This window comes from Diprion similis, chromosome 10 (genome assembly GCF_021155765.1).
Source record: "Diprion similis isolate iyDipSimi1 chromosome 10, iyDipSimi1.1, whole genome shotgun sequence".
NCBI classification, from domain to species: Eukaryota; Metazoa; Arthropoda; class Insecta; order Hymenoptera; family Diprionidae; genus Diprion; species Diprion similis.
Genome location: NC_060114.1, coordinates 9,153,220 through 9,421,702, shown reverse-complemented (window position 1 = coordinate 9,421,702; position 268,483 = coordinate 9,153,220). Strand labels below are relative to the sequence as shown.

The 268,483-nt window shown below is 43.2% G+C and overlaps 39 protein-coding genes, 1 long non-coding RNA gene and 1 other non-coding gene across 79 annotated transcripts in view; 19 read left to right on the top strand and 22 right to left on the bottom strand.

The window, feature by feature from the left end:
• LOC124411950 (probable multidrug resistance-associated protein lethal(2)03659) overlaps nucleotides 1-1,111 on the top strand; it is a 25,382-nt gene extending 24,271 nt beyond the window's left edge. For both annotated transcript variants that reach the window (XM_046891514.1, XM_046891515.1), the window contains exon 17: nucleotides 1,085-1,111. The gene's annotated coding sequence lies outside the window, so the exon portion shown is untranslated. The remainder of the gene's footprint in view (nucleotides 1-1,084) is intronic.
• The window catches only part of LOC124411951 (single Ig IL-1-related receptor-like), a 16,328-nt gene extending 9,480 nt beyond the window's left edge, over nucleotides 1-6,848 (bottom strand). Inside the window, exon 1 of the mRNA XM_046891516.1 lies at nucleotides 5,928-6,848. Coding sequence (XP_046747472.1) covers nucleotides 5,928-6,169 — 242 coding nt within the window. The 5' untranslated portion in view covers nucleotides 6,170-6,848. The remainder of the gene's footprint in view (nucleotides 1-5,927) is intronic.
• A 1,468-nt stretch (nucleotides 6,849-8,316) lies between these two features.
• LOC124411473 lies at nucleotides 8,317-10,502 on the bottom strand. Of its 2 annotated transcripts, none has more exons than XM_046890585.1 (6): nucleotides 10,468-10,502; nucleotides 9,678-9,748; nucleotides 9,410-9,563; nucleotides 9,138-9,329; nucleotides 8,738-8,846; nucleotides 8,317-8,639 (listed from the first exon to the last, which is right to left on the bottom strand). In XM_046890585.1, the coding sequence occupies exons 2-6, from the start codon at nucleotides 9,742-9,744 to the stop codon at nucleotides 8,442-8,444; spliced, it is 720 nt and encodes a 239-aa protein (XP_046746541.1). In that variant the 5' UTR covers nucleotides 9,745-9,748; nucleotides 10,468-10,502; the 3' UTR covers nucleotides 8,317-8,441. The 2 variants fall into 2 exon arrangements, with proteins under 2 accessions (XP_046746541.1, XP_046746540.1); XM_046890584.1 differs by lacking the exon at nucleotides 10,468-10,502 and adding an exon at nucleotides 10,026-10,177.
• Nucleotides 10,503-12,311: 1,809 nt separating this feature from the next.
• Nucleotides 12,312-26,021, top strand: LOC124411015 (acetylcholinesterase-like). Of its 2 annotated transcripts, none has more exons than XM_046889824.1 (8): nucleotides 12,312-12,627; nucleotides 20,170-20,507; nucleotides 20,583-20,813; nucleotides 20,899-21,190; nucleotides 21,264-21,911; nucleotides 21,994-22,155; nucleotides 22,607-22,782; nucleotides 25,584-26,021. In XM_046889824.1, the coding sequence occupies exons 2-8, from the start codon at nucleotides 20,186-20,188 to the stop codon at nucleotides 25,781-25,783; spliced, it is 2,031 nt and encodes a 676-aa protein (XP_046745780.1). In that variant the 5' UTR covers nucleotides 12,312-12,627; nucleotides 20,170-20,185; the 3' UTR covers nucleotides 25,784-26,021. The 2 variants fall into 2 exon arrangements, with proteins under 2 accessions (XP_046745780.1, XP_046745781.1); XM_046889825.1 differs by lacking the exon at nucleotides 12,312-12,627 and adding an exon at nucleotides 16,701-16,881.
• A 5,283-nt stretch (nucleotides 26,022-31,304) lies between these two features.
• On the bottom strand, nucleotides 31,305-35,176 carry LOC124411817 (RCC1 and BTB domain-containing protein 1-like). Its single transcript, XM_046891273.1, has 10 exons — nucleotides 34,667-35,176; nucleotides 34,044-34,246; nucleotides 33,795-33,953; nucleotides 33,396-33,657; nucleotides 33,204-33,331; nucleotides 32,849-33,118; nucleotides 32,651-32,775; nucleotides 32,461-32,558; nucleotides 32,243-32,373; nucleotides 31,305-32,162 (listed from the first exon to the last, which is right to left on the bottom strand). The coding sequence occupies exons 1-10, from the start codon at nucleotides 34,752-34,754 to the stop codon at nucleotides 32,022-32,024; spliced, it is 1,605 nt and encodes a 534-aa protein (XP_046747229.1). The 5' UTR covers nucleotides 34,755-35,176; the 3' UTR covers nucleotides 31,305-32,021.
• Nucleotides 35,177-35,444: 268 nt separating this feature from the next.
• Nucleotides 35,445-51,542, top strand: LOC124411819 (nicotinamidase-like). 2 transcript variants are annotated; one of them, XM_046891277.1, is made up of 7 exons: nucleotides 35,445-35,455; nucleotides 46,819-46,927; nucleotides 47,157-47,213; nucleotides 49,107-49,330; nucleotides 49,852-50,116; nucleotides 50,201-50,347; nucleotides 50,566-51,542. In XM_046891277.1, the coding sequence occupies exons 4-7, from the start codon at nucleotides 49,113-49,115 to the stop codon at nucleotides 50,959-50,961; spliced, it is 1,026 nt and encodes a 341-aa protein (XP_046747233.1). In that variant the 5' UTR covers nucleotides 35,445-35,455; nucleotides 46,819-46,927; nucleotides 47,157-47,213; nucleotides 49,107-49,112; the 3' UTR covers nucleotides 50,962-51,542. The 2 variants fall into 2 exon arrangements, with proteins under 2 accessions (XP_046747233.1, XP_046747234.1); XM_046891278.1 differs by lacking the exons at nucleotides 35,445-35,455; nucleotides 46,819-46,927; nucleotides 47,157-47,213 and adding an exon at nucleotides 48,703-48,997.
• LOC124411818 (glycine-rich protein DOT1-like) lies at nucleotides 35,536-41,052 on the top strand. Of its 2 annotated transcripts, XM_046891274.1 has the most exons (10): nucleotides 35,536-35,669; nucleotides 35,931-36,041; nucleotides 36,164-36,310; nucleotides 37,318-37,542; nucleotides 37,625-37,822; nucleotides 37,936-38,128; nucleotides 38,327-38,441; nucleotides 38,987-39,136; nucleotides 39,854-39,898; nucleotides 40,547-41,052. In XM_046891274.1, exons 2-10 carry the CDS (start codon nucleotides 35,944-35,946, stop codon nucleotides 40,591-40,593), a joined length of 1,218 nt encoding a protein of 405 aa, XP_046747230.1. In that variant the 5' UTR covers nucleotides 35,536-35,669; nucleotides 35,931-35,943; the 3' UTR covers nucleotides 40,594-41,052. The 2 variants fall into 2 exon arrangements, with proteins under 2 accessions (XP_046747230.1, XP_046747232.1); XM_046891276.1 differs by lacking the exon at nucleotides 38,987-39,136.
• Nucleotides 51,193-53,417, bottom strand: LOC124411820 (C-type lectin domain family 12 member B). Its single transcript, XM_046891279.1, has 5 exons — nucleotides 53,281-53,417; nucleotides 52,879-52,980; nucleotides 52,562-52,771; nucleotides 52,217-52,321; nucleotides 51,193-52,087 (listed from the first exon to the last, which is right to left on the bottom strand). Exons 2-5 carry the CDS (start codon nucleotides 52,946-52,948, stop codon nucleotides 51,627-51,629), a joined length of 846 nt encoding a protein of 281 aa, XP_046747235.1. The 5' UTR covers nucleotides 52,949-52,980; nucleotides 53,281-53,417; the 3' UTR covers nucleotides 51,193-51,626.
• Nucleotides 53,418-53,750: 333 nt separating this feature from the next.
• LOC124411816 (protocadherin Fat 4) lies at nucleotides 53,751-62,202 on the bottom strand. Its single transcript, XM_046891272.1, has 18 exons — nucleotides 62,033-62,202; nucleotides 60,907-61,035; nucleotides 58,419-58,723; nucleotides 58,242-58,334; nucleotides 57,980-58,087; nucleotides 57,335-57,436; nucleotides 57,132-57,257; nucleotides 56,798-56,992; nucleotides 56,576-56,663; nucleotides 56,233-56,342; nucleotides 56,002-56,148; nucleotides 55,807-55,921; nucleotides 55,658-55,727; nucleotides 55,097-55,207; nucleotides 54,827-55,000; nucleotides 54,512-54,729; nucleotides 54,067-54,443; nucleotides 53,751-53,987 (listed from the first exon to the last, which is right to left on the bottom strand). Exons 2-18 carry the CDS (start codon nucleotides 60,986-60,988, stop codon nucleotides 53,895-53,897), a joined length of 2,514 nt encoding a protein of 837 aa, XP_046747228.1. The 5' UTR covers nucleotides 60,989-61,035; nucleotides 62,033-62,202; the 3' UTR covers nucleotides 53,751-53,894.
• On the top strand, nucleotides 56,554-57,744 carry LOC124411821. 2 transcript variants are annotated; one of them, XR_006929714.1, is made up of 4 exons: nucleotides 56,554-56,703; nucleotides 56,785-57,009; nucleotides 57,177-57,465; nucleotides 57,555-57,744. It is a non-coding gene; the product is annotated as an uncharacterized LOC124411821 (long non-coding RNA). The 2 variants fall into 2 exon arrangements; XR_006929713.1 differs by having other exon boundaries at nucleotides 57,155-57,465.
• A 2,045-nt stretch (nucleotides 62,203-64,247) lies between the features above and the next one.
• LOC124410940 (inactive ubiquitin carboxyl-terminal hydrolase MINDY-4B) lies at nucleotides 64,248-69,738 on the bottom strand. 3 transcript variants are annotated; one of them, XM_046889687.1, is made up of 11 exons: nucleotides 69,067-69,738; nucleotides 68,540-68,680; nucleotides 66,467-66,552; nucleotides 66,034-66,263; nucleotides 65,704-65,944; nucleotides 65,479-65,544; nucleotides 65,340-65,410; nucleotides 65,010-65,160; nucleotides 64,722-64,924; nucleotides 64,498-64,650; nucleotides 64,248-64,394 (listed from the first exon to the last, which is right to left on the bottom strand). In XM_046889687.1, exons 2-11 carry the CDS (start codon nucleotides 68,676-68,678, stop codon nucleotides 64,349-64,351), a joined length of 1,386 nt encoding a protein of 461 aa, XP_046745643.1. In that variant the 5' UTR covers nucleotides 68,679-68,680; nucleotides 69,067-69,738; the 3' UTR covers nucleotides 64,248-64,348. The 3 variants fall into 3 exon arrangements, with proteins under 3 accessions (XP_046745643.1, XP_046745644.1, XP_046745645.1); XM_046889688.1 differs by having other exon boundaries at nucleotides 69,197-69,738; XM_046889689.1 differs by lacking the exons at nucleotides 68,540-68,680; nucleotides 69,067-69,738 and adding an exon at nucleotides 66,627-67,041.
• A 595-nt stretch (nucleotides 69,739-70,333) lies between these two features.
• On the bottom strand, nucleotides 70,334-74,466 carry LOC124411018 (methylcrotonoyl-CoA carboxylase subunit alpha, mitochondrial). Of its 2 annotated transcripts, XM_046889835.1 has the most exons (10): nucleotides 74,347-74,466; nucleotides 74,214-74,270; nucleotides 74,054-74,129; nucleotides 72,636-73,020; nucleotides 72,223-72,557; nucleotides 71,839-72,135; nucleotides 71,567-71,776; nucleotides 71,018-71,497; nucleotides 70,724-70,915; nucleotides 70,334-70,638 (listed from the first exon to the last, which is right to left on the bottom strand). In XM_046889835.1, exons 2-10 carry the CDS (start codon nucleotides 74,255-74,257, stop codon nucleotides 70,525-70,527), a joined length of 2,133 nt encoding a protein of 710 aa, XP_046745791.1. In that variant the 5' UTR covers nucleotides 74,258-74,270; nucleotides 74,347-74,466; the 3' UTR covers nucleotides 70,334-70,524. The 2 variants fall into 2 exon arrangements, with proteins under 2 accessions (XP_046745791.1, XP_046745790.1); XM_046889834.1 differs by having other exon boundaries at nucleotides 74,214-74,347.
• On the bottom strand, nucleotides 74,425-75,761 carry LOC124411020. Its single transcript, XM_046889837.1, has 4 exons — nucleotides 75,591-75,761; nucleotides 75,327-75,464; nucleotides 74,621-75,158; nucleotides 74,425-74,528 (listed from the first exon to the last, which is right to left on the bottom strand). Exons 1-3 carry the CDS (start codon nucleotides 75,591-75,593, stop codon nucleotides 74,682-74,684), a joined length of 618 nt encoding a protein of 205 aa, XP_046745793.1. The 5' UTR covers nucleotides 75,594-75,761; the 3' UTR covers nucleotides 74,425-74,528; nucleotides 74,621-74,681.
• Nucleotides 75,762-76,211: 450 nt separating this feature from the next.
• On the top strand, nucleotides 76,212-78,625 carry LOC124411019 (transmembrane protein 43 homolog). Its single transcript, XM_046889836.1, has 6 exons — nucleotides 76,212-76,397; nucleotides 76,509-76,691; nucleotides 76,836-77,068; nucleotides 77,220-77,520; nucleotides 77,599-77,804; nucleotides 77,889-78,625. Exons 1-6 carry the CDS (start codon nucleotides 76,359-76,361, stop codon nucleotides 78,169-78,171), a joined length of 1,245 nt encoding a protein of 414 aa, XP_046745792.1. The 5' UTR covers nucleotides 76,212-76,358; the 3' UTR covers nucleotides 78,172-78,625.
• Nucleotides 78,626-78,953: 328 nt separating this feature from the next.
• Nucleotides 78,954-92,782, top strand: LOC124411735 (arfGAP with SH3 domain, ANK repeat and PH domain-containing protein). 7 transcript variants are annotated; one of them, XM_046891085.1, is made up of 18 exons: nucleotides 79,540-79,656; nucleotides 81,738-81,948; nucleotides 83,371-83,443; nucleotides 85,090-85,235; nucleotides 85,383-85,679; nucleotides 85,770-85,855; nucleotides 85,936-86,092; nucleotides 86,173-86,437; nucleotides 86,509-86,736; nucleotides 86,825-87,047; nucleotides 87,124-87,304; nucleotides 87,410-87,685; nucleotides 87,821-87,940; nucleotides 88,036-88,246; nucleotides 88,425-88,745; nucleotides 89,045-89,211; nucleotides 89,699-89,797; nucleotides 90,326-92,782. In XM_046891085.1, exons 4-18 carry the CDS (start codon nucleotides 85,224-85,226, stop codon nucleotides 90,593-90,595), a joined length of 2,913 nt encoding a protein of 970 aa, XP_046747041.1. In that variant the 5' UTR covers nucleotides 79,540-79,656; nucleotides 81,738-81,948; nucleotides 83,371-83,443; nucleotides 85,090-85,223; the 3' UTR covers nucleotides 90,596-92,782. The 7 variants fall into 7 exon arrangements, with proteins under 7 accessions (XP_046747040.1, XP_046747036.1, XP_046747035.1 ...); XM_046891080.1 differs by lacking the exon at nucleotides 81,738-81,948 and having other exon boundaries at nucleotides 78,955-79,656; nucleotides 90,350-92,782; XM_046891079.1 differs by lacking the exon at nucleotides 81,738-81,948 and having other exon boundaries at nucleotides 78,956-79,656.
• A 166-nt stretch (nucleotides 92,783-92,948) lies between these two features.
• On the bottom strand, nucleotides 92,949-95,991 carry LOC124411738 (cryptochrome-1-like). Of its 4 annotated transcripts, none has more exons than XM_046891088.1 (10): nucleotides 95,774-95,991; nucleotides 95,433-95,684; nucleotides 95,174-95,358; nucleotides 94,643-94,872; nucleotides 94,392-94,559; nucleotides 94,184-94,324; nucleotides 93,936-94,087; nucleotides 93,664-93,866; nucleotides 93,575-93,604; nucleotides 92,949-93,437 (listed from the first exon to the last, which is right to left on the bottom strand). In XM_046891088.1, exons 1-10 carry the CDS (start codon nucleotides 95,983-95,985, stop codon nucleotides 93,244-93,246), a joined length of 1,767 nt encoding a protein of 588 aa, XP_046747044.1. In that variant the 5' UTR covers nucleotides 95,986-95,991; the 3' UTR covers nucleotides 92,949-93,243. The 4 variants fall into 4 exon arrangements, with proteins under 4 accessions (XP_046747044.1, XP_046747043.1, XP_046747045.1 ...); XM_046891087.1 differs by having other exon boundaries at nucleotides 92,949-93,441; nucleotides 93,576-93,604; XM_046891090.1 differs by having other exon boundaries at nucleotides 93,243-93,492.
• Nucleotides 95,992-100,170: 4,179 nt separating this feature from the next.
• On the top strand, nucleotides 100,171-103,423 carry LOC124411736. Its single transcript, XM_046891086.1, has 4 exons — nucleotides 100,171-100,547; nucleotides 100,818-101,609; nucleotides 101,708-101,839; nucleotides 101,923-103,423. The coding sequence occupies exons 1-4, from the start codon at nucleotides 100,205-100,207 to the stop codon at nucleotides 103,122-103,124; spliced, it is 2,469 nt and encodes an 822-aa protein (XP_046747042.1). The 5' UTR covers nucleotides 100,171-100,204; the 3' UTR covers nucleotides 103,125-103,423.
• A 1,206-nt stretch (nucleotides 103,424-104,629) lies between these two features.
• LOC124411739 lies at nucleotides 104,630-105,479 on the bottom strand. Its single transcript, XM_046891092.1, has 3 exons — nucleotides 105,356-105,479; nucleotides 105,119-105,263; nucleotides 104,630-104,939 (listed from the first exon to the last, which is right to left on the bottom strand). Exons 1-3 carry the CDS (start codon nucleotides 105,409-105,411, stop codon nucleotides 104,739-104,741), a joined length of 402 nt encoding a protein of 133 aa, XP_046747048.1. The 5' UTR covers nucleotides 105,412-105,479; the 3' UTR covers nucleotides 104,630-104,738.
• A 27,991-nt stretch (nucleotides 105,480-133,470) lies between these two features.
• Nucleotides 133,471-137,180, top strand: LOC124410963 (TATA box-binding protein-like 1). Of its 2 annotated transcripts, none has more exons than XM_046889717.1 (6): nucleotides 133,471-133,762; nucleotides 134,200-134,348; nucleotides 134,391-134,719; nucleotides 134,811-135,061; nucleotides 135,163-135,257; nucleotides 135,417-137,180. In XM_046889717.1, exons 3-6 carry the CDS (start codon nucleotides 134,405-134,407, stop codon nucleotides 135,656-135,658), a joined length of 903 nt encoding a protein of 300 aa, XP_046745673.1. In that variant the 5' UTR covers nucleotides 133,471-133,762; nucleotides 134,200-134,348; nucleotides 134,391-134,404; the 3' UTR covers nucleotides 135,659-137,180. The 2 variants fall into 2 exon arrangements, with proteins under 2 accessions (XP_046745673.1, XP_046745672.1); XM_046889716.1 differs by having other exon boundaries at nucleotides 133,473-133,762; nucleotides 134,200-134,303; nucleotides 134,393-134,719.
• Nucleotides 137,181-138,830: 1,650 nt separating this feature from the next.
• LOC124410962 (zinc transporter ZIP10) lies at nucleotides 138,831-142,031 on the bottom strand. Its single transcript, XM_046889715.1, has 8 exons — nucleotides 141,664-142,031; nucleotides 141,243-141,546; nucleotides 140,672-140,911; nucleotides 140,172-140,332; nucleotides 139,989-140,108; nucleotides 139,620-139,911; nucleotides 139,355-139,542; nucleotides 138,831-139,280 (listed from the first exon to the last, which is right to left on the bottom strand). Exons 1-8 carry the CDS (start codon nucleotides 141,835-141,837, stop codon nucleotides 139,140-139,142), a joined length of 1,620 nt encoding a protein of 539 aa, XP_046745671.1. The 5' UTR covers nucleotides 141,838-142,031; the 3' UTR covers nucleotides 138,831-139,139.
• Nucleotides 142,032-145,366: 3,335 nt separating this feature from the next.
• LOC124410794 (importin-5) lies at nucleotides 145,367-152,196 on the bottom strand. The gene is made up of 14 exons (XM_046889411.1): nucleotides 152,034-152,196; nucleotides 150,947-151,096; nucleotides 150,222-150,448; nucleotides 150,054-150,150; nucleotides 149,207-149,772; nucleotides 148,765-148,873; nucleotides 148,379-148,678; nucleotides 147,905-148,087; nucleotides 147,695-147,821; nucleotides 147,226-147,591; nucleotides 146,891-147,144; nucleotides 146,228-146,748; nucleotides 145,936-146,155; nucleotides 145,367-145,838 (listed from the first exon to the last, which is right to left on the bottom strand). Exons 1-14 carry the CDS (start codon nucleotides 152,112-152,114, stop codon nucleotides 145,743-145,745), a joined length of 3,297 nt encoding a protein of 1,098 aa, XP_046745367.1. The 5' UTR covers nucleotides 152,115-152,196; the 3' UTR covers nucleotides 145,367-145,742.
• LOC124412029 lies at nucleotides 149,896-150,025 on the bottom strand. The gene has a single exon (XR_006929753.1). It is a non-coding gene; the product is annotated as a small Cajal body-specific RNA 8 (non-coding RNA).
• Nucleotides 152,197-152,545: 349 nt separating the features above from the next.
• Nucleotides 152,546-156,683, bottom strand: LOC124411037 (pre-mRNA-splicing factor syf1 homolog). The gene is made up of 15 exons (XM_046889878.1): nucleotides 156,428-156,683; nucleotides 156,200-156,348; nucleotides 155,822-156,143; nucleotides 155,439-155,738; nucleotides 155,215-155,362; nucleotides 154,991-155,142; nucleotides 154,697-154,917; nucleotides 154,451-154,613; nucleotides 154,253-154,366; nucleotides 154,000-154,162; nucleotides 153,793-153,902; nucleotides 153,516-153,719; nucleotides 153,191-153,425; nucleotides 152,956-153,111; nucleotides 152,546-152,864 (listed from the first exon to the last, which is right to left on the bottom strand). The coding sequence occupies exons 1-15, from the start codon at nucleotides 156,467-156,469 to the stop codon at nucleotides 152,785-152,787; spliced, it is 2,559 nt and encodes an 852-aa protein (XP_046745834.1). The 5' UTR covers nucleotides 156,470-156,683; the 3' UTR covers nucleotides 152,546-152,784.
• A 31-nt stretch (nucleotides 156,684-156,714) lies between these two features.
• Nucleotides 156,715-159,236, top strand: LOC124411057 (adenylate kinase isoenzyme 1). Of its 2 annotated transcripts, none has more exons than XM_046889917.1 (5): nucleotides 156,715-156,843; nucleotides 158,086-158,316; nucleotides 158,507-158,626; nucleotides 158,713-158,898; nucleotides 159,004-159,236. In XM_046889917.1, the coding sequence occupies exons 2-5, from the start codon at nucleotides 158,128-158,130 to the stop codon at nucleotides 159,076-159,078; spliced, it is 570 nt and encodes a 189-aa protein (XP_046745873.1). In that variant the 5' UTR covers nucleotides 156,715-156,843; nucleotides 158,086-158,127; the 3' UTR covers nucleotides 159,079-159,236. The 2 variants fall into 2 exon arrangements, with proteins under 2 accessions (XP_046745873.1, XP_046745872.1); XM_046889916.1 differs by lacking the exon at nucleotides 156,715-156,843 and adding an exon at nucleotides 157,502-157,665.
• A 233-nt stretch (nucleotides 159,237-159,469) lies between these two features.
• Nucleotides 159,470-161,368, top strand: LOC124411048. The gene is made up of 4 exons (XM_046889901.1): nucleotides 159,470-159,884; nucleotides 159,958-160,062; nucleotides 160,665-160,904; nucleotides 161,007-161,368. Exons 1-4 carry the CDS (start codon nucleotides 159,623-159,625, stop codon nucleotides 161,264-161,266), a joined length of 867 nt encoding a protein of 288 aa, XP_046745857.1. The 5' UTR covers nucleotides 159,470-159,622; the 3' UTR covers nucleotides 161,267-161,368.
• Nucleotides 161,369-163,317: 1,949 nt separating this feature from the next.
• LOC124411035 (protein spire) lies at nucleotides 163,318-178,783 on the bottom strand. Of its 4 annotated transcripts, none has more exons than XM_046889869.1 (14): nucleotides 177,636-178,783; nucleotides 175,072-175,103; nucleotides 173,686-173,803; nucleotides 171,989-172,179; nucleotides 171,408-171,611; nucleotides 171,080-171,109; nucleotides 170,222-170,524; nucleotides 169,432-169,603; nucleotides 166,178-166,317; nucleotides 165,859-166,048; nucleotides 165,153-165,415; nucleotides 164,763-165,035; nucleotides 164,345-164,682; nucleotides 163,318-164,197 (listed from the first exon to the last, which is right to left on the bottom strand). In XM_046889869.1, exons 1-14 carry the CDS (start codon nucleotides 178,747-178,749, stop codon nucleotides 163,957-163,959), a joined length of 3,609 nt encoding a protein of 1,202 aa, XP_046745825.1. In that variant the 5' UTR covers nucleotides 178,750-178,783; the 3' UTR covers nucleotides 163,318-163,956. The 4 variants fall into 4 exon arrangements, with proteins under 4 accessions (XP_046745825.1, XP_046745827.1, XP_046745829.1 ...); XM_046889871.1 differs by having other exon boundaries at nucleotides 165,165-165,415; XM_046889873.1 differs by having other exon boundaries at nucleotides 165,916-166,048.
• Nucleotides 178,784-179,663: 880 nt separating this feature from the next.
• Nucleotides 179,664-189,242, bottom strand: LOC124411031 (tyrosine-protein phosphatase non-receptor type 23). The gene is made up of 15 exons (XM_046889864.1): nucleotides 188,945-189,242; nucleotides 188,522-188,724; nucleotides 188,115-188,437; nucleotides 187,909-188,021; nucleotides 187,370-187,773; nucleotides 186,951-187,292; nucleotides 186,610-186,833; nucleotides 186,281-186,501; nucleotides 183,955-186,199; nucleotides 182,789-183,321; nucleotides 182,411-182,683; nucleotides 181,097-181,281; nucleotides 180,711-181,009; nucleotides 180,477-180,632; nucleotides 179,664-180,412 (listed from the first exon to the last, which is right to left on the bottom strand). The coding sequence occupies exons 1-15, from the start codon at nucleotides 189,029-189,031 to the stop codon at nucleotides 180,282-180,284; spliced, it is 5,739 nt and encodes a 1,912-aa protein (XP_046745820.1). The 5' UTR covers nucleotides 189,032-189,242; the 3' UTR covers nucleotides 179,664-180,281.
• Nucleotides 189,243-189,499: 257 nt separating this feature from the next.
• LOC124411061 (protein transport protein Sec61 subunit beta) lies at nucleotides 189,500-190,882 on the top strand. Its single transcript, XM_046889921.1, has 3 exons — nucleotides 189,500-189,845; nucleotides 190,216-190,412; nucleotides 190,666-190,882. The coding sequence occupies exons 1-3, from the start codon at nucleotides 189,843-189,845 to the stop codon at nucleotides 190,751-190,753; spliced, it is 288 nt and encodes a 95-aa protein (XP_046745877.1). The 5' UTR covers nucleotides 189,500-189,842; the 3' UTR covers nucleotides 190,754-190,882.
• A 1,517-nt stretch (nucleotides 190,883-192,399) lies between these two features.
• LOC124411036 (transcription factor SPT20 homolog) lies at nucleotides 192,400-215,846 on the bottom strand. Of its 4 annotated transcripts, XM_046889877.1 has the most exons (12): nucleotides 215,836-215,846; nucleotides 197,449-197,946; nucleotides 195,971-196,363; nucleotides 195,515-195,869; nucleotides 195,068-195,279; nucleotides 194,858-194,947; nucleotides 194,372-194,755; nucleotides 194,047-194,278; nucleotides 193,465-193,939; nucleotides 193,086-193,380; nucleotides 192,881-192,988; nucleotides 192,400-192,736 (listed from the first exon to the last, which is right to left on the bottom strand). In XM_046889877.1, exons 2-12 carry the CDS (start codon nucleotides 197,473-197,475, stop codon nucleotides 192,623-192,625), a joined length of 2,685 nt encoding a protein of 894 aa, XP_046745833.1. In that variant the 5' UTR covers nucleotides 197,476-197,946; nucleotides 215,836-215,846; the 3' UTR covers nucleotides 192,400-192,622. The 4 variants fall into 4 exon arrangements, with proteins under 4 accessions (XP_046745833.1, XP_046745832.1, XP_046745830.1 ...); XM_046889876.1 differs by lacking the exon at nucleotides 215,836-215,846 and having other exon boundaries at nucleotides 197,449-198,250; XM_046889874.1 differs by lacking the exons at nucleotides 197,449-197,946; nucleotides 215,836-215,846 and adding an exon at nucleotides 196,513-196,773.
• On the bottom strand, nucleotides 199,709-207,677 carry LOC124411040 (glycerol-3-phosphate dehydrogenase, mitochondrial). Of its 4 annotated transcripts, none has more exons than XM_046889883.1 (12): nucleotides 207,524-207,677; nucleotides 204,332-204,479; nucleotides 203,489-203,642; nucleotides 203,182-203,404; nucleotides 202,937-203,100; nucleotides 202,744-202,856; nucleotides 202,461-202,654; nucleotides 201,964-202,352; nucleotides 201,603-201,853; nucleotides 201,186-201,533; nucleotides 200,898-200,996; nucleotides 199,709-200,154 (listed from the first exon to the last, which is right to left on the bottom strand). In XM_046889883.1, the coding sequence occupies exons 2-12, from the start codon at nucleotides 204,422-204,424 to the stop codon at nucleotides 200,020-200,022; spliced, it is 2,163 nt and encodes a 720-aa protein (XP_046745839.1). In that variant the 5' UTR covers nucleotides 204,425-204,479; nucleotides 207,524-207,677; the 3' UTR covers nucleotides 199,709-200,019. The 4 variants fall into 4 exon arrangements, with proteins under 4 accessions (XP_046745839.1, XP_046745836.1, XP_046745837.1 ...); XM_046889880.1 differs by lacking the exon at nucleotides 200,898-200,996 and adding an exon at nucleotides 200,748-200,849 and having other exon boundaries at nucleotides 207,524-207,674; XM_046889881.1 differs by lacking the exon at nucleotides 200,898-200,996 and adding an exon at nucleotides 200,748-200,849 and having other exon boundaries at nucleotides 204,332-204,484; nucleotides 207,526-207,674.
• Nucleotides 208,030-214,811, bottom strand: LOC124411038 (cullin-3-A). Its single transcript, XM_046889879.1, has 13 exons — nucleotides 214,110-214,811; nucleotides 212,733-213,116; nucleotides 212,456-212,659; nucleotides 212,186-212,365; nucleotides 211,699-212,073; nucleotides 211,459-211,629; nucleotides 210,575-210,682; nucleotides 210,286-210,463; nucleotides 209,979-210,205; nucleotides 209,731-209,900; nucleotides 209,523-209,661; nucleotides 209,313-209,437; nucleotides 208,030-209,219 (listed from the first exon to the last, which is right to left on the bottom strand). The coding sequence occupies exons 1-13, from the start codon at nucleotides 214,164-214,166 to the stop codon at nucleotides 209,195-209,197; spliced, it is 2,343 nt and encodes a 780-aa protein (XP_046745835.1). The 5' UTR covers nucleotides 214,167-214,811; the 3' UTR covers nucleotides 208,030-209,194.
• A 56-nt stretch (nucleotides 215,847-215,902) lies between the features above and the next one.
• LOC124411044 (isocitrate dehydrogenase [NADP] cytoplasmic) lies at nucleotides 215,903-218,492 on the bottom strand. The gene is made up of 2 exons (XM_046889896.1): nucleotides 218,045-218,492; nucleotides 215,903-217,447 (listed from the first exon to the last, which is right to left on the bottom strand). The coding sequence occupies exons 1-2, from the start codon at nucleotides 218,243-218,245 to the stop codon at nucleotides 216,233-216,235; spliced, it is 1,416 nt and encodes a 471-aa protein (XP_046745852.1). The 5' UTR covers nucleotides 218,246-218,492; the 3' UTR covers nucleotides 215,903-216,232.
• Nucleotides 218,493-219,256: 764 nt separating this feature from the next.
• Nucleotides 219,257-219,902, top strand: LOC124411060 (ragulator complex protein LAMTOR4 homolog). The gene is made up of 2 exons (XM_046889920.1): nucleotides 219,257-219,488; nucleotides 219,565-219,902. Exons 1-2 carry the CDS (start codon nucleotides 219,417-219,419, stop codon nucleotides 219,802-219,804), a joined length of 312 nt encoding a protein of 103 aa, XP_046745876.1. The 5' UTR covers nucleotides 219,257-219,416; the 3' UTR covers nucleotides 219,805-219,902.
• A 122-nt stretch (nucleotides 219,903-220,024) lies between these two features.
• LOC124411056 (GTP-binding protein ypt4) lies at nucleotides 220,025-221,251 on the top strand. The gene is made up of 3 exons (XM_046889914.1): nucleotides 220,025-220,368; nucleotides 220,517-220,761; nucleotides 220,849-221,251. The coding sequence occupies exons 1-3, from the start codon at nucleotides 220,189-220,191 to the stop codon at nucleotides 221,045-221,047; spliced, it is 624 nt and encodes a 207-aa protein (XP_046745870.1). The 5' UTR covers nucleotides 220,025-220,188; the 3' UTR covers nucleotides 221,048-221,251.
• A 119-nt stretch (nucleotides 221,252-221,370) lies between these two features.
• Nucleotides 221,371-223,931, bottom strand: LOC124411045 (cysteine desulfurase, mitochondrial). The gene is made up of 10 exons (XM_046889897.1): nucleotides 223,796-223,931; nucleotides 223,632-223,711; nucleotides 223,333-223,449; nucleotides 223,131-223,268; nucleotides 222,654-222,859; nucleotides 222,425-222,546; nucleotides 222,205-222,362; nucleotides 221,701-221,972; nucleotides 221,528-221,617; nucleotides 221,371-221,446 (listed from the first exon to the last, which is right to left on the bottom strand). The coding sequence occupies exons 1-10, from the start codon at nucleotides 223,899-223,901 to the stop codon at nucleotides 221,383-221,385; spliced, it is 1,353 nt and encodes a 450-aa protein (XP_046745853.1). The 5' UTR covers nucleotides 223,902-223,931; the 3' UTR covers nucleotides 221,371-221,382.
• Nucleotides 223,932-224,255: 324 nt separating this feature from the next.
• Nucleotides 224,256-228,206, top strand: LOC124411041. Of its 3 annotated transcripts, none has more exons than XM_046889886.1 (7): nucleotides 224,256-224,363; nucleotides 225,432-225,558; nucleotides 225,635-225,804; nucleotides 225,883-226,131; nucleotides 226,197-226,357; nucleotides 226,447-226,536; nucleotides 226,631-228,206. In XM_046889886.1, exons 2-7 carry the CDS (start codon nucleotides 225,443-225,445, stop codon nucleotides 227,690-227,692), a joined length of 1,848 nt encoding a protein of 615 aa, XP_046745842.1. In that variant the 5' UTR covers nucleotides 224,256-224,363; nucleotides 225,432-225,442; the 3' UTR covers nucleotides 227,693-228,206. The 3 variants fall into 3 exon arrangements, with proteins under 3 accessions (XP_046745842.1, XP_046745843.1, XP_046745841.1); XM_046889887.1 differs by lacking the exon at nucleotides 224,256-224,363 and adding an exon at nucleotides 225,148-225,327 and having other exon boundaries at nucleotides 225,439-225,558; XM_046889885.1 differs by lacking the exon at nucleotides 224,256-224,363 and adding an exon at nucleotides 225,148-225,327.
• Nucleotides 228,207-228,989: 783 nt separating this feature from the next.
• On the top strand, nucleotides 228,990-242,909 carry LOC124411034 (chitin synthase chs-2). Of its 3 annotated transcripts, none has more exons than XM_046889867.1 (20): nucleotides 228,990-229,345; nucleotides 234,369-234,498; nucleotides 234,630-234,877; nucleotides 235,034-235,327; nucleotides 235,409-235,618; nucleotides 235,700-236,044; nucleotides 236,105-236,496; nucleotides 236,584-236,851; nucleotides 236,969-237,231; nucleotides 237,332-237,542; nucleotides 237,625-237,872; nucleotides 237,949-238,141; nucleotides 238,230-238,384; nucleotides 238,463-238,768; nucleotides 238,854-239,101; nucleotides 239,187-239,499; nucleotides 240,048-240,224; nucleotides 241,317-241,487; nucleotides 241,554-241,782; nucleotides 241,865-242,909. In XM_046889867.1, exons 2-20 carry the CDS (start codon nucleotides 234,392-234,394, stop codon nucleotides 242,176-242,178), a joined length of 4,692 nt encoding a protein of 1,563 aa, XP_046745823.1. In that variant the 5' UTR covers nucleotides 228,990-229,345; nucleotides 234,369-234,391; the 3' UTR covers nucleotides 242,179-242,909. The 3 variants fall into 3 exon arrangements, with proteins under 3 accessions (XP_046745823.1, XP_046745822.1, XP_046745824.1); XM_046889866.1 differs by lacking the exon at nucleotides 240,048-240,224 and adding an exon at nucleotides 239,687-239,863 and having other exon boundaries at nucleotides 228,991-229,345; nucleotides 241,865-242,908; XM_046889868.1 differs by lacking the exons at nucleotides 228,990-229,345; nucleotides 234,369-234,498; nucleotides 234,630-234,877; ... (1 more) ...; nucleotides 235,409-235,618; nucleotides 240,048-240,224 and adding an exon at nucleotides 239,687-239,863 and having other exon boundaries at nucleotides 235,648-236,044; nucleotides 241,865-242,906.
• A 1,221-nt stretch (nucleotides 242,910-244,130) lies between these two features.
• On the top strand, nucleotides 244,131-250,843 carry LOC124411042 (rho guanine nucleotide exchange factor 7). Of its 6 annotated transcripts, XR_006929635.1 has the most exons (14): nucleotides 244,131-244,491; nucleotides 244,778-244,871; nucleotides 244,945-245,071; nucleotides 245,165-245,342; nucleotides 245,410-245,625; nucleotides 245,707-245,905; nucleotides 246,030-246,257; nucleotides 246,338-246,416; nucleotides 246,496-246,617; nucleotides 248,406-248,580; nucleotides 248,673-248,762; nucleotides 249,376-249,466; nucleotides 249,861-250,090; nucleotides 250,176-250,843. XR_006929635.1 is itself a non-coding variant. In XM_046889890.1 (13 exons), the coding sequence occupies exons 2-13, from the start codon at nucleotides 244,803-244,805 to the stop codon at nucleotides 250,021-250,023; spliced, it is 1,734 nt and encodes a 577-aa protein (XP_046745846.1). In that variant the 5' UTR covers nucleotides 244,131-244,491; nucleotides 244,778-244,802; the 3' UTR covers nucleotides 250,024-250,843. The 6 variants fall into 6 exon arrangements, 5 of the variants coding, with proteins under 5 accessions (XP_046745846.1, XP_046745844.1, XP_046745845.1 ...); XM_046889890.1 differs by having other exon boundaries at nucleotides 248,406-248,577; nucleotides 249,861-250,843; XM_046889888.1 differs by having other exon boundaries at nucleotides 249,861-250,843.
• LOC124411059 (mediator of RNA polymerase II transcription subunit 11) lies at nucleotides 247,359-251,919 on the bottom strand. Its single transcript, XM_046889919.1, has 4 exons — nucleotides 251,723-251,919; nucleotides 251,426-251,566; nucleotides 251,071-251,335; nucleotides 247,359-247,372 (listed from the first exon to the last, which is right to left on the bottom strand). The coding sequence occupies exons 1-3, from the start codon at nucleotides 251,796-251,798 to the stop codon at nucleotides 251,127-251,129; spliced, it is 426 nt and encodes a 141-aa protein (XP_046745875.1). The 5' UTR covers nucleotides 251,799-251,919; the 3' UTR covers nucleotides 247,359-247,372; nucleotides 251,071-251,126.
• Nucleotides 251,920-252,680: 761 nt separating this feature from the next.
• Nucleotides 252,681-253,146, top strand: LOC124411064 (uncharacterized protein CFAP97D2-like). The gene is made up of 2 exons (XM_046889923.1): nucleotides 252,681-252,777; nucleotides 252,958-253,146. Exons 1-2 carry the CDS (start codon nucleotides 252,703-252,705, stop codon nucleotides 253,144-253,146), a joined length of 264 nt encoding a protein of 87 aa, XP_046745879.1. The 5' UTR covers nucleotides 252,681-252,702.
• Nucleotides 253,147-253,230: 84 nt separating this feature from the next.
• On the top strand, nucleotides 253,231-254,360 carry LOC124411047 (leucine-rich repeat-containing protein 23-like). Its single transcript, XM_046889900.1, has one exon. The coding sequence runs from the start codon at nucleotides 253,231-253,233 to the stop codon at nucleotides 254,293-254,295; it is 1,065 nt and encodes a 354-aa protein (XP_046745856.1). The 3' UTR covers nucleotides 254,296-254,360.
• Nucleotides 254,361-268,483: the final 14,123 nt, after the last annotated feature.

The following is a 268,483-nucleotide window of genomic DNA, read 5'->3' as shown; positions in this document are numbered from 1 at the left end:
TTTAAATACACGACGTCTGCGATGCTTTTACACCCTATTATCCGTCCCTCCGCCGGCGTCGGACAAAAATATATCATCAACTATCCACACGCGTAGAATCAATGTGAGATATACTCGGTTACGCATGAATACGCCGTGTCCTGTGTCGTATATACATGTGTTTGTCGCACAAGTTTATAAGGTAGAAGACTGGACGAGAAAAGGCACACCTTGCTTGCTCTCTTCAAACCGGCATAGTTTTTCTCTTTCTCAGGCATGTTCACATGCGTATATCTACACATAGGCTGCACGTACACTGGACCCAGAAGCCTGCATACACGGATATGTCGTCGTCTATTCTACTCGGGGAATCGGTTGCTGATTGGTTCCGAGAACGGGACAAGAGAAGTAATTTTTTCCACCGCGCATCACGACACATGCAGGAATGATGGATGGGTGAACAATCGCATAACCAGCAGCAGACGAGAAACATGTTCGCCACCATAATACTGTATTCTTAACGATTCGTATATGCAGGTATAAAACGAGCATCCATCGTGTGTGCAGCAGTTATTCGGGGGCGATTTTACCAAAGTTCGCCCGCATTAATGCATAATCGGCAAGCAAGTAGGCGTCCGTTATGATACACATACAAAAGTTGCACATATATTTTTACATATACATTTCGTATCCCTCTGCGTATCCGCCGCGGCCGCCGGTTCGTTCCATTAGTCACGCGGCATTTCCCGAGAATCTTATTTTCTACGAACTACAGCCGCACAGAGAACAACTTATAACTTTTTCCTTTTCCCGAGGAAAAAGTAACGTGACCTCTATGCTGTTTTACTCAACATTCTTTTTATTTTTGTCATCGTCGTCTCAAGATTAATCCGATTCGTGTATAGAATCCGTGTGTCTGTGTTTGTGTTACTTAATTTATTTCATTTTTATTTCGATTCTAATTACGAATCGGGTTCGCATAGGGTCTAGTTTAATAAGGTGCACGAGTTACATCTATAGGCTTGTTGAACTATACGGCCTTTAACCCTTTGAGTCATAGTCGTAAGTCGTTCATACCACCTATTTTATATTCATTTGTTGTATATTTAAAAAACTTTTCGACATATTTATTTGCGTTTTTTTCTTGTTATTTCTAATAGCATCTGATAGGTTTTCAACAATTGGAATCAATTGTGGAGATATAATGTAAATCGTTATTGTTAAGAGAAAAATTGATTGAAAAACATCATTTCCGAGAAATTTGCCCCTCTACATATATACATATTATTCATGTTCAACATAAATGATAAGTTTTTATGATCGTTAGTTACGAATCTGAAATCGGATTTACAAAATTTAAGATGACGAATCCAATCAGCGATCCAGAAACCCCCTGCATACTTTTTTGACCGTATTCGTTGAAATTTGGAATTTTCATCCGCCATATTGGATCCACGACCTTGAATTTTGGAAATCTGATTCCAGACTCGTAATAAGCGAGCTCAAAAACCGTACAATAATACTATCTTCTTATAAAAGTTGACTGTACAATAACGTGTGTCTCAAAGGATTAACGGATCCTTGTACGTTACGATTATTCATCAAATCCGTAGTTGCGTGGATTGGTGTGTTATACTTGAATTTACTTCAGATAGAGGCAGCTGTACCTGTGTTTAACGGCCGGCCAAGGAAAAGGCACGAGGAGAACAAAGGCGACTCGTATTAACCCGTGCCGCGCTTACCGTGAAACACTCTCCAGGATGTGAGGATAAAGAGTACGGAGAGTGGGAGTCACGAGGAGTGAGCGAACCCTGAGAGCCTACACCGTAAACTCTCCCTCGCCGTTTCGTGCTCGCCATACATGTACAGACAGAGTTATACGGTTATGCCTCGCCGACATTCGCACATCATTTCAGTGTGCAGTGGATGCAAGTTCTGCGAAAACGATTACCACACACCGTCACAACTGCGTTACGCACACCAGACGACGCGACGCACGTCTGTCATGTCCCCAATTTTCGGACATAATATACCTACCAATGACGATGGGTTGAAAAAGTGTGTCTTACAGGTATGTATAAGAGCAGACGGTACACCGTAAGAGTAAAAATGTTTATATAAATAAACACGTAACAATGAGTATCGTATGTTGTAGTCTACCGGTGTAACAATGTTTTTTACAATATATTGTAGAGATTCTTTTCGGAGGGAGGTGAATTCAAGAAAGATAAAACTGCCATTCTCCTTTCGAGAAGCGAAGAGTATATAAAAATATTAAGTGTATAACAGGTTACGGGGTGCATATAATACATGCCCACAGCACAGGCAAGATAAGCACGGAATATATAGAGGACCAATGCGACGCTGGAGGCACGGACCAATTTGTATAGGTCGGCCTCACTCTGTTACTTATCAACTTTTCTGATGGTATCCAAATAGAAGTGGAGAATTAACCCGATCAGGGTATCGTTTTTTCGGTCCCTGTTCAGGTGATCGTCGGTCGCTGAAAACCCGAGGCATGTGAACAGGCAATTTGCAATGGAAAAAATTTGATAAAATTCCTGAACGCTCTTGAATACTTCTACTTCAAGGGCACACCATAACCACGCGTAGGGTCCCAGCCTACTAAAGTTTTTATATAGTAGGAATAGGCATCTCTCCCTTACTTGGACTCTGAGAAATGACACAAACAAAAACCAAAAAAACAAAAATGACTTGGATCTCGAGCTACCCACGATACCCGGATCAGTTTAATATCTACCGTCCCAAGTGAAACGGTTGCAGAAGTGTTTTTTGAGGAAGGTGTACTTATATAGAGCTCTCGCCTTTTTTACGAGCCTTGCTCGCTTGCGCACTGCATGTTATAGCGAAAGGTCTACAAGTCGAGACGAGTCGAATCGAATCGCGGTGTGGAAAGGAACAGGGTACCGGTATTGACCACGTAAAACACAGGAAACGACGTCCCGTTCTCATATCCGGTAAAACAATTTTACAACGACCACCTGTTCCATACTGTATTCCGCCTGCGGCAGCTGTCGATGCAACCGTGATGTCGAACACAGCGGACTTCCTCCTCCTCCTTCTCTCGATCGACTGTGTATTCTCGGTTTTCTAATCGTTGGACACGGTAGTAGAATGTGACAATGACATGTGACCTACTGGATTGTGTTCAGTTAATTGTGTATATATTTACACCTGGTACGTTGTTGACATTAACTATTCAAAACACGCTTTTGTGTTTCAAGTAGCGACGTTAGCTGCTTCCAACGAATTTCCGTCAGGCTGAAGTTTGTAACGTTATTGTAACGATGCATCTTCAGGATTATCTGAACTTTGGCAAACGTTTAATAAAGCATCGATAAACTCAGATTTTTTAAGTTCAACTACTTCGGTTACGGTAAAGGTGTGAAAGAGTAATTCTGCGTTTCACCGTTTCGATACGTTGACGTTACCAACTTCAGCTTCGTAAATTTCCGATAATTAACCTCGATCCTTTCAACCGTTAACGTATGCCGTCGTGCACGTTTCGTTCCCAGACTCGCTGGTTGACCATCAAACGACGTTGCTTCTGATACAAGCTATAAGGGCGGCACGTCGGCAGCGGAGACTTGGCAAAAACTTGCCGAGCAGCGCCCTGACGTGCCGGTGCCACTCGACTCCCCCCCATTATCCTATATATGTACGCGTGTATCAAGATTCTCGGTCTGGGCTCGACATTTCAAGATGTATATATACGTACATACGCGGCATCTAGGTGTAAGGAGGGGGGGGGGGGGGGGGGGGCATTGCAGTAGTTGAACCGCACAGAAGGTGATACGCTTCCTGGTATAATTATTGCAGGTATGGATGCAGTTGTCGCAGAAAAGCAGTATCGCTGCAGAGATAATGAGTAACGAAAGCGTCAAGCATGCGAGTGACGGAGAAATTTTTCTTAAAACCGTTGCAGTCGTACGGGCCAGAAATTTCGGAGCTATATACGAAGAAACCGGAGGGAACCAGCAACGGTCGACTGGTATTAAGCGGACGCGATAATTGCAGGCGATGTTGCGCATTCGGAGCGAATTGCTCTTTCTTCTCGTTATATCCGTGCATGTACGCGCAGAGCCCCCGAAGGTTGCCCGTTGCATCGTCGTCCACGAAAGTATAGGGCTTGCAGGGACGGCGAGGGGCAGCGCGCAATAAAACAAGCCGAAGGGCCAAAGGATAATAAGTAGTTGGCGAGAAACGGGAACCGACCCTGCCGACGACGATGAGCGGGCAGCGATGGATCATCGCGGAGTCGAGGACTCTCGAGAATGAGAGGACCTACCAAAGCCAGCGGCAGGAGAGTCGAGAATATCAGGGTCATTATATTACCACTACACGTATCGCGCGTGCTTCGGCATATTGAGATATATACCTATATAGATATATATATATATATTGTATACTATATACACCATTTTTATACTACACTTAAAGGTGTTGTATTAAATGGAGAGAGAAAAATGTGCGGCCAAGATGGTCGGTGAGCCAATTCGGTCGTGTTATTAAGTTTACCGAGAATCCGTTGTCGATATCGTGATGGTTTTATAAAATTTCAGGAACAAGTTGTATTATACCTGAGCGTGCTAGTCGAGGCACCACAGGCAAATAACGGGGAAACCGTAACCGCTGCTGCTGCTGCTGTCTTGGGTACGGCGTTTCTTCATCATTCATATTGTCATGCGATGGTAAAGTATGTGCGCACAAACAACTCCTAGTGTATAATATAATGCATCTAATTATACAGATTAACGCGCGAATGCTCGACTAGAGATGCAACCTCGAATGCAACAGTGTATGGTACGATTCGACGCGACATAGGAACGTAGAGTAAGTATCTGATTGACGGGAATATAGCCGATATGCATTGTAATTCATGTTTCGTACTCGGTAAGGAAATCCCTTCCGTCGCCTCAAGGTGTCATTGCATTCTGTCCAAAGATTTTGTACACATCAGAGATCCCAAGGGATTTTTGAAAAATCGTCTCCGACGAAGCGGAAGCAGATAACGTCAGTGCATACAAGTATACTGCTTTTTTTTTTTTTTTTCTTTACCTCCGCCCAGAAGTTGAAGATTATGTTTGCGCCTGGGTAAGTATCGGTATACCTAAGATACGCGTCCGCCTAATGATATTTTCTACGAATTCGCGTGCGTGTATATCTACCCACATACCCACCTACCTACCTACCCACCCGGACTTTCAACTTCGACGACGACGATGAAAATAAAACACTTCTCTCTTACGCTTAAACACTAAATATTGGTGACGATGGATGGACGCATGTGCACATTGCAGAGAGAAACCGATAACTTTTGCAAAATCGCGATGGGATGGAACCCTTAGCCTGTTAATTAATGTTATTTATATATCTAAGTATGCATGTATGTAGAGTAATATTCATTAATGCCTTCCCCTTCCGGCTACACTCTGTTTTCGGTCCGAAACAAAACGCGAGCTCGATTCTATACGAATTATGTGACAATGACTCCTAATCTATCACGAAGGCTGTAACGCCATACCAGTCATTGTCACATGATTCGTATAGAAACGAGCTCGCGTTTTGTTTCGAACCGAAAACAAGTTAGCCGTAAGGTTAAGCCTTTTTGCATGTTACAGTATATATATTCATTCGTAGATTCTCACGTGAGGAATTGAGCGCGTAGATATCCTTGATGTTGCGTCAGATCGCAAAGCACGACGTGCGAATACCTGTTATACGTACATATACATGTATGCACTAACGGCGAATCGTGACTCACAACGTTATAACGAGAAAGCGAAAGCGGCAAGATTCTGCGACAGCTGCGGTTGGCTGCAGGGAGCGGCGATCGCGGGAAAGAGCGTTTCGCTGAAAAGGTGACGGAGAGGCGAAAAGAAAAGGGAAGAAAAGAACAGAAGGGAAAGAAACCCTCTTCCACTCACCATTCTATGCTCCTGTACCCTCTCAGGCAGCAGTGTATAGCTTTGAAGGCTCCGAGGTTCGCGTATTCGACGTGCACGACTTCCTTCGTGAATCCAAGTCCCACCGGGAGTCCCTCAAAGTTGTTCACCGAACAATAGTCCATCAGCACGGTGTCCGTGCTTTCTTCGGCCAAGGCCCATGTCCAGGCTGAGACGGTGATGCAGACCGCGATTAGCACGTGGGACGACGACGTTTTCCGCATCTTTAACGAGGCTCGATCGATGCAGGCACTTTGTCTCTCTCTCTCTCTCGCGTTCTTTCTTTCAATCACACACCTCTCACCATCCAACGCGCAAACACCGAGTATCGAGTTTTATTATATTCTCTGAGGAGTTTACATTTTCAGAATTTCACCCACGTAGATGGCTGGTTGGTATTAGACAGACCGTACGGGATATCCTTTTACTTTTCTTATCCTCTTTGGACACGCGGTGTTGATGCGGGGTTATAATTTGTGTACACACAGAGCCGGGCGGTTGGTTCAACTACTTACCGCTTCGCGTCTAATTGGTAAGACAGTCGGCAAGATTTAATCTCGGTCCTTCCCACGCCCCGTGCACGCGCAGAGGGAGAACGACCGGCTGCTTTATTTATTCTTTTTCGCCGGTGTGCACTCGGGGAAGAAGAAGGGACGTGACCACCTTGATGTATGCCTAACGACGACGGATGCGCTGGATACACATCGGTTTCTATGCACGTTTTGCCGCTTCTCGTCCGCTATTTGTCGTTAAACACACCGCGCCGAGTGAAAAACACAGACAACCGACGGAGCTGTAACCTGCATCGCTTGGCTGAGCACACGACCGATCCCCCCTCTCACTTCTGCGTAACGATGCGATGTTGGAAATGCGTTATTTTCGGACGATTACGATCGTTCTGCGAAAGGCTCGCCGAAGTTTCACTCGATACCGCGGAATCGTCGGTAACGAAATCTGCACGCTTGTCACGTGTTCTTTGCCGTTAATTAATTACATTCACGCAATGAAGGAACAACGACGCGGATCGCGATGGCCCTATGACGTCACGCAACCTCTCAAAATCGAAACTTGTTAGCCGGCTCGTCTCTGCGACTCGAACGATAACGACCTTCACACTTCGAGAGTCGGCGGTGTACTGGCTGACTGGCTGACTGGCTGTACTGCCGGTTTCACGCGCCGGGGGTATTCGCACTGGCGGCTGCTCGGCTCGTCCTCGTTCCAACGAAACGTCAGACCAAAGCGACGATCCCCACGCCTTACCCCACTCTGCTCGGGTTCGCCATTCGTCCCGAAGAGGTCCGGCTCCCGCGGGCTGCATTTCATTGTTGGCACGATACAATAGAGCGAGATCGCTGCCGAGTGGGGAATTATGAGAAACAGACGGCTGTCTGTTCGTGTATAGAATTTATGAACCTCACTGGCTGTGGCGATGGGAAAACCGTTGCAAGTTGCAAGTGAGAATCAGTAAGTTATATTTCCATTTTTGGTTTTCATATAGGAAAATGAAAAATGGAAGTTACCTCCGCCGCGGAACACGCGAAACCGGTCTCTCAAGGGAAAATTATAGACAGTGAGAGGCGCTGCAACTCGAACTGCATACTTTAGTGATCTCCACGTAAAATACGTAATGGCACGGTAGTCACTGTAATTTCATTAGCCGGGAAGCTTAAGCTGAAATTGTTACTTACATCCGAAGTGCAAAGCGGCCGCACACATATCTGCGGTATTTTTTCATTCTACCACAAACGCAACTCACTTTACGACGAGCCCTCCGCAAGGGACTGACTAGTCCCGCCATCGCACGGTGTGAAAAAGAACTAAGATGAAAGATATAGAAATTGCCTGTCATAAGGGGCTGTAAGTGACATGTTGCCATTCATAAGGCGATGTGCTCGCGATCAGTGTTGATGCTGTAATTGAATAACAGATGCGGCTAAACACATTTCAATACGACTCACCGTCGACTGGATCCAAGCAATTTTGCACACAGGATAAAATCGGAACCTTGTATTAGCCACGAGTTTTTTTTTTTCAACACTTTCCGAATAAATACAAAATCGGTTTGATATGGGCCATCTAGCGACTGAAAATCAGACGAACACCGGGAAGTTCAATTGTTTATGACTCAAATCGTTCAATTTGGAGCATTTGGAGTCACAAGATAAACAGAATTAGATTTTTAAATGTCAAATTTCCGTTTGTTATAAGCGTCTGATGCGAGCAACCAAACATACTCGTAGCGCAAACGTCTCACCGCAAGCAACCATGCATCACAGTTATAGAAGTACCGAATTCATGGTCTTTACCGCGAAACCGATGCACCTCGTACTCTCTGGTTTCAACTGGATTTTATTTAAACTAAGGGGATGTATATTTTTTCATCAATTTATTTATTCATACACATTTCCTGCAGTCAAAAGGTGGATTGGTGCTTGACTGATGCAACGACCTGCATCGAAATTTCGACCAAGTACCCGCAGATCATGGGAAATTAATTTAGCTCCCGATGAGTGCCAGCAGTTCAGCCAACGTCATGCTACCGAGGTAGTCGTCGACATACTCGGTGACAGCGGTGTTGACAGTATCAGAGATCACATCCTGGAAGTCCACGAGGATCTGTGGAACTGTGTCGCTGATCACGGCCGCAATAAGAGCCGATGCGTCGTCGTTGTTCAGGAGTCCAGAAAGTTGGATCTGTGAAAAAAATCGTCATAAACGAAAGAAAACACGAACTCTGTTAAAAACGGGTATGGCTTTCCTTATACGGGCATAAAAACCCATTATTCACTTACATCGAGGTCGTCTAAACTGACCGCGCTGCTCATAGATTTAAGGTACAGGTACGAATTCTTAACGGATATCGCAACCGTTCCGGAAACGGCCAGGTTGGTTATCTCACCACTGTAACATACAATCGAGGCGTCAAGCTGTTTTACGCAAGTTGGATATCCTGCGTCGGTGATAAAATTTTCTAGGTGATTTTTGGGCAGGAAAACCCCAGCCAAGGGTACAAAAGCATTGCAGGATCGTACCAGAATTCTTTTTTACCAACAGCCATCAACGCGGCATGCAATTATGCTTTAGAGAAAACATGGAGAACGGTATTCTCTCTGTTTTCTCCTTTGCGGATCTTAATCTCCTCATAAGTTCCGTAGGGTGTTAAGCAATGTACCGTACGAGTGCAAAACTTACGATGCTTTTCCATCACCGTAGATCGGTAGAATGCTGGCAACGGTGCCGTCGATCGAATATCCTGTGCTGAAGGTAATATTGGGCCAGGTGAAAGCGAAGGTGAATTTGAGTCCGATTAGAGTGAACTTCAATGTGTCGATCGAGAAGTCCGACAGACCGTCGATATTCAAGTCGGTCAGTTCACCTTCAAGTCTGCGTAAAACGAAATCAATTTTCATTACATCGGCCAAGAATGTAAACGGTAATCAGGATGCGGCTAAGGTCTTACTTACTTTGCCAAAGTCTGGTTAATCGAAATTGCAACAGAATCATCCGTAAAGGGGTCGAAGGCGGGGATTCCCAAGTCTTCGTTAACTTCGGACGCTAACGCCTGAATGCTCTCGACCAACGTCTCCAGATTATCGCTAATCGAACGCTTCGTTCTCCCTGTTGATAAGTCAACGCAAAAATCATATTACCGTTTACTTAATTACTTTGATTTATCGCATTTTATTTGGATTGCAAATTATAACGTAATGAACTGAACCGATCTGGACTTACCATTATGGGGCACTCCCTGAGCAAAGGCGGCAAACGCCAAGAAGACAACTATGCCGTAAAATTTCATGTCTCTGCGTAGAAATTGATTTGATAAAATTAAGTAATGAAAATAATCGTCTGGGCTGTAAGGGAGGAGGGAGCCGGTTTCTGAACGAACAATTCTTATCACTGATCATCTCACAGTTATGCGCATGTATCGTAATTCCATATCTAATTGAGACTTGATTGCTCGGACTAATCAGGCTCAATGCGCGTTTAGATCGGTTGAATTGATTTCTTCATATCGATCATCTATAACATGTCGCTATAATTGTTTCTCAAGTAGTTTTCGCGTTCGGTCCTACTCACGTACCGAATGGGATATGGAGAACGCGTATCAGATTTCTTTGATGTCAAGGTACATATAATATAGCATATGGGCATAAACCTGATGGACGACGGTAGCCCGTCCCAGTTTACAAACTGAAATATCGACCCGAATCTTCCTCCCTGAATTATAACCGAGCAAAATTCTTGCAACGCTTTGGAGGGTCGTTTACGATCGTAAAATAATCCCACAATCTAAGTTATACCGCGATGAACGTGTCAAAGCTTCGGGAATCATTCACAGGGTATTTAAAAACTGATAGACGAGAGTAGAGATTTTCATAGAACCGGAATTCGATTTTTTCCCACTGCAATGAAACAAACAACTAAGGTCCAACCAAGGCGCGTACGGGAACTTTGACAGCAAACCCGACCGTCTATAAACGATATTTGCTAACGAATTGAGTCCTACTATTATACTCACGCGGGATTCGTAGCGTTGTAACCACAGGCATGCACTGCTGGTTCGCTGAACGATATTCCCCCATATATATATACACACGTCCTGCGACACGATCATAATCACGCACCTGAGGGTGAGATATCCATCTGTCGCTTATCTCGGCCCGACAGCCATCTGAACGATCACAATATGCGACAATTAATCGCAACTCCTCTCTTTCTCCCCGGAAGTTCACCAACCTGAGACTGCAGAGATTGCTCCCCTCGTCCGCCCGCAAGTCGCGAGGAGTTTTCTTTTATGTACGTGACAATTTTTTCAATGCCACTCAGCATAACGAGACGCAAAATCCATTCTCCCTTCACCCCGCTAGCAGGAGAGCCACAAGCTTGAATCGGTTCCTGCCTGGGTCGCACTTGAGTATCGACCCTGGCTTGCGATCGAATTTGGTGCCAACTCTCCTCGTGTAAACGAGGTACATTATACACACAGGCCTGTGCCAACCCTGTGTAAATAAACCGTCTCGTTCCCTGCCCCGATAATTAATGCTCGCTAGGCGGCTATAATTTATCCAACTCTTTTGCCGTCTAATATAACCGATCTTATATAAGGTTCATGCCATATATGTGCATTATAGGGAGAGGTACCGCATGTTCGCGAGTTCCTTTTCTTTTTCACGCTCGCGGTTCTCCTGAAGAACACATCGCTGAAGCAGCAAACGCGTTTCGCGAAATGCGAATTCAGATCGCGGAACGAGTGATGAGGGTTGCGGCTCGCAAATGGGATGGATCGTTAATTGGCGATTGCCAATTAGCGCCGTACGAATGTACGGATGATTGAGATAAACGCCGGTATCGCAAATATATACACAACAACGTACTCTAGATATAGGTATATCGTGTAATTACGATCGCGAGTATACAGGCATCAAAGCGCGGCGCGAATCAAAACGATCGGTATCTCGGTCAAATGTGACAAGAAAAATTCAATCGTTATAACAATATCGCGACAACGGGTATGCTTTCGTTATCTGCATCGTGCATTGTTTCAATTATTTCAAATCCATGTGCAGAACATGCGTATAACTGGATAAACTTTTACCGATCTCATCCGATAATTCACGTTCTACGTCAAGTCGAGATATAACGTACATTCGTATAATTTTAATAACGCCCCGTTATAAGCGTGTACACGCGTTGCTGGTATGTCTGACGGATAATCCTTTCTCTCTCTCTCTCTCTCTCTCTCTCGCTCACCCTACAGTTCCGTAACTCCGCCGAGTACGCCGCACACACGACATGTGTCTCGCTTCCGATACCGGAAGTCTCGCGGCACCGTGGGTAGCGCCTCGACCTTGGCTTCGAGGGTGGCCCCCTAAGATCCACCCTGTCCACCCTGCCTCACCTTCGCTCGTTTCGGGGGTGAGGCTGGCCTCCGTAGCACGCGTGCCAGCAGCACCGCGCGACAGCCGTATAAAACGCGTCACGCCTCCTCGGACTTTCCCCTGCAGGGGATGGCGATGCCGCGGAAGTCCTTCCGAGCCTTCAAACCCATCCCGAGGTTCGACGTGGACCTTGCCGCGCCGGCGGCAGAGGCGCTGTCGTTTGGGGGCTGGTTGGTACGAAGAGGGTGCGATTCGTACGCAATCGCTTCGGCGTTGATGGGCGCAAGAGCGGGTAGGAGGGAGACGGAGGAGCCACGGCGAGATGGTGCTGGAGAGAGAAAGAAAGAGAGAAGAGAGAGAAACGGAGAAGGGGAGAGAAAAAGAGAGAGAGAGAGAAAAGAGAAAGAGAGAGAGTGAGAGAGCGAGCGGGCGGCGATGCCGAGGGGAGGTTCGGGGGTGGAAGCCCGGAGGTTCGCTCTCTCCGCAGTCAGTGTGGCCCGAACACCCGGTCTACCCCCTTCGCGCCAGTCTCGCCCGTCCGCCGTTTTCGCTCCCGCATCTTTCGTCGACGTCCCTGCAGATAAAACCCCGCGGCCCCGGTCGAGTACCAGGACCCCGCGATCCCTGCCACCCGGGGGCAACCCTTGGAAAGACACCCGTGGTTTCCCCCGGCGGGGCGAAAAAATCATCCCCGGGCGAGTCGCAGGGCGGCCCGACCACCCCAGGTCGCGTCGTCGTTCTCCCCGTACCGTCGCGCCCGACGTTCCGGTGAACCGTCGCCCAGGATCAGCTGTTGCCAGGTGACGACTCCTTCCTATTTTCCTTATGTTTCATTCAGTTGCTGTTCCGTTTCGTATTCAAGCATCTGTTTTGTTTTACATGGTGCACGATTAGGTGCGCAACCACACCTTCGCCTCAGTTCAACCCCGCGTACTCGGCTTTTGCCTGCACGACTCGATGGGACGTTTATCACGTACCCACCTCCATCCGGCATCCACTTGCCTTAATTGTCATCGAGTCGCCGAGTACTGCATCCTATAACACTCGGACTGCACTCGAACTTTATCTTTCATCCTTCGCTATTCACGGCTTCTATAGACTACCTGGCCTTCTCCCCCTGAGCTGCTGCATCGAAAATAGGATAGAATAGATGCATGCACCTATACCTGCCTGTACGGAAAGCCTGCATCCACCTTTCTCCCCTGCATTGTACATACATACACGGTATATTCCCTCCCCGACGATTAAATAATTTCTAACAAACATTTTACCGAGGTACTGCATACATGCATGCAGACTAGCTGCTGTCCCGTTAAAATTTATTCTCTAATATCAATATTGGGTGAGATTTGCGAAAAAGAATGCAAGTCCACCTTTGAATGGCTTGCATATGCAAGTGTATAATCTGCTCGTCAATCAGGAACGTCCGAAATAAATTAGACAGTTAAATTATGCAGCATTACAACCGAGCCGGTAATAAAAATGAAATTAGCCGGAACACGAAATAGATTGCGTGAAGAACTCCGGCTAGATCTCGGTGCGTGGTTCAGGGAGATATAGGCTCGCGTACACTTGTGTGTATAAAGCCTGGCTCGGCGAGCCCCCACCGCCTCCCTCGTCTGCTCTTTCACTCTCGGAACGTCGTTTAAGCGTGCAGGAGGATCGCCGAGGGATAAGGTATGCGTGGTTGGCTGCATAATTTACCGCGCGGTGAAAGATAAGGTTGAAAAGATTAAAAATTGCTCGTTAATTATTTACGCGAGCCTGGGGTCGGGGAGAGGAAGAGGAGGGAAGCCTCGATAAGGGCACGCGGACGGCGGCGGGGCGACGCGGGTTGCCTGGCCCGGCCCGGCACGGCGCGGGCGCACCGAACGTCCTGCCTGCCGGCTGACCCGAACTCGACCCGACCACGTCGTCCTCGGGCGAATTGTACAATCCACCGACCCGCGTAAGTTTCTCGGACCGATCGGCAGGCTTTTTTTCATCGCGTAAACACCACGCCATCTCGACTCGAATTTACGATTATCGTATAAACCGAGTCTGTAGTCGTTGTTGTGTCGTTATGTTCGATGCCTGTAATTCTCGTTCTGATAGTTAGATCTAATCATAAATCGTTGTAGACAAGAATCTTGATCGTTTTAGTTGTGGTTTTTTCCGATCCTGCTGTTGTTCGGAACGATTACGTTAAAGTGATTGCGAGTCGAATCGCAAACTGATATCGCCCGCACTTTAGATAAACCTGTAGCTATAATAACATTCATACCAATGCGGCGAAAAGAAGAAGGAATGAGAAATAGACTTGATTTACAGTTTTGATTTTATTCAAGTGCAGAATTACCCGCCACATTGCAAAGACAATAACGCTTTCGGAACTTCGCTGCACGCTGCGGTTGAGAGTATAGTTTCACTATAAATACGTGGCCGTGTGTACGAGGCAGACTGGTCGAACAAATAAAATTAATATTTCCGGAAATCTACGTGCTATACGTATGTACATACATACGTAGGTATGTGTGTCGAGCGGCGTAGGGCAGCGATAATTGAGTATAATAATAGAGCCAGCGCGGTATACAGTATGTAACAATGTAATGGTGTTGCTACAGGCAGTATATTTTAGGCGTTATACAACACACAATAGCGGCCAGCTGAATGCTCCGTACACAGACGATGTGCAGACGAGCGTACCTGTGCTTATAGGTACATATATTCATGCGCATGTATTATCACAGCGTGTAATATGTATATATTGAGCCGGTGGCTGTTCCCCGGAGAAACCACCACCGTCGGATGGCCCGCGCGCAGTATAGAAGCATCATTCAATCAGCCCTCTCTCGCTCTTTGCCCTCAGCACCCACCCTACCTGTCTCGTTCCCGTGAAAATTCGTCTCATTAATGCAGACTTATTGTATACGTGAGAATGCCGGGAGATGGGAGGAAATATAGCAGAGCATCGTGCGGGAAGAGGGAAAATGGAGGGTAAGAGGTTCACCAGTGAGGCGAAAACTTTCCACGTTAGAAGATCCAATTTGTTATAATATTTTCCCACAGCTAGTTAGAGTGCTAGCTGAGGGTGTTCTCGAAATCCTCGACCCTGTCTGATCTTAAATTTTGCCAGCGTCAAGGAATTCGGTCCAGTGTAGAGTAGGCGGCGTGTAGGGTGTGTGGATTGGGGGAGCACGAGACGATGGTATCCATCGCGGTAACGTAACGTGTTTAAGTGGCCCTGGAAGGAAATTAAGTCGGCGTCCACTCTGGTACAGGTAGGTAGGTATATAGGTATATGCGGAGTTAACCGCCGTCAGACAAACTACTCGCCGGTTCTAAACTGCGGGGAGCGGGTTTTTGCGTGCATGTGCCGCCCGGCGCACAACTCAGATGTGTGCCACGAATAGAATTACGTCTACACGTCTGTACGGGGCGGATGATTATCTAACCAGGTTAATCTATCGTATCCTCTACACCCCCGGCGCCGCGTCATCGGGGGATGCAAACGGGCCTATCCCTGACTGCCTACCACCGCTACACATCGATGCCTCACCGGTTGCCCGCATACAGGCACCCGCCGGAGATCGCGTGCCGCGTCGAGGCTCTGGGTCGACTCGGAGATACCGCATGGTAGGCGGGGAAAAAAATCACGCGCCCGTCGTCTCTGTTCTATCCCGTCACGCCGACTGCCGGCTTGATAGATCGCATCCTGATTTCCTTCTGTGCCGCGTGAAACGATGCCACTCGCAGGTACACCCGGTCGCGCTAACCTAGATGTGCCTGCCTGTACTCCCTTGCGATTCGCGACACATATTTCATACGTTGGTGAGATATGGGACTGGTTCAGGAGTGCCTGGCTACTCACGGCACTCACAAACGACTTGCTTCCACTTTCGTGCCTCTCTTGCGAGTAGTTAATTAGAATGTTGGCCTGTACTGCAAAAGAATTACGTACCGGGTATTTTTGACAGACTTCATTGAGTATGCACAACGCATGGAGAGTATTCCGGTACAAATTCAATTCAAAATACCCACTAAATTAGCATAGTGCTATTTGGATGACCAATATACAGGACAAATAGATTGTGATAGACAATGTGATAGGTTGTAGTAAATGTGTAATATCACCATAAAATTCGTGACAGTGAGGTACACATTTATCAGTGTCCTGCTATGTCCTGCTATAACACTTGTCACTAATTTCCACCGGGTGTCTCGTCAGAGGTATGGCGAGAAAAAGACGGAAAATCTGTAAATCTGCTTGCACACCTCAACTAGGAGGTGGGGATACGTAAATCCGGGATCGCGTCGCGCCGCGAACGGACGGGGTCAATATTTGGGTCACTTGAGTTAACCGGGTCAAGGGCTACTGCCCCTCTGGCAGGCTCCTTATTGTTTTTAAACGGCACTACAGGAATGTAGGAATAGGTGTGTCGCTCCTTGCACAAGTGGATCAGAACAATAATCTTTGCTTGTGCCTTGCCACCGTTGCCCAAGTATACAAGAATGCAACGTACTTTATCACCGTCGTTATTTGCCGAGGAATGCTTTTCGCCTTATCGCCGCTAGCCCAATACACACATGTGCATTGCGTGTGTAAATCCCGTAGGTGTGTAAATTACTCGAGCAATTAGCCGGCGGCCCGGGAGACTCGTCAAGTGATGATAATACGGTGCGGACGTAGGAATACACCCCGTATCACTGCCATGGTGTGTATGTAGATGTGCAGCAAGGGCCCTGGCTCTGACACCCGCCGCGGTTCGAGAAAAAGTTCGAGCCGCAAAGTATCCGCAGTATCGCGCGGCACAGCCATACGTGTGTACGTGTGAAGGTTGATAGAAACGTGAATCCGCTAGATCCCCCCCCCCCCCCCCCCCCCCCGCATGCTGTCAAATCCATGCGGCGATCCAGCGTACAATATTCACCTGTGAATGTAACACTTGTTTCATCATGTGTATGCAGAAAGTTATAATTCGAATTTGATCACGGCTGACTGACTAGTGGTTTGGCAAACGTTATAGTTGCACACACGTACGAAAATTCTGCATGTTCAACGCCCGACAACTTGGGTGGGTACCCTAGCAGATTTGGTTCGACCGTGATATCAGAGTGTTTTTTCAGTGAAGATTAAAACCAGTGATATTAGAGTGATATTCTAATAATTCGCTCAAATTTCACTAAATTCTTCGGTGTAGTTGTGACATTTTGTCACTGCGGTTTCACCAAAATTATACTCGAAAAATCCACTCTGGTATCACCAAAATATCACTAATTTCATCCACTGGCGATCTTCAAATCACTTACTAATTTGACTAACAAGGGGGTTTGATGGGTCTCAAGTATATTGACGAGGGACCTTTTCCGAGTACCAGACTAACCGCATTTTTTTCAAGAAGCCTTAGCTTCGGAGAAAATTTTCGGGCGACGCCTTTTTACACTGGATATATACCTCTGACATTTGTAACTTGGCACGCTGTCGACCCAGGTTGAAATCTCGGCGTTTTTTTTTTTTTTATTGTTTTGGCATTTTATTTCAAATTATCAATAAAAAGTGGTTAAAAATAAACACATAATTTTTATTCTAGTGATTTTTCGGTCGGACTTTCGTATGCTTTTAATGCGATTACAGCGAAAGTAAAGTGTAAAAAATTCTTAACTACACCGTAAAATCTAAGTATAATGGAAATCAAATGTCAGTCTAACTTCGATCGGTACCAATTCAGTTGGATGGAATCCGCCGGGGTATCTGCATCGTATAATCCCGCACATCAGCTTTTGCACACACGAATGACGCGGGAGAGATACGAATAAAGCAAGGATTACTGTATTTTTGTTTATCTCTGTCCAACCGAATCGAAATTGTGCTGACGAATCCTGCTGGCTGCTGCCACGTCTGCGGTAGATTTCACCACGTGGTCCCCCCGTTCCGTATACGTTCCGCCTAATCAGCCGTTGATGCGAAACTTCCGCGTAAAGTTAATACCTGTACGTTGTGTGCCAGAGGGTTGGGATTTTGCATTGTTAAACATTTCGCTGACTGCTCGGAATATCTGCGGCACCGGTGTTAAGTTATACGGATCATCCGGGCGGCCTACCGACGTACATAAATTAAGCACATGCGTACGTAATCGCAACGGTGGCCGTTCGGCGCGCAAAGTCACGTACGTATACCTACACGTGCCCTCGTGATACATGTTACATATTTACATCCGTGTATGTACGTACGTACGTACGGGGTCGTATTTTACCGAGCGAGCACGTAGAGGAGCTCGTTCGACGCGTGACTGACAATGCGGATTCGGAAGACTCGGGCCGACCGCCAACATCTCCGTTCCTCGAATTGTACGGCGCAATTCGAGGGAAACGTGCAAGCGGAGCGGGTGCGACACACGCTGCCCCTGCATCATGTATTATGTATTCGCAAGTGCCGAGGGTGTAGGCGGGCGAGTGGCGGGTACAATCATAAAACAGATGACTGGCGAGCGTATCTATGCTCTGGAATAGGCGGCAGGGGGTGCGGGTATATCTCCAGGGTTATGGATGGCCCCTGGGCACGCTAACCCAGTGACATCTCTAGGTCATCTCCCACCCGCCTCCGGCCCGTTCCTGCATACCAGTTATAAATGCCTATACTATTAATGTACGATATATGTACCTATAGTATAGGTATGTATATCGGCCAGTGCTTTCTTCGTCCGGTGTTTGCCGGTCGTTTGGTGCCTTTTGTAGAGGAGCGTTGCGTGTTGCCGGCGTAGGTGCAAGCTCTGAGGATAAAACCAAATTCCTCAGATGGAGGCTGCACGTGTGCGTGGTATTTGATGACCAATCTATACCACAGACATGTACACCTGGGCGTGTGAGAGGGGAAGAAGCACACTACTGGCCAATACGTATCGAAAATCGAATCGAGTTCAGTAATATCCACCGTTACCTCTCCTCCCTGGCTCCCTCCCAATCCTCCCGGCTATACATCTTCCCTACGCGGCAGCCCGACACCGTCGCCAACCGCTATCGAGGTATATGTATGTCCACAGGGGGTAGGTCCTTTGCGATCGATATACAGGGTGTTCCGACCGGAAAGTATATTTTACCGGTTTTGAGAGAAATTTTCCGGAATTTGGATATGGCTATATGCACTCGCACGTGCTGTGCAACGTGTTTCAGTGGGCGTCACACGTGGTGCAGAATTGTTTCACAAACATTTTCGGGATGCTTCTTATTGTATGCTCAGAATCATGAGCACGCGTTGATCGCTCTCCGTGAGAGTCTTTCCTTCCAGAGATTTTTTTCTTCTTTTTCTTATGAATATACGAAGTTGAAGAATAAGTCAAAAGCTCGTGCGCACGATTGGAACACCCCTTCGTAGGAGAAGAGTGTATGTCGGGGTCGTGTAAGCCATAGGATATAGCTGGATCAATCTTAAATATTCCTGGCTAAACTAACTTTTCCTTTCACGACTCCTCTTTCTACAAACCTGTTCAATGTTATGTTTTAAGCAAGCTATACACACTTGTGTTTCCGTCACGCTCCGCGGTTAACTTTGCTTAATCCGTGAACGAGGCAGGCGTTATACTAGACATCATCACGCAAGGCTGACCAGCATCGCGTGTACACGGCTATCCCTATACCCTGTACCAACACACCTACTATGGTGTGCCAGATTTTTTTCGTTTCGGTAACTGACGCTACACTGCACACGGGAATGCGAATTATGTCATGATTTCGCGCATGGATAATTTGGAAATCCAGCTGTCGCTCGGCCAACTCTCTCTCTCTATACCGGTTCACAAATTATATTATACGACCGCGACGCCGCGGCGTCGTGCAGCCGCGTAAGCGTAGGCGTAAGCGTGGGCTTCGATGTGTAGTACGAGGAGTATTACTACGTCGAGGGGTTGGAGCGTGGGCGGAACAGCTGTTGTCTCTACTCCGCCGACCTACGACCTCAGCGACCGAACCTTCGCTCGACTTATTCATCGCACCATACTCCAGGAATGTTGCACTTTACGGCGGGGGGCAAAAGCTTGCAGTATTATATCTATACCCATTGCATATCAGCAACCAAGTTGTATGGTGGGCATTTTTTTCGACAGCATGAGATTATTTATTCAGTATAATGTATATGAATAGGGTAATTTCGAGTGATGACACCATAGAATATTCACCATTCATTTAACACATGTACGAGCAGTAGCTCGAGACAAAAGTCGACCGAATTGCCTAAATGCAGGCGGGTACGTCGCTGAGCGATCTTCAGTCGCCTACGTGCGGGCGCAATTATCGTGTTGAATTTCCTAAGGTACGGACACTGATCCATGAAAATGAGTATAATATAGTCAATTTTGCGATTCCCGCAGTCTGGAATCGTAAAGAATGTCGAGAAACCGGAGACCCGCGGCCTTTCTCGTGGCCGGGGCCCCGATCGTCCTGACTGTTCTCCTCGTGATGCTGATGGGAGAGACAGGGCGCTGTTCGCCACCCCATCGGGGCAGGAGGCACCACGCGGACATGTCTCACGAGGAGATTGCAAAGGGTGAACATCCGCTGCCTAAGCCCGAGTCCCTGAACCTGAACCCCGATGACGAGCTGGTGGTGCGCACTAGGAAGGGAAAAGTGAGGGGTGTTACGCTGACAGCGACAACCGGGAAGAAGGTCGACGCGTGGATGGGCATCCCCTACGCCCAGAAGCCGCTAGGTATGAAACTCGACACAAGAGAGGGCGATTCGTTATAAGTTGTACGATTCATCGATTCGGTCCGATTCTCTGCAGGCCCCCTTAGGTTTCGGCATCCTCGGCCAGCGGAACGCTGGGACGGAATACTGAATACCACCACGCCACCCAACAGCTGCGTCCAGATCCTGGACACTGTATTCGGGGACTTTCCCGGGGCGACGATGTGGAATCCGAACACCCCCCTCAGCGAGGATTGCCTCTACGTTAACGTCGTGACCCCCCGACCCCGACCGACTAACGCAGCGGTTATGGTCTGGATATTCGGTGGTGAGTGCTGTCAATTTGAGTCACAGCTTCTTCCACCGAGGTTTCGGAAGAAGGCCCGTCTAACGCCATCCGTCGCCTTTCACAGGCGGATTCTACTCCGGCACCGCGACACTCGACGTTTACGATCACAGGACACTGGTTTCCGAGGAGAACGTGATCCTCGTTTCGATGCAGTACCGGCTGGCCAGTCTGGGTTTCCTCTACTTTGGTACCGGCGACGTTCCCGGAAACGCGGGACTCTTCGACCAGGTCCTCGCACTCCAGTGGGTCCGAGATAACATCGGGGCGTTCGGAGGTAACCCGGACAACGTGACCCTCTTCGGCGAGAGCGCTGGCGCAGTTTCCGTGTCCTTCCATCTACTCTCACCCCTCTCAAGGTATACGTAATGAAGGTCGTTCAAGCGGTGAGTGAAAATCGCTAGACTCAACCCTCTCCTCATCGTCCCGCAGGAACCTCTTCAGTCAGGCGATAATGCAGTCCGGTTCGCCGACGGCGCCGTGGGCGATGATCTCCAGGGAGGAGTCAAAGGTCCGCGGTCTGCGACTCGCCGAAGCCCTCGGCTGCCCCCACGAAGAGACGGCCCTCAGTAGCGCCGTCGAGTGCTTGCGGAGCAAGGACCCGTTCGACCTGGTGAACAACGAGTGGGGCACTCTGGGCATATGTGAATTTCCGTTCGTCCCAGTGATAGATGGTGCCTTTCTCGACGAGACCCCGCAGCGCTCGCTGGCCTCGAGCCCTACGAACCCTTCGTTCAAGCGGGCGAATATCCTTATGGGTTCTAACACGGAAGAAGGCTACTACTTCATCATATACTACCTGACAGAGCTCTTCCGGATTGACGGTACAGAGGACGTCAAGGTCAGTCGGGATGAGTTCCTCCGGGCGGTCAGGGAGCTGAATCCCTACGTGAACCAGATAGCCCGCAACGCGATCGTTTACGAGTACACCGACTGGCTCCGACCCGACGACCCCTACCGTAACCGAGACGCCCTTGACAAGATCGTCGGCGACTACCACTTCACCTGCAACGTAAACGAGTTCGCAGCCCGCTACGCCGAGACCGGGAATACGGTTTACATGTACTACTACACCCACAGGTTGGTGGGAAAATTTTGTTTTTCACCAATATGTCTATCTACCTAGTATTTAACACTGCGTGCGTACATAACTTCTACTCAGGTCGGCGAACAATCCATGGCCCTCGTGGACCGGCGTTATGCACGCCGACGAGATAAGCTACATATTCGGCGAGCCGCTTGATTCCTCTCGGGGTTACACGCGGGAAGAAGTATACCTCTCGAAACGGATGATGAGGTACTGGGCCAACTTCGCTAAAACAGGGTAAGCCGCATGCAAATTGTAACAACTCCACACCTCCGGCTAATTCGTACTCCAACAAGAGCCATATCAAGTATGTACAAAAAAAAAAAAAAAAAAAAAAACATGCAAACCGAAACGTAGGTCTAATATCGCGAAAACGGCTTTTGATACACGTGAGAACGATTTTCTGATCCTATAATAATAGTGTGTGACGACATAACACACGTGATACAGTGTGAAACATTAGAGCTTCTTCTACGGATCATGAGGACATGTGTTTTTTTTTAGGTTTTTCTTCCATTATTATTAGCTTTTTCACATCAGTCCGAAATCGAGCGACAGCAGCCACACGGTCACGCATGCATTATGAATGGATCGTCGTGAATAATTAATGACAAACGTAACGTACATACGTCCGCGCGGACGGCAAGTTTCAGCTCAAACCGCGAAGCTGAGAAATGATCGTTTTCAGGAACCCTAATATGGGGGACGACGGTTCCTGGGTAGAGACGACCTGGCCTGAACACACTTTCGCCAAGAGAGAGTATCTGACGCTCGCGACGAACTCGACCGAAATTGGATATGGCCCCAGGTCGAAGCAATGCGCCTTCTGGAAGAAGTATCTACCTCAGCTTATCACAGCCACCGGTGAGTGAGGTGTATAAGGCTGTGTGTAGAATTACCCTTCTGTTCGATATTTCTTCTATCACAGTCAAATCTGCACTATCGCATATAGATATACATATTGTATTTATATACCTACCTATTTTATATTATATTTATCACGTATACAAAGGTATTACCGTAAAAGATACAGCCACGATTTCCCCCACTACTTGCACAGTGATTATAATCATATTCTCGCCAACTCACCCCTCCGCACCCACCCTAGTTCCATGCGCGGCTAAGTTATTAGGCATTATTATACATTTGAAAGAAGTAGAGCGAGGGTGCAGGCCGAGAGCGGGGGATGGGCTGCGGTTCCAGCTGCAGCGTGTATTCGCGATGCCAAAGAGGAAATTTAGGTCGGTACCGGAATGCTGCAGGTATACCATCAACGTAAATATATATGTATGCTATAGGTACGTACTTGTAGACCTACGTATACATGGACACATCGCCGCGGTAGTCCTCGTAAAAATGGCATTAACTTCACTGCGGAGCCGGTTGCAGGGCTCGTAAAACACATACCTACGTATGTGCATTATATGTATACACATGTATGTACAGGCTCTTGGTATTATATCGTCTAAGGAGCTTACTGCCTGCATAGTGCATATCTACGTGCAACTCGGCATGCATAGTATAAACTGCAGACCTGCACCTTACAGGTACGTGCAGTTTTGACATACACTCTCAGTTATTGGCGGTGACGATAAGTCTATTTTTATATCGTCGAACCGATTTCTACGTGGTATAAACCTGAATAACTGCAGCAGGTGCCACGGGTACTAGACGAATACCCTCTGCAAAACGGATCCTGCAGTTCCTAGATCGGGGATCATTGCATCTCGTGGCATGGCTGCGGGTGCGTATGCATGTGTGTGTATGTGTGTGTTTCGCGGTTGGGCTGCTGAAGGGAAGGGAAAGGGGACGGAATGAGAGGGGGTCATTGGCCCTGCGTTTACTATGACGCTGCTACCTCCGCGCCGACGTCACTGGCCGGCTATACGTGTAGAGGGGTGACACCGGAGTTAAACTGGGTTATGACGTCGGACAGCACCATACACGGGTATGCAGTCGCGTCGGTGTGACGCCTGCAGAATTCCGATACCTACTACGTCATAGGCGCATACTGCATACATGAATACATGTAGCACGGGGAGTTCGATTATAAATACATAGAGCGTAAGGGTATAAATTTCGTGCTTTTCCGATAGAAAAAAAAGAACACCGAACTAGAGACCGAATATAATACGAAAGAAAGGGGTTCTTCGTACCGATCACGTTGTAGAGTCAGGGCGGTGCGACGAGGGTTTTGGACAAGGGCGCAGCATCATTTTCTGGGCTATGTGAGCCATTGTGGAACGTGTCGCGGCAAACGAATCACTGCCAATCGTCTGTGACCCCACCGCCTGCGTATTGCGTTGTAAAGAAATTCTCTTCCTCCTTTCTCCAGTTCCTCCCGCTCCATTCGTTCTTGGCACCCTAGCAGCCAGACATCCCTTGTATTGTTAGAGATTCCTCCTGGAATCGGTCTGGTCAATGGGACAAACTAAGTATATGGGCTCGTTTACCATAACTTTGTAGTTAGTAGCATTGAAACAATGCAATTATAGCAACCTGTTTCTTGGGAACATAAACATTAGTCGTAAAATATTATAATTCAAAACCAAAGACGCTCACTCATTAACAATGGGTATCGTATGTATAATTTGCGTCGAAGGAGTATCGATGCAAGGTTCGACCAAACGTAGTGCGTCGAGTGATCGTCGCAGTTTTGATCTCGTCCAAGCTGCTGCAGGGTTCGCAGTATCTCGATCGCGCAAGCGAAAGGCCGAAAAAAGCGGTGATAAACCGAGACCGAAATGTGCCCTATCTGCCTGTATCCGACCTACAATACACCCGCCTACCCTGCGGAGACAGCAGCGGCGAACCGGCGGCCCGAGTTGGATCAATGCCGTCACGGCATACACACTGCAGAACGAGGCACGTATATACATACGCGTGCTATGGGACCGGGTCAAGCTGATAGCGCGTAGTTCTACGCATTCGACGCCAAAGGGAACCCCCTTGTACGCTCCACCTCCTCCCGCCAAACCTCTCTCATCCATCCGCGTCCGCAAATTTCACCCCCGTTACTGCCGCCCCGCATATGCGGTATAATGCGAGGCACTGCGGTGCGATGCGCTTGAATTGCTGTGAAAAAATTCGGTGTCGGAAGAAATTGAAACTCGAGGAGGGCTGCATGTATTTATATAAACATTAGAACAATGTAGACGGCGGTTCGCCGGCAAACAGGCAACCGTAGTTACATCTTACACGCAGAAGATATCTCGTGTAACTTGGGTTGCCTATTCACCTGCGAAGTGTCGTTAGAAATCACTTCCTTTATGCTGCATAAGTATACAAGCGTTATAACCGAATTATCTAACCTCTGCTCTTCGTCGATCAATCAAACGTTCGTCTCACAGCTTATTTTACATTATCCATGTGTTGTAGCGTACGATTGTTGCATCAGCGATCATCGCTGTGTATACAGGGTTATTTCCGCAAAGCGCCTGATAACGACTCCTAATTAAAGGCAACTTAGGGTACGCATAAACTCTAAGCAGAGCCCGAATTTCGCCCCTGAATTGCCTATAATTAGGCAGCCCTACGAGGCGCATCAAGGAAATAACTCTGTATGCGTAAGGTAAAAAATTTCGCGCATGAGGAGACCAGATTTCCCGACAATTATCGCACGATCGAAATAACCATGATTCTCTATTAAATTCTATCTGTTTCAGCAAATATTAAGAGCAGCCCCGGGGAAACATGCACCAGCGGAGCGTCGGGGATGCGAGAAGTCACGGGTAGCGCCAGGATGACGAGCCTGCTGCTGGCGACGGCTCTCGGAGTCGTTCTGTGGCACCGTAGCACGTTATACGGGTCGGTTCGCCTGGTTCACCTGGCGTCGAAACCCTCGAACGCGCGAGGCCTCGTGTAGCTCGACTCCGTCGCCGCGCCGCAACCCTTTGTACCTTCGACGTATGCATCACATTATAGAAAGATGCCCCACGTAATATAGATATATGTATCATACACCCATTTCAGACGCGGAGGCGTATACTCTGGGTGTGCGTATATGTGTATTGCTCATATAATTGTACGCGACGGTCGTGTACGTCGCACGTTCGTTGTGTATATGTACGCACGCACCGTGCGTGTCAACGAAGGAGAAGAGAGAAAAGAGCATTTAAGGAAGAAGAAGAAAAAAAAAACCACAAAAAGGCAAAAAAATAAAAAAATAAAAAATAAAAAAAATTACAAAATAAACGACAAATTGCAAACATATCAGTGTAGTTGAAGCACGTGGCCGCTGGGAGGCCGCAGAGTCCACAGAGGGTAGGTATATGTATAATAATGCGACGGTACGGAGCGCAGCTGCCTTCAGGGTCCCCAGACTCGCCCTCGCTGCACGAGGAGTAAAGACCGAATGCCTCGTCGTCGGTCGTCGGTCGAGGATGGGGCGATATCCCCCTTTTACACACCCTCGCGACCACCCTATAATACGGAGGGACCCAGGAACGTAGAGACGTTATACGTACCACATATAATATACATATACATATGATATGATATGTAGGATATAGGGATCAGGTTATTATAGGCAGGTGTTAACAAAAAAGATACGCTTTGCCAACGCGCCCGGTAATATACAACACAGTCACTAATTATACATACACACGCATACGAACATACGTACATACATAATAAAAAATATATCTATACCATATACCTACGATATTGCTTGACAATGCACGCAACCCGTGCGCGCGTATGTTATTAATAATTCGTATACATGTATACAGGTTCTTTTAGATAATACTATGATGACTGCATTTGCAAATACGGGGATGGTACACTTTCTTTTTTTCGCGGGATTCTTTTCAACTTTGTAAACTGTTGATACGTATATACATACATTGCACGGATGCGTGATCAGAAAGACGAAATAAGCAAGTACGCATCAGATCTAGTACCTGTGATGTATACATACCTGTGCGTACATAGGTGTGCTACATGATTGGCCAACATTGAATAAATCGAACTGCGACAAACTGAAATTTCAGCTTCGAACGTGTGCGATTTACCGTATTATTGTGTCGTTCGAAATTTGCTCATTTATCACAGACGCATGGGGAAGTTTCACCTCTCAATCTGTTAGGCCAGAGCTTCGTTTTTGACATCGCAGTATCGTAGTTGAGCTTCCACGACATGATATTTTAGATTCTTATCGCGAAACAGCGAGAAGATACTGATTGAAGAGAAAATCGGAGTTTACCTGAACTATAGCTGATGGTAGAATAGCATGCTTGATTAATTTGATATAATATGCTCATAAAATCTGGCACGGGTATGTATACAAACATACAAATTCTACAAAATGCAGATTATATTAAAAAACGAACGCGTATCGCACCAAGCTATAATATTATAACTATACTATAAATATACACTATTGAGAAAAAATGATGGAAGATAAGAAAAGAAAATATACGAGAGAACAAAATTATAATACCAAAAACTAACGACATTATTATAAATATACATATATGATATACTAACGAGAGCCTATTAGTAAGCTTTATACTACACATATATATATATAATATATTTATTTGTATAATAATATATACTATATATAATATGATTACAATTATTCATTATAAAATAAAATCACATAGACTGTAGCTAGAGGGCGATTTAAGAATACAATATTATAATTATCATTTATACAATTTTAAGCATATTGAAAGAAAGGGGAGAAACACAAACCGACCCAATCTTCCGTCACCCCGAGAGTTGTAAATGGCCTGTCTGTAAATTCGCGATATACTTACTCCAATATTATTTATACTGTATACTTGGACTTTGGAGACCTTGCACTGCGAGACGAATAAGATATCGACTGCAGGTGTACCTGAATTCAAATACAATTCGACACTTCCGCATGTGTTGTGAAATATGCACTGCATGTATGAACACATTCCAAATTAAAAACGCAACATTAATTCCATAGTTACGCATGTAAGGATCTTGAACGCGTATTATTATCACAAACTAATTGATCGTACAAATGATACTGCGCTCGACTTCTAGGCAAAGATTCCGGTTCTATAAATCAATTACATATATATTATAGGTACACGCTATTATTACGAACAACAAGAAGAACAACAGCAACATGAAATTAATATAACGAACGAAGTAAAGTGAAATATATAATATGGTTAATACTAATATTGGCGACATCAACAAATATGCTTGATATTAATGTAACTATTATTTTTCTCATTGTTATTGCAACTATTTCTATTTCTAATATTATCATTATTATTATTATTATTATCACTATTATTATTTCTCTGATTCTGAGAATCGTCATCATCAACATTATAGTTGTCATTATTACCATTATTGTCATTGCTGTTGTTGTTGTTGTTATTATTATTATTATTACGATTATCACTATGATTATTACTGTTATGATTGTTCTCATTGTTATAGTTATTATTATTGCCAGTATTGAACAAATCGGTAGATGAAATTGTCATATAATTATATAATCCTATAAAAAGTTTCTTGCTGCCTTAAATACAACTACAAATATGATATTATACTTATAATAGAAGAATATTCGGTATAGTAGTGAATTCGGCCCTGTATAATGTACTTATGGGCATATAGTTATTATTATAGTACATAATGCAACATTCCGACCTAACACAACGTATGTACGATTATATTAGGTATATAGCATAGTAAAGAAGAAAAGATGCAGAATGTTAGAAAGAAATTACCCGTAAGCAGAAGCAAAAACGAAAAGAAATCATTGTTACTTTGAAACTTTCTTTTATTACTGCACCGCATCTCTCTTTCTCTCTGCCCCTCTCTCCCTCTCTACGCAGATATAACTGATTGTGGCAAATTTAGATGCAACTTTTTTTGTGATATCGCATACTTCTCCGTAAATTAAAATGCAGTAGTTTATTTTGACGCGTCTAAAAGTACCGACATACCACAATACCGTAGCTAGTTTATATCGTACGTGTAGACGGGAACCGGCAAAGGGTTCGAATCTGGTGGATTATCCAGGTGGGTAGTACTATCGATTTTTATTTTATGCATTTTCATGCAACTCTTTTTCTACCGTCGATTTCGATTCGAATTATTATCACTTGGTCATTGCCATAACTTGCAGTGATTGTATTGTAATTGATTTTTTTAAGTGAGGGTTACAATTTCTCTCACCATTGTTTGTCATATTCAGAAAATGAAATATCCTGCATATTCACATACGTATATCACTATGATACAATTTCTTCTGACAATTCAATTCTCAGATAATATAACTAATTGTAAGAAGTAAGATTACGGATTATTTGCTTGATAAGTTGGCTGTCGCAAAATTGCGCGTTTATATATACATACATGATATATGTATACATACACGCACATTTAATATACGAAATTGATAATCAACATACGTACATAGTGTGTATGGCACTTATCATATTTACGTATGCAGGTGTTCCGTTATAGGGCTATGAAAAACTGATTGTATATTTGAATATAGTAGATGTGACTTGTAAGATGATGGATCTGCATATAATGTACACCTATTACTATTATCGTTATTATTTATACGTCATTGCATTGTATAGCTGACACCTATCGCATAATACATTGAAGAATAGAAAACGAATGTAAAATATGAGCAACGATTCGTGGATTGCATCCACAATCTGTGCAATCCCTGTTTGAGTCTCGTGACGAGATCAAAAATTTCCGACATACATTATACACGCATGACATTATACATACATACCTATAGACATTCGCTCGAGAAACAGTAGCCCACAGGCCTAATGAGTATACCTATACATATAATATACACATATGCATACTTATAACCGACGTGTGTATGCAATGAATACCGTGTTGCTTACAAAAGCGGAAAAAAGTGTGTACGCGCCGATAATACCACGTCCCCGTAACTATCCGGTACATGTATACATATGTATGAACTCACACATACATAGATGTATGCACGCGTGTGTGGATATATGTATATATAATACAAGTATTGTACATGTTATACAATAAATAAAGTAATTTATTGCTTGTACATACAACTAGCAGAGTACAATGTTCATGATCAGCGAGTCAGCTCTCGCAATTGGAAGTACGTATACGGGACTATTATATATCTCCCTCATTCGGAATATGTGTAGCTTCAACAAGTGTAGGTCGACATTCGGTGTAGGCATAATTACACGTGACACGTGATGCGCCTAACGCACTTTTCAAAGACAATTCAACACACATGACTTCCTGTCAAATAACCTGAGTGCCCGAGCGAAGGCGTCCACTCTGTACTTGTATCCGCACTTTCAGCGTATCACCGATGGAAGTGCTCCAATGCATCCAAACCAAACAAACAAAAAATGCACGTTTTATTGAATATTTGGATTAGTTTGCGGATACTATTGACTATTCCAGTAACAGTTGCTACTGATAAACGCAGTTTTAGCGACCTTAAATTTATTAAAACGTACCTCCACTCTACGATGAGCCAGGAAAGATTGACGGCCTTAGCCATATTAGCTTTTCAGAACGAGTTGGCTGATTCATTAGATATGGCTAGTCTCATTGCAGATTTTGTCCACGTTAAAGCGACGCAAGTGAATTCTCATTAGGGTCATCAGTTTGAAAATTTCGGTCAAAATGCGGAAAGAGGGGGAGCGAAAAGATTCTTGTTTGCCCGGGGTGGCATAGCTTGAAGTATTATTCACAATCGACTTAGTGTAGTGGTAGTACAATGGCAGGAGCAGTGGTAGTGCAGTGCGGAAGTTTTGGAATATGAATACCATGCGAGCGTTTCTTAGAGGAGCGTTCACAATGGGTTAGTGGAGGCGGTAGTGGCAGTGGAAATAGAATTAGTGCAGAACCTTGCAATCTCCAAGCTTGCGTTACTGCACCACGAATCAAACCACTGCAACGACCAATCAATTAAAACAGACGCTTTAAAAATTCGCGCAGGATCTTCAGATAAAATTAACATAAAATTTGTTTGATACAGACGAATTAATCACCGACAAATTAAAAAATCGTCCGGTAATATGGGATCGGTACTATAAGCAATCTTCCGTGATGCCAAGAAAAAAAAAATCCTAGAAAAGAAATGTTTTCAGTAATATTAAGGCGGTACACAAGACTTTTTTGATGAGAGGTTTATTTTCATCAATTCTCTACCAGGCTCGTTGGATTATTTAACTTGTCTTGTAAGTCCTTGAATCTTGAAATGGCAAATCCTTCTATATAATCCTTCTTCAATACTACCATATTACAGATGTGATTCGCCGATACTGGTACGTCTCCGCATTCAGAGGCTTTCGCATATGTACACTAATCACAGGTGGGTATATTGTGTAAATTATGAAAACTAAATGTCATAGAAAGTGTTGAAATATAAAAAAAGCATGTATTGCATTATATTATGCTATTGGTACAAATATTTACACACATATACTGTATGTATAAATTGTATAAATATTTATATAAGACAATTATCGATAATATAAAAAGCACAATGCAGTATAAAAACTTAGATATGATGAACATAGTTGTATGCTGATAGTTTCACAAATACATAGGGTATCGCACAGGGTGTTCAGTTACTTTTTTTCTACTCAAATGCATGATATACGGAATGTTCGGAATGACGGGCGATTTAGTAGTACAAAACATGGTTCTTATGCTAATAGCTAAGATATAAAAAAAATTATTACTCTACGAAGTTATTTATTGGGTGCTGAATGCCGATGCTACAGTGAGAGTGCCGCTTATGCGGGCACCAGGTAAAATGACTGTGTCTTTCGGACTTTTCAGCAACGAACAAATGACTCTGCAAGTTTACCTATCTACACACATTGTATAAAAAATATCGTTACTCATAATCGAATGGCAATAAATCATATGCAGTATTGTTTTGTTCAGGTAATGCCCTCTAGGAAAAATTTTCGCTGTTGTCTATAAATGAGTCATCGCTTAGGTGAATTTTTTTTTGATTAGGTTCACTTAGGATTACCTAGATTAACTTGATTAAGTTTGAAAGATCAAGTCTGCAGAAGCCGCTGTGTAACGGAATGTACGGCCACTTTGTGTTATCGATCCTTTGTTCAAGTTTTGAAGGCTCCCGCCTGAGCAGCTTTGCGTATGAAAGTTTTCAAAGTAGTTTCGTCGAGATTGGAGAAGTTCTGAGTTTGTATCACAGCCGTCATGTGGTTAAGGGCAAACTTGAAGCAGAAGTCTTCTAGTTCCTGCAAGAGACACATTTCTAATATTCTGTTATCGCGGTTTTTCAATACGAAAATGGGGCAAATGAAAGTGTTGAACACACCTGAGCATTATACTCGATTGCTGTACTGTAAAGGAACGCTGCGTTTTCAACGGTAATGCCTCGCTTGATCATCTGAACGCAGCGTCTCTTCAGCTGGCTCTCGCAGTAGGCATTTGCCAAATCCAGAAGTTCTACAGAACGTATCAGTAATCACAGTTCAAAATATTGCTCAACTTCAACGATTTTGCTACGAGTATAATGGAAGAAATTTGGCGAACCTAATGCGTTCTCAGCAGGTAGATCGACCTCGTCAGTGTACAAGTACCTCAGAAAAGATTTGTAGACTGCATGTGAGAATTGATCCAGCTGAACAATGCTGAAAAGTACATTAACGAAAATATGCTCAAGTGTTGATGATTAGGCGTCGAAAGTAACAGTAAACAGAAGACTAGAAAATGCCTTGTATACTTTTGACTGTCCTCAGCCCAGTGTTCCTGAAACATGGATCTGAAGTGTTGACATCGGATCTTCAGTACCGATTTGTGAACGTGAATTGGCTTTCCTTGAACTTGTATCACTAGATCACTTGTCGTCTGCAACACAGAAATTTATCATCATACACTGCAGAAATGAGCTAACAAATGACAATATCGACAAGCAACGTACCGCGTCATCAAAGGCTTGCCTTAAGCAGTCGAGTATCCCAGTTTCTTCCTCGGCATGAAGCAGAAGGGGTCGATGCATAACACTTGGAGTGGCATAGAAGGCAAGGGCGTCGTGAGGATGAAGCAGGCGCGTCGGCGTCGGCCAGGTGACGCTCTGGCCCCGACACTGCCCCCACATGTAGACGCATCCTCCTTGGCCAACCGCAACACTTATGTGGTTGTAGTGAATGGCCGCTATGTCCGATACTCTCCCCATCTCTACTACGGTCACCTTGAGATGGAAAAAAATTAAGAAATTATGCACCGGTCACGACGGGTGAAGTCGAGTTGTGTGTGTTCCTGCTTATTCACTTCACCTTGACGGGACTAGAGGCATTCGCTTTGTTGCCGAGTCCCAATTGGCCATAACTGTTTCCACCCCAAACATACAGAGTACCTTCGTCACTCAAAGCCAGGGTGTGGGCGTAACCACATGCGACTTTTTCTAGAATCATTAAATTCATGGTGTCAAATACTCTCCGAGAGACAGGCTCCACCTAGAAATTTACCGATAACCACCGTGGCCAGGGCAGTGACTTTGATCGGGTTCAGCTGGTTTACATAATTTCCTATTCCGAGTTGGCCGACTCCATTGTAACCCCACCCGTATACCTCGCCACCGTCAGTCACGGCTATGCTTGATGTTTGGCCACAGACAATGGATACAACCTTCTTTCCGGTCAGACCCGAGTTCACCTTGCGTGGGGCTCCCTGGTGTGAACTTATCCCGCTACCCACCTGACCGCAGTTGTTCTGACCCCAGGCATATACCTGCGACATATTAATTCTGACGTCAATTAGTTTATCATTAAATACACAATTTTTGCATCCACCATTCAGTATAGGTATTCCCACTTCTTTTATTACATTATTACTAATACATTTATGATATTACTACTACATCATACCTCTCCTTCATTGGTCAGGGCCAAGGAATGGTGGCTACCACAGGCAACGTCCACTACGATTTTTCCGGTAGAATGCAGGCTCACAACCGTTGGGGTAAGGCCTTGGTTGGACGTTCCATTTCCTAATTCAAAGTAGCCGTTGTGTCCCCAGGAATAAACCTGTCACAAACGGACCATCATGTGAGAGGGTTTTTTTTTGGTGAAAATCACCATAAGGTATTGGCAAACGGGTGTGTAATGTGATTTTACCTCACCAGCGTTCGTGAGAGCCAACACGTGCGGACCGCTTCCATAGGCGAAGGTCTTCACCCCTTTCTCACAAAGAGCTTCGACCTTTCTTGGATGCAGTGTGCTATGGGAGTCCCCGGTGCCCAGGCAGCCGGTCGTGTTGCTACCAAGGGCGTATACCATGTCATCCCTCGTCACGATCAATGCCTCGTTCCCCAGATTACCTAAACATGGATGTGAGTAAATTAGAATTGTCGTCAACCTGCCTCGTTTCGAATATTCCCGCGCTCAACAGATGGCGCAATATATCGTGAGAGTGGCAGCCTGGTAGTAGGCAACAAGCGTCACGATACGGTTCTTTGTCTACAGTCATTTGTCACTGAAAAGTATGATGGTTGCGAAAACAAATACAACTGTAATTTCATTGTTTGCAGGTAAGACTCGCCTTCGGAGCATTCGAATAGCGACTAGACTATTAGACGGTTACCATTTGAACGAAAGGTGAGAAAATAAAAGCCATGGTAGAAATTGTTCCAGATATCGCGTGCACTTATGCCCATGCATGTACCGCAACACGTATACTGACGTACAAAATTTCGTCGTTCAATTTTATGACTTGCCGCGGGATTCGTGCTGTTTCTTACCGTATACGACAACCAAGTGTATCTTGGTTACAAATTCCGGTTCCAGTAAGCTAAATACTGGCCAATTCTTTAGATCTGCTCTTGACATCTTTAAAGATGGTCGACGGCCTGCCTATCTATCTTAATGGTATAAAACCAAGCAAACACCCGATGAAAACTCGCGGCTAACGTGTCAGACAATTGTTCCTTCAGATCGCATAGCTGCAGTTTTGAGGTTACGACGTAAACGTCACAGAAATGCTTGGACTAAACTTTCACTCGTCAATTGTCGCCGGTAGGATTCCTCAGAATTTCCAACAGTTTAGGTTATAAGACCAGGTTCTTATTCGGCACAAAAGAAAACTACGGCTACTCGACATCCGCTCCGTTCTATCAAGTTTCGAGAAACGTCAAACGATCATGCGTACGTACAGTACGTGCGTTTGTCTATAGGAACTCTCCGGGCGTTCATTGGCACGCAGCGACAGACAATAGGCAAGATCGGTCGCTAAAAATGTCTTCCCGTACGTAGTAGTGTGCGTACGAAAACATGCAGAGATCGTCGCGCCCCGCAACTCTCGCAAGGCCTTTGTCGGGCCGTTTCATTTATCGGTCATCAGATTGCATACCACGATCGGGTTGGAAGTGTTAGGCCATTGGTTAAAGATTGTCAAAGTCAGCTGAGTTTATATCTAACCTAACCCCGCTGAACCTTGTCTGGCGTCGGTGCGGGGAGTATCAGCAGAGATGAGTATATCAGTACAGAAAGTTCTCATGCTTACCGACCCGATCCAGCTGACGAGCCAGTCGGTAAGTGTAGGGTTCTGCCGTTATAGTTCCTGATCACACGAATGGTTGGCCATCTTATGCAATCTTCAGCCAATGGTTGAGCACTAAAAGAAGCGGGAGCGCTGCGAGCGGCCTAGCCGAGAACAATTGTTCGTCTTCTTCCGGCGTCCATTATACGCGCGTTCTCCTGTTCGTGTCGGTACGTCGCGAGTATTTCAACAATTTCTGCAGAGACGTAAGTTGCCCAAAAAATCACTTATTATTCGACAGCCCGCACCTTCGGCGACACGTCTCGACGAGAGGTGGGCTCGAACGTTTCGTATTTTAGTGAATTTCACGCCGAGCGCTAACGACAAGCCCCGCGCATCCCATGGCGTCTCTTCTTCCTTGAATTGCGTGACGCCGGGCACGCGGGGCCGACTCGCGCATCAATGCTCATCGGCTTCACTTCTCGCTGACTTACCGCAGATTATTGTCATTTTTTGTCGTTTGACAGACTCTCTGGCGTCATGGACGGCTCACCAACCGGCAGAGGAGGATTTCGCGGTCGTGGAGGACCCGGCGGACCGCCGATGAGGGGACGCGGTGGATTCGGAGACAGAGGACGGTAGGATTCTTTCACTATCCCAATTACTCACTAAATCTCTAAACATTTCTTACTTTGCCCTATTTTCTATCGCGCCACATGCAATTCTAAGTATGGGTTTTTTTTTGTCCGATATCAAACAGAGGTGGACCCCCTAGGGGTGGTATGATGCGAGGCGGCCGAGGAGGAGGTCCTGGCGGACCAGGAGGGATGCGGGGTGGACCCCCTGGCATGAGAGGCAGAGGCGGGCCACCTGGTCGAGGAGGACGTGGCGGACACTTTCCCCCAGGGTAAGATCGTAATTAGTTATTTTTTTGAACGAGGTTCTTAGACTTGGAAACCCAATGATAATTGAGAGACTGAAAATTCAGACTTTGTCTTACGGTATTTGTATTCTTCTCAATGGTCGATCAACTGCTGTGTTATTATAAACACGTTTCATATTCACAGTCAAGTTTAACAGCCTTGGTTTGATTAATATTTAAATAGTTACTTTTACATTTCATCTTTAAATGACATACTACTAGTTGTAAATTATTAATTTTTTATAGATTTTAATTCGTTATAAGATTCGTTCTTTCCACAGAAGACTGCTCCAATTTTACTTAAATTCAACGTTGTTATAAATATTGTTCTTTTATTTCTAAATATTCTTTATGTTTCGTAAAATTTAAATTGGGGTAAGATCACTATAATCGCTTGTTGATTCCGGAGTTGGATTCTGCGTTTCGTTATATGTAGACAATAGTCGTGTCCAAGTAAATCTATTGGCTCATTCATTCTATAAGATAAGTATCATAAGCATACACCGATGTTGGACTTGTTCAATCCCATATAATATCTTGTAGTATAGACGGGGACCATGTTTTACTTCCATACATCAAAATTGATTTCACATAATCATTATATACAATCATATATGTTTCTGAATTTTTAAATTTATAACACATAAGTTTTAATAGATTCAAACTTTTTCTTAGAGTACTAGTGACGTTTGTGACATTTTTTTAAATCAGGATTACTAAAACGTAATCCCTTGATCTTTAATTCTTAATAAAAGATAAGCTCTAAAAATTTTGGTATACACTTTTTGGTATACACATGATACATTCATGTAAACAAATTTATCCAGCAGTTTAGTAACAGTCTTATCTATTGATATTAGTTTAAAGTTTACTATAATTACGTACATCGTTATTCTTATGTAGAGGCTTTATGCACTTTGTCTTTCCAACTATTGGGATAATTTCCACTTGATATTGACTGATCGAATAACCTGACATTATAATTTCTGCAGAGGTCCACCAGATGTGGGAATGGTGGCAGGTCCAGGAGGTGGCCCTCCTCCGCCAGGCATGGCAGGTCCCCCCAGGGGAGGTCGAGGCGGTGGCGGAGTCGGTGGCTTCCGAGGTGGGAGAGGAAGAGGCGACTTTGGTAGAGGTGACATGCGTGGCGGTGGTGGAGGTTTCAGAGGACGCGGAGGCGGCATGGACCGCGGAGGTGGTAGGGGAGGTGGCCGTGGGTGAGTTTCTTGTCTATCCGCAATGTATTTCAAATTGACGCTATGTATCTACCTACCAATCCAAACTTCTCTTGTTTTACAGGGGTGGTGGTCCCCCAAGAGGCGGTCCAGGCGGCAGAGGTGGGTTTGGAGATCGAGGTGGTAGAGGAGGCATCGGCGGCAGAGGAGGCGCGATCAAGCGAGGTGGTGGCCCGATGGGAGCTGGTGGGCCAGCAAAGAGGCCCAGGTTCGATCAGGCTCCGTCGCAGAATTCAAATGGCTATTCTGCCCCACCAAATAAGTGAGTAAACTTTGCTGCTGAGCTGAAATGCGGTGATAACTTGTCGTTTGCTAGTTTAAACTTACACGGTTTTTTTTTTCGTTTTCTTTTTCAATTTGCCTGGACCAAAACAGCCAGGGTTACGGCAGTGGTGGACCACCCGGCAACGGCTACTCTCAGCAGCAGCTGCCGCCGCAACAACAACAGCAACAACCACAGCCAGGAGGTGGAGGATACGGTGGATACTCAGCGCAGCAGGGACCCTACGCTCAGCCTTATTCTGGCTACGAGAGCTATCAGCAGGCACCTGACTACGCCCAGCCTACCGTAAGTCTTTGCGTGCCATTACCCTATTGCCGAAGGAGAAAGGGTTGCCAAAACTAGTACGATAATACACGATGATAGAACGTTCCGTGTTTCTTCGAGTGCTAGAAAAAAGTCACTTTAGTCCGTAAGGAACAACGAAACAATAATCTGAGATCTAATTATATTCACATGCGTACGTTGATTTTTTCTTTTCTGAAGGGATACGCAGCGCCAGCACCTACGGACGGAAGGTATGGCGGAGCACCCAACGTACCACCTGCAGCCGCCTACAACTCGGCTGACCCCTATAGCTATGGAAAAGCATCTGCACCGGGTGAGTAGAGCAATATGTGAGAGCGATGTAGCCTCAATTGTATTGTCTCATAATTTTTTCAATTGATCACATTTGACAATTTGCAATGTTGGCTCGATTTCTACCGTCCATGTCCCGATTTTCCTCCTATTTCTATCGTATTTGGTCATATTTATAACACGTACTGTGTGCGCATAGTCGTATAAAAGTTGCCATAAATTTGGCCGACGCATTTTTGATATTGAAAATTGTAAAAACTAACTTGGTACGTGAGAATGACAGAAATTGTTCAAAATAAACGGAGTGTTTCCCGCCGGGATACCACCGGATGTTGTTTTTCTGGCTGTCGAGCGTGTTTTAAATATACTGGTTAAACTGGTTTCTTCTCACCCGTTCAAGCCTCGATGATAGAAAAAAATCAAGTCTCGCAACTGACAATGTCTGCGAGTTTCTCCCAGCGATGTCTTACACATACTTGGTAGTTTCTCAGCATTCGAATAGAATATAATAAACTGTCGGATTGAGGGAAGTACAACAATTAAACATTGAATGAAATATAATACCAGGTGACCCGTACGCAGCCGGTTACCAGCAGGGGGCTGCAGCGGGTGCGGCAGCTGGGGGTGGCGGTTACGCCCCTGCCAACCCCTATGATGACCGATCCTCTAACGCCACCACCGCAACAACCGGGGGTGGCTACTCTACGCAGTCCTACGGTTAGTCATTTCGTATTCCCTACGGTTATTGGTCTGACCTTCCCGTCTCCATCCGATAGCAATTCTGAACAGCTTCAAGACGCGCCAGTCTTCGCTCGTTGAGCGTGCCGTTCACTTTGTGTAACCATTGTGGCGACTAGGGGATTATTCGTGTTTATTTGTGTTGCTCGTTGTATCGTAATCTTGTAGATGTGTGCAATTCATTTTCGAGCCGATACTTGTCAAGTGTTGAAATTTATTTGGACAATCAACTTGTTCGTCTTGTTCGGAATGCCTCAAAGCTCAGCTACAACGGCATTGAACGTATTCGCGAATGTACACGTGTTTTCTTGGACGTTGTATCCCTTTGGTCAAGTAAATATATTTTGAACCCAGGGCTGGGTAAAATTCTCTTCCCAACGGATTTGGAATAGATAAATGGAATTAGTTTTTATCACTGTGTGTGAAATGTTAAATGTTTAATGGGTACAAAAAAAAATTGGACATTCAACGATGTTATAAAATTTTCAACAGCGAACAGCAAAGCAATCGACGTCTGGCATATGGCATATGGCATTTCAAATGCACGTTCAGAATCGCATAGTAAAACCATTTTAAACGTTACCCAGCCCTGTTTAAACCTTCGCAAGAAACGGACGGACAAACTGAGAAGGAGGTAAACGCCGATGATTTGTACAACGCAACGTACTGACGGTCAACCTTTCTTTCTGCTTACAGACTATCCGAGTCAAGATGGCGGGTATGGGAAACAGCAGGACTATGGTAAGTAACGCTTGCAATTTCAAATATCACCCTAGATAGTAAGATTGACAATCATGATCATGTTTGTGCGTAAAACCGACACAGCGAGACTCGCGCGCGCCCTCGCCAACGCGTTATCACCATTGCAAGTCGTACTCTACTCATATATAATATTATAAAATACAGTGAGTAAATGAATAATAAAATTGTGTGGCAAGGTGGCTCGATTTGTCGGGTCATAACTGTTCCTCGAAACTCATTAATAATTAAAGACGGGGGAAACAGCCGTTCATCTTTGCAATGCCAGGCAGGCAATCTTCATTTATCACGGTACTTTTACACCGAATAGTTATTATAATTGTACTGGCCGATACAATACCGCGTTGTATCAATCCGAAGCCCAGAGATTGAAAGCGAGACGGAGAGAATATTTGCTTGTGAGGAGACAAATGTCGTTAAGAGATAATGCCATTAAGACATCTAGTCGTGTACACGCTCGTCTATATCTCATGCAGACTAATATACTATATTATTACAATATCGCTACCTGTGAATAAGGTATAAAATTAACACGATCGTGTGTAAATTGAATTAAAAAATAATATTTAATAGAGAAATTTCAATGAAATTACCAAAGTGATTGAACGGAGGAGGTATGGTTGTTTGCAGGTGGCAGTGCTGGTTACCAAAACGCCCAGTCTCAGCGACGCTATTAATTATTACCAATTCAACTATTTAAAGTGTAAATGTTAGATACGAGATTTTTTTTTCCCAAAATTATCCGATCCGTATGTTGTTCAAGCGTGCGACAAACCCTTGTTTATTTGTTTTTATTTGCTCTATTTTAACATTAAAAAACAGAACGAAGGAATCGTCAGTAATGATAGGTTTTATACAATCGAAACGTTTTTTTGTTAAGACGCTTCAGAACCAACCATTCTGGGAGTTGAAAAATGAACAGTTCTCCTCCCCCCTTTCTCCTCGATATTTTATGCATGTAATGCTTACGATTGTTTACTTGTGAGACATACTCTATTGAACGATACAGTATACACATAAGTGAAACACAGGTATCGTCGCACTCTTGAAAAACGACGGTGTTACTGGTGCAAGAAATAATTTTGTGCTAGGAATTCTCAACTAGGATTCGAAGTAACCAGAAAAATGATACAAAGGAAAAAAAAAAAAAAAAAAAGAAAAGAAAGAAAGGAAAAAACTAATGCAAAACCGACTATAAACTTTTACCATTGACTGGCAGAGAGAAATTGAAAGAGAGAAAGAGTGACAGAGAGAAAATAGGAATAGATAATAGAACAGCACATACAAATAACTGATACCCGGAGACGGAGATATGTTCTCATTTTATCGTCTATTCTGCTCATCATTTTAGGCTTAAGTAAGTTGTGTGGTAATTCTGACATGTGTTGTAAACTATGCATTACATATATACTTTAATAGAATTACCTAAATTCCGAAATATGGAAGGAAGGTTTAATTAGGCCGATTCAAGGAAAAAGTAAATGAATAAATTAATTGCGTTTGCGAGAAAATTATATAATTAAGAATCCGCGCCGATGCGACGGGAATTTTCGAGTGAAATTCCTGGCATCTTACATAGTAATTATTATCATAGTGAAAACATTAACAATCACACCAAGAAGAAGCAAACTATACGAAAGGCAAAGAAAGACGATAATGATAAAGAAAATCGCAAAATATCAACTGTATATTAATATCCGAAAACGACACACATTATTATGTAAATTCAGTCGTTCAAAATGTACCTTACATGATAATTTATTAATTAAAGAAACGTATAATAATGATAATTGTGATAACTGACTACGTTATCGGTGAAATACATGCGTTTGTCAAGACATGTTTCTATTTTCTTTTAGTTTGACTCGGTTTCTCAATCTTTTTCTTTTTATATGTATGCATACACTATACATATATACTGTTATGTATTTAGTATGGTATTTCTTGGCGAGTAATCAAGAGGGATTTAAATAAGTTTAAACTACTTGACCAGGGCGAGAAAATTCCATATGCATAAACGATTTAACACGACAGTTATATATACATATATTTTTTAAAAAAACATGTCATCAAAATAGTGATTAATCGGTTACACGATAGCCATTAAAAAAAAAAAATAATCTTGTACAAAATGAAATTTCGTATATCATTGTTTTCTTCGATTTTCTAAAACTAATTCTTTTTCATTAATGTATATATATATACATATATATTGATTACAATATATTATATTATATATATTGTAATCAACATAACGAACGTCAAAATATGAAGAAAACAAAAATTTCGTGATATACTACAAAAAAATGAAAAAAAAAATGAAAAAAAAAGAACAAAAATGACCAAGGAAAATAACATACCATACTTTTTTATATTTATTGCTACCTGACCTAATTCACAATAAGTATATGAATTTTGCTGTTCGCAAAAATGATAACGTGAGGAGAAAGAAAGAGTGAAAAAAAAAATAAATAAATAAATAAAGGAATCAAAAATAAATAACCAGCAACTGCCTTAGGATACCAGCACACAACCAATTAATGGGGGACTACAAATTCCAATACTCTACGTGTAGCCCTAATCAGCCATTGGCGAGAAATAGGTAGAGCAAACATAAAACAAGAGACTGAGAAAAGCAAAAAAAGAAAGAAAGAAAAAAAAATATGAAAGAAATGAAAATATACACGCCACAGAGATGAGAGATGAAAATCTCACAAGACGTAGGTATCTAAATGCAAGTATCACACCACCTCGAGTAGGAGAGAAGGGTGCGCAGGTAAAAACAAAACCATTTCTATACAGTAACAAAAAAATTTTCTGCAATATCTTTTTCAATTCGATTTCACCAGAATTTTCCAAACTGCAATTTCTCATTTTTATTCTTTAGTTGACTTATTTTCTTTCTTTTTGATTAAACAAAAGCATTCATATTATTAGTAATTTTACTGTTTTTTCCATACATAATAGAGTAAGAAAATTTATCTGGGGATGTAATAGTAACGATCTTATCGCATAGTTTTGTTTATTCTTTTTTGAAATTAGAGTAGAAAACAGGGTGTCCTGCACTTGATCTTAGTAATCAAAACTGGCGAAATCCGAAAATGTTAGGGGATGTGTTTGTAGACGGTGAAAATGTCAAGAATTCTAGCAATGACTGAACTGCAGTTTTACAAAATATACAACAAAGTTGAGCTCTGCCGAAACTACAACGAAGTTCGTTCATTCAAGAATTTTAAGGCTCGAATTACAATATACTAAAAAAAAAAAACTTGAAAAAGCAACAATTTTATTCAACAAATTTGCACAGATACCTTGTTCTATATCGCAATTTTCAAATTAAGTCACTAGGAATGATAAGGAGACAATATTTTTTTTCCGAGGTAGGAAAGTGTCGAAGAATCAAGGCTTAGCTAATAAAATTTAAGCGGACACCCTGGATAGAATTTTTTCCTAGACTATCTAGTGTATGTGCAATAATGTTGCGATTCTTTTTTTCCCCCAATCTTTTAATCATTTTTTCATCTATGTGTATATCGCAACACAAAAGTTTCCAAATCTATCATGTAAGAATTGAAAAGAAAAAAATATTTATATATATATTTATATATATGATGACAAAATTTAAGTTTATTTCACAGGTGTGCATACAATTAATCAACCACCTGAGAAAGTGAAAGAGTGAAGGAAACTTGAAATAATGAGTTTAAAAATCAAATACAGATAAAACCAGTGAAAGATCTGACACCGTCCAATGAATGTCAGTGAAAAAAATCTGTGTATTACACTGGTATAGTTAACGTTGTTCAATATCATTGATAATTTTATTACAAGTAATAAACTGTGTACAAATTTGAAAAAAGTTAGATTGCCAGAGTGACTATCCGACTTTAAACTCACTGAGAATTCGGTGTGATTTTTTCGGTGAATCTGAAATCTGCAATTGTCATTGTAGGCTACACAGTAGGTTCCTTATTTCCCTAAAAATACCCTATTTTTTTCCTGCAAGCACTGTAAAACCGAAGGTTTCCCCTAAACGTATTCTAAAACACAGTCAATTATCCCCTGAAAGCCTCATATTTTTGCCAGTCAGTTACTTTTTGACTCATAAATTAAAATGGACGGTAAAAATCAATTTCATGCTTGAGAACAATGTTTATACTTTTAACTCAACATGGGATGAAAGGAAAAAAAATATAATGAATCTCAAAAATCCTATGTTTTATTGAAACCAAAATTTTTACCGTTTAATTGAGTGGCGTTATTTACGGGATATGTACGGTAATTCCAAATTATTTTCATCCTAGAATTAATTGGAAATACAAAAATTGTTCTTAAGTATAAAATAGATTTTTTCAGTTTATTTTAGTTTGTGGAAAACGAATAATTGAAAAAACTTGGAGAAATTGAAAATAAGCTTTTCCCTATTTGCCATGAAATCACCTGGCTTGAGCACTGTGAAGCCTGTTGTTGTGGCCAATTATTGGAATAACCAGAACATATAATAGATTATTATTTTTTTTACTTCAAACGGAACTGAACAATATAGTAAATATGGCTATGAAAATACGTTGAAAAGGCAGGATATTAGCAACGCATTTTAGTCTGTATATATATATATGTATATTGACAGAAGAACATGAAAGCCGTAGAAAATCACTAGAATTCGCAAATTATTTTTACCACTTTTCGTGGCCACTCTGAATTATATTTTTCAACATTGTGTCTCTCATTTTGCCGTTGTTCAGGAAGAATTACAATCTGGCAAACGAATGAATTAATTCTCCGTAGAGATGAAGCGCCAAATAATTGCGTCGTTTAGTATTTCTTCGACGCCGACGATATTCTACTCCTTACTATTCATCTATTATATTACGCAGGCATGAATTTTCACAATTATTAGATTACTTCCGTATCCGGTTGGATGAAAAAGAAGGAAATACAAATGATGCTCGATTTGCAACGTCGAGAAGCACTTACGGCGCACGATATTAAAATATGATGAGGGACTGAGGGCTGATTTGTTTTATTCGTAGAATTTCTCTACGCAGACAAAAAAAAAAAATAACAAAATAAATAAATAAAGAAATCCTCAAACTAACGTGCAAAAATCGAAACAAGGCGAAAGTTAAGAAGTGTCTAGTAATCGAGCACGAGCAAGTGCGATTGAAAAGCGAAAGCAGAAAAGGCCAAGGCTTATTTGCGAGACACACGTTGTATGTACTGGCATAAATTTGTGGCTGCGATCGATATACCTATAAGTCAAAAGCCTCGAGTTTACCTCTTACCTCACTCACAATCAGCCAAAGCTCAGGTGAGTAAAAACAACCAAATAATATACCTTAAATTTATTCACTTATCGTTCATTTAGTCGTTCGTCCGTATGATTATTACCTATATTGCGTACAGTCGAAGGAAGAGCAATCGTGTGCGTGTCAGGGTGTCCAGTATTCATGGAAATTATGCAATCAGGGAATTTGATATCCCCTGGAAGAAACCTGGAAATCTCAGGGAATTTCATGTCGTATCTGGAATATACTAATTTTCATCTTAGGTTCATGAAAATTTAGTCATTTGGTGAGAAACAAAATTTTCATTCGACTTTCAGGCGATGGTCATGAACTAAGTCATGATTTCTTAAAAATTGTACGTGCCAGCGAATTCTTACAAATTCGTCTCACAATGAGCTGTGCTCTAGTCAAATATAAAATATTCTTGTTCGTATGACTATTGTATTTTTCATTGATTGTTTACTTGAGAAAAAACTTGATAAATAATGATTTTTGTCTGGAAAACCTGGAATTCTCAGGGAATTACATTTTCACGAATAACTGGACACCCTGCATGTGTTTTTTTAAACGCCCAGCTATTACTATTACGAGGTTGTTTTTTTTTTTTTTTGTTCTATTTGTGTGGTTTTCTTATCGTATACACATCCTGTAATTTCACAATGCGATGGTTTGTGTCGTTGTATCGATTCGTTATAGAAAAAAAAATATATATATATCTAAAATGAATAAATGAAAAATAAGCATGACCGCCAATTATGCTTACTGTGTACGCACGATGTGCGTATATCAGGCAAACAAATTGTCATTGAAAGTGAAGAAATGTAGGCATACGATACGATAATAAATATAAATACGCAAAACTGTAGAGGAAGCACAAGTATAATCTAATCGATTGAATATGACGTGAAGAAAAAAAATATTTTCGGAATCGCATGGCTGGTGTATAAACATTTCTTTATTTATTTTATCCCTATCATTTTTTTTCCCACGTTCCAAAAGCAGAGCTCGTATCTTAAAGCCATGACACAGTGGACTAAGTTATACTAGCTTATTAAATACCTAAACAGAAACTGCAGGAAACACTGCAGCGGGCAAGTATGTGTGTGAAGCAATATACATAATAATAATATTTTCAATATCTTATGAACCTTTGATGCCTGATTTATTAGCCACAAGAGTGATAGTCTTTCAACTTCGAGCTTTTCCGTAGGCAAATTTCGGAGTTTTGAGCTATTTAGCTCCAAGGGTCAGAAGTCGTGCAGGAAAAACTACTTTACATGATGTTACCAAAAAGAAAAAGAAAAAAAGAGAAGAGAAAAGAAAGAGAATGAAAAATAAAATCACAAAAGAGGTGAACAAGCAAATACACGCGGCTTATTAGATATCCGCATCGATTATGTCGACACCTTAATGTAGGCCAACGACCGTAGTACAAAATGCCGTTTTTGTACCTTCCACACACGCCATGCCGTGACGCATCTCGTGTCGCCCTACCAAATTTCACGACATTGACGTTTTTTCTTTATTTCTTTTTCTCTCTTTATCTCCCTCAATCTAGGATGGAACCAGGAAAGAGGATAACGATCGCTAATCGGGTCCTTCCTCTGGCCGTAGACGAGGTGATGAGGATCCCTGACAAGCCGGCGAACGCCAGACTTGACACAGCGCGATCGGGCCTGACGCTAATCGGGCCAAAATTACCGGAAGCATCCCTCGTCGTTGCGTGAGTTTTTCCTCAGTCAGAAATGGTTTCATTTAACCAGGGTATGTCTGGGGTTGCTGTCAGCCACCAATTTGGGGGCAAGGAATTGTCAGGAAATTAAGGGTGTTCCAAGATCTTTTGTAAAGATAATAGAGATGGTAAACCAGTTCAAAGATCTCGACAACCTGTTCAGTGTATGTGCCGTTTTAACACGAACGTCTGATGATTATTAGACCTTTTTTCATAGCAGTTCCGAGGGTTGCGGAATCGGTTTACATAGGCGAGGCTACTCGAAGCTCTTCGAAATGTACGTACCTATTACCTATAGATATGTATACTAGGGTGGCCGTTGAAAGAGAATGTTTATGCTCCAAGTTGAAAAATTCTCAAGTTAGTCTTGAAAGAAGAAGATCTTCAAAGTTTCAATGCTCTGTCTCACTATTAAGGGATGCCGGTGGATTTAGGAAAGATATATTTTTTCAATTTCTCGTTATATTCTGACCTTGATCTTTTTGAATTTTGTAACGATTGAAAAAATCAAACGCTAGGCAAATAAATCTGGGATTATAAATACTTTTTACTTGAACGTTTTCAATTTTTTCATGACGTAATAATCAACATGAAGTCGAAAAAAAATATAGCCTAGAAATTAGTCCATCAGATTTTTTAATGAAACGTAAAATAAAAAATTAACAAATCAAAATAGTCACAAAAAATAAATCATGCGTGCACAGACTGTGTACATTTTTCGATTGATTTTTTTTTCAAGCTCTTTTATTAATTCCTACACTGATCAAAGGATTTCTCGATAGTTGATCGATAGGATGCAGTCAATACAGTTATACATAAAATTACTTCATCACAAAAATGAACAAACCATCAGAGATTTTTAGACTAGAAAACGAACAGTTATGAGAGAATTTGCGTAAAAATTCGAATTGATTGTATTATTTTTTTGTTACTACTTTGATTTGTTAATTTTTTGTCCTTAGTCTCTTAAAAAATTTTTGTAGACTAATTTCTAAGCTGTAATTTTTTTTTTTTCAGACGCCATGTTGATTATTCCATCATGAAAAATTGAAAATGTTTGAGTAAAAAGTAGTTTTAATCCCAGATTTATTTGTCTAGCGTTTGATTTTTTTTTGAATCGTTATAAAATCAAAAAGATCAGGATACGAAAAAAAAAAATGAAATCTTATTTTATAAGGGAAAAAAAAAACAAAGTCTGCCAGGATCTCTCAATAACGAGATAGAGCACTGAAACTTTGAGGATCTTCTTTTTTCAAGGATAACTTAAGATTTTTCGACTTGGAGCACAAACTCTTTTTTTCATCGGCCATCCTAATGTGTATACCACAACAGTTTGGAAGTATATTTACATACACCGGATACCGCAACTAGCGCTCAACAATATTCCTTACACAATGAATTGGCATCCTAGTCTGACCTTCCATTACTCATACATCCTCTCTCCCCTCCCCATCGTAACGCGATCTGCAGCGTCACGAATTCGTTATGTAATCTGTATCGTGACTGTAAGATACCAAAACATTGTATCCAATATCGCCGTTGCTATTCATTTTTACTATTCGAACGGTGCATGCAGGATGAAAATGGCATGCGGCGATCTAATTTTATCCGAACAAGGATGAGAGCGGTTGAAAAGTACCCAACCAAGGTAGGAAAGAACTCGAGGAGAGTCACGACCCCTCCCCCCCACCCCCCTTTCGCCACGCTTCTCTTCCTATTCTAAAGATTACGCTTCGTGGGCCCTCCAACGGATTCTTTTGAGTTCAGTTTTCGCCGCAGTGCCGGTTGGAAGTTGCGCGCGTCACAGGGGACTTCCCCAACCGCCAGTAACCGCGTCTGTTTGGTCGATATAAACGTACCTGCCTGTGCGCAGATACTCGCTCGCCTCTGCGTGTATTCGCCATTCATCTATGTCGTATTGCGGAAGGGGTTTGCCATCATCGTTTGAAATCGCGCCAGCACTCGAACCGAACCCCTCAGAGATCGAGGATCGCGCGTCTCAGGGCCCAAAGACAGTACCGAGTCCGCCACATCTCCCTCCTTCTCTCTCTCGCTATTAAAGTAGGTAGATCATTTGAGCCGAGTGTAACTAGCCTAGCTTTCCTCGAGATCACTGCTTTCTTTCACGAGTATGTTTCTCTTTTGCATATGGTTGATTCTTATTCGTCAGGAAGCCATGGCCTTGGACAAGAAGACCTGGGACTCTTCGGATGCCCTGCTCGCCAAGTTTGACGCCAATCACGACGGCCTCATCGACTACGATGAGTTCAGGAGCATGTGCGTCGAGCTATTCGGACCCGACGAGGTTGAGCGGCACGAGTACAGGGTCAGGGATATATTCGACATCCTTGACCTCGACGAAGACGGATATCTCAACCGCGAGGAATGGGAAAGGTACGTCGATCTTGCCGATTAATGCATCCTCGATTTATTTCAGATGCGGCAAGTCTAGAAGAAAATTACGTTTATCCAGCAAGGAAACTGAGCCTTTTCTCGGCGAGTCATTGTCGAGCTTCGATATTCAGTTGTCTAATTTACAAATATTCGAAATCAGTCTGTATCGTATACCAGGAATTAATGACGAAATCACACGTTCTAGACTCAAGAAACGTGTAACGTGCGGATTTTTATGTACACAAAGCTGTCCAATATGGTATTTTTAGACCAAAGAATCTTATTTCAGTTAAATTATCGCCACTCTGAAGAAGGCCGAGCAAAATCGATGTAAATCATACACCGAGCAACAAGTGCTTGGTGCCTCCTTGATTGCGACCGTTAAAATTCACCCTCAATGACCTGCTATAAACACAAAAGTCCAATTTTCTGTATTCTGCATTGATTCCTGTGAATATATCGTCGCCTTGTTTTATCATCGAGCACGTGGGTGCCCACTCACACAAAGGGATGATTTTTAGGTGCTACAATGAATGGACGTTGGTCGTGGTGAATCCTGTGAATGTTTTAATCGTTGTCGACGTGCAGAACGACTTCATCGATGGTTCGCTCGCGCTCCGACACTGCGGTAAGGGGCAAGACGGCATTGAAGTAATCGAGCCAATAAATCGATTGCTAGCTGAGGTAAAGTGGAACAAAGTTGTCTATTCCCTTGATTGGCACCCCGAGACGCACATTGGGTTCTACGAAAACCTTGGTCTTCGTGAGCTCCACTCAGATTCTAAGGTACATATTGCGCCGTAAAAATTTACGAAAAATTTTCCAATTACTACACGGCAGTTACCCGATCTTTGTATTTTCTTACCGCAGATCTCCAAAGAGGAAGCCAAGCTTTTCGACACAGTCGTATTCCGCGATCCGTACCTGGAACAGCGATTGTGGCCGAAGCATTGCGTAATCGACTCATGGGGGGCGCAGTTGCACAAGGATCTGGTTATAGCGCCGGGATCAGGCAAGGTAGGAACGATCTGGGTGTTCAATTACCTGGAATCTTTCGGAATTCCGTGAATGTTTATAATATACATGACATTGATATTCAACAAAAGAGGCATAACCTGCAAGCGCGTGTGCCGCAAAACATGTCCCATGTTATACACTCTTCGCATGAAGCTTTCATTTGAGCTTATAAATGCAGACTGCACTTTAATTATATATGTAAAACGATCCACTCTCAGGTGCGAAAAGGCCAGCATCCGGACATGGAGGCGTACTCAGTGTTTTCGGATAACAATTGTGCGGACTCGCGAGAACTGCTGAACATCCTGGAGGAGGTCGGAGCGACGGACCTATACGTCTGTGGCCTCGCCTACGACGTCTGCGTAAAGGCGACTTGCCTCGACGGTCTCCGACTCGGTTACCGACTAGCCGTCGTCGAGGATTGCTGCCGCGGTGTCAACCCCGTCGACGTCGAGGAGACGCGTCGCCTCATCGAGGAGGGTGGCGGCCTTCTGACCGATTCGCAGGCTGTGCCGCGGTTCGTTAACGGAGATACCCGCAGCCTCGTGATGGCTCTGCAGCTTGCGAAGTCAATGGCAAAGAAGAATGGCACCGCGGTTGCTCGTGCGGAATAATTGCATCGGATGTGATGCGATATCGTTCGCTATCAACCCAGCTCGCCATTGCAGAGTCTGTCCTCCGCTCCCCCGTGCTTGCTACTCACGTCTCACGCGTACCTGTAGCGTCGCTCCGTAGTCTTCTGTGGTTTTTAAACAAATATTCAACTGCGTACCGCTTCTGATGAATTACCCTCTCCCGGAAGTTCATTCGTGTGCCTTAGGCAAGTATGTTACTCTAATTCTGTATCTATCACTGCAACAAGCGTTTTACGCCGTGATTGCAGTTATAGGGTTGCACAAAGTACGACATGCACGTGGAGAACTGTGTCGTTTGATGAAACTTAATTTATTTTTATTCCTCATCTCCGCAAATAATGCATAGGTATTACAACTTACTTACTTACTTAATTACGTACTTACTAAGGATTATGTAACGGTACACATGCAAGTCTTTAATCAATCATAGCATACATACATATGTATGTATCTATTTACGTATGTACAATGGAGCGTATCTCCGTTTGTTATATCATATGCTACGGGCAAGGCAAAATATGTACTATATAACGATAATAAATACTAAAATAATAAATATACATATCACCTTGCGGTAGTGACTGTACCCTAGACTTGGGTCGGTTTTCGAGCGTCGCTAAAAAAGATGTAAGCATATCATAAATTTAAACTGCATCCCGACGACGCACCGTCAATTCGCGTGCCGTCCTCTCGAGTTTGTTCGCGGACTCATCATCCGTGGAAAACTCGCAAACGTATCTGTGCCTTGCCCCGCAATCGTCTCCTTTGTACGAATATATCCTCGAGGCCGGGTTGTACTCGAGCTTAAGACATCTCCCGTCGCCGGTCACGTTTTGCTTAGTATCCTGGTGCACAGGTCTTGCACTTCCAGCCCATATCCACAGGAGACCAGGATTCAATCCCCCAGTCCAGAAGCTCTTACCCCTGACCTTTTTGGCCGTCTGCAGGTGGGCTATCAGGTCCTGGTTCTCCTCCACGGACTCCAATTCCGCTAGATTGCCACCGAAACCTCTGCACATGCTCGCCGACGACTTCCAGTCGAACTCGCGAGCGCTGAAGTGGTAGCAGTTCTTGCCCACCCGCGTGTAGTTATTCGGGCACGGATCTGATGCAGGAAAATCGTGTCAAGCGGGTTGAGATAAGCGCCATGCGTATTCAAGGAAAAGTATTTGGTCATAACTCAGGCAAGTGTGAGCAGTGGAAAGTTATTCGAAATTAATTGTCGGAATTTTACCTTTAGCCTGATTGTTTCCTGAAACCACATAGTAGAGCAGCTCCTCTGCCCTTCTTAATCGTTTTTCCATGTAATCCACCCTGTAGACGAGTTTCTCTATCGCTCCTACGGGAAATGATAATGAAACCGACGAAGTTTTTAGATTAAAAATTCTATAAATAGCTGACTATTTAATCTATAGCTATAGTTTATACTACCTTTATATAGTTAGTTCTTACTTTTTAACTCATATAGGCTGCTAGTTACGAATTTCAGGCGCCAGGTATGAAATACATATACAGACTATATGTACACAAAAAATTAATCCTATTTAGGTATTGTCTGCGGTATTTCAATGAAACCTACCCAGAAGGTACAGATCCGTTTCGGAAACATCCCGCTTGTTCGGCGAATTCCCAGTCGGCGAGACAGTCAAAGCGTTGTCACCGATCTTCATTACCCTTGACATGCGAGAAGAAGCTCCACCACTAAGAACCCAGTCTTCCAAAATTTCGCTCCAAGGCCCTGGAGAGTCGGCGGATGACGACTTTGACACGTTTGAGGGAAGATATATTGCTGTTTGAAGAACAAGTATTGGTGCATACATTACACTATGAAGTGACTTCATCGTCATCAACCTAAGCAGTAGCGATATCAATTTATCATTTCCTGGGTATACGTACCATTCGTACCCGGCAATGTCATCCACACCGTCAGCAGAGCGGTCGGAATCCCAATCCACGCCCCTAGCATCCTGTCGCGTTGATAGTGAATTCTAAACGAAACTGCAAAACTTGAAAATTGAGCGAGAGAAAAAAGTATACGGTCAATTATTCAAAATTCGTACTGCTTATTGCTTTCGTTCCATACATGCGTATACGTATGTGTTTGTGTATATATACTTTGAAACTTTCTCCCGGAAATTCCAACACGCTGTACGACCTGCAACTCACGTCGTTGCGGACCTTGTCTGGAATCGGTTCCTCGAAATTTAACGACTAGCGTGGCAGGAGCCTCAGTTTATGGGATGATGGCTCGAGTAAATGAATATGTAAAAAGACGGTGAATAACTAACTCGAGATTACCTGTATACAGTGTATCGTGTCGAGGTGCACTTGCTGAGAGATTTTCCTGGTCTACAGTTGATCCTTTAATTGTGTCTTCGCTCCCCGGCTCTGACTACGGTTCCGGAGCGTCTGCAGTGTGCTTCACCTGCGATGACGGCCGGCCCGCTTTCTCCCCACCTGATTTTCGTCGCCTAACGTTCGGGGAACCGTTGATGCCTACGCGATACGCTGCTTTCTTTACTTGGGTTGTGTAAAATCTTTGCGGTGTGAAGAACGGAATAAAGCGTTGCAAAATCATATCTCAGCGTCATACGCGGATATGTACCGCAAATTTGTGCTATTTTACTAAGCGGTTTGTGCAAGGTTGATGACCGGCTGACACAATGACCCATTGACCTAGTTACACCACGACTCGTTCTACGCGACATCGCGTCGTGGACGTCTTACATTGTACCGAGGATACGGAAAACTGTTGGTTCATTTTCATCTCGTTGAGTACATTTAGGTACGATTTATTCAGTATACAGTAATCATAAATGTACAATATAAAGTCTTTAGTTTCATTATAATCAATTCGTATATATGCGTCTTCGTCGAGGTGAGAAACTGTAATTAGGCTGGTTCAATAGTGTTCAAAAGTACACTGTCAGATTAAGTTGCTCACTACCGTTGATACCGTTTCCAGGTTTCCTGACATCTGGCGCAACGTCCACACTGTCTACTGCCTGGAAATACACGGTCAAGAATCTCATCGACTCGACAAATCCGTTCGTAGGTATATCAGTCTTGAATTTGTAGACTCACCTTGTCGGCGTCGTTGATCCTATGCTTATTGTTGTTATTGTTGTGACCGTCGATGTCGCCCTCGTCACCGTCGTCGACGTCGTCGTCGTCCCAGGACAGTTTCTTCACCCTCCGGGACACGGAACCGACGGGCCAGGCGGACACGGGAGCCTGCAGCGAATCCGGAGGGTCGACAGAGCAGTTCGAGGAGTCGTTCACCGAGCTCGCGTTGCCGCGGTGAAGACCGCCGCCTGCAAGGTTGTTTATGTTGTGCACGAGACTACCGAGGTTCGGAATGTGGCTGGTGGCTGCCAGGTTTGGGGCCACAGGGGGCAAGACCATCGGAGCGATCTTGTGCCTCGCGCAGACCTGGGGCATCTGTCGCGCCGAGGTGACACCTGAAACAATCGAGTTGGAAAATCGCGCAGGTGGAAGAATGTCGCGCACAATGTCAGTCCGGACGTACTTTTAATCGTCGCCGTGTAGTTGCTGTCATTGTCGTCGCCGAAGACTGGGTTGTCCACGTCGTTCGTCCCCTTCGCAACACCGTGGCCTTCCGACCCGTCCCGCAACGCGTTGGCAGCCAGCACCCGGGGCGTCGGACTCAGCGCCGAGGGAATTGGCGATTTGTCCCGATACCCCGAACCCGACGAGCTGACCGAGTTGCTACTCTTTGGTCGTTTGCTGAAGAGAATAATCAATGCTTATAGTTTAACTGGTTAAACAGACTTTATCAGCGAAAAAAGTAACGCTATGCGTGTTTGGATGCATCTATACTTACTGCTTGTATATGTATAGTATGAGGACGAGGATTACGACGCCCAGAAGACCCAGGACTGCGCCAAAGACGGCGACGAGGAGGACGCTACTTCCGAGCCAGGCAGGTGCGGCCCTTGCGGCAATTGGAAGGGAACCGGCGTTCGGAAGATGAACGATTACTGGCACCATGCTGGACCTGAATACGAATTGATATTGAAAAACCTACTGAACACTCCGGGTCGTGCGCATATTCGGCATTCCTCTGATTAATAATTATCGTAAAATAACTCACCTCGGCGGCCGACCTGAGTCCGAAGCAATGGCGACCAGTCGAGCCGTTGTCCCGTTGAAAGGGCCCGATGATCTCAGTATCAGTTCTCCGTTGTCCCGAATCTCAAACGATCTGCAAAATGCATGAATTTACATGAATGTGTCAGGATGTGTATGAATTAGTGTGAGCCCGATTTTTAATTGTATTTCAATTTTTATTAATTGTAAAAGTAAAGGGGTAAGGATCGTGGGTATAGTTGTGCAAATATTCATACAGATTTTTGGATTTGCAGATTGATTTAGTAGCCAGTGACATGGATTAGCATTACATATGATAAGCTGTGGTCATCATCAAGGAAATACCCTGACCTATTCATTCGACTCGACCCCAGTGGTAGTTTAGAAATCTCGCCGACCTCGGACTTGTCCTACATTACGAATTCGCAGGTAGGAAGCGAAGGTTTAACTCGCGGCAGTTCTGCTTTGTCGTTCACGTGTGCAAACATGGTCAAAATTTGTGATGGGAAACGAGTACATTTTTGTTGATACTGAGATCTAGCGTGCAAAACAATATAAGGCATACCTCGCGTCCGGACCCCTCAGCGAAAGTGAGACCCTGTCCCCTCTGTCCCCGTCAGCGGCTTCAAGTCTTCCTGTAAGAAAGAATTAATTCTCTGTACAGATACCGCTCCGTATTAAAATTCGGCTTATGGGAAATTCTTTTGTACCGACCTACGATAGAACCCTGACGGAGACTCCTCGCGTGAAGCTCGTACCGCGGATGCCGGAACCTGGGTTCCCATTCGTTGACGTCCTCAACCGAGACGTTCACTCTTGCTGTGTCGTTCTGAACAGTAGCGGTTTGGAAAATTGATTATAAGGATAAAGGTAATACGAAGAGGCAGAAATTGAGACCCAACGCCTTACGTGGTGCCCATCCGTCACGTGAACCCGGAAGCTGTGCTGTATGCGACGCTCGTAGTCTAGGGTACCCTTCAGGATGAGCTCACCGGATCTTGTGATGGCGAACCTTTCGAGATCCTCGTTCGCCCCGACCAGCCAGAACCTCAAGTTCTGCAGTTGATGAAGAATTACGTGTCGGGCACTCTTGTGTCACAATTTATAACTATTATATGGTTATAAAACGACAAATCTTACAGGGTCTATTTTGTTAACGCCCGCCGTGAGGAGAATACTCCCTGGTGGTGTGTTCTCCGGGATGCATGCCTGGTAGTCCTTCAGGACGAATCTCACCGGAAGTCGTCCACCTGTTCATTCATATATTTATTTCACCGTTTATATAAACGTACTCAAAGTACATTCGGTCATAATATTTGAAAGTTGAAAAATATGTCCTGAAAAGTATCTTAAAGTTTCTTTATAAATGTTCAAAAATTCGCCTCAAAAATTTAATTTACCGTCTCCGTGATACGAATGAACTTTCTGTTTCTTCCTTTCTTTTTCATTCTCCAATAGGTAACGTGTTAAGAGATAAGCTTACCGGCTGTGGGTCCGGCACCGAGTCCTCCCTCCCGGGCGACGACGACAGTTGCCAGAGCGTATCGATCCGGATTGTCAACCTGGGTCGCCTGCGATAGCCATGAATGGGAACAACATAGGCATTACGAGGTGTGCGTGTCTTGAGTAATTTTCTCGAATCTCGATGATATACACAAGATACCGATAATCTATAATTTGCAAACTTGAAAGAACATGGACTCACCTTTATCACCAGCGTCGTGGGTGCGACGACCTCGTGGTCCCTCAGGCTCCTGGTGAGCACCACATCCCCCGTCCCCGGGTTCAGTGAGAGGAACGAAACGGCTCCCCCTTGAAGCGTGTAGCGAACCGGAGAATTAATCCCTGTGTCCTGGTCCACGGCTCGTATCGCCGCTGGTTCCACCCTCAACGTCGTCCCCTGCATTGCACGAGGAGGTATTAATTATTCCCTGATTCTTTTCCGCTATATTTCTCATGTCGAAACGTTGATCTTATACCACGAGTATTTCTCGGTTATTGAATCGACTTATCCAGTTGCTTAAAATACTTATGCTTACGCTTTTTTCTCCGATTGGTACAGCGATCTTGTATTGGTCGTTCAGGAAGGCTGGATTTTGATCATCAGCATCGATCACGTTCACCCGAAGGGCCGTATCCGTCATCTGCGGGGGGTTGCCTTGGTCCTGCAGGAAAAAACGTCATAAGGAAGTAGCTTAGCGTATACTAATTCTGAGAGAGAAAAACGTCATCTCGTACAAACCTGGGCTCGAATTCCAACGGAAAAGTTACTCAGTGTCTCGTAGTCCAGCGGCTTACGCAATACCAGAGTGCCTTCCAGAGCGTTTACAAACACGAAGTAATCCTATGCGGATGGACAGTATTATACGGAAGGTAAGTAATCAAAAAATGACGATTGCGTCGCTTAATAAATGACTGATCTCAACTACACTTCGACTAATACTATTGATTCTATTGCTAAGGTCATGCACGTGCTCGGGATACCTGCAGACGGAGTCTCTCACCGTCCACGAACACAGCTGGCTGTACATAACACAATAGAAGTAACGAAACTTGTCGTCCACGCAATCTTTATCATCTACGCTACCCAGCTAACACAGAAAAACGAAGTTTGTCTGACAGATATCTTATAAAAGTCATATGACGCGACTTTGGACGTATAAAATAGGTTTTACGCCCAAATGACGTCTTTCAGATGTCAAAAGTCATGTCATAAGTCTTCCATGAGACGTCTGATGGACAGATTTCAGTTTTGCATTAGCTGAGTAATAGCTACAGTCAACTGCAGCCTCGTTATAATCATCAATTCGGTGAGTCAAATAACCCATCATAATCAATTTCACTGATTACAAGTCAAGATTTTCGTCTGATTAATTATCTAACTTACCGCGTGCGGTCCTGGCAGTACGGAATACTCAACCGTCGAGTAAGGGCCTGGCTGGTCCGCGTCGATGGCCCGAACACCTTGAAGCACTCTCGTGCCGACGACCGTCACCTTTAACAATGCGAAGAAGTGGCCGCCTCATTATCGCGATCCAACGGTTTTTTAAAACAGTAGGTCAAGAATTGCCCATGCAAGTATTTGGGTGTACACTCGTTGAGAATAAGTCTTGCGAATTCGCATCAATTAACTCGCAGATCTTCCTTACCTCGGAAATGTTAAGGACGTAAGGCGCATTGACGAATTGCGGAGCATTGTCGTTCGCATCCGTAACTCGTATATTTACCGGTATCACGAATCCCTGCGACATTGAACAAAATCGATGTTACACGATATATTCTTTATTCAAACTATTCTCTAAAATTAAACTTCAAATAATACAAACCGGATCAAGAGTTCGTCTCCTTTCACAAATAACGTTGACGTACACGCTGGCCGGTCCCTGGACACCCTCCTTATCCAACGGCCTCGTGAGGGTGAGATTCTTTGACCCGGGATAAATTGCCACTGGGCTATCCCTCTCCTGCAACCGCAGCTCAATGTCTCCCTTGGATCCTGGATCCTCAGGGATCACAGGATCCCCAATCACGCCGATCGCACCGACGACTCCGCCGACCTCCAGCTCTTCTCCGACGAAAAGGTGGGCCGCTGTTGCCCCGTTCTCGAGAAAACATCTTGTGTCACGTATCACTAATAAACCATTGAAAACTATATTTGATACATCTATCGATCAACTACTACACTCCTAGACAACAGTCTTTGTAAACCGTTCCGGTAGTTTTTTTATATGGTTTTGTATCAGGATACATCATTTTGTGATCAGTTTCCGTTTGCGCCTGGCGGATGGTATTCAACGTTGCTGTAACGAATATTAAGTTGCCTACGCCAAGGCGTCTACATACTAAAACTGAGATTGCCTTCTCCTAGGCGCTTACGATTGTGTCGATGAAATTGCATAAATACAGGCAGCTATCGTTTTCCATCGTAGTACAAACTGTGATAGTTCCACTTTAGTCGTGTTCCACTACCTATGTTTTCGATGGAAATTTTATTTTTTCTGATTTTTAATGTCAATTTGATGTGTTTTTGTTAGTTTTATTGGATGCAAAAGAAATTTATGAATGATAAAATTCTTAATAGAAAAAACGATGAAGTTGAATAACTTCCAGACAAACAACCGGACTTGCTGCAATATTTTTCTAATTGTTTCAATTGTTGCGAAGATGTGATGAAAGACTTTTTTCCGTTTGCTGCTAGGTAAATCACCTGTAACCGTTGCGTCAAAATTGAATACGCCTTCAACTAATTTATCCCTTATTTACGAATTTCCTTCTTCCGTAACTCCGTCGCGCTCTCCTCGCGTTTTGGCGATTACGATACAAAATGTTCGATAAAAATAAAAAAACAACGTTGAAAAACTATGTGGTTTCACGAAACCGTCCGACTGAATAATATACCAAAAAGCTACATCCATACATTATTCGATCCCTTAATTTGATACAAAAGTAAATGAAATATTGTCAACAAGGGATTAATAATAATTCCATAACGATACTCAAAGAAAGCCTTTCTTTGTTCCTGCGGAAGTTAAGGTGCGCTGAGTTAATAGTAAAACATACCTGCAGGCTGCGTATTAGTAACAATACACATTATGTGAAACGTATGATGAAGGCGTTAGATGATACGCGTGCGCTCATACCGCGTTTAAGAAGTAGGATACAAGTTACAACAAGAGTAATACCTCGTACAATGGTATACTTGTGCGTGTCAAGAATGATATTTTACTCAGTGCGAGGCACACACGCACAGGCATTCGGCCAGCTGCCCGTACGATGTGCTATGCACTTGTATATCATAAACGAAGCCACCTATACGTTTGAGCGCCTGTGTGTGCCTGATTGTGGATATTCTATATACATTCGCGGTTCCTTGGAGCGAACTTCCGGCCAAGGCAGGGCTGGCTGCCTGGTTGGGTCGTCTGCCAGCCGCATTCAAACCTCTGGCTGATCGCTTCGCATTCGCCTACAGGAGACGCGTGTATAACGACAGGTATAGGAATACCTGGTATACCTCTTTGAGTGCCTTGTATACGTGGATTCTACGTAACTCGCAACGGCGCTAATTATCACCAGATTTTTCGTACATACGCAAGAATTATTTCCCTACCGGTACTTTTTCCGTTCTTTTTTTTACTCCTTTCGCTGTTATTATAGTAGTTTTATCAGTCGCTAGTGCGTCTGACCATTACTAATCGCCAATTCTGGGTGGCAGAATTTTCTCTACGCTGTCTGGGTATCAACAAACTGTAACTGGTTTTCATTTATAATTGCAAATATGAAAAAAATTGACGCTGTAATAAATGATCCCTCGTTCGCAAATTTTTCAATTTACCAAATCAACTGAATTATTCGTTGCATTTTGGGGTCGGAGTCAAAACTCGGCAGGGTTAATATTTTGAATGATTGATATATCGAAATTTAAAACATGCAAAAATAATATGACGAAAGATGAATTGTTCGAAATCTTAATATTTGAAAGTGTCGCTGATTAGAACGACTATGAACCAGTGACTCAAGATTTCAAACGATTCATCTTTCGTTATATTATTTTCACATGTTTGAAATTTCGATATATGGCCTGTTCTAAATATTGACCCTTCCAAATTTTGACCTCCACCCGAATTCCGAATCTTTTCGATAGGTAGGGAGGAAATTTGTAAACAAAATTCGTTCCGAATAATGGGGATTGGTAATTGTTTAAGAAATGCAAACCAACGATCCTGATTCGCAATGACGAATTCGACGTATGGTACGACGATTAGCTTGGGCTAGTGGAAAGACGATAAGCGAGCACGTAAATGTATGAAGACTTACGTTGGGCAGCGGCAGGTTGATGCAGGATGAGGCGGTAGTAGATCAGCGAGATTATAATCTTTATCAGTATATCTACCTCCATATCGTATCGAGGTCTCCATCCATGGATACGAACATTTCTTCATTCATCTGTAGGCGTTAGAAAAGTCAAAATAATAAGTATGGCATTAGATATATTAACGAGTCAAAGAAAATTGTAAATTTTTGTATTATCACGAGCCCAATTTGTAACGCACCCTTCTCTATACGTGCAGCATGAACACTTCGGATAATCCTACACATCCATCATCTATATGTAAAGTATGTGCAGAAATAAAATGTGCCGCTGCAGAGGGGAAAATAGAGCCGGTATATACTATTGTACACGCGTGGCTAGAAAGCATGCGGAGAGAAACTTTGTGCAGCGATACGTGGGCGTATATTGTATGAGCCTGTATATGGATGTTAATATGTGGATGTTGATTGTATTCGCGATTGTCTCTCTAAATCTAGTTGCTGCTGCCGAGCGTTTCCTGATCACGGCTACGATTTAATTTAGACTCTTAATTGTGACTGGTTTCGTCATTTCTCTTCCCCCTTACATGCTTCTTTTTCTCCACATCAGCCGGATCCAGGCTTTAATTTTCGGTTCGAGTTCCTGCTGCGAATTTCCTACTGTGACTAATACTGGGACCGGAGGTTGCGACAACGATTTCTCTACAACCAATACCGGAAAACTGACATATCGGAGCAGGTGCCCGATATCCATTATACCGAACATTTGTTTCGCCTCCTCAATCCTTATACTTCTTAAACGCATGTAACGACGGTGATCGACGCACCGTAACGACGACGAATCCTCGATACACGCTCCGAGGATTCTACCCACCGAGAACGGCACCGCGTGTCCTACATGACCAAGAGTCAAGGCAATTATCTCACATCCCGGTATTCCGTGCTACGGACAGCTTCGGTATTGTTGAAAATTGAAATGGTCAAGTGTTTTATCCTCCGTTTCTTCACTTTCAGATTGTCAGGGTGCAGTGGCGGAACTTTTTACGAATACAACGACGTAACAAAACCGAAAAACTACTGCCGTCATACACGGTGATCACTTTACGCACTCTTATATATCGGGTTTACTCACCACGGTAAAAATTGTCATCTGGAATATCCATGAGTTGCTGGTTAAATCGTTCATAAGATCCAATTTTCACTGCAAGTTCAGACTTTGTGAGCTGGGGTGTCGCGTCATTGCGAAGTCGTTTGACGAAGATCCACAGTGGCCAGCTTGGGCTACACCCTTGACAAACGAAAGTATAAAATTTCAAAAACTCAACCGTATGTCGAGGGAGACTCGCGGATTTTCGACAAAAGTGAAAAAAAAAAAATCACAGGTTCTGCACGGCGACGACGGCGTGTGTATTCTGTACAAAACAAGAGCGCGGAGAATAGTAAGCGGGCATCGAGGGGTACGGACAAGGTATACAGTCGAGAGGGCAGGAAGTGGGGCTACGCGATCGCCGGGGACTGACGACGACGACGACAGGTGTTCCTGAAACGGGGGAACAACTCGCTACGTATAAACTGTAACGTCTAACCCTGCACCCATATCCATCCACAAATTTACCGGCGTAAGCAGCTACGACGACGCGTCATTTCTTTGTTCTTAACTGCAGCAGGTTAACTCGATTCGGACTTACTGTGTTACAGATGTGATTTTTTTTTTACTTAAAAATTTTTTCTTCTACTTTAGGTATTCAACTATATTCGTGAAGAATGATTGACTAAAATCGATCATTTAGTTCGATCACAATGGCCTGTGTGCTGTTGCTATATAGTATTTACCTTCACGAGATCCGGATGCGCGTCGGATCGCGGATCTTTTCTCACGGGTACCGGTGAAAAAGTTGTAGCGAAACGAATAGGAATCGTTTTTCATGGTTTAATGATTCAGAGTGATCGTCATCGTCGCCTCGGTCAAACGATCATTTATCCTCCTCCACTTTGTAGCTACGCGATGCTCATATCGCGTTAAGTTTCAGACGAAACGGGATTAACCCGGTTCCCATGACCCCGTCTCCTTTTCCAGTTTAGTGTTAAATCCGCCTGCTCGCGTCTACCTTTGTCGCAAGTACACCTGGGCGTTTATGTTTAATTCACACCGGCGACGATTAAAAATAGTTGCATTAAAACTGGGACAACGCTGCAGTTGTTCAACGGTCTAGTTCCTAATTGGCTAGACGTGTATACACTATGACTTCGTCCCGACTTCAGATGGATTATCATCACTCTCTTTCCGCAGGAAATTCCTTCCGTGGTATATATATATATATATATAGGTTGGTGTTATATTTTCGACAACACCTTGGAACAAGTGTATAAGAGTTTGATCCCGGAAAAGAAAGTGAACGAGTGGTGTGCACCAGAGTATTTCATCTGTAACCTAGCTTACATGCGTATATCGTTTGAGAATTTCACCTCTTCGCAAACGTGGCTTTCCTTCGTTTTTCTTTTTGTCAGACAGTAACGTCAAAGTGAGCTTTGTTTCGTACGTGCGATGGCTCTAATTATCATTATACTTACCGAGTCATTTTCTGGACTCCTGAACACCTGAAATTTGTGGGAAGTGTCTTGTTGGGGTGTATAACATATAGTATAGAGTCGAGTAAAAGAAAACTATACTAACTAAAACACCCTCCGCCACCTACATCCGAGTGCAAAGATAGCGTGACGGCGAACGTTTCTAGGGCGAGAGGATGGATGAATCCATTCGGTGTTTGCGCATAGATATATACCTGAATATATGTATATACCGTTTGTGTAATCATCGCATCGATCGAAGAACGTATGATGAAATAATTATTAGACGCGATACATAAGACGACGCGTAGAGTAAAGTATGAGATAAATACGGTTGAGGCGTTTTAAAAAATTGATTCAGGCCATGAATTTTGAAAATTCCGTATTCTCTTTATTACTTCAATTTGAAATTTTATCCAGGATGTCAATCGTCTCATTCATTCATCTTTCTCAAGTGTCTTCATTTAATGAGGAACGGTTACACGCCTGTAATCTTGCCTGTGATATATGCATACGGTTTACATAAACACCTGGCACCTAAATTCATTTCTGCTTACAAATCGAATGTATAATAAACTATAAAATTATATATAACAAAGCTGTGTCACAGGCGTAGGATCGATTTGCCGAGGTTCTGTCCCTCGCCAAATTTTCAGTACATACAGCATTTAGCAAAATAAACCACAAATATATATTTACATCATTTAACACAGCAAGTGTTAAACAACTAGTACATGGTTTAGTACATTGACATTTACATTCGACGAAACATCGTTACCGATTATATATGCATGCATATGTATATACTACATGTATTATATTAGCGACGATACGTGCAGTCTGCCTTTGCCATTGCGTCTATACAATCATAATCTCGTATCTACAAAACCGGGCTGCCATTCCATTGGATCTGTGCGTCTTGCCACCTGCGGAAAGGATCGAAAAAAAACGTACGTCTCAATGGAAGAAAAGATCTGCACCAGAGATATAAATTTAAAACGTTGATACATAGTATCTCGTTATACAAACTTGGTATGAATCAGCTTCTCCAAGGGAGTCGAGGCGACGTCGACCAGCTGATCGTCCCTGGCAGCGTTATCCGCTGACGAGTCTTCGCTGGCTCTTGTGTCGACCGTCAGGGTAGCGTGGCTTCCACCGCATGTGTAATATTGAATTTCGAACCTGGAACGAGGATCCGCGATTAACTCGTCGGGCTCACCACTTTCCCCCTTACGCTCCAGGTCGAATCTCACCTCCGCTCGGCGTGGTAATTTCTTAGAAGTTCACGGTTCGTGTTAAAAAGTACGCCGTAGTGACCCTGGCAGAGGGTCAGCCAGATCGGCAGACTCGGGGTCTTGAGTCGGGAACCGGGTTGCCTGTCAGCGTCTGCAGCGTCGCCCTCGTGCACCAGGATGCCGACCTCGCTCCTCGCCAGGACGCCCCATCTCGGCACGGCCTTGACAGAAGACGAAGTTGTGTGAGAGACGCTGCGACGAACCTGGATTTAATGAATCTGTCTATATCAAAGGGCTCCTTCTCACGTAGGTGTTCTCATCACCGACATAAAGCACCCCGTTGTGGAGGTGCGGCGAACACCGTCCGGTCAGCAGCAGCGTCGCGACGCTCATCGGCCCTTCTTCCGGCGATCCGCCGAGCATCGAGGTTCTCTGGTCTTCGAAGTCCGTCCGTACTCTACGAGAATTTCGTCATTCAGAGGGTCGGTCGCTTTCCTTTCGTTAGACTTTTTTATATTACGCGTATCTCCTTTGGGTCTTGTCATTTTCTTATTCTCTAGAATGATTCCAGAAGATACGTGTAATTTGTGTTCAGGAATTAACACGCATGCGACTACGTGTATTCGTAATCCTCACTTGGCGAGTCCTCGAGAGAGCACGGCGCTGTAGATGAGAATGATCGCTCCGGGTCCACCTTCGTCGTGAAACTGAATCGATACCAAAATACAATACACGTAATCCTCTCGACTGCTTCGTAAAGGAAATTACGACTCACCAGGTAAAGGTACCTCTTGACAAATATCTGAAGATCGTCGAGAGAATGGAATTCGTAGAGATGCAGCTACACCGATTTTCACCGTATATTATAAAACAGAAAATAAGTTTCGTTAGTCGCAGTTACTCGTTAGATCACCATGATTCTAGGTTTATTGTTTTTTTTTTTTGTTTTCCAAGTCAAAAATTCGAAGAGATAAAACCGTTACACCCATAAACACCATACCGTTTCGGTAATCCCGTCCTGAAAGTACTGCACGCTATGCTGAACGTAGGGCGTCTCCTGGGGCAGAACAACGACAGCCTTGGGCACGAAGACGCCGGAGGATGCGCCGCCTGTAGAAGCCAGGTTGACGGCAGTCGCTGCGTTGCTGGGTTTGGCGTCGCCGCCTCCACACCTCCATATAACCTCGGCGATCGACAAGCTCAGGACCTCGACTTGCCGCTCGTGGTTCGGCTTCAGTAGACTGCACCAGGGGTAAAATTCGTATGCTATTATGTCGGACTCGTTTCCGAGCAGTCATTTATAATACTGTTGTTATTATACTGCGCTCACGCTTCCGGGGATGCTGGTGCAGCGAAACTGGTGACGATCTTATTAGTCCTGAAGAGAAAGTGCTTCAGCGTCACAGCCTGAACCGCTGTGACCAGACTCCGAGTCGAGTTCCTCGCCGCCCTTAGACCGAAGGCCAGATTCTGCCCCCCTGGCCTCAGGGTCAAACCTGTCCTAGTCCATTCGCTCCTCGGCGGGCTGGCGCAGGAGCCGAAAACTAACTGCCGCAATGCCTGCATTGCAGAAAAACCCAGAATAATTTGGCACGTTGGTTGGAAGGGTCTTCAGGGTTACATTGTACACATAGAGAGGTGGATTCTGACCGATTCAAGGCCACTGGTGTCGTCTGCTACCATCTGTTCAATCTGCGTAGCAGACGACATTGGTGGCCTTGAATCGGTCAGAATCCATCTCCCTATATGTACATCATACCCACCGTACAAGTTTCTTCGCTTATCGGGGTTCCTCCGATGACCGGGACCTTAGCCAGGGTCTTGGTGTTTCTGGGATACAAGACCCGCTCTGAAAACGAGGAAAAGAAGACGTGAAGCAGCTAGTGAAACCTAGTAATTAAAAACTCGTGATAAAACCCAGACCTGCTGGCTGCAGCTCGTCCGGCTCGGACATCAGCTCGGCGCACCTCGCGGTGCGGGTGAATAGCAGCATTTTTCCAATACTAGCAAGTTTAGCAAACGAGGTGCACGTGTACCTGCAGGATATTCGTAGGTGCAGGCCACATGCCTGAATAATCGAGAAAAAATCCGAGCGCGTATTCGATTCACTCGGTACGAATTGTTCCGTCCGGATTAGAGATACTGCGGCGATTGTACTCGGAGTGGAGGATAGCGGTAGTTTTATACCAACCGAACATCATCGCGAGACGTCAAAACTTCCTCGATATTCAACGCGCCTGCACACCAATGTCTTGGCTCCGTTTCCCTCCCCTACTCCGGCTGATATTTCTGCAGACTAAGTTGGTTTCTCGGGATGTCAATTCGCCAGGGTGTTCCGACATGACCCACTAACGTCTCCCCGAACCGTTGTCGTGATACGCTGTTTTAACCAAGTATGTATCCTAGGGTGGCCCTTACTTGGGGGTACGGAAAATTTTTCATTGAGACTTCGTTGAGACTTGAGAGACATTTTTATTCTCCAGATCTGTTCCGAATCATCTAAAAAAAATCTGTGCACAGTTTTAAGCTTCTTCGTCAACTGGAACACGTGCCTTTAAGCTCCAAAAGTCTTGAATGTAAAGTACGTGTAGTTTTTATAATCAGTTATTTCGTTTTGCATGACTTTGGTAAAAATTGAGGGATTGATTTAAAACTTGGCAGAGTTGTTGCTTGAACGATAGAAAAATATCCTGAAAATTCTAAAACTTTATATTTATTGTTCCCTGATATATGTATAAGCCTAATAAAAAGTGAAGCTTATGATAAAATTAATGATAATATTTTATGTTAAAAATTTTTACAAAATGTAGAAATTTTCACGGTTTGTTCCTATCACTATCATAAGTAACAACTCTTCCAAGTTTCTAATCGATCCCTCAATTTATACCAAAGTCATACAAAACGAAATAACTGGTTATAAAAATTACATGTACTTTGCATTTATGACTTTCGGATCTCAGAGGCATGTGTTCCAGTTGACATTTTTTTTCAACGATTTGAAACACATCTGGGGCGCGTCCCAATAAAAAATGATCTAACCACCAAATAAGGACTACCCTAATTATTGTACCCATGCTCATTCTCTCTCGCCTTCGAGTTGCAGCCGATCTTTCGCGCGCTGCGATAGCTTCACACCTAAAATATCAAAATCGGTTGACCGATCGACTGTTGCATGTGAAATAAATCCGATCCTCGCGCGCACCGTAGCGTGTTAGCAGACGGTCATAAATCAGAATCTGATCGAACGATGCGGTAATGCATGTAGAACTGTTCATCGGAATCTACCGCCTGCGCTTGATGAGATTGTTCGCAAATTCGAGGGAAAACGATCTTATCGCGAGGTGCAACCTATTTTTGGATCATATCACAGCACACCTTATCCGTTCGTGCAAATAGCATGGCCTATATATCGCTAAGGCGTTTTAAACACCATTGCGACTTTTTATACGACTGCTGAATTTCACGCGGGCTTCAGAAACAAGGCGATCCATCTGCTCGTAATTACCGCGCAGCTCGTACTGCAGAGGCAACGAATTTATACCTAACAACCAGAAGTCAGTGGCAAGACAGAGAAACGGTTTACAACGTATTCTCACGCTCGAATTATTTTCCCTTCTTTATTACAGGGATAATCGTTTATTCTCCAGGGAGATGACACACTCGCTTTTCGCCCAGCCAAGCGTCATAGCATCAGACGACATTGTTTATCACCTTTCACTGACGGAGCGTGCTGTTTAAATTATCATATATACGTACACCTGTACAATAATTACTAATTATGTTTTGTCGCGAGAAACTGTCGCATTCACGGCATAGCATTAGCGATTCGCACCTACCTCTGTCTCTGAGGTAAGTTGGTTTCTCCCTGTTGACGTCCCGCTGCTGCATAAGACGCACGGGCACGATCCTTTCGGGGATTCCCCTGCTTTCGATACGCTGTACTCGTTGACTCGACGTCTCTCGATCTCCACTCATGCCTGTTCGTCAGAACATGCAAATATGAAAGTTGGTACGTTCGAGTCTAATGGTTATGATTGTTTGTACATTTTTCATAGAACGGAGGTGACTGCGAAGTTACACTTGTGTATGTAAATCTTGATTTAATGAGTGGAATTAGCAAAAAAAAAAGACGAGTTCCTTAAGCTGCTGAAACAAACTCCGCGTAATTTAAAGTCTCTTCCTCTTGTACAACCGACCCCATTCCGTCAGTTATAACGTATACCGACGTACCTACACGACGTAATCCCGAAAAGTTGCGAAATTACAGATAGATAAAGACAGTTACATGCATGAGTCAAACTATCACGCGAATCACTGAATATACGTATGTGTACTTATGTCTGTCTATAATGCTACACCCCACCGGATACGGGTTATTATTGTAAGTAGAAGTGTATCGGTGAATGTAGTACGTGTAGTAATAAATGCTCGGTGTGACTTTTGATTAAGAATTGAACCTGCAGCGGCGACTGCAGAGTCGGTGGAATTTTCACCTCAGCGTTTTTCCCTCCGTCCCGCAAGACAATAACGAAGTTTCAGAGGCTTCGTTACTTGGGACGTGCAGGTCGTCCGCACCGACGAGCAGGGCGCAGAATTGTTGACTGACAGGCAGCCGCCACGCTGGTTGTGCTCCTCGGATGGGGGTAGTGTAAGGCGGTAATTGTTACCACCTACCCCAAACACTCCGAAATTTTCAACCCGCCTCTCCTCGCACACCTCGACACCCTGTTGTCAGTGGGTGTGGGTGTGTGTGTGTGTGTGTGTGTGAATAGGTGGGAACGAAGAAGCGTCGACCCTCCGTTCCGTCAGTCGATCCAATAAGTTTTCAGGCTCACAATCAATCCACGTTGCAACTCTGATCGATAGGTATATATATATATATATACCCTTATTCCACCGAACCGTATATCGCGGAAGGGTATTTATGAGAATGTCGATTTCGAGTGAACACGTTGAGGAAAATTTGTTTCGCGTTCCTCATATTTTCTGCGAACGTTATTATTGAACTCCTTAAACGCCGCTTGAGAAATTCACTTTGGATTACGCGGCACGCTCGCTCGGCTGAACTGCCCCTGAAACTTTTGTTATACCTTATACCTATCCTGCAGTCATATACTTTGATTGACCGAGGAAGAAAGTTGCTCCAAGTTTGCGAGAGAACACGCTGGGGGTTTCGCGCCGCTGGAGATCTATTTCGCGGTATTTCGCGGCACGCTATCGGGTTCATGTCTGTAGTCTGTATACATCCGTAGTTGTTAATACGCTCTGGTAATAGAGATGGAACTAGTGCCAGGTGCGAAATACAATAGTCAAGCATGGTTTCTATGTGTGTACGACACTACACGTTGATGTATGTACAACGGCAAAAACGACTAAGTCTGGTGTACGTAGATGCGTATGATACTATGATGCATCGAACACACGGACCCGCCAGTCCACCTTAACCCGCTAAAGAAATGATCGATTACGTTGAGCGATCGTTAATTACGTGCCACGAAGTCGCTCCGAGATTGATTACCGCCGCAAATAACTTTTACAGAGTTTTTCGACATACGACCAAGATATATAAGGAGGAGGGGGGATACAAACTGGACAGGTTCCGTCATACACAGCTACGGATATACAATCGGTTCTTTGCGTATAAGGAGTATTATGTACATTTATTCGTTAAAAATATAAAATTTTGTAAACAACCTTCAACAAATCCAGGGTACTGGTCTTATGGGTATTATAAAAAATGAAAAATCAGGTAAAAAATGAAGATTTGACAGATCCAATCGTATCAAGTACCATAAAACTGCGCACCGTGCAGCAACAGCCGTTAGGCTGATTCGATTTCCTTCATTCTGACGAGAAGTTTGTTCTTGGCAACACTCTCGCCAGCAGTGCAAAGGACCTCTTCGACAAGCCCGTCGCAGGAAGCCTTGATCGCGTGCTGAGGTGAAAGAAAATTATGCGTGTTATAAAGTTTCAAAAGCGACAGTCGAAGAGGATGAAGAATATATCGTGGGCCTGCTCACCTCCATTTTCATGGCAACGATCACCAGGAGAGGATCGCCCTTTTTAACAATGTCGCCTCGCTGAACGAGAATCTTGTCGACGACACCGGGCATCGGGCTCATCGCAGAACCGATCGCTCCCTGTTGACCATTGATCGACGACACAGCGGTGACGAACTTTGGTGGCGGTATCGTCAGCTGCCACTTGCGCTCCTTTCAAACAAAATTCACAGGCTCATTTCCATCTTTTAACCAAGGGGAATCACTGTGGATGTAGGGAACAGCGGGCGAAATTAAATGTAGAATACTACGTACATTCGTAAATAAATACAGCTCTCCATTGTTGTTAACGATCCTGGCGCGGGTCTTTACGCCATCGATTTCCGACATTAATTCGAGAACATTGTTCCTTTTTATCAGCGAACCGCTCACGTGTCTCCAGGGGCCGGTGTCGTTCGTTCTCATGGAAAATACACCTGGTTGAATGTACCTTGCGTCAACCACGAAGTCCTTATCTTTGAAGAGAAATTGAAATCTACGCTCAAGCGTGTGGTTCAGTCTGAGGCCGACGTTTGTTGCGAACGGGGCGAAGCTAACGTCGTTCAGGGAGGGCAAACTCTCATCTAAGATCAGAGCTAGTGCTCCTTGAGTCAGTATCTCGTTGGTGATTTCGACTTTCGGAAAAAGAGATGCGTGGTTCTCCTCTATGAAACCGGTGTGGACGTCGCCGCTGACGAATTTCGGATGGCTAGCGAGATCCATGATGAATTGCACGTTTGTTTCCACTCCTACGATCTACAATAAACATCGCAATGTATTTTTAAATGTTTTTCACTCACTTGGGTACAAACAAACATTACTCACATTGTATTCCGCGAGTTTCGCTCCGAGTTTCCCGATCGCCTCGCTCCTATCCTTTCCCCAAACGACCAGCTTCGCTATCATCGGATCGTAGTGCACGGAAACCTGATCACCCTGCGTCACCCCCGTCTCGACTCGGACGTCAGCCGACGTCTCCGGGGTTGTTAGGTGTAACAAGGGGCCGGCACCAGGTAGGAACCCGTTGCTCGGATCCTGTAACGAAGGATTCACCAGTCATTCGCGAGCTGTTGCAAAATACAACGATGAAAACCAACCTCGGCGTATATTCTCGCCTCGAAAGCGTGTCCTGCCAGATTTATCTCTTCCTGGGTAAGCGGCAACTTCTCTCCGGCAGCTACAGTCAGCTGCCACTCGACGAGATCGGTGCCGGTAATTGCCTCGGTGACGGGATGCTCAACCTGGAGCCGCGTGTTCATTTCCATGAAATGAAAACTGTGAGTGTAACGATCGAGAATAAATTCCACAGTCCCGGCCCCAACGTATTTAACGGCCTTTGCCGCCCGGACGGCGGCTGCGCCCAGCTCCGACCGCAATTCGGGCGAAATTCCCGGCTGTAAGTTTTGAAAAATTGTAAAAAAATACCTTTAATCAACACGACCGCGTCGTGGTGTATAGATATATATGTAGCATTAACGAACCGCGGGGGCCTCCTCGATAATTTTTTGGTGTCTCCTTTGAACAGAACAATCTCTTTCGAACAGGTGAACAGCGTTCCCGTGCTGATCGGCGAATACCTGAACTTCAACGTGCCTGGGTTCGGAAACGTATTTCTCTAGCAACACAGCCGAGTCGCCGAACGATTTTGCGGATTCGGTTCGAGCCGCCTCCAACGCCGCGAAGAAATCCGCCTCTTCCAAAGCTATACGCATTCCCTTGCCTCCGCCTCCTCGGACCGCCTTAATCATCAGCGGAAAACCGACGAGTTTTGCTTCCGCTATCAACCTGTCGTTGGATTGATCCTCTCCGTGATAACCTGCGAAGAGGAAACTGTTTTTTACATATTTTTTTTTTTCACAGATATAGGACCTGCCCAGGTTGCCAAGTTACGCACCTGGAACTACGGGTACGCCGGCCGCGGCCATAATCGCCTTGGAGGTGCTCTTTATCCCCATATCCCTGATCGCGCTCGCCGGGGGCCCGATGAAGGTGATCCCCTCTCTCTGACAGAGCTCGGCGAACTCAGTGTTCTCAGACAAAAATCCATAGCCAGGGTGTATCGCCTGGGACTTGGACTTCTTGGCAACCTCAATTATACTATGCTGCTTCAGGTAACTTTCGGTCGACGCCGCGGGTCCAATGTCGTAGGCCTCGTCAGCCAAACGGACGTGCATCGCCTCCCGGTCCGCGTCGCTGTACACCGCCACCGTTTTTACCCCAAGCTTACGGGCGGTTCTTGCAATTCGGCAAGCGATTTCACCGCGATTTGCGATGAGGATCTGCGGGCGGGAAATAAGATCGTTCACAATTAGGTTCGTTTTATCGTTTCATCAGAGATCTGCTTAAATTTGATGTCATCTATACCGTGCATTTTACATATTATTATATGTATTAGGGTGCTACGTTTGAGGCGACTATTTTTTTTTTTTACACTCCCGATCTAAAATTTTATCGAACATGTTGAAATAAAAATTTCCTGAAAGTTACACCCCTCAAAATTAATATTAAGTACTTTCTCTTAGCGTAAAAAAAAATTACCGTCTAAAATATACTCAAGTTAAGATTTTTTTTCGAAATTCTATATCTTTGCGGCATTTTATGCTACCACATCGAGCCAGATCGCAATATACTCAGAATTAAACGATCTACAAAAGTGCCAAATACACTTGTGAGTTGGTACAGGTCACTAAAGTTAATTTTTATCCAAAATTATCGTCTTTTCGCTGTTATTTCATAAACGACTAAATTTACCGAAAAAATGTAAATGACAAATCTGTAGGAGATTAAATTTCCTACAAAAACGGTCGTTTCAGCCTAATCGCTAAGTCTGATATTTCTTGAAATATTGAGTCTCAACTTATTTGTGGTATGAGTTTTTCAAGAATTATCAAATCAAACTTTCTAAAATATTGAATTTCATAGTCATATCACCACGTTTTTGTTGCACGGACCTTTTTTGTAGGAAATTTAATTCTTAATTACCAACTCACCGGTGTAAGTTACACTTACGTCGCACCAGGCACTTTTGTAGATTGTTTAATTCCGAGTAGATTGCGATCTCGTTCGATGTGATAGCATAAAATGCCACAAAGATATAGAATTTTGACGAATAAAATTATTAATTTACGTGTATTTTAGATGATAAATCTTTTCACGCTGAAGGAAAATACTTAATGTTAATTTTGAAGGGTGTAACTTTCAGGGAATTTTTATTTCGACATGTCCGATAAAATTTTAGATCGGAAGTGAAAAAAAAAAAATAGTCATCTCAAACGAAGCACTCTAATATGTATAGATATTGTGTGCATATACCTTCTCAAGCCTTTTCCCATTGCGAGCGGCCGATAATGAAAATTCCCGATTGATCCACGAGGTTATATGCTGGGGCCTGTAAATATAGCACGATCACGATACATGCATATGTTGGTGAATATATTTGTTGTTATCTTACGGACAAACGGGTACTGCTTACGTTTTATGGACAGGCAAGGTCGACCGCAGCAACAGGGTGTACATAACTTGGCGATAGCTGTAAATTCTCGTATTGAGAAATGCGTTTTTCCGTGCTGAGTTTTCGGCGGAAAGCGGACGAAATTTTTAACAACCATACAATCGAGACAATTTCTTATCAAACCACTTCTTTTTCGCTGACACATACAAACGGTTTCGTAATAGTTGTGTTTTCATGAATATTGAGATAAGATAATGACTTGCGTAAACAGAGCCATGTATTCCATTACCCGTCTTTAACTTATGCAGCCACGTCGTTTGGGGACGAGTAGAGTAACTGTGAATCGTTTTAAGAGTCAATTCTTATCAACGAATTCTTCTGCAATAATGAAAGCCTACATTTAATTATTTGAGTTTATTGGGATATACCGGAGAAAATCCTGGAACTTTTTCTCTCGGGCAACGCTCACAGCTTGGTGAGATGACAAGCTCATAACCTGCTTGGTTCATAGTCACAGACTTGTACATCCGACTCCTCAGAACTATCGATCTCATAGATTTCATCCTTTCTGCTCTGAAAATCTAGTTCGAGAACTTCATCGTCATCCCCTGAGCACACGTCGATCTCAGATTCTTCGTCCCGCTCAGCCACGTTGGCTCTCTTCACTTTCACATAATGCTCTGTCTGACTACTACTGTATCTAACAAAGCTATTTGACTCTAACGTTACATATGTATTTTCCCTGACATGAGATAGTCCGATTCCTTCCTGATTGATTACTGGCACCGGTACAGCAGGTAACGACATTTCCGACAGCTGATCGGATCCAGTAGAAGCTCGACCGTCTCTAGAGCTTAGAAAAAGTCTGAGAGACGTTAACAGCTGTGTTCGAAAGGCCAGGAATGCTTCCAACTTGTCGTTGCATTCTGCGCACAATCTTCTGGGGAGTCCGTCAGTATGTGAAACCTGTGATCGATCGTCAGCCCATTTTAGAATCAAAAGTTGTTGGCCAATATGAAATTATACAGTTGTTGAAAAAAGTTTTATGTAGACTTCAGCTGCTAGTGTGTCGGTTTCTTGATGCCAAAAAGCACTCGGCTAAATCGTTCCCTCAGAGTTATAGCAATTACTTACAGCTATCCCAGTGATTAGCTCGATGCCAGTTCTGAGGTTGTTTCCCCTGAGACTTGACGATGCCTCTCCATCGAATACATCGACTCCCGCGTTCTCGCCCGTTAGTTGTTTGGCACAGCCTCGGCACAAGGGAGGTGACTGTTTGAAAAAATTTCGAGTAAATGGATTAGCGAAACCGAAATTACGACAAGCGTCCCAACATCTCCGGCGTCCGGGATGCTGTGAATTAAGCGTCAGTTATCAATCGCGCTGTAATATTCTTACCATTTCTAACCCTCAAGACTCGGGAGAAATTATCAGAGAATTTTAAAGCAATAAAAGTTCTCTCCACCTCTGAGAATATGAGCCACGGTCATGAGAATTTATCAACTATTGTGGTTATGAAAGGTTCCGTGACGAAGTGGCCGGAGTTCAATCTCTTTCAGTAATAATAACATTGTCATTCATATTCCCGAATTGTAAGTCTTAACCTCGCTTGTTTATTTTACTTTCATTTTTTTCTGCCTTGTATTGAAATCACTGATAATATCAGTGGCCTAAATTGTAGAAATTGTTAAGAAAATTCTGGATTTGTGACGACATCGGTTGGTCCCTTGTGGTTATATGCACGTTTTATGTTTAATAAAGGATCTGCTTCTAACCTATTTTTCAATCGTGAAAAACAAATTTCGTCTAAAGCTCGCTCTGCGCCGTGATTGGTTGAGGGAGCTCGCTAAGCCAATCACGGTACAGAGCGAGAGAGACAGAATAGATTGGCATTTGTTTTACAACGCATGCGGGCGTGGGATGCGACAGCTATGATGAACTATGAGTAGATAGGTTTACTCAAAGAGTATCACATGGTATCACGGTTCACGGTTTACCCAAAACGGACCCGGCTGTCATTTGTTGAAGAATTCTTTTTGATTTTACCGTCGAGATAAGTTGTCTGTGGTCGAAATGACATGTGAAATCGCCAATAACTCGATGTCCCAAATAACACGAACGCCGTGTCGTCGTACGTGAATACAAACGCCGGGTCAGGCATAATTTATGGTGATTATTACCCCAGGTGGGATGTATCGGACAAACGTAAGTTCGTGTTTTATCCGACCAGCTCCAACCTTGTTTATTCTCTGCAGAATTTAACCTAACCTAACCTAACCTAACCCTAACCTTCACATTGTTTGGATTTCGTTTTAGAATGGGCTGCCTCGCAGAGGCGAAGTTGATAACGCGTACCATGATAGGTCGGGCGGCTTGAAACAAGCTGGACCCACTCACACACCAATGACCGTTGCCGAACAATTCAAGGAATCTTGGCTGACCGCCATTATTGGGTCAGTTCTATTTGCGGCTGGGATGTGCCTGCTATTTTGGAACGAGGTATTGCACTAGAATACGTTGGCTGTCATGTTGCTCGACTCCCGCACCAAAGACCGTTGCAATTATAAAATCCCCATCGACTGTCCCCAGACTGTCTTCAGAGAACATGCATTACCCTGTTTACCCCTTGCTGCTTGTCCTTAGGGCCGTGCGGTTAGAACGGCACATTCGCTGAATGAGGCGCTGCGTAACATTGTGCCGCTGTCTAGCGTGAACCATGTACTACCTGAGCATCAGCACAGACTTGTACATTTTTCGGGACCACTGAGAGTGCTTGAACCGCTCACTGAACCTGATTATGGAATCGTAATGGCCAGTGTAAAGCTAAAGAGGAGGGTACAGATGTATCAATGGGTTGAAATTGAAGAGGAACGTAGGTGAGGTAAATCTTGAATTGTACTTTATGTGTTTCGTTTTATAGCGGCTTCTCTCAGTCCGAAATTTCAACTTTACTAAAATCTACCACTTCTCTCATCCCGTCAGAAATAAATTCATTAATTTCCATTGATTCCTATCTCACCTGTGCAGTTTTGGAGGTGTTACCGAAGATGAAAAGCACTACTATTATACGACAGAATGGAAGGACAAGCTCGTGGATTCAAATTCATTCTATATAAGCAATGGTCACGACAATCCGGAAAGCATGCCTGTGCGGAGTCAGATACAAATTGCCAATGAGGTTAAGATTGGAGCCTTGACCCTTGGTGAAGAGTTAAAAAAGAAATTCAACTACTTTGTTGAGATTACTAGTGACGAGAGGCCGGAGCGCAGAGATATCAAATTGCACTCTGGCCTCTATTATCACAGCAATGACTTATGGAATCCTCAGGTTTGAAAACACTGCTTTCTCTTATTACAACTCTTGCATTATTTCCACCTATACTAATCTTCTCTAATTGTCAATCAGGTCGGAGATATCAGAATACAGTTTTCGTACGCCGGTAAGGGCGATGACATCTACTCGATTATCGGAATGCAGGTGGACGGAACTATCGTTCCCTATACGACTTCGCATGGCGACGAAATCTTAATCCAAAGAAAGGATGTGATATCCATGGACCAGATGTTTCACCTAGAACATGTGCACAACTATTGGCGTACCTGGGCTATAAGGTTGGACTGGCAAATTTGTTTGAAAATAATAAGCACTCCTGATGATAATTACGACTTATTTAGTCATGATGTAATCACTTGCAGAGGTCTGGGTTGGCTAGTGCTGTTCCTCGCCGCCACATGTTTGGCAAACATAATCCGCACGCTGGTCTTGAATTCAACATTCTTATGCGGCGTGATCGCTATTGAATCTGTAAACATCTCCGTCTCCATGTCCATCAGTTTATTGGTCATTGGTTTTGCCTGGGTATGGTACAGACCCATTGTTGGCTTGTGTCTGGCACTGGCTTCCGTCGTACCATTTCTCTATTCGACGATCTTCTCGGAAAACCGGGATCAACAACGAGACAACTATCGAAGACTATGACTCCAAGCGCACGCTGTCTCTGCGTCAAAAAATTCCATCATTCACTCTCTACTCTGTTTCTGAGTATTTAACCTTTAGAAAGCCGGCAATTCTTCCTTAAAATTCGATATTTTCAGAGGAATGATTTACGTATATGAATAGTCAACTCTTTCGGTGGAGTTTCTGAGTCACCTGCTGGCTCCAAAAGGAGCCAGGCCAGTTCTCTAAAGATGAAAGATCTGTGTAGTTATACACCTGCACAAATGTCTATAGTAATTGAGTCGGGTCACATCGTCCAACATTTTTATCTTACAGGTAATACTGATTTTGTCATGGAGCTGTTTATAATATCTTTTATTCATTACAAACTTGATTTATCAGTAGCAAGTAAAAAATTTCAATGCAGAGTATGTGAGCTGTAAATTCAATCTCACCAACTTATATAACTTTTAATAAAGACATTTTAATTGAAAACTTAACAAATCAATAGGTTTGGTCAATGGCTTAATTTATGACTAACATCCACCCATTTCCCTTTGAATTCCATTTTTTCAGGCCAACCATATCCCACTGACAATCGACAGAGCCAATCTTGTGGAAGTGGTTACACGAGAAGAATTCAATAGCGCCTGTAATCTGCAGTACCGACATGCCGAACTGACATATCTGAGAGTATTTCGTTATATTCCTTCTCCCGCTTGCGACAAAGATAGAAATCTTGTTACCGGCCGAGTAGGATTTGTCTGCGTGAAACACTGTAGATGGCAGAGCAATCTTGAAAAAGATTGTGTGCAGCGATTCGCGCAAGGAACACTGGGTAGGGTAAAAGTAGTGCGGCACGGCAGTTATGGTCGGCTATTGGAGGTGGTAGGCGGAACTGCGGCAGCGAAGAGAGGAGGAATCAGTAACAATCACAATAAACCCAAGTTACGTGCATCGTTGCTGTCGCTCGCTGTAAGGTCCAGGGCCGCCCTGACGGCGCATGTATAGAGCCCTGGATAAGGAAGATGCATCCGCGGTAGAGTCGGTGGTGATTCGCGCGTGAGTCGAAGTGTCATGCTCGCCTTTAGACGGCAGCGCCGATAGAAAGCGCAAACATTGCCGAACGACGCGCAGCTGAAGAAAGAAAATGAACGGCCCCGATCAGATTGAGGGGTTAAGTTGTCCGCCCGATTCGCGATACAGCGGCGTGAGTGAGTGTATGTGAAGTGTGCAGCAGGCGTGTGACGGTCTGACAGTTTCTCGACTTTCCCGACCCGTCGTGGACTCGACGTAGTTGGCCGTGTTTTCCTATTTTCCCTAATCGCAGAGGCGAGGAGTGTCCGTTCGGTGCCGCCGGCCTGGTCAAGCGTCGCGACGACGACATCGCACGCGCCAAATATGCCAGGGCTCATCGCGGTCGGCGAGTTCGTCGACGAGACCAAGGAGGACTACAGCTCCCCGACCACCTCCACCTTCGTCTCGCGTATGCCTCAGTGCAGGCAGACGATCACATCGCTGGAGGAAGTAAGTTCTCACAGTTCTTATCTACCCTCCTGACTTTGTTATTGTCGCCGCCGATTTATGTTCTTTATTCTCGTACGTACACCGCAATGCGCACGCGATTATCCCGATCTCAATTCCTCCTCTTGACATCCGTTACTTACCAGTCCACTCGTCGGACGATCATTAATCATTCGTCGCTTTGCTTCGCTTGCTCGCGCAGTCCATACATTAGCAAATATCTATCAACGTAGCTACGATCATCATTATTTCACACCGATGCATTTACCCGCCCCCACCATTACTGCTGTATCCACGTATCCGTCATAGGTTATTCTCAACCCACGATATCGATATCCGTGCTCATAACATGTGCATAAGACAGTTGAGAATTAAGGCCGTACGTGCATGTATGTATGTACACAAGGTAAATAAATGCACGGTTATACGTTGCCACAGGGGCGGCGTGGCGGAGGGGGGGGGGGGATATGGCACGACCGCCAGATATACATCCAGGTAGGTTACATACGATGCAGAATTTTCTCAATCGCTTTGAAGATGATCAAACAATGAAATAACAACTAACATGTAAACAGCAATATTTTTGGTTGACGTTGAAACAGGCAACGCGAGGCAAGGTTGTACGGTGTGCGGAGCGGAGCGACGCGTGATGATGACAACTAATCGCACGTGTGCTGATTTTAAAGCAGACACCGCGGTAATAGCCTTCTGCTATTTATTTTCAGTATCGAGGAGGGTGGTGTGATGTCATCTTTGTTAGCAGGAAACGCCGCCGGGGCGGCTCCCCTCGATGTTAGATTTCTCCGTGCTTGCGTTCAACGGTTGGCTCATCTCCCTCTTTTGTATATATATATATATGACTATCCCTTATACCTCTCCCCCGAAAGCAGCGGCAGCAGCCCTTCGGGTCGAACGAGTTTTTCTGTCGCTCTGGGTATATACATATACGTATGTATCGGCATAAGTAATTGGCGAAGAACGTGCCGAGGGCCTAACCTGCGGTGGAACCCCTCATCCGTTTGTTTCCGTGCCTTTTTACCCGCGAAAGAGATGATCAGTATCGTTGATTCCTTTCCCTTACTTGACATTTTTTTTTTTTTGTACATCGTTCAAGCACACGCAGTTTTCGCATGTTACATAGGATTTCGAGCGGATCGCCAGTCTAATGCAAATTTTTCGTCAGTTTCGATGGTGCAAGATTAGAATCTCGAGAGACCTTCATCTTTAATAACTTAGTTAGACCGAAGTAACCGTTGCTTGTCAGAACGGTGATTAGTAATCGCTCGTTAGCCTACAATGACCGGGCGTCTGCATCGCCTACCTGCTCGCTAGCCATGTACATACCTACGTAAAACCACGAAATAGTTAATACAGAACAATATATAGGTATTCTTAAGTGGGTCATGCAGACGTGACGCTCCGGCGACGGCTATGAAGTGTATATATTATAACCGTTTGCATTTTTCCTTTGGTATACCAAACCTTTCTTCGCTGTAATATATGGAACTGGTTAGAAAAATTTCACGCGTTAACCCTCATACGTGTTGAGTCACACATTATTATATATGCCGAGTCAAATTTATAACAAGATAGTATTCTTTGGTTTTCGGGGTCACTGTGATTACAAATCTGAAATGAAATTCAGAACAGTCAACATGGTGGATCCAATATGATAGACGACATTTTTTTATTTTATTTAATACGTTTAAAAAAAGTCTGTGAACGGGTCTCTGGGGTCGCCGATAGGATTCGGATAAAACTTACAATTTATGTAAAACACGCGAGGGAGGGCCGGGAAGAATGAACCCTTTAACGAAAACGTGATCTTGAAAAAATTGAAATATGACCATTTGTTTTGTTTTTGCGTAAAAATAATTTTTTACCTACGGGTACCATTTTGCCAGGCCTTTCCCCATACGCGTAGAGAGATTTTTGCGATTTATTTCTACAAATAATAATTTAAATTATATCGCAATATTACTCTCGAGTACTGAAAAACTTAATAAATATGAGAAATACTTAAAAATTTTCACCACTTAACGATAATGTGTACGAATTTTTCCTTATATTTTTTATATAATTAGATTATGGATATCCGCGGCGAGCCGCGGCTGCGGTGAATAAAGCGGTAGAACGGATGTAAACCGCTGTGTCTGCTTCCCGTTGACAATCAGCTGTTCAGGTGTCTCCCTCCCTTCCTCTCGCCCTCCACTTACTTACTATTCGTTCACGCGTTGCTTGCACAACTCATATCCGACGGGTTTCACCTGCAGATGTTGATGCACGGCGACGGAGGTGGTAGAAGAACTACGATAACAACGTTATACGTATAACGTATGTATATATATATATACATACATACACCGTGGATGTAACTGCGGAATGTAAAAGTTACGCAAGGTCGCGGTCGGAGGAATCGATAAGTTACACGCCTACCTGCGTGTCTGTTCATCCGCTCGGTTATTCATTCGATAACGTAATTTTGCCTTATATTCACGCGTGTCGTCATGTACACGTCGATTAGACAATAATATAGAACAGTCGTTCTAAGCTTTCACTCGCAGGTTCGAATATTATATGAATTGTTTTTTTAAATTTTGCTCAGTCACTACCCACCCCTAATAGACGAGACGTTGCTGCATCCAGTCGTTTTCGTAATATGCAGTTATATTATGCACGCTGCTGCAGTGTCTGTGTATTAACGAAAAATGCTTTTTCTTGCAAACTGTTGTTAACGATATATATGTATAACAATATATGGTATGTATGCAGAAAAAGGATATAATGATAATAATAATAATAATAATAATAATAATAATAATAATAATCTATTAACAACTCGATGATGACGATACACTTAGAAATTTTCTGTTTGAGCCTGTAATTTACGTATCAATGACATGCATACCCGTACATGGACATATATATGTATATATACACGCAGACGTATATATACGTATAGATACATGTTGTATTACATTCATCACAGGGTTATTTGCCTAGTTAGTAATTGCGTCAGCATATAATAATGTGAGCTTCACGCCGACTTTCGCAGTCTAAAACCGCGATGATTCAAACAGCCAAAGATTATTTAAACAATTGTGACTGGTCAAATTGGATTTGATTTTTTTCTCTGTAACTACAACATGGAAATGATATAATTAATCGATATTTGATGGTGGATTAATGTAATTGAAAAATAAAATAACTTGTAAGCAACGTTGTAAAGAAAATGTAATTTAAATCATATGTAGCTTAGTTTAATCAGACGAATTACTTGTTATGAAGAATTTTTTTCATTTAAAATACACTGATCTCAAGATTTCCGCGGGTTTAATCCAATGAACATAAGTTAACAATAATAATGTGATAACGCTGAAGGTAAAAATAAATTCTGTTTTTTTTTTTCATTTTGAAATCTGAACAGTGATCATACTTTTCTTTAGATAGGTAATAAAAAAAAAAAAAAAACGCTTAAACGAGAATGTTAATATTATGCGTTGACGCGGCATTGCGTCCAGCGTATCGGTGACCTTGAGCCGACACTGCATGTCCGCGATATGAACCCACCGCCCATACCGAGGATACCCAGGAAGCGCCTCTTTCTTCCGACTTCCGGAAGGCTAGGCCGACGATATATACGCGTTCAACCCGAATCTTTCTCTATAGCTCTGAATAACTTTTAACTAAAGGAATCTTTTTTCTTATCCATTACAGACATTGGACTTTGACAGAGATGGTCTTACGAAGCTGAAGAAGGCCATAAAGGCTATACACAATTCGGGAAATGGTAAGGATGCACAAATGCATATTTAATAATATCGAAGTCAAGTGATTGATTTTTTTTCTTTTTTTGTTTTCTCGATTATACTCTTATGCATTTAACAGTTATTTTTCATACAATGTGTCGTGTACTTTCAACTCACGGAGTAGTAGACCGTAGACAGTGTTAACTTTGACTAGCAATTACCTATGATAAGTTCATGTGAGTCTGTGATTGATTGATGGTGGGTATAATATAAACCCTGCAGTCCACTGCCTTTGACTTTACACCCGAGCATTGAAATTGAAATACCATAGCACCACCCGCACTGATTGTGCACACATGCGGGGGCTGCAGAGTTCCGGCTTCCAAGCTTCCGGTTGTTGAGCGGAAATTCGTTGACACGTGCATCAGCCGACACACGTAGTCGATGGACTCCGCGGTATGACTGGGTAATTCGCTCCAGGCAAGAAGTTGCAGAGGACTTACAAGCGGTTTAAATGGTACATTATGTAACAAGGAATTAATCGAATTTTATTCCTCTGTTACGTACAGGGCTTTATTCCTGACTCAACTCTGGCCACACTATTGACTTAAAAGTGTTTTCCTTTTATGCGTAAGTGTGATCTAACAATCTGAAAAGTATTATATTACTGAAAATTTATAATGATACAGAGAGAGAGAGAGAGATGTGGTTAAAAATGAATAAGCAAGAAAGAAAGTCAGAAAAAGTGAAAGATTAATTTGCGGGAAATAAGGTATCATATTTTATAACCGAAAATCCAAATGATCAGGAAATATTAGGTCATATTTCTCGCGCAAATTAACGTTTCAGTCTTTCATTGGATTTGCAGGAAATATCTATTAGATCATATTTTCGATAATTGCGGGAGAAAATTGCTACTTTTTTCCCTACAAATGAGGGGGGAAAAAAGTATAGAGGGAATAATATGATACTTTCGTACCAGTTTTTGAGATAAAAAAAAAAAAGTAAACGTTTAATAGTTGAGTCGGGAATAGACAATATTTTTACAGAGTCTATCTTAGAACGCTCTGAAGAGCTGCCTTTATGCAGGAAGGAAATGGAGAATTGTTGGGATATATAGGCACTGCAGTGCGGGGGATGCGGGGAATAGATGCAGGGCATGTGCCGTGCCTCCTAGCATATGTATATGTTATGTATACGGTTATGCATGTGTATGTACGTATGTATGTGCGCCGAACTCGACAGACAGATCGATTTTCCCGGCGCCTGCAGCACCGCCGCGGTGCCGCTGCAACGACGGCAGGCAGGCTCGACTCTCCACTGCTGCGAGATTCCTTATTTTCAGACTCTGCAGCTTCAACCCTCCTCCGAAATTTCCTGTAGGGTAATTCCGGGTGAGATGGTCCAATACAGTAAAGTACTTTCATGATAAAATATTGTACTGCGGGCCATCTCTTACCTACGGTTTTCTAAACCCGGAATTATCCTACCTATATGGACAAATGACTGGTCGAATGTTATCATCGTTATTATGCAGATATGACTCTTGCTTTTGTTTGTATTAAATTAATTCTTAACTTTTATATAACTTGGCTGTACCAGTGCTACGGCTCTACGTCAACATTTTTCAAACTTGTAATTGTGCATCATATAATTGCACGCGCTTGCTTTCGATTTTTTTTTTCAGCTCACGTAGACAACGAGGTGTACCTCGGTCGTGCACTGGAGAAACTTGGGGACGCGGCATTGAAGGAACAGGAACCGGATATCGGCGCTGCCTTCCTTAAGTTCGCTGTTGTCACCAAGGAACTCAGCGCACTGATGAAGACATTGGTACATATGTACAGATTATTGAAAATAAATTTAAAATATATATATATATGTATACATATTCGTGGGAATAGAAACTTACCAACTTTTTTCGAGTTCAAGTTTCGAGGTCAAAACGGAAATATTATCTCGATTTTTATTACTTCGTAGATGCAGAATATCAACAATATCGTGATGTTCCCTTTGGACTCGGTGCTGAAGGGTGACCTCAGAGGTGTCAAGGGGGACCTGAAACGCCCGTTCGAGAAAGCTTGGAAAGACTACGAGGCGAAATACGCCAAGATTGAGAAAGAGAAGAAGCAGCATGCCAAAGAGGCCGGATTTATACGGATCGAAGTGACGCCGGCGGAAATCGCCGATGAAATGGAGAAGGAACGACGAATGTTTCAACTTCAGATGTGCGAGGTTCGAACTTTTTACTCTGGTCGGCTTATTGTTAGACTTATTATTATTGGAACACTACGATTGATCGTTCGTTGACAAACGTCGATATAATTTTCAACCCGTTATCTTAAAAATGTCTTTTGGCACTTTCAGTACCTCATCAAAGTCAACGAGATAAAAACTAAGAAAGGGATCGAACTGCTTCAGCATCTCGTAGAGTATTATCACGCTCAAACGAAGTAAGTAAAAGAAAACAGTCGTGGCATTTGCACGCCACCGTTGTTACGATTTATTCGTGATACTTTACATTTACTTGCAGTTACTTTCAAGACGGCCTGAAGACCATAGAACATTTCGGTTCATACGTAGCGGATCTCAGCGTTAAATTACAGAAGATCAGGCAGACTCAGGACGAGGAACGAAAACGATTGACCGAGCTCAGGAGTTTACTGAGAAATTCCGGCTGTGACAAAGAGGTAAGAAGGCTAACGATGCACGTACCTTTTATTGCTGATCATTAAACGTACCAACCCAATGACTTGTATTTGTCTTCTAGATGAACGTGAACGCGAGTGTCGGCTACTCGTTGCACCAGCTTCAAGGCGACAAGCAGCACGGCGTTACGCGGTCAGGTCACTTGCTGAAAAAGAGCGAGGGAAAGATGCGTCGCGTATGGCAGAAGCGTCGGTGCGCTGTGCAGGCAGAGGGTTTCCTCGACATATGTCATGCAGATGAAAACAAACCGCCAACTAGAGTCAACTTGCTAACGTGCCAAATAAAACTTGTTCCCGACGACAAGCGGGGATTTGATCTGATAAGCTGTGAGTTATTCTTCCATATCTTTGTATTACAGTCGACGGATCGTATCTAACATTGCGTCAACTCTGTGCAGACAACCGGACGTATCACTTCCAGGCTGAGGATGAGGCAGATCAGCGTGCCTGGATGTCGGTGTTGGTGAACTGCAAAGAACGAGCCTTGCTCAGGGCTTTTGACGCTAGCGGCAAAGCTGAGGCGGGCCAGGGAAATCCCAGCCTGGTCGAACTTCAACAGGCCGTTATTAGATGCGTCACTCGGCTACCAGGGAACGACCATTGCTGCGATTGTTCCTCTCAGAACGGTAGTTAGAAGCGGTCATTTTCTTCTCCATCGTTGTTCAATGTCATACCTTTGCCCAGTTATACCTATTTGCGACGTATTTGCTACAGATGCTACGTGGTTGTCAACAAATTTCGGGATAATCGTCTGCATCGAATGTAGCGGTATTCACAGGGATCTCGGTGTTCATATATCGCGGATACAATCGTTGACTCTGGACAATGTCGGGACGGCGCAGCTATTGCTTGCACGTCACATGACCAATCAGTCGTTCAACGAAGTAATGGAAGCCACGCTGCATCACAATCTGAAACCCACCCCAACCTCGACAATGTAAGTATTGCAGGTGAAGTACTATTATCCCTTACATACATGGATATCGATACTATCTCTGTGCGTCCTGTTGTAGGGAAGAGAGGTACGAATTCATACGCGCCAAGTATGTCGAGAAGAGATACGTTATGAGCACATGCGCCGACGAACGTGATCTTCTGTCGGACTTGGAACATGCAGTGAACAACAGGGACCTACAACAGTTACTACAAGTATTTGCCGAAAACTTAGATCTATCGGCGCCGCTTCCTACTTCGGTGGGTTAATTTGGTTCATGCAGATATGACATGTCAAGATTGATGGGCATATATTTCATCATTGCCAATGTGTCTTAATCTTCTTTTCGTTTTATTTGGATCCAGGATATCGGTGAGACGGCACTCCACCTGGCGATACTGCGCGAAATGGGAAACAGCCTGCACCTGGTCGATTTTCTCGTTCAAAATATGCACGCCGGCAGCATCGACAGAACTACAACCGAGGGTGAATCGGCACTCCATCTATCCGCAAGGCACGACAGAGCCGAGGCGATGAAGCTCCTCCTCAGGGCCGGAGCCGATCCAATGCTGAGGAACAAGCAAGAAAAGACACCGCTTGATATTGCACAGGAAATGGGGCATCACACATGTAAAGAACTGGTAATGCATACCTTGTACTTTTACGAGAATCCAGAGTTCGGAATATTACAGTACGACAGAATTCCGGATCGCGATAAATCTGTCAAATGTGTGACAATGAAGCTGTAATAACGATCTTTTATTTCAACGTTTTAGCTCAGCCATGCTCTTCAGAGGCAGAAAACGTTGTTTGATAATGTGAATATAGACTGGAACTTGTCGCATGACGAAGGCTCGACCGATTTTTCTGACGATGATACGATCATCGAAGACAGAGTACGTTGAAATGCATAGTATGATTACGCGATTCAAAACACCAAAACGAATTAATATTACTTTGAATTTAACACGTGGCCAATATTTTGCCATAGAACGGATGTTCGACACCAGAGAAGAAATCGCGTAGCAGACCGCCGTCATACGCCGGGGGTGGAAGTGGAGGACCAGGAGATTCACCCCAGACCTTGCGAAGTCGAAGCAGTACATGCGGAAGTCTGCAGGGTGGTTCGTCGCCTAGTTCGTCGAATAGGCAACAAATGCCACCGCCACCACCACCGCAGAGTCGGAAACCCCTCGTCACCGGTGAGTCGGTCATATCCCTAATCACAAATCCGCCGACCCACGCTGCGTATTTTTGTTTGTGTTTTTTTTTTTTTGTTTGCTTTGCGCACATTACTCGTTGAATCGCATGAACGATTTCATATTTGAGTCGCCGCCGAAAACGCGTGTAAATGTTTGTTTCCAAATTTCCATGATTCAGTTACGTCTTCTGCAATCGCATCGTCGGACATCGGGATTGTAGCTGCAGGCAACGTTCACGGGTCATTGAAGAAACGCGTCGCGCCTCCTCCGCCCGCGGCGTTGATTGGGACAGCCGGCTCGAATCTCGTACCTTCCCACTACGGCACCCTACCGTCTTCCGGAACTTCGACTTCCTCCCACAGTCGGACAACCAGCGAGCCGATTCTGGCCGGTCACACGCTCCATACTCTGCCGAGTTCGTTGAATGCCCTGAACACCCAACACCACCTGCACCACAAGCGGTCCCCCAGTGGCGACTCGTCCTCCTCTACGGCACACGGTGCTTACATTTTTCTCGGTTTTAGGCAATGCACCCTTACTCTTAATTTGATTTACCTACTCACCTGTACGAAAGTGTCTCGTTCACCGGGATTTTTTTTTAGATTTCGTCGCGTTCTCATAATTTCTCAATTAGGGAGATTCGGTTGTTATTACGCGTCTGTGTATTCGACTTTTGATAAGACCCGGTATCGGAAATTTTATCTCATCGAATATCTACTTATATACTGAATACGATTTTTTTCAAGCTAATGGTAATATTTCCGTCCCGTTTATCGATGTGTGTACGTATGTTCTTAGGTGTAGAAAAGGTGTCTACGCTCCAGAGGCCGCGAAACCCGCCCCCGCCGGCACCAGGGCAAAATGCTCAGCACACGACCAGACTGAGCAACGGACGGAGCAGCGAGTCCCTCACATCCTTGTGTTCCGAACATGCGCTGGGTAACCCTGTGCCACCACCGAGAAAGGTATTTACAGATATTTTCTTTTGTATACGCTTGTATTGTATATTTATATTCAACGCTTGGTGACAGAGGCATATGGGTATTGCACTTATACATATTCATGCTGCTCGTTAATTGGCCGTGTGAAATTTCCCACTATCGACGCATCATCCTTTTGACTCGCATCTTGAGCCGATTTTAAAAAAAAATCTCTACAAAATATATTGCAGACTTAATTGTGCTGTTGATGCAATTCAATTTTATGCTATGTTTTTTGTGTATACGACCAATGCATCAGATAGGAATGGATCATAATATTCATTTACCTGTGAAATTGTGTAGATGTGGATATGAATGATCAATTGAAGAAAGCAATTTTCGCGCTCTAGATACGTACAATACGCTTTGTTGTTGTTGTTGCTGTTGTTATTATTAATGTTGTCTCCGTGGTCGTTGTCACTGTCAGTTGTAATGCTGATGTTCATGGTGTTGATGGTTATTAATTGTACAGCGAAGGGAGCAGCGATCTGGAATAGAGAGGCGTACCGAGGAGTCTTCTTCTTCTTCTTCCTCATCTTTGCTCTCGAATATCACGATCAATCTCAATCCGGTAACATTAACAATAATCACATGCTATATATGAAATTCTATATGAGATTGTCTTGAGGTTTGAATGTACGCCGTGCGCTTGAATTATATTATTTCGTAACTATGATAACAAGAACAGTAACAATGATCGCCTTATCTACGAGCGTTTCTTTTTTTTATAACTTGATTCGAAAAGGAATGAAACTGATAGTTTGACAATTCTTTGTTGCTCGGCATGCTCAAGGCATTACCAAGCCTGTTTTCAGTAACTAAAATAGTCTTTTTCTCAAATGTTTCGCCTGCTTCATGTTGAACGTAACATAAAAGTGCACTGCATCGACTCATATGCTGTATCATCGGCCACGCATTATCGCTTTAAAATCTGATGCTTTTCACACTGGCAATAATTTTCCTTCATACACGCGGGTGGCAGCATTACAGCATTCTGCATGATTTGTCATCGTCGGGGTGGGAATGAGGGCGTTATACAAGACAAAAAAAATCATAAATGCCAATAATGCGGGTGCATTAACGCTTCCTATTGGGACAGCCGTATCTGTTTTATTCCCTGCAGCCGACGTCGCCTGGGGGAGGATCCGGAACTGGTGGTTCAGTTTCCATGGGTGGACTTCGGCGGTGTCGCGCTCTCTACGACTGCGAAGCGGACAACGAAGACGAGCTCTCATTTCGCGAGGGCGAAGTAATCGTTGTGACCAACGAGCACACCGACGACGACAACTGGATGGAGGGTGCTCTCGAGCGGCAACCGGACAGACGAGGCATGTTTCCTATAAGCTTTGTCCACATGCTGCAGGAATAACATTCGGCGAGCCTTGGTTCCTTGGCTTCAATCGTCTCTAGTGATGACGTCGCCTGTCACGAATCCGACTTGGTTCGACTACACGGCCGTAGCAGTTGTTCCGGAAAAACTCGCTCATCGTCGATGAGCCTCACGCGTCATCGCGCAAGAAGATCCGAGGATGGCCGCACCATCCCTGGCAGATCGAACATTCATTAGAGACGGAACTTTCTTCCTCTCTCCGCTATGATGTACTCCAAAGGTACATCCAGAGATGGAGTGAAGAAAATGAAGGATAGGGTGGAACAGAGGAAACGGTATCATGAATTTCATATGAAGAAATTCAGGGAAAGGGAGGAACGTTGATGCAAAGCGTTACTTAAGTATTTATCGTGTTCCTACTCGTGAACAATTAATTATAACGACAAACACCACCACGCATGACACTAAAAAAAGTATTCTGTACATACACATATATCGGTCACAAATCGTCACAATGTGAATATTATAATCGAGTTTATTTTTTATGCCATACTAATTTTAATCAATAACGTAAATGTCACCCGATATTTAACCTGCGGCACCTGTGCATCGTGGGTACGTCGTCTCGTATTATTTGAAGAAATTGAACGTACGAAAATTAATTGGAGAGATTTAATATATCTTCATGTATATTCGGTAAGATGTTTAAATTCTTCCAAATTTGTGCGTAGAGTGAAAATATATTATAGTAGAGGTAGGGGTGTGACAGTGATGCGAGGAACGTACAGAAGAACGAATTACAATAATATGTAGTAAGGTTATTCGAAATTAGCAACTTTACATTTCGATACCTCGAGACCAAAGAACAATTTATTAAATTAAATTAATGATTCAAGAAAACCGAGCCAATGCGAAGCGATGTATCGGCGTATTTATATAATATTATTGTATCGCTTCGTGGTTACTTCTACCTTTGATGCTCCTGATATTTTTACATTTCTCACGTCGCAACGGTTTCTTTTTCCTCTTCATTACTATTATTTTTATTATTGATTACCGCAACGTGACGGGTATTGGGAATTCGATCGAAATGTAAACACCCCGGCCGTTCGGTCCGTATGCACTCAACGGTACATCCATAGATCAGTATTGCAAGTCTTGTATAAATATAATAACATATTTCATTAATTGTAAGTGTATAATAGATATGTACGATTTTACACTCACCTGTTGTTACGTGAATGTTTGGGATTTATTGGGTATCGATTTGCGAGTCGGAAAATGAATCTCAAACATCCGAGTGCGGAAAACGGCGCACACTTCCTGCGAAGACCTGTGTTGTTACACCTGCCCATACATAGTCTCGATGTGTGTAAATAGAAATCGATGTTTTTATCAATCTGTATATCTATATGTACACACATATATATAGATATACATACACATGGTACGTATGTGCATAATGTATACATATAATATCTATTCGAAGTAATGACGTAACGATATATATAATATGTATATCACGGAAGTATATTAGGATCATGAATGTTGTATTCTTTGTATTTTAATCACAACCGTATGTACAATATATCAGAAATTTGGATATATACATACATACATTACTGTATACATGTGCAGTACATAAAATTAGGTACTAACTTTAAGTAAATTATTATCTAGACAGATAGGGAATACGTAGTATGTATTGCATTACTCAACCGAAAACCGACGGACGGTAATACATGATTGTGTGAGAATAACAATCGGAGATTTTGTATAAAAATCAAATGGCCCTCTAAAGTCTCATAAGTCATACATAGCATAGCCACAGATATGCACGATACGTAACGTAGTGAACCAAGTGAATTCACCCGTACAAATAGCTTGCGTGCCAAGATTCTACAAATTGTCGTGTGACTTGCTCGGTCTCAAATTTTTGAATCATTTTCAACTATCAGTGTTTGTAATGCTATATCTAACATAAAAAAGAAATCTTGCGAATTTCTACAACTTAAATTCAACTTACGAAAGATCGTATTATGGAAGATTAAATTGCCGATCGAATTGTGCACAAAGTTTTGTTGAGAAAAGACGTAAAACAAAAACCCACGAACAAACACCATTTGAAGAGTTGATATTATAATACAATAATGTAAAGCGTTATTCGTGTAAATAATATACATATGAATATATATATAATAAATGCCGTTCGGACATCCAGTAGTATTCAAGTGTATACATATATTTATAAATATATACAGACATAATAGTATCGTCATCCATTGCCAAAATGAGTCATGTTACAACTTATATATCGAAATATCTTACGCCGTCGTCTTAGCGAGTGATCTTTACGGTTTACAGACAACTGCATTTGAGATGCAAAACCAACGGCTATTTTGATGTAAACCTTTCATTCCAGTTGTTAATTTTAAGAAATTTTCTCGACAGTGACATTTTTATTTCCGTCGCGAAATCGATCTCTCTAAGGTGATTAAGAATCTCGAGCTGATTCGACTTTGAACAGCAAATTCTTTGCCAATGTCGATCTGATGCATCATCACCCGGCGAAGCAACAATTATAATGTACATTACTATATGTATACTTATAGTATTATTTACATACATAGTATGTCTGTTTATGTACACGACTCAACAGAATCCCCGTAAGAAGGAAGAGGCGATGATCAGTCATTTCCAGCGGATGGGAATTCAGCGGTCTGGTCCGGCTGGCGAAGGGTGACCATGGATAAGGTGCTACCAGTGATTTTCCGATGTCTAGCAGGACTCAGGGATGGGTTACTCGTCGTCTGATGCTTGTTTTTCTCATCGTCTTCACACTGGAGGAGCGTGGCTGCCGCTGGCGCACCGTTTAACAGTCCTTCGTGATCGGAATGAAGAAAACTCACTGTCATAAGCTTGCCAATCGTTTGAAACTACGTTGTAATAATTACAAAGGAGAAAAAAAAATTGGTAAAACGGTATTCCATAATCTGAAAGCAAATCGTGTCAACCCACCTATTTTGTCTCCCCTCGTGCCTGAGGACCCTGTCAAAAATACTTTTACGTTATCGAATGTCGACAGTGAGGAGTGCAGGGATATTTACCATTTCCCCTGTACTTGTTGAGCTGCTGGTAGACCTGCGTCATACGCTCGATATTTATCCGGGAACTCTTTCCGTGGTCGACCATCGGCAGTGAATAGTCCTTTCCAATTATGCATTTGGCCGCCTGCTGGATGCTCTGCGGCGCGTTCCACGGCTCGTGTATGTACTTTGCCGGAAAGTTCTTCAAGGCTGGCACATAGCGCCTGAAGAAACGAAGAGCCTTGTTGATTGTCTAATATGATCTATCGCCTGCTGCTCGACGGTATTCTCACCTTATGTAGTCGCCGTTGGGGTCGGCTTTACGGCCGAACCGGACTGGGCAGTAGCAGTGGAAGAATTGTTGGAAAAACGAACTGCAGGAGAGCCACATCCACATACCGGCGTTCACGGACCAGTCGGCATCCAGGAGAAGTTCGTCGAACACCTGGATCAGGATCATGGGTTTCATTATGAGAAATCGATGTAACATTTGGTACATTGTGTATAAGACGACTCTTAACGAACCCTAAACGATATATACCTTCATCCCCTCCTCCCAGGATAACCAGAGATCCCCCCTGGTTAGGAAACAGGCGACTGCATGCCTCGTCAGATGATGAATCCAGCCTTCCTCTCGCAGCTGAGTCATAATTGCATCGATCCAGGGAAACCCTGTTTGACCCTGCCGCGAAGATTTATCTGTATAGCCACCATTCGGGAGACAAAATTTTGTCGTATAGCAAACTCACGTTCGCCCACTTGGCAAGCGCCTCGGCATTCTTGTCCCACGGTATCTGAACGCAAATCGGGTTACCCTGCATCCTGTCGAAGTTAGGATTCCGCGTGGCGGCGCAGTAAAAAAATTCTCGCCAAAGCAGCTGCCCGTGAAGTGACAATGGCGGCACGGCTTTTTTAATCTGTGAAAATGTTCGTCATCTCTCGTTATGTACCTTTTTCATCATTCGCATTAGTGTTTACCTCGGAAACAGACATGCGGCACCTTTTTGTACAAGTCCGTCAGCTGGTAGAAGAAAAGTCTGGTACTGAGACAGCCGAAACGGAGATAAGGTGAGAGGCCTGTCTGACTCGCGAGAAGCGACTGCGGCGTCATTTTGGGACGCCCGAAGCTTGCTACCCAATATTTACGCGCGAGGTGACGTTCGAGTCTCACCAGGGCTTCGGACTCGCCGCCGATCCAGACAGGAGGCCGCAAATTCTCGGTCTCGAAGCCTGAAAGAATCTTAGATGCAGGCGATTCCTTCTCATATTCCCGTCGCAGAGGGCGGCGGTAATTATAGATACGCATTAGGGTGATTCTTACTTTGGTCACGCTGGAATTTCATCGCGCTCACACCCCAAAAGTGATTATTATCCGCCAAGGAGTGGAATTTTTGAATGGATTATTTTGTATATTTTTTTTTTAAGAAAACTGTTTATTATTTTAAAACTGTACATCATGAGTAAAATTTGCGGGGGTGGACGCAAAGAAATTCTGTCATGACCAAAATAAGAACCACCCTAATACACATACCTAGCTCCTCCAGAGTGGGCACACCGTACACGTCGTTGTGATCCACCCTGACGGGCGTGTAAGCTCCAGTTGTGAATTCGGGAGTTACCGAAGCCTCGGGGGGTGAAGGGGGGTCCATCGCAGCTACGACGTTCTGGAACTGGTGATAAGTCAGGGGCGCCTTTCCCCCGTTCTTCTCGATGATACTATAATGAGAAATTATTGAAAACACGCATAGAAATACTCGCGCATTGTACAATGCCAGGATAAAGTTATTCACCTGTCCAGTTTGTAGAGCGTGTGGGACACCCTCTGCACTACGGATATGCCCATTTCCTCGCAGAGCGTCGTTATGTTCTGGTCGCGAACCCGTCCGAAGGGCTCGGGATCCTCTTCGAAGGTGAGATCCGTGGTGCCCCATTCTTTAAAGAGCTTCGGTAACGCGTCGGCCGGTTGTCCGCGAATAACGAAGAGCCGGGAGTTTAGCTTCCACAAAGACCGGTCGAGGTCCTCGAGACACTGCAGCAGAAACCTGCGGCAGTCGAACCGTTTAAAACCAAGATTCTTTAACGAAGGTGTGCTCAGTGCATCTCTCTACTATATCTACAGATAATACTATACCGCCACTTGTTAATGCCGACGTTGGTGCTGCCGGCGAACCACGGGTCGAGAACGAACACGCACCGGAAGGTCGTGGCACCTGTAAGACCCTCCCGAAGGGCCGGGTTGTCGTGGAGTCTGAGTCCTTTGCGGAACCAGTGAACGATATGCTTCTTGCCGTCGCCCCGGGACGGTTTCGCACTTCCGTGCTGGGCCTTCTCGCTTCCGGTCATCTTTCCGCTAGGCCTCGTTGGGTACAAGCCTTTGCAGTACTCGATTTCGTCAGTTTCCGTTGGAACGTGCCTCTGCCTGCGTAACTGATTGTGAGTACACTTATATATTATATCTAGCCATAATTCGGTCGAATGCTTATATATAACATTACGTGGCACTCAACGATCATACTCATTTTTTCGTCCGATTAAACTGCACCTACTCCAGGCTTATGTGTCTATTGCAGAATACTGTATTATATGGGTGTCAGGTGGACGGTATTTATTTATTTTTGATTCAGTAGAACCTGCGATAGTATAGTTATCAGTTATTTGAAATTATTCTGAAATTTCGGTGATTAATCCACCGTGTGGAATAATTTTCCTGTAATTGTATATCTAATGGAATCTAATTGCTTTATATTATCATGTCTTTATAGGTATATACCTATATACCCGGACATCATGTGAATGCGCGCTATAAGGACTCCTCATTATAGGCAATCCAGGGTACACATACACCGGAGATCTGCTCAGAATAAATCTACATATATGGTTCGAGAGTGATTTTTATGTAGTGCATAATGTACAAAGAAATTAAATTAATTAATGAGATTCCATTATACAATTATAGATATATTTCTCTGCGCGCTGGATTTATTACAAAAATCTGTGAATAACTTCGAATAATTATTCTCAGATCTCTGTTATATACATCTATATATATATATATATACAACGAATATTTAGAAATGAACACAATGCGCTAAAATTATAGCTCGATCGTCACGTTGACAGTACCGTGATACGGATTAATTTTAAGGTTGAGAAAACGTGACCCTTCGGCGAAGGGGCCATGTACATTGAGCTGCTGACCCTACGTTACGTGTCTGCCTTATAATTGTGTACCGACCCTCTTCGAGCAGTACAATTATAGGTATGATACTTTTAGACAACAAGTAAATTCGTCTTTTCATGGCTTCTTCAATTATTAGCTATGGACTTTTGCAGTAAGTTCACTCCGATCAATGTCAAGGTACAGTGTTTACTATAGTATGAATACTTTTACAAGCGTCTTCTAATTTTGGAGTAGCTTATTACCTTATTATTATAACGCCCCCAGCTTTATTTGGAAAATTTATCAAAATCTCAAATAATTTGATTATCAGATTGAACGTACTGAAGTAACCCAAATATATTATTATATATTCAATCTAACAGCAAATCGAGGTGTCATAAAATCTAACGTTCCTTGACTTGGTACAGAATTCTTCTTGGATATACATCGCATCGAGCATTCAGTGGCAGAGCGCTTTCAATCAGTTAGCACCGTGTACATGGCTTGGTATTATCAAATTCTCAATCCTTAAAAGCTGCGGCTTGCAGGGCTGACACATTGTTAAGCGCACCTACATGCGTTATTTTTTAGGCGGTACTTTTAGTCCGTATGCTTATAAAGCTGCGGCGTGGATCACGCGTTTTTAAATCAAAATAACATTTGAGAATTTTTTTACCACTATTTAATCACGAGTATATAGCTATAAAATATTGGTTGAAAATTTTCCAATAATCAGCCAGTTCTCATTTTTGTCCAAAAGAAAAAAAAAAAAAAGAAAAACTCATCGCAATTTTCTGAACCATGGCAACTTTTTCAGATCGCAAACGGATATTATCTGCACTCACTCCTCAGAGACTGACAGATTAAAAAATAATATCTAAATAATTTTTTACTTACGATGAACGATTAATCCGTTACAATAGATTGTAAAATGATCTTTGGGTAAGGTCACAATATTGCAGATGAGAAAAAGCAACGTCTCGCTTTTCGGTCTTTTAGTTTCCCAGATCACTGCAGATCGTTAATGTTTTTCTTCTTTTCATTAATCAGCTTCCGCACTCGAAAAAATATATCTCGCTTATCGCCGATCGGCGGTACAGCTGAGATACCAGCAAAATACACCCACACGAAAAGTATGGAGCTGTGTTGACCGGGTGCTGGCGAATTTCTCGACCTCCGCGAACCGAGTTGTACTGAACTTACCTGCGAGCGGCGTTATTCACCTCCTGGGTGACGGGGGATGGCGGGCGCCGCGAACCACGCCGCTTGCAACGTGACCGCAGAAATTATGCTGGGTGATTCGTTGTCCGGGTCGCGTGGTGGGAGTTCGGCACGTTGTTTTCGCCGTGGTCGATCGGCGTCGGCCTTTCGTTCCAATACATGGAATAACCGAGAGCTGAGATCTACGGCAGTTTATTGCAACACAATCTAAAGCAGGCCCTGCACGGGCGCACAGTGATACTCAATAGTTGTATGTAATGCGATTTATTTTTGCTCAAGAATAATAACATCAGAGGAAAGTGTTACGCCTCTGGCCTGCTCCTTGCGTTCAGATTGCAGTTTAGTATACGTTTTGCACTTTTTTGCTCGAGCTACTGCAGTCAGATATTTCACCTGCATACGGTTGCAAGTACAGCGAGATAAAATCTGCTCCGATTATTGAGGAAAGCTGCAAAATTGACGTATGCACAAAAGTCTAGCTGAATAAAAAAGTTCGTATTTTAAATTCCATTACCAAGCATTCTCGTTAAGTTTGCAATAAAATTTTCTAATTTTGCTTAACTTGATTGGAGAAACGCAAACGGGTATTTTTAATCTACTAAATTATACAGTAAATGTATTATATTTGTAAAGTAACTGTATATTTGCTATACGGTATTAGGAATATAATAAACATACTGCTGAATTTATACGTGATGAATCTATGAAGAAAATCGGTTACAGTCTGTTTAAATTAAAATTTATTGTAGTAAAAAGAATTGATATGCATCTCTATGAATTTCACTCTGCGATTTCGAATAACTAAACTGGACTTTAAATACCGTAGTATAATTTCGAATTTCCTAAGCCTGAGTTATAAAATCTCCCACAAGAATTTTAGTTTTACTTGATAGTATATTACACGTCCTGTATTTAAAAAGTTTCTCAACAGTTTTGGAAATTCCGAAAATTTCTTGTGAATTTATAATTCAAGATGTGCGTGTATAAATTTTGTACAAAATTCTTAACAGTATCAGATTTCTGCAAAGCCCAAAAAATTACTATGTTAATTTTGGAATTAATAATCTAATTTCAAATTTCAGACAATTACGCCGCAAATTTACTGACTATCTAAAAATTGACCAAACTTTATTTAAAATTGTATATTGAGTATACATCAGATAAAGTTATGGTTTTTCGCAAAGTAATTTGTACGACAATTAATCCGAACATTGCGATCAAACAATGGGTTTCGAGCCCCGGTTAATAAAAAATGAATGCGGTAGGTTTTTTGATCGATTTGATTTGCGTTTAACAATAATTAATATTAATTGTACACCTGTTCTTCATCTTTTTTTGCATTCCACAGTTCTGATATATACTTTCATAATAATAATAACACTACACGGTGAATTTATCATTAAAACACACGCCTTGAATTTTTAATATCGTGTTTGAATTTTCATAGACTGTATCTGCGAAAATGTTTCCAACAAACATGTATTAATTTCAGACAAATTTTTTTACATCTTACACGTATGTTTGTGCAACATGTTTCATGCCAGTCACATTTAGCGAGTTGATCATGCAGACTTGTATGAATATTGTACATACAATACGATAGCGTTCATGGTGAGGCTTACAATTAGGAGTAATTAGGGTTTCGTTATTCTGCGGGAAAGCGTACATCCGAAGAAAAGTAACTTTATTAGAGCTAACTTGATGAATTCGTGCAACATGTGCCAACATTCTAAATCGGAAACGTGATGTAAAAATCCTGAAGTTATGTTCGAAACAGATCGACAGAAATAATAATTCGCAAAGTATTCACGAGTGTCTTTGAAAATTACATCCGCCTGTGTATAGGCAATTAATGTCGCTTTTTTCATTTGCCTTATAAACTGCTCTCCGTAAGAAGTAACAAAAAATAAATGTACACTGTAGGCGGATTTGGGACTACAGTGGACGTGGACAAGAAATCCCTGTACAAGCGATACATGCATGTGTAAATACAAAGTTATCCAAGTTGGATCGCATAAGTGGTAATCGCTGTTATAACTTCCTGCAGGCTGCAGCAAAAACAATTAGGAACCGCTAGGAACGGCGGAACAGGGACCGCGGTATCCGCCATCCCAGTTTCCACTGTTCCTTCTGTTAAGCCAAGCAGTTGAAAAAGTTGAGAGAAAAACTCGCGATGGAAAAATGGCGACGTATTTGAAACCAACGTCAAAATTGTTTGACCTTCCTTCGCGCGCGTCCGCGGAATTGAATCTTGCCGACTTGATGTGCCCCGTGTGCAGGGGGATCCTGATCGAACCTGTGACCCTCCCCTGTGCCCACAGTCTCTGCTTGAGGTGCCTCAACGGGACGATACAGCACAACAGCCTAAGCTGTCCTCTGTGCAGAGTGAGAGTAGGTTCCTGGCTAAGGACGGCCACCAAGTCGGATACTCTCGTCAACGGTCAGCTATGGAAGCTGATCAAGGCCAGGTTCTCCAAGGAAATACAGGCTAAGCACGATGGCGTGGAAACTGACCTCGATTCCGGTAGGTCCTGATTCCACAAACAAACATAACCTCTAAACGCTATCTTATTCAAACATAAGTCGAGTTTTAATTTTCTCTCCCTCGGGCAATCTGCTCGCTCTAAAGCTTCTCTATTGGATCTAAAGCTTCTCTCGACTGATTCGATCTATCTTCAAGTATTAATGTGAACAAGTAATCATGTATCGTGACTGACAATAACTCCATTTCCCCCTCCCACTTCCATTTTGTAAACAAACCAATTTCAAATGTCCATTATATTTTTTTCATCAGGATTTGGGAGGACGAACAAAATTCTGAGCGCAGCTGGTGAAATTCGTCGGGAATACGAGGCACAACTGCAACTTGCAGAAGAGGAAAGAAGGCGGCTACGAGAGGCGGAACGAATTGCAAGCGAGGCGTTGATTCGTAAGATACAGGCAGAGGAGCGGCATCATATCACACAGTTGGTCAAGGATCGCGCAGTCGCTAAAGATCTGGCCAAGAGACATACTGGAGACAAAGTCAAGGTGAGAGAAAAACATGCCGACGAGCGAGGAGCCGCATGCGACAGAGAGACGCAAATTGCCAAGACGGCTGCGGCTGAGTTGACCAAGTTGACAGAGCGAGTAGAATGGAATTCGAATATCGCTTTGATCTCTAAACTGCGCGCAGAAAGATATGCCTCTGATACAAAATCAGGGGTTTCCAATTCCTATAAGTGCCCTGCAGAAAAGTTCCAATCCCCAAAGTGCAACGAGCTCACGAGCCTTGCAAATAAGTCAACCAAACACCAAGTCGCGACCAAGATCAGGCCACTTCCCGCCCAGAGCTATGCATCCAAGCCTGGCTGCTCGACTTCCAAGATCTATGGCACTCAGAGCAAGGAGGAGCTCCATGTGCCCAGCGATGTCTTGAACAGGAAACCGAAAAGCCTAGGTGTTGAGGTCTGCTTGGGGACTGGTGAGGATGACCAGCGCATAGGGAGTGCAGAGAGCAGCTGCAGCCATGACAGCATAAACATAGAGATACACCATTTCAAACCCATTAAAGCAATGCCGAGGACACCGCTGGGAGTGACGTCAGGTAATTTTTAATGCTGCATGTTAAATTATCGTCACACATAATTGAAAAAGAACTGGGTGGTAAATGACGTAAGGCTCACAGTTGGAAATCGTTTTCAGATGGTTGCCCAATCGACCCTAAGCTGATCAGAGTTGTCGCCATATTGCAACAAGTACAAAATGCCATTCCTAAACCTCCATTAGCATCGAAGTTCAAGCAATTGTCGACATGCTCCTACAGTGCGTTCAAAGGTAATGTTTGACTCTGTGCCTACCCACATACTATTTACTGTGTAACACTCCATCCATAATATACAATAAATTTTGTTTCTCAGGAAAAACGAAGAAAGTGTTGAAACTGGAGCAGTGTCCAACGATTAGCAGCGTTGTGAAAGATGAACTGGAAAGCAGGCCATCAACATCACACTGTCCGAACCAGCCGCAGTCAAATCCGAGCAAATTAGCAAAATCTCAGGTATCAGAGACAGTCCGCAGGCTGGATTTGTCCTCAGAGATTCCGTACGACGGTAACAAAAATTACGCAAAAAACATAAACAGGATAATAAACGGTACTAAGGTGAGCAAGAAGTTGATCCTCGACGAGGATGTGGCAGTTTCAACGGCACATCAAAAGTACGACAGTCCAGCAAAGTTCAAACGAAGGAAACGTTGCTCCTCCAGCAATGACAGGGAGGAAACGAACACGGACCAAAAAACAAACAACTCTGGAGACGAGGCGTCAAGTTCAAATTCCTCCCGTAACAATTCTTGGTCTCTCCCGCCGGACGGCCCCAACGACGCCGTCGAAAATATTGCCGAGAGGATAAAAAAACGGAAGATGTCCCGCGGCGTTAAGAGTAAACTGCAAAACGCGGAATCTCCTGAGAAGCAACGTTGCACGGCTGCCGAGAAAAAGAGTGCAACCGTACGAAAACCGCTCACAGAGACGACTAGGTCAGCTGCAAAGCAAACGACCAACGCGAGGCTTGGTGGCCAGCTGAAGAAAGCTAGGTGTACCAGGTCCGAGGACGAGGACACCGAGTCGCAGGTTGATTCGGAGTCTGTGGTTGAGACGGTTGCGATCTACGGCAGCAGAAAGTCGACAAGAACCTCGACCAGAAGCGGCGGAGAGTTGAAAGGCGAAAAAACTACGACGACGAAATCCCACCAAGCGTCTGAAATGCAATGTTCAGACCTAGAAGAAGAAGCGGAGGAAGAAGAGGATGAAGATGAAGAGGTACGAGAGCAGCGGCGGATAGAGAGGCTGCTTCTGCAGGAGAAGAAGGACTTTGAGCTCGCCCAAAGACTGCAGGCAAAGTTCGACGAGATGGAGAGGATTTCTGGGCGCACGCGAGGCTCTCGGCGTAGTCGGTTCAACTCGAGGAACATAGAGCAGGTCCTCGCAGTTGACGGCGTTGGCATCAGGGATAGATTTAGCAAGCAGCTGCGCATCCAGGGGAAGGATACTTCCGTGTTGGAAAACGACAAGCGCCGTGTGACTCGAAGACGATGTGGTCTACGACGAAGATCACCGTGAGTGACGTTCACTGGCAACTTGACGAGCGGATTGATTGGCAGGGGAGACGAGAGACCGCGGTGTACATACTTCGTCTAATTCCTTGACATGTACATACATACGCACACAGATGTATCGTTAGTGCACCAACAACGGCGAGGATTCATTTTTATCGTGTTATATAGATTATTACCGTACGCATGTTAGTTGACTATACGAGGTAAAAGATTAAAAATTTTATGGAAGGAAATCATCCGGTTTGCTGGTGGTATAGCAAAAAAAAAAAAATGGGTACGTGATATCAATCTGAAAATTACAAGTAGCAGTGAATATTGCTATTCGGTACCGAAGGTTATCCTATCTATAAGGTTCCTGTAAAAAAGCAAATGAATATATCTATGCGTATGTCCCAGGTTTTCAGATGAACTTCGAAATCTAAGTTCCAACAAAGATGCAACTTGTACATAAAAGTCCCCTCGACCCTGATACAATCGCAGTTTGCACACTTATTATATGAACACGACACGCGTATGTCTCATTTTCTCTCTAAACTCTTTATATTATGATAGACTTATAGCGTGATAGTTATATTCTGCGTAGTGAATTTCATATAAGCGGAACGTTAAATAACTGATAGCATGAAGGTGTTAGGATTTTGAAAAGGAAACCGAAAGTCAATGAGAATTCAACGTTACTTTCATTTCAGACTTGAACAGGTGCCTGCAGATTTATCGCGACAAACCTCTCTTGGGACACGATAAATTCGCACGGTAGTTGCATTTTACTTTTTCATCCTAACACAGACGCCTATATTGGAGAAGTATGATATATTTTTTAGTAAGAACAGTGTGTAATAGTGAGGAGATTTAAGTTGTACATGGAATGGACTTAGCTTTCGAATCGGTCAATCTCTACGATTAAGCGTGTATGTATAATATACGCTGTAGGATCATATTATAATCATGAGAAAATGGTGAAGTAACGGTTACTACCACGAAAAGAATTCTTTTTTAGCGAAAACGAAAAAAAAGACAAATATAAGGAATAGCTTCCAGGCAGCATTTTAGGTATGCAAACATAGCAGATAATTATATAGATAATCGTCAGCCAATCGTCATCTTATAAGGACGTGCAAAATAGAATTAATCGATGCAGCCCGTTATCTTCGTCGCTTTCTGCCGTATCGTCGAAGACACGCAGGCTGTATATTATGCAAAAGGTGATTCGTAGCCACGCGTTGCATCCGTCACAGATTCATCCCCTGTGCAACGTACCGCACTTCCGTACTACATGAAACAAAAAACGCAGGTAAATCTAACATAAGATGCTTTATTTTCCATCCTAAAAAATTTAGCTGCGTTTGATTTAAAAAAATCATATCCTCTTTCTTTTATAATTAATATTATTTCCGAGTATTACAAAGGTATACACACACAAACACACACATATAATATCGATTCCATCTGTGTATGTAAATATTTTCATCGTCTCCTATAAATATTATCGTGCATAGACATGTACATGTGTAATGTGCATTAATAAAGTTTATTTTTGTTTTAACGATACATGTGTTATAAGCAGATGCGCTCTAAGCTACTATAAAAGTGGGCATTGCACGATGCGATAGATTTGTCACTAGATTGGAGTATCCGAGTCCCCGCACGCTGACTCCTTGCCATCACGACAGCAAATCGGTTCCGGGCTCTTCAGCCCGGTGAACTTCCACTCGTCTTTGCTCCCGCAGGATCTCGCGAAAACGGCAGGTGTGATGCTGCTCGCACGGGAATCAAACTTCTCACAAATCATTGCCGGTGCCTTGTCCTTCGCACCTTGAGCCTGCGTTGAGAATACAATTTATCTCGTCATAACGTTATTTTTTATTTTATTCTTACTCATTTTCAATGGCAACTCGAGCGAAACGTCACAGACTTCACCTGATGACTCGTGTGTAATTATGACCATTTCTTTGATTGTGAGCTCCGACGTCAGTTGTTTTACATAGATTTAACATTTACCAGAGCGACGCAGAGTTGAGAACAGATTTCAGCCCCTTCCTCGTCACAGCTCACGTTGTACTGCAGCGATTGCTCGATTATCGGGGTTTGGCTGTTCATCGGGAAGACTGCACAGTTGCATCCACTTTGGGCTGCTTGCGCCTGGCTGAAAATAACATTCGAAAGGTTCTTCAAAATTATACGTACATTTATGTACGTGTATGTATTCTTGTAAAAAGTACATGGACACGGACTTACACAGCTGATACAACGATGAGAAATGTCGTTACGACGAAGATGAAATACTTGGCCATTTTTTGCGCTCTTGGAAGGGTCTTAGGTGGATAATCAGCCGGTTATGTGCGGCCCGAGCGGTATGATGCAGTCTGGAATAGCGAGGTGGCATTACCTTATATATCACCGATAGCTCCCCGGGTTAAATTCTGCGTTACAGTTTATCTAACGTAATTTGATTCGAGGAAGTTATTCCAATACATGCTGTGGCTCAAGTGTCACAATGGTTGTTCGATTGTTTAGATTGAAAAACGAGCTATGAAAAAGACTCCAATGCGCGCAATTATCTCGGTATCTTATATGTCACCGGTTCTGACTACGGATGCAGCTTCGTATGCACAACGTTTGAAAAAGTAATACGATCAGTTCAGTAATTCCCAATATTAACTCAGCACATTCGAAACTCTGCAATAAATTCTTATTTTTCTGATTATGCGTTCGTAATCTCCAACCGACAAACTTGCACGTTGAAGAAAGTATTCCCTGATAAAAACGATTAGAGATAGTTACGTGATGCTCAGCATATTTTTCATCAGCGCCTCGCTGGGAATATAAAGATAATTTGAGTCGAAATTGAGTCTGTTGGTAGATACAAACTGTTAGTCAGAAATTGTCAGCCGGTTTGGAGCTGCTTCAGCTCATTCTACATCAGTGCCATGTCTACTACGCCCAGGTAACATTCTGTTACAAGTTCACGTAATGACCATCACCTGGGCGCATGCATGACTGCTGGCACATCACTATATTTTTCTGTGTCCGCAGTTGTAGGAAGACTTGACATTTGAACTTCCGAAAGAGGCTTGCTGCAGATTTACGGCAGATGACATGTATGCTCTACCGCAAAAAAAAATATTTCTCCGATAACCAAGCCACTTTACCACACACGTTCTGATTGACGCGCATTTTGCAGTTTCTCACCTTTTTAACTTCCCGTTGCTCTGTTTAGAATAACAAAATTCCGAAAATTAATAAAAATGGTATTTTGAGAATGGATGAACGGAATTGAATGACATTTGGTGCCTTAAGCTTTTTCGGGTCGCTAATCACGAAACTAAAGTCAGATTTGCAAAATTTAACTTTAGCGTATTCGATAAGCTGAAAATAAACTAAAAACATTTGGATTTTGATGAAAATTGGTACTCGTCGGTTTGTTGGATGGCTGATCACGAGTCTGTAGTCAGATTATATAAAAATGTAGAAATATTACGATTTTGGTAGAAATTGGTAGGCGGACGTTTTTTGGGTCATCGATAACAAATCCAAGGTCAGACTTCCAAAATTTTTAATAGTAGATCAATTATAGTAGTTCAAAATAAAAAAAATCGTCGTATTTTCATGTAATATGGTATCCGGGTGCTTTGAAATCGTTGATTACGGATCTGAATTTGTAGTTCGAAATTTGAATATTATTATTTTTTTTCTCTGTGAATTTGAAACCTTAACAGCGTTTGAGGGCCAGAAGTTCGAAGGCTGCGTGTGACTGATGTACTGCATGTTGGTTTTGTTTACATTTTCGATAATGTAATGTATTCATCGATTGCAGCGACGCTAGCGGCTTGGCACGTTAGGAGGCCCCCGTCGAAACCCACAGTTGCAAGACCTGTGTCTAAGACCGGGTATCAAAGCGGTCAATCGACAGACATGCGCGGGTCTACTCGCTGATATACTTCGACTTCTCACATACAGGTGAGGATTCAGAAGTTATTCTTTATAGTTTCCTCGCAAGTTCACAAACTTTAAACGTGATTCGCATATAACCTAGATTATATTTCAGTGGGATTGATGCATGGTTAAGTATATGAAAACAGCACAGTGGTGAACGCCTACGGAAACAAGGTACAAAATTATGTCCATATAGTACATCCAAACATTGATTGTAGCATTATATTCACAATCGTCAAATTTCTCAGCAAAAATCGAGTTAGAATAACACGTTAGCGTATGAGATCCTCCTGATTCGCTCCTGTTTTCTCAATGTCTGTCAACGAAATCAGTTTTAAATAACAACGTAATTTATTAAATTCTGATAACGTATATCTCGTACAAATATGGTTTTGTGGGCGTAAATTGATAAATACAAGTGAATCTACTAATCTGATGATGCGTTGATAAATAACTGTAAATTATGAGTGCAAACTAAGCAAAATGACGTAGTTACAAGTGTTGTACGAGAGCAAAGTGTACTCAGGGCATACGACAAACTCGACGACGGCCCGACGATTTGACAACTTGACGGCGACTGACTTGATGGTCAAAAAAATGTGTGCGTTACGGTACAGGAAGGACTGAACCGACGAGGGTGGAAGGCAATGCCAGGTATTTCCATGCGTGCTCCGGTAGGGGTTGGAAAAACCCAGAGACGCCTACGCCACGTTCGCCACGCCCTCTGCGTGGGACCGTTAGTGGACAGTCGATGGCAACGCGTCTGGCGACCATATAGACGTCATAAATAGGGAAAGTCTGAGGTCCCGAATTCGTCGAACGTGTCCTGGCTTATTAACTCCTACATAGTTTCCCGTTAGAACAATTCATTCGCGTTTTTTATGAAAGGTAAAAACCCGTAGAGGCAAACCGGGACTGGGATTGTATCCCCTCATGGTGTGGCAAATTCCATACGCCAGTTTAATGATATACATCGATTTTACAATTATGACTTGAGTGTGTCTAGCTAAAGTAAACTCGGCTATGTAGGACCGAACAAATCCGAAGGGGTGAGCCTTACTTTTTTCAGGCATTGAATTTTTCGTCATACAATATTTGTCAGAATTGATTTGTATCGACCGTTCTAGATTATTTAGACCCTCAGGAACGCAAAAGAGATATAAGGAAAGCAGAGGCCCAACAACAGAGAAATTACCAACGGTTTCAAGGAAGACATTTAAAATCGTGTGGGTGAAAAAATACGATATTCGTTGGCTTCAATACACGTTACGTGAAACAGTAACAATACATCATCATACACACCATATCCTGCAGAAGTACATTGCATCTCTATGCGGGCCAGACTTTGAACTACACATTTTTGACTGATTTTGATAACAAACTACGATAATATTATTTTCATTTAACATTTTTGGTCTTCTACTTCGGATGTTTTATATTGTACCTTTTGTCTACATATTCTGTAACATGTCACCTTGTTAAAATACTATGCACTGATATCCCACCACTTGTACTAGAATTAAGACATATTGAATAAACTGTGACTCAATTGAGGCAAAAACTTTAAAGCTGTAAACTTGTCATTTTCCTTCCCGACCGTCCTGAAAACCCGATTGAAAATTCTTGTTTTTTGGCGGTAACTTCTGATCCATTGAATTGATCGCAGTGTAGTCGGAATGGGCACTATCAATTCCTCCTGCAAAATAACGTCAGTACGGGGGCATCCAAAAATTGATCGCTCCATTCTTCAAAATAGTCAAATTTCTCAGTAGATCTTCGCAGGGCATCAAACATGCTTTCTTTCAGCCTGAAAGCTTTTGTCTAGGAATCGATTTGTATGACCATCACTAAAGTAGATCGACCCCCGGGAACTCAGAAAACACATCAAAAAGAGCGTAGGACCAGCAGCAGAAAAATGACGATGAAAATCATGAGTTTTTCGGCCGTAACTTTTCCGCTATCTCTCGCAGCGTATTGGGACTACGTTTAATCGATTCCTCTCGCAAAATTACGTCGAAACAGTGCCCCATAAAATTGATTGCAGAATTTTCGAAATCGTCGAAATTTTCGCCAAAAATCCAAAGGGGTTAGCCTTGCTTTTCTGATCATTTTTGGAGCCGAAAATTTCTCGTCTCGGAATCGATTTGTATGACCATCTCTAGAGTAATTCGACCCCCAGGAACTCAGAAAACACATCAAAAAGAGCGTAGGACCAGCAGCAGAGAAATGACGATGAAAATCATGAGTTTTTCGGCCGTAACTATTCAGCTATCTCTCGCAGCGTATTGGGACTACGCTTAATCGGTTCCTCTCGCAAAATTACGTCGAAACAGTGCCCCATAAAATTGATTGCAGCACTTTTCGAAATCGTCGAAATTTTCGCCAAAAATCCAAAGGGGTTAGCCTTGCTTTTCTGGTCATTTTTGGAGCCGAAAGCTTCTCGTCTCGGAATCGATTTGTATTACCATCTCTAGAGTAATTCAACCCCCAGGAACTCAGAAAACACATCAAAAAGAGCGTAGGACCAGCATCACAGAAATGACGATGAAAATCATGAGTTTTTCGGCCGTAACTTTTCAGCTATCGCTCGCAGCGTATTGGGACTACGCTTAATCGATTCCTCTCGCAAAATTACGTCGAAACAGTGCCCCATAAAATTGATTGCAGCACTTTTAGAAATCGTCGAAATTTTCGCCAAAAATCCAAAGGAACCTTAGCCTTGCTTTTCTGGTCATTTTTGGGGCCGAAAATTTCTCGTCTCGGAATCGATTTGTATGACCATCTCTAGAGTAATTCGACCCCCAGGAACTCAGAAAACACATCAAAAAGAGCGTAGGACCAGCATCACAGAAATGACGATGAAAATCATGAGTTTTTCGGCCGTAACTTTTCAGCTATCGCTCGCAGCGTATCGGGACTACGCTTAATCGATTCCTCTCGCAAAATTACGTCGAAACAGTGCCCCATAAAATTGATTGCAGCACTTTTCGAAATCGTCGAAATTTTCGCCAAAAATCCAAAGGGGTTAGCCTTGCTTTTCTGGTCATTTTTGGAGCCGAAAATTTCTCGTCTCGGAATCGATTTGTATGACCATCTCTAGAGTAATTCGACCCCCAGGAACTCAGAAAACACATCAAAAAGAGCGTAGGACCAGCAGCAGAGAAATGACGATGAAAATCATGAGTTTTTCGGCCGTAACTTTTCAGCTATCGCTCGCAGCGTATTGGGACTACGCTGAATCGATTTCTCTCGCAGAATTACGTCGAAACAGTGCCCTATAAAATTGATTGCAGCACTTTTCGGAATCGTCGAAATTTTCGCCAAAAATCCAAAGGGGTTAGCCTTGCTTTTCTGGTCATTTTTGGAGCCGAAAATTTCTCGTCTCGGAATCGATTTGTATGACCACCTCTAGAGTAATTCGACCCCCAGGAACTCAGAAAACACATCAAAAAGAGCGTAGGACCAGCATCACAGAAATGACGATGAAAATCATGAGTTTTTCGGCCGTAACTTTTCAGCTATCGCTCGCAGCGTATTGGGACTACGCTTAATCGATTCCTCTCGCAAAATTACGTCGAAACAGTGCCCCATAAAATTGATTGCAGCACTTTTAGAAATCGTCGAAATTTTCGCCAAAAATCCAAAGGAACCTTAGCCTTGCTTTTCTGGTCATTTTTGGGGCCGAAAATTTCTCGTCTCGGAATCGATTTGTATGACCATCTCTAGAGTAATTCGACCCCCAGGAACTCAGAAAACACATCAAAAAGAGCGTAGGACCAGCATCACAGAAATGACGATGAAAATCATGAGTTTTTCGGCCGTAACTTTTCAGCTATCGCTCGCAGCGTATCGGGACTACGCTTAATCGATTCCTCTCGCAAAATTACGTCGAAACAGTGCCCCATAAAATTGATTGCAGCACTTTTCGAAATCGTCGAAATTTTCGCCAAAAATCCAAAGGGGTTAGCCTTGCTTTTCTGGTCATTTTTGGAGCCGAAAATTTCTCGTCTCGGAATCGATTTGTATGACCATCTCTAGAGTAATTCGACCCCCAGGAACTCAGAAAACACATCAAAAAGAGCGTAGGACCAGCAGCAGAGAAATGACGATGAAAATCATGAGTTTTTCGGCCGTAACTTTTCAGCTATCGCTCGCAGCGTATTGGGACTACGCTGAATCGATTTCTCTCGCAGAATTACGTCGAAACAGTGCCCTATAAAATTGATTGCAGCACTTTTCGGAATCGTCGAAATTTTCGCCAAAAATCCAAAGGGGTTAGCCTTGCTTTTCTGGTCATTTTTGGAGCCGAAAATTTCTCGTCTCGGAATCGATTTGTATGACCACCTCTAGAGTAATTCGACCCCCAGGAACTCAGAAAACACATCAAAAAGAGCGTAGGACCAGCAGCAGAGAAATGATGATGAAAATCATGAGTTTTTCGGCCGTAACTTTTCAGCTATCGCTCGCAGCGTATTGGGACTACGCTCAATCGATTTCTCTCGCAAAATTACGTCGAAACAGTGCCCTATAAAATTGATTGCAGCACTTTTCGAAATCGTCGAAATTTTCGCCAAAAATCCAAAGGGGTTAGCCTTGCTTTTCTGGTCATTTTTGGAGCCGAAAATTTCTCGTCTCGGAATCGATTTGTATGACCATCTCTAGAGTAATTCAACCCCCAGGAACTCAGAAAACACATCAAAAAGAGCGTAGGACCAGCATCACAGAAATGACGATGAAAATCATGAGTTTTTCGGCCGTAACTTTTCAGCTATCGCTCGCAGCGTATTGGGACTACGCTCAATCGATTTCTCTCGCAAAATTACGTCGAAACAGTGCCCCATAAAATTGATTGCAGCACTTTTCGAAATCGTCGAAATTTTCGCCAAAAATCCAAAGGGGTTAGCCTTGCTTTTCTGGTCATTTTTGGAGCCGAAAATTTCTCGTCTCGGAATCGATTTGTATGACCATCTCTAGAGTAATTCGACCCCCAGGAACTCAGAAAACACATCAAAAAGAGCGTAGGACCAGCAGCAGAGAAATGACGATGAAAATCATGAGTTTTTCGGCCGTAACTTTTCAGCTATCGCTCGCAGCGTATTGGGACTACGCTTAATCGATTTCTCTCGCAAAATTACGTCGAAACAGTGCCCTATAAAATTGATTGCAGCACTTTTCGAAATCGTCGAAATTTTCGCCAAAAATCCAAAGGGGTTAGCCTTGCTTTTCTGGTCATTTTTGGAGCCGAAAATTTCTCGTCTCGGATTCGATTTGTATGACCATCTCTAGAGTAATTCGACCCCCAGGAACTCAGAAAACACATCAAAAAGAGCGTAGGACCAGCAGCAGAGAAATGACGATGAAAATCATGAGTTTTTCGGCCGTAACTTTTCAGCTATCGCTCGCAGCGTATTGGGACTACGCTTAATCGATTTCTCTCGCAAAATTACGTCGAAACAGTGCCCTATAAAATTGATTGCAGCACTTTTCGAAATCGTCGAAATTTTCGCCAAAAATCCAAAGGGGTTAGCCTTGCTTTTCTGGTCATTTTTGGAGCCGAAAATTTCTCGTCTCGGAATCGATTTGTATGACCACCTCTAGAGTAATTCGACCCCCAGGAACTCAGAAAACACATCAAAAAGAGCGTAGGACCAGCAGCAGAGAAATGTCGATGAAAATCATGAGTTTTTCGGCCGTAACTTTTCAGCTATCGCTCGCAGCGTATTGAGACTACGCTTAATCGATTTCTCTCGCAAAATTACGTCGAAACAGTGCCCTATAAAATTGATTGCAGCACTTTTCGAAATCGTCGAAATTTTCGCCAAAAATCCAAAGGGGTTAGCCTTGCTTTTCTGGTCATTTTTGGAGCCGAAAATTTCTCGTCTCGGAATCGATTTGTATGACCACCTCTAGAGTAATTCGACCCCCAGGAACTCAGAAAACACATCAAAAAGAGCGTAGGACCAGCATCACAGAAATGACGATGAAAATCATGAGTTTTTCGGCCGTAACTTTTCAGCTATCTCTCGCAGCGTATTGGGACTACGCTTAATCGATTCCTCTCGCAAAATTACGTCGAAACAGTGCCCCATAAAATTGATTGCAGCACTTTTCGAAATCGTCGAAATTTTCGCCAAAAATCCAAAGGGGTTAGCCTTGCTTTTCTGGTCATTTTTGGAGCCGAAAATTTCTCGTCTCGGAATCGATTTGTATGACCATCTCTAGAGTAATTCGACCCCCAGGAACTCAGAAAACACATCAAAAAGAGCGTAGGACCAGCAGCAGAGAAATGACGATGAAAATCATGAGTTTTTCGGCCGTAACTTTTCAGCTATCGCTCGCAGCGTATTGGGACTACGCTTAATCGATTTCTCTCGCAAAATTACGTCGAAACAGTGCCCTATAAAATTGATTGCAGCACTTTTCGAAATCGTCGAAATTTTCGCCAAAAATCCAAAGGGGTTAGCCTTGCTTTTCTGGTCATTTTTAGAGCCGAAAATTTCTCGTCTCGGAATCGATTTGTATGACCATCTCTAGAGTAATTCGACCCCCAGGAACTCAGAAAACACATCAAAAAGAGCGTAGGACCAGCATCACAGAAATGACGATGAAAATCATGAGTTTTTCGGCCGTAACTTTTCAGCTATCGCTCGCAGCGTATTGGGACTACGCTTAATCGATTCCTCTCGCAAAATTACGTCGAAACGGTGCCCCATAAAATTGATTGCAGCACTTTTCGAAATCGTCGAAATTTTCGCCAAAAATCCAAAGGGGTTAGCCTTGCTTTTCTGGTCATTTTTGGAGCCGAAAATTTCTCGTCTCGGAATCGATTTGTATGACCACCTCTAGAGTAATTCGACCCCCAGGAACTCAGAAAACACATCAAAAAGAGCGTAGGACCAGCAGCAGAGAAATGTCGATGAAAATCATGAGTTTTTCGGCCGTAACTTTTCAGCTATCGCTCGCAGCGTATTGAGACTACGCTTAATCGATTTCTCTCGCAAAATTACGTCGAAACAGTGCCCTATAAAATTGATTGCAGCACTTTTCGAAATCGTCGAAATTTTCGCCAAAAATCCAAAGGGGTTAGCCTTGCTTTTCTGGTCATTTTTGGAGCCGAAAATTTCTCGTCTCGGAATCGATTTGTATGACCATCTCTAGAGTAATTCGACCCCCAGGAACTCAGAAAACACATCAAAAAGAGCGTAGGACCAGCATCACAGAAATGACCATGAAAATCATGAGTTTTTCGGCCGTAACTTTTCAGCTATCGCTCGCAGCGTATTGGGACTACGCTGAATCGATTTCTCTCGCAGAATTACGTCGAAACAGTGCCCTATAAAATTGATTGCAGCACTTTTCGGAATCGTCGAAATTTTCGCCAAAAATCCAAAGGGGTTAGCCTTGCTTTTCTGGTCATTTTTGGAGCCGAAAATTTCTCGTCTCGGAATCGATTTGTATGACCACCTCTAGAGTAATTCGACCCCCAGGAACTCAGAAAACACATCAAAAAGAGCGTAGGACCAGCAGCAGAGAAATGATGATGAAAATCATGAGTTTTTCGGCCGTAACTTTTCAGCTATCGCTCGCAGCGTATTGGGACTACGCTCAATCGATTTCTCTCGCAAAATTACGTCGAAACAGTGCCCTATAAAATTGATTGCAGCACTTTTCGAAATCGTCGAAATTTTCGCCAAAAATCCAAAGGGGTTAGCCTTGCTTTTCTGGTCATTTTTGGAGCCGAAAATTTCTCGTCTCGGAATCGATTTGTATGACCATCTCTAGAGTAATTCAACCCCCAGGAACTCAGAAAACACATCAAAAAGAGCGTAGGACCAGCATCACAGAAATGACGATGAAAATCATGAGTTTTTCGGCCGTAACTTTTCAGCTATCGCTCGCAGCGTATTGGGACTACGCTCAATCGATTTCTCTCGCAAAATTACGTCGAAACAGTGCCCCATAAAATTGATTGCAGCACTTTTCGAAATCGTCGAAATTTTCGCCAAAAATCCAAAGGGGTTAGCCTTGCTTTTCTGGTCATTTTTGGAGCCGAAAATTTCTCGTCTCGGAATCGATTTGTATGACCATCTCTAGAGTAATTCGACCCCCAGGAACTCAGAAAACACATCAAAAAGAGCGTAGGACCAGCAGCAGAGAAATGACGATGAAAATCATGAGTTTTTCGGCCGTAACTTTTCAGCTATCGCTCGCAGCGTATTGGGACTACGCTTAATCGATTTCTCTCGCAAAATTACGTCGAAACAGTGCCCTATAAAATTGATTGCAGCACTTTTCGAAATCGTCGAAATTTTCGCCAAAAATCCAAAGGGGTTAGCCTTGCTTTTCTGGTCATTTTTGGAGCCGAAAATTTCTCGTCTCGGATTCGATTTGTATGACCATCTCTAGAGTAATTCGACCCCCAGGAACTCAGAAAACACATCAAAAAGAGCGTAGGACCAGCAGCAGAGAAATGACGATGAAAATCATGAGTTTTTCGGCCGTAACTTTTCAGCTATCGCTCGCAGCGTATTGGGACTACGCTTAATCGATTTCTCTCGCAAAATTACGTCGAAACAGTGCCCTATAAAATTGATTGCAGCACTTTTCGAAATCGTCGAAATTTTCGCCAAAAATCCAAAGGGGTTAGCCTTGCTTTTCTGGTCATTTTTGGAGCCGAAAATTTCTCGTCTCGGAATCGATTTGTATGACCACCTCTAGAGTAATTCGACCCCCAGGAACTCAGAAAACACATCAAAAAGAGCGTAGGACCAGCAGCAGAGAAATGTCGATGAAAATCATGAGTTTTTCGGCCGTAACTTTTCAGCTATCGCTCGCAGCGTATTGAGACTACGCTTAATCGATTTCTCTCGCAAAATTACGTCGAAACAGTGCCCTATAAAATTGATTGCAGCACTTTTCGAAATCGTCGAAATTTTCGCCAAAAATCCAAAGGGGTTAGCCTTGCTTTTCTGGTCATTTTTGGAGCCGAAAATTTCTCGTCTCGGAATCGATTTGTATGACCACCTCTAGAGTAATTCGACCCCCAGGAACTCAGAAAACACATCAAAAAGAGCGTAGGACCAGCATCACAGAAATGACGATGAAAATCATGAGTTTTTCGGCCGTAACTTTTCAGCTATCTCTCGCAGCGTATTGGGACTACGCTTAATCGATTCCTCTCGCAAAATTACGTCGAAACAGTGCCCCATAAAATTGATTGCAGCACTTTTCGAAATCGTCGAAATTTTCGCCAAAAATCCAAAGGGGTTAGCCTTGCTTTTCTGGTCATTTTTGGAGCCGAAAATTTCTCGTCTCGGAATCGATTTGTATGACCATCTCTAGAGTAATTCGACCCCCAGGAACTCAGAAAACACATCAAAAAGAGCGTAGGACCAGCAGCAGAGAAATGACGATGAAAATCATGAGTTTTTCGGCCGTAACTTTTCAGCTATCGCTCGCAGCGTATTGGGACTACGCTTAATCGATTTCTCTCGCAAAATTACGTCGAAACAGTGCCCTATAAAATTGATTGCAGCACTTTTCGAAATCGTCGAAATTTTCGCCAAAAATCCAAAGGGGTTAGCCTTGCTTTTCTGGTCATTTTTAGAGCCGAAAATTTCTCGTCTCGGAATCGATTTGTATGACCATCTCTAGAGTAATTCGACCCCCAGGAACTCAGAAAACACATCAAAAAGAGCGTAGGACCAGCATCACAGAAATGACGATGAAAATCATGAGTTTTTCGGCCGTAACTTTTCAGCTATCGCTCGCAGCGTATTGGGACTACGCTTAATCGATTCCTCTCGCAAAATTACGTCGAAACGGTGCCCCATAAAATTGATTGCAGCACTTTTCGAAATCGTCGAAATTTTCGCCAAAAATCCAAAGGGGTTAGCCTTGCTTTTCTGGTCATTTTTGGAGCCGAAAATTTCTCGTCTCGGAATCGATTTGTATGACCACCTCTAGAGTAATTCGACCCCCAGGAACTCAGAAAACACATCAAAAAGAGCGTAGGACCAGCAGCAGAGAAATGTCGATGAAAATCATGAGTTTTTCGGCCGTAACTTTTCAGCTATCGCTCGCAGCGTATTGAGACTACGCTTAATCGATTTCTCTCGCAAAATTACGTCGAAACAGTGCCCTATAAAATTGATTGCAGCACTTTTCGAAATCGTCGAAATTTTCGCCAAAAATCCAAAGGGGTTAGCCTTGCTTTTCTGGTCATTTTTGGAGCCGAAAATTTCTCGTCTCGAAATCGATTTGTATGACCACCTCCAGAGTAATTCGACCCCCAGGAACTCAGAAAACACATCAAAAAGAGCGTAGGACCAGCATCACAGAAATGACGATGAAAATCATGAGTTTTTCGGCCGTAACTTTTCAGCTATCTCTCGCAGCGTATTGGGACTACGCTTAATCGATTCCTCTCGCAAAATTACGTCGAAACAGTGCCCCATAAAATTGATTGCAGCACTTTTCGAAATCGTCGAAATTTTCGCCAAAAATCCAAAGGGGTTAGCCTTGCTTTTCTGGTCATTTTTGGAGCCGAAAATTTCTCGTCTCGGAATCGATTTGTATGACCATCTCTAGAGTAATTCGACCCCCAGGAACTCAGAAAACACATCAAAAAGAGCGTAGGACCAGCAGCAGAGAAATGACGATGAAAATCATGAGTTTTTCGGCCGTAACTTTTCAGCTATCGCTCGCAGCGTATTGGGACTACGCTTAATCGATTTCTCTCGCAAAATTACGTCGAAACAGTGCCCTATAAAATTGATTGCAGCACTTTTCGAAATCGTCGAAATTTTCGCCAAAAATCCAAAGGGGTTAGCCTTGCTTTTCTGGTCATTTTTGGAGCCGAAAATTTCTCGTCTCGGAATCGATTTGTATGACCATCTCTAGAGTAATTCGACCCCCAGGAACTCAGAAAACACATCAAAAAGAGCGTAGGACCAGCAGCAGAGAAATGACGATGAAAATCATGAGTTTTTCGGCCGGAACTTTTCAGCTATCGCTCGCAGCGTATTGGGACTACGCTTAATCGATTTCTCTCGCAAAATTACGTCGAAACAGTGCCCTATAAAATTGATTGCAGCACTTTTCGAAATCGTCGAAATTTTCGCCAAAAATCCAAAGGGGTTAGCCTTGCTTTTCTGGTCATTTTTGGAGCCGAAAATTTCTCGTCTCGGAATCGATTTGTATGACCACCTCTAGAGTAATTCGACCCCCAGGAACTCAGAAAACACATCAAAAAGAGCGTAGGACCAGCAGCAGAGAAATGTCGATGAAAATCATGAGTTTTTCGGCCGTAACTTTTCAGCTATCGCTCGCAGCGTATTGAGACTACGCTTAATCGATTTCTCTCGCAAAATTACGTCGAAACAGTGCCCTATAAAATTGATTGCAGCACTTTTCGAAATCGTCGAAATTTTCGCCAAAAATCCAAAGGGGTTAGCCTTGCTTTTCTGGTCATTTTTGGAGCCGAAAATTTCTCGTCTCGGAATCGATTTGTATGACCACCTCTAGAGTAATTCGACCCCCAGGAACTCAGAAAACACATCAAAAAGAGCGTAGGACCAGCATCACAGAAAGGACGATGAAAATCATGAGTTTTTCGGCCGTAACTTTTCAGCTATCGCTCGCAGCGTATTGGGACTACGATTAATCGATTCCTCTCGCAAAATTACGTCGAAACAGTGCCCCATAAAATTGATTGCAGCACTTTTCGAAATCGTCGAAATTTTCGCCAAAAATCCAAAGGGGTTAGCCTTGCTTTTCTGATCATTTTTGGAGCCGAAAATTTCTCGTCTCGGAATCGATTTGTATGACCATCTCTAGAGTAATTCGACCCCCAGGAACTCAGAAAACACATCAAAAAGAGCGTAGGACCAGCAGCAGAGAAATGACGATGAAAATCATGACTTTTTCGGCCGTAACTTTTCAGCTATCGCTCGCAGCGTATTGGGACTACGCTTAATCGATTTCTCTCGCAAAATTACGTCGAAACAGTGCCCTATAAAATTGATTGCGGCACTTTTCGAAATCGTCGAAATTTTCGCCAAAAATCCAAAGGGGTTAGCCTTGCTTTTCTGGTCATTTTTGGAGCCGAAAATTTCTCGTCTCGGAATCGATTTGTATGACCATCTCTAGAGTAATTCGACCCCCAGGAACTCAGAAAACACATCAAAAAGAGCGTCGGACCAGCATCACAGAAATGACGATGAAAATCATGAGTTTTTCGGCCGTAACTTTTCAGCTATCGCTCGCAGCGTATTGGGACTACGCTTAATCGATTCCTCTCGCAAAATTACGTCGAAACAGTGCCCCATAAAATTGATTGCAGCACTTTTCGAAATCGTCGAAATTTTCGCCAAAAATCCAAAGGGGTTAGCCTTGCTTTTCTGGTCATTTTTGGAGCCGAAAATTTCTCGTCTCGGAATCGATTTGTATGACCATCTCTAGAGTAATTCGACCCCCAGGAACTCAGAAAACACATCAAAAAGAGCGTAGGACCAGCAGCAGAGAAATGACGATGAAAATCATGAGTTTTTCGGCCGTAACTTTTCAGCTATCGCTCGCAGCGTATTGGGACTACGCTTAATCGATTTCTCTCGCAAAATTACGTCGAAACAGTGCCCTATAAAATTGATTGCAGCACTTTTCGAAATCGTCGAAATTTTCGCCAAAAATCCAAAGGGGTTAGCCTTGCTTTTCTGGTCATTTTTGGAGCTGAAAATTTCTCGTCTCGGAATCGATTTGTATGACCATCTCTAGAGTAATTCGACCCCCAGGAACTCAGAAAACACATCAAAAAGAGCGTAGGACCAGCATCACAGAAATGACGATGAAAATCATGAGTTTTTCGGCCGTAACTTTTCAGCTATCGCTCGCAGCGTATTGGGACTACGCTTAATCGATTTCTCTCGCAAAATTACGTCGAAACAGTGCCCCATAAAATTGATTGCAGCACTTTTAGAAATCGTCGAAATTTTCGCCTAAAATCCAAAGGGGTTAGCCTTGCTTTTCTGGTCATTTTTGGTGCCGAAAATTTCTCGTTCCGCAATCTATTTGTATGACCATCTCCAGAGTAATTCGACCCCCAGGAACTCAGAAAACACATCAAAAAGAGCGTAGGACCAGCATCACAGAAATGACGATGAAAATCATGAGTTTTTCGGCCGTAACTTTTCAGCTATCGCTCGCAGCGTATTGGGACTACGCTTAATCGATTCCTCTCGCAAAATTACGTCGAAACAGTGCCCCATAAAATTGATTGCAGCACTTTTAGAAATCGTCGAAATTTTCGCTAAAAATCCAAAGGGGTTAGCCTTGCTTTTCTGGTCATTTTTGGAGCCGAAAATTTCTCGTCTCGGAATCGATTTGTATGACCATCTCTAGAGTAATTCGACCCCCAGGAACTCAGAAAACACATCAAAAAGAGCGTAGGACCAGCAGCAGAGAAATGACGATGAAAATCATGAGTTTTTCGGCCGTAACTTTTCAGCTATCGCTCGCAGCGTATTGGGACTACGCTTAATCGATTTCTCTCGCAAAATTACGTCGAAACAGTGCCCTATAAGATTGATTGCAGCACTTTTCGAAATCGTCGAAATTTTCGCCAAAAATCCAAAGGGGTTAGCCTTGCTTTTCTGGTCATTTTTGGAGCCGAAAATTTCTCGTCTCGGAATCGATTTGTATGACCATCTCTAGAGTAATTCGACCCCCAGGAACTCAGAAAACACATCAAAAAGAGCGTAGGAACAGCAGCAGAGAAATGACGATGAAAATCATGAGTTTTTCGGCCTTAACTTTTCAGCTATCGCTCGCAGCGTATTGGGACTACGCTTAATCGATTTCTCTCGCAAAATTACGTCGAAACTGTGCCCTATAAAATTGATTGCAGCACTTTTAGAAATCGTCGAAATTTTCGCTAAAAATCCAAAGGGGTTAGCCTTGCTTTTCTGGTCATTTTTGGAGCCGAAAATTTCTCGTCTCGGAATCGATTTGTATGACCATCTCTAGAGTAATTCGACCCCCAGGAACTCAGAAAACACATCAAAAAGAGCGTAGGACCAGCAGCAGAGAAATGACGATGAAAATCATGAGTTTTTCGGCCGTAACTTTTCAGCTATCGCTCGCAGCGTATTGGGACTACGCTTAATCGATTTCTCTCGCAAAATTACGTCGAAACAGTGCCCTATAAAATTGATTGCAGCACTTTTCGAAATCGTCGAAATTTTCGCCAAAAATCCAAAGGGGTTAGCCTTGCTTTTCTGGTCATTTTTGGAGCCGAAAATTTCTCGTCTCGGAATCGATTTGTATGACCATCTCTAGAGTAATTCGACCCCCAGGAACTCAGAAAACACATCAAAAAGAGCGTAGGAACAGCAGCAGAGAAATGACGATGAAAATCATGAGTTTTTCGGCCTTAACTTTTCAGCTATCGCTCGCAGCGTATTGGGACTACGCTTAATCGATTTCTCTCGCAAAATTACGTCGAAACTGTGCCCTATAAAATTGATTGCAGCACTTTTCGAAATCGTCGAAATTTTCGCCAAAAATCCAAAGGGGTTAGCCTTGCTTTTCTGGTCATTTTTGGAGCCGAAAATTTCTCGTCTCGGAATCGATTTGTATGACCATCTCTAGAGTAATTCGACCCCCAGGAACTCAGAAAACACATCAAAAAGAGCGTAGGACCAGCATCACAGAAATGACGATGAAAATCATGAGTTTTTCGGCCGTAACTTTTCAGCTATCGCTCGCAGCGTATTGGGACTACGCTTAATCTATTCCTCTCGCAAAATTACGTCGAAACAGTGCCCCATAAAATTGATTGCAGCACTTTTCGAAATCGTCGAAATTTTCGCCAAAAATCCAAAGGGGTTAGCCTTGCTTTTCTGGTCATTTTTGGTGCCGAAAATTTCTCGTTCCGGAATCGATTTGTATGACCATCTCCAGAGTAATTCGACCCCCAGGAACTCAGAAAGCTCATCAAAAAGAGCGTAGGACCAGCAGCAGAGAAATGGCGATGAAAATCATGAGTTTTTCGGCCGTAACTTTTCAGCTATCTCTCGCAGCGTATTGGGACTACGCCTAATCGATTCCTCTCGCAAAATTACGTCGAAACAGTGCCCCATAAAATTGATTGCAGCACTTTTCGAAATCGTCGAAATTTTCGCCAAAAATCCAAAGGGGTTAGCCTTGCTTTTCTGATCATTTTTGGAGCCGAAAATTTCTCGTCTCGGAATCGATTTGTATGACCATCTCTAGAGTAATTCGACCCCCAGGAACTCAGAAAACACATCAAAAAGAGCGTAGGACCAGCAGCAGAGAAATGACGATGAAAATCATGAGTTTTTCGGCCGTAACTTTTCAGCTATCTCTCGCAGCGTATTGGGACTACGCTTAATCGATTTCTCTCGCAAAATTACGTCGAAACAGTGCCCTATAAAATTGATTGCAGCACTTTTCGAAATCGTCGAAATTTTCGCCAAAAATCCAAAGGGGTTAGCCTTGCTTTTCTGGTCATTTTTGGAGCCGAAAATTTCTCGTCTCGGAATCGATTTGTATGACCATCTCTAGAGTAATTCGACCCCCAGGAACTCAGAAAACTTATCAAAAAGAGCGTAGGACCAGCTGCAGAGAAATGACGATGAAAATCATGAGTTTTTCGGCCGTAACTTTTCAGCTATCTCTCGCAGCGTATTGGGACTACGCTTAATCGATTCCTCTCGCAAAATTACGTTGAAACAGTGCCCCATAAAATTGATTGCAGCACTTTTCGAAATCGTCGAAATTTTCGCCAAAAATCCAAAGGGGTTAGCCTTTCTTTTCTGGTCATTTTTGGAGCGGAAAATTTCTCGTCTCGGAATCGATTCGTATGACCATCTCTAGAGTAACTCGACCCCCAGGAACTCAGAAAACACATCAAAAAGAGCGTAGGACCAGCTGCAGAGAAATGACGATGAAAATCATGAGTTTTTCGGCCGTAACTTTTCAGCTATCTCTCGCAGCGTATTGGGACTACGCTTAATCGATTCCTCTCGCAAAATTACGTCGAAACAGTGCCCCATAAAATTGATTGCAGCACTTTTCGAAATCGTCGAAATTTTCGCCAAAAATCCAAAGGGGTTAGCCTTGCTTTTCTGGTCATTTTTGTTGCCGAAAATTTCTCGTTCCGGAATCGATTTGTATGACCATCTCCAGAGTAATTCGACCCCCAGGAACTCAGAAAACTCATCATAAAGAGCGTAGGACCAGCAGCAGAGAAATGACGATGAAAATCATGAGTTTTTCGGCCGTAACTTTTCAGCCATCTCTCGCAGCGTATTGGGACTACGCTTAATCGATTCCTCTCGCAAAACTACATCGAAACAGTGCCCCATAAAATTGATTGCAGCACTTTTCGAAATCGTCGAAATTTTCGCCAAAAATCCAAAGGGGTTAGCCTTGCTTTTCTGGTCATTTTTGGAGCCGAAAATTTCTCGTCTCGGAATCGATTTGTATGACCATCTCTAGAGTAATTCGACCCCCAGGAACTCAGAAAACACATCAAAAAGAGCGTAGGACCAGCATCACAGAAATGACCATGAAAATCATGAGTTTTTCGGCCGTAACTTTCCAGCTATCGCTCGCAGCGTATTGGCACTACGCTCAATCGATTCCTCTCGCAAAATTACGTCGAAACAGTGCCCCATAAAATTGATTGCAGCACTTTTCGAAATCGTCGAAATTTTCGCCAAAAATCCAAAGGGGTTAGCCTTGCTTTTCTGGTCATTTTTGGTGCCGAAAATTTCTCGTTCCGGAATCGATTTGTATGACCATCTCCAGAGTAATTCGACCTCCAGGAACTCAGAAAACTCATCAAAAAGAGCGTAGGACCAGCAGCAGAGAAATGACGATGAAAATCATGAGTTTTTCGGCCGTAACTTTTCAGCTATCTCTCGCAGCGTATTGGGACTACGCTTAATCGATTCCTCTCGCAAAATTACGTCGAAACAGTGCCCCATAAAATTGATTGCAGCACTTTTCGAAATCGTCGAAATTTTCGCCAAAAATCCAAAGGGGTTAGCCTTGCTTTTCTGGTCATTTTTGGTGCCGAAAATTTCTCGTTCCGGAATCGATTTGTATGACCATCTCCAGAGTAATTCGACCCCCAGGAACTCAGAAAGCTCATCAAAAAGAGCGTAGGACCAGCAGCAGAGAAATGGCGATGAAAATCATGAGTTTTTCGGCCGTAACTTTTCAGCTATCTCTCGCAGCGTATTGGGACTACGCCTAATCGATTCCTCTCGCAAAATTACGTCGAAACAGTGCCCCATAAAATTGATTGCAGCACTTTTCGAAATCGTCGAAATTTTCGCCAAAAATCCAAAGGGGTTAGCCTTGCTTTTCTGGTCATTTTTGGAGCCGAAAATTTCTCGTCTCGGATTCGATTTGTATGACCATCTCTAGAGTAATTCGACCCCCAGGAACTCAGAAAACACATCAAAAAGAGCGTAGGACCAGCAGCAGAGAAATGACGATGAAAATCATGAGTTTTTCGGCCGTAACTTTTCAGCTATCGCTCGCAGCGTATTGGGACTACGCTTAATCGATTTCTCTCGCAAAATTACGTCGAAACAGTGCCCTATAAAATTGATTGCAGCACTTTTCGAAATCGTCGAAATTTTCGCCAAAAATCCAAAGGGGTTAGCCTTGCTTTTCTGGTCATTTTTGGAGCCGAAAATTTCTCGTCTCGGAATCGATTTGTATGACCACCTCTAGAGTAATTCGACCCCCAGGAACTCAGAAAACACATCAAAAAGAGCGTAGGACCAGCAGCAGAGAAATGTCGATGAAAATCATGAGTTTTTCGGCCGTAACTTTTCAGCTATCGCTCGCAGCGTATTGAGACTACGCTTAATCGATTTCTCTCGCAAAATTACGTCGAAACAGTGCCCTATAAAATTGATTGCAGCACTTTTCGAAATCGTCGAAATTTTCGCCAAAAATCCAAAGGGGTTAGCCTTGCTTTTCTGGTCATTTTTGGAGCCGAAAATTTCTCGTCTCGGAATCGATTTGTATGACCACCTCTAGAGTAATTCGACCCCCAGGAACTCAGAAAACACATCAAAAAGAGCGTAGGACCAGCATCACAGAAATGACGATGAAAATCATGAGTTTTTCGGCCGTAACTTTTCAGCTATCTCTCGCAGCGTATTGGGACTACGCTTAATCGATTCCTCTCGCAAAATTACGTCGAAACAGTGCCCCATAAAATTGATTGCAGCACTTTTCGAAATCGTCGAAATTTTCGCCAAAAATCCAAAGGGGTTAGCCTTGCTTTTCTGGTCATTTTTGGAGCCGAAAATTTCTCGTCTCGGAATCGATTTGTATGACCATCTCTAGAGTAATTCGACCCCCAGGAACTCAGAAAACACATCAAAAAGAGCGTAGGACCAGCAGCAGAGAAATGACGATGAAAATCATGAGTTTTTCGGCCGTAACTTTTCAGCTATCGCTCGCAGCGTATTGGGACTACGCTTAATCGATTTCTCTCGCAAAATTACGTCGAAACAGTGCCCTATAAAATTGATTGCAGCACTTTTCGAAATCGTCGAAATTTTCGCCAAAAATCCAAAGGGGTTAGCCTTGCTTTTCTGGTCATTTTTGGAGCCGAAAATTTCTCGTCTCGGAATCGATTTGTATGACCATCTCTAGAGTAATTCGACCCCCAGGAACTCAGAAAACACATCAAAAAGAGCGTAGGACCAGCATCACAGAAATGACCATGAAAATCATGAGTTTTTCGGCCGTAACTTTTCAGCTATCGCTCGCAGCGTATTGGCACTACGCTTAATCGATTCCTCTCGCAAAATTACGTCGAAACAGTGCCCCATAAAATTGATTGCAGCACTTTTCGAAATCGTCGAAATTTTCGCCAAAAATCCAAAGGGGTTAGCCTTGCTTTTCTGGTCATTTTTGGTGCCGAAAATTTCTCGTTCCGGAATCGATTTGTATGACCATCTCCAGAGTAATTCGACCCCCAGGAACTCAGAAAACTCATCAAAAAGAGCGTAGGACCAGCAGCAGAGAAATGACGATGAAAATCATGAGTTTTTCGGCCGTAACTTTTCAGCTATCTCTCGCAGCGTATTGGGACTACGCTTAATCGATTCCTCTCGCAAAATTACGTCGAAACAGTGCCCCATAAAATTGATTGCAGCACTTTTCGAAATCGTCGAAATTTTCGCCAAAAATCCAAAGGGGTTAGCCTTGCTTTTCTGGTCATTTTTGGTGCCGAAAATTTCTCGTTCCGGAATCGATTTGTATGACCATCTCCAGAGTAATTCGACCCCCAGGAACTCAGAAAGCTCATCAAAAAGAGCGTAGGACCAGCAGCAGAGAAATGGCGATGAAAATCATGAGTTTTTCGGCCGTAACTTTTCAGCTATCTCTCGCAGCGTATTGGGACTACGCCTAATCGATTCCTCTCGCAAAATTACGTCGAAACAGTGCCCCATAAAATTGATTGCAGCACTTTTCGAAATCGTCGAAATTTTCGCCAAAAATCCAAAAAGCCTTGCTTTTCTGATCATTTTTGGAGCCGAAAATTTCTCGTCTCGGAATCGATTTGTATGACCATCTCTAGAGTAATTCGACCCCCAGGAACTCAGAAAACACATCAAAAAGAGCGTAGGACCAGCAGCAGAGAAATGACGATGAAAATCATGAGTTTTTCGGCCGTAACTTTTCAGCTATCGCTCGCAGCGTATTGGGACTACGCTTAATCGATTTCTCTCGCAAAATTACGTCGAAACAGTGCCCTATAAAATTGATTGCAGCACTTTTCGAAATCGTCGAAATTTTCGCCAAAAATCCAAAGGGGTTAGCCTTGCTTTTCTGGTCATTTTTGGAGCCGAAAATTTCTCGTCTCGGAATCGATTTGTATGACCATCTCTAGAGTAATTCGACCCCCAGGAACTCAGAAAACTTATCAAAAAGAGCGTAGGACCAGCTGCAGAGAAATGACGATGAAAATCATGAGTTTTTCGGCCGTAACTTTTCAGCTATCTCTCGCAGCGTATTGGGACTACGCTTAATCGATTCCTCTCGCAAAATTACGTTGAAACAGTGCCCCATAAAATTGATTGCAGCACTTTTCGAAATCGTCGAAATTTTCGCCAAAAATCCAAAGGGGTTAGCCTTGCTTTTCTGGTCATTTTTAGAGCGGAAAATTTCTCGTCTCGGAATCGATTCGTATGACCATCTCTAGAGTAACTCGACCCCCAGGAACTCAGAAAACACATCAAAAAGAGCGTAGGACCAGCTGCAGAGAAATGACGATGAAAATCATGAGTTTTTCGGCCGTAACTTTTCAGCTATCTCTCGCAGCGTATTGGGACTACGCTTAATCGATTCCTCTCGCAAAATTACGTCGAAACAGTGCCCCATAAAATTGATTGCAGCACTTTTCGAAATCGTCGAAATTTTCGCCAAAAATCCAAAGGGGTTAGCCTTGCTTTTCTGGTCATTTTTGGTGCCGAAAATTTCTCGTTCCGGAATCGATTTGTATGACCATCTTCAGAGTAATTCGACCCCCAGGAACTCAGAAAACTCATCATAAAGAGCGTAGGACCAGCAGCAGAGAAATGACGATGAAAATCATGAGTTTTTCGGCCGTAACTTTTCAGCCATCTCTCGCAGCGTATTGGGACTACGCTTAATCGATTCCTCTCGCAAAACTACATCGAAACAGTGCCCCATAAAATTGATTGCAGCACTTTTCGAAATCGTCGAAATTTTCGCCAAAAATCCAAAGGGGTTAGCCTTGCTTTTCTGGTCATTTTTGGAGCCGAAAATTTCTCGTCTCGGAATCGATTTGTATGACCATCTCTAGAGTAATTCGACCCCCAGGAACTCAGAAAACACATCAAAAAGAGCGTAGGACCAGCATCACAGAAATGACCATGAAAATCATGAGTTTTTCGGCCGTAACTTTTCAGCTATCGCTCGCAGCGTATTGGCACTACGCTTAATCGATTCCTCTCGCAAAATTACGTCGAAACAGTGCCCCATAAAATTGATTGCAGCACTTTTCGAAATCGTCGAAATTTTCGCCAAAAATCCAAAGGGGTTAGCCTTGCTTTTCTGGTCATTTTTGGTGCCGAAAATTTCTCGTTCCGGAATCGATTTGTATGACCATCTCCAGAGTAATTCGACCCCCAGGAACTCAGAAAACTCATCAAAAAGAGCGTAGGACCAGCAGCAGAGAAATGACGATGAAAATCATGAGTTTTTCGGCCGTAACTTTTCAGCTATCTCTCGCAGCGTATTGGGACTACGCTTAATCGATTCCTCTCGCAAAATTACGTCGAAACAGTGCCCCATAAAATTGATTGCAGCACTTTTCGAAATCGTCGAAATTTTCGCCAAAAATCCAAAGGGGTTAGCCTTGCTTTTCTGGTCATTTTTGGTGCCGAAAATTTCTCGTTCCGGAATCGATTTGTATGACCATCTCCAGAGTAATTCGACCCCCAGGAACTCAGAAAGCTCATCAAAAAGAGCGTAGGACCAGCAGCAGAGAAATGGCGATGAAAATCATGAGTTTTTCGGCCGTAACTTTTCAGCTATCTCTCGCAGCGTATTGGGACTACGCCTAATCGATTCCTCTCGCAAAATTACGTCGAAACAGTGCCCCATAAAATTGATTGCAGCACTTTTCGAAATCGTCGAAATTTTCGCAAAAAATCCAAAGGGGTTAGCCTTGCTTTTCTGATCATTTTTGGAGCCGAAAATTTCTCGTCTCGGAATCGATTTGTATGACCATCTCTAGAGTAATTCGACCCCCAGGAACTCAGAAAACACATCAAAAAGAGCGTAGGACCAGCAGCAGAGAAATGACGATGAAAATCATGAGTTTTTCGGCCGTAACTTTTCAGCTATCGCTCGCAGCGTATTGGGACTACGCTTAATCGATTTCTCTCTCAAAATTACGTCGAAACAGTGCCCTATAAAATTGATTGCAGCACTTTTCGAAATCGTCGAAATTTTCGCCAAAAATCCAAAGGGGTTAGCCTTGCTTTTCTGGTCATTTTTGGAGCCGAAAATTTCTCGTCTCGGAATCGATTTGTATGACCATCTCTAGAGTAATTCGACCCCCAGGAACTCAGAAAACTTATCAAAAAGAGCGTAGGACCAGCTGCAGAGAAATGACGATGAAAATCATGAGTTTTTCGGCCGTAACTTTTCAGCTATCTCTCGCAGCGTATTGGGACTACGCTTAATCGATTCCTCTCGCAAAATTACGTTGAAACAGTGCCCCATAAAATTGATTGCAGCACTTTTCGAAATCGTCGAAATTTTCGCCAAAAATCCAAAGGGGTTAGCCTTGCTTTTCTGGTCATTTTTAGAGCGGAAAATTTCTCGTCTCGGAATCGATTCGTATGACCATCTCTAGAGTAACTCGACCCCCAGGAACTCAGAAAACACATCAAAAAGAGCGTAGGACCAGCTGCAGAGAAATGACGATGAAAATCATGAGTTTTTCGGCCGTAACTTTTCAGCTATCTCTCGCAGCGTATTGGGACTACGCTTAATCGATTCCTCTCGCAAAATTACGTCGAAACAGTGCCCCATAAAATTGATTGCAGCACTTTTCGAAATCGTCGAAATTTTCGCCAAAAATCCAAAGGGGTTAGCCTTGCTTTTCTGGTCATTTTTGGTGCCGAAAATTTCTCGTTCCGGAATCGATTTGTATGACCATCTCCAGAGTAATTCGACCCCCAGGAACTCAGAAAACTCATCATAAAGAGCGTAGGACCAGCAGCAGAGAAATGACGATGAAAATCATGAGTTTTTCGGCCGTAACTTTTCAGCTATCTCTCGCAGCGTATTGGGACTACGCTTAATCGATTCCTCTCGCAAAATTACGTCGAAACAGTGCCCCATAAAATTGATTGCAGCACTTTTCGAAATCGTCGAAATTTTCGCTAAAAATCCAAAGGGGTTAGCCTTGCTTTTCTGGTCATTTTTGGAGCCGAAAATTTCTCGTTCCGGAATCGATTTGTATGACCATCTCTAGAGTAATTCGACCCCCAGGAACTCAGAAAACACATCAAAAAGAGCGTAGGACCAGCAGCAGAGAAATGACGATGAAAATCATGAGTTTTTCGGCCGTAACTTTTCAGCTATCGCTCGCAGCGTATTGGGACTACGCTTAATCGATTTCTCTCGCAAAATTACGTCGAAACAGTGCCCTATAAAATTGATTGCAGCACTTTTCGAAATCGTCGAAATTTTCGCCAAAAATCCAAAGGGGTTAGCCTTGCTTTTCTGGTCATTTTTGGAGCCGAAAATTTCTCGTCTCGGAATCGATTTGTATGACCATCTCTAGAGTAATTCGACCCCCAGGAACTCAAAAAACACATCAAAAAGAGCGTAGGACCAGCATCACAGAAATGACGATGAAAATCATGAGTTTTTCGGCCGTAACTTTTCAGCTATCTCTCGCAGCGTATTGGGACTACGCTTAATCGATTCCTCTCGCAAAATTACGTCGAAACAGTGCCCCATAAAATTGATTGCAGCACTTTTCGAAATCGTCGAAATTTTCGCAAAAAATCCAAAGGGGTTAGCCTTGCTTTTCTGGTCATTTTTGGAGCCGAAAATTTCTCGTTCCGGAATCGATTTGTATGACCATCTCCAGAGTAATTCGACCCCCAGGAACCCAGAAAACTCATCAAAAAGAGCGTAGGACCAGCAGCAGAGAAATGACGATGAAAATCATGAGTTTTTCGGCCGTAACTTTTCAGCTATCTCTCGCAGCGTATTGGGACTACGCTTCATCGATTCCTTCCGCAAAATTACGTCGAAACAGCGCCCCATAAAATTGATTGCAGCACTTTTCGAAATCGTCGAAATTCTCGCCAAAAATCCAAAGGGGTTAGCCTTGCTTTTCTGGTCATTTTTGGAGCCGAAAATTTCTCGTTCCGGAATCGATTTGTATGACCATCACCAGAGTAATTCGACCCCCAGGAACTCAGAAAACACATCAAAAAGAGCGTAGGACCAGCATCAGAGAAATGACGATGAAAATCATGAGTTTTTCGGACGTAACTTTTCAGCTATCGCTCGCAGCGTATTGGGACTGCGCTTAATCGATTCCTCTCGCAAAATTACGTCGAAACAGTGCCCCATAAAATTGATTGCAGCTTTTTTCGAAATCGTTGAAATTTTTGCCAAAAATCCAAAGGGGTTAGCCTTGCTTTTTTGGTCATTTTTGGAGCCAAAAATTGTTCGTCTCGGAATCGATTCGTATGACCATCTCTGGAGTAATTCGACCCCCTGGAACTCAGAAAACACATAAAAAAAGAGCGTACGACCAGCAACACAGAAATGACGATGAAAATCATGAGTTTTTCGGCCGTAACTTTTCAGCTATCGCTCGCAGCGTATAGGGACTACGCTCAATCGATTTCTCTCGCAAAATTACGTCGAAACAGTGCCCCATAAAATTGATTGCAGCACTTTTCGAAATCGTCGAAATTTTCGATAAAAATCCAAAGGGAAAGCCTTGCTTTTCTGGTCATTTTCGGAGCCGAAAATTTCTCGTCTCGGAATCGATTTGTATGACCATCTCTAGAGTAATTCGACCCCCAGGAACTCAGAAAACACATCAAAAAGAGCGTAGGACCAGCATCAGAGAAATGATGATGAAAATCATGAGTTTTTAGCCGTAACTTTTCAGCTATCGCTCGCAGCGTATTGGGACTGCGCTTAATCGATTCCTCTCGCAAAATTACGTCGGAATAGTGCTACAAAGAAATTATTACAGCACTTTTCTAAATCGTCGAAATCCTCGCTAAAAATTAAAAGGGGTCAGCCTTACTTCGCCAGATCATTCAATTTCCCCTTTCAGAATTCATTTTTATCACCGTTTGAACTCTCTGTACCCTCAGGATTCCAAGAAGACGTCAATTAAATCAAGGGACTTACAGCAGAGGAATTATCAACCGTTGCAAGAAAGGCATGTAAAATCGTGTAAGAAAATATCAAGAGTATACGGAAAAATTTATTTTATTTCATACTGTAATACAGATTACGTGATATACAAACAATATGTCATCATACATAGCATATTCTGCATAAGTACATTCTATCTATATGCAGGCCAGACCATCACCTACTCTTACAAACTATTATGATATCCATCTGATTCAACAATTTCGAATTAGCACTTCAAATAATGTAGTTTATAGTATTTTTTTCTACATGTGCTTAAAAATGGCATTTTGTTGAAATACTCCACACTTACATACGACCATTTGTACTGTCATTCACATATATTAAAAAAACCGTAACTCAATTATAACAAATACTTCTTGCCACGAATTTCTCATTCTCCTACTCCACTGTTCTGAAAACCCGGTTGGAACCCAATGTTTCACACAGTTACTCCTGATTTGCTACTTGTGGCGTATTCGGACTACGCGCAATCGATTTCTCTTGCAAAATGACGTTGATGCAGTGCATACAAGAATTGATTCCAGCATTTTCCAAGAGGGTCAAATCCCTCAATGAAAATCCACAAAGGTCTGCCCGTGCTTTTTTGACCAAACAAATTTTCGATATAAAATCGATTTGTACGAGCCTTTCCAGACCATTCTGACCTACAGGAACGCAAAAAAGACAGTGGCTCCTTGTGTGATATACACGACGGAACCTTGTATGCAGAATTTGAGTCTAGCGTCGTTGGTTTCCAGTAATTTTCACTGTTTTCCGATTGGTTATCTGAGTTCTTTTCGGTTAGGTCCGTTAAACTCTGTCAACCAGACGTGCATTGCGAGATACGCCGAGCGCGCTTTCAAAAGGGTACCCAATTCACATAACGGCATGCAGGCTAGCATAGAAGCACCAGCCCAGGCGCCAACATTCCAAACAAGCGGGGTCCTCTGTCAAACATTTAGATAACATCAGTAGTTCTCACCTGGAAAAATGACCAATCAGAACATTTTTGCTGCTGCAGCATCCATCTGTTTGGTGCATGTAAAAAAGCAGCTTTATGATCGGTCTCCCATATTGTCGGCTAGTTTCGCGTTGTACCGTCGTTTTGACTGTGGTGCGCTGGCAGTCACTTCAAAGTTTCACCTGGATGATAAACATAACCGTGCAACCAGTATAAACAAGCGAAACAAATACACTTCAAAATACGATCGATATTTTAAATATCGTCAAACAGTCTGGTTATTTCAGTTCCTTTTCCAGAAAAATCGGTTGTGAAAACGTTAAATAGATTAAAAAATTAAAAAACAAGACTGGCGTAAACACTACCAGCGCCACAACGGTGAAGGCACCTACTAGCAGTCAATGAGGGGGCGCGATACTGCCGGAGTTGCCAGTTGCCAGTCCTCCAATATACGTCGGTAGTTCTTGCTATTCACGGGTTGTTTTGTTCTTCATTTTATCGGCGTGTCTAGGCTGTGCGCATTCAGTGGTGTCGCGAGTCTATTGAACATGGCCGAAAACAATGGCAATGGTTACTGAGTCGACTTTGTTGTATCCCTTGCGCACTTGTCAGTACCGAAGCGGAGGCCTCTGATAAAAACTAAAAGCTAACTCATCTGTCCGACAGCAAAGTGAGTAATCGTCGCTCCTGCGGAACAACCCCCATCTCGGGCCCCCGCCCCCTCGTTCCTTGTTATTGAGTACTTCACCCCAAATACACAGGTATGTATGTACATACACCAGATACACACACGCAGGACATTGCGGCAAGGTTTTCGATTTTCGAATCAATTAAAAAACGCCGCCGGTTCACTGAAGATGGTCGACACGCAACCGTCTTTGGCTCTTACTCCTTCCCGTGAACGTACAACTTTTTGCGTACCCTAACCGATATCGGTTGCACGCATTTCTCTCGTCTTCGTCAGAATCATCTAGAATCCACTTTCCTCTGTGGCTCTGGATTACCTTTTCCGGTTGCCGTTTACCTTTCTCAGGTTCCCACCCTTGTTATATTGATAATGTAACCCCCTCAGCCTTGCTAATCCTGAAAGAAGTCTCCTGCTTTGTTTCCTATATCATACTCGGTTTGATTTATTTTCCATTACCGTAATCCGACATGATAGAGTTTAAATTATCAGAATTTACTGTTTCTATTTCAGCGGATTTTTTCCGTACATTATGCACAGCGACTACCCATCAACAGGCGCTGTCCCCATGATGCAAAATTGAAAAGGGAAGGTCATAACTGCTTGGTCGAGCCAAGGTGAGAGATGAGGCTCTCATAACTAAGGTCAAAATAGGCGCTGCGAATAATGTGTATATGTTGACAATTTGCATTGTGCAACATTTCAGGTGGCTAATATTATGGCAACTGCTATTCAGAAGAATGGCATGAAACACCTGACGAATGGAGCGCTAAATCATGTCGACAATGTCAGTAGTCTGGAAAGAACAGGTATGCACCCGGACAGCAAGGATGTCATGCTCGCCGAGGAACAGGAACAGCCTGAGATACAGGGAGAGATGGAAGTTCGCGAGACTGAGGCCCCGGAGATGGAGGCCCCTGAGATAGACATTGTGATAAACAACGTAGTGTGCAGTTTCAGCGTCAGGTGCCACCTCAATTTGCGCAAGATCGCGCTCGAAGGATCAAATGTTGAGTACCGGAGAGAAAATGGGGTAGGCACTCTTCTGGAAAATAATTTTACCATGATTACTCTTATCGTCAGATCAAGACATCCTAAAAACTATTGATCAACTTATTCCACAGATGATAACTATGAAATTGCGCCGGCCTTATACGACTGCATCAATATGGTCATCAGGCAAAGTGACGTGCACAGGAGCAACAAGCGAGGACCAGGCAAAGATCGCAGCTCGACGCTTTGCCCGCTCCCTGCAGAAGCTTGACTTCAAAGTCCGTTTCAATAATTTCCGGGTAGTCAACGTCCTGGGCACATGCTGTATGCCGTTCGCCATAAAAATCACATCATTCTCGGTCCGGCACAAAGATATTGCGGAGTAAGTTCGGCAATATTTCAGGCTCGTAAGCTTGTACAATTCCCAATATTCTGTATATATAGTCTAACCTTTGCATTCTTTCCTCAATCTTTCTGCAACAGCTACGAGCCAGAGATTCATCCTGGCGTTACATACAAACTGAAGGAGCCAAAGGCCACCCTCAAAATATTCTCAACAGGAAGCGTTACCGTGACTGGTTCGTACTTAAGTAAAAACAATAATAACAGTAAGATTAGTTCAATTTAGGGATATGTCGACATATAGTCAGTTCAAAAAAGGTTTGAATCATTCCTAAAACTGCCTCTATTGTTCCGAAAAACTTGTTACTTGTATCTGAGCAATTGCTTTATTGCAGCTCCTAGTGTGGCGGCAGTGCAGGCAGCGATTGAACACATCTTTCCACTAGTCTACGAGTTCCGCAAGGAACGAACGCCGGAGGACCAGCTTGCCCTGCAAATCAAGAAGCGAGGTCTGGCTGGAAACAAGCGGTCGGGCAATTGCCCCGGTGCCTTTCCGCCGGAGGTAGTGCCAGTACCGGATGACGACGCGATGGTCTCAGATGACGAAGGCGACGCCAGCGACGCGAGCTGGAACTGATTTGCCTTTGTCGCTTGGGAGTGCTGGCTTGCGTTTCTCAGAGACAACACAAACACGATGTGCTATTTTACTGTGTGTCGGACAATCGCGCCGGAACCGAGCAGTAGCCGTGGCGGAGTTACAGGACCGTGCTGTGCGTAATTTATGTTTTTTTGAGCCAATACGCGAGGGACGAAAAAGAGGAAGTGAAAGAGATAGAGAGCGGGCGGGCGGGAAGGGAAAGTGAAATAGAGAAATAGAAACTGAGAGGAGAGCAGAGAGTTGAGAATGCGCGCACGATATCGCAATCCTTGACTCACGCCTCCTGCGATTAAGGGTGAAGGAGCGAAAGGTAAATGCTTGGTTGACTAGTCGAGTGTGTTGTATTCGAATTAACTTCTTTCAATCAATTTACTCGATAATAATACAATTCAAAGGGCTGCATTGGTGCTCGCTGATTTAGCTGGCCACAAATGAAACCGTACGGTGTTTCGTCGAACGGCGCCCAGTCTACGCAAACGTCGACAAGAAAATTTGTGACGCTCTCCCGTGCGTATTACTATAATTTTTATTTTATTTTTATTTTTTGTTTCCTGTAATAATGTACCGTGCCAAAGATCGATGTTCAAAATTGGAGGCAAAGTTATTGTTGTTGTGTAGAACATTACTTGTACAGCTGAAGATTTTGTTCATTATAAGAATAAGTTTTCTCATTATTCATACGTTACTATCCTTTTTCGTAATTACAAACAGCGATCAGTCGGTTACAATTGTTTAGTAAAAAATATGGAAGTCTATCATTTCTTTTGTAAAATTGTAATCCCAACTGGCACTCGCTACCTTTGCTCGTAACGATACGTCGACTCGAATGTCGTTGCGTCAGCTCACGGGTATGGAAAAACTGCCAAAATCTGACACGTGGTGTCAGGTCCGCGTTGCCCGTCTCGATTCATACTCAGTTATCACTCAAACACAATTTGCAAAAATAAATATAATGTCGAGCCTTCGATAAATATTGCAGACTTCTCCAACGCCCTGTGATATTAGAAGAATTCGGTAGAAAGGTAGTAAGCGAAAGAGTCAGGGAGCGAGGGAGGATTCGGTGAGTCTTTCATCAATTCCCGGCAAATCATACAGCGGCGCGAACAGGTATTTGTCCATGTTTGCTCGCACGGAACTCAACGATCTTCCAGATCCCGATATGCGGTTGAAAATTTCAGGACATATGATTATTGAACTATCGAACAATTAAGGAAAATGCTTATAATCCTTTATTGATTATGTGTCTAACCAGAATCTCAATGTTGAGGTTTAGAAAAAAAATTGAAACGAAAACACAATGTGACCTTGTTACATTAATTGGAACGATGTAGCCAGGAGAGAATCCATCCGGCTTGAACCATTCTCTACATGTCATAAATACACAATTGAACCCTAACGTTCGGTCTTTGGCCGTTAGCAAGGGTTAACCAGCCTCATAGATATCAACAGAGATTTCTGTAACGATATTTACGCCGCTAGTAAATACACATAAATACTCGTGCGGAACGGTTTATTATTGTAGTGTCTGTCCCGCGAACTACATCTTTTTCTCTTCTCTAATTCGTGATGAAATAATTTTTTTTAAATGAATCAGTAGAGAGAGAATAGCGTTCGCAGCGAATATTCTTCCCTTTTAGCGAACATGATATCCATCCGTGTATATTCCGCAATATCGCCGCCACTTCTCTTCCCCGTAAATCCATGTATTTTTTAAAACTTTATTTCTTTCATCTCTTTCGTTGGAATCGGAAAAAATTCAGGCCAGGATGACCACAAATTCTCTTTCATCTCGACCTGAAACACGAACCGAAAAACGCGAGAAAATTATCAGAGTAGGGGGGAAGAAACAGGGCCGTAATCCAGGGCAATATCTCATATCCGACTATTTAAAAGGTATAAATATTAGTAGTTATACTGGACGCGCCGAATTTCAAATGTACCCTGCGACGAGTATCACGATATTATAATGCTATAAGAAACATTTAGCCGGGGCATCACGTTATCATTCATACACCACCATCACCCCCCCCCCCCCCCCCCCCATGTGTCATTGAAGCTAGTTGTAATTACTTGAATGAATAATATCTTCGCACACACACATATATATATATACACACATATATATATATATATACACATATATATATATATACACACATATATATATATGTATTTGTCTGTGCGAGTAAATTATTATATGTATGTATGTATATGTACACAGTGAACGTCGAAAATAAAGCAATTTTGTTATACGTGTGAGCCTTATCGGTGCATTAATTAGATTCCTGTGTATAAAATATATACTATGTATAAAAAGTAGTATCGTAATAAAACCATTGACAATTGTTTCGAGGAGGGACAAAAACACAATTATCTCTGAAAATTGAATATTATTATCGACATACTGAATATGGTATAGCGTAGAGAGTAGGTCTTAAGTATAAATGTATAATGTAAAGAGAAGAGAAATGGCACCTGATGATTCTCTGAGTGTAACGTTATACATACATACATACGATTATTGTACCTAGCAACTTATGTAGGTATGTGACGATTTTTAAGCGAGTTTGAAATTAACCGAGCCGCCGTACGTAAAACTGCTTTAGCAGAAGCGTGTATTGAATAGTAATAATCGATAATTCGGTGAGATCTCTCTAATAAAAATAATAATAATAAGTAAAACAACATCAATAATAGTTAAAAGGTAAAATAAAAGATGTACACAAGACTGTTGAGTGAGATGTAATGATAAATTAATAAAATACAAACGAACGAAGAAAAAAAACAATTTTTGTGTAAAGACGAGAAAAAAGTGAAAAAAAAAAAAAATTAAGTCGTATGTTATAATTAATTAATTACTCTTTATAGTCATTATCGTCATCGTCGTCGTCATCGGCATTGTCATCGCGCGTATGATTCGTGATATGGTATCAATAATGTTAAAACATACATTTATCAAATACCTTATTTGCGTACAAAATTGAACAATAAAGACGCATAAGTATATATCTGTGTATGTATAATGTACCTATCATGTATAAGGTTACATAGGACCAAATATTATTAATATCATCGATTCTGTAATTGTAATATTATTATCAGTAATTCTATTCATTTAATTTATATTCAGAACGTGTGATAGAATTTCGTCTACACGGATATGCCATATCCACACGATATTCGTGCCTACAACTGCATATTTGTGTCGAATGAAACTAGTCAAATGAAATATCATACAGTCTATACTCCAATATTTAGTTGTGTTGGCTTGAGTCGAACGTATAGTTTAGTATGTATACGATTTCTTATTTGGTATGGAACATGCGACCGTGAGTCATAACTGGTAATTTTCTTTTCCTACGTGACGACTACGCTGGAACTAATTCGGCATAATTTTCGTGATCCTATTCGAACGCATATACCAACGAAGATAATTGACGCTCTACGGAGTAGAATCGTTTTATGAAAGAAGACCCATGAGCTTTTCCTCATGTAGAGCGATAAGCAGCATCAACATGCCTCCGACAGCGATTCCTGAGAGCTGGATAAGAATTCCATGTGCCTTCGCGTCGGTTTTCACAAACCTCATCATTTCTGGTACCTGAAATTGAATCGCAACATTATTACCATGTAAGACCACAATTCCCTCCTAAACGTAATACGATGCGTCCGTACCAAATTGGCCAAGGCGATGTACATAAAGCTGCCAGCGGTCACAGCGTATATCCAGTGGCTTGCGTTCCCGATTTCGCCAAGGCAGACACCGACCGCGGCGCCGACGAAGCTGAGTGCCGAAGAAAGAAGGTTATACATCAAAGCCCGTCTCACGCTCATTCCAGCGTTGATCAGGACCGCGAAATCACCTGTAGACATTCGAAGAACGATGAGCATGTGAACTCTGTATGCACCCTTGCGATACGCGATTTTCTGGAAGCGTTACCGAGTTCGTGAGGCAGCTCATGGCAGAAGACAGCTATTGTTGTCGCCAACCCAGCGACCGGGTCGCTGGCGAAGGAGGCGCCGATCGCGAGGCCGTCTGCCATATTGTGGAGCCCGTCGCCGACGAGGACGAGGAAGACCAGGGAGGACGATTTTCCCTCGGGGAGACCGTGGGAGTGACCGTGCTGCGTCAGCATCGAGTCGGCCTCCTCCACGCTCTTATTCACAGCCGATGTGGCCCCGAGCTCGAAAGAGACGTCGCGTTCGTCGCCTGGAGCCGCCTTCTTCCGAAGCTGGAATCGTATCAGCATTATAGATAGGTATAACCGTTACTGTGGTCGGCCAGGAGATTGGATCCCACGTAACTTACATTAGGTAACCTGACGAGGAAAAGGGTGGCCTCGAGTGCGTAAAAAAGTACGACGGCTAAGAAGGTCGCACTACATCTGAGCGCAGCGGTCTCGTGATCCATATCCTCTGAAAGCAGAGCCTAAAAATTATTAATTGTCTTCGTTACTCTTAGTCCAGCTGACTTCACAACGATTAAGCTCACATGCGGCAGAAGATGTAGCAGGGCGTCCCCGCTGAGCGTGCCGACAGCCAGGGCGACCAGGAAGTGGAGGAACGACGGACGCCGCGTCAGTTTCACCATGGTAACGGCCAGAAGTCCCACGGAGCTGATCACCCCAGTGGCCAAAGTCGCGTGGATCCAGGCTGCCAATTATCGAGATTAGAGAGAATCGAGGGGTTAACCAGTGCGTCGATTGACCGCACACCTGATTTCATGACTGCAAGACTTGAAGAGACTTCGTGAAGTCAATCGACTTCAAATGACTTCATGTGAGTTCAAGTGAATTCATTGAATTCCCTGACTTGAAATGACTTCAACTTCAAGTGAATCGAGGTGACTCCACGTAGCTTCATATGACTTCGAGTGACTTCAAGTGATTTGAGCAACGTGTAAGTACACCGGATTTCAGGAATGGTTAAACCCTCGGAGATAATATTGGTGTACCGGGAACACCACTTGAGAAGAATTAATCGAGAACTCACCCTCGGTCCGCGACACCTTTTTACTTGGTCCTACTTTGAACTTGAACGTCGGCGGTGGATTGACTCTGACATCGCAAGCCCTGCGATCGAGCTGGTAAACGATCGCCGGACAGAGGTGCAAAAACCGCGCCGGTTTAATGGCAACGGAATGATTTGGTCGCAGACCAAAAGTCTGGAGCAGGGCTTGATGCGAGAGACACAGACTGTCCTCATACGGCTCAACTCGTTCTCCGGATGTTTCTGAAATCCGGAAAAGAAGCAAATTTGAAAACGTGCGTTATTAGGAATCAACATCTCGTTATAGACATGAGCCAACGATCGAGTGTCGGTGACGCAATCTCATGGAGCACTTGAGGGTATTTTGATGAGATTTTATATAATCTATAACAAGCTACGTTTAATTTGCTAACGCTATCGCTGAGAGCACAGCTGTGCAGATTATCTCTCCCAACCTAAGTCATCTATGGCCTTATAGCTAGATAATCGTTTGATTATACTTCAGTGCGAAAACGTGAAGGTCTCGCCGAAGGTCTCAGATTCTACGGATATCGTGTTATGTATTGATAACCACCTTCAGCTATGTTCCTCTTTACGATCCTCGTGGTGGATTGTCCAAAGTTTCTTTCGGATGTCAAGAAATCGTCAGCTTTGGCGAAGACCTCATCGGCCTTGACGAAGTGCGCCTTATCCTGGTAACCCACGTCATCGTCCCCGTAGAGCTCGGAAAGCTCTTGGGCGCCGTGGCGATGGTCGTGAAGTTGGAGGGCGTCGTGCAACTCTTGGAAAGAGCCGTTTATACGGTGCGTCGAGACGTTGTGGTTCTTTTCAAATGACAACCGCCCGAGTCCAAGGTTCTCCAGCAGATGTTCAAAGCCCTGCAAGGATTATTGAGCGCCGGTGATCATCGAAATGAGGAAAGAAAAAGAAGAAATCCAGGTTTCATCTGTACTGGTGCCGAAAGTCAAAGGATGACGCATGAATTAAGGCCCTACCTCGAAAGTGATGATGCCCTTGTCTCCGTACTTATCGAAAATTTGCTGAAGAAAGAATCGGTGATCACGGTGTGCCTGATTTGGGATAATCGTGTCTTCGGAGCCGCACGTGTAGCAAAGCGCAAAACTCATAACGACGAACCAACAACCGCAGAATCCGTATCGTCTCGGCATCGTAATTATCTATATGCATAAACAATAGTCAAAAAACCACTCGCGGCAAATTGAGAATATACCTCTTTCACTTCTGTGCTACAAATTATACAAACGTCGGATCGGCACCACTTGATTGAATGGTATAAAAACCCTTCCCGTTCAAGCTTATATTAAACTGCTTCGTCGTATGCGCACACAGGTATACGGATGCGTAAATGACCAGTATTCGCTTTGCGTATGTATCAACGTATCTACAATGGATGTATGTACATGCAGTACTCGGTGGCGGAGTAGGGGAACAGTCGGACGTTATACACTGCCATACTTGGCTGTTATCAAAAAACTGTCATCGCGTATTCCAAGTGTGTTGTCCAAACTGACACCATGGCACTTGGGGGCTTGCGAGCGCTAGACGCGGCTTCTGAATTCTTCACTCGCTTACCACCCTGTTCTTCGTGAACGTAGATTATCCTCATATTTGCACTTTGTGGGTTTGTCGAAACTCTTCTTGAAAGTTTAGACTGAAATCATGACGTACTTTGCACACTGCAGCCTGCACTGTCTTCGCAATGATTAGCTCGAATTAAGAACTTCCGGTAGCGACGAGACACGGTGCGATCCAACCACCGCGCCCGTCATCGACAACCGTGGACCAGACGTCGTTCTACTTTTATTGCAACATGCCTGGAAGCTTTTGCGCGTCTGCTTAATCGGAGGATTTTATTATTCCACCTAAGCCAAATACCATATGTGAATCCAGCCTGCGAAGAAGCTGCTGGACAAACAATATTATAATCTCGATATTTATCAAAGCTGTTATTGTTACTGTTTACAATATCAGACAGTATTATACGAGGATTATTACAGTGGAGTAATACTTAACGAGCATTCAACTACGGAGCTACAAATAGAATTTGTGAATAGGGAGAAAGACGGCCGAGAATTTCAACTGGTTGACGAGTGACAAGATATCAACGATTCGTCTGTGTACATCGGCGGATTATATTTGATGAAATGGAAAATAGCTACGCGTCTGAGGATAAGTTTGATAAGTCAGAACTTCTTGGGCTTTACCAACACGTAAAGTCTAGAGGCCCTTAGAATCACTTATCGTTGAATTATTAACACAGCAGCGATGGTGTATTTACTCCGTAAGATAAAGGTAATCTAATCGCACCTCGATCAACAAAAACGTAGTGGAACCTCGATGGTACAAGAATGCAGTAAATAATAATATTGAATGTACAGTCATAGAACTTGAATCATTACATGCTTGAAGCTCTGAATATTCCTGTGGCGTTAACTCCCTACACAAAACTCTCGAGCCGTTATACGATTTCAACAGCGCAAGAAAATGCGAATAATACCTAATTACAATATAGTTAGACAAAAGTATATTCGTGTCAATGAGAACAATGGATTTATAAAGCTGAGATTTATTTCAGTGAATAATAACTATAAAATAATCTCTTATATAATAATTATATTTATAATTTTCCATCGGTATCATGGTTTTTTAATACCTCATTTTTTTTCTTTCTCTGTCTCTCATTATTTACGATGTATATCGCACGTAAACGATCGGTTTCAACTTTAATTACACGTTGTGTATAGAAGATATTTGTCCAAATCTAACAAGAAATCGGCATTGTTGCCTGAGCAGTACAATATTTCGAAGACTCAACTAGTTGTCTAAAATCTGCAGGGCAAAACACGATCGATCCCAAACACCTGCAATACGCCCTATTGCATTTGGTCACTCAACGTGTTCCTTAACATTTATGTACATTCCTTCAATATGTACAGAAGAATCTTAATAAAGGTAGAATTTTTTTTAATAATAATAGTAAAAACGACACAGGAGCAAAAGAAGTACAGACGATTTTCCGGTATTATTCCATACCTTCGATCGTTTGGGGAAAAAAAAAACCTCCGTCGGAATCAATTTACTACGCCTGCGGTCGGTAGTGAATTTTTTTCGAGTATGGACTCATTAATTCTAACGGTGTAATAATAACTACGATTTATGGTAGATAATAATAATAATAATAATAATAATAAGTGTAGTAAATAAGTTTAAATAAATAGCAACGAGAACGGGGTGTAGTTAGTCAAACACTTAATTCTCACAGTCGATTTTCTATTCTCTCTATTTTTTTTCTTTTCGCCGTTTTTCATTTTCTTGCCTCAAATTGTTCATCAAGACCTACAATAGTATACATGTACACGTGATAGCCAATTAAATGAATTAAAACAAATCTGTATGCTCGTATCGCACGTATGTCACATTGTTGTATCTTATAGACGCTTATCGTTTCCAAAGTCTTTCACCTCCGTGCCGCAATCGATAGAGCAATGTCGACATTCAAGCTGTGCGTCTCTTTTACTCAACATATCAGTTTGAATAAAATTTCATTGCTCATATCATTCAAACTTAACGAGAGCCGCTCGCCCCGCGCATATTCAATTTTAGCCTGATTTTACCCAGGGATTTATTAGACAGGTTGGACATGATTAACAATAAGGGATGCTGCGCGTGGTGAAATGTAAAATTTATACTTATTCGACACGAATGTACGTACTCGCGATGCGTACCGCTGTATTTTATGGCGATTGTCATTGCCTTCGTGGATTTAAATGGATTTAAATAGGGAAGTTGGTGGGATTCTCGTTCTGATTCATCGAAAAAACGATCGGGCGATCTCTGGCAATTGCACGAAAATTGTGCGACACGCGCATCTTCCGAATGCACGTATCGTTAGCTACGCAATTAGTCATGATTAGGGAAATAGTGATTTTCTTTTTCTCTTTATTTTTTTTTTTCCAGGATAAAATAAAGTTATAACCACGTATAAAATTAGTTATAAAAAAGCTACGCGTTGGAATTGCTATTCTAAAGCTTCTTTCAATTCTTATTAGATATTTTTCTCAAATTAAGTTAAAACGAAGTATGCTGACAGCCCGTAACACATCGCCCACCCTCTACTTTCGCATATGTGTAAACATACATGAATTCTCTCGTGGTGCCGAAATCACCGCGGCCTCCGACAGAATTCACTCCAAAGATCTTATCTGTCTTGACGGAGTGGAGAAAAGGAGAGTGAGAGAGAAAAACTATAGGGAGCTTCGGATCTAGGGTTAAAATATGTATCTACATCCGGCACGACATACGTAGTAAAGTAAGTCAGACAAATGCTCCCAATTCAGCGCGCGCTTGCTGTTTCATTTAAATAACATCAGCATCGTAAGCCCGTCTAGCTTTTATCTCACCACTGCAATATTACCGACATTATCTCATTAAATAACATTTATTGTTCCTAAATTTAATAATATAAAATACCTAAATCACAATCTCGTGCCGCCACCCTATGCTTGCCGCGACGGTGGCCTCCAGTCTAACAGGCTCTCCTCGATCGTCAACGCTCGTTTATTTTACCCTTGCGTCGTCGAAAGACGACCGTCTTCACCGGATGCGACTGGGTATTATTTTCGACGTGATCACGATAGTAGTTTTTCTACAAGACCGCGTTTCGGCGCTTAAGTTTTCCACAGCCGCGTTTCGACATCGCACAATCGTTTAAGAGGGGGTAAAAATTTGTAAAAACGCAAAGAGACAGAATAACGTTATGTGTGAGATGAGAGTAACAACAATAAATCAACGGGGAAATTCGTATGGCATCAAAATATTTGTCATCCAATGATGTGTGTAACAACAAACGACCGATGCGTTTGCCTCTGGGTTGCGACAATGGTTCATAACCCGGGGTAAACGCGTTTCGGTATCGAGATAAAGTAAAATCTATCTACCTAAAGTCTCTGCCGTTTACTGCATAGAGCGCTTACGAACTAGGACTTCCATTCGTCGAACGGAGTCTTCGGGCGGTGCGAAACATGGAGGAGGAAGTAGAGGACGGGGAGTGGGGCTAGTTGGCCGGCTGGCCGCTGAGTGCCTCATGAAGAGCCTGCTGCTGGTCCGTCGTCAGGGCGCTTATGCAGGCCTGGAACATCGTCTCGTTGTTCTGAAAAAAATACAATACGTGAATACAGGGTTTACTATCTAACTACCACCTGACAAATATTACATTGACAAAGAAATATCGACGAATATTTGCGCACCTGGATCTGTCTGACGATACTGAGAATCCTGGCCATTACGGGATTTTCGGCCGGCACCGCGTCCTTAAAAAGCGCCTCGGCGAAGAAGCTGATTAGTCGGGGTAAATTTGCGTTGTTCAGTCCCAGAACCACGGGATGATTGCTTTCTATCAGGTCGCAGAGGTAGCCGTACACATGCGGTGCCTCATCCTCGTCTTCCACGACCGGCAGCCACGACAACCTAATAATGACAGAAATGTAACGAACGATTTAAGGCATCGCGAAACCCGAGAAACCCGTTTAGAAAACTTACCAATGGGGTAGCATGTCGTCGACGTTGATCGCCTTGTTATTGTATTTCAGTATCTTCGTAACTGCCGAAATCGCGTTTTCCGTGGGATTAACATTCTCCGGCGATCTGGACTCTGGGTCGTTGATGACCTCCACCAACCTCGGCAAGGCCTCGGCGCAGGCTTGGGCAAAAGCCGCACCACCGTACTGTCCGAGCACACCGCAACCATAGGCGGCTGCCTGTCTCACCTCCGCGGACTTGTCGGAGACGTATTGTATCATCGGCCGCAAAAAGTACTCTTGATACTTGGCACAGTCTGACCCACCAAACTCTATCACATCGTCGAAAACGCACAAGGCCCACTGATGATCTGGCCATGAACGTTCGGGAGCCAGGAGGTTCACGAAGTGACCACAAATCTGATCGAAGTATGGGAAAAACGCGGACTTGTGCGTTGTGAAGAGAGCGTGTAGTATGTCAGCGATTTTACTCAGCGTGTATATATCCTCGTTGTCCTCATCGGCCAGCTGCTCTTCTACCATCTATGAAATATCAACGAATTTCTCTTCACATATTTATTTATTAATGCAGTACCTTGAATCGATGTGAATTCTTAAAGAAAAACTTATACCATAAATAATGTGCAAGAAATAAAAACGAAATGAAGACTTCTCGTTAACGTACCTCATCGTAATCTTCGTCTTTGCGTTTTTCCAGCCTCGCAACGGCTCTGTCAAAGTGTTCGTTCAACAATTTGTCAAGAATCCTGAGGAGTTCGGCCATTTGTTGCGTACCCAAACACCCGGCGCCCAGAGTCTCTATACACTTTGCTAGGGAGAATAACAACTCTAACAAAACTTCAGACTCGGGCTCCGTGTCTATGGCCTTTAGCAACTCAGGGCAAATGTACGCCCACATACCTTCCAGGTATTGAGGTCCTGAAACAAGAAGATGCGAAGTGAGTCAAAACGAACCTCAGTGCTGAACGAGACGAAATTGACCGAAGTGCGAGGACACACCTTTGATTTTGGCGCAGTCCAACAAGCACGGCAGGCTTTCTGCGGCTGCCGTTCTGACACCGTCGTGGAAGTAGAATTTGAGCATGGGGACCATCAGTCTGACGACTTCTTCGGCGTAATCGGCAAACCCATCCTTCAATTCGCGGGCATAACAAACAAGCATTTCGCAAGCCGAGGCCTTGTCCTCCAAACCTGCTGTCTTGATGCCGAAATTTTGCTGCTCCCCCAGGGAAACAAATTGCCAGTCCAAGTCTCCCTCGACACCTTCCATGTCTTCATTGTCCAGAAGGGCTACCTCTGGCTTCATCGCTGCTGTGCGGAGAACTGGGCCCATCACCAACGGCAAATATTGTTCGAACTGTTTGCCTGGTGCAAAGGAGACAGAAGTTCAAAAACTTTACCAGTGATAAAATTTACGGTTTGGGAAAAATTTTAGGGCCTGTGAACAAGACGTGATAAAGAAACTTACCAAGAATTTTACAAATCCGAGCCCATGCGGAAATGAGGTAGCTAGTCTGAGGATCATCGTCTGGAAGTTCACCTTCCGAATGTGTCTTTAGCAGCATGTCCATCACTTCGCTAGCGTCGGTGATAAACTGGATGGTGGGAATTTCAGTTTTTTAATCGTGATCCAAGCAAAGCATTTCCATTATCGAAACAAACAAAAACAAATTACTACCTTCTCTGGTCCGACCGCCAGGCCGATCAAGCTGACGCATTCAATGGTCTTTCCCCTGAGCATTTTATGCTCTTGTTGATTTGCATTCTGGATAATGTACTTTAGGCACGGCATCAGCCGGTCGTAGTAGGCCACAAACTGTTCCTCGCACGTGTCGGCGACCGAGGCGATCGTAGTCACAACCTAACGGGAAAGATCGTATCTTGAATCAGGGATAATCAACTCAACGTTGAACCAAGTTGTACAAAGCAGAAAGAAAACAAGGAGCAGTTGTATCGTTTGATCGTGGCGGCAGATTTCTAAGACATGAAAACGAACCGCTGACAGTAACCAAAAGAATTGATATCCTCTTCATAAGTGACCGATCAAATCTGAAGCGAACTCATCGGTGGATTGTGAAGAGGTAATTTTTTGCCCTCGCTCTCTGCTGACAATCAACTAGTTGAAAAAAATTGTTTAGAATCTCTTTCTTACCTGTTCTAAAACGAGCTTCGTGCCTTTTTCGACCAGTTCTTGGAACTTTGCCGTAAGTATAGATTCGAGCTTTGCCATGATGACATCAAGGTAAGGAGTCATGATGTTCTTTGGACAGTCTTCGCTGAAGTTAACTAGCGCTGCACCGGCATGTGCTTGCACTCGAGGGTTCTCATTGTCATCTAGCACCATTAGTAGACCAGGTATTATTTTGTCATGAAACTTTTTTTCCACAATCGGCGCGAAGTCAGTCGACATTTGTCCTACAGCATTACAAGCGGCGTAACGGACGCGTGGATGCTGAGAATGAAACGGAGAAAAAAATTAATTGCACATTCACCCGATAGAAGAGATTGCAATTCCAAGTATTGCTGATTATTACTTACTGGGTCCTGAAGATATTGTATGACTCCATCCATGATCTGAGGTAGTATGGCCTCCATCTGCTTATGGCAACCTTCGCCGACTGCCGATATGGCCATCAGAGCTGCGTGTCTGAAAGACGATATTAAGCGATTTGCAAATGAGAAATTTGTCATGGTTTGATTATTTGCAAAATTAATGTTCTTCTCTTTGATAGAAAAACAAGTTGTTTTGTTTGTTTCAAAGTGCTGGCCATGATGGAAAACATCATGGTCTGCATATCGAAACTTCCCAAGAGGAGCTCTATATCCGTGTCGTCAAAACGACGAACCTGGACAAGATAACGTTCTCCTAGGTTTCTCTATCATGGGTGTAACGCTGCTATACACATTAATCGAACATAGCTGCTGACTCCACATGAAGCGTACATCGGTTGCAAAGATAAATCAATCGTCAAAATCTCACCTGTATTTCCAGTCTGTGTTGCTAAGCATCGTTGGAATGTTCTGTACAATTTGTGGCAGCATCGTCTTGCCGCCAAGGCCACATGCCAGTCTGTCTAAGGCGCTCTCAGCAACGACGTTATTGCTATCGTTGTCTTCTTCGATAATCTCATCAGAGAAGCTCCACTCCTCATCTTCCTCGAGATCGGTCATCATCTTGAGCACGAGCGGCACCAGAGCGGCGATATATTTACCTCCAACTTTGCGCACCATGGCTGGTGCTGTTTCTGCCAGTGTGACCAAGACTTCAAGTGCTAGCTGTCGCCAGGAGTCTCCCATCTCTTCGTTAGAGAATATCTTCATGCACATCTCCATAATGTTTTCCAACTGGGGTCGCAGGAACTTTGGCGTCGACTCTGCCAGGTCGATAAGAACCTTGAGCAAAAATTCATCATCTTGCTTCTCGACTGACTGCGCCATCACCTGGACCACTGCTGGCAGCAGCTCCGAGAAATGTTTCTGGATATTGGTCTCCTTCTCATGCAGCATGATGAAGGCGCCGATTGCCCGTACTGCCTGAAATCTCACCTATATTTCCCCACAGAGAATAAGCAATGTTAAAAAAGTTTGTGTCGGGTTATATATTCATGTACGAAGATAGAATGAAAGTAAGAAAAGCGTTAGTCAATAATCAGTACTTGTAAATGGATCATTTATTTGCTCCGTATCTGTCTGTAATTTAACACTCAACAAGTTACAGTCATCAGAAAGCAGATATAATTTGGGGAGAAATTGTGAATAGTGGACAAAACTTTACATCCACTAACGTATCTTCCTCCCAATATATACATTACATACATGTGACTCACTTCGTAATTCGTTGCATCCAGCACAGACTGCTGTAACATCTGCTTTATTAGATCCAAATAATGGGCTTGCTGGTTTCCAAAGACACCAGGTACAGATCTACGTGAAAAAAAAAATAGTAGATTTAAATTAGTCACTTGTTTCTTACGTGAATGTTACGTGAATCTTACGTGAACATGCGGAGAGCACTCTCTTTGAGGGCAGGGACTGGCCCATTGGCGCACTGGAATAGGAACTGAAGGAATTCTGGCCACTGATTGTTGCCATCGTCATCGATAAGATTTCGTGCAACTTCGGCAGCAACTTCGCATACCTTGCGTCTGATTGTATCGGCTTGTTCCGTTTGAACGGAAAGTAAGATTCTCTCCTTCAGCTGAACTTGAGCTTCTGGCGGAATCTGAACAAGAATTTGTTCAAAACTGTTGTAACAGCGACATTATGTGCAGTCAAAAATTATTTGAACTATTCATATGGTGGTGTATGTTTCGAAACTATGACTACGCAATGAGAAATACGCAGCCAACTCTCAGAAACGCCTTACAAGGGCCTCGTTATCCCAGCAATCAAAACGACAGATGGGAGAAAGGCTGGACTCGCAAGTTCATCTGCCATGGGTGTAACGCTGTCAAACTCATTATCCGAAAATGACTGCTGACTCCACATGGCAAACTAAAATGAATATGCAGACGCAACACTTATGCCTATGCATATTTTTATCAAACTTATTCTCGGCAAATGTCAAATGGTCAATGTGGGAAAAATAAGACAACTAATTTCAAGTTGACAAGACGAAGTTGGTCAGAGGCAATAGAGTATTCATGCTGAACGGCACAATTTTGTAAACCTGCTTTGTTGAATATTTTTGATAAATGAAACCAGGCTATAATTCACTTACTTTAGGATAAAAATCCATAAACTCTGAAGAAAACAATCTTCGTAGTAGGACCGCCGCCATTGCACGCATTTCCTCGGCGAGCGTAGCATTGCAGATCGAGCCGAGCAGGAATGTCACCTTGTTCTCCACTGGTAGGCTATTATACGCTTCCTAAAAGGTACAAGTTACAAGAGTTACTCATAAAATGAGCTGCGTTACAAAATCATGTCTTGTATGATTTCTCTTTGAACTATGCATCGCGTCAAGTTGAAAATCAAAGATTAAAATGAATTCAGAAGAAAAATCAGGATAAAAAAAGGCACTTCTATCTCTCGCATATCATTGTGCATACATGTGGTTCCTGACCGACACGTATCCATGCCTCTCCTGTGTATGTATGTACATACAAATAGGAAGTACGTGTTTCTTGTCAAGCCATCGCGCAACATATAGCATATATCAATAGGCAGTATCACTAAGATCGTGTGAGTCTGTCATTGACGAGGGACACGAGCCGATCATGTGGACAGAAGGCGAATTTGGGAATCGCGATGAGAAGTGAGGTGGATGCGCGAGGCGTGCGAGTATCTCGCGACATATACGTATATATAAACTCAGGGTGCATGACTGTGCCAAATCGCTCGGAGCGCGTGGCTCGGACAATGAATTGCGCGTCGGTAATCTCGGACGCAGATGATGTGCTTATTGGGAAATCGGAATCGGGGCTCGAGGGATGCGGCGGCATGGAGGACGGCATGCGGCGTGGCCATGGTCGTGGGTAGAAGCGGTTTGGCGGGCCGCGCAGCACGCGCCACCATTTTGACCTTTCGGTAAAATGCAGGACACCTGTCAGGCCGCGAAGGGTGGTTTGATATAAGTAGACGCGGCGAGGGTGTTACGGTAGGCGGCTGAAGCGGTAGCGTTGGGGTCAAAAAAGGGCGACGGCGACTCGCGAAGCGACCGCATGTTGGCTTCTCTCTCGTGACAAACACGTTGCCGACGGGCGTGCAGCCGCGTTGAATCGCTTGTATTTCAAAAGCAACGACGTGTCCCAGTCAAACCGGGACGTCGCCTTCGCAAGGGGGAAATAAGGAACGCCGTTACGTACCTCGGCTTGCGTCCGGACATCGTTGTCGGTGCTTAGGAGTGTGTTTAAAAGCTGTTGGAACTGCTCGAGGTCTGCCGCCATTGTCACCGCCGAACGAATGAATCACTGCGCAAGCACCTCCGAGTCGATCGTCATGCGGCGACACCGACAGCTACGACTTGCCGCTAATACCACGCCGGAAAATTCCCCAGCTCATCGCCGGGAACGCCATCCTTAATGCTCTTTTAAGATCTGATCACCCTGGTACGACCAGAATTTCACCAGATAGCGCTTCGGGAGCTACAGGATTTCTAGTTGGATGACCTCTAAAATTCAAAATTTAGGGTCTTTTAAAATTCACTAGGGGCATCTGCCCATATGTACCGAAATGAACCAAAGTATAGTTAACGTGACGCACAATGTTGTTTGTGGTGCATTCTCAGGACGAAAACCATCGAATTATATTGCATTACATCAAAACGCAACCGATTCAAATTTTAGGAGCTAAACCGCTCAGCAGTTCATTTGATATAATTTTGATATTTTGTAATGTATAAGTTTTTCTAAAATGTGAGGTTGATACAGAAACGGCGAAGACAATAGAGACGCGAATCGGAATTTTATTTTCAATTTCCCATATGCATGCCCATGCTCGGAGCCGACAGACGAATTACATATACAGTAGGTTACTTGTCCAGTTTTTTTTCCACTAGGTAAAAAACCATAGTGGTGAAATCTTGTTTGACAACAAATATGTAGTATTGAAAACACTTCAGTCAGCTTCGTCCTCTGTGGTGGTCTTGAGGCTTCCAAAAACTTTCGACGGAATGGCTTGTTTCTCAACTGGTACATCTAGAAAAACGAGTCAACCATCAAACTTGGGATATTGATGTAACAAGACTTTGTAACTTTCGTTCCTAGTAAACAAGATGTAACACTATACCCTCTTCAATTTCCTTCTCTTCATCTTCACTGTCATCGTCCATGTCAATGTCTATTTCATCTGGATTGTTTACTTGAGGTTCGGACCTTCCAGCTCCTTCCGTTACTCCTCGTACAAATTTGATATTGTCTTTGAATCCAGGTTGCGCAGCAGCGTCTGAAAAAAGAAACGATAATTAGACATGAGTAATGTTACGAATTTTTCTTCAAGTTCATACGCCTATCCAGAGACTGACCTGTACTGGATGGGGGTATCTTGTTGTCCAAAAGTCGCATAGCGTCACCAGCGCCGGCACTGTCGTCGATAGAGAGATTTGCCGCACTGTTAAGCATCTGTGCTGACATCATGTTCACTTGGGTGTTGTACATTGCTTGCACGCTCCTCTTGATTCGCAGCATTTCCCGCATCGTGTCTTCGTTGCCATGGCGGACTTCAAACTCTTTCCAAACTTGCCAGAAATTAGATGTTACCTGAGGAACAAGAACCACTGCATTACTTATTTGCTTCTCATACAGAGCATTTAGAAACATAACTAAAATAAATTTAAGTAATTCGCTCACCCGGGGATCGCATATCTGACTGCAGTGAGCGTAAATCGCCCTCGCCCGATCGACTTCACCGAGCTTAGTTTCCATCTCTGCAAACCGGAGACACATCTCCCGCGTATTTTCTTCATTCAAAACTTCAATCGCCTTCTCATAGATCTGCCGCGTCTTCGGTACTCCATATATATCAGCGGCTTTCTTTATATATATGTTGAACATCTGAAAGGATTGAAAAATTGAGAGAACTGCACCCTAGAAACTTTTACCAACTCTTTCGAACGCTGTAACCCACCTCAAATTTTTCTTCTGGTAAAACGGCGCTAGTAGCTCGCTCGTACACCGACATCGCGTGTCTTGCTAAGCCATGTTCCTCCTCCAGCTTCGCGTATAGCAAGTAAAGTGCTTGACGAATAAAAAGAATTTTAATGTCGTTTAAAATCAGAATGGACAGACTTTAGGCAACATTTGATATACCTATTCAATTTTAGAACAAACTTACCCTTGGCATACTTTGGCGGGCAATGTTCCAAGCATTGTTCAAACAGGTCGCGAGTTCTTTCCAATTTCGTTCCCTCGTATCGTTTCAGGAATTTGGTGAGGTACGTGTTCCATATGTCGTATACATTTGGCCATTTGAACAGAGCGATACCCTTTTCGTAGGCCTGAAAGAAAGAAGCACAAACGTGGAAAATTCCGAAATATGCATATACAAGGTGTATTGCTATATACTGTGAGATTAAAGAAATATGCACCCTGAAAGCTTCCTCGAAATAGTTATTCTCCTCCAGAAATAGACCATAGTTTATGATGATCTGCGGCGTCGCAATTTTGAGATCTATGATCTTGTCATACACAGCCTTACAGGTCTGAAAGAGAAAAATGCATCTGCAATCAGGAACTCGACGTTGACCAGTTTTATTGACAGTCAATAGACATATCAAACGGCATACCTTGAATGTGCCAAAGCTCTCCTCGAGATCAGCGTACATGGACCAGACTTTCAGTGACTTGTACAATCTCATTTGAACGGTCTCAGTCTCGTCGTGATACGCGACTTTGCGTGAGGGCATAGTGGTTGCCTTGTGCATGAGCTTCAAGGCCTCTTTGCAATTGCTAGTTACAAGAAAAAGGAACACCATAATTACAGTACATTGTCTAAAAAAAAATGTCGACTATTTTTAATAATCGATACTTACTCGTGCCTAATCTCCATTTCTGCCCACTCGCACCAAACAGAAGCAAGGTCATCAACCTTGGTGTAAGCGACATGCGTCGCTTTTTCAAACACGACTCTGGCATCTGCAATTTGTCCGTTCTCTTCATAGAATTTGGCAAACGCAACCCACAGTGTGTGTAGCTTGCCGACTGCCTGTTGCGGCAACACTGTTTGAACAGCCTCTGTGTACGTGTTGATTATCTGAGGAATTTCATCTTTGTTAGTGAATTGATCAAACAAGCAGAGGTGTTACTGTTTCTTCAACTTTCGTTACCTCGTGAGGTTGCCCCTCGTAGAGCATGACTCGTTTGTGCCATTCTTGTACGTTGTGCGGGTTTTGCCTAAGCAGTACACTGTTCAGCAGCAACAATCTTCTTTCCATGAGGTGCTCAAATCTTGCTAATCGAAGTTCAAGTTCAATGTCATCTAGAAAGTCATGTAAATTATAGACGATAGATAATCTCACTTGTGTCATTGAGCCAAGAATTTCAGACTCACCTTCTTCGGTTGGATTGGGATTTTTGGCAGCATCCTCCATCCGCTTGCTGAGGCTGAGTTCCTCAAACTGCGCATAAGCGTCAAACACTTGGGTAAAATCCCTGACGGTGGAAACTGTTTGGATGGCTTCTTCGTAGATATCTCTGGCCTGTGGAAACAACAAACTTTTGATCCAGGCACAAAGTTCTCGCCCAATGATTTGCAAATGGGGACAAGATACTTACTCGCTCAAAAAGGCCACTACGAACATAATAATCAGCCAAGGAATTCCACAGAGGCCCCAATTGATCAGTATATCGCCTCAGTCCACCTCTGATTATGGCATCGACGTTCAAGGATTTTATCTTAGTAGGATTCTTTGATATTAGGTCGCAGAGCTCGTTCCACAGTTGATGGTTCGATTTACCATGCTTCGACACAAAGTCGTCCTGGTTTACAATTTGGGCTAATTTGAGCGCAGCTTCGTCCAACCTTCCCGTCGATATCAAATACTCTATGTACTCCTCCGCATCTTCTGGAGCTAACTGTAACGATATTACTTAATCTGTATATTCTTTAAGTAACATTTCACGTTTGCCTGAAAACAAGTCGATCGGAGAGTACTCACCTTCAGATATCTCCTGAAGACACGTACAGCCGTTTCATATACATTGTGTTTCTTGAGGAAGCCAATGTAGAGTGGCCAGACACGATGATGCTGTGTGATTGGAAGAGCCCGAAGCGAGCGATCGAAGACCTGACGGGTCCTAGTAATGTAACACTGATCAGTCATCAGAGTGCAATAGTCCATCCAGATGCGAGGCATTTTATGCATGAATACAAGTGCTCGCTCAAAAGCATTATTTACATCTTCGTAGAGCGGGTCTGTTACGCAGCGTCCCTTCAGTTGTTTCACCCTTTGGCGCAAGTAGTTATACCATAGCTTGTAACTACAAAATATGTTTATTTAGTGACCGTTTGAAGTATGGGGCAACTGTTTGCTCACCTTCCCGGCAGCTCCTTCAGGGCTCGTTCATAGACAATATTAAGGTTAACGCTCTTCGTGCTCTTCAAGTGATCAATGTAGCGTTGCCAGTGCTTCACGGAGTAAGGATTTCGCAGGATTTCCTCTTCGTACGGCAGATCTTCCTCGTTCTGCGAGAGATAACAAGGAATGTTGATTTCTTTTTGAGGTTATGTTTAGTTACCGACAAGATTTAGAGCGTATACTCACGAAAACGTAACTATTCCCATCGGAATCTTCTCGCTGCATCATATCTGCCCAAATAATAACCAGACCCGGCTTTTTTTCTCTTCAAATTAGCAACAATGCAACGTAACTGACACACGTATACCGTCGTATTTAGTATAGCACGACCTAACCTAGCAAGTAACACCGCGTCGACCGCGTCAAACAAGCCGAAACTACCAAAACGATACAGATGCGGACTAAAGTAGATGGGGAATCGTTTCGTTAGTTCCAAATCTATGGTAACCGCGACGACACCAGAGGACGGCAGCCCTGTCGTCGAATGTCAACCGCAAGAATTGGGGTTGAACAGTTTCGCATTCCAAATTATACATCGCTTGCAATGAAAGCAACGCAAATCAAGTTCCTGTGCTGTTTGTAAAGTAATTCTAACAGTAGAGGTAAACAAACACATTTTGAGTATTTTCTCTTCCGTTTTATAGTGGAATTACCAGCTGCATCGTTTCTGCAATTAGATGCGGATTATACGCGTACACTTATACATGCACCCGACTATCGATTCCTCCCAGTTCCTCTTATATTCGTTTTTATATATTATTTTAAGACTATAATTTGACCATCATCAATAATTCGCGCATTACATAGTAACATGGCACTTGTACAAGTACAGACGGCAAATAAGGAGTCAAAAATGTGTATCCTTGGGTATTTTGATCGCTTAATTATTATATACTCTTGCCATGTGAGATGCCTACTGTGAGAGTGGCTCATACAATATAAACAAGGGTGCGTATTTTCAACTTATAGAATATGGATAGAAGCTGCTTTCCTCGCCTGCGAGCTAATTCTTTATCGTATATCGAAGAAAATTGATGCACTCAGGAATTCTGACACCAGTTTGTAAGAATTAATAGGTATAATAGAACTACGAAGAGGTGTTAAGAGTTCGTCAAAACCTTGAACGCGTGTCTATAACGCACTTATTTATAAACGCAGCTCTGCTTAACGCGCGCGCTGTATGATATTGTCTAGCGAGGGACGGCTGAGACAGCACCCGCAATATCGCAATAATTTTATGTATATCCGCGCGTAAGAACTTGCATAATTATTTGAACGACGGTCTCGCCGCCGCTGCCGCCGACATACATTTATTCTGGGGTAGCATCCTTCCGCTGCTGCTGTTCACCTCGTTATTCCTCGTCGACGAATATCGAGACAAGACTTGTACTCTGCTGATCGCAAAGAAGATCAAACACGCTCAGGTAAGGTGTAACAATCGAGGTGAGTCCGTTAATTAAGTTTGAATTTGCACCTGCGTGACGCGAGATCTCGCGCCGTTTTTGGGTGCAGAGTGATAATCATCAGTTTCTAAGCCGGAATATTAATCATGCCTCGCAACGATACTCTGTCATTTTAATTAATCTAATTACTCGAACACAATCTGTTCAATTACATAACTCGACCGGCCTCGGAGTTTTCAATAAATTGAGAACGCGCGCGTGATCGTCGGTTGTATAAATTCATGCGAAAGCGTATCATTTAACGGCCGGAATTGGACGGGCGCCAGTAGATCGTATAATTCAAAAATAAAATTCGCCTAGCTGCGCGAGTTATCAGCTCTACTCTTATACTGCTCGTGGCTCAGAAACCTACGACGACTGACCCTGCTGTCGGTTTTTTAGGCACCGAATCAGGAATCACACGTTAGCGAAAAATCGAGAAGGATGACTGTTACACTGTGGGTCGTCGGCGGTCCCGGGTGCGGCAAGGGCACCCAGTGCGAAAAAATCGTTGCAAAGTACGGCTTCCTTCATCTTAGCAGCGGCGATCTTCTTCGGGACGAAGTCGCCAGCGGCAGTCCGAGGGGCGCCCAACTCCAGGAACTCATGTCTCAAGGCCTCTTCGTACCATCCGTAAGTTGTGGCACACTCGGCTTGAATTCCTAAGGAGTTCCTTTTTATTTCCTTGTCTGTCTTCGGACAACATCGAAACAATTAATTACCGCGTTCTCGTCGCAATTTGAAACGTTGCATATGAAGTCAGAAATACATCTTTAAAAAAATCGTATTCAACGGTTTATTTTATTAATCACCATTTGTACAGGACGTCGTCCTCGGACTGATTAAAGAGAAGATAAACAAGGGAAAGGAAGACAAGGTCCCGGGGTTCCTGATCGACGGATATCCGCGGGAACTTAGCCAAGGGCTGGAATTTGAGAAAGAGGTAAAAATTTTGCTTTCACCATTATTTTCTGGCTGACCAAACACATCCGCCACGCATATATCCAGCGTCTAATTTTTCTATCGTAGATCGGGCCGGTGGACCTAGTGCTCTTCTTCGACGTGGCGAACGAGACCTTGACAAAGAGGTTACTGGGGCGTGCGGCCTCGTCGGGAAGAGCCGACGATAATGAGGAGACAATCAAAAAACGCATAGCAGTATTCAACGAGAAGAACGGACCGATCGTCGAGCACTACAAGGACAAGGTTGTCAAGGTACGTACATGCATACAACGCATGTGATAATTGGAGTTTCATAGCTGCAATAAATATTTACACCGATATTCAATTCCAATGATTTATCGTAACATTTTTCGCTAGATAAACGCCGAGGGCGCGGTCGAGGAAATCTTCGCCGAAGCGAGCAAAGCCATAGACGCCGTGAACAAGGTTTAAATTAGAATCCGCAAAATTCCCTAATTTTCCCCTTCATCATCTCATAGACATAATATAGGATTTTATAGCGAATTATTTACTCACTTGTCTTTCCTAATATCACAAAACCCCTTCACGCACATTTACACCCCAACGACGAATAAAGATAATTGACTAGTCGAAAGATTCAATTGTTGTTAATTAATATCCATAAAAATCAGTAGCAATCATAGGCGACGGTTGCTCAATTTTTAAGGACAGTGGGCAGCGTCGCTCGAGTTTGAAATCCCGACCTGAAAATAAGTGGACGAGTCTGGCATTGTCAGGTGACATTGTCTACCGTCCAATGTCCACGGCCAGGATGTGAAGCCATTCAATTACGCATACACATGACAATTAATGATGAGTAAATTGAACTCTGCAGATTTTGCATTGTCTGCGAGGATAGTTGCGTTTCCGCAACCGTCAACGTCGTGCAAAATCAGCGTCAACTGTAAATATATCAAGGGTAGAGTATATAACGAAATGATCCAGGCGAGTTTAGTTGTTATAATTTGCGTCGAGCATGGCGTTCTGGATGGTCCTGGTACTCGTCGTCGCGAGCCGGTTGAGCTGGACTCCGGCGATTGCTCAGTGCTCGCAAATTTCATTTCGCAAAAACCCGGTTTACGCCCTAACGAAACGATGTACCCGGTCGACCGCAACGCCGATATCGAGACGTAATTCGGAGGATCTGAAAAGCTGCAGAGAATTTGCCGTTTCTAAAAAGGCTTTAGCGTTCAACTTTCGTCCAAAGAAATATTCCTCAAACAATATCACGATTGACGGTGAGTTTATATATTTTACCTGAATTAAATTACACCGCGGCTATTCAATTCTCATATAATTTATAATCATCAGATAATTGCATCGCTTTGGAATGCCCTGTGGAATTGCATCCTCAATCGACCAGTCTTGTCAAGGATTCGAGGTTCGAATACTATAGCGCTTACGGCGGCAACGTAGGTGAGCATAACAGTGCAGACGAATAAAGGGATTTATCAAGGCATTTTACGCCAATTCAATCAACGCTTGACCCTTACCTAATTGTCTATTGATATTCTCGAGATGAAATGAATTTTTAGCATTTCTTGCAATTTTGTACATTTCAAATAATTTCGTTGGAACAAATTTTGTGAAAAAAAATAACAGTTTGGAAAATAACATGTAGTCAATATATTAAGGAATTCATGTAATCAAAACTAGCAGATAAAAAATCTATACGGAATTTCTGAGTCTTCATTTTACGCCAAGAACCAGACATTGCAGGTTGATTTGGCATGGAATGCCACATTTACACCTATGCAAACATGCTGCAGGGTTGAGTCTACCGATTTTCGAATACTCAATCCAGATTTGTCGTTACATAATAACTTGAAAGAAATATCTACTTGAGCATCTCTCACGGAACTAAAACTAAGTCAAAATTAAGATCTTTACAAGTACCAGTAAAAATTGGTGGATTCACAAGTATTGCTAATTGCACCTGACATATACACAAAAATGAAAGACAAGAATAGTTGGATTCGCTACCCCTGAACTGTCTGTATGTCGCAAACTGGATATAGCGTACGGACATGGAATAAAAGCAAGTTGCCTACCAAAGGTAGGGGTGTTCAGGCTCGCAGACATCCCATCAAACTACAGCACAGCTCGTAAGGAGTGCGCAGCTTGGGGTGGAAAATTGGCGCATGTAGCCAGTGCTGTTCGCACAGATCTCCTAGCCTCGTTGATGACCGGGAACATCAACGCAGTATTTGTAGGACTCAGCAGTGAAGGCAAAGAGCGGCTCTGGAAGAACGAGTTTGGTATGATAATATTGCAATGATCGATATACTCGACTGGATATAAGGTGAAAAAAGTAAATTAAAAAAAAAGGGTCGCTCAGTCTTGAAGATAAAACTCTGCAGATGAGCTTCTGGACTGCTTCGACTTTCGGGGATGGGCACAGCGGGAGCCACACTCGAGACGAGGATGCGTTGCTCTGGGCAAGGATCGAACATGGAGAGTGGTTTCATGCTACGCCTCTTTGCCATTCCTCTGCGAAATACTGCCCTCAGCTTCACCGCAGGAATCGTCACCATCTATGGGCTGCGGCAGTCACTCAGGTACAGGGAGAATGAGAAAGCGAGTCGGTCAGTCTGCAAGGAATGATGCAACCCACAAGTGATTATACTATATTAATTGGGTTTATTCAGCAATGATATAATCATAAGTTATATTTTATATATGTATATTTTAGAGTTCAATAAACCATAGTACTTCTATGCTCACCTAAATCAATATTACTTTTCGCTATGTTTTACAATCTATCGACTTTTTTTTTTCTAATTTGTTTAATTACAACAACTTCCAGGGAAATTCGTTTCAGTTCATATACTAATTACAATTTGTTTTAATTTAATATCTCTACTCTTTAACACGGCTTGTTCCTTCAATTTCCTCGTTGAACCAACAATAGATACTTTTTTTCGATCACTTTTATTATATACTTAGGTATAATGGATCGTCACGTGGAGTATTTCTGATCCGAGGAATGATTTTTTTCTTCTAAATTCTCTATAGGTATAGGAAAAATAGGTAGATACATCTGATTAAGGACTTATATATTTATATATGTGTATATATTAAGTACACACATACACACATATATATATATTGTATAATATATGATACATTTTCAAAATTCAAAATACTTTACAAATTTTCATATACATATACATACATAATGTATTTTCTCTCAGGATTCTACGACCTTCAATGACTGTTTCGTTTTTTTTATTTTTATTTTGTGTTTCTATATGTATACGCCCTGCAATCTCTTATCACACAAACCTTCACATACACATAATACATTTATTTAACATGCGCACACTGAATTGTAACAATGAATATCTGTAGAGCGTATGTTGAACGTTGTATTCTGCAGTCTGAATAAAAAATAAATAATGGTTCACACCGAACAAAACTAAAATGAAACATTGTTGATTCGGAAGGATATTCCACCGTTCTTAATCAAATTTTTAACGTTTAAACAAAAAGCGAGACATACGAGCCGAACTAAAGACGAAAAAAACATGCAAATGAACTGCTACAAAGGGAGCCTAATTATCTCTATATTATACATACACACGTTTTCCTAAAACAGAAAAATATTGGGGATCGCACAGTCTCACAGAAACTGCATGTACATATACATACATAATATATACGTACATATGTATACATATATACAAATATAAATACATATATAGTGTTCGCGATTTAGGTAGTGAACCACTCCAAAGCGATCTCATTAAATACATATATTCGTTAATTTGCCGACACCCGACCGATTCGTTATTCATCCTCTCCAAACACCATCTCGGACATCAGATGATAATAAAGAAAAATAGAAGAGAGAGACTCAAAAAAAATCATTCAATGATCGATATACATATTTATGTATAAATATTGTTACGAAGGTACCCATCTCACCCTGTATATTTGAATAAGAGAATAATAATAACCATTCAAGATACAGGCATGTGATAAATGGATGATTTTCTATGAAAATGGTTTTGTCTCAGGCTTTAAAGAGATAACACGTATTTCAGAATATACAGAATTGTCTCACGGTTTTGGATTCGCTTTATTTCGTATCAGTGAACTCTTATTTTAAAGTCAACTTTGTAACAATATTTACACATATCTGATTTTGGTATAACGTCGGTTTGGACAATATAATAGCAAGACTACCAACAAGAAAATGGATAAAATGTCTCGCTCTTTCCTTCGTATTTTCTCTCTCTGACTCTAGTTCTAATGTGGTGTGTGCGATGTGTGTATAATAAATAATGACGTAAATGTAGACCAAGAGTGATCTATACGAACTGGAATATTCGTTGAAAATTAATAACTACCAAAGGACCGACGGGCAAGGGACCCTTGCAGAGCGACAGGCATGGATATAATAAGTATTTGATCTTCCGATAACCTTGGTGTACAACATCTGCGTGCAATATTTGTACACATTATGCAAGCGCTATCTGAAATCACCAGAACCGTCGAATTGCAGTGTTGAGCACCACTAATTACATTTTATAATTAATGACATCGAAATTACTAATTACAATTGAGAAATTTTTTGTGAAATCGAAACAGATTTTAAGCTCGAATTTTTGATTTGCTTCATATTTTTAGTTTGTATTCTGCCTATCGAAAGGTAGTTTCGCTGTTTTCCGAAATTCTTAGTCCGTTTCATCATTCGATTTTGAGTTACATTCATTTGGATAGTTGAAGACGGAAATTTGAAAAAAAATTCATAACTGTAAAACAAATTGAGATAAAAATTTCGAAAAAATCAGTAATGATTCTTTCGATAGATAGTATGTAATTTGAAACAAATCAAGCGAATTGAAAATTTTACCATAAAATTATATCCGATAACACAAATCATGTCCGAATTGTAATTCGTGAATCAAAAGAAAAAATAATTATTAATGCAATTGCAGTTGATAATTGCTTTTTAAATGTAATTAAAGTAAAAATGTAATTCGCTATTAAAATGACATAGCAGGATAAGCATGGGTGTACTGGTTTAACACGCATTTATTAAATATCAAGACAGTACACGTTACTACTATTATAATTCTAATGTCCTGCAAATTTCAATATTGATAAAAAAAAATTTGGCGATTTTCTTTTCAGTAAATTTCAGAAAAAGATTATTTGGAAGGTGAATTTTTCTGTACCGGTGAAGGGTACTGTAAAAATATGAAACCAATTCAAGTTAAAGCAGCCATGCTTATCCTACTAGGGTCTTCAATTATTTAAAAAAAAAACCTGCCGTCGAACAACTCCTCAGGTCACAGTACGGCGCTAAACGTAAATGGGAGACAAATTCAATGTCAGCCGTGAGATCACGTTGTTACGTATCGTCGCTCGCGTGGTACGGGAGCTTTGTATTATTTGAAGAACCAGGATCCGACAGTCTTGACAAACGACCATCGCTACACCTCGTAGCTGCTCGGCGACCCGTAAATCACCAGCTCCATAACGCGCCGTCGATGTGGAGGTCCGAGCCGGGCTGCTGTTCGCGCTGCTACAGTAAAATCTTCGACTGGAAAACAAAGAGACGTCAAAAAGGTTGTATAATTTCATATCGAAGTGAATCCTCGTGGAACTTTAAACGTCCATTTTCACTCTCCTCGCAATCCCACCCCCACCTGTACCCTCAGAACAACATCAGTCCCAATCGCTCTCCTACCTTTTGTCCATTTTTTGGGAAGATGCGGCAGGGCTGCTGTTGCCCGGCGGCAGGCTGTTGCAGGCCGTCCCGTCATCCTCGTGATGCGAGACGTTCACAGAGGATGGAGTTGGGGTCGGTGTCGGAGTGTTTCTCAAGGTCGGGTCACGGCGTTTCGTGGCCGGAGATGCTGGTGCGGACCCAACGCCACCCGCCGGCCTGGGCCAGAGATTTCGAACAGCGCCATGGCTCGGCGATGAGTATTCCTTTCCATCGACTTCGGAGGCCGGTGACAACATCAGACTCGGTGACAGAAGGACTACCGGCACGTGGGCGAAATGTTCCGTTGGTATCCGCATCTACACTCGAAAAATCCATGGATAGAGTTTTTTTTTTTCAGATGGAGACGGCAATTTATGTGATTTTCAAAAAAGCGAACCTTGATGTAACATTTTCCGCAAACGGTCCTTTCGCACAGCCGACAGCGCTGGCCCCACGGACCGAGGATGCCGAACCTCGTTTTCAAGCATAAGAAACAAACGCGCCTCTTCTCCACGTCCTCTTTGACCCGCCCCTCAACCGGAAGCGATTCGAGTTCCGCCTTGGTCAGAACGCTGCGTATATGAACAATCTCCTCGAGAGTAAGCGAGAGACGTTCGTCGAGGAACATATTGCCGAGTGACGAGTTTCCTCCCCCTTTGCTTGACGATTTCTGGTGAAAAAAGTAAAACAGTTTCAAGTTTTTCTCAGGCATCAAAATGATTAATGAAACTAGTCCTTTTTTTCGAGATAATTTCAACTCTCAGGGTTAGCAATTATTTAATTTAACCAGCATCGATACCTCTTGTCCCAGTTCGTCCTGCGAGCTGCTTACACTGGAGGGCAACTCCGGCTCGATGAAGCGATCTCGGTCTTTCGATCTTGGCGCACGGGGAAGAGTCGTATCCCTGAGATTCCGAGACTCGTACTGTCGACTCTGTGGCCTCGAGTGGGGAAGCGACAGCGTTCCTAGTCCGGTGCCAATCACGCTGGTGACCGTGTGCCGGCGAGTGGAGACCCTCCTTGTCGGGCACTGGGTCGCTAGGTCATAAGCTGCACGAGGAACAAGTGTAAGTGTGAGGAAATCGAAACCCTGCTGTATGTTGAATTAACAAGTATAAAAGAAATTAAAAGGAATTACATACAGATACCTTGTCTAATTGGAAATTCAACGAATTATACGGGAAGATAGGTTTTTGGATAGATTTAGGAGAAATTATACAAAATACGAAAAAACGTAAAATTAAATAAAAGTATATCGATAAGTGCAGACATACAACGAGGGTGTAATAATAAAAAAAGAAAAAAACAAACAATTGCACAGTAAAATGCAATGCAATAATCTACAACATGCCACACTACGTGTGAATCATAAGGCAACGATATAAGAGCATGCAAAAAAAAGTCTTTTAACAATATGTAACTAAACTCTGTACGCATGATATATGCATAAATAGATAATATAATATCTTTTTCAATTTACAAAAATTATTTACACTCTAGTTGCGTGTCGCAGAAACGATGATACTCGTTTCTTGTAAGTCTGAGCCCACCTGTCCGTCGCCATGGATTCGCCGACTCACCGGCCCTCTCTATCTCCCTTTCAACGTCGGCTTCATCGTTGTCGTCCTCGATCTCATTTCCATCGCCCCAGCAGTCGTCGTCGTCGTCATCCTCACCGTCGAGCTGTTTGCCAAATTAATTTTTTTTTTTTTCGTATTGCTTTGTTTCTCTAGTTTTCTCATGGGTGAATATTTATCGAAAATTAGTGAATCCGATTCAACACACCATACAGCAGTGAAATAATTACGTTACCTTGACGTCGTCGGGTATGATCAAACGGCGCGGTGGATGGTGAGGCGGGCGAGATAGATCGTTCGATGCACGCCTCGAACTTTTCGGTGTTGTAACGAGTCCAGCGTTCGTGGTCTCGGCTTCGTCACGGGTTCCAGCACCTGAAGTAAAACGATAAAACCGATTATCAATAATAACTTAACATTTTGCAGAGTAGCATACGTCCAGGACAAGGTATATGAACCAGCTTCCGCGTAAATTCCCGCTCGAGCGCGTTTAGAGTGTTGGGGCTAGGCAGGAAGTTAGGCAGAGGCTGGTGTACGGTACATGCCCCGCAGCCAATTAAAAGCGTTCTAAATGGCGAAAAGATGGTGGATGAAGCGTAATAGTACCTATAAAAACACAGACGACGTACGATGAGGTATGAACGGATGATTACCTGGGACCCTAAAGCGCCTCCTACAACGCGACTTACAATTCCTATTCGCGTGAGGTTTGCAGTCCCAGCCAGCCGCGCCTTGTTGCTGATCGCCCTTGTCGCCGGTTGAATTCGGTTTTAAATTTCGAGAGAACGAAGCGCGCCTCGAATTTGACGCGTCCTGACCCTCGTGAACGCGCCACTGGGCCGCGACGTCCTGAGCCGGCTCCTGTTCCTGCTCAGGTTGAACGGGCGGAACCTCGCCAAGGACGATACGACGCGACTCGCCACCCACCGCGAGCAGCATTGTGCAGGTAGAAAACCTAGTCACTATCCTCGGTGAGTCTTGATCCTGGATTCGAATTCGTGTGTATAAGTCTGATCCTGCATTCCCAGGATCATCACCGTGGAGCAGACGCAGCGAACAAGGATCTAAATCACGACGATGATTTCTTCCTCGAGGAATTAAGAAGCTTCGAGTTCATCGCGACGTTGACCCGGATCAAAACCCTGTGAAACGTGATTTACTCGATCCCGCATACACAGGCATAGAGACGGTCAGGTGGATTATTGATCGCGTCGCACAGCTGGGTGTATATAAGTCACTCTCGTCATCGCGCCGTCCATCTTCCTCGACGACGTCTCCGAGATACCATGTACCAATGGTTACTCGAATAGAAACACTATATTTCAGTTATACGCATCCGAGAGATCGCACTTCTTTCAACAACTTGACAGGATTGTTATCGACACGTAGTTTCGAAAAACAATTAAACGAATAAATGAAAACACCTTTAAACTGAATCAAGCCTGCAGGCATAGAGATGTTCAAGGATATGTACGAGGTTGTGACCTTGGGAATTCAATATAAGTAAAACGGTGATATCACCAGATGAAACGCGTGCAGACTTTGCGCGGATTCATTGATTTTTAAAAGGCCGGAGCCACATCCTCTACAGCTTCACCTCTCGTCGGTGCTCGTCTTGAGAAAAATGTTTATAGGAATTGCTACACGTTAGCGGGCGCAACGATACCGCAAACCTCCGAATCTTTATCAACGCTGCACAATCTATGCTTGGACTATTTTGCACGATAAAGGTCACGGTATCGGCTCGAGCTGAGGGTGTAGATGACTCAACTGACGTTCACCCCAGACTAAACTCGCCCGGACGAGACTTTAAGCCCTTCGGAAATGCGCATGCCCGTTGTTATTAGATATGTATATAGCATGTCTGTAATGCGCTCTGCCGTCGATGACGCATTACTCGACTTCCGTCATCGTAGTTGTATATATAGGTATAATGCATGATACGTCTATAAAGGACGTTATATGCAAACAGTCTTGAACACTCTCAATCAGTACGACGTGAATTTCCGATATATTCTCTACTAAGAGCTGAATGCAGCTGCATCTGGGACTACATCTGCTTGTAGTTTTATCGACTCACATCACCTGTACAAGATATTCAGCTGGTAGGATGAATTGATTTAGTAACGTTACTGTAACGATGCATGTTTAGGGAAAAGTCGTTTAGTAATTTAATGTCTAAAATTTAGTTGAACATATTCTTCCAGCAACCAAACAAATTCTTATTTTGAAAAATCAACTCCTTCAAAGTTATTCTAAAATTGCCTAGCTAATAACCAGTTTCTACCAAGTGTTTCCTTACGTTTATATTATTAACTTCAGCCTCGTTACTAAAGCGACATTTCACATCATCGAGACAAGTCGCTCTTTATGGAATTCCACTTGAAATGAACAAATTTAATTACACCAATTCTCTTTACAGCATATGCTGACAAACAAATTTTATATAAACGCACGGGACAATGGACTGGGATTCACAGGAAATTTTCAACAGTGCTCCACGTATCAATCATATGCATTCCGTTCCCCCCTCTTGTGAGTAAGAATTATCTCCGGAAGGAAATCTAGCGCGTGGGAAAAACAAACGTCTATACGTGTACCTTCTCACGATTTATACGATAAAAGTTACAGCTAAAAAATTGAGAATTATAAGTTCCTTACTAAATACCATGGGGAAATCAATGATTAGTGTTGCTTTACCTATTATACTCTTCAACGCGTCGTCGCGCTCCGTCGTCTCCATCTTCAATTGCATGTCAGATATATACGTTGCGGCGGCGACGTCGATTTTCACTTACACAATGTTGGTTAAAAAAATTAGAGAAGCCGCGCGATCCCGTTACCAAACAACTCAGTTATCGGATAATATTGCACAACATTCGATTAAATTTGAAACTCACATACGGAATGGCTATTACAAGTGGGTGATGACGCAACTTGAGTTACGCGCGATTCGAATCCCGTTCGACTGCCATATTGAACACGATCCAAAGTTTTCGGCAGAGAAAGTCGATTCCCGTACATACATAAGGATTACAATTGTAATACAGACTCCAACTACCGATGCGTGCGCGGTTTTTTTTCGCGTATACATACAGTGTACACGAGGTAAAGTTTCGATCGACGCGGGAGGACTAACCGCGTATTGCGGCGAGAAATTTCGCAATTTTAATAGGTATACACGAATATACGGATCTGAGACCGAAAGCTCCGGTGTGTGGAACGGTGCAAAGTGTCCCCGGCGACTGCGGCGACTGCGGCGACTGGCATGCAAGACGGATGGACCGCGCAAGAGGCCCTCCTCTGCTCACCTCTCCTTTCCTTTCACATCCCTTTCCCTCATCGATGTGCAGACTAAGTAGATACATAGACAGGCAGAGTTGTACACACTCGTACAATTTACCGCTAATATCTGCTTCTACAATTATTACCTAACCGCTCTATACAATAAAGTATAGTCAAAAACGAGTCCGAATTTGTATTTCTTACCTGAAAGTAAGGAATCCCGCGTTGGCGTCTTTCGTTCCGCCGCGTCGTCTTTCCCCAGCTTTTTCGGGCTGCAGGATGGCCGAAGTGGTTTAGGGGGTCGTTTTATACTCTCCATCAGCAGTTCATGCGGCGTCGATTGTCGCTTCAACGGCGGCAGCTTCCGCTCGGACGCCTGTGGAAAAAATTTTTGTAATCATTTTCTTTTCTTTCTTTGATTCTTTTCCACAGTATCTATAGAAAATCTGTCCATATCTCTCTCAGTCCTGTCAAATGTCCAGCTGATATAAAATAGCCTGCACTACATCTCCTCCTATACAACTGTATAAAGTTTAATCTTGCCGTCTTTTCATATCTTATCTCCGCGAATTGATAATGATATGCGAGCGTATAATAGCTCCGTTTGCGTGAAGTACGCGGAAGCCGCCAGGCAAAATATATACCTCTAATACTTATCACGTGCGGCAAGTGAAATAGATAAACACGTATTAGATGGAGTGGTGTCAGACAGAATTATAGATGCTGACACGCGTACCTATACGATACATTCCGCTTCGTCAATTAGATGCCAGTGACTACATATTACATGATATTTACATGTATTGATTACATAGGCACACAGTTTGTTACGTATATACCTGTGAGGTTAAAAAACAAACAAATCCGTACAAACTTTTAAAAAAAAGTTAAAATCTTGCAACGTTAGAATAAAAAATTACGTATAATTTCCTTTCATTAACATTTCAGTAAAAGTGATCAAGTACTAAATTTTTTCCACGATCGGCGATCGTACCTTTTTAAGGGGTGGTCTGCTCCTAATGAAATCGAGAATGACGGCGTGGGCGTCTTTCCTGAGGTGAGCCGGCGACGGTGATGGTGTCGTCCGCAGTCGATACCGGCGCGCCCTGATATCGTCCATCAAAATCTCGTAAGGTGTCAATTCGAACTCGATACCTCGACCGGTGACGCGAGTACGCTTTCCACCGGGATGTCCACTTCCGGTTCCTCCCTCGCCTCCTGGGCCGATCGACCCTTCGACTTTCTTTAACTTGACACCGCGCCTCAGTTCTCCAATCACTTGGACCCAGAATCTGGCCTACGACAATCAGCAGTTGTTCAAAGGATTAGATATGCATATTAAATATGCAGAGCCGAGAGGTTCATCATCTGAGTTCCATTACTATTAAATTTTTGAATATTCTGCAGTCATTCAAAACGAAAAAACAAACGCAATAAATTAACCCCTCGGCACATGCTACATTGAATTCTATCAACAGTCTCTGTACATCCGAAGATAGGTATGCGTGCACGTGTATATTGGAATGCGTATTGAACATGCCGCATGCACGTGGGTAAATGCTTTCACAAATGTAACGCGTCATGTTTGGATATTGTTTAGGTATGTATTGTACATGTATACAGTATTGCTTCATTCAAAATCACGTGAAAATCGCTACGAATATATTATACTGCATGGTGATAAATGGTGAATGTATGGGACGAGCCATCGAAAAGCTTTCTATTGCACGGTGTATCTCGTACGAATTCGTATCATGTATAGTTAGAACATTAACATTCACACGCATATGTGCTACATCAAGGTTAGATTAGGTAAGGGTAGGTATTTCATGGCTATCTTATACCTACGTACTTGCAGCGCCCGCCATATCCTGACGTTAGTCTATAATGATAGAGGAAGGTTGTATAGTCATTATTTTGTAATGCCAAAGTGTGCACACACGCAGTGACAGATACGAGATTTTATGGGGTGTTATTTGAAAAAGTACGCTACAAACGATTATTCATCGGTAAACGTATTATATCGATATGTGTACGTAGTGCAAGAGTTTCTCTGTCATGTATATCTAATCTCAAAATGAGAATGAATCGGATAACGTCGGTGTGCTTTATTTACAATTCACCCCGTGTAATCATCCGAGGAAAAAGCAAAATCATCCGCATCAAGGACGGGCACTCACCCAGTCGTTGAAGTCGAGGGTGTCGAGATTCCGCTCCGTGGTGTCGCCGGTTGTGGTCGACGTAGAATTATTCCCCTGTTTGTCGGCGGCGACTTTTTCCAGAAAATGAGACAACTCCAGAGCCTCGGCGACGAGAGCCCGGACGACGGCCTTGTAATGAGTATCCGCCTGTTCCGACGTCCCCTGCAAATGCCTCGTGCATAGCTGCGAACATAGTGATCAACGTGATGAGAATTCCTTCCTAAGGACGCTGGTATTCGTGATATCCGAACCTTTTTACTATAATCATGATTACGCGGTTCAACTGGGTATAATCGAGAATTTAGGTAGTTACTTTCTTTTCACGAGGGGTTACATCGAATGTATCCGCCATCGACAAAACTGGACCATACGGTGACCTCCATTTTTCGAAGCCTGAAATATCGATGCTCCCATTCAATGAGCTCCAGTGAGTATAATGCATCATGATTCGATTGCGTTCAAGTGACACAGATGCATTGATTCGATATCACGATATACATTCGTAAAATGAATGAAATATCGGCATCGACAACTGCGGTGCAGCGAGTTGAAAAACGGACCTGTATCACGGTGTTGACGGAGCATGGTGCAGGGGTGCGTGGTGTACAAGCCCTCCGGATGTAGCCAGCAGGATGAGCTCCGTGAGCATCGGGAGTCTGATGAATCGGGTCGTCCTCGCTCTCCCCTGAATCCCGTTCGATACCCTCGTCGTCGGTTTCCTGGAGCCGGTCCTCCGCCTCGGATTCATCCTCTGAAACGATCGTGGGTATTTAAAGCTTGAAGCGTATATAATATATCATATGACGTTATAAAGCTGTACTAAATTCAAATATGTAATCCAAACAACGGATGGATAGGGCGATGGCGCCGGAACCGGATTCGTTGGCGGGGTACTAACTACTTCCGGTGGCACTCCATGTTATACATGCAAGATTTTTACACCGTGAAAAATTATTTGCCGCCTGAGGCCTCTCGGTGCCAACGTACCGCGACGCACGATAGACGGCACAATGCACCTGCAGACCCTTCCTCGATTATATTTGTACACGATCAAAAACATGCACAAAACTGATAGAATTCCAGCGAACAGAAAATCGTAATTGAAAAATACAATTCAAATTCTGCAATGGTCTATTCAGTTAATCCTTTGAGTCATAATGGTAAGTATTCTGACCATCTATTTACCATTCACTTTTTATATATTTACAGAACTTTTCAACACATTTCTTAGCGGTTTTTTGCTATTTCTGATCTTATTGCAATATAATGTAAACTGTTATTGTTACAAACAAATTGATTGAAAAAAAAATCGAGAAAATTGAAAGAATATTAACAGTTTTCTCAGCAATGTCAAATGTAAGGCTAAACTTTTTTTTTCTGCAGTACATACGACATACATATTATTATCTTCTGCAATAACTTTGCGTGTGAATTTTTTTTTCCTTTCTTCCAATTCACGTCTCGTGAAAATCTCATACAAGTTGCAACGTCAAGCAAAGATATTTGAAAAATGAAAGTTTTCGCACACTGCAATCGCGCCTTCGTTTTTCAATAACAACATTCCACTGCGCATTCCTTATGCAAATCTCATACAAGAATTTTCCCGAAGGAGAGCTCCCGTGGTACGACAATTGTGCCAATTATAATTTCATACCCACACATCACAAGTCACATCGTGTAATTAAGGGGAAGCTATATAATTAACCGATGCAGTAATAACGACGGTACTATGTCGTCCGCGAGTATTCTTCGGCGTCAGACTCTCTGTAGAATCAAATCTGCGACTCTGCTTCAACGAAGTTCGCATAGCAGGATACTCGACAAGACCCGGGCCTGATATTTCTCACGCTCGTGGTTCGAATTGCCAGGCTGCCAGGCTACGTTATTATGCTCTTCTAAAGCTAATACCTTAGACCCACCCACCCGACGACCGGCGACAGGAGACGACCCGGTATTCTTTTCCCACGAGTGAGTTGCTCAACACGTGGTTCGCAGATCCTGCGCCCTCGGGTTGTAAATATTGACCCTACCTCGAGTCTAATACTAGTAATGGGAAAAATTTCAAGAATACCGTAGGAAGCTCAAGCTTTGGAAGAACCTACCCGATTCTCAAGAGTCCGCTAATTGCAAACGAGTAAAAATGGACTTTGAACAGGAAATTCTCACCCCCCTGCGCCCACGTGTTTACTTCTGTTTTTCACAAAGGACGGATACTAGAGTACATGGGGCAATATGAGGAAACTCATCGCATCCTCACCGGGTTGTGTCATCAGCGTTATTAGGGCTTCAAGATCTGGAGCTACGCGTCTTTCCTCCTCCTCGTCCAGACCAAAGTCTAGAGCGGCGAAAACTATCATACCCAGCGAGAACACCAGCTGAAAAATAAAACAAGACGTATAATATGAGAAATATCATTCACCATTACGCATATTATTAAATAACGTATTGCCGTTCATAGTCATGTTTCATTTCTCTCTTTTTACACACTTCAACAAGGACAATCATTCCGGTTTGACGTTTTTTTTTTCTGCTGTCTTCTGTGGGCGTGGGTGCACAGCTACAGGTATCCAGATGCCGAACGAGGGCCAAACAGGTGCGAGAACGAGATGAATGAGGGGCGAGAACACGGGAGGGGGGCAGTTTTTGGGATTACAGGGTCAACCAGCGCGTGGAATATCGCCTAACGAGCATTTATCAACGCTCTCGTGCCGCTGCTGCGTTATTTTTTAACCGAAGAAGGTTCCGTTATTTATGCCGTTTGAAACGCGCCGTTCTGCAATCCCCAGACAGAGATTAAAGCTATCCTGTACTTTGGTACATAAAACGAAATGTATACAATGGGTTGTGTGAACAGGTGCAAGGATCTCCGAATCCTGTCGTATAGAAACGTAGTTATGAACATTATAAATTTCGGGACTGAGTAGATGAATGTGAAAAGAATTACCTGCACAGTGAATTGCATATAATGATATGTGATGAGTAATTATACATATATAGTTGATCCAGCAGCTATTATCGGACTTTGATAAGTATGTTATGGTAGATGGGAGGTAGTAAGGAGATCTTTGCACCTATAATAATAAGTCTCCTCCTCGTAGCTTGGGGAGTTTTAAGGCCGTGAGAACGCGGATAACGCTCGTGGGAGGAATATGGAAGGCAAACGAAGTCAAGAGGAAGAGAGAAGCAAAAGGTCTCTGCAGCAGCGTGCAGAGCACAAAGAGGCAAAGTGTGCCACGAACTGGAGATTCCGCAGAGCGAGTAGTACAACTTATGTACGTACGTACGTAGGTTTGAGACAAGCAGAGAGATCAGCCACACCGGCGGCATCGTCATCGTCGTAATCAACCAGGTCGGAGGATGACCAGCGTACAGCTATGTAAGAGCGAATGGGGGTCAGCGTGCCAAGAAGCAACAGATCAGCGGGTTCGAGTATAACAACAACAAGAGGAACAAGAAGAGGAAGAGGAGGAGGAGAATATGAAGAAGAAGAAGAAGAAGAAGCGAACGCTCGGAGGCTTGAAACGGTGAATTGTTGGTCCTGTACAGCGGCAAGTCCATACAATATGAATGCTAGCACTCAAGCTGTCTGGTGTCGGAGAAAAAGATAGAGGATTATCGCTAGGCAGGTGAGTGATCGGCTTACCTTGTGTTCCGATGTGAACGGTTCCCTCGAATCTGTAACATAACGAAGAAAATACCGCAATCAATATTTCAATTTTTTTTTTAAACATTTTATAAGTATGAGGAATAAAAAATTCCCATGGAGATTTCGTTGCACAAAATCATATTGTTTTACGGCTAAAGATCATCTTTCTCTGCAGAGTATTCGCAACGAACATGACCGTTTTATATTGTAAAGTATTAACAGGACACGGAGACGATGCGTTTTATCGATAGCAAAATTGAGTGGCAAGCTAATCTCCCAAAGCTGACGTAAATACTTGACATCATAATATGGCGATGGTTGATGACTAAACCGTTGTTTATTGTTATACTTGAGTCGTCGTTGACGAATAACCGCTGGCTCAGTAAATAATGAAAATGCATCGTTATCAATATCAATAGAGACACAAAGATATTCAATTGAAGTATACGACGTGTCAACCGTACAACGTCCAAGTTTCGGGTTAATTGGCTCTAAGAATATTATTACGACTACCAATTTATAGGTATGAGAGTTCATCATTGTCACAGGCAGAGACATAACGAAGCTTGGACAGGGATGAGTTCAATCCTTGCGATATGCTGTATTATTAACTTCTTATCGCGAAATTTTCTTTCTCTAATCGACCTTGCAAGGTTCCCCCTTATCACGAGTTTATCATCCAACGCCCATTGCTCTCGGATCGGCTCTGCAATCAGTCCTAGGCGCGAGCTACGAGATATAATCGGGTACATGTAACAAACACATACCTGTATAGACATAATCTTTCTGTTACACAATTTTACTATACTAGCGTACATACAATGCACAGACGATACGGCATGGCAGCAGAATTTTATAAGCACGCTGTTGACCAAACGAGGTTGCTTTGATTTCGTGTCACCGTAATTGGGGCAATTCTTCTTTTTTTTTTTTTTTTTTACAACTCTGTTTATCTCTCTCTCTCTCTTTGTATTTCTCTACAGCATCACTTGCCCGCCTGCGATTTCATTATGATAATATTCCTCGATGAGAGATGAACTGGAAATGAGAATAACCATAGAGAACAAACCTACAAACTCCTACTCAACGACTAAACTGGAAGGCCTACGGTACGAGCCTTCCTAACGTTAATTTACGAGCCTCTATATATTCTGTTACCGAAAACTGTCTCCTTGAATTACTGCTGAAACACATAAGGCAGCCACATGGAGAAAATCTTTAGTGGGAGTAGGAGAGAAAGTTTATTAAAAATTTGATATGAATGCCCGTTTAAATAGTCTTAACGAAAAATTTTTGTACCAATTATTAATATAGTAAATACAATAAATAGTATGTACGGGAAATACAATGTTCATGCTGATATGATTATGTATGTACAGTAATGTTCATTAATGTCTTGGGTTTCCGGCCTCACTTGTTTTCGCTCCGAAACAAAATGCGAGCTTGATTCTATACGAATCATGTGACAATGACCAGCGATGCAGCCGTCGTGATAGATTGGGAGTCATTGTCACGTGATTCGTATAGAATCGAGCTCGCATTTTGTTTCAGACCGAAAACAAGTGAGGCCGAAAATCTAAGGCTTTAATAAACATACTTATTGTACTACATACACATAAATATGTTTGAAAGCGACTTTTGCCAAATTTTAAGGTATCTTTTCCACGCACGCCGTAAACTATCATCATATTACCCTGGCATATAAGGTTAGCCGGTAGGTACAAGAGTTGTGACACGATCCGATGTGGGCGCCCGTATTGATCGATGAAGCGCGACCTTGCCTGCAGAGAATCCGTTCCCGCTCACCCGATTTAGCAGTGCCTCGCCTCGCTGCGGATTCGCTTCCTTCGCTGTTGTCTATACCTACTGATATATGTATATAATGCCATATTGTATAGTATGCGCGGCGTGGGCGAAGTGCGTAAACCGGATGTGCGACCTGACCCAACCCAGAGGAGGATCTCACCTACACTCCGACCGGAATCAAAACAACACCCCTCTTACCCGGCAGGCGAACGAGCAGGGGTCCCGGATAATTCGAGATTCCTGCACCTACAGGTGTACGGATTCCTTTCGATTGCAGATGAAACTTTCAAAATATCGTATTTATAGTGCACTCTCTCGATAGGGCCGCAACAGTACAAGAGGGAAGTCATTTTCCAGAAATCGAAGGTCCCCAGTTAAATTCGAGCGAGTGTAGCGTCAGGAAAAAGTCGTAAACTGCACGCGCCGATACATTGTTTACATCGGTTAGACTCCCATTTAATTTTATTTTAACCTGGAAAAATACTTGTATGCCACATAATTATTCGTGTAAAAATTTCACATGCAAGACTGTGTGTTTAACTGGGAATAAGTTTGTTTATGTGCTGAAAGAAATGACGAAACCATTGCATTTGCTGAGCCGTTCTATTGAGAGAGGGCACTGTATTCTGGCAGGGAAACATGTTCGCAAACTTTCTGAAATACATAAATGAAAAAATTTGTACTACACCAAGTTTTGCCAGATTCCTGATCGGTTCCAAACACGCATCGCAGGCAAATGAACACTGGACACTCACCTGGATCGGCATTGTTCGGTGGTTTGCGTATGGTAGATTGATGCACGTCGCCGTCCCTGTGGAGGAGGACGTGGGAGAGTTCGGTGACGTGGTAGAGCCGGTCGTCGTTCCTCGGCGAGGGATGAGGGTGGGAAAAAATCGCGTTCTTGAAGCACCTGGCGCACTGATAGCAGAGAGCCCAAGCCTGCTCCTCGCTGATCGGGCCGTTAAAGGATAGGAGGATGTCGCGGAGGCTGAGACAATTGTCGGCGTTGAGCCTACACCGAGGCCTAGGTGGCTGGTGCAGCTTTTTACAGCTGCGGACGATCGTCGGACAGCAGCCGGCTGTGACCGGGGTGTTTTCGCAGGACCTGGTTGCTCGGTGGTCGCGCTCGTTCCAGGAGACGATGCGGGCGAGGGTCGACTCCTCCTCGTCGCCGCCCGCTGCGGCGGTCATCTCGATTTCCGCGAGTCGTTCGCTCTTTCTCCAGTTTGCATTCTTGCCGCCGTTATCGCCCGAGTTAGAAACGGGGGACTCGGCGATCATGCCTAATTCGCCGGTTGTTGCGGTCCGGCCCAACGAGCCGATGCTGCTGCTGCCGCTCTCGATGCTACCATTGATTTCCTCCCCCGCGCAACCACCGCACTCATTCACGTGAACCCGATCCGCTCCGCGATTATTGTTGTTGTAATTGTTCTTATCTCCGGAGGCCGAATGGCTACGGCCCAACGCTTTGAACGATAATTGTTCGCCTTTATCGAACTCCGATTCAAACTCACCGCGAGCGTCGAACGTTGAACGATCACCGTCGTTCACTCCCCTCCTCGCGTTATCGTCAACGTTGTTGTTATCATCATTGTCATTCTCGTTCTCATCATTATTGTTCTGCTCGTTGTTGTTATCGTCACTGAAACTAGCACCAGCACTTCGCACCGTACACCACCGTACTCCTCGTTTAGCACTGTAAACCTTATCAGCGGCGGTATTCCGCGTAGCCCGACAACTGCTGACGGCACCGACGGACGCTGACGAAGTTTCGCTATTATCTCCAGTCGCCGTCTCAACAAACGCCTCTTTGCTTTTTCCGTTGTCGTTGTCGTTGTACTCCGCTATGGCCGTTACATCAAGTGCCATCACACGGTGACAGAAACGGTACGACGCGATCCGATGCCCGCGCGTAACTGACTATCGCCGACGCCGCCCCCCGCTACCAGCTTCAACGCTCGTTTCGCAGCCGCAACTTATAGAAACGATTGAGTCGCCATCTGGCAGAGAGATAAAAAAATAAATTTGCAGATTACCTGTGGATAGGAGCGCTGTCAAAAAGTCAATGTTGCCTACTGATATATAGTGACGCGGTGATGTTGCCTGTGGCCAGGCGTACGGTCATTGATTGATGTCGCTGGTAATCTAAAGGTAAATTCGTAAAAGGTGTTGCTTGAGAAAAAGCGTATCACCGCGCCGGCCAGCTTCCTTAAAAATTGCGAATTAAATTTGAAAAAGCTAAGAACTTCGTAGAGAAATCACATTGTTCTATAATTTTTTACTGATACTGTTTTAACCAAATTCAAACTGATTAGCTACGGTAACTATATATAATACTGTTGCAAATTTAGTAATTTTTATAATTTTAATTATTCTAGTAGGATTTATTTGCGTAGTGTGTGATTACATACATACGTCATATAATTCACATAATAATAATTCAGTCAAGTATGCGTGTTGATTGGTCTAGAGGATTGGATTGTAAATAATACTAATAATAATAGAATAACCCAACACTACATACCGAAATTACAAGGTTCAACAAGTCTACGGCTAGGGTTGGAAATATCGTATCTGGTAATAACCCTGAAGAACTCCCTCTCCGTATACTACCTTTGTTGAGTAAGGAAATGCATATGCCTGTGTGTCTATTATAGTAAATATTAGGGCTGTAAGGGCAGTGCGGGTACCAAAATTTCTCCAGGCGGGTCAGGTCGGGTCGAGAAAAATATATTTGTTTCGGGTCAAGTTTTCGAAAATCTCGGGATCCCTGAAAACATCGGGATTCATGAAAATGCCGGGATTCCCGAAAATATGAGTTTCGTCAAAATTTTCGGGATTCTCGGATCTCCCAATGAAAGATGATGTACTTTTTACTGAAAATATTTATGTCATTTAGATATATACTATTTACTATTAGTATTCAATATTTGTCCAATATTATAAATATTAGGTAAGTTAAGTTAATTACGTTTCGGGTTTCTGAAAAATTTTTGTTTTTTTGAAGATTTCGGCAAAAAACTCGGTCCGATACAAACCCGTCTCGAAACCGAACTTTTTTCCCCAAAAATTCTGGAATCCGCACAGTCCTAGTAAATATTATATTGATATATACATTTATAAATCTGATTGTAAAATGATAGCATCATTCTGGATTAAAAATATAATCCAACAGAGTAACTGGTCAATTAATATTTTGTACAAATTCTAACTGTACAATGTATATCATCAACTTCATATAAATTAGAAATTTATACTGATTCTTTATATCGTGCACACATACGTTTAATGAAATAATCTCTTTGAAATAAATCATCAAGTCGGTCTCTTCTATGGCAAAAATCATTTCGAATATAATTGCCAAACAAGAAGACATTTCAATCAAACAATCCATCCGTTCCTTATTTCCTAATCGACCACATAGGGTCTAGCTGACTCAGAGGATCCACGGGTTTAACTTCCTCGGATTTTTCGCGAGTCTCGACAGATGTAGTCGACGACAAACTGTCAGACAAAGAGCTCTTCGAGCCACCTGAAACGGCAAAATGAAAAAGGTTTAATAAGTACGTACAGTGTAACTGAAAAGAGAATAATACCTGTGACAAAATCTTGCGAGGTGCGCAGCATGCCGGCTGCCAGGTTGTGAAGAAAGTCATCCGAAGGATGCCGCTGCTGTATCTTGCTTCTTCCCTTCCTTGATTTGTTTCCATCGAAGCACTCAAAGGTTGACCGTGACGAGGACAAAATTCCACCTGTGGGCAATTACGTTATATTACCATGAAGAAAGAGTTTTCCTACTGGAAAATGAAACTAGGGACCAGAGCACTCACGTTTCATAAGGGTGTCTTGAGCGTGGTACAAAATCGTACGATACGCAAACAACAGGGAGTCCTGATCGACGAGGGATTTCCGAAATCTGACTAGGGTCGAAAATACAAGACCTGCATCGACGAGTCCGCGTCCAGCTCGCACGTTACACACAGAAGCTACCGCCAGCAAGAATAATCCGCTCAGTGTACCGCCGTCGACGCAGTGTACCACGATTGGCCTACGAGATCGTCTGAGGGCCTGTTCCGAAAGCGTATCGTTCGAAAATGTCAGTAAAGGTCCAGGACTGCTTGGATAACCGCTGAAATAGGGTAATTTTTGTTGTTCAGTGAATGCTTAAAGCCGATACCGAAGTGGCATCAATCATCTGCCATTGAAAAATACTCACTTGACCGGCCACATGCTGAATTGCATGTGCACCACGATACGTGAAGTTTTCTTCTCTGTGTATTTCAATGATATTATTCTTTGGACGTAAGTCGTGTGGTCTATGCTGCTCTCCAGTGACAATATGAAATTCCCAACGATCAAGTCTTCTCCCTTTGCTGTAGGCCAGTAAATTTCGTTGTTCAGCTGCACGTAAAAGAAGATTGTCGTTATACATAAAATATCTTACGTGGGTATAAATATAGTCTGACCTCCACATAAGAAACCAAAAGCCTCCAAGGAGAAGAGTTTTTCCTATATATCGCATACCCCCACCATGCAAGCGCTCTGCGTTCCCTACCTCTGTCTGTCTCTCTCACTCTTTTCCACGTGCGATCCTCTCAACAAGAAATACACTCGAACGAGTTCCAACTTAGTTGTATTCACATCGCCCATGCAAAAACGTTTTCGACTGCGCATGGACATTTATTTATCGAATTTTTGTTTCACGTTAATATACTATTCAATATTATTGTGTACTACTGTATCTGAATTACTATTAACTGTCATAAAATGACCGAAACTGTAAAAAAGCGTAAGAGATCAGACCATAGTACACAAGTCGAAAAAAATATTACAGAATCTGCACCACAAGGTGATAATTTAAACAAAGAGCTGGCTGTGGCCAAACGTAATCGATATACGTTTGAGAAAAAGAAGAAAATTTTGGAAATGTAAAACCCTAAAATCTGGAGAACTATGTGTCAAATAAGGCCTAAATTAAAGTGTTCTCAGCAAATAGAGATCTAATGACGAGATAATAAATAATGCCGCCAAAACAAGCCATACCAAAACATTGAAAAAAGTTTCCGAAACAAATGAACTCCACGCCGAATTATTCCCGTGGCTTTCTGATTGTCGCTGCAAAGGCATTTTTACATGAAAATCTTTAAACGCCCTTATCTTTGTTTTTATTTTATATGAAATCTTGTCAACACACGTATGTATGTTTTTTAATGAATACAAAAACTTTCTAATAAACTTGTAGATTTTGTGTTACATTCGCACACACGTACACACACATACTCAAGCACGCATGCATACATCAACTTACACTACAATGTTCACTCTATTTTACCCAAATAATCTCTCCCAGGCTGGTTTCTTAACCAGAGGTTCCGCGCACAAAATTCTCGAGCTCGGAGTTCAAGTCAGAGTGGGGGAAGCGCTCGAGTGAGAAACTGGGGAAAATTTCTTATTGCCGGGTTTCTTATTGGGAGGTAGGACTGTACTAGAAAACACTATCAAATCAAGTATGTATTAATTAATTATGAACCTGCAAATTTGATGCCAGGCAAGCGATAACTTCGCATTCCTGTTCCCAGATCATCGTCCAAAAGTTTATCATTGTGTCAGTAGTCGGTGCTTGCGCAATGATGAAAGCAACCGGTATGCATGGCGTTATGTCTTTGACGTGAGACGCGTTGACATAAGAATCCTCAGCGCAGAGATGGACTCTCGATGAATCGTAAGGAACAGACCCCAGGGACCTGTTCTCGGCAGCGTGAGCGAGCGCAACAAGCGTGGACTGTTTTTGTTCCTCTCGTTCCTAAAACACAATCACCATTTGAATATTACTCACGTCAATGTAGATAAATCGCAAATCGGCAATTTGAGAATAAAACAATCAGAGGAAAGAGGGCCGCACGCGCACCTGAAAGTCCCGAACTTCTTTCCATTTAATGTCCAATGTCGTTGCACCGCTTAGCGTCTTCGTCAGCAGGCTATCCATAAATTTTTCATACTTCTCAACATCATAGGCAAACTTTTGCAATGTCTGCGGATCTCCGAGCGGGTCTTTTTTGGGTTGAACATCATTGTACCAGGTGTCCCAAACGATCTGCAGATTTTCCATTTTTTCTTCGCTCTTTATCTCGATCTCCGGTTCCGGTTTGGTGGGCACCTCATCACTAGCCTTCGGTAAAGGTTTCAACACCTTCTCACCATCTGTGGTGTTGCTTTTACCATCTGGTTTACTCGCAGGGTTCACTTCAGGAACCAGAGGGACGTGATTTATGCTGAATTCGAGGTCTGCCAACAAATCTATGTTGGACTTCGGCTTGTCCGAATTTATCTCTATTTTCTTCTCCTCCACCGATGGACTCGTTGTCGTGTTCGTCGCGTTATTCGTCGCTTGCATGTACGTCTGCGTTCGTCCATTCTGGTTTATCTCAGAACTACTGCTTTCTGTGAAAAAAACATTATGATACTGAATGGAAAACCAGAAAAAAATCAAAGGCACGGCCACGCTGTTTCTTTGTAAGTTGTGTTTTACCCCTTGGGTCATACATTATTGTGCTGAGTCAACTTTTATAACAATATGGTTTCCTAGGGTTTTTAGAAACGCTGATTACAAATCTGAAGTAAGATTTCGAAAATGCAGTATTGAAGGATATCAAAAGGGCAGATCCAAAATTGCGGATAAAACTTTTTAATTTGAACTGAGGTTTTTAGGGTCGATGATTGTGAATCTGAAGTCGAATCGTCGGAATTGAATTCAACAATTCAATGAACAACCCAAGAAATCCCTGAACACAATTTTTTGTCTAGATGTGATAAAATTTGAAATTTTCGTCTGCCATATGGGATCTGCTATCTTGAATTTTTAAAATCTGACGTCAAATTGAAATTACGATTCAGTGACTCCGAAAACATATAATTTTTGTAAGAGTAAATATATGCTTATATGGGTAATTTATTACAAATAAATTATTCCTTCGACTCTGACGATTTTTTTCAATTAATTTGTCCATAATAATACATCGCAATAATAACTCTTGGATTTTGGAGACATGTTAGAGATAAAATATGCCAGCTCACCTTGTCCCTGATGGCCGTACGGTGGTGTATAGTAGGCTTGATTGTAATTCGGTGTCTGGTAGGACTGCTGATTGTACTGAGATGATGGTGTGTGATTGGTGCCATTATTATTACTGGCAATAGTATACTGCGTGTTGGCATCTTGCGGCGCATAATTGCTAGACGCCTGGTGCTGCTGAAGTATCGAGCCACCGCTGCTTTCAACAATACTGCTTACCTCAGGCTGCGCAATCTGCGAATTTTGGTACCCGGAACTATACTGATAGCCCCCGGTCATCGGGTCATAAGTGTAGCCAGGATGACCCTTGTACGAATCTGTTTGCAGAGGTGCATTGTAGGTGTTCTCATAACTCTGCGAGTAGCCTTGGTACTGCATTTGTCCAGGAATCTGACTGCCCTGGAGAGAGGAGTAAGGATAACTTTGAGGATAACAACTCTGTGAAGTGGAGTACGATTTGGTGTGGCTCTGTATCATCTCGGAATGGTTAGCGTAGCCCTCTGCTACATAGCCTAGTGGTATGGTCGAATTCTGCGTAGTTTGTGTCAGATATCCCGTCGCACCGTAAGGATTCTGATAGCCTTCGTAGCTCGGTTGGCTATTGGAATAACTCTGAGTGACGTGCGTGTTTTGCCCTTGTACCTCGTTGCCAGGTTGAACCTGGACTCGAGACTGTCCATGATGCGATTGCAACTGTGACTGAATCTGCTGATGCTGGGATGAAGTGGAGTTTGAATAGCCCTGTTGATTCTGGTGCACACCTGGTGGATATGGATTTGTGTATGTGCTGTTGGAGTATTGGGGCTGCGAATACTGGGCCGGAATGCCAGTCGACGACTGCGTACTTTCTTGGCTGGGCGGAGGGATGTTGTGAGATTGAGAAGAGATCTGTTGAGGTTGAGATTGAGAAACGGGTTGCTGCAGGCCTGGTATGGCGGCTTGATACTGAGATGTCATTTGTTGATTAGGTGCGTAGGACTGGTGACTGTGGGATGGAATCTGAGCAGCTGGTATCTGCGATACTTGCACATTCTGCTGAGACATTTGCTGCAGGCTGTGCTGCAGCTGGGTGTTCTGTGTCTCATACTGGAGTATCTGCCCAGCAATCTGCTGGCTTTGGCTGAGCTGCGGCTGGGTTTTCGAGACCTGACTCAGATTCTGCTGATCCTCCCTAAGAGGCAGTCCGGCTTGTACCACGTTCTGCCGATTGTCACCAAGCGTTGACATGCCCGGAGGATTTCCTTTAGCAGCGTCAGTATTCCCAGCAGCCGAGTGTGCAGGCTGACCACTCTGAGGCGGAGTCACTAAATTCTGTGGCAGGTAACCCTGCTCAGAGTACGAGTATCCTGGATAAGAGGTGTAAGCAGCTGGATTGTAATGCAACTGCTGCATGGCAGCAGATGGATATTGACTCTGATTGTTTTGGGGATAGCGCGACTGTTCGTAATTACTGTACTGTCCGTTGAAGCTGGTGACCTCTGTTGTATCGGTTGAGCCATTAGCCTGGCGGTAGGTGCTGTTTGTGTTAGTAGTACCAGACTTTGGTAGGCTGGAGTTCAACCCGCCGACGGCGTATTCAGCATAGTGTCCGTAGCCGTGAGCCAAGTCATTGGATCCCCGCTGGGTTGTGTAATAGTCGGTGTAAGCCACGGGGTATTGATATCCCCTTTCCGGATCACTAGAATCCGAGACACTGGCTGAAGTCGGGTCGCTTCCTTCCTGTCCCACTGGCGCTGGCCGAACAGCTGGTAGCGGCTGTGGCGAGCCCGATTGAATCGCATGTTGTGGACCGTAATGCGGATTTTGGTAGGTCGGCGCCGCCACTGCCGCTGCCACGGGGATGATACCTTTCTGCCTGGAAGCGAGGTAGTCCTTCAGCTTGAGGCCCCCACTGGTCGGCGCGGGCTCGTCTGACACGGCAAACTCGACCGCCTTTGAGCTGGTTTTACTATTCTGTGCAAGTATCTGCTCACGTTCCTCCTCCTGTACCTTGCATGTGCTCTTGACTCGTTGTAGCAGCTTTGAGACGTTCGTCTCGAGTTTTCTATAGAATTCTAGCCCCTTGGACGACTTGGCCAGCAGATCTTCGTATGCATCGTAGGACGAGATCAATGAGTTCACCATCGCGTCACGTCGCTTCAGAACCTCCTCGACGGCCTTGCGGGAGTCCGCGCTTCGAGCATAGACGTCCGTCAGGGCAGTTAGGATGTTGTCTTGGGCAGCAAGGTTCTGCTCTATCAGGCCGATCTATCAATCAAATTTTGTGGATTGAATCTGCCCCAAAATGATTCTAGATGGGTTTCTCAACTTACAGATGGCTGCACTTACCAGTCTATTGTGCTTGCTTAACTGCTCTGCGAACAAACGATCCAGCGATCCTGGCTCTGTGCTGGCAGTGACCAAGAGTCGAGTCAGGTCGTCTTGGGCTATCGAGTCTCTAAGTTGTGTGTGTAGTTCACTCCTTTGGCGTCGCATTTCGTCCACTTTACCCAGGATTCGTTTCAGTTCCCTGGCAATTGCGTCACCCTCCTTCTCTGCTGCTTCGTTTCCTGCATGAAAAGAAATTTTTTTGCAAGTTGTGAACACAACTCCCTCAGAGTAGAAGTACCTACTTGCTGAAATTACATTTCCCAACGGTAAAGTAGCAAAGGTCTTACCGCTAGATCGAGTCTTCGGGGAAGGAATGTGAGCCATCAGATCAGCCAGCGGTTGGGCGAGAATTCGCAGGTTATTGACGTGCAGAGTCATCGCCCGGTGTAGGGCTTGATTGCTTTCTGAAGCCTTTGCATGAGCCTCTTGATACTTGTTGGCCTCTCGGGTCAAATCCGTTGCTACTATGGATGGCGGTCTCTTCCCAAGCACCACCTGATACTCTGTTTCTCTGCAATGGTAGGAGTATAGTAAAATTAGCCTAAGCTTCAAGAAAAGCGACACAGTTTCATCAGTGGAGCAGCATTAAGTCAACAAAGACAGTTGACCACAAACAGCTGTTACATACCGAGTTTTTTCATGAGTTAACATCTCGTCTATGTCCTTGAGCATGGCTTCAACATCATGGTAAGTATCGGCGAGCTTCCCCATCGCATCAATCAAATCCTGAATAGCGGTTGGTTTTGCATTCAAGGCTGCGCAACGTTCAGCCAACTCCTCGGGCAAAGCCAAAGTGTTGGAGTCTTTGTTGTCAGGGTCCCAAAGGTTCAAGTTTTCCAGTCGTAGGGATGCCAAGTACGTGACTAGCTGCTGATCTCGTTCTTCTATCTTAGCTCCAACTAATCGCAAGACCTTTGCTTTCTCCTCTGAGTACAGTGAACTCGCTTCGTGCACCTTCATTGGTACTAATCTGCGAATTAAAACAATTGCTGAAGTTCATTGAAGTGAACTAGATTATTGTCGATATAAAAATATTGTAAAGCATACCTGGCAAATATGTCTGGACCAGAAACCTCAGAGTCGCTAACACTGAAGGGAATTCCTCTGACAAGAGAAGCGCCCTTTATTGAGGGCAGGGCATCCCTTTCCGGCACCTCCTCGTGGTAAATAAATTCGTTCTCGTTTTTTGCCGCTTTTCGTTTCCCCTCAATGACATCATTGGTGAATGTAAGCGCGTCCTCCACCGCCTCTTTGTCCTCATTAGTCGTCATTATGCCACCTCCCTTTGTACTTGTGTAGAGAACACGAGCCTCGTTCAGTGTTGTCAGTGACGCATTGTAGAACGCCACCCTCTCTCCCATCTTCTGCTGCTCCTCCGCCGACTGGCCTTGGTACAGTTGAGACACCGCCAGGTAGTAGAGTTTCTTGAAACGGACGTACCGCTTCCAGCTCTGAGATGTAATAAAGCATTATTAATATTATTGCTAGTCAAGACAACAAATTGATTTAAACTTCACAACAACAAAATGCCTAATTTAATTTCAAGAAGTATCAGTTGGCGAGCACAAGTTTCCAATTATTTGTACCTTGTAGATTTTACTGCCGACTGTATCTGCGACACAGCCATCGTCGTTTCCTCCTTGCTCAAGTGTGTTTAATGCCAAGTTGTAGTAGTCAACTATTTGAGTGGCTACCTTAGCTGTGGAATCAGAAGCATCAAGCAGATATGAATAAGTATGGTAGATTGCAAATTGTGAGGTGAAACGAGTGAAATAAAACTAAAGTGTCGTACCAACGATAGTTGCTTTACGATTGTCTAGCATGCTTTTCTCCAGTATGCATTCCTGGGCTTGACCGAGGCACAGCTGATGCATAAAGGTCATGAGATCGGGGGCCAAGTCAACACCAGGTGGCTGAGGGTAAGTGTTTTTCAAGTGGTCGAAGGCCCACGCAGCGCACTGAAAGTGGGCGCAGGCCATTTTCATGCCCTCTGCAGTAGTCCGTTCGGTCTGGGCCCCGAGCTGAGTGTGCACCGCCCCAACATTGTACAAGATGGATATTATCTCAAATCTGATGTTGGCCAGCGAGTAGACCATGTTGGCATATGTGTCTTTCCTGAAATTTTCAAATTGTTCTTGTCACTTAAGGGACTATCTTAGTATCACTGTCCCTGGAATCGCAATTTAGGGGTGCATTTACCATGTGAAAGTGACGGCGGCTGCCCCATCATGGCCCATGGGGAAGCGACTTTGTAGGAAGTGCAGCTGACAGTAGTACTTCTTGAGTAGGTTGCAACCAGTAACATCAATCGGGGGCCGCACAGCAGTTGCCCTGAGAGATTCGAGTTGGTGGATCTCATTGTTGTAGGACTCCGGATCCTCATTGTAGAAATCACGTATGTACTGGGGGAACAAAGAAAGCGGTAATCGATGTTAAAGGAAGTTTACAAATGCCTAAATCATGCAATAAGTATACTAGTCTTTTGGCCTGTAAATTGGAAAACAAACATGCGAAAATTCAGGAAAAACTGTCAAACGGGACCAACAGACGTCGAATTATAATTGAACGCAAGAGCGACAGTGGAGCAATACATTTTCAACGTATCGTGCAGAACATAAGTACCTGCTTCAATTTCGGGCCAAAGGAACTCGGTTCGGGACTGACTTTCAGCTCGAAGGATATCATCGGCAGCCTAGGAACCGCCTCCATTTTGGCGAGTCCTTAGCTCGTACCGTGGCCTCGACGGAACGCTCTACCGTTAACTCACACGATATCAGAGATGTCAACTGTCAATCTATGCGTGTTTTCTCTTCGGTGGCAGCCTTATCAGTGTGGAAAATACGCATAAGCATAACGACAGTCGGAGATCTGTCAGAAATATAACGGCAACGGGCGAAACTAATGCCCTCGGCGCTCGTGGCGAAATCGTGAAATACCCTGCAGATGGCAGACACAATAATGATTTCAAAATTACAGAGATGGCGCTTCGCAGTCACAAAAATGAAGTAAAAAAATGAACAAGAAGAACAACCTAACCGATTGCGCAAATGCAGTTTTAATTATCAAGAATCTCTATAGAAACAGCTTTACTTTTTGAAAAATTATTCCATATCACTGCAATTCTGAATAAATAAATAATTGCTTTTCGGTTCCACATTGCTTACATCTGGAAAATAGTTTACCGCATGTGACAATGGTGAAATCAGAATTTCAACAAACCGGGATTTTGTCATTTTCGTAAGGCTCATCACGTGGCTTCCCGCTTCCCATGATGCACCGGGGCGCGTGTATCGTATCGTGACGTGTCGTCGTTCGGTCAGATTCCCCGAGTTTACGTGGAGCAGTGTGCGGAAGAGTGTGTCAGCGGCGTTCGTTCCCGTCACTCGCTGTTAGGCATTCTGTTCGTGGTGCAGTTCGTCTGTAATCGTCGTTGAAGAATCCATCTGCGCCTGTACACTGGGTCTTACTAAAAAGAACCTTTGACTTTACATCAACTTCGATACAGTCAAAATCAACCAAAATGGTAAGTCATTTCACCATCACGAGTTCTGACTTTAACCTCGTTTTCATCGTATGATGCTCCTTTGCTCCCGGTAACGGTACATATTGCTAGAAATTTATTCAATCGTAGTCAGTTTTGCTTCTTATTTTTTCCATATACGGCACAAACATTTACCCGATAATGGAATACTCTGAATCCTAATAACGCTATACACATATGGTCCATCTTTCAGTTCTCACATATTCACCAGATTTATAGCTCACTTAAGGGTAAGGAGTGGTTCGGATTATCCAAGTGGTGGGTGAAAAAGTGTAAATTACGACCTGTAACAGATTCCCTACCGTGCGGTTTGAATGTACCTCTGTATACTCAAAATTACACCTGTTCACAGCCTGCAGCTCCAAGTTCCACATCTGTTGGGGCAGGAGGACGATCCCCCAGCAAAGTAGTCGCTCCCAGAGCCAGTGGTGGAGGTACGGTCAGACAGCGAAAAACAGCTCCTGCTACCTCAGCCAGGAATCGTAACACCGGCACAAGCTCTGGTGGCATGTGGAGGTTTTACACCGATGATTCTCCTGGCATCAAAGTGTAAGCTTTGCAGACTTGAATTTTATTCAATCAGGGTTGGTACAAACCAGGGAAAAATTGGGGAATCAGAAAATCTAGTTGATATTTCTTGAAATGGTACCTCAAGTAATATGACTATTTAATTTCTGAATATTAGTCTATGCTAGATTCTGTTAACGCTATGATTTTCAGTAACATTGGTTCAACTGTCACCCTGATTCGAATTATTGCATAGTCATGTACTTGTGAGAATAATTTTTTTTTTTGCTTTCAGTGGACCTGTGCCTGTCCTAGTGATGTCTCTTTTGTTCATCGCATCTGTTTTCATGCTCCATATTTGGGGAAAATACACTCGCTCCTAATTATCCTGAGTATTGACGTGCAATTTAAAAATTAAACCGAGATAAGACATGAACTATGCCCTATGTGATTTGTGCACGAGTAATCGTTACCTATATCATAATGTACGGAGCAAGGAAGAACACTTTTTCCAGAAAAAAATCCAAATTCAATCACACACGTAAAAAAACTAAAAAAACAAGAACTGTTTCGTCCAAAGGACGACGTCAAGTGTATGAATGCAATATAAACTTCCATTGTTGAACGTGACTAAAGCGAAATATTTATTACACATGTAATGCACAGCTGCAATTCTCGTCATTTGCATGCTGTGTGAAATAAAATTTAAAAAAATTATTGTATTAGGCTCTCAAACGTCTACGATATTATAGAGAGAGCATTTGTATACCGTCTCAAATTTCATTCCAATGATTTCACAAGAAAATTTCAGCTTCCCCATTCAACATACCATGTAAAATATTATACAAATAATAAAATATGCGTCGCAATTATGAATATAAAGATCGCCCCATGTATGGGAAATTAAGAATAATTGAACGAACTAATCGTTTCGTAACTGGCTGGATTTTCTCGTTTCAATTGTACCGATTGATAATGATGATTAATTTATTTTATACGTAAAATGAAAACGGTGGTAATAAATGTCAAATGTATTATTATCGCAGACTCGGTATATTCTTAATTCACATCCCAAACTTCAGTCACTACTTTTATCCCAAATCATTTGCAATCATTGCTCATCTATTCATTACTTTCATTCTTTTTGATTTAGAAAACTAAATCGCAGCACAGGAACTGAAATATTAAGAAGTTTGTAAACCCGTGTAAAATCGTTTATATGTACATTATTTACAGTATTATCATACAAAAATATATAATATATGTGTATATATATGTATATATATACACTATTATGTGTAATGTGTATGTATATGTATAACGCTCTTATATACATAATCTATCGTACATAGCTACATAACAACCACAACGATTTTCATACGCCAAGTTCGACCACTTTTTTTTCTTTTAAATTCATCTAAAAAAAATGGTATATCAATGATTTTTCACAGACATCGCTTCTACAGAAGATATTTTGCCACAATGATCGTTTCTACATCATCATTTTTGGCCTCCAATTACTACAGGTCCGTTTCTACAGAGATATTATTTTCAATTGTTCGTTTTTGCAGAATTGCGACCTGCAGCTCGTTTCTACAGAATTTCGGTCTGGAAGTTCGTTTTTACAGAACTTAGGTCTGGAAGGTCGATTTTGCAGAATTTGGCTCTAGAAGTTCGTTTCTACAGAATTCAGGTCTGGAATTCCGTTTCTACAATTGGCGGTCAAATGATTTAAAATAAATTAAATCAAAATGTACGAAATTGACAATTATATGTATGAGAAACAAACTTCCACGATCAAATTCTGTAGAAGCGAACTTCCAGACCTGAATTCTGGAGAAACGAACTTCCCGAACCTAATTCTGTAGAATCGAACAATCTAAAAGAATTCGTCTGTAGAGACGTCTTTTTAGGAGGACTTTCGTGGATATAGAGCTAATATAATTCTGTAGAATCGAAATTTGTAGAAAATATCTTCTGTAGAAACGAACTCTGTAGAAAAGAACTCTGTAGAAACGGTGCCGACTCAATAAACGCCCCGGTATTTTGGTGCTGCCGCGGGAGTAATTCGATTGGATTTTATCAAGACGCTGATCAAGAAATAAAAGAATCCTAGAACAACATTCAGAGTGTCTGGAAACGACAAGCGAGAACAGAACATAACAGCACAGAATGAACAATCTTGCGCCGCAGCTTCTGAACCCTACTGTGTTGTGTATAAGTTCGTTAAAAAATAACGATACAAACAATGATCAGTTCATCTTCATATCCGACGATTCAGTTTCTTTGTGTATGGTGATTATCATCTTCTCCTCACTCGACGATTGACTGTCAGATGATCCTTCCTGTGTCGATGTTGCTGCCTCCTAAATAATACGATTCATTGCATTAAAACACTGAATCACGTATGTTTTAGGAAATATTCTTTGGCTTTTCTGAACTTGGGTTTTATGACTACATTCTGTCTTATCAATCGTTAAGAAACGCAGCCAAGTTAAAAATCAACATACCTGAGAAGCTGGAAGATCACTGTGAATTGCTATTATACTAACAGGCCAAGATTTTTCCTGGGGTGCCTCTGCTTCTAGATCTCTGTCGGGATCATCGACATCGGCATCCTAAAACAACAATGAGCAAAACAGTTATTGTCACGAGAACTTTCACATCTGAAAAAAAAAAGTCGCCAACAATAACAGAAATAAACTACCAACTTACCCCACTGCGAAGTTTTGTGTGAGTCTTAATGTGTTTAGTGAGATGATCGGAGCGCATGAATTTCTTTGTACACTCCGGGCATTGAAACCGCTTCTCTCCCGTGTGTGTCCTCCGATGTCGCTGCAGTTCGTCCGATCTTGTAAACTTTTTACCACAAAATACCCAATTGCAGACGAATGGCCGTTCCCCAGTGTGCCACCTCAGGTGCGCTCGAAGATGACTTGTTTTTCCATAAACCTTATTGCAGCCCGGAATATGGCATACGTGTTGCCTCTTCCGTGTCATATCCCTGTTTCTATATCAATGATAATTTATTTATGACAAAGTTTTGCAGCGAGTGAATAAAAAAAATGTCAAGATATGCATATTTATGGCCCACCTATCGCCATCGCCACAATTTGGACAGGTACAGGCAACTCGTCTACGATGCTGTTTGTTTGGATCAGTCTCAGGCGCCGACGCAGTAGTGCTTGCCTGATATTGCTGCGCTGGCGGGGCAGGAGTGCTGGGCGCAGGCGCAGACTGAATCGTTTGCACGATCTGCCACTTGGATGGTTCGTTTCCCTCGATATGAACAGTTGGTGCAGCGGTAACAATTTGCGTCCCGGCTGGATTTGAAGGTAACGATTGCATGGAGGCCTGCTGCAAGGCACTGGCCGGGATGACCTGGACGTTTCCCAATCCAGGGATATTTTGTACGGGAAATGACTGCAGAAATCCATTCGATGCATTCATGCCAGCCGTCGGTTGGAGCTGCATTATGTTATTACCGACACTCCTCATCATTCCGCCCTGCGAAGTGAGGTTGGTCAAGGCAGAGGCTGGTATCAACGTTAATTGTTGTCCCTGGGCACCTGTAGAGTCGTCGATGTTTTAGACATGTAAAATTTACTTTAAAAGTGATTAACGCTGAATGAAATCGACCAAAACAGAAAAACCGACACCAGACTGAAAACAATACCTGTAAGGGTAATGGGTTGCATTGCAGACTGAGTGGTTTGCGGTGCTTGAATGTGAATGACTTGACTGTTGGCTAGGTGACTCGGGTCGATATTGGTCACTTTGAGGTCACCTTCGACACTGTCCGGTTGCCTTGTCAGTGTTGACAATGTCTGAACATCAATCTTCTGCCCATCCTTCGTCGTCAACATGTTACCGTTCATTGTCCTCCCAAGAGATCCTATTCCAACCACCTGCAGCACATAATTATAAATAATATCTAGATAAGCCCCTTTTAGCTGCAATTTGTCTTTTTTAAAAAAACAAATGTAGCCAATCAATTTTACCTGAACATTACTTGGCGTGCTGACTGAAGTGCTCCATGTAGACACAGTTGGGGCTGGCGTTGAAACTTGTTGCACACGTTGAACTTGATGTTGCTGTGGTTGCTGTTGTTGCTGCTGCTGCTGCTGCTGCTGCTGTTGTTGTTGTTGTTGATGTTGTTGTTGTTGCTGCTGCTGCTGCTGTTGTTGTTGTTGGTGTTGCTGCTGCTGCTGAATAACTTGTTGCACAACCTGTTGTACTTGTTGCTGTTGCACATGCTGAGCTTGTGCGACTTGTTGTTGCTGAACCGTCTGGACAACCTGCTGCTGCGTTTGCTGCTGAGCAACTTGCTGTACAACCTGCTGCTGCGCAACTTGCTGAGCTACTTGTTGAGCAACTTGCTGACCCTGTGTGTCATAGTTATCTCATTGTCTAACAATTTCACAGGAATTTTTGGTGGTACAATCAAAGCAATATAAAATGTGAATTTTACTGCTGGCAGATCTTACCTGTAAGCCTTGCAGCTGCGACAAATTTGCAATTTGTACTTGTTGTATTTGTCCATTGGGTGTAATAATTTGGGCCATTTGCGGGATTTGCTGTAAGGTGATCGGTTTGTATTTCAGTAATGAATTGTAACCCACTGATAAAGACGCATCTTATCTCGATGACCAATTAGTGCAATGAGAATGCTTTGGATACATAAAACGTCAACGAACCTGAGTGATTTGCGGTATCATTTGAGTAGTGGGCATGTTGAATACATTAGACAGAGCTTGTACAGGAAAATGTACAGTTTGATAGACAGTTTGCCCGTTGCTGACTGTGACTGGAACCTGAACAGGTACCGTTTGTTGGACTTGTTGCATTGGAAACTGTAGCGGTCGGACCTGCACACTCTGCCCTGAAACATCCAGGCTAGCCTTGGAATCTGTCCGTTTGCCATTGTGGACGAGAAAGGCGACAGTTAGTCAGTGAAAGCAAAGCGACGAAGCAGGTTTCACCAAAGTTCAGCCAGCTAGATGTTAGAAGCAGCGACCGACGCGGCTGAGTCTACGAGTATTAGTAACACCTCTCTAAGATGTGCGATTGAAAATGTGGTCAGACATGCAGGACAAAACTGTGACAAGAAGCGAGAGTCAGCATAGGTAGGAGGAAAATTATACCTGTTGGCAACTGGACAGTTTGTCCACCGATGTTTTGAAGGATGGAAGTGGGGAAAACATTGGGTGCTCTGATCAGGCTGACGGGATGCGGAGTTATGAGAGTCTGCCCACTGGCTAGCTGCACCTGCTGCCCGCCTGTTGTTGCAAATTGCATCGTCGGCTGTGACTGGTGGTGAGTAGTTGCTGCCGACATTGCCGACGATGGAATGAAGAGGGCCTCTTGGCCATCAATATTCACCGTTTGCATCTGTGGAATCACGTTGTAACTCAACTGTTGCTGCTGCTGCTGTTGTTGGTGCGGCTGCGACTGATGCTGCAATGTCCCTTGAGTTTGGCCACCGACGAGTTGAGCATTCTGAAATATATTTCAGGTAATTTATATCGTTCATAAGCCCATTCGTAATAAATGTAATGTCTTGTTAGAAAAATAATACTAATACAATTATACAAACACACTTGTAAGAACTGCTGCGGCAGAGCTTGTACTGATATGGTTTGCGCCCTCTGTTGATTTTGGTCTTGTTGAGCGTGTTGCAAAGGCACAAAGTTTTGTAATTGTTGCAAGGTAATGACTTGTGGTTGTTGTTGTTGTTGCTGCTGTTGTTGCGCATCGTGCTGCTGCTGCTGCTGTTGTTGCTGCGCAACCTGCTGCTGTTGGAGCTGCTGTAAGACATTTGCGTTTAAAAATCGAATCTGGGGCTGAGCATTCTGCTGCTGTTGCTCTTGTTGCTGCTGCTGCTGTTGCTGTTGTTGCTGTTGTTGCTGCTGCTGCTGTTGTTGTTGTTGCTGCTGCTGCTGTTCCACCACCTCTTGTTGTTGCAACGGGTCGTGTTCCTCATCGACCTCCTCCTAGTAAAAATACGAATTTCTTAGCAGTGTGAAAAATTAACGCACGATACGTATGCAGTTTGTATTAAATGTATTAATATTCAGTAATTGAAAACGGGTTTCGTGGAACGGCGCGACGCGTGGTTAGCTTACATTCGCGGTTTACCTACCGTCGTATCAGAGACGACATCCCTGTTTGGGTCCACCTGGGAAAATTGGCCCATGGCCCGCGATAATAAAGTTACAATCGTTCCAGGCGCGATTGTAGTTGTAGCTGATTAAAAAATCCCGACAATACGAGGACCGCGATCGACGGTCGACTCGAGCCGAAGACCGAATGCCGTTGACAGACGTGCAACACGGTCGGTGCTAAGAAGACTCGCGGCAACTCGCGGGCAGCTGAAACGCGACGCTGGGCACGCTGGGCGCCGCCGTCCTCCAGCGCCGCGAGAGAGAAGGCGACGTAGAGAAAAGGCGAGAGAGAGAAAGATAGAAGGAGAGAGGCGTCCCTCCGCCTCCTTTGCGACCCTCCCTCAAGTTCAGGGAAGTAACACTGCTCGCCGAGACCCCGCACCCGAACTTAAGCGATACTTGTAACGCAAATCAGGGTTCGAATTTTTATTGCGCTTACAGTTAAATCAGACTAGAAATTCTCTCCGCAGAATAAAATGATGTTCTATAATCCGAAATCGAACGAATGAGGACTTAGTAGTCGTCAATTTATAGACCCGGGGCTCCGTAAGAACCCGATGAAAGCATCGCGCGGTACGTAACTGCGGTGTTCGTCCCCCTCCCCGCCCCGGGGCGTCGAACGACGCGGAGAGGCGACGCTGGCAAGGACGGCGGGTACGAAAAGGAACGGCGGACGGGCGCGAGGCCGGATAAACGCCTCTCATCTGCGTAACCGACTCTCACGCACACACCTACCCGCGGTATCAGGAAGGCCTCGCGTGGCCAGCCTCCACCCACTTTTCCCCGCGGACTCCACCTAGATCGCGGACCGACACGTGCTCTTTCGAACCCCCGCGCGCTCCTGTTTGTATGTACCAATAATAATACACAAACGATGCGAGAAAGCTACTCGCTGCCTTCTGTGTCTGGCTTACCTTTGGCTGAATCTTGACTGTGGCCATAATACGCGGAGGGGGAGGTGAAGGAGCAAGGACGAACGAAGAGACAACGCTTTTCGAGGACGAGACGAGACGAGACGAGACGACTCGCTGCACGACGCTCGTACCAGATCAAACAGAGAACCGTTGCATCGTTTCGAGCGTACGCCGTGCTCCTCGTTTAAGCTGCACTGCACTCCTCGGAACACAGGGCACAACACTTGTGATGTATTCCTCCGCCGATCGATATGTTAATAACAAATAAAAGAACACTACGAACAGTTTTACGTTCGTCCAACAAAACTATCGGCGCACACAACCTTTACTTGTCTTCTTCACGCATTATTCATACTCACAGTATCATCACACTGCACTAGCGGGAAACAACTTCTTACAGTCATTCGAGCGTCGCGACGAGGCAACCGAACAAAGAGGCAAGGTCTCTCGCGCGACTGCCTCGCTCGAAAACGGGAAAATCCACAGTCAGCTGGATCACTCGCAACAGTCGGACGAGCTAGAACCCAAATAAGATTCAAACCTATCGATGACGACGCGCAATTGCACCATGTATTTTCATCGGTGAGTAGCCGTGAAAAATGTACCCCACACAAGCGGCAGTAACAAAACACGACACTTTCAGCTCGCTTACACCGCGAACGCGGGACCCCCTTTTTGGGCGATAAAACTCCAGGCTTACACCTATTTGTATTTGTGACGCCACGAGGAGTGTCGTCCTGTGTTTGTATCGGTGACAAAAACGTGCTCGTGCTCGTACTCGTCTAGATTCGCGTCGTGTATGGAACTACTTGCTTGCCGAGTGGGGCGGTACGGCGCGGCCCGCGGAGGCATCGCCAAGTGCGTTCTGCGAACGTGGCGCGGCTCTGGCGGAGAAACTTGACGTCCTGATTGGCGGCTCTAAGGGCGGCCCTCATGGGCGGCCCCTACCAACCGCTCCCTAGGCAACCCAGCACGCACTCCTTTCGCCGCGGTCATCCCTCCAATTCGGCTTCGCGAATGGTGGCTAATCTCCGCGCATCTGTTACATCGGACGCCGGGTCTGCGGGCGGAAACCCTGATCCGAGGGGCAGGATACCTTTTCTATCCTATTCCATCTGCGACTTTACGCGCGGTTCTCTCTCTCTGTGTCTCTGGTGCCTTTGGAAGCACTGAAATTTCTTCGACAGATCGCGCCGGAAATGGTACGCTGCACATTATCCGTGTTAAGCAACAAGTGGCGGAAAGAGGGCTTAGTTCACGCAACGGTTCACGACATTCAGGTATCCTGTATTGTTCTATTGTAGGTAGATATTTTGATATTTACACCGGTTTTGAGCCGGCTTACTTATCACATAGAGCCTTAGAGCCTATGATAGAGCTTTGACAGGCTGATTCAGGTAGAGAAAATTTAAAAAATTCGAAACTTTAGAAATATATAATCAGATAGGCATGTAATACATAGGTACATATCATACATCTACTTAATTGAATCCTAGTTTAGCTCATCTACCTAAGTGTATTAGTGTTCCATATACTTTTTACCATGTGAGTAGCAACTGCCGGCAACTTCGTTGGTGGTTATTTGTTTGTAACAAAATGTCGGTAACCATTTATCTACAGAGAAATTGTCAGATTTACGCTTCGCTCGCCAACTTCCGAGTTTTTACTGGCTTGGTTTCATATATTTCTGTTGGGCAAGTACGATGACCACTTGAGGAAATATGATATTCTATCGGTAAGGCAAATGTCAGAATTCCTGGTACTGTAAAGCATTATACAGATATAAGGACAGCTTGTTTTTCAAAGATGGATTTTATTTCTAAATGCCAATTATATACGTCATATTGTACAAACTTGATTCACGGTCGTTTTGTCAGTTAAAAATAGCAGGAAATTTCGGAGAATTCTCCCTGCGGGTTAGGAGAATCTAGGAGGTTTTCAAAGTTACCCTAGAAGATTTGTATGACAGCCATCTCATAACACTATTGGTAATTTAAAATCATTTCAAATATACAAAACGAGGGTTTTCGACAGTTTATTTAGTATTGCAATTATATGTTACGTACTGATTACGCAGGCCAAATCACCATAGTCAGTGTATGCGATACTCGTATGTACAGTTCTATAAATAGTAGTATACACTCACGTATATCCTTTTGTACAGAAAATGATCGGTTTATAATAAATTATGCATATTTGACGGTCTAGTTACATTGGGTTTAGGGTTCCGGGGTAACTTGGTGATAAAGAAAATTACAAGTTTTGAAATAAATTAAATATTTTTATAGTTTTCATCTTTGATAAGCAAATTTTTTCAAGTTATCAACTCATCTTATTCCCTTTGTTCATTCCTCAATTAATATTCAGCTCATTAGGAGAGTTGAAGTACGTACTACATCGTGAAGTTGCATCTCCCGAATCGCGGATGTGCTTGAGTATTGTATACGACCTATAGGGACGTGAAGGGGTGGGAAAGCATAAAATGGTATAGATCATAGGGTGTACTTATCATAGGTACAATAAATAACAATTAGAACACGATCTCGACACAGTCTTGTCAAGGTTCCCCTTCTATAAGCCACCACCAGATCGTTCGACGCTTATTTGTTTTTTAAGTATGTCTTTCTCATGCTGAGCTTCTTCCATTTCTGCCATCCTTGCGAATCGAGAATAAGCCACGTGACCGGACTTGATGGCCGACATCATCTGTGCGAAACATAATTATCCAGTTATTTACAATATTTTTACATGCGGTGCACCAGGTAAATTAATATACTGTCATGGGATACTCGTGCACAAAATAATGCAAACACCTAGTCGCTGATCACTAGATATTAGTGGGTGGGAAATAAATTGGTCGAAATTGCAAATTTATAGGCATATGTTAATACAGATTTATAAATCAAAATACTATCACTGCAAATTCGTGCACGAAATAATGCAGACCTATTCGCTAGGCACCATATATTAGTGGATGGGAAATAAATTGGTCAAAATTGCAACTTTGCAGGCATACATTTACAGGTAAATTATATTGGGTACAATGTGATTGAAAATGGACACTGTTAAAAGACAATTGGGATTCAAATTTTTTAAAAGTCGGATGTTGTCGGAAGAAAGAATTAGACAGTTATAATCATAACGAAGAGGAGAGGCGAAGTCGTCAAGTCAATTAAATTGGCAGCAATTCATGCATTGACTTATACAAGGTGAAAATCAAAAAAGCAAACAAAACAGAGCTGTGTAAAATCGACGCGATATGCTCATACACGCGAATTTTTCGAGACTGAAAGACAGACCTGTAGATATTCGTCCAGTTCGACTTGACCGTTCATGTTAGTGTCGATTTCACGTAAGATTTCATGAAGTTCCTCACCAGGTACTTCCTTGTCACCAAACAGCTGCAAAGAAATATTTGGCTCGTTAATGGCGAAAATCTATTTGATTACCTGTAGATAGTCCTGGAGTTCCATTTGCCCATTGTACGTCATGTCGATTTCATTAAGCAGAGTATGAAGCTCTTCTGCCGACAGCATTATACCAAGACCCTGGATTTTAAGACGAAATCAACTTTAGGCTTTGAGGCGTACGTTATAAACTAGGGGATGACCATTGCTTGTCAGTCTTTGTGTAGACAGAATCTCAAGAATTATCAACCCCTCGTTTACAAATGAATGACCAAGATTACAGCATGATATCATATGTGGCCCTATTCCGCTCAGCGACAGCTCCCCTACCTTCAACCCACGCCTAATATCGTTAATGGAGACGTATCCTTTACGGTCCTTGTCAATAATCTGGAAACGTTTGATATACAGCTGAATCTCTTCCTTGGTAAGATTGATAGGAATCTTGTCTCGGGATGCGCGATTCACCATTTGTCCCATCTCGTTGGCGAGAAACTCGCTGGCCTCGCGATGCTGCCGCTGCTTCTCCTCCGCCGACCAGTTGAGCTCCTCTGCCATAATATCAATGATGCCAGGCAGAGCTTCTTGCGCAGCCTGCACGTTCAAGAAGGCAAGCCTGAGCCTTCGTGCGATCATGTCAATTGCTGTCCTCGCGTACTCACGCACTCCATATCGGATCTGTGATATAAAGGATATTGTGATATAGATACACGAATGCGTACAAAGGTATGCATCACTTGCACAAACCTCGGCATCAATATATGGGAACTCTGGATGTATTTTCTTGCCAATGATTGGCCACCGCTTTCCAGTTAGAGCCGCCATCTTTGCCACTGCAAATGCTCGGTCGCCATAGCTCTGCGCTAAATGCTGGGCTACTTCGCACTCCAAACCGAAATCCTGCACAAGTCTGATGTACATCGTTGGTGTAAAGCCATGGGCTCCCTCCAACTGCATGCCGTCTGTCTGGCAACCACTCGCAGGTTTCAGATTGCACGCTGAGAAATGTTACGGTACTGATAAGTAACGCTTACAATGCACAATTTACGAAACGGTTCTCCATATCTGGCTATTAATGAACAAAATAATGTGAGATAAAACAAGAAACCTTTAACAGCCGCGTCGACTGCCTCCGTAGCCATGGCGCGATATGTAGTCCACTTTCCGCCAGCAATGGTTACGAGATTTGTAGGACTGACATGAACGATGTGATTTCTCGCGAGAGATTGAGTGTTGGGCTTGTTGGGGTCAGAAACAAGGGGCCGGATACCGCTCCATGCGGAGAGCACATCACCTCGTCGTACTTCAACGTCCGGATTTAGATAATTTTTCACTTCCTGAAGGATGAACATGATTTCATCCTCTGTGGGCCGCGGGTTGTGGGTGACATCGCACGGCAGGTCGGTTGTGCCAGCGATTGTCTGTTTCTGCCATGGCAGGAAGAAGATTACACGACCATCGCTGGTGGCTGGATCCAGGAGACCCATCTGATCGGGACTGCAGATAACCAGAAATTATAAATTGTAATCTAGCTGAACTGTCGAAAACTGATTTTGATATGTTACATTGGAGGATTTGCACTATCGATTTCGATTGTGATTATACCTATAGTAACCCGGAAGGACAATGTGAACTCCTGACGAAGGACAGCAGATCTCTTTCACAGTTTGATCATCCATCTTTCGTATGTGGTCTGTGAATGGACCGGTTGCATTTATTATCGCTTTAGCCTTGACGTCCCACTCTTCACCCGTCAACTCGTCTTTAAGACGTGCGCCGACCAGAACTCTTTTCCCATCCTGCATAAACGTCCAATTCAAGTATGTAATACACACGTGATTTTAAACAAAGTGAGTCACTTGCGACGAAAGTATCTTTGTCTACTAACAATGTCGAGTCCTTTGAGTAGATTTACAACGCTGACGTGGTTAGCAACTGTAGCTCCATGCCTCGCTGCGGTCAATGCAATTGCCAGGTTCATTCTAGCGTCGTCTTGCTGACCTGTTGAGGTAAAGCATTCCGTATTATCAACACTATTCGAAAAACCCTAATGACACTGACAAGAAAAAACTGCAACAGACCATCGTAGTAGACGATAGCTCCCGTCAACTTGTCCCCCTTTAGCATGGGGAATAACTCCAGAGCATTGGACTTGCTTAGATAATACGAGGACTTGACTGTTTTGCTACCCGCCACAATATCATACATCTTAATACCGAACCAGTAGTAAGGTATCTGCCACCACCTGCGCCGTGAATAACAGACATGTTATCATCTTCATGCATAATTGACATTTATAATGCGTAGAGTGAAATGAAAGGTATACGTGTAGACGGGCAGCATGATAGGTAGAGGGTGGGCGAGATGAGGGGCGCTGTGGAGCATGGAAGCACGTTCGTGTAGAGCCTCCTTGACCATCCTATACTGTTCAAAATCCAGTTGCATGATGGCCTTCTGCAGATAGCGAACACCTCCATGTATCAGTTTGGTGCTCCTGGATGATGTGCCAGAGGCGAAGTCGTCCCCCTCAATGAGAGCGGTTTTCAAACCTGGGCATTTCATCGATTACAAACAATAAGGCAGTGTTTATTAGACGCAGGATTTCTTTAACCATCGCTCGTGCATATTCTCACCACGGGTTGCAGCGTCTAAGGCACATCCTGCTCCAGTCGCACCTCCGCCGATTATGAGAACGTCGTAATTCTCGGACTTTAGAGACTTGACCTGAGACTCTCTTGACGGTAAAGGCCTCTTGGGAGGTCTGGACACCTTTTGCTCAGCGAACACCTGTAAACGGAATTTAATTTGAAAAATGCTCTGTATCACGCATTAACTTCTAGGATCCGGAACTTGCCTATAGTAGCATTGTAATACCATGTCTATAGAGTTTGGTGTATAAATAGCAATGCAAATTGCAGTTACATCATACCGGCAAACACTGGTATTTAATCTCAGAGGGTCCGTGACTTTAATGTTATCTATATATCTATATACCTACTTCACATGCCCTGAAGGAGTAGATATAGCTCACACCTGCACTTATTATATACAGAGGTCGAGTAGGAGAGACTCAGAATGATGCAAAATGATCCTAGCAGTTCCAATGTAATAGACTGTAGTAATTATAGCGTTTTGCAGAAAATTGCCACAAGACTTATTGTAAGAAGTTGATCAATAAGATAATTCATTTCAGGATATTTCAATAAGTAAGACAATCGACTGTGTGGAATTTCGCGGCACTGCCCAACAATAAATCCAACACAGGTGATTATAGCTCAGGGTCTAAACGATTAGCTAATAGCAAATCACACGTAACAGCCGTCGAGGGTTTCGCGGCATGAAATTAAGCGCTTTGCCGTGGGCGATAATCAGTGAAATTGGTAATATCATACGAAGATACGTAAAGCAATATCAGGATAGCATTAAAATATGCCGAAGCTGATAAATCACGGGCTTTGTACATAGGTATAACTAACCGTATTTGAGTCCGTGAGGAAGTAATGAGATGTGATAACACCGGCACCGATGGCACTCGCCCCGGCCGTGAGGATGAGTTTCCGCGTAGCCATTATACAGGATGACTCGCGCAACGTCGATGTTCGCTATTCAACTGATTCGCCCGTCGTCACCTGAAACAGGAAAATCGCTTAGATCCTCGAAGTCACATCAGCTGAGCCGTCTGCTGAACGCGGATCATCGCAGTGATTTGAGAGTGCGTCATCCTTGGCCGCAGACCTTGGCTACTTGTCCAAGCACGTGGGATTTCGCAACTCACGCCCGCCGGCACAGACATCCAACGTTTAACCCTTTACATTATTGTGCTGTATAACAAGATAGTATTCTGTGGTTTTTGGGATCGCTGAATACGAATCTGAAATAAGATTTCAAAAATTCAAGATGGCGGGTGGAAATTTCAAATTTAATTAAATCCGGTCAAAAAACTCGATGCAAGGATTTTCGGGATCGCTGATTAGATTCGCCATACTGCAGTTTTAGAATCTGATTTCAGATTCGTAATCAACGACCCCGAAAACCCCTGGACAGAGTTCTTTCTTCGGACTCGATCGAATTTGAAATTTTCATCCGCCATGTTGGATCCGCCTGCTTGAATTTTTAAAATCCCATTCCAGATTCGCAATAAGAGGCCCCAAAAACTTATAATTCATGTAAAACGTGTATATGTGTAGAGGAGCAACTTTGTCGGAAATGAATTATTCGTTCAATTTTCACCATTTTTTTTAAATCAATTTGTTCGAAACAATAAAAATTTACATTATATCGCAATAATTATTCTCGAGTATTGAAAAACTATTAGTATACTATATACTATGAGAAGTAAGAAAAAATCGCAAAGATAAACGTTGATAAGTTATCTAAATATCCAAAAAAATGGATATAAAATAGGTGGTGAGAATACTTGCCGCACTGTACTAAGGAAACTGCGCCACATGCACGTGCCTGTCTCTCAGCGTATGTACGATACAGGTATATAGGTATAAAACGTATCGTATTTGTACACACATCTATCCATTTTAGCGCTAAAAATGCTTTCCCTGGTAGACAGATTATGGTATGTATGTTTGTACCTGCTTGTTTGCATGTACGCGAACGTGTATGTGCGGCGTGTAAAGGCATGCTTACCATGCGTACAATTATTTTTTAATTTTATGCTGGTTTGAACGGGTTTAGCCTTGGGGATTAGGAGCGCATGAGTTCGTGCAGCTGTGTGTGAGATACGCTGGATTCGACACTCACTTGCGAAGTTTATCAGTTACGAAATTGTGTAACGTACGCACGTGAATACGTCGGGAGATTTTTTTTTATTTTCTGTGTATCCAACACGCTAGACGTCTTATCGTCTTATCGCATGACTCAAGATCAGCCAGTCTAGCGTTTTATTGAGGAAGAAAGATCAATAAGTTTAATCCACTTGCGTGGAGGCGACTTACGTGAGTTTGGATCAAGTGTTTTGTCGAGTGTCTGTTTGTATATAGCTATACCACACGAACACCGAATAATCTATTTCTTTGCATTTACTAATGACATAGTGTAAATTCTTGGGCGTAGTTTTCACGAAAGAAATGAGAACACCCAATTTCGGTTTCTCTGCCTTTAAGTTGTGATAAATTTGCGTAATTTTCCAATCAGGCGGTGCACCAAAAAATGCGGAGGTGAAGGTAGTAACGTTACCGTACGTTAAATTTTGAAAGAAAAATTACTATTTTGCACCTTTAGAATAACTGGAAAAGTTGAATTTACAAAATCTGAGATTGTTCATGCTTTATTAAAATTTTCAAATTTCAGATCATCCTAAAATTGCAAAATAACGAGTTTTTATAATGATCCATCGTTACAATAACGGTACAAACTTCACCATGATCAAAAAATCGTGACCCTCTGCAAATATCGCACTAGTGACGACAAACTTGCATAATAATTATCAACATATGATATATTGTTTTCTTTACGAAACGTACACGCTCAATACGCTCAACTAACGTGTTTAAAAGAATGAGCTCATTCGCTATGCACCTTATTCCGAAAAATAGTTTAGCAAACAACGATATTTCACTACCTCGTCAACGAGACAATTGAACTTGTTTTTGTTCTTGAGTTGACAATATGCAATTTATCTCGAAGAAGGCGGGAGAAACGAAAAAGAATGCCTGCAATTAGTATACATAACACGATGCCTAATATTCTTCGATATACTCCCCTGCAAGCTGTGTATATATTTTGCGCGGTACTATTTATACGAAAATAGTGCACGGGACGAGCTTGCGATTGTGCCAACAGCTTAAATGTCAAGTAGGATGATTAAACGCGGCGGACACAATGTGGCTATAGATTATACGCATGCAACACGAATTCCATTGCCTCGTATCCGATGGTCCTGTGAATTCTGCAAAAAAAGTAACTCGACACAACGTGACGAATCCGGAATCGCAACACAGCCAAGAGAGTACGAATAATCGATGGGGACCGGATTCGAGAGATCCGCAGTTCGTCGGTGCGTTGCCCAATTCGTCGCAAGTAATAAAAGCGAACGTGTGCAAGTCGTGCAATTTGCGAAAGACCCGACGCTCTGACAAAACTTCTCCTCATTCCGAAGCTCAGGCTGAACATATTGCGTTATACATACATATACATGATACATGCGACGGCCCAGGGCAGTTGTATGGCGTTTTGCGCACCACACCCCGGAAGAACCGGCAATCCTAGGCCGTTAACGAACTTATTTTTATCCCTGGCGAGGAGGAGTATTTCAGAACGAATGTCTCTTCTCACCTCCAAGTCCCCGGGGGGCTGTTGAAACGATGCCGTGGCACAATAAACCGGGAAGAATAGGTGGGCACGAATCAGGCTCTTCGCGTCGAAATGGGAAATCGCGGTAACACCCGCTTTGCTACATAGATATAAGTTGCCGCTGGATAGATGGATGAACGAGGTAACCGCGTGCGTTTCCTCTTTCCTATAGTGGCGATATCGCGGTCTTCTATCTCGCACAGCGGCGCGATTACGTATTCGCGGAACGTACGGGACGCGAATGCACGCGTACACGTGACTTCTTTTAACCTTGTCGGGGAATTGGCAATGAAATCACACAGGGCGGGGAAATTTGTGTGAAATGAACGGTGTTTGTGTGGCGGAGGGATGCAGTGGTACTCACGAAGGTGCAGGGGTGCGAAATCATCCAGCCCTCGATGTCACCGCTCTTCAACAAGTCGAAACACAGCCTGGTATCAGCACATTATTCTTCGCACACAGATAGAACTAACGTTTCGTCCGCGTCCTGTGAACAAGCCTGCGACGGTGGTTCGATCCCTGGAAATCCTCACACCACCAACATCGACGGCGAACTAACGACGCGCCGAACGCTGCCGACGCCGCGCACGATCTGTCACAATTCCCCACCGCGCGCAGAATCCGGCCTCGTTTGAAAGGAATTTTTAATTGTATAATAATCATCGTTTGTACCGCGATAAGCCTGAAAACTTGATTATGACTGTTAGATTTTTTTCTGTTAGAAGCACAGGTTCGCTTTTTTGTGATGGTGACTTCATCTTTCATGTATTTTTTCTGTTCTGTCGTCATACGTGAATCTTATGAAACATACGTATTTCTTGTGTCAAATCGGGGTTCACCCATTATAATGTTTATAGGTAAAATTAACTGTATTTAAATCCATTTATTGATACAACGTTTTTTTCATTATCACATACAATAGTTTGAAGATACATACTCAGACACACCTTACTTATACACCCAGTCAAAAAAAATTTTCCGCATATATTATATACGCACTTTCACACTCAATTTCTACGGTCACGTTCGTAACAAATTAGGTATAGGCAGTCGCTGTGTTACTCACGACAATATACCTGTGTGTATTATTTTATAGTTTCTGCAAGAGCCAAATTCTACAAGGAATAATTCAGAGAGGAAGAGGTCATAACAAGGGATAAGGGTCGGGCGGAAGTATAACATGTAAAATGTACGTAAGTATAATTCATTAATGCATCTGGAATAATTTAAATTCTTTATAATAATTAAACCTATATCGTTTACCGTTGGCATGTTTTTTCTTTCTCAATTAGTTACAGATTTTATACGATCAATTTATTTTATTTCGACCCACAGTTCTTAATATCCGAGTCGATATATGCTGGAAAAAAATAAAAATAAATAAATCAAGTCTATCTCACTATTTTGATTTCATTATTATAGATCTTATGTTATACTCTACAAACGTCCGCTACCATTAACCACTCACCACCGTCACATGTGACAAAAAAAAAAAAAGAAAACAAAAAAAGCCGAATTAAAACACGTAAAATGAAGAGTACCGAGAAAGTATTCGCTCACACTTTGAACACAAATTAATTCTTAAAAGAACTTGGAATGTGCAGAGAAAATTTGTATTGCACAAAGGGGTTGTGTTCAATTGGTTGAAACGAGACTAGTTGACAGTCATGTGACAACGATGAGCAATTAGAGAACTTCCTTGGGGCATACAAATTTCCCAGAAATACCCAGTTTGGTTCATGAGGTACACGTCGTGCATCCTCCGCACAGTTACTCTTGATGACGGCAGTATGTCTACATAGTGTATATATTTGAAATAACTCGGTATCGAATGTAAAAAATTTCGTTTATTCTTTTTAAATCTCTATGGTAAGGGGGAAGGATAATATAATAACAACGATTGCCGAGGGAATATCCGAATAATTAAATACGCGCAGGCTTGATACTAATACGAGATTGTGAATATCGTGCCTAATATGTTGAGAGTGGCCACTTACGCAATTGTACAATCTTGGGGATGTTTGGGGCGGTGTTCAAGCCACGTAAGTGTAGACTTTCCTGTAACAAATAGCGAATGTAGGGATGAGCCGAAGGTTTGAGCCATGTGGGAAGTCTAAGAATGGAAAAAGCAAAAAGAACTGGACTATTTACCTATCTTCGGTGCGGGCCAGATAATCACGTTCTATAAGCCCTTCGATGCGTTTCTTTATGATGACAGGCGAGGGCAGGAATCGTACGCGGAGCTGCTCTGTCACTTCCGTCACGAGAATGTTGTGCTAATTAAATTGAAACAAAATATGAGATAGCGAATACGATCGAGATTTATACATTTTATGGAGCAATAGAGAGAAGAATACGTACTGTCATGCGTTTGCGTGCCTTCATAATTCGCACGATCGCCGCTTCGATTTCGTGCTTTCGATCCTCGTCAACTTTGTTCCTCGTCTCTCTTCTCTCAGGCTCGGACTCTCCCTTGGCCGCAACCGTTTGGATTTTTACTCTAGAGATTGGACAGACCCGATATGAGGCAGACGAGATCAAACGAAACAATGTAAGTCTCAAAACTTACCGATGAAGCTTGCTGGTGAAACTGTCATTTACGCTGAAGCAGTGTGTCGGCTCAATCTCTTTGGTTTTTGGATGCTTGAGGAGTACTCGCTGAGTCGCTTTCCCCATTGCCAGAGATTGTAACGCTCGGACTAAATCTCGCTCGGGGATGTCAGTTTCGTTCTGAATTTCCTGCGATATTGATAAAGGCTGATGTCAGTAGAGTTCATTCATCTTTGTATAGATTAAAATCGTGGGAATGTAACGAACCTCGTAAGTAAGTCGATCTCTGTTGTTGAAGAGCATGAGTACGCACATCTGGTACGTCGATACTTGGATAATATGTTTGCGCGGGTTTCCAGTGCTGCTTCCTCGCTGGCTTAAAAGACTGCCACTTCCGTTGCCCAATGTGCTAGAAGACGAGGGAGTGTCCACACCTCCACCATTACTGTCTTCCTTTCGAGGTCCATGGAAAACTGCATTAAGGTCAGCCGAGCCTGTAAACAAGGTCAACTATGAACCATTAATTTGCCAATTCTGCTTGAATTCGATTCAACAAAGATGCCTAGTAACTCACCCAATTGTGGTTGTAATGTCAGTTGACGACCGCTGTGTTTGGCTAAGTAGAAACATCGAAAAGCATCAAAAGCTTCTCTTGGCGCTGAGGGCACACTGCAATTCGGTGTTGCTGACTGTGTTGGCCAAAATCCTGTCGTCAGAACCCTCACGCTTAGGTCAACGCCATGTAGACTTGTCTGTGGAATTTGATAAGCAATTATTCAGATAAAATTATACCTGTGCATTTTCACGTCAGCAAAATTTGAAATCGTAAGAAAAGATCTTTTTTAAATACTTTTGTAACTTACACCAGATGTTAAAACGTGTTCCTTAAACTCCTCCATTATAGTGTTGCTGACCGTCATATCCTTGAACATTCCTTCCAGCTTTGATGTAAACTGGCAACCGCATTCAGTCTAAAAAATTGTACAGTGACGAGTTATTATATAGGTGCATATAGTATACGGTGTTAGAATTTGAGATGACTATTTTTTTAATCGAGATTTTGACCTGGCCTGAAGTCCTGCAGTAGTTGACGAAAGGTTTGTACATTCTTATGTTTTTTTTAAAAGTAAAGTGCTAGCTTTATTAAACCATGCAGAACTCCAAGGCATATGTCTTTGCCGCTCACTCTGCCAAATTGCTTATCGCACTGACTGCAATATGGTGTTTAATCGGCTAAGAAAATCAAAGCTTCGTAAAGCATGCCCGAGACACGCGCCGTGTTTGAATTAGATCCAATTCTTTGATGAATAATACTCGCATACGAGTCTGAACGAAAGGATGATTAAATTGTCGAAAGGTTTTGAATGTCCGTTGGTCAGTTCGAAGCATGGTTTTCAGCATGGTTTACAAAGCGGACACTTACTTGATCCTACAATGGGATTGGGACACAGGGTGGACGGACATACTCTAGTCTAGTTTCTCTTTGTGCACTAGCCCTTTGACCTTTGACGGAAGAACGACTCCTGGGAATCTTTAGGTGGCTCAGCGTTCAGTTTTTTCATTGCGATCAAGATGTCCACGTCCACGTTGAACGCGCCCTGTGTCTGCCAGAACTAGCCATTTAAAATTTTCACACTATCCAATGGGAAAATTTACTCTATCCTCAGTTTTCCAAAGCGTGTCGAATGAAACTAGGTGTCAGCGCCTCTACAAGCGCGTTTGTGAGATGCAATCATGAACCATGTACCTTTAGCTTTGAGATCATATTCTTTTCGCTGTCATCGGAGACGGATTTATTCAGAAGCAATCGCTTGGCTAAATGCTGTTTGTAGTATCGTTCAAAGACATCCTTCTCTTGTAAGAACCTGAAGAGAACCATCGTCTTGTCGAGCACACCTTCGATCTCTTGCTCTGTCATCTGTGGAAAGTAACATGTCGGTCAAACTCAGCACGAAAAGATCTTCATACCAAGCCGCGTTTAACTTACCCCCTTTACGCCTTTCTTTAATTTGTCATCAATGAAGAGAGAAAGATACTCAGGGCTCTTTGAATTTAGATTCAGAAAGTGTTCAAAATCCGACGCAATCATCTGTTTGAACAGTTTATCATTGTTAAACGAGTGGTGCAGGAAATGGTCAAAACGATCTTTTAAGTCCAGCAGATTTTGCACAAAGTGTATCGCGTTTGTGGTTGGCTCATGCTCTTCTTGGACCAAGGCTCGTCCCTGCTCTCTAAGGAATTGCGACACGCAATCTGATACAGTGCGCAATCCATCTGTTACTCTCGCGAATAATTTGTACATGCACCCAAGGTCTTCGGTTTTCTGGTTCTTCAGCATATGCACCACACCGCTGTTCTCCATCTGCAACAACATTCGTTTGATTTTTTCAAAGTGTACAAGGCCTCAGAGCAATTCTGTAACGTGTGTCAAAGATTTGATATGCATGAAATTTGCTGCAAAATCTTGTTCTCACCTCAACGATGGTTCTCATGTGTATTTTGATCAACTCTTCCTCCACCACTTCGACTATTCTTGGCTCTGTGGATTCGTCCAGATAGTGCTTCGCCCGTTCAGACTCCTCAAGAATTCTAGCTTCAACTTTCTTTATGTAGACAGAGGCGCTGTTCTCGCCAAGGAACTTCTGCGACTCCATCTGTTGATATTTGTATAAAAGTTCAACGTGATTAATTGAAAATTAATAGGACAATTGACGTGGTTTTGAGAAAATAATAGTAAAACTAGCCCTGTAAAATTCAGCGCTCTGTTGCAAGAAAGGCCTCTCGAAATCCTCTTCATAAACTTGGCGACAGTTGATACCGAGCAGCATTAGCATTTGACAAGCATTCTTTATCGCGATTCGATCGACGACCTCTCCCCTTCTCTCCCTGGCTACCATTCCCAGGAGCGTCTCGCGTAGGTGATCCCTCACACAGCCATACCTGACTACCTGAAATAAATAACGGTTCATCCAAAAGGATTCTACGGGTGTAGCGAAAGAAACAGATTCGATCTTGCATTACCTGATCCCTGAATATGATTAGACCCAGGTTGTAGACGTTGTCGACATCGTGCTGTTGCACGTAAACCCTATCCATGTACATTAGTATGTCCCTAATCATAACCATGGAGGTCTGGTGGTCGTTCCAAGCCTGATTCAGTGTCTGGAGAAAATTGTTGTGAAGGGAGCGCAGCACGTCTTCCCGAACTTTTGACTCCAGGTGCTGCGTAACAACCTCTTTCAACCCAGTGTACAAACGCTCGCCATGCTTGTGAAGGACCATGGTGTATGCGTTGCGGTACAGCTCCTCAAAACTCAGGCCGGAGTTGTTTTTCTTTTGTATTTCTTGTATGGCATTCTTCAATAATGCCCAAATACTCTCCACATACTTCTCGTCCATGGTCATCTGAAAACAAAGCATTTGGGTTTGAGAATAAAAACTCAACGCCGATCTGACAAATTAATAGACAGTGTCCCTCACAAGGGTGTCGACAATCACAAGAGAGCTCGGATTCCCTGCTCGAAACAGTCCCGAGATAGTAGCTATTTCACCGAGCGCTCCGTGCGCAATCTGGGTTGTTGGTTTTACGAGTTGACCACGCTCCATGGTTGGATTTTTATTCAATCCTTCTCAGTGCGGTAATGGCTCGATTGCTCTCTTTAGCCTATCGTTTTATGCGACAATCAGTTTAGGCGCCATATCAAGAACCCTCGAAATTAACCTTGGCTTGTCAATGTGGCGTCAGCAAAGACGTGATTGCCGCTGTCACTAACTTGGATTTTCTACATCCAGGCCGAGTCCTTTGAACAGGCAACCATGCGGCCTGTTGGTAGTTTTGGTGATTTGTCAGACTTTAGACTTGAAAATTTGGCGAAAGTAGCTTTGGTCAGGGTGAAAAATTTCGTTTTTTGGATTTGTAGGGGAAAAAAAGTGAAAAGCATACTCCGTTCCATTGTCTTTACAACTGCTAAGGCAACTGTCTCCAATTTGGGGGTGAGAATGGGGAAAAAAAACACATCAGCCTCTTTCACCGAACCAGTGCGCATTTCGTAGGCTGCTGTGGTTTTGCTATCTCGGTACAATATACAAAGGGCCCGAAAGTGAAAGCTGATCAAATATGTTATATTATTATGTGGTTATACTCGGTGTGATCTAGGTTAAAGGGGTAGGGAAAGAGGAGGTGGAGAAGGAGGTGGGGAGAATGACGGGTGGACATATTTTCATTTAAATGACAGTGCGTGAAATCGGACGAACTCGAGCGTCGAGCATCGTGAGAAGGTGACAATATGAAAACTGCCAGAGTCAAGAGGCGAGGAGCAGCGGGTTTTTGTTCCTTCACTTCAACAAGCATGCAAATTCGTCTATGAGATAAATAAGATACGTGAGAAATCGTCTTACCGGAAACGCGCGTATCCGCATTTTTTCTCTCTTGTGGGTCGCGCCGCTCTTCATCATTTTCAGTAGTAAAAAATCTCCTCAAGGGTCTTCGTTCAGCTTGACACTTCGGTATTATTACTACCAACACTAAAAAATCGAGTCAGCGAAAATCTCGATCTCCGTACACACATTTACAAAGCTTTAACGGTGTCATTCACGCATCGAGGCCAGGGGCGGGCGCGGGGGCGACGCGTATTTCGCAACGGTAGGTACGAGGAATAATATCGACGCTCACACGACGGTGAGAAACAACGAGGAACGAACGACCAGTCAATGTCGGTTATTTGCAGAAAAACAAGGCATCAAAAATTACCCGTTATCGCGGGGCCGTGTGGTGGGTAGTGGTAGGAATAAAATGGAGTCGCGCCACCAAAACACAGAACACTCGCGTCAATTTTTCCCTGTGTTATTTAAACGCGTCTGCCTCACGACGTCGGCCTTTACACGTACGTCTCTTCTTCGTTAGGTCTCTTTTTCTTCCTACTTCCCTTTTTCCTACGCCTTATTTAATCTCACTTCAATGGGATATAGCACGTCTTTCCACCGATCGAGGCATACCGAATTTTAACCGTGTGTATCAGACGATCTATTTTCCTAATTATTCCGCGACGATGACGACGGGCTGTCGGTGGAGGAGGAGGAGGAGAAGGCGATGAAGCGAGCACGAAAGGCGAACAACTGATCGAGCGCCGTGGGCTGCGTTCGATTCGTCCGGTACTATAATTACACTCCTTTATCAGAGTGTAATGTAATGTAACATAAAACTGCAATGAAATACGCGATTACCATGCAAAATTGTATGCACAAAATATCGCATTGGCGGGTAATCCGTCATTCCGTCTAATAATAAGGTTGCATTTCATTACTGACTACCGGTACTATATCTCTCCATGGTAAAGAAGTTCCCGTACGGTTGGCCAGAAGCCGTTTGTTCCGATAGTTAGATAGTCAAGAGGCTTTTTGAAGGTAACGTAATTTAAAACTGCAACAAAATACGCGCTTACCACGAAGTAGTGTCTACAATATATCATCTTATTTGGCCGACAATTCAATTCCGTTAAATGATAAGGCTGCATTGTGTCACTCACTGCCGATACTATAGCTCTATAGCCATCTATGGTAAAAAAATTCCGATACAGTTGGCTAGAAGTCTTCTATTCGGATAGTTAGATGGCCAAGAGGGTTTTTGATAATGCATACCTCTCACTCTCGGTGACGCAATTTCTCAGAAGTTATGCATAACACTGGATTCTCCCAGTCCAATGACCTTATGTGACCTGTTCCAAACTCTGTACGATGTCTGTACAAATGGGAATGAAGAAAAAAGAGGAACTCATCCAGCGTCGATAGTTCGGAAATAAATGCGGCATTATCTTCTTCAGTGCTATGCGTATTTAGGGCTTACTCATCGATTACTGGTTTCTTGAAATCAATCTTTAATTACAATCAGCCAGACGAAGAAGTAACCGGTTACCGATAATTTGAATATGGATGGAAAAGAAACTGTGTTTTTTTTACCAACGTTCAAGTTGTGAAGTTACGTAAACTATACGCAATTCAAGTATCCAACTTGATCTTTGACCATGGCTACTCAGGAAGTCTTGAAGTTATATAATTTAAATACAGAGTAGCTGGAGAGTGAGATTTCATATCAGTTTACAGTTATCTCGAACCAATGCGAGGCTACCGATAATCCAACGATATTCGCACAAGGTTGTTAGAGTTTCTATAAATGAGGTAATCTAATGGTGAAATCATTGTAAAACATATTTATAAAACCTTTTGTTTATACATTGAAAACCAGACAAAAAATTATCTTTTGTCTTATAGGTTTACAAAAATATTTTACAGGCAAAGAGTTCCTGTAATAACAATGGCATTTTTATACTTATGAATACTTGAGAGTTGTGCTATTAAACGCATGTATTGTCTAAAAAAAAAAAATTATTTTCCTCATCCAATAAACACCCCTGAAAGGTTTAAACTGAAAAACTGGCAATACATTCTGGAATAAATGAAGCGGCAGCTCTTTCCTGGGCTCAAAGCTTCGATCTTCGGGGATCAGAGAGCCTGTACGTTTGCAGTCATACCTTGGCCAGTTCCTTCTTCAAATTGTCAGCGAGCTTATCCATAAACTCAAACGTCTCAAGGTAGTCTGACCTTTTGACATTGTTCATGCCCTTGATACAGATGGCCAAATCTTTGGTCATACTTCCAGCCTCGATTGTGTCGATGCAGACTTTCTCCAGAGACTCTGCGAATTTCTTTAACTGGCTGTTGTTGTCCAGCTTCGCACGGTGCAGTAGACCCCTTGTCCAAGCAAAGATTGAGGCAATAGGATTGGTGGATGTCTCCTTACCCTGTTGATACTGGCGGTAATGCCGAGTGACCGTTCCATGTGCGGCCTCTGCTTCGACCGTCTTACCATCAGGGCAGAGAAGGACAGAGGTCATTAAACCCAGAGACCCGTAACCTTGAGCAACGGAATCAGACTGTACGTCTCCGTCGTAGTTCTTGCAGGCCCAGACAAAGCCACCTTCGGACTTCATAGCATAGGCAACCATGTCGTCGATGAGCCGATGCTCGTACCAGATTTTCTTCGCTTCGAACTTGGAACGGTACTCGGCTTCGTAGATCTCCTGGAAAATGTCTTTAAATCTGCCATCATATTTTTTCAAGATGGTGTTCTTGGTCGAAAGATAGAGCGGGTAGGTCCGGGACAAAGCGTACTGGAAGGAGCTGTGGGCAAAATCGCGGATGCTCTCATCGGTGTTGAATTGGGCCTGAGCGACGCCAGCCCCCTTGAACTGGTAGACGGTGTGCTGGATTTTGTCGCCAGATTCACCTGTCCAGGTTATCTCCAGTTTACCGGCACCTGGTACCACAAAGTCTGTGGCCTTGTACTGATCAGCATGAGCGTGACGACCAATAATAATGGGTTGATTCCAACCAGTCACCAGCCGTGGAATGTTCTTGCAGATTATAGCTTCCCTGAAAACAGTGCCACCCAGTATATTCCTGATGGTGCCATTGGGGCTCTTCCACATTTCCTTTAGCTTGAACTCCTTGACGCGATTTTCGTCCGGAGTTATCGTCGCACACTTGATGCCCACGTTATACTTCTTTACAGCCTCCGCGCAGTCTACCGTTACCTGGTCATTAGTCGCGTCCCGGTTCTCCATACCCAGATCGTAAACGTGCAACTCAATATCCAGGAACGGGAGTATCAATTTGTTCTTGATGGAGTCCCAGATGATACGAGTCATCTCATCCCCAAGAATGTCAACGACGGGTCCAGCCTGTTGGAAAATTGCTGTTTCTTTAGGTATTCTCATAAGAAACTGTTGATCATCTTATTTACAACATAATTTCATTACACAATCTAATCGTGAACCGAGATTTCGAACAATAATCAAACTATCGATCAATTGATTATTACGGCTTATATCGCGCGAGATAATAATCCCTGTAATATCCACGTTGTAGTATGAACCATATCATAAGAAACTTATCAACTTTCACTCTACGTCGGGCTTGTTTTCTATTCAAGTGAAACCATCGACATTCCACGGCAAACGACGGCATTAGTCTAAACGAGGGAGGAAAGGAGGGGGATCGACCTCTGCACCGTAATGTGCATTATCATCCAAGGTGGTTTGAAACGAGGTTTTAATCATGCAATAGATACGGAATACCGCAAGCAATGCAGTTCGCCGAAAAGAAAATCGCGGCATCAATAAAGGAACTGTTTAAAACGGATCCGCGGCAATCGCAACCGGCCGAATGAGGCTCTAATTTTTTTTAAATCGCAGATACAGATACATCGGCCCAACAACGGGGCGTCGCCACGGGGAAGACGTGATGGATAAGGATGAAATATGTACATTCATAGATACCTTGATCTTAGCCATTGCGATCGACGTAGAGCTGAAGTTTCTCGACGTCTGTCTCGTCCACGTAAGGTTTCGCCTGCGCGATGCGTCGGGTGAAGAGTTGCGGTCGAGCAGAGCGACGGACGACGTACTGCAGCGAAGTAATCGAGCCGCACTGTCCCCGGTGGCACTCGGTCCTAGCAAGCGAGTCAAGGAACGGAACATGGCGCCTGTTATTGTTATTATTCTTGGATTATACGACTAGGGGATACGATGAGTACGTGTCCGGACCGGGCTGCGTATCGCGTATCGAACGATCCTAGAGTTGCACCGTCACTGGTCCCGTCGACCGGGTTCCCGGGATGTGTTATCTCTCGCGCCAAGTTGTGTACCCCGAGGACCTTTGGACGCGCTCCTCGGGTCCGAAGAGTATAATAAACCAACGGTTTATTGTCATTGACGGGTCAATTGATGCCACCCCTACATAAAATTGATAGCGAATCCTAGACGTTAAAGAGTGTTGCTGACGCGCGCTATTCTTTTAACGGGAATCGGTTACGCAATCGGTTTCTGCCACTGGTCTCTGTGCTAACTATAGCGACTAGCCGTCGAATCAATCGGTCGAGACCCGAAAGCGTGCCCGAGAGGCAATTTAACTTTCTCCGAATCATTTTGTGGGGGCATACGTCATTGAATATCGCACCAAAAACAGCTGATCTTTTGGATATCTACACATAAATACGATCCGTAATATTTTTTCATTTTGCCCCGAAACATGCTGTACGTTACAGATATTGTGTTGTATAAAAAGCGGACTGAATGAGCAATTTCTGTGAGGATCGTGCGTGATAATAACGTCTTTTCAATGCTTCAGGATAAAACGAGATATTTATTTTCAAAGTCAAAACAAAGATAAAATTACTACATTATCTACACTGAAATGTAATAATCTGTCTAATATGTAAACCACTGACCTCTACTTGTACACAGTAGATATCAGTAATGTGAACCCTTCCTACAGAAAAATAAAGCGTGAATTTCCGAGAGTTTGGCCATTTTCAGCACTCACTAGCTAGAGAGTGAACTCTAGACCAAAGAATTACTAGGGGAGTGGATTGCAGCGCTACGGTGAACGAACGCTGAATGATACATCCAGATTTCCAGGTTTTCGAAGTTGGCCGCTTGGCTACATTGAAGTCTCAGAAGGCAGAAAAATACATCGCGCTCTTGCTGTCGCGTCGTATGCAGCAGACTATCACCAAACACGTCAAACCACTGGTCTTTTGTGTTGACAAGTGACAACTCTTCGCAAAGGCAATTTTGCTATCCGGCTCCCCAGTGCTTACGTGAATTCTACCATTCCTCGACATACAAATATCTGCTAGGTTTTCTGCAAATGTTGTCGATGGAGCGAATACCCGAGCAAATCGGTTATTTGGTATTAAAAGAGGACGGGGCTGTGCTCACGGTATGACAAGGCGATACAAGTCGAGAGCTTCATCATTGTTGTTTACTTTCGTTTTCTTTCAATTCTTTGATTTCAGTCAGGTGGAGAGCTGGAGAACGACGAGAGAGTTGCAAACATTATCATGAGCCTGATCACTCTGACCGATACAATCGATCCTAAGGCGTTCGCGTCCGATGAAACGTTCAACAAAATATCAATAACCTACGGAGATCACTGCTACGTCATATGCCTGTCAAACAAAAAGGTTCACATTGTCAAGAAAAAGATAACCGCGTTGATCTCATCTCAAGAACAGCAACAGCCAGTGATTGCCTGATGAATCGAATATTGCCTATCGAACTAATTGCAAGGAACATATGTTAAGTTGATGTGTAAAAATAAACCATGTAATAAAGTAAAGACTGCAAATGTGAATGTAGCAAGTTTCCTGGCTGTTTTGCTAGTAGTTCGGCTAATTATGCGCGTAGTTAGACGACTAGCGTGGTTTTTCGGTTTTAGAACAGCCTGCGCCATCTATGAGCTAAACGAGAAGTCTATGACTGAATAGAGATGCTGAAACTGCGTGAATGTTTTTTAATTGTTGCTATTGTGTGTATGTATGTACACATGCATAAGCGTCTGTAGTTATAATCGGTAATAATACGCGTGGGAAATATAACCCATTGAACAATGATCGGTAGTATTGTTTTAGCGTAAACAAATGGCTACCATCAAGGTAACCGAACAAAAGGTGATTTTATGCGGTGAGTACGGGGTGGGAAAAAGTTCGATATTTAGGCGATTCGCAAACAACACCTTCGTCTCAAACAGTGATAGAAAATCGACCTTGGGACTTGACAATATCAACAAACAGTACACCATTGACGAAAAAAGGATTCGTGTAAGTAGCACATTTACCTGTTATTGTACAGTTATTTTCACACGTGCATGTGCAGTTTTAAATTTGTTGTCTCGAAGAAGTGTACTCATTTGCACCTGTTAATTTTGGCTAATTTTCTACAACCTTGAGGGTGGTCCTGACTTTCCAGCTACAGCTATGGGACACGGGAGGAATGGAGAGGGTTGCCTCTATAACGTCGAGTTACTACAAATTTGCAGAGGCGGCGATATTGGTCTTTTCGCTGGACAACCCGACCTCCTTTCACCTCCTATCACAGCACCTTCTTGACATTGTAACTTACGCGGAAAACGCCAAGATATTTCTTTGCGGCAATAAGAGCGACTTGGAAAGCGTTGATCCGCAGGTCACAGATGTAGAAATGGAACAGTTCTGGTGAGAGAAATAATCCGTTCATATTGTATTTATTTGTTAAAAATTAAATCAATAAGCTCATTTTCAGTTGTAACTTTTGTTTCGCAGTGAACAGTGTCACAATTTGATTTCGGCGACGTACAAAACATCGTGTAAAACTGGAAATGGGGTTGACGAAATGTTCGAAGACATTGCACGCCATTTGGTCGAGGCAAACCGATCGCGCATGGAACTGCACGACATGGACGAGGACCATTTCAAAATCACAAGTTCCAACGAAATCGATGAGCCATCCTGCTTGTGCTAATTTTTATTCAGCTTTTAATGCCTGGAACACGTTTCTCTAGTCAACTCAAGAGGGAACGGATTTCAATTCACAAATGCATTATGTATGTCACAAGAAACGCTGGCTGAGCATATATTAATATTATAATAATTTATTGACAGGAGATGAATGATGTGTGGAGATTTGATAAGTTTTCAAAATAAAAATTTATTCATTTATCATAAACTCTTATACTACTATGCAGCCAATGCAATGCTGGTATCTGGAAATTTGAAACCTCACTAAGCTAATCATAAATTACTATGTATCACTTAACAAATAATCCGTGTACAAAGCCCTTTTTAAGTAGGAACTGTTCAGTGCTGCGTCCATTTGATTGACTTGATATCGATCCCTTCTTGTACCATTTCCCACAGTGGACTGGAGGGAGAAAGGTAAAACAAAATCATATCAATTTTACAAACTGTTTGAATTTTGACATCGATGGCATAAAACACATACCTCATTTCTCTGAGTCGAATAACATGGCGTATGATGTTATCTGCTGTGTAATCAACTTCTTCACGAGTTGTGAAACGACCAATACCGAACCTGAAATGCGCAGTAATTTTCCGCTGTCAGTATTGATATATATCAGATATGCTAGTTTGCGAAAATTGGACATTCACGCTTACCTTATGCTGGAATGTGCCAGGTCTTCGGCAGCTCCAATAGCACGTAATACATAGCTCGGTTCCAGACTGGCACTCGTGCAAGCCGAGCCGCTGCTCAACGCTACATCTTTCAAAGCCATCAGCAATGACTCTCCCTCAACAAAGGCGAAAGAGAGATTCACACAGCCAGGATACCAGGCAACTTCATCACCGTTACGCACAACATTTGTTAAACTGCTCATTATCTTTTTTATCAAATGCTGGGAAAGATCTTCTATATACTTGTGGTCATACTGTAAACGCGGAGAAGTAGACGAGTGTTAATCCACATGTTTTGCACTTAAAACTTAAGATAATACTTAACACCAGATATCATCAAACTGACGTAAAAGTGTGATTTATTTTAAAATCAGAGACTGACGAAATTCCTGGAAATTTTTGGAAATTTCCAGGTTCTTCCAATTTTCCGCAATGCTGTACACTTTGCAGTGAAGCATATGGATAGTTTAGAAAGTGTGTAGTTACTGTCATTTCTTTTTGTGCGAGCTCGCAAGCAGCTCCCAGTCCAACCACCAGAGGTGCCGGCACCGTTCCGCTTCTCATGCCTCTTTCCTGACCTCCGCCACTTTGCAGGGCTTCGACACGAACCCTCGGCCTACGCCTGACGTAGAGTGCTCCTATGCCTGAAACATTAATTGAGATGCATGGATACTTTGACAAATTTCTCGATCTCTAGATGCATTACCTTTTGGCCCATACAACTTGTGACCACTGATCGACATGAGATCTATGTTCATCGCGTTGACATCGATCGGAATTTTTCCTACAGCCTGTGCAGCGTCTGTGTGAAAGAAAACCTTCTTCCTTCTGCAATATTAGTAAATATGGTATCACTGCTTATTACATAACTCATCTATCTTTGTCTTGTTCTCAAACTTGAACTATATTTTAATTAAAATAAAAAGTATAACAACCTGCACAGGGCTCCAATCTCTGCAATAGGCTGTTGGACACCAATCTCGTTGTTTACAGTCATTATCGAAACGAGTGATGTGTCAGGCCGCAGAGCAGCTTCAAGTTTGTCCATGTCAATTAGTCCGTTGGTTTTGACAGGGAGGTATGTGACGTCGAATCCTTCAGATTGCAAAGCTCTGCAGGAGTCCAAAACGCACTTGTGCTCCTATGTAAAAAGAACAAGTTGAGAGACCAAATACTTCTCGCCATGATTTGATCGTGGTTTTATACTACGGTATGCTTGATAAATAGTTCCTTTCTTATCTCTAAATAATTTTAGCTCAAACATACAATATATTTGAAACTAAACGTGATCACAAAAGTGAAAACAAACTATGTGAGCCAACATCAATGATTATTTCACTGTGAAAGCATTATCAAATGAGGGATTAACTCCAGCTCATCTACATTGTGTTCAATTTTCCTTTTCAACTCACAGTCTGTGTTGTTACAACGTGCTTCTTCTTTTCCTTGTAAAATCTAGCCACACCCTTGACAGATATATTATTGCACTCCGTAGCCCCAGATGTGAATATAATTTCTTTTGGATCAGCTCCTATCAGATCAGCGACTTGCTGCAAGAGAAATTGAAAGAGGATAAAATATGAAGTGCTCAGAGAAAACGCAATCTTTACTAACTTTGCGACCACGCTCAACAGCTGCCTCTGTTTCCCATCCATACATATGGGTCCGGGAATGCGGATTGCCGTAGTACGTTGTCATGTACGGCATCATCTGGTCTAGAACACGTGGGTCCTGAAATGAGAATCGATGCATCAATTGGCACTCAGATGTGCTAATGCTGATTAAAACAAGGTAGCGAAGTTCAGAGATTAAAATTTTTCCAAACAAAGTGTCATTGAAACAAAATACTTTTATACGGTCACAAACGTGAAACTATGAATATTTCCAGTTCCGTTCGAGAGGTGGATAATTACCAATGGTGTTGTGGCCTGAGCATCCAGATACAAGGGGCGACCCTCCACTGGGCCTTTTTTGTACTCATCACTGATGGGAGCTGGAAAAAGAAACGTTTTTAACAAATAGTTGGACACGATTGCATCATTTGTAGTAAAATTTTTCGTTTACTAGTTCAGTGTACATTCAAATTCCTTGACAGCCGCGTAGTGTCGCTTGGGCGACGAAATCGCTTCGTTGACCTGGTGTTCGCGCGCAAGAGGCACGAATCGTTTCCACAAACGAAACATTCTTCCTTTTGATCGCCCTTCTTCAGTCGTGCGACATTTACTCGATCAGTTGCCCTGTCACACGCTCAAAAAAAGGCGGAATTGAGGTTAGGAATCTCGACGCGAAGGCAGAGGAAACTGTGCGGATCAAATTAAGACCTTGGATCTCGAGAGCCGGGAGCTAGGCGTACGCGGGATCACCGATCGGTTGGTGCCGCGACGAAAAGAGATTCAGTTGAAATGAAGTAACCTAAAAGAGTGTCGGTTAACCTTGATATGCCGATAAAACAACTATTACTCGTAACCGCGGTTCTGTTTGCCTCTCACTAATAGGAAACTCGTCGCCTCGGCCTCGGTCAGCCGTGAATGGGGCAAAAAACCCTCTGCAGGATGTTTGTTAACAATGTCATTTGCTAATTGCACTTCACACGTACTAATTTGCGATAAAAATTTGATACGATGCAAGACGTTAGGAGTTAACAGGTAAAGTAGGTTGTTTGGACAGATTCAAATATGCGCGCATTAGCTGCGCCAAAGCGTTGACTGAAGAGTGGCCAATATATGAAATCATCTTTGAGTACTTAGGTCTTTTTCACTAACTCTCTTCATTTTCTCCTCTATTAGTTACCAATTTTGAGTAGTCATTGTTAAATCCTATTAGAAATGACCGTTGACGGAACAATTTAAAGACTGATTAAAGCCCGATTAGAGTAACCGTTTTTAAAACGTCAATAGCCTCCAGTCAACAACAGTCTACAACAAGTCAACACAATGACACAGCTTCAAGTGCGTTGACTGAACTGCAACTGTAAAGTATAATTTTCATAACTATTGCATTGTTTTATACTGAAATGCTTTTGAAAATTCTGCATAATCTGAATTGATTCTAACAATAAAACAGTCAAAGTAAATTACAAAGTAAAATTTTTGTTTGAAACATTCACTGTTGACCCATTTATGTTCTTTGGAAGTAGTCTCACATCCCGATGACTTTTTTCAATAATGTTTCTTTGTAACCGTTCTATTATCCATCTAATGTTTCATAGTCAAATTTATTCAATAATCTCAAGTTTTCTTACACATAAAAGACGAATTTATAAATTAATACCGAGATTTTTTTTTTTTCGTTTTCGATGGTATATTTCGCCGGTGAAGAATATATTCCCCCTTATGCAACATTTCTGGATTTGTTTCGAAAAAGCCGCGTCAATTTCCCCTCTGACGTCGTGACAGCCGTGGTAGCAGACCGAACTAAAAGTACGCGTGTTTTTTGTTTGTGTAAACAGTACCGACTCTCGCGGGAATGTGATCCTGATCTTCCCGAATTTCCCGCACGTATTATTACAAATATTAACGATTGCAACGGCAATGATATTCATAACTGTGTAAAATTACCACTACGACGCACAGCACTGCGATTGTAGCCCAAAGTTGCATTTATAATTAGGTTAGCTTACCTCCTAGTCGGTACATAACCTAGAATTCGACTCCACCTTTCACCGGCAAAGTTTAAGTTACACACTCCGTGGATCACGCTTGGTGTTCTCTTTGATTTCAGCCTCATGATGATGGATGCCGCGATTGAAACAGAAGAAGTGATAGAAAAGCCACCGGTCAGCGTGCCAGTCGTCAGAGTTCCCGTCAAACACACCAACCTTGGTATCAGAAGTCACGCAATGTAAGTTAATTTCTGGTTTACCCATAGCTTATCACTTCCATGTAAAATGTCAGATATCACATGTTTTATTCTTCAGGGATATGAGCACGATGGTTGAACTGACGTCGTTCAGTTCCCTTGGAAAAATTCAACCGTTCCTTGTCACTCTCTCCACAACTGCGGCACTCATCGTCGACCTTCATTGCCATCTCAAGGACAAAGAAGTGTGCGGCTATCTTGGCGGGCATTGGGACATTAATGCTCACAGTGAGGTTCAGTTCATAATACATAGTTGAAGACAACATTGAAAATTGAAAGTTTTATTAAGGATCTTGATGCCCATAGATTTGACTATAAACTATGCGTTTCCGTGCCGATGTAATGGGAAAGACAAAGCGGCAGCTGCAGCAACTGAGGCTGAAATTGCACGAGCCATGGAATGGAAGCAACTCACTTTGGTAGGATGGTATCATTCACATCCTAGGACACATGCATCGCCGTCGCTTCGCGACGTCGATTCTCAACTGGACTATCAGATAAAGATGAAGGGACTGAGCGATAATAGCTATACACCGTGTGTCGGGCTTATCTGCTGTGAGTTTCATTGTTTGCATCTTGGTAATTGCAAAGGTCCTCAATTTTTGGCTTACTTTTCGCAGCTCCGTATAACACAGACAATAACTGCTACGAGTCAAACTTCAACTTCTTTTGGTCACTCCCTCCACCGGAAAATCGACCACATGAGTACCCGAGACCGATGCTGCTCAGTTACACCCTGTCCCAGGAACAATTCCTCTCCCAGGAAGCTATCGATGAAATTGTAAGATATTCAGTACTGAATTTCAGTGTCGCAATTAGCGACTTTAGAGGAGTTTGGTTCTAGTATTATGGCTTGTTTTGCGTTTTCAGAAAAAATGTGTCGAGTATTACAAAAATGACGGTTGCGTCGACTTCAAAGGAGTTTTCAACGGCTCTGTGACGTATCTGGAAAAATTAAAGGCAAGCAATCGACGCATACAAAAACAACGTCTATCGAGAATAATAAAAAGTAAATCAACAACAGCTAACGTTTTCATATCATTCTTTTTCACAGAACTCCTTGGAGTCGAAACTACCCAGGAACCAGTCGAACGGATCGTACTGGGACGCCATCAGAGAGATCGTTGCTCCTGGGATGGAGGATCCACCGACGACAACGCAAGCATCAAACATAGCCGGAAGTTCGGATATATTTTCGAACGTCAAGTTTCCGTTGGTGCCTGACCCAATGGGTCGTTCTGGCATCAATCCGAACAATCTTTTCCTCACTCCAGTAAACTTCAAATTAGACTCCAGTGTCTCCATACTGAAGCCATTCAACGTGCCGTCAACTTCGAAGGAGAAAAACGACACCCTTGAAGCCACCAAAGGGCAGAAGTTCGACTTACCAATGCCGGATATGAATCTCAACGCAAAGCACAAGCTACCGGCCGAATTCACATCCGGTGAACTGACCGTTTCCGTAAAGAATTCCAAACCAGACTACGAGTTCTCAACCGCGGACTTTTCCAAGGTGAGCAATCTCCTTTCAAGCGATTCGGGCTCCCTTGGTGCCGGCAAGAATAGGGTTACGGACTTCCCGCTCGCCGATATATCGCAGCTGAGCAAGTTCTCGGATCTTTCGAAGTTGGCCAACTTTTCAACCAGCGATTTGGCCAAGTTGTCGGGTTTCTCAATAAATGACATTGCCAAGACTTCGCCGGCCTACGCCTGCAATTTAGCCAACCTGTTCAACCCCCTCAGTGGCAAGGGCCAGGATGTGACGGTGATCGACGTTAACAAGACCGCCGAATTTCCCATATCCGACTTCATCTCGTCCGATATCTCCTTCAAGCCCTCTGACATCGTCAAGGGTCTCGTCGCAATGTCGACCACCGACACTAAACTCACTGTCAGCGAATTACCCGTCGGTGAGCAGAAGAAGAACCCCGACTCCGGGGAGTCGTCGAAGTCGATCAGAAACGATTATTCCATGGACGAAGTTCCCATCGCGAATGTAAAGTCCGATTTCGGCACTATGCTGGACATGACGGTGCACGGCATGAAGCAGCAATCTGGCGGCAATGACTGTCCGGACTCTTTGAATTTGAGCAAAGATCATCAGTCGGGAAAGTGATGGGTGGGTGGGGGCAGGGAGCGAGGATCGCAGATCGATCTCGTCGAGGCTCGTTTCGCGTTGTAAATCGGTATTATTACTTTAACGAATATAATATAAGATATAGGTAGTTTTTCACCATGACTAATTGAACTGAAACTTAAATCGTAGGCTGTAGTAATTTATTGGATCCCGCATATACAACAGCGATGCATTCTTTTAAATTTCTCCATCATTCTGAGTGGGAATATTATCATATGTACCCACGGATACTGGATCTGTAGCCCCCGGGATAGGCAACCGAAGTTACACGCCAATTGGTAGGAAATCGCGTGCTAAATTGAATGTGTAACTTCGGTTGCCTATCCTGGGGATGACAGATACAGTGGCCGTGGCAGTACCTATATGTAGACCTATCCACATAATACGATGGTGTGGTTGGGATGTCCGGCGATTTTAATAGACGTAGTTATTCTGAAATATTAACAATTGGACCCATGACTTTATTACCGTGAATAAAAATCATTTTTATATCAAAAAGTATCTTTTTGATGGATCTCATATTTGTTTTCGATATTAACGATTTTTTGTCTTGTGTACCCAAATTTCGTGCCGCCTTGTGATCCTGTACCCGCATCGCGCGCTTGTCTGTCGTGTCGGTTGCCTAACCGTAGGCACTTTTGCAAAGATCCTTGAAGGGATAAAAATTATCTATGCCAGATCATATCATTTCTTATTGATACTTCTTTCAGGTACAATCTGGATTCGGAATATTACTGAAAAACGTTTTAGTGTTTATTTCTGATACATAATATAGTCTCCTTAATCAATAACACATGTTTCAGACATTCCAGATATGATTGCAGCATTGCAGGTAACTTGGCGTTCTATGTCACCAATAGTTCATTAACTGGTGAAAATTGCAATTTTCAGGATCAACTTGCAGAAGGAGAATACGCGTGAAGTGAACATGCAGATATGTGTGTGTAGAATGGCAGAAACTCCCGCGAGATCGCTACTGCATCCCCCTGTCCGAAGATCCGGTATGAATAGGCTGCAGCCATATGGTAGGAATGCGCTGCTCTCACGGATCTATATATCGCGATCGGAGAGTATAGGTGTATCACCTAGGTATTATATATGTATACATGTGATGCAAACTTTCCGAAGTATGTGACATTTGCTTTGCGACAGGGCCGCGGCATCCCTGCTCCCTTCTCTTCCCTTCTTTCACTATCCATAGGTCGGTCCGCTCTTTCTGATATAACAGATCTTTCAGATGACGTCACGTCCAATCGGATACCGCGCTCACCTTTGTGAAAGTATACGGTGGCCCTGCCGCCCGGGATCTATGGCCAGTCTCTGGCCAGTGGCCCCGGCACACAAACCTCCGATCCTCGCGCGTTCTTCGTCCGCGACTTGCCTCCATACCGCTTTCACCGCGGTTATTCGATACGTATACGCGGGGAAATTACAACAATTCCACGCAATTTTAATAACCACCCCGCCTTGCCCCCCCCCGTTCGGGTGCAACTGGCGAACCTGAGGAAGGGTGACAAAGTGTGATCAGTGCAAAACAAGGAACTTCCGAGTCATCCCCGGGATATCGGGATGCCCGACGTGCAAGTTTAAACGCACTGCTGGATCACTCGCAGCAACGTCAAGGAGGGAAAGGTGCGTGCCAGAAATCATTTTTGGTCGTTTAATTAAAGACTTCCAATGCGCAGGATCTCGCGAGCCTATAAATGAGATTCAATTGATGACAAAAATTTTTTAACCAAATGATGTCCTAGCAAGGATTTTTTATTCAAAAATATCCTATCTAAAGAACCCAAAGTGATAGGTATAAGGTTTTATAATTTATGTTTTTTAGAACACGTTATAGATTCGCAGATTTGCGGTGAATGTTGATATGTAGCTCACGTTACCTTGGGCTTACCGGATAGCTGTAATTTTTAACGTCGACAGACCAATTAACTGTACAAAGTTAAAATTTAAAGACATTTTCAGGCTGCGAAGTCTCTCAGCGGAAACAGTTTATTTAAAAATAGGATGTAACTCTTAACTTATGAAGCTGTTTCCGATTGGTCAACAAATTTTGGTAAACTTTTCACTTCGTCGCATGCTATTTGGGGTATTTACCTAAGCAAGTAGTCCGGTCGCAACCGTCGCGGACAGCTGAAAACTCTGCTCGACGGTTGTCTTTTCGCGTCGGTCTAGGTATGGCATCGTGCTCTGGTCTACTTTCTAACATACCAGGTAACTCTTTAAGGCAGCGAGCCGATCATACAGCGGATGTAGCGTGCAGTGTTTGTTTGCCACGGCTTATTATTATTTTTGCGTATAGGTCTTAATACTTAATTGTAACACACATCTGGTCAAACGGAAGCGGTTGGGCTGAATTGCGACGTTGCTGCGGAATCCATGCGGTTTAGGAAATCCCACACCGTGATGAGACTTATTGAGTGCGTTTGGAGAATTTCCAGTGATTTCATCCGTTGTAATGGACCGAAAACGACCGTCAGAATCTTGCGTCATTTGCCAGATTGCTACATCTCCTGATACCTGTTTCTCGAAATCAGATGTACTGACTAATAATTATCGTAGGCACGTGTATATAGTCGTCACTCTTCTGCACCCCCAGTTCACTGCGCCTTCCGTGTTTTACGATCTGCACCAGATAAATTCCCTGAAGGGTGAAATGATATTTATGATACATTTATCGAATTTGTGTTGAACTATCATTTGTATTTACATCGGGCTGTATAAGAAATGATCGATTGGAATCAAACTGTCCACCTCTCCTGATTCATAGCCAGCTTGGACGCGCATAACTGTACAATTCCTATTTACCGGGGGACCAGGCGCGTGGGCGATGTATGGATGTCTGTTCGTGTCACGCTGCGAGTGTGCCGGAGGTGAACGTGAGACGTCGGATTGTTTATTATTCACCTTGCAACTTTTCGTCGTTTCATTATTCACGCGTATATAACGCGTGCTTTTTAAATCCTCAGTCGTATAATATGGGCATTTAAGAAAAAATTTTCAAAAATGTGTTGCAATATATGAGGACACGTAATTATAACTATAATTCGTGCTAGCCACCGCGCTCTGATTGCGTAAGGATAAAACGTTTGCAGCTACCAACGTAGTTCGATCACCTTCTTCACGCAATCGCCGACGTATTTACTAGAAAGTTGGACAAGACGTGCGAGGCTCAGCCGGGGAATGATTGATAACCATCCCGGCTTCGTCGATGCCGAAGAATTCCCAACGATTTAGTTGCTCAAATCGATCTTCTGTCTCCTGTTTCACTTCAACTAATTGTAAGCGAGCTAATTCACTACTGAAGATGTTCATGCGAAGCTGGCTGCCTACCAGCAGGCGGATGGCGGTTAATTTAAGGGTGAGAAATAGCGTCGGTCGGTCGGTCGGTCGTCGAATGATGGCATTGTTCAACGCTGGTCTCTTATTCGTTGGTATACCTATAATTCATTCAGAAAAATCTTAGTAGATAGGTCGGTGGGCCTGAGAACTGTACGCATTCTTGAATTTATAGTACAATAGGTATACCTAGAGATAGTCGAGTGTGATAACCTATTCTCAACCATTTAGCAGCTGTGCAGCTTATGGAGAGAACCGCTTCGTTAGAATAATTAATTGATCCAGTGATCGGGTTTCGAGATGGTGAAAGTCACTCTTTGTTATACCTACTGCAGAGCGAGGAACCATCGGGCGACCGTAAGCTCGAGCTAGGAAGATACGTATAATACGTCCACCTATCCACGCATAATGCACGTATAAGCGTTGCGGCGAATACGCAGCGGTTAAACATTGCAACGAGAGGGTTACTGGAAATTGTACTGATACTACCAAAATTGAATTGTAACGTGAAATGGTCGGTGTGGGGCGTTACGGTCGGCTTGTCTATTTCCAGCGCCTGAAGCAGAAAAAAGAAAACGGTCAAGACGGCTAGTTTCGTCAAACAACGCGTACCGTAAAGTTTCCATGTACTTAATTGTTTTTCTATACAATCAGCTTGTACCTACCCATATAATTGACTCCCGATGCCCGAACTGTTATAGCCTCCCATCACGACGTATGACATAGCTTTTATTTCCGTATCTTGGGTTAACGATTTCTTTTTATACATATACTACCTTTGGCCTTGATCGCCTGGAGGTTCTTATAGCGTCCGGGTTATTTTTCAAGTGTATACAGCTCCGTAGGGAAAACCTGCAGCAAGAAAATACGCGGAGACAAAGCTGTTGCTGAATATAGATTCCACGTCAAACATTCTGTTAGCCCATCATATAAATTAGTCAGAAATATCATCTCCTGAACATCTTCAGTCCTATTAAGTCTTAGACAGTGAGAGGCAGGGGAGGGGGGGGGGGGGGGATATTTGAGGGAAAGTTTCTTCCGTTCTGTATATTGTACAGCTGGAACCACGGCTGATAATGGCTGCGTTCTACTTATTTCTAGTGCTCGGTACAACACCGAGACACTGTGGGTATACATATTATACGTTCCCTTCGCCCGTTCGATGTGCGTGGACGTGTTCACTGATGGTATTATACGCGATATTGTACTGTATATATCTATATACGATGTACGAAAGTGGGAGTTGTGGCCCAAGGCTATAAGTTATAGATCGCTGAAATGCGGCAACGTAACTTTTGATATTACTCTTACATCGTCCTGTGCAATCGGATCAGATAATATTGTTTCACTTCTTATTATACACGCATTTATTTTTATTTTATTAGAGGTATGTTATATATAGGCACCCCCTTACAACATTTTGTACCGATATCTGCAACGTTGCGAGATACCTCTTTTGCTATTATTACGGTTGCGTAGGTTTGGTCAGTCAAGTTATTTTTCTCCGTAATTTCACCAATTTTACACGAACTCGAGCGTTTCTTAAGTTTACCAAGCAAACCGCTGGTCCATTGCGATCTCGGGCTGTGTATGCTGGTTGACTCACAGTTTCACCCGCGATGAAATTATATCTGTATTCTTGTTATTATATGCCATTCATACCTACCTCTCAGCGAATGCGGTTACAGAATTCGCATCGCTGAGTCAATCTCCCGGATTCCACATTGTAATGGTGCGAAAATTCTTCACGTATGACTTTTAATTCACGGTTATATGGTCATAGTAGAATTTTTCATCTCGTCGTAATCGTCAAGGGCATGAAAGTCTCTCGATGAAGACTAAAGTAGACCGTTTTTAATCGGCAATGGGTCTAAACGTCGCTGAGCAGTGGGAGATTTCAATGCCGCAAATGGTTGCATAAGCGACGTCGCATGTGTAGCATATATATTATTCCGATTGAAACGGTACAACTAATTGAGATCGATTGTTGTACTTTCCTTATTTGATATTGAAGCGAAATGAATACTTGGTAAAATGCACGATATACGTTGTTTATCTTAACTATAGGTAATGACAGATCGCAAAATAACGAAGCGAAGCTCGTAGCAATGGACTTCCGTGAAAATCATCATAGGTACAGATATAGTGTACGTTCTACGTACAGTATTGTAAGACGTAAAGGAGTCACGCGTCAAAGCGCGGAGGACAAAGGCATCAGGGCAAGGACTTCGTATCGTGCACATCGTGGGTGAAAAAAAAAAACAAAAAAAAACGGCAAACAACAAGAAGACAGCGTATACATATATGTATAAATTTTTACACCGGTAAACCAGCCGGAACCTGTTTGTGCGGTTCGCGCGCCGTGTTCGTCCCGCTATATTATGTCTATAGTCATACTCAGCGAAAGTGCACTGCCGCAGCTTGCAGGAGGAAGGAACATGTATACCTATAACTGCACAGATTTCTTGGTTACAGCCGTGGGTCGTGCATTATCGGCTATTCGGCTATAAATAAACACCGCGGAGGCAAAGCCGTCGCGTTGAATTCCTGTAGGCTGAGGGTGTCACCGTATGCAGAGAAGCACTGCATCGAGAAATCCTCCTCTTGCGGATCGCCAAGGTCGGGCTGTCGCGCGAGTCACGAACTCCGCGGCAGGCGACGCTGATCCAGGTTCCCTGGCTCCAAAATGTCATTCCTCAGCGAAAAACCGACTCACGCAGCCCAGGGTCCAGGGCGGGTCTGGCAACCGGCAAGGCTACGCCCGACGTCCTTGCCGCTCGCGTTATCCGGCTGTGTGTGGCTCCTTTCACTTTCCACGTGGCGGACCCGAGCCCACAATCGACTTTGTGAAAGAGACGGGATTTTGGCTCGTTCACGGTGCCGACCGAGACGACGAGATTCGTCCACGAATATTTATACGTCAACTCAAAACGAGTTCTGGGCACGCGAAATGCCCGGATCTTTGTCCTACTCGACAAAGCTGCAGTATAGCTTCATTGCTGTGGTCAATGTTGTTCAACCGATCAGGCTCTTTTTTATCTCTCTTTGTCTCCCGTTGCCGGCGATGTCGCGAGCGTTTTAACGAGAAGTCAAAAATCACTTTGTGGATCGGGTCAGCCGCGGGGTGCGGATGCAGGAATTTGCTTAGAGGTGGAAATATTTATCCCGTCATTTACTCTATTTTGTTCGGATGTCTTGAAGGCGTCATGCATATGGCAGGCATTTGAACTTTTGCCGCCGGTTTGAAATGCGCTTGACACACGAGACTGAAAGATTGCTGATCTGAATTATGATGATATTTTTTTTTCTCTACCTTTTCAGTAAAACTGCTGCACCATGATGAAGAACCAGAATGGCGGTGTTCCGGAGGCGGTAAATGTCGGTCCGGACGAATTTTCGGACGACGAGAGCAGTCCGTTGACTGCACAGGAATATGCTGGAAGGTGATGATTTACTTGTGAATTGATCAGTATTGCAGTCTAGGGACTGATAAATTAGCGCAGGAAATTATGGAAAGCCCGAAACGTCATAACTTGTAGGTATACATGTATGCTAATTTTTGTACCCGTTTCAGTCAAAGGACGGCAGTTCCGGAGACCAAAGGATGGGACGTGTTTCGGAATCCACCGATAAAAATAGATTCTGGTTCGATGGCGAACCAGAAGTGCCTGGATGTAACGCTGCAAATCACGAAGGCCCTCGTGTACCTTATCGTCTTCGTTATCGTGCTCGGAAGCGGCGTCATCGCCAAGGGGACAATCCTCCTCATGACATCCCAGCTCAAGGCTAACAGGACTATTTTTTACTGCAATCGTCTGCTCGGTGAGTCAGTGAGATCGCTTATTCTATCCCCTGTTTTCTTGTTAAACTATTATCCCAAGATTCTCTGAATCTTTTTCCCAATAAATGTAAACTCATGCTTGGTATTTATTGTGAAGCATAAAACAAACTGACAAATGTCCTGCGCGTTTTCTTCAGGCAGGGACAAAACGTTCGTGGTCACGTTGCCGGAGGAAGAGAGAATAGCCTGGGTATGGTGCATCATAATCGCCTTTGCGGTACCTGAGATTGGCACACTAATAAGGAGCATAAGGATCTGCTTTTTCAAATCGTGGAAGAAGCCAACGGTCGGACACTTCATGCTCGTCTTCGTTATGGAGACGTTTCACGTGGTCGGTCTCGCGCTGATGTTCATGAGCGTTTTACCCGACCTCGACGTTGTCCAGGGTGCCATGCTGACTAACTGCGTTTGCTTCGTTCCCGGGCTGCTCGGTACGTTTGAACCCAGATTATCATTTCTCTTATAAAGAATGACAAACTGCCGAAAATTCTTACCACGTGACATAATCACAGGGCTGCTTTCTCGGAACAAAAAACGTGACGAATCCAGGCGATTCGTCCTCGTTCTCGTCGACCTCGCTGCCCTTGCTGCTCAGACTACAGCCTGCGTTGTCTGGCCGCTTATTGACAGCTCGAAACCTGGCTTGTGGCTAATCCCAGTCGCCTTGATCCTCGTATCCTGCGGTTGGTGGGAAAACTACGTCTCTGTTCAGAGTCATTTAGGTAAGAGCGGATCGGATAAACACGACCCAGTTCACAGCTATCGTGCCAATAGTGAATAAACGCTGTATAATTTTCGCACAGGTATAATCAAATCTTTGGGAAGGGTCAAGGAGGAGATGAGACTGACGAGGTACTTCACCTACATATTCGTCTCTGTGTGGAAGATAATCGCTTTCTTCGTAAGCTCGGTGGTAATACTGCACACTAGGGGCTACACCGTGAGCCACCTGTTCACGATGTTCGGCAGCGCGTTCGGTGACCACAAAATAACCGTGACCGAGGTTTCGACGGCTGCAGCTGGCGCGGTACCCGACCTTTTGGAACTCCTGCCGAACGGAGACACGGAGACGGTAACCGCGGACTTCAGTACACCCATATACGTTCTGCTGATCCAAATATTCGGGGCGTACTTCGCCTACGTTTTCGGTAAGTTGTCGCCGTGGAAGGCACAATAAACTCTCTCCAATAACACTGTTAATTCTCCAGGAAAGTTCGCCTGCAAGATTCTAATCCAAGGATTCAGCTACGCGTTCCCGGTGAATCTCACGATTCCCGTATCAATCTCGTTACTCATCGCTGCCTGCGGCCTCAGGAACGGGGATCCCTGCTTCTTCCACGGTACCATTCCCGACTATCTGTTCTACGAATCTCCGCCGCTGTCCTTCCTCAGTGGCTTTATCTCCAAACAGTATGCTTGGGTCTGGCTGCTTTGGCTCTTTTCCCAGACCTGGATCACCCTTCACATATGGACGCCGAAGTGCGAGCGTCTCGCCTCGACAGAGAAGCTCTTCGTGGCGCCGATGTACAACGCGCTGCTAATCGACCAGTCGATGGGATTGAACAGGAAGCGAGATGATCAGCCCGAAGTCACGGTGGAGGTCAGCAGTTATTTATCGATCATTCTTAGTCCTAGTCAAGTCGCTATCTCGCTTAAAAATGTACAATTATCCGATAATTGCGTGTAGGACTTGGCTGAGATCGAGAAGGAGAAGGGCGACGGGGACTACGAAACGATATACGAACAGACCGACGGCTCCGCAACTCCGCCGTCGACCGTAAAGAACAGCGATCTTGTTACGAGGATCTTCGCTTGCGCGACAATGTGGCACGAGAATAAGGAGGAGATGATTGAGTTCTTGAAGAGCATCCTCAGACTCGACGAGGACCAGTGTGCACGCAGGGTCGCCCAAAAGTATCTGAAAGTCGTTGACCCCGACTACTACGAGTTCGAGAGTAAGTAAAACATCTAATATAAATGACTTGATACAACTCACACATCCGTCGCTGGTAATTAGATTTGATCGATTAGCAGTATTTCCATCGATTTAATATTGCCTTATGCCTCTTCAGCCCACATATTCTTCGACGACGCTTTCGAAATATCAGATCACGACGACAACGAGTCTCAGGTGAATCGTTTCGTCAAACTTCTCGTCGACACGCTGGACGAGGCGGCTTCCGACATTCATCAGACTCGCATGCACGTCAGAGCACCGAAAAAGTTCCCAACCCCTTACGGCGGTCGTCTCGTGTGGACGCTGCCTGGAAAGACCAAGATGATTGCTCACCTCAAAGACAAGAGCAAGATCCGTCACAGAAAACGTTGGAGCCAGGTAAGAGTTGCCCTAGTTACGGTTGACACGTTTCTCCAACCTTTCGTTTCCGCTTTGCTTTATATTCAATTTAATTACGGTGATTTTTCGTTACTGCAAGGTGATGTACATGTACTATCTCCTCGGTCACCGACTAATGGAGCTGCCGATCAGCGTTGACCGCAAGGAAGTGATAGCCGAGAACACGTTCCTCCTAACCCTGGACGGTGACATCGACTTCCAGCCGGCCGCCGTCAAGCTTCTAATCGATTTGATGAAGAAGAACAAGAACCTCGGCGCTGCTTGCGGGCGTATCCATCCCGTCGGTTCCGGTAAGCTCTTGTATTATGACGAATTAGCTGTCATCGTCTTACACGATTTCTCAACGCGAGCAATTCTCAATCTCGGTTACAGGCCCGATGGTGTGGTACCAGATGTTTGAGTACGCCATTGGACATTGGCTTCAAAAGGCGACGGAGCACATGATCGGCTGCGTACTTTGTAGCCCAGGATGTTTCTCGCTTTTCAGAGGCAAGGCTCTCATGGATGACAACGTGATGAAAAAATACACCACCAGGTCGGACGAAGCCAGGCACTATGTCCAATACGATCAGGGAGAGGATCGGTGGCTTTGCACTCTGCTGTTGCAGCGAGGCTACAGAGTCAGTGAACATCGACCTTAATGGTTAACCGAGCTCTGCCACCGGAATTTCGAATTAATGGGACGAATACTTGCAGGTCGAGTACTCAGCTGCCAGCGACGCTTACACCCACGCCCCCGAAGGTTTCAACGAGTTTTACAACCAACGACGTCGGTGGGTGCCTTCGACGATGGCGAACATCATGGATTTGCTGATGGACTACAAGCGAACGATCAAAGTGAACGACAACATATCTCTGCCCTACATATCTTACCAGATTCTCCTGATGGGTGAGTCTTAATCATATTAACTCTGCCTCGTATTTTGCACTTGGCTTCATTCGAACGTCTGAACGCTGACGTTCCGTTCTATTAACAGGAGGTACGATCCTTGGACCCGGTACCATATTCCTTATGTTGGTGGGAGCCTTCGTCGCCGCCTTTCAGATCGACAACTGGACCAGCTTTTACTACAACATCATTCCAATTTTGCTCTTCATGCTCGTCTGTTTCACTTGTAAATCTAACTTTCAAGTGAGTGATTCTCCAAAGGTTTTTACGATTCACCAACGAACACAAATTTCTGTAAACTACGTCTGTCTGCCTTTTCAGCTTCTTTGTGCCCAGATGCTATCCACCGGTTATGCGATGATCATGATGGCCGTAATAGTTGGTACCGCTCTCCAACTGGGCGAGGACGGAGTCGGCTCACCCTCCGCGATATTCTTGATAGCAATGTCAAGCTCGTTCTTTATAGCCGCCTGCCTTCATCCTCAAGAGTTCTGGTGCATCGTCCCGGGCATAATATACCTCCTGTCGATACCCTCGATGTACCTGCTTCTGATCCTCTACTCTATCATCAACCTGAATGTCGTTTCTTGGGGAACGAGAGAAGTCCAGGTTAAGAAGACAAAAAAGGTTTGTGCCACTCTCTATCTGAATCGCGGAAATGGGTTTTCTAAAGGATTGAACTTACACTGTGAAATTCATTTTTCATTGCTAGGAGATGGAGCAAGAGAAGAAAGAGGCTGAAGAAGTGAAAAACAAGGCAAAGCAGAAGTCGCTGTTGGGTTTCCTCCAGAACGGCGGCGGCAGCAACAACGACGAGCAGGGGTCGATAGATATCTCAGTCGCTGGATTATTCAGGTGCATGATGTGCACCCACGGGACACCCTCGGATGAGAAGCAGCAGCTAGTCGCTATCGCAGAGTCCTTGGAACAACTAGGAAAACGCTTGGAAACGATAGAGAAGTGAGTACAGTTGCTTTAGCATCTCATCGATCAAAGGTTGCGGCTTTTGACGTAGAACTAAACCAGCCGATTCTCCATCCCTCAGGGCCGTCGATCCTCAGGGTCACGTGTCGGGCAGGAGACGCGCGTCCTCCGTCGGATCGCGGTTCGTCGATCCAATGAACCCGATCGAAGAGAATCCGGTTGACGAAAACGAGAGGGACAGTGACACAGAGACAACGGTTAGCCAGAACACGGAGGCTCATCGCGAACGCCCCTTCCTTGCGAGTCCTTACTGGCTCGAGGATGAGGGACTGAAGAAAGGCGAGGTCGATTTCCTCTCGCCCCAGGAGGAGCAGTTCTGGAAAGACCTGCTCGAAAAGTATCTCTTTCCGATCGACGAAGACAAAGCTGAGAAGGTATAAGAGACGACGTAGGCAGGTTTTGCCATTCCTCGCTGGCGTCGGGGAATGTTTTTCAATATCCGATACTGCTTGATCGCCAGCTCACATTATATTATTCGTTTATAAGCTTTCGTTTTACCAAATATCAAGGTCTTGCCGTGTATAAATTGTAATGATTTCTTTGATGATTGTGACACGTTAGGCCCGCATAGCTAGCGACTTAAAGGACCTCCGTGACCAGAGTGTCTTCGCGTTCTTTATGATGAACGCCCTTTTCGTGCTGATCGTCTTCTTGATGCAACTGAACAAAGACGAGCTCCACATTAAATGGCCCTTTGGCATCAAGACCAATATTTCTTACGACGAGAGCTCTCAGGAGGTAAAGACCGCTCTGCGGGACCCAAAGACTCGCGTTCGTGACGCTACGCCAATGTTTAATCGTTCGAAATCGAATTTTTATTCGCGATTGACGATGGAACGGTAAAGCTGATGCGAACAAAGTCGGGCCCTCGCGGAGCTTTGTTTATTACTATCTTAACGACTTGTCTTTTTTATATCCACAGGCAAGGATCGCCGCAGACTTGATTGAACTACGGAACAAAAGCGTGTTTGCATTTTTCATGTTCAATGCGCTGTTCATTCTGATCGTATTTTTACTACAATTGAACAAAGACCAGCTGCACATTGTATGGCCTCTAGGGGTCAAGACAAACATCACCTACATAGAGGAAACCTCAGAGGTACCGGTACTCCGGGTGCCTCTCAGCCCGGGACTAACTTCCGGTGTATAACTCCGTTCTCGGATTGTCTTAACGATTATGTTCAATCTGGTTACACTGGTGTTTGTTTGTTTGTTTGTTTTTTTATTGGTAAACACGGCACCTACATATCCGAGAACGAGTTACACAAGCATGGCTGCTATGTGGTGTTGATTGCACTTGCTGATGCATATTACATACATATGTGTGTTCTACATCCATACTTACCGTCAACCCCGCCAATTATCGGCAGGTTATTCACAACTCGGGATTTCGAATTTTCTATAATTTGCACCGCTTACACAAAAGCAAATTGGCAGATTTATTTTGGACAGTAGAGGTCCAAATTTTGCCAGTCCGCCATGTCTAAAAGTGATGCGAGTCGTAGACGAATCGAAATCTTGATCCCCGGATCTTCTTGAGTGAAAATTGGTGGTGTTATCGTTATACATATTACATTAATCAAGTCTGCCTGTCAATAACATCACGATATATCTTTATTTTTTTCTGAGTACAGTTCACTTGGTCAATAGTTAATCAACGGACACTTCCTCACCTCAATTAATTCTCGTTATTACCACAGCACAAAACGGACGTTATTTCAAATTTTACACTGGTTACCGAATAAAAAACCTTTTCAGGATTATTCTATACTTATAATGTCAGCGTACGCACTGTGATCTAAAAACTAATCCTGCACCTGGGGTCCCGACAACGAGGATCTGTTGTGGCTAACTAAATCCACGTTTTTTGCATGTACAATACTGCATAATATGCCTATATTTTACAGGATATATTGTGATAACACCGTTTTCTGACCCACACGCAAAGAAATGAACACAGAAATTCTGGTTTCACGTCTTCGGCTCTGTTCTGAAAATAATAACAGGCTTCAATCCCGCGTCTATTATAGCCGTCGTACCTGATCGGAAACCAGAATTTTTGTGTTAATTGCATTTCTGAAGAATGAATTTCTCAGTGTACCTCCAAGCACCTTTGGCTCTGGGTTTTATGTACGGACGTCCTCGTCACCGGACTACCAAGCACTGATTCGAAACGTTTACCACTTTATAGGTGCACATCAGCAAGGAGTACCTACAGCTCGAGCCGATCGGTCTCGTTTTTGTCTTCTTCTTCGCCCTGATCCTGGTCATCCAGTTCACTGCCATGCTGTTCCATCGCTTCGGCACCTTTGCGCATATTCTCGCCAGCACAACGCTGGACTTGTTATACTGTTGCAAAAAGGTGAGTTGCGAAGAAGCAGTTGAGGGTGGAGATGAGCAAGTATTTATTATCACAATTTACGAACAGACAAAGGACCTCTCCGAGGAAGCGTTACTGAGCAAACACGCAGTCGAAATAGTTAGGGATCTCCAGCGTTTGGACGGCATGGAGGGCGACTATGACGAGAGCACCGGCAGCGGACCTGGAAGGAGAAAAACGATTCGTAATTTGGAGAAGAGTCGGCGAAAGACGCAGGCGATAAATACTCTGGACGTCGCTTTTAGGCAGCGGTTCTTCAGCATGGCCGAGGGCGCCGGTGGGTTCAATTTTCCGCTCGCTAAATGCGGTGTCGTTCGAAATTTTCGTTGATGTGAAAAATTACACGATTCAATTCACAGGATTGCCACGGAACATGTCGACGAGGAGGTCGACCAAGGCGTTCAAGGCGTTTGAGGGGCGTCGAAATAGCATTATGGCTGAGAGAAAGAAGTCCCAAATGCAGACGCTCGGCGCTAATAACATTTACGGGGCGGCCGGAAATCCGCTCGGAATTCAGCCGAGGCCCACAAGAAGCAGTCAAATCTCCGTCAAGGAAGTGTTCGATACGCATCCGGGTGTCGTCAACCACGCCTACGAGTCTGAGGAAAGTCCGAGGAACAGTCTTAGGATGCAGTCGAGGATCACTTGGCGGGATCCCAACTCCAAGGTGTAGAGATGATGTAGGAGAAACGATTTTAGGGGAAAAAATACTCGCAGTGCAATATTATTATAATTCTCCTGTTTTTCTAACGTTGCGTATATGCAAACAATTTGAAAGGGAAGCAGTTGATCATGCAGTGAAAATAATACGCTTAACAATCTTACCGTATTTAGATGAAATTAGATGTTGTACACGATAGAAACGTTTTCAAATGGCTTGATACTACGTGTTTAGGAATATTTTTCTTCAATCACACCTTGCCGACCGAACTATGGTCAATTATACGTCTCATGCGCACATGCAGGCACTGCCACGAACGAATATAGAATAATTAATTACGACAATACTGCAGGCAATTGCAGCCTATCGGGATACCTATTATCGTTAGCTTCCTCATACAAGTCCTGCGTAAATATGACTGTATATTTTATGTTGATGAGAGGGAATAGATGTATTTTTGTATGTGATATTTTAGAGATTCGACATATCCTTTATTCGATAGTCAATATAGTATATTATACGATTTCATAGCTGTTTAGGCCAAGTGATGAACAATATTCGCCTGAGTTTGGCGACCCTGTTGGGAACATATCGTGACACTGCTTGAAAACCTGCATATTCTCATAGAATTATTAAACCCATCTTAGTATATAAGCATAGAAGATATACGTTTACGTACTATTATAACAACAATATTATTATTATTATCATTATTATTTTTATTTACTACTATTACTATTATTATCATCAATATTTGCCATTTCATTATGTATATTTATGATATGTAATAAATAAGTCTAGTAAAGTAGAAAAAAAAGTTAAAATTACATCGATTAGTTTGAAAATGTAATGCACGAAGCAAATTACTGTCGCGATTCCATGATGAATATTTCAATAATTCAGGAAACTTGGGTAGCTTGAAATTGTGTAAATAAGCTCGATCCATCGAAACTTGAAGTGAAGCAAGATACGTCATAACTAAGTAAAAATACACAAATTCGTGATAATTTTAAGATTCCTTCGAATTGATTTGATGAACTGCGGAACTCTCAATGAAGCTGGATGCATAGCTAGTAGACAGTGAACCTCAAGTTTATGTTGACGTAATCGGTTAAACTTGGTTGGACAATCTATCGTGCCCAGAAACAAGCTGGATGCTGCGAATAAATAATCTTAAAATAACCATGATTTTATTCCAAAACAGTTTTCTGCATACCGAAGTTATCAATGTTTACAAAAGGTAGTAAAATTCCCCAAAAGTAACTCTCTGGATTAAAAATCTTGCGCCAAACACATTAAAGTGGAAAGTACCAACACAAGTGTAATTTGCCGCTTAAAAACCGACAAAATGACAGTATAGGTATACCTGCAAATAAGTACCAGCAACAATTAAGAAATCAATACGAAATATATAGAACTGAGGTTGAAATGAAAAATTAAGAGTTAGTGGTACTCGTGGTTTTGTTGTTTAGTATTTATTTGAATGTAGTAGTCATTTTGGTGGTTTCGAAATTGTAAGGTAAATTTTTGCTGGTAATTTCCACTTCAATTTGGCGCAAGGCTTATGCACCGTAGGTCCTCTTTTGGGAGTATTGCGACCTGCGTATAAATAAAAACTCTGTTTCAATAAGCAGTCGGTAATGTAGGCGGGATTTTTATTGTCGAGGGTTTCGCCGATTTGCCCTACTGGCTTAGACCTTAGAGAATTTCGACCTACTGGCAACGTGCTGGATAAACTTTGCTGTCAAACAGGCGAAGGCTAATTCTAATACGAGCTTCATTTCCTTCATTTTCACTCCGCAGCTCTGCGGGGAGAGGCATTCTCACTGCGCTAACGCTCTGCTGGTGACGAAAGGGTTGTCAACCTATAAATAGAGTCGGATCGCTCCGAGAAATATGCCGCTCCTCCTCCGCCACCACCTCCGACTGACTTCCTTCCTTCACTATAGGGAAAAATCGTCTAAAATGGCGCTGTCGAGTCTTCGCTGAAGTGCTCGGAGTGCCGAGAGTGCTGATTGCTGATCACTGGTGCTGATCAGGCCAGGCCAGTCAGGTTGATCGTAGAACCGAGGCGAGTTCGAGGGGCGAGCGAAGGCCTGAAATGGCAATATCTCGCGATCGCTCGGCGGTATCGTGCTTCAATTTTACTTTGAAAGAAGACATTATCGTCGGAATATAGTTGATGAGCCGTCGGACGCGCGTGAAAAATCCTATACGTCGCATTCGCTGTTCGTCATAATCGATGTGGTTATTTGTCATTCGAAACAGGCCCTGAGCTCGTTCGGATGACAGTATTTGGTATTATTATCGGGGGTCGGTAAGCAGGTATGCAACTCTACGTAACTCACACGTTTCCTAATACCACCTAATACATAGACGCCTATTTTGTGCAGCAATAATCGTGGAACGATCGCGAGTATAATATTCTGATTGTAACGATCCTGTTATACATCCTCGACGTATTTGTAAGATGTAACGTACCAATTTTGCCTGGTTCTTCTACTTATTCCTTAGTAGTGAAAAATGGTTCGTCGTTTTCCTTCTCGTCAAGCGAGGTCATTTTCGAAAATAATACATTATGTGGTGGTATTATCGCAGATATGATTTTCAGAGGGATATCCAGAAATCTGTGAACAATGTCCAAGATCGATAATCCAAAGCTGGTCGTGGCGCTGTTCACGTTCAAAGGAAAGAACAACGACGAGGTTGGTAATATTCTTAGTCCTTGAATGGAAAGCGAGGCCACCGTTCTGTTGGACTAACCGCTGTTTACCACAGTTGTGCTTCAGGAAGGGAGATGTCATCACCATTACTCAGATGGATGACGGCGGGTGGTGGGAAGGTACGCTCAACGACAAGACTGGATGGTTTCCCTCCAATTATGTTAAGGAGCAGAAAAATCCAGGTACAATCTCTCAAAAAATTACACAAAGTCAGGCTTATGATTAAGCGGGCATAGTCAATTTTTCAAATCAAACATCATGCTTGTAATTTATAGACAGCAATCATTCGTCGGTAAAATCTTCACCTGAAAAAACCACTCAAGAGTTGGCCATCCAGCAGAGGGCCAACCGCAGCGTGGTCTTGAAGGATATCATCGATTCGGAAAGAGCGAACGTCGCGGAGCTCCAGGGACTAGTTAATAACTTTCTACAACCCCTAGAAACAACCGGCATGTAAGTACAATTGCCAAGGTTTAAATTTGGCATGATTAACAATCATATGTCTATGTGTCACGCGCAGACTGACGAGGGAAGAGTACAAACAGCTGGTGGGAAACATACTCGAGATCTTGGAAATCCATCAACACCTTCTCACCAGTTTGGAGGCTGCCTGTGCTCAGGGATCGGATGCCAGAGCAGGAAACCTCTTTATGGCTTTGGCGCCGAGGCTCAAGTCCATTCATGTTGCCTACTGCGCTTCCCATCCTCGGGCCGTTTGCATATTGGATAGATTCAGGTAAGCCGTCTTAGACTTTTTCACTCAGAAGTTCTCTGCAATTTTGCTTTTTCACACTCTTTCAATTCTTTCCATTTCTAGAGATGAGCTGAACGAGTTCATGGAACGCTGCGGAGCCGTTACTCCTGGTATTCTTGTACTAACGACTGGGTTAAGTAAGCCTTTTCGTAGATTGGAAAAGTATTCAGCCATGCTGCAAGAGTTGGAGAGGCACATGGAAAAGAATCACCCTGACAGAGGAGATACTCAGCGTAGCGTATGCGTCTATAGGGAAATAGCGGTGAGGGATCATTTCGTTAACGCATATTTATCGGAAAGGAAAAATAAACGAAAAACGGGAAGTTATGCAAAGGCTTGTGTAATTTATCAACACACGTACTCACTGATCATATTTTTGCGCTTAGGAAAGGTGCAGCGCGATAAGGAAGCAGAAGGAATTAGCACTGACCGTTTTGGCAGGGGGAATAAAAGGCTGGGAGGGAGAAGACCTCCACACTCTAGGTGACATAATTTACGTCGGACCCGTAACCCTTGCTACCGGAGTCGATCGCAGGGATCGATACTTTGTGCTTTTTTCCACAACTCTGCTCGTTTTGAGCACAAGCCAAAGAATGAGTTCCTTTGTCTACGAGGTAAAGTTTGTGTCCCTTAAAGACAATATACCTTGATTTGTTCCATCTAGTCTGCAATTCTTGACCATTTTCTTTTTTAGGGTAAGCTTCCATTGACTGGAATTGCAGTGACGAAAGTCGATGACACGGAAGATATGAAGAACGGTTTTGAAATATCAGGTGAGTTGTTATTCCGGCGTTAATAGCGAAGAAATTTTCTTCATCTCTATCCTCACACGCCAACTTGAATCAATTCCAGGACCGATGATCGAAAGTATACTCGCAGTCTGCCCGAGTCGAGAAGAGCGCCAGCAATGGATCGAATATCTGACCCAAGAGCAGCGTGTGAATACGGCAAAATCACCAACGACGACGCAGCACGTGAGTTATTCGTCCCTTCCATTCGTTCGCCTATCAAAATATTTTGCGAAGCTTGTGCGGAGGAGGATCATCTACCCAGATCTGTTGAAAAAATTGCTGTACTTTCAATACATATTCAAACCTGATTTAAGCGATGTTAGAATGCGAAAGTGCACTGTTACATATACGATATACCCGTCGCAATACGACAGCTGCTCGCAATCCGACGACGGATCGACGGATGAAAACTCCTCAAACATGAGGCACAAGCCACGCCACAAATCGAGCCTGAAACTCGACGTTACTTACAAATTGTGGGAAAATGACGACGAGTCCAGTATTGGCTGCACGGAGAGCTCTTCCTCGTTCATCTGCCACGACGTGAATTTGTCCGTCCCAGATCAGTTGAGGCTTCAGGCGAGCAGAAGCATGCCCAATGCAATTATCAACCGTGCGGCTTCGGAAGACTGTCCGGAATCTGTTCGCTCTGCAATCGAGGTTCCCAATGCAAGCAGAAGCCCGCCCCTCTGTTCGAACCTGGCAGTTTCTACCTGCGACTGCTGGAATTCAACGATGAGGAATTGGAAGAGAACAGAGTTATTCCAGCGAGATGTGGAGCTAGTTGCCTCTTCCTGCTTTGGGAGGGGAGTCGAGAGCCCAGCGATCGTCTGCGACAAGGAAGCTGAGAGCCAGTTGTCACAGTTTCACAACACGACCCCACGCTCCTCAGATTCTGGAATGGCAGACAGCTATCATCTCAATTCTTCCGATCTTAACTCGTCCTACAAGTCGTACCGACACAGCAGAGAAAAGGGCGAGGCTCATGCGACACGAATGTCTCATAGCGAGAGTGAAAACGATGAAAACAAGTTCGAGCACCAATGCATCTGCTCGTCGCCGTTCGGCTCGACTCCAAGGGAGAGTCTTCGTGATGCGGCTTCGTCTTCTGAGAAAATTAATGATACAGTCACCGAACCTGAGCTCAAATTAACTTTCGATAATCTTTCCGTGGCTTGGCAAGTCGTCGACGTTGATCCCATCGTAGGACATGACAAAAATTCAACCGTCACCTCCGAGCTTGTTATCAGGGGTGCCAATCCGAAACATTTGAGCGAACCGATTCCCCACAGAAATGAAAATGTTGAAAAGAAATCTCGGAGGGGTGCCCATGTTCAGAGGCGGCATAATAATAATGACGAGGAACAGCAGCCGCCGGAACAAATTTATACCTCCGGATTGTATGCACACTGGTGGCTCAAAAAAAAAATCCCAATGTCCGGAAACGCAGAACAAGGCAAGCTTCCATAGCATGGCTGTTTTTACACCATTAAATCACATATAACATTATTGGCCAGTTTCACTACTAATTTATTGTTTCACAGGTGTATATGATTACAATCGCTTATTTCACAGCCATGTTGTGTGAAGTATGCTTTTGCTTTGTATTGTTTAATAACTAACACACGGTATTTAACGACTTCATCACATTAGACTTAATTTTGTAGACCAAGTCCCGATTCTCAGTTCGGGTCATCGGACGCCACGCTTCTCAAATCCAACCAAGTCGCCCCATGTCGATAACTATACATAGAATACGGGGTTGCGTGTATTGCTTATACTAAGCGTAGTCCATCAGCAGTTTTTCATCCATGTAACAATTTGAGTTTCGAAGATCTGTGTTCAATGATCGATGAAAAACGCAACAGACCACGATTGGTTCGCATTTGAGACCTGAGACAACGGCCTAAGCCGCGGATTATTTGTTGGAGTCTGTCGCGTTTGCTTGACGATTCAATTTTTGTGCACCAGGTGAGTCCACTTCTGAATGGAAAACAACCACGGATGGGGGTGGAGGGCTGTCTTCCTCCGGGAATTAAATCGCCCTGGTCAATCGCTTCGCTGCGACCAGCCCCTCCTCTGTACTCCTGCAAAACTTTTGGCAAGACGGACCTATTGGACCCCAGCGGTTCGATGCGAATCGGTAGTAAGTACCAACTAACATTCACGAATATACGCTAACTGGAGACTCAAGCATAGAGCAAACTCAATTAGTTCTCCTTGTCTTCTTCTTCACAGATGAGCGGATGTTCGAGGAGGATGCCATCATATTGAGAGTTATAGAAGGCTACTGTGCCACTGTTAATACTCGACTCACGGTGCACTCTGGTAAGTTTTTCAAGCCTAACGCCTAACAATAAACTGTTACTTCCACTTGATGAAATGTAGATCATTTTGATTTTTATTTTTTTAATAAAAAAAAAAAAAAGAATAAATCTAGTACAGCTTTCATTAAGGGTGGTATATGCATGCGCACTACTGGTGAAGTCTATTCGTTGGATGGTGAAGATTGGTATTATGGGAATGAATACATTTGAATACCACTGCCCTGGATTACATGTCAATATTTCAAGTTGCTGCTATTTTCTTTCGGCCGATGTTTGGTGCATTTTTTATGCAAATTTGTGCAATGGTATCGTCATGTTCAAGCGGTTAAATATTTATTGTTATTTTAACTTGCATGGTAGTTATTTTCATCGCTCGTAATCAGCACACATCACGCCACACTACCCACCCTTAATGCAACCTCTTTCTGTTTTCAATATCAAACGAGTAGTATTTGGTAGAATCTGCAAGTTTCAAACACACCTGGTTTACAAAACTCTTTGATAATCGATCGCAAGCGGTGGTTCTCTCCTATCTACACGTTCGCATGATGGGACGCGCCGGTATCTCCGCAGGTGTGGCAGGCTGTTAATAATGGTAATAATATAAATTTCAGCCATGCTAGAATGCGAAGCGGTCCATAAAGCTTGCGATAGAATGTCGATAATGCATAATAGAGTTGGAAATTGGGATGGAAGTGAGAACAGGTATGTAATCCTGCGATTTGTTCGTTTCTTGCTATTAATAAAGAAAAAAAAAACCACAACAACAACAACAAAGGCTATTTCTCGTCATACTGTGTGGATAAGTCATCAAACGCCCTGAATAGAACGTAACGTTTTTACTAAGCTTCTTATAATTAATCTTAATCCACAGCTGTATTTGGGAACCATCTCTTTCGATCGACGCTTGTGTGTTAAAAACTCGTTCATAAGTGATTATGCTCACCTTAGTTGGCATGTTTAATCGGAGGTCGTTTTATCCGCTCATTAATTTTCATTACCAAAGCATTCTAATTGCCAGTCAAAAATTGGGATATTCTGTCGACAATAGAATAATCCCTCATCGTTGGAGCGTGTTTTCTATTATTTTCATTTTCAGGAGTTTATCGGAGACGGTTAATACTCTGAAGGAACAGATAGTCGACCTGCAGTCGCAAATGGTGCTTCTAACGAGACAACTCGATGATGAAAGGAAGTCTCGCCTCTCCTTAGCTGCCACTGTGAAACGCAGTATCGCTGTCATGGATGCTTCTGTGTCCTGAAATGTAATTTTACCCAAACTTTTTTCTAAGGGGGTGGAGATCGAAAAATTCGAAAGTCATGTGTATTGTAAGATCGCATGCTTGGAATTTTGTGAGAATAGTGTCCCTGTTCATGAAGTGCATAATACCAAATTTGGAGTAATCATTAAGAAAATACTTGTGACAATCTTTAATCTCGTCGAATCGGGAAAAGAGGGATAGAGGGTAATGGTTGCAGGAAGGTAAAAGAGATTAGAAAGATTGTGGGAATAATTTGTAGTAGAAAGGTCCAGATCAGTAAACCCAGCATTTGCAAATATCGCGATCGTAATTCCCCGCCAATCGATCTAAACTAAACAATTAACTGAAATCCCGATTGATCTATGAACAATCTTACTTCAACTAAGGCAATATTAGATAGTGAGTACTATGCGTGAGTTAGTGAAGACTCGTCGCCTCAGTCGATAAGAGTTCTATACTTGTGTGCAGAGTTCTACCTGCAAATCAAACATGTCATTATCAAGTCGACGAGTTGCTCCGCGGATCACCTAGAATCTGGGTACTGGATTATTCTTTTGATTTTTTCTTCCAGACAGAACAATATCTGTGAGTGCTTGCGATTAGATCAGTGCACGGAACATCCTGCCTGTAGGTATTACTGCATTTTTTCAGCGTGCATGGTCGAGTATGTTCTGTTATTATTATATTACTCATAGAATTAGCCGAGGTACGTATGTACCACTACAATATGGTAGAGCCCCTCGTTCAGGTTGTCCCCTAGTGAAAAATTCTAACTCCAGATTGATGTACAAATGACTCAACTCTTATTATCCTACAACATGAGATTAAAATACACGGAAGGAGAGAAAGTAATGAGGAAACGAACAAAAACTATTTTGTAATAATAAAATATAGTGTAAATAAAATAGCTCTTAAAACGATTGATTATAATCAAACGCTGGATTGCGTGTCTTATGCTTGTATTATTAATATGTAATATAGATATCGCAGCGATAGAAATTTGCCAGATACAACTACATGAAAATTGCATACATCATTTATTGGAACAATAGTGTGAATGTGGGCTAGTGTTTTTAAATATTGGTCTAGGCGATACACAAGATTTATGGATTTGCGGCAGACTGTGATAAGGGCTGTAGGGAAATACTGGACAGCATTTGAGGCTGCGAAGATCTGGCGACTGTTCGGCCGTGTAGGTGTTTGTTCTTTATTCGTTCGAGCTCGTTGACCCTGCTTCGTGCATGTTCCAGTCTGTGCCATGCCATTTGTAAAACCTTTTGACTGGCGTATCCTGACCCTTCGTGTGGTTGACCTGTCAATTTGACAATACATAAGAGTAGCAGCGGTTGATTATGTTCTATTTGATTGGTTATACTGCTATATTTTAGAATTTCGGTATTACCTGTCGACACTTGGGTCAGGTAGTGAATTTGCTCGCTCAGTTTTGATTCCACATGTGCCAGAGTCTTAAGGAATTGGTGGGTTTGACTTTCAGCCTGTTTGAGGCTCGACTTCTCCTTACTCAACTCGACAAATGCTTGACCTGGGATAATGAACAGGTTTCACAAATTTGAATAAAACGAAGTAATGTGCTTACGAAAGGGACAATTGGTTCATAGCGTGAATTGAGTTGCGGGTGAAATTACAGTGACAGATTGGAGGTTATGCTCGGTGTTGTAATTATTGCCGATAGACTTACCTGCACTCTGTAAACATATAATTATGTCCTTTTCGATTGATTCTAAAATCTGGATTCTCTCCATTGGCGGTGTCATTGTGACAAACGAATTGCAGTGAATTTCTATACTGATTATTATTATTTCATGCAATAAAAATGCGTCCAGAGATTCGAAATTTTTGGTAATGTCGGGCCTGTACTACTGTATATGCTCTAAGCGTGGGCTCACTCGTGGTTCATGAACTCCCTCATAGAGAAATATCCACACCACGATCCTGCCCGGCTCACTGCCCGGAGAGAAAAAGAGATAGCTCGGCGGTGAAGTGTTGTCTCTCTTGCACCGGTACAGTCTTTCAAAAAGCCCCTTTCACACGAATTTGCTATCGTAAAGTAGTATAAGTTCTATGTAAATCAGTGACAATTCACTTTTGTTTAGCTGTCCCACGCATGCGCAGTAGCTAGTACAAAGAGATAGCACATCACCTCCGAGCTATCTCTTTCTCCGTACCCCCACCACGGCACGTTCTATATTATTTTTATAGTTCAGGGGAAATATCTGAGGACCACCCATCACCGCTGCGATTCGAACTTCCTGCAAACGTCGCAACGAGCCGCTACCATCGGCGACGAAGAGATGCGCGACTTCCTTGAGTGAAATTTTAAATACCAAAATTTATGAGTCGCATATATTTGCGGCCAAGTTTTATTACACCCGACAAACCTTAATATTTATAACAATTATTCATGTAGAACGAAACACGATGTACCAAGTAATACAGAATTTCAAAGCAGCTCGTTCATACACGAATTATTCACCTTTCCAGAATACGCTGGCAGAATGTCAAGATTGCTGTTTATAGTAGTTTGATTTCGATCAATACCCTGCACGTACAATAGTTCTTCCGTACTTACGTAGGTTACTTAGGTAACGATTTCGTTTAAAAGTTGTGGCTAGAAGTGGAAGCCGTCAAACTAGTCGTCGAAGCTACAGGCAGTGTAAAATGCAATCTACCAAAACCTGTCACGAATTCGTTACGCCGTGTCAACGGAAAACATACGAATATCATCGAGCTAGAGTAAGTATGAGCTTCTAATCTCTATCAATGGCTCCATAAGGGACTGTAAATTCAAATTAGACTGCCTACAAAGTCTTCAACGACAGGTGCATTTCATATTTTTTCTTCTTCGCATTGAGAGATATTTTCAAAGCCTCTGCCGTCATTATTTATTTTTTTCAATCCGTCGTATTATTGCAGGTAAAAAGTGCCACATCTGTGGTTGACGTGATTCCGCCGACAGTAAGACCACACATTAAGTTTGATGCCAAAAAGAGGCAGCTGGAGGCTGAAAGGCAGGCGAGAATAGTCAAGGATAATTTCATCCTGCTTAAGAAGCTCCAGTCAATAATGCGCGGTAATAACAAAAGTAAAATGCAGATGAAATAAATGAATAAATGTCTGGACGGTCCTGAAGTTAGAAGTATCTCTGCACTATACGCGAAACAATCGATGGTTTGAAGAATACCAGAAATGTCGTCGCAAGCCTCCAACTATTCGCAGTCGGTTGAAGAGCCCGAGGATTATCCGTCGTTCGGAGGCGAAAGCGGGCGTGCCGTTAGTTCGCGAGAGGATGGCGAAGAGGAGAGTTGTCTTACCTTCGACGAGGCTTCGAGGGGCCTCTGCGTGCTGGGGAAGAACGACTCCGGGCTCAAGTATTCGTACTTGATGCTTAACGTCTCGGAGAAGGGACTGACCGATGTCAGCGTCATTCCGACCTTCAGGAATGTCATTTTCGTCAACGTTTCCGGCAATCGGCTGACGCGCACTGCACTCCAGGTCTTCAGCTCGATGACCTACCTCCTGATGATCCAGGCCGACCGAAACAGGATCACGTCGCCCGACTTGGAGCCAATGCTCTACCTGCAGGTGCTCACCCTGAACGACAACGAGATATCAGACACTGCCGGGATCGCGCACCGACTGCTGGAGTGCCTGGAGCTGAACCGTAACAGGATAAGGAAGGTGTCCCTAAACCCGTACGTCCTCGAGAATCTCAGGGTGCTCGAACTCCGCGGAAACCTGCTGACCACTACCAATGGGATTTTCTTTCCCAGTCTGGTCGCGCTCTACGTGGCGGAAAACAGAATCGAGCGGTTCGAAGGTCTCGAAACGCTCGTCAATCTGAAGACACTTCACGCTCGCGGTAACCGGATATCCGTGCTCGATGGCTTCGCGACCTCCTGCGTCAAGTTGAGCTACGTCAATTTGAGAGAGAACAGAATAGCAAGCCTTGTAGAGGTCGGGAAACTCCGATGCTTGCAGAGCCTGGAGACGATTGTTGTATCCCAGAATCCGGCTGTGAATGCGTTACCTGATGATGAAGATGAGGTCAACGCGCCCGGATACAGGGTTAAATTAATTGCGATGATTCCGAATCTGATAAGGATTGATAAAGAAGTTGTGAGCGACGATGAACGCAAGGATGCCGAGGCTTTGCAGCGGCGTATCGTCCAGGATGGATCTGGGTTCTCCGAAATTGATGAAGGCTCAACTTCAGCGAAAATTGGAAGCGGAGGAAGTGTAATGAATGTTTAGTGCAATCTATGTTGAACTTGTATAATGTACCTATAAATATGTATGCGATTGATAAGTCTACTCAATTGTGACATCGATGTGTGCCCTTGACGACTTCGACGAAATGTGCGCGAAACGTTCATTCGTTCTGTTGTTAAAAAGAACCAACTTCACTTTGTCACATCGCAGCGAAATGCGACTAATTGTATTTGATTGTTTTCTCCTGGAAAAATACATACAGCCAAATTCAAAAGGATCCAGGCTGGTATTTGACTGAACCACAAACATTTTACCTTAGAATAAACGTTAAGGATTCTTTTTCTTCCAAACCTAACTTCTCAGCTGAAGACTCAAGGATGCGAAGACAAATATATAGAACATCAAAGATTCCACAACTGAGAGAATAATAAAGATCATGAAAATGCAGAGAAATCTTAGGGTTTTTGGCTGTCACTTTTGATCCGCTGTTCGCAGCGACTTTAGGTTACGCGCAATCGATTCCTATCGCAAAACCATGTCGCTATAGTGCGTAAAAGAATTAATTCAGTTGTTTACAAAATTGACCAGATTTGGACTCGGAAAAATCCAAAGAGGTAGGTCTCACTTTTTTTGGTCGAAACATCTTTTGTCTCGGAATCTGGTTGTACGAACCTTTTTAGGTTAATTTGACCCTCAAGAACTCGGAAAAGTCGACAAAAAGAGCGTGGGACCAACAGCAGGGACATGACAATGAAAATCTTCAGTTTATCAACTGTAACTCTCCATGCGTTGCTCGCAGCGTATTCGGACTGGACGCAATCGGTTGCGCTCGCAAAATTACGTCGATACTGTGCATCAAAGGATTGATTCCACCATTTATTAAATTGTCGAAATTTTCACCAAAAATCCAAAGGGGTTAGTCTTGCTGTTTTGCCATTTTCAGAACTCGGAAACGTTTTGACTCGGAATCGTTTTGCAGGTCTCTGTTTCGACTAATTGGACCCCCAGGAATGCAAAGAAGTCATCTCAAAGAGCGTAGGACCAATAGCAATGGAATTGCAAAGCGAATCTTTCGATTTTTGGCTGTAACTGTTGATACGTTGCTCGCAAGGTATCAGGACTATGCGCAATCGTTTTCTCTGGCAAAATTACGTGAATATAGTGCATCAAGGAATGACTTGAAATATTTTTCAAAATCGGTCAAATACTAATGAAAAAACTCTAAAGAGTTAAGCCCTCATTTTTTTCGAATGGAACACTTTTCGTCTCGGAATCGAGACGAACGACTCTTTAATTGTAGACTAATTGCATCCCAAGGATTGTCAAAAAGGCATTCAGATGATCATGGAACCAGTTGCTCATGTGGTACGAAAAAATTGTGGTGGAGTTGATTGATTATTTATTTTAATCTAGATTGCATGAAATAGCGCCACGATATCATATAATATTGTATGAATTATTGATATAATATAACATTAATAGTATGATGCATGAGTATAACAGATTATAATTATACTATTCAGAAACTTGGTAAAGTAGTATACACTGACACCTGATCACTTGTACTATGATCGAGGCATATTGAATAAACGAAAACTAAAACTTTGTAGTTATGAGATTGTGATTTTTGTTTACCATCTCCTTGAAAACCCAGTGCAAGTTTGATGATTTGGTGCCGCGAGGTCCAATTCATTACTCGCGGTGTGTGAAAATTGTGCGCAGTAGATTCTACTCGCAAAATCACGTCAATATAAGGTACAAATGAATCGATTTCAGCCTTATCTGATGATCGCCTAAAGTTGACTGTAAAAATCCGAAAAAGCCAGCGTTGCTTTTGTGCGATTTTCAGAGCTCTTCGTTTTTTCAAAGCTTTTCGTCTTTGAATCGTTCTGCAGGATCCTCTTACAAATAATTGGACCATAAGGGTGCGACAAAGACATCAAAAAGAGCGTCGGACCAACTGGACAGAAATGACAGAGGGAATACCTGCAGCATACGTATTGTGGAACTATTGTTTCGTTTTTGGTCTGTAACTCTTGACCCGATGCTCGCGGCGTATTCGGAAGGCGTTTAATCGATTTCTCTCGCAAAATTACGTGTTAATAGTGCCTTCAAGAATTCATTCCAGCACTCTTGAGAATCGTTGAAATTTTGGCAAAAAATCCATAGAGGTTAGCCTGACTTTTTTAGTGAATTTCTCAGCCGAAAAGCTCTCGTTTCGGAATCGATTCGTATGACCCGTTTTGGACTGATTGGATCCCCAGAAACTCAAAAAACACATTAAAAAAAGCGTTGGAAAAACAGCAGAGAAATGACGATGAAAATCTGCAGTTTTTTGGCTATAACTTTCGATCCGTTGCTCGCAGCGTATTAAGACTGCGCTCAATCGATTTCTCTCGCAAAATTACATCGGAATAGTGCCCTAAAGAATTGATTGCAGCACTTTTCAAAGTCGTCGAAATTTTCGCCAAAAATCCAAAGGGGTTAGCCTTACTTTTTTTGCGATTTTTGGAGCCGAAAATTTCTGGTCGCCGAATTGATTTGTATGACCGTTTCTTGGCTAAATGGAACCCCAGGAACTCAGAAAGAACATAAAAAAAAACGTTGGACCAACAGCAGAGAAATGACAATAAAAATCTGCAGTTTTTTGGCTGTAACTTTCGATCCGTTGCTCGCAGCGTATTGGGACTGCGCTCAATCGATTTCTCTCGCAAAATTACGTCGGAATAGTGCCCTAAAGAATTATTTGCAGCACTTTTCAGAGTCGTCGAAATTTTCGCCAAAAATCCAAAGGGGTTAGCCTTACTTTTTTTGCGATTTTTGAAGCCGAAAATTTCTGGTCGCCGAATTGATTTGTAGGACCGTTTCTTGGCTGAATGGAACCCCAGGAACTCAAAAAACACATCAAAAAAAGCGTTGGACCAACAGCAGAGAAATGACAATAAAAATCTGCAGTTTTTTGGCTGTAACTTTCGATCCGTTGCTCGCAGCGTATTGGGACTGCGCTCAATCGATTTCTCTCGCAAAATTACGTCGGAATAGTGCACTAAAGAATTAGATGCAGCACTTTTCAGAGTCGTCGAAATTTTCGCCAAAAATCCAAAGGGGTTAGCCTTACTTTTTTTGCGATTTTTGGAGCCGAAAATTTCTGGTCGCCGAATTGATTTGTATGACCGTTTCTTGGCTGAATGAAACCCCAGGAACTCAAGAAACACATTAAAAGAAGCGTTGGACCAACAGCAAAGAAATGACGATAAAAATCTGCAGATTTTTGGCTGTAACTTTCGATCCGTTGCTCGCAGCGTATTGGGACTGCGCTTAATCGATTTCTCTCGCAAAAATACGTCGAAATAGTGCCCTAAAGAATTGATTGCAGCACTTTTCAAAGTCGTCGAAATTTTCGCCAAAAATCCAAAGGGGTTAGCCTTACTTTTTTTGCGATTTTTGGAGCCGAAAATTTCTGGTCGCCGAATTGATTTCTATGACCGTTTCTTGGCTGAATGGAACCCCAGGAACTCAAAAAAATCATAAAAAAAAGCGTTGGACCAACAGCAGAGAAATGACAATGAAAATCTGCAGTTTTTTGGCTGTAACTTTCGATCCGTTGCTCGCAGCGTATTGGGACTGCGCTCAATCGATTTCTCTCGCAAAATTACGTCGGAATAGTGCCCTAAAGAATTAATTGCAGCACTTTTCAAAGTCGTCGAAATTTCCGCCAAAAATCCAAAGGGGTTAGCCTTACTTTTTTTTGCGATTTTTAAAACCAAAAATTTCTGGTCGCCGAATCGATTTGTAGGACCGTTTCTTGGCTAAATGGAAACCCAGGAACTCAAAAAACACATAAAAAAAAGCGTTGGACCAACAGCAGAGAACTGACAATAAAAATCTGCAGTTTTTTGGCTGTAACTTTCGATCCGTTGCTCGCAGCGTATTGTGACTGCGCTCAATCGATTTCTCTCGCAAAATTACGTCGGAATAGTGCCCTGAAGAATTAATTGCAGCACTTTTCAGAGTCGTCGAAATTTTCGCCAAAAATCCAAAGGGGTTAGCCTTACTTTTTTTGCGATTTTTGGAGCCGAAAATTTCTGGTCGTCGAATTGATTTGTAGGACCGTTTCTTGGCTAATTGGAACCCCAGGAACTCAAAAAACACATTAAAAAATGCGTTGGACAGACAGCAGAGAAATGACGATGGAAATCTGCAGTTTTTTGGCTGTAACTCTCTATCCATTGCTCGCAGCGTATTGGGACTGCGCTCAATCGATTTCTCTCGCAAAATTACGTCGGAATAGTGCCCTAAAGAATTAATTGCAGCACTTTTCAAAGTCGTCGAAATTTCCGCCAAAAATCCAAAGGGGTTAGCCTTACTTTTTTAGCGATTTTTGAAGCCAAAAATTTCTGGTCGCCGAATTGATTTGTAGGACCGTTTCTCGGCTAAATGGAACCCCAGGAACTCAAAAAACACATAAGAAAAAGGGTTGGACCAACAGCAGAGAACTGACAATAAAAATCTGCAGTTTTTTGGCTGTAACTTTCGATCCGTTGCTCGCAGCGTATTGGGACTGCGCTCAATCGATTTCTCTCGCAAAATTACGTCGGAATAGTGCCCTAAAGAATTAATTGCAGCACTTTTCAGAGTCGTCGAAATTTTCGCCAAAAATCCAAAGGGGTTAGCCTTACTTTTTTTGCGATTTTTGGAGCCGAAAATTTCTGGTCGTCGAATTGATTTGTAGGACCGTTTCTTGGCTAATTGGAACCCCAGGAACTCAAAAAACACATTAAAAAATGCGTCGGACAGACAGCAGAGAAATGACGATGGAAATCTGCAGTTTTTTGGCTGTAACTTTCGATCGGTTGCTCGCAGCGTATTGGGACTGTGCTCAATCGATTTCTCTCGCAAAATTACGTCGGAATAGTGCCCTAAAGAATTAATTGCAGCACTTTTCAAAGTCCTCGGAATTTTCGCCAAAAATCCAAAGGGGTTAGCCTTACTTTTTCTGCGATTTTTGGAGCCAAAAATTTCTGGTCGCCGAATTGATTTGTAGGACCGTTTCCAGGCTAAATGGAACCCCAGGAACTCGAAAAACACATAAAAAAAAGCGTTGGACCAACAGCAGAGAACTGACAATAAAAATCTGCAGTTTTTTGGCTGTAACTTTCGATCCGTTGCTCGCAGCGTATTGGGACTGCGCTCAATCGATTTCTCTCGCAAAATTACGTCGGAATAGTGCCCTAAAGAATTAATTGCAGCACTTTCCAGAGTCGTCGAAATTTTCGCCAAAAATCCAAAGGGGTTAGCCTTACTTTTTTTGCGATTTTTGGAGCCGAAAATTTCTGGACGTTGAATTGATTTGTAGGACCGTTTCTTGGCTAATTGGAACCCCAGGAACTCAAAAAACACATTAAAAAATGCGTCGGACAGACAGCAGAGAAATGACGATGGAAATCTGCAGTTTTTTGGCTGTAACTTTCGATCTATTGCTCGCAGCGTATTGGGACTGCGCTCAATCGATTTCTCTCGCAAAATTACGTCGGAATAGTGCCCTAAAGAATTAATTGCAGCACTTTTCAGAGTCGTCGAAATTTTCGCCAAAAATCCAGAGGGGTTAGCCTTACGTTTTTTGCGATTTTTGGAGCCGAAAATTTCTGGTCGCCGAATTGATTTGTAGGACCGTTTATAGGCTAAATGTAACCCCAGGAACTCAAAAAACACATAAAAAAAAGCGTTGGACCAACAGCAGAGAAATGACAATAAAAATCTGCAGTTTTTTGGCTGTAACTTCCGATCCGTTGCTCGCAGCGTATTGGGACTGCGCTCAATCGATTTCCCTCGCAAAATTACGTCGGAATAGTGCCCTAAAGAATTGATTGCAGCACTTTTCAAAGTCGTCGAAATTTTCGCCAAAAATCCAAAGGGGTTAGCCTTACTTTTTTTGCGATTTTGGAGCCGAAAATTTCTGGTCGCCGAATTGATTTGTATGACCGTTTCTTGGCTAAATGGAACCCCAGGAACTCAAAAAACACATTAAAAAAAGCGTTGGACCAACAGCAAAGAAATGACGATAAAAATCTGCAGTATTTTGGCTGTAACTTTCGATCCGTTGCTCGCAGCGTATTGGGACTGCGCTCAATCGATTTCTCTCGCAAAATTACGTCGGAATGGTGCCCTAAAGAATTAATTGCAGCACTTTTCAGAGTCGTCGAAATTTTCGCGAAAAATCCAAAGGGGTTAGCCTTCCTTTTTTTGCGATTTTTGGAGCCGAAAATTTCTGGTCGCCGAATTGATTTGTAGGACCGTTTCTTGGCTGAATGGAACCCCAGGAACTCAAAAAACACATCAAAGAAAGCGTTGGACCAACAGCAGAGAAATGACAATAAAAATCTGCAGTTTTTTGGCTGTAACTTTCGATCCGTTGCTCGCAGCGTATTGGGACTGCGCTCAATCGATTTCTCTCGCAAAATTACGTCGGAATAGTGCCCTAAAGAATTGATCGCAGCACTTTTCAAAGTCGTCGAAATTTTCGCCAAAAATCCAAAGGGGTTAGCCTTACTTTTTTTTGCGATTTTTGGCGCCGAAAATTTCTGGTCGCCGAATTGATTTGTAGGACCGTTTCTCGGCTAATTGGAACCCCAGGAACTCAAAAAACACATCAAAAAATGCGTTGGACAGACAGCAGAGAAATGACGATGGAAATCTGCAGTTTTTTGGCTGTAACTTTCTATCCATTGCTCGCAGCGTATTGGGACTGCGCTCAATCGATTTCTCTCGCAAAATTACGTCGGAATAGTGCCCTAAAGAATTAATTGCAGCACTTTTCAGAGTCGTCGAAATTTTCGCCAAAAATCCAAAGGGGTTAGCCTTACTTTTTTTGCGATTTTTGGAGCCGAAAATTTCTGGTCGTCGAATTGATTTGTAGGACCGTTTCTTGGCTAATTGGAACCCCAGGAACTCAAAAAACACATTAAAAAATGCGTCGGACAGACAGCAGAGAAATGACGATGGAAATCTGCAGTTTTTTGGCTGTAACTTCCGATCCGTTGCTCGCAGCGTATTGGGACTGCGCTCAATCGATTTCCCTCGCAAAATTACGTCGGAATAGTGCCCTAAAGAATTGATTGCAGCACTTTTCAAAGTCGTCGAAATTTTCGCTAAAAATCCAAAGGGGTTAGCCTTACTTTTTTTGCGATTTTGAAGCCGAAAATTTCTGGTCGCCGAATTGATTTGTATGACCGTTTCTTGGCTAAATGGAACCCCAGGAACTCAAAAAACACATTAAAAAAAGCGTTGGACCAACAGCAAAGAAATGACGATAAAAATCTGCAGATTTTTGGCTGTAACTTTCGATCCGTTGCTCGCAGCGTATTGGGACTGCGCTCAATCGATTTCTCTCGCAAAATTACGTCGGAATAGTGCCCTAAAGAATTAATTGCAGCACTTTTCAAAGTCGTCGAAATTTTCGCCAAAAATCCAAAGGGGTTAGCCTTACTTTTTTTGCGATTTTTGAAGCCGAAAATTTCTGGTCGCCGAATTGATTTGTATGACCGTTTCTTGGCTGAATGGAACCCCAGGAACTCAAAAAACACATTTGAAAAAGCGTTGGACCAACAGCAAAGGAATGACGATAAAAATCTGCAGATTTTTGGCTGTAACTTTCGATCCGTTGCTCGCAGCGTATTGGGACTGCGCTCAATCGATTTCTCTCGCAAAATTACGTCGGAATAGTGCCCTGAAGAATTAATTGCAGCACTTTTTAGGGTCGTCAAAATTTTCGCCAAAAATCCAAAGGGGTTAGCCTTACTTTTTTTGCGATTTTTGAAGCCGAAAATTTCTGGACGCCGAATTGATTTGTAGGACCGTTTCTTGGCTGAATGGAACCCCAGGAACTCAAAAAACACATCAAAAAAAGCGTTGGACCAACAGCAGAGAAATGACAATAAAAATCTGCAGTTTTTTGGCTGTAACTTTCGATCCGTCGCTCGCAGCGTATTGGGACTGCGCTCAATCGATTTCCCTCGCAAAATTACGTCGGAATAGTGCCCTAAAGAATTGATTGCAGCACTTTTCAAAGTCGTCGAAATTTTCGCCAAAAATCCAAAGGGGTTAGCCTTACTTTTTTTGCGATTTTTGGAGCTGAAAATTTCTGGTCGCCGAATTGATTTGTATGACCGTTTATAGGCTAAATGTAACCCCAGGAACTCAAAAAACACATAAAAAAAAGCGTTGGACCAACAGCAGAGAAATGACAATAAAAATCTGCAGTTTTTTGGCTGTAACTTCCGATCCGTTGCTCGCAGCGTATTGGGACTGCGCTCAATCGATTTCCCTCGCAAAATTACGTCGGAATAGTGCCCTAAAGAATTGATTGCAGCACTTTTCAAAGTCGTCGAAATTTTCGCCAAAAATCCGGGGTTAGCCTTACTTTTTTTGCGATTTTGGAGCCGAAAATTTCTGGTCGCCGAATTGATTTGTATGACCGTTTCTTGGCTAAATGGAACCCCAGGAACTCAAAAAACACATTAAAAAAAGCGTTGGACCAACAGCAAAGAAATGACGATAAAAATCTGCAGTATTTTGGCTGTAACTTTCGATCCGTTGCTCGCAGCGTATTGGGACTGCGCTCAATCGATTTCTCTCGCAAAATTACGTCGGAATGGTGCCCTAAAGAATTAATTGCAGCACTTTTCAGAGTCGTCGAAATTTTCGCGAAAAATCCAAAGGGGTTAGCCTTCCTTTTTTTGCGATTTTTGGAGCCGAAAATTTCTGGTCGCCGAATTGATTTGTAGGACCGTTTCTTGGCTGAATGGAACCCCAGGAACTCAAAAAACACATCAAAGAAAGCGTTGGACCAACAGCAGAGAAATGACAATAAAAATCTGCAGTTTTTTGGCTGTAACTTTCGATCCGTTGCTCGCAGCGTATTGGGACTGCGCTCAATCGATTTCTCTCGCAAAATTACGTCGGAATAGTGCCCTAAAGAATTGATCGCAGCACTTTTCAAAGTCGTCGAAATTTTCGCCAAAAATCCAAACGGGTTAGCCTTACTTTTTTTTGCGATTTTTGGCGCCGAAAATTTCTGGTCGCCGAATTGATTTGTAGGACCGTTTCTCGGCTAATTGGAACCCCAGGAACTCAAAAAACACATCAAAAAATGCGTTGGACAGACAGCAGAGAAATGACGATGGAAATCTGCAGTTTTTTGGCTGTAACTTTCTATCCATTGCTCGCAGCGTATTGGGACTGCGCTCAATCGATTTCTCTCGCAAAATTACGTCGGAATAGTGCCCTAAAGAATTAATTGCAGCACTTTTCAGAGTCGTCGAAATTTTCGCCAAAAATCCAAAGGGGTTAGCCTTACTTTTTTTGCGATTTTTGGAGCCGAAAATTTCTGGTCGTCGAATTGATTTGTAGGACCGTTTCTTGGCTAATTGGAACCCCAGGAACTCAAAAAACACATTAAAAAATGCGTCGGACAGACAGCAGAGAAATGACGATGGAAATCTGCAGTTTTTTGGCTGTAACTTCCGATCCGTTGCTCGCAGCGTATTGGGACTGCGCTCAATCGATTTCCCTCGCAAAATTACGTCGGAATAGTGCCCTAAAGAATTGATTGCAGCACTTTTCAAAGTCGTCGAAATTTTCGCTAAAAATCCAAAGGGGTTAGCCTTACTTTTTTTGCGATTTTGAAGCCGAAAATTTCTGGTCGCCGAATTGATTTGTATGACCGTTTCTTGGCTGAATGGAACCCCAGGAACTCAAAAAACACATTTGAAAAAGCGTTGGACCAACAGCAAAGGAATGACGATAAAAATCTGCAGATTTTTGGCTGTAACTTTCGATCCGTTGCTCGCAGCGTATTGGGACTGCGCTCAATCGATTTCTCTCGCAAAATTACGTCGGAATAGTGCCCTGAAGAATTAATTGCAGCACTTTTTAGGGTCGTCAAAATTTTCGCCAAAAATCCAAAGGGGTTAGCCTTACTTTTTTTGCGATTTTTGAAGCCGAAAATTTCTGGACGCCGAATTGATTTGTAGGACCGTTTCTTGGCTGAATGGAACCCCAGGAACTCAAAAAACACATCAAAAAAAGCGTTGGACCAACTGCAGAGAAATGACAATAAAAATCTGCAGTTTTTTGGCTGTAACTTTCGATCCGTCGCTCGCAGCGTATTGGGACTGCGCTCAATCGATTTCCCTCGCAAAATTACGTCGGAATAGTGCCCTAAAGAATTGATTGCAGCACTTTTCAAAGTCGTCGAAATTTTCGCCAAAAATCCAAAGGGGTTAGCCTTACTTTTTTTGCGATTTTTGGAGCTGAAAATTTCTGGTCGCCGAATTGATTTGTATGACCGTTTCTTGACTAAATGGAACCCCAGGAACTCAAAAAACACATTAAAAAAAGCGTTGGACCAACAGCAAAGTAATGACGATAAAAATCTGCAGTTTTTTGGCTGTAACTTCCGATCCGTTGCTCGCAGCGTATTGGGACTGCGCTCAATCGATTTCCCTCGCAAAATTACGTCGGAATAGTGCCCTAAAGAATTGATTGCAGCACTTTTCAAAGTCGTCGAAATTTTCGCCAAAAATCCAAAGGGGTTAGCCTTACTTTTTTTGCGATTTTGAAGCCGAAAATTTCTGGTCGCCGAATTGATTTGTATGACCGTTTCTCGGCTAATTGGAACCCCAGGAACTCAAAAAACACATCAAAAAATGCGTTGGACAGACAGCAGAGAAATGACGATGGAAATCTGCAGTTTTTTGGCTGTAACTTTCTATCCATTGCTCGCAGCGTATTGGGACTGCGCTCAATCGATTCCTCTCGCAAAATTACGTCGGAATAGTGCCCCAAAGAATTAATTGCAGCACTTTTCAGAGTCGTCGAAATTTTCGCCAAAAATCCAAAGGGGTTAGCGTTCCTTTTTTTGCGATTTTTGGAGCCGAAAATTTCTGGTCGCCGAATTGATTTGTAGGACCGTTTCTTGGCTGAATGGAACCCCAGGAACTCAAAAAACACATTAAAAAATGCGTCGGACAGACAGCAGAGAAATGACGATGGAAATCTGCAGTTTTTTGGCTGTAACTTTCGATCCATTGCTCGCAGCGTATTGGGACTGTGCTCAATCGATTTCTCTCGCAAAATTACGTCGGAATAGTGCCCTAAAGAACTAATTGCAGCACTTTTCAAAGTCGTCGAAATTTTCGCCAAAAATCCAAAGGGGTTAGCCTTACTTTTTCTGCGATTTTTGGAGCCAAAAATTTCTGGTCGCCGAATTGATTTGTAGGACCGTTTCCAGGCTAAATGGAACCCCAGGAACTCGAAAAACACATAAAAAAAAGCGTTGGACCAACAGCAGAGAACTGACAATAAAAATCTGCAGTTTTTTGGCTGTAACTTTCGATCCGTTGCTCGCAGCGTATTGGGACTGCGCTCAATCGATTTCTCTCGCAAAATTACGTCGGAATAGTGCCCTAAAGAATGAATTGCAGCACTTTCCAGAGTCGTCGAAATTTTCGCCAAAAATCCAAAGGGGTTAGCCTTACTTTTTTTGCGATTTTTGGAGCCGAAAATTTCTGGTCGTTGAATTGATTTGTAGGACCGTTTCTTGGCTAATTGGAACCCCAGGAACTCAAAAAACACATCAAAAAATGCGTCGGACAGACAGCAGAGAAATGACGATGGAAATCTGCAGTTTTTTGGCTGTAACTTTCGATCTATTGCTCGCAGCGTATTGGGACTGCGCTCGATCGATTTCTCTCGCAAAATTACGTCGGAATAGTGCCCTAAAGAATTAATTGCAGCACTTTTTAGAGTCGTCGAAATTTTCGCCAAAAATCCAAAGGGGTTAGCCTTACATTTTTTGCGATTTTTGGAGCCGAAAATTTCTGGTCGCCGAATCGATTTGTAAGACCGTTTATAGGCTAAATGGAACCCCAGGAACTCAAAAAACACATAAAAAAAAGCGTTGGACCAGCAGCAGAGAAATGACAATAAAAATCTGCAGTTTTTTGGCTGTAACTTCCGATCCGTTGCTCGCAGCGTATTGGGACTGCGCTCAATCGATTTCCCTCGCAAAATTACGTCGGAATAGTGCCCTAAAGAATTGATTGCAGCACTTTTCAAAGTCGTCGAAATTTTCGCCAAAAATCCAAAGGGGTTAGCCTTACTTTTTTTGCGATTTTGGAGCCGAAAATTTCTGGTCGCCGAATTGATTTGTATGACCGTTTCTTGGCTAAATGGAACCCCAGGAACTCAAAAAACACATTAAAAAAAGCGTTGGACCAACAGCAAAGAAATGACGATAAAAATCTGCAGTATTTTGGCTGTAACTTTCGATCCGTTGCTCGCAGCGTATTGGGACTGCGCTCAATCGATTTCTCTCGCAAAACTACGTCGGAATGGTGCCCTGAAGAATTAATTGCAGCACTTTTCAGAGTCGTCGAAATTTTCGCGAAAAATCCAAAGGGGTTAGCCTTCCTTTTTTTGCGATTTTTGGAGCCGAAAATTTCTGGTCGCCGAATTGATTTGTAGGACCGTTTCTTGGCTGAATGGAACCCCAGGAACTCAAAAAACACATCAAAAAAAGCGTTGGACCAACAGCAGAGAAATGACAATAAAAATCTGCAGTTTTTTGGCTGTAACTTTCGATCCGTTGCTCGCAGCGTATTGGGACTGCGCTAAATCGATTTCTCTCGCAAAATTACGTCGGAATAGTGCCCTAAAGAATTGATCGCAGCACTTTTCAGAGTCGTCGAAATTTTCGCCAAAAATCCAAAGGGGTTAGCCTTACTTTTTTTTGCGATTTTTGGCGCTGAAAATTTCTGGTCGCCGAATTGATTTGTAGGACCGTTTCTCGGCTAATTGGAACCCCAGGAACTCAAAAAACACATCAAAAAATGCGTTGGACAGACAGCAGAGAAATGACGATGGAAATCTGCAGTTTTTTGGCTGTAACTTTCTATCCATTGCTCGCAGCGTATTGGGACTGCGCTCAATCGATTTCTCTCGCAAAATTACGTCGGAATAGTGCCCTAAAGAATTAATTGCAGCACTTTTCAGAGTCGTCGAAATTTTCGCCAAAAATCCAAAGGGGTTAGCCTTACTTTTTCTGCGATTTTTAGAGCCGAAAATTTCTGGTCGTCGAATTGATTTGTAGGACCGTTTCTTGGCTAATTGGAACCCCAGGAACTCAAAAAACACATTAAAAAATGCGTCGGACAGACAGCAGAGAAATGACGATGGAAATCTGCAGTTTTTTGGCTGTAACTTTCGATCCATTGCTCGCAGCGTATTGGGACTGCGCTCAATCGATTTCTCTCGCAAAATTACGTCGGAATAGTGCCCTAAAGAATTAATTGCAGCACTTTTCAAAGTCGTCGAAATTTTCGCCAAAAATCCAAAGGGGTTAGCCTTACTTTTTTTGCGATTTTTGAAGCCGAAAATTTCTGGTCGCCGAATTGATTTGTATGACTGTTTCTTGGCTAAATGGAACCCCAGGAACTCAAAAAACACACTAAAAAAAGCGTTGGACCAACAGCAAAGAAATGACGATAAAAATCTGCAGATTTTTGGCTGTAACTTTTGATCCGTTGCTCGCAGCGTATTGGGACTGCGCTCAATCGATTTTTCTCGCAAAATTACGTCGGAATAGTGCCCTAAAGAATTAATTGCAGCACTTTTCAGAGTCGTCGAAATTTTTGCCATAAATCCAAAGGGGTTAGCCTTACTTTTTTTGCGATTTTTGGAGCCGAAAATTTCTGGTCGTCGAATTGATTTGTATGACCGTTTCTTAGCTAAATGGAACCCCAGGAACTCAAAAAACACATTAAAAAAAGCGTTGGACCAACAGCAAAGAAATGACGATAAAAATCTGCAGATTTTTGGCTGTAACTTTCGATCCGTTGCTCGCAGCGTATTGGGACTGCGCTCAATTGATTTCTCTCGCAAAATTACGTCGGAATAGTGCCCTAAAGAATTGATCGCAGCACTTTTCAAAGTCGTCGAAATTTTCGCCAAAAATCCAAAGGGGTTAGCCTCATTTTTTTGCGATTTTTGGAGCCGAAAATTTCTGGTCGCTGAATTGATTTGTATGACCGTTTCTTGGCCAAATGGAACCCCAGGAACTCAAAAAACACATTAAAAAAAGCGTTGGACCAACAGCAAAGAAATGACGATAAAAATCTGCAGTTTTTTGGCTGTAACTTTCGATCCGTTGCTCGCAGCGTATTGGGACTGC

What these genes read in the sequence shown, in the direction of transcription:
- LOC124411041 (XM_046889886.1), top strand. Translation starts at nt 225,443, where the DNA reads ATGATGATGGATGCCGCGATTGAAACAGAAGAAGTGATAGAAAAGCCA. An exon ending in TTGGGACATTAATGCTCACA is followed by an intron (nt 225,805 to 225,882) that starts GTGAGGTTCAGT and finishes TGATGCCCATAG; the next exon opens with ATTTGACTATAAACTATGCG. An exon ending in AGGAAGCTATCGATGAAATT is followed by an intron (nt 226,358 to 226,446) that starts GTAAGATATTCA and finishes TTGCGTTTTCAG; the next exon opens with AAAAAATGTGTCGAGTATTA.
- LOC124411034 (XM_046889867.1), top strand. Translation starts at nt 234,392, where the DNA reads ATGATGAAGAACCAGAATGGCGGTGTTCCGGAGGCGGTAAATGTCGGT. An exon ending in CTTCGTTCCCGGGCTGCTCG is followed by an intron (nt 235,328 to 235,408) that starts GTACGTTTGAAC and finishes ACATAATCACAG; the next exon opens with GGCTGCTTTCTCGGAACAAA. An exon ending in TGTTGCAGCGAGGCTACAGA is followed by an intron (nt 237,873 to 237,948) that starts GTCAGTGAACAT and finishes GAATACTTGCAG; the next exon opens with GTCGAGTACTCAGCTGCCAG.
- LOC124411020 (XM_046889837.1), bottom strand. An exon ending in AGCTAATCACTGGGATAGCT is followed by an intron (nt 75,159 to 75,326) that starts GTAAGTAATTGC and finishes GATCGATCACAG; the next exon opens with GTTTCACATACTGACGGACT.
- LOC124411059 (XM_046889919.1), bottom strand. Translation starts at nt 251,798, where the DNA reads ATGACACCGCCAATGGAGAGAATCCAGATTTTAGAATCAATCGAAAAG. An exon ending in TATATGTTTACAGAGTGCAG is followed by an intron (nt 251,567 to 251,722) that starts GTAAGTCTATCG and finishes TCATTATCCCAG; the next exon opens with GTCAAGCATTTGTCGAGTTG. An exon ending in CCTGACCCAAGTGTCGACAG is followed by an intron (nt 251,336 to 251,425) that starts GTAATACCGAAA and finishes TCAAATTGACAG; the next exon opens with GTCAACCACACGAAGGGTCA.
- LOC124411064 (XM_046889923.1), top strand. Translation starts at nt 252,703, where the DNA reads ATGCAATCTACCAAAACCTGTCACGAATTCGTTACGCCGTGTCAACGG. An exon ending in ACGAATATCATCGAGCTAGA is followed by an intron (nt 252,778 to 252,957) that starts GTAAGTATGAGC and finishes GTATTATTGCAG; the next exon opens with GTAAAAAGTGCCACATCTGT.
- LOC124411819 (XM_046891277.1), top strand. Translation starts at nt 49,113, where the DNA reads ATGGCCTTGGACAAGAAGACCTGGGACTCTTCGGATGCCCTGCTCGCC. An exon ending in AACCGCGAGGAATGGGAAAG is followed by an intron (nt 49,331 to 49,851) that starts GTACGTCGATCT and finishes GATGATTTTTAG; the next exon opens with GTGCTACAATGAATGGACGT. An exon ending in TAGCGCCGGGATCAGGCAAG is followed by an intron (nt 50,348 to 50,565) that starts GTAGGAACGATC and finishes ATCCACTCTCAG; the next exon opens with GTGCGAAAAGGCCAGCATCC.
- LOC124411035 (XM_046889869.1), bottom strand. Translation starts at nt 178,749, where the DNA reads ATGGCACTTGATGTAACGGCCATAGCGGAGTACAACGACAACGACAAC. An exon ending in CGTTCACATCGGAACACAAG is followed by an intron (nt 173,804 to 175,071) that starts GTAAGCCGATCA and finishes TTTATTTTTCAG; the next exon opens with CTGGTGTTCTCGCTGGGTAT. An exon ending in GCGGGATTCCTTACTTTCAG is followed by an intron (nt 166,318 to 169,431) that starts GTAAGAAATACA and finishes GTTTTACTTCAG; the next exon opens with GTGCTGGAACCCGTGACGAA.
- LOC124411057 (XM_046889917.1), top strand. Translation starts at nt 158,128, where the DNA reads ATGACTGTTACACTGTGGGTCGTCGGCGGTCCCGGGTGCGGCAAGGGC. An exon ending in GGCTGGAATTTGAGAAAGAG is followed by an intron (nt 158,627 to 158,712) that starts GTAAAAATTTTG and finishes TTTCTATCGTAG; the next exon opens with ATCGGGCCGGTGGACCTAGT. An exon ending in ACAAGGACAAGGTTGTCAAG is followed by an intron (nt 158,899 to 159,003) that starts GTACGTACATGC and finishes ATTTTTCGCTAG; the next exon opens with ATAAACGCCGAGGGCGCGGT.
- LOC124411048 (XM_046889901.1), top strand. Translation starts at nt 159,623, where the DNA reads ATGGCGTTCTGGATGGTCCTGGTACTCGTCGTCGCGAGCCGGTTGAGC. An exon ending in AAACAATATCACGATTGACG is followed by an intron (nt 159,885 to 159,957) that starts GTGAGTTTATAT and finishes TATAATCATCAG; the next exon opens with ATAATTGCATCGCTTTGGAA. An exon ending in CGCTTACGGCGGCAACGTAG is followed by an intron (nt 160,063 to 160,664) that starts GTGAGCATAACA and finishes AACTGGATATAG; the next exon opens with CGTACGGACATGGAATAAAA.
- LOC124411038 (XM_046889879.1), bottom strand. Translation starts at nt 214,166, where the DNA reads ATGATGAAGAGCGGCGCGACCCACAAGAGAGAAAAAATGCGGATACGC. An exon ending in ACATGAGAACCATCGTTGAG is followed by an intron (nt 212,074 to 212,185) that starts GTGAGAACAAGA and finishes ATGTTGTTGCAG; the next exon opens with ATGGAGAACAGCGGTGTGGT. An exon ending in AGGCACGCAAACGCATGACA is followed by an intron (nt 209,438 to 209,522) that starts GTACGTATTCTT and finishes CAATTTAATTAG; the next exon opens with CACAACATTCTCGTGACGGA.
- LOC124411044 (XM_046889896.1), bottom strand. Translation starts at nt 218,245, where the DNA reads ATGTTCCGTTCCTTGACTCGCTTGCTAGGACCGAGTGCCACCGGGGAC. An exon ending in TCGCAATGGCTAAGATCAAG is followed by an intron (nt 217,448 to 218,044) that starts GTATCTATGAAT and finishes ATTTTCCAACAG; the next exon opens with GCTGGACCCGTCGTTGACAT.
- LOC124410963 (XM_046889717.1), top strand. Translation starts at nt 134,405, where the DNA reads ATGGCAACTGCTATTCAGAAGAATGGCATGAAACACCTGACGAATGGA. An exon ending in CGGCACAAAGATATTGCGGA is followed by an intron (nt 135,062 to 135,162) that starts GTAAGTTCGGCA and finishes TTTCTGCAACAG; the next exon opens with CTACGAGCCAGAGATTCATC. An exon ending in AGGAAGCGTTACCGTGACTG is followed by an intron (nt 135,258 to 135,416) that starts GTTCGTACTTAA and finishes GCTTTATTGCAG; the next exon opens with CTCCTAGTGTGGCGGCAGTG.
- LOC124411018 (XM_046889835.1), bottom strand. Translation starts at nt 74,257, where the DNA reads ATGTACACCCTGTTGCTGCGGTCGACCTTGCCTGTCCATAAAAC. An exon ending in ACCTTGCCTGTCCATAAAAC is followed by an intron (nt 74,130 to 74,213) that starts GTAAGCAGTACC and finishes CTATATTTACAG; the next exon opens with GCCCCAGCATATAACCTCGT. An exon ending in AGCTGTATTTATTTACGAAT is followed by an intron (nt 70,916 to 71,017) that starts GTACGTAGTATT and finishes TTTGTTTGAAAG; the next exon opens with GAGCGCAAGTGGCAGCTGAC.
- LOC124411037 (XM_046889878.1), bottom strand. Translation starts at nt 156,469, where the DNA reads ATGATGCAGCGAGAAGATTCCGATGGGAATAGTTACGTTTTC. An exon ending in TCTTCAGGAGATATCTGAAG is followed by an intron (nt 155,739 to 155,821) that starts GTGAGTACTCTC and finishes ATATCGTTACAG; the next exon opens with TTAGCTCCAGAAGATGCGGA. An exon ending in GTAGTGGCCTTTTTGAGCGA is followed by an intron (nt 155,363 to 155,438) that starts GTAAGTATCTTG and finishes TTGTTTCCACAG; the next exon opens with GCCAGAGATATCTACGAAGA.
- LOC124411056 (XM_046889914.1), top strand. Translation starts at nt 220,189, where the DNA reads ATGGCTACCATCAAGGTAACCGAACAAAAGGTGATTTTATGCGGTGAG. An exon ending in TTGACGAAAAAAGGATTCGT is followed by an intron (nt 220,369 to 220,516) that starts GTAAGTAGCACA and finishes CTGACTTTCCAG; the next exon opens with CTACAGCTATGGGACACGGG. An exon ending in GTAGAAATGGAACAGTTCTG is followed by an intron (nt 220,762 to 220,848) that starts GTGAGAGAAATA and finishes TTTGTTTCGCAG; the next exon opens with TGAACAGTGTCACAATTTGA.
- LOC124411735 (XM_046891079.1), top strand. Translation starts at nt 79,531, where the DNA reads ATGCCAGGGCTCATCGCGGTCGGCGAGTTCGTCGACGAGACCAAGGAG. An exon ending in GGCTTATTGTTAGACTTATT is followed by an intron (nt 85,680 to 85,769) that starts ATTATTGGAACA and finishes TGGCACTTTCAG; the next exon opens with TACCTCATCAAAGTCAACGA. An exon ending in TCACGATCAATCTCAATCCG is followed by an intron (nt 89,798 to 90,325) that starts GTAACATTAACA and finishes CTATTGGGACAG; the next exon opens with CCGTATCTGTTTTATTCCCT.
- LOC124410962 (XM_046889715.1), bottom strand. Translation starts at nt 141,837, where the DNA reads ATGCCGAGACGATACGGATTCTGCGGTTGTTGGTTCGTCGTTATGAGT. An exon ending in AAAGAGGAACATAGCTGAAG is followed by an intron (nt 140,912 to 141,242) that starts GTGGTTATCAAT and finishes TCCGGATTTCAG; the next exon opens with AAACATCCGGAGAACGAGTT. An exon ending in ACATCGCCTTGGCCAATTTG is followed by an intron (nt 139,281 to 139,354) that starts GTACGGACGCAT and finishes ATTCAATTTCAG; the next exon opens with GTACCAGAAATGATGAGGTT.
- LOC124411015 (XM_046889824.1), top strand. Translation starts at nt 20,186, where the DNA reads ATGTCGAGAAACCGGAGACCCGCGGCCTTTCTCGTGGCCGGGGCCCCG. An exon ending in CTACGCCCAGAAGCCGCTAG is followed by an intron (nt 20,508 to 20,582) that starts GTATGAAACTCG and finishes GATTCTCTGCAG; the next exon opens with GCCCCCTTAGGTTTCGGCAT. An exon ending in ATGTACTACTACACCCACAG is followed by an intron (nt 21,912 to 21,993) that starts GTTGGTGGGAAA and finishes ACTTCTACTCAG; the next exon opens with GTCGGCGAACAATCCATGGC.
- LOC124411031 (XM_046889864.1), bottom strand. Translation starts at nt 189,031, where the DNA reads ATGGAGGCGGTTCCTAGGCTGCCGATGATATCCTTCGAGCTGAAAGTC. An exon ending in TTAACTCATGAAAAAACTCG is followed by an intron (nt 186,834 to 186,950) that starts GTATGTAACAGC and finishes CTACCATTGCAG; the next exon opens with AGAAACAGAGTATCAGGTGG. An exon ending in TAAGCAAGCACAATAGACTG is followed by an intron (nt 186,200 to 186,280) that starts GTAAGTGCAGCC and finishes TTTGATTGATAG; the next exon opens with ATCGGCCTGATAGAGCAGAA.
- LOC124411736 (XM_046891086.1), top strand. Translation starts at nt 100,205, where the DNA reads ATGGCGACGTATTTGAAACCAACGTCAAAATTGTTTGACCTTCCTTCG. An exon ending in GGAAACTGACCTCGATTCCG is followed by an intron (nt 100,548 to 100,817) that starts GTAGGTCCTGAT and finishes TTTTTTCATCAG; the next exon opens with GATTTGGGAGGACGAACAAA. An exon ending in ACCGCTGGGAGTGACGTCAG is followed by an intron (nt 101,610 to 101,707) that starts GTAATTTTTAAT and finishes AATCGTTTTCAG; the next exon opens with ATGGTTGCCCAATCGACCCT.
- LOC124411047 (XM_046889900.1), top strand. Translation starts at nt 253,231, where the DNA reads ATGTCGTCGCAAGCCTCCAACTATTCGCAGTCGGTTGAAGAGCCCGAG.
- LOC124411817 (XM_046891273.1), bottom strand. Translation starts at nt 34,754, where the DNA reads ATGTCAAGAGCAGATCTAAAGAATTGGCCAGTATTTAGCTTACTGGAA. An exon ending in CCTGGCCACGGTGGTTATCG is followed by an intron (nt 33,332 to 33,395) that starts GTAAATTTCTAG and finishes TAATGATTCTAG; the next exon opens with AAAAAGTCGCATGTGGTTAC. An exon ending in CAATCGAGTATAATGCTCAG is followed by an intron (nt 32,163 to 32,242) that starts GTGTGTTCAACA and finishes TGTCTCTTGCAG; the next exon opens with GAACTAGAAGACTTCTGCTT.
- LOC124411045 (XM_046889897.1), bottom strand. Translation starts at nt 223,901, where the DNA reads ATGTTTCGTTTGTGGAAACGATTCGTGCCTCTTGCGCGCGAACACCAG. An exon ending in CTCAGGCCACAACACCATTG is followed by an intron (nt 223,450 to 223,631) that starts GTAATTATCCAC and finishes TTCTCATTTCAG; the next exon opens with GACCCACGTGTTCTAGACCA. An exon ending in GAGATTGGAGCCCTGTGCAG is followed by an intron (nt 222,547 to 222,653) that starts GTTGTTATACTT and finishes CTAATATTGCAG; the next exon opens with AAGGAAGAAGGTTTTCTTTC.
- LOC124410940 (XM_046889687.1), bottom strand. Translation starts at nt 68,678, where the DNA reads ATGAGTGGAGATCGAGAGACGTCGAGTCAACGAGTACAGCGTATCGAA. An exon ending in AACTTACCTCAGAGACAGAG is followed by an intron (nt 66,553 to 68,539) that starts GTAGGTGCGAAT and finishes CCTCGTTTTCAG; the next exon opens with AGCGGGTCTTGTATCCCAGA. An exon ending in AGGACGGGATTACCGAAACG is followed by an intron (nt 65,545 to 65,703) that starts GTATGGTGTTTA and finishes AAATCGGTGTAG; the next exon opens with CTGCATCTCTACGAATTCCA.
- LOC124411060 (XM_046889920.1), top strand. Translation starts at nt 219,417, where the DNA reads ATGTTGTCGATGGAGCGAATACCCGAGCAAATCGGTTATTTGGTATTA. An exon ending in AGGACGGGGCTGTGCTCACG is followed by an intron (nt 219,489 to 219,564) that starts GTATGACAAGGC and finishes CTTTGATTTCAG; the next exon opens with TCAGGTGGAGAGCTGGAGAA.
- LOC124411040 (XM_046889880.1), bottom strand. Translation starts at nt 204,424, where the DNA reads ATGGCTACGCGGAAACTCATCCTCACGGCCGGGGCGAGTGCCATCGGT. An exon ending in TCCTCACGGACTCAAATACG is followed by an intron (nt 203,643 to 204,331) that starts GTTAGTTATACC and finishes TTCCGTTTACAG; the next exon opens with GTGTTCGCTGAGCAAAAGGT. An exon ending in ATATTAGGCGTGGGTTGAAG is followed by an intron (nt 200,850 to 201,185) that starts GTAGGGGAGCTG and finishes ATTTCTTTGCAG; the next exon opens with CTGTTTGGTGACAAGGAAGT.
- LOC124411061 (XM_046889921.1), top strand. An exon ending in GATTCTCCTGGCATCAAAGT is followed by an intron (nt 190,413 to 190,665) that starts GTAAGCTTTGCA and finishes TTTTGCTTTCAG; the next exon opens with TGGACCTGTGCCTGTCCTAG.
- LOC124411473 (XM_046890585.1), bottom strand. Translation starts at nt 9,744, where the DNA reads ATGAAATTTTACGGCATAGTTGTCTTCTTGGCGTTTGCCGCCTTTGCT. An exon ending in TCAGGGAGTGCCCCATAATG is followed by an intron (nt 9,564 to 9,677) that starts GTAAGTCCAGAT and finishes ACTTATCAACAG; the next exon opens with GGAGAACGAAGCGTTCGATT. An exon ending in TCAGTTTAGACGACCTCGAT is followed by an intron (nt 8,640 to 8,737) that starts GTAAGTGAATAA and finishes TTTTTTTCACAG; the next exon opens with ATCCAACTTTCTGGACTCCT.
- LOC124411816 (XM_046891272.1), bottom strand. Translation starts at nt 60,988, where the DNA reads ATGGAGGTAGATATACTGATAAAGATTATAATCTCGCTGATCTACTAC. An exon ending in TACCAATCGGAGAAAAAAGC is followed by an intron (nt 56,993 to 57,131) that starts GTAAGCATAAGT and finishes CGTGCAATGCAG; the next exon opens with GGGACGACGTTGAGGGTGGA. An exon ending in CGGTGCCGGACCCACAGCCG is followed by an intron (nt 56,343 to 56,575) that starts GTAAGCTTATCT and finishes ATGAATGAACAG; the next exon opens with GTGGACGACTTCCGGTGAGA.
- LOC124411739 (XM_046891092.1), bottom strand. Translation starts at nt 105,411, where the DNA reads ATGGCCAAGTATTTCATCTTCGTCGTAACGACATTTCTCATCGTTGTA. An exon ending in CTCATCGTTGTATCAGCTGT is followed by an intron (nt 105,264 to 105,355) that starts GTAAGTCCGTGT and finishes TGTTATTTTCAG; the next exon opens with CCAGGCGCAAGCAGCCCAAA. An exon ending in CTCAACTCTGCGTCGCTCTG is followed by an intron (nt 104,940 to 105,118) that starts GTAAATGTTAAA and finishes TTCTCAACGCAG; the next exon opens with GCTCAAGGTGCGAAGGACAA.
- LOC124411019 (XM_046889836.1), top strand. Translation starts at nt 76,359, where the DNA reads ATGGTGATTATTACCCCAGGTGGGATGTATCGGACAAAC. An exon ending in GTGGGATGTATCGGACAAAC is followed by an intron (nt 76,398 to 76,508) that starts GTAAGTTCGTGT and finishes ATTTCGTTTTAG; the next exon opens with AATGGGCTGCCTCGCAGAGG. An exon ending in TGGCGTACCTGGGCTATAAG is followed by an intron (nt 77,805 to 77,888) that starts GTTGGACTGGCA and finishes AATCACTTGCAG; the next exon opens with AGGTCTGGGTTGGCTAGTGC.
- LOC124411036 (XM_046889874.1), bottom strand. Translation starts at nt 196,566, where the DNA reads ATGGGCCAATTTTCCCAGGTGGACCCAAACAGGGATGTCGTCTCTGAT. An exon ending in AACTGTCCAGTTGCCAACAG is followed by an intron (nt 195,280 to 195,514) that starts GTATAATTTTCC and finishes GCAAACGGACAG; the next exon opens with ATTCCAAGGCTAGCCTGGAT. An exon ending in CGCAGCTGCAAGGCTTACAG is followed by an intron (nt 194,756 to 194,857) that starts GTAAGATCTGCC and finishes TATGACACACAG; the next exon opens with GGTCAGCAAGTTGCTCAACA.
- LOC124411820 (XM_046891279.1), bottom strand. Translation starts at nt 52,948, where the DNA reads ATGCTAGGGGCGTGGATTGGGATTCCGACCGCTCTGCTGACGGTGTGG. An exon ending in GACATTGCCGGGTACGAATG is followed by an intron (nt 52,772 to 52,878) that starts GTACGTATACCC and finishes TTCTTCAAACAG; the next exon opens with CAATATATCTTCCCTCAAAC. An exon ending in AACGGATCTGTACCTTCTGG is followed by an intron (nt 52,322 to 52,561) that starts GTAGGTTTCATT and finishes CATTTCCCGTAG; the next exon opens with GAGCGATAGAGAAACTCGTC.
- LOC124411818 (XM_046891274.1), top strand. Translation starts at nt 35,944, where the DNA reads ATGGACGGCTCACCAACCGGCAGAGGAGGATTTCGCGGTCGTGGAGGA. An exon ending in CTGACTACGCCCAGCCTACC is followed by an intron (nt 38,129 to 38,326) that starts GTAAGTCTTTGC and finishes TCTTTTCTGAAG; the next exon opens with GGATACGCAGCGCCAGCACC. An exon ending in CTACTCTACGCAGTCCTACG is followed by an intron (nt 39,137 to 39,853) that starts GTTAGTCATTTC and finishes TTCTGCTTACAG; the next exon opens with ACTATCCGAGTCAAGATGGC.
- LOC124410794 (XM_046889411.1), bottom strand. Translation starts at nt 152,114, where the DNA reads ATGGCGGCAGACCTCGAGCAGTTCCAACAGCTTTTAAACACACTCCTA. An exon ending in TTATGGATTTTTATCCTAAA is followed by an intron (nt 150,449 to 150,946) that starts GTAAGTGAATTA and finishes ATTCTTGTTCAG; the next exon opens with ATTCCGCCAGAAGCTCAAGT. An exon ending in TACAATATCTTCAGGACCCA is followed by an intron (nt 148,679 to 148,764) that starts GTAAGTAATAAT and finishes TTTCATTCTCAG; the next exon opens with CATCCACGCGTCCGTTACGC.
- LOC124411738 (XM_046891087.1), bottom strand. Translation starts at nt 95,985, where the DNA reads ATGACCGGAAGCGAGAAGGCCCAGCACGGAAGTGCGAAACCGTCCCGG. An exon ending in ACGCTCTACAAACTGGACAG is followed by an intron (nt 95,359 to 95,432) that starts GTGAATAACTTT and finishes TTCTCATTATAG; the next exon opens with TATCATCGAGAAGAACGGGG. An exon ending in CAACAAGTACAGGGGAAATG is followed by an intron (nt 93,605 to 93,663) that starts GTAAATATCCCT and finishes TATTTTTGACAG; the next exon opens with GGTCCTCAGGCACGAGGGGA.
- LOC124411042 (XM_046889888.1), top strand. Translation starts at nt 244,803, where the DNA reads ATGTCCAAGATCGATAATCCAAAGCTGGTCGTGGCGCTGTTCACGTTC. An exon ending in GCGTCTATAGGGAAATAGCG is followed by an intron (nt 245,906 to 246,029) that starts GTGAGGGATCAT and finishes TTTTGCGCTTAG; the next exon opens with GAAAGGTGCAGCGCGATAAG. An exon ending in CGGTTCGATGCGAATCGGTA is followed by an intron (nt 248,581 to 248,672) that starts GTAAGTACCAAC and finishes TCTTCTTCACAG; the next exon opens with ATGAGCGGATGTTCGAGGAG.